General features: G+C 50.4%; 5 protein-coding genes across 34 annotated transcripts in view; 3 read left to right on the top strand and 2 right to left on the bottom strand.

Moving 5' to 3' along the window:
- The window catches only part of DSTYK (dual serine/threonine and tyrosine protein kinase), a 37,176-nt gene extending 26,477 nt beyond the window's left edge, over window positions 1–10,699 (top strand). Inside the window, exons 8-13 of the mRNA XM_064732938.1 lie at window positions 2,512–2,668; window positions 3,779–3,911; window positions 5,508–5,621; window positions 6,919–7,033; window positions 7,858–7,992; window positions 10,365–10,699. Of these exons, the coding sequence (XP_064589008.1) occupies window positions 2,512–2,668; window positions 3,779–3,911; window positions 5,508–5,621; window positions 6,919–7,033; window positions 7,858–7,992; window positions 10,365–10,552 (842 nt within the window). The 3' untranslated portion in view covers window positions 10,553–10,699. The remainder of the gene's footprint in view (window positions 1–2,511; window positions 2,669–3,778; window positions 3,912–5,507; window positions 5,622–6,918; window positions 7,034–7,857; window positions 7,993–10,364) is intronic.
- A 4,138-nt stretch (window positions 10,700–14,837) lies between these two features.
- On the top strand, window positions 14,838–69,651 carry RBBP5 (RB binding protein 5, histone lysine methyltransferase complex subunit). 8 transcript variants are annotated; one of them, XM_064733284.1, is made up of 14 exons: window positions 14,838–14,913; window positions 15,426–15,451; window positions 17,062–17,234; window positions 19,060–19,200; window positions 21,989–22,151; window positions 24,814–24,923; window positions 25,048–25,167; window positions 27,208–27,361; window positions 27,472–27,543; window positions 29,538–29,655; window positions 32,219–32,288; window positions 34,534–34,763; window positions 36,268–36,345; window positions 40,816–42,359. In XM_064733284.1, exons 1-14 carry the CDS (start codon window positions 14,895–14,897, stop codon window positions 40,842–40,844), a joined length of 1,503 nt encoding a protein of 500 aa, XP_064589354.1. In that variant the 5' UTR covers window positions 14,838–14,894; the 3' UTR covers window positions 40,845–42,359. The 8 variants fall into 8 exon arrangements, with proteins under 8 accessions (XP_064589354.1, XP_064589352.1, XP_064589355.1 ...); XM_064733282.1 differs by having other exon boundaries at window positions 36,268–36,462; XM_064733285.1 differs by lacking the exons at window positions 14,838–14,913; window positions 15,426–15,451; window positions 40,816–42,359 and adding an exon at window positions 69,336–69,651 and having other exon boundaries at window positions 16,985–17,234.
- On the top strand, window positions 47,076–48,707 carry TMEM81 (transmembrane protein 81). The gene is made up of 2 exons (XM_064733152.1): window positions 47,076–47,139; window positions 47,992–48,707. Exons 1-2 carry the CDS (start codon window positions 47,076–47,078, stop codon window positions 48,705–48,707), a joined length of 780 nt encoding a protein of 259 aa, XP_064589222.1.
- Window positions 55,016–86,614, bottom strand: CNTN2 (contactin 2). The gene is made up of 23 exons (XM_064733279.1): window positions 86,427–86,614; window positions 75,127–75,230; window positions 69,125–69,269; window positions 68,081–68,256; window positions 67,725–67,820; window positions 67,121–67,330; window positions 66,427–66,526; window positions 66,040–66,215; window positions 64,150–64,286; window positions 63,545–63,674; window positions 62,528–62,678; window positions 62,141–62,268; window positions 61,660–61,835; window positions 60,405–60,525; window positions 59,912–60,070; window positions 59,645–59,794; window positions 59,077–59,147; window positions 57,977–58,211; window positions 57,145–57,260; window positions 56,620–56,806; window positions 56,333–56,445; window positions 56,079–56,247; window positions 55,016–55,189 (listed from the first exon to the last, which is right to left on the bottom strand). The coding sequence occupies exons 2-23, from the start codon at window positions 75,179–75,181 to the stop codon at window positions 55,080–55,082; spliced, it is 3,111 nt and encodes a 1,036-aa protein (XP_064589349.1). The 5' UTR covers window positions 75,182–75,230; window positions 86,427–86,614; the 3' UTR covers window positions 55,016–55,079.
- Window positions 86,615–92,787: 6,173 nt separating this feature from the next.
- On the bottom strand, window positions 92,788–201,100 carry NFASC (neurofascin). Of its 23 annotated transcripts, none has more exons than XR_010442822.1 (35): window positions 200,902–201,100; window positions 178,253–178,444; window positions 177,222–177,239; window positions 176,263–176,368; window positions 175,650–175,846; window positions 173,626–173,748; window positions 169,266–169,436; window positions 162,270–162,320; window positions 157,676–157,787; window positions 156,855–157,039; window positions 156,166–156,297; window positions 154,606–154,749; window positions 153,665–153,776; window positions 153,410–153,576; window positions 152,405–152,552; window positions 151,682–151,806; window positions 150,830–150,865; window positions 148,696–148,797; window positions 146,566–146,763; window positions 145,486–145,556; window positions 144,294–144,516; window positions 141,256–141,371; window positions 139,269–139,473; window positions 136,904–137,026; window positions 135,972–136,145; window positions 129,789–129,803; window positions 118,387–118,620; window positions 114,945–115,061; window positions 111,761–111,916; window positions 105,872–106,003; window positions 103,841–103,910; window positions 94,459–97,280; window positions 94,218–94,299; window positions 93,856–94,139; window positions 92,788–93,733 (listed from the first exon to the last, which is right to left on the bottom strand). XR_010442822.1 is itself a non-coding variant. In XM_064732911.1 (32 exons), exons 2-32 carry the CDS (start codon window positions 178,344–178,346, stop codon window positions 97,049–97,051), a joined length of 4,089 nt encoding a protein of 1,362 aa, XP_064588981.1. In that variant the 5' UTR covers window positions 178,347–178,444; window positions 200,902–201,100; the 3' UTR covers window positions 94,392–97,048. The 23 variants fall into 23 exon arrangements, 2 of the variants coding, with proteins under 2 accessions (XP_064588981.1, XP_064588982.1); XR_010442823.1 differs by having other exon boundaries at window positions 92,788–94,059; window positions 94,100–94,139; XR_010442819.1 differs by having other exon boundaries at window positions 92,788–94,139.
- Window positions 201,101–209,951: the final 8,851 nt, after the last annotated feature.

Raw genomic sequence — 209,951 nt, 5'->3', positions numbered from 1 at the left:
GGGAATGGGGACACTGCTGGGAATGGGGTCACTGATGGGAGCGGGGACACTGCTGGGAGAGAGATCCTGCTGGGAGTGGGGTCACTGCTGGGAGCGGGGTCGCTGATGGGAATGGGGTCGCTGCTGGGAATGGGTCACTGGTGGGAGGGAGATCCTGCTGGGAATGGGGACACTGCTGGGAATGGGGTCGTTGGTGGCAGTGGGGACACTGGTGGGAATGGGGACACTGGTGGGAGTGGGGACACTGCTGAGAAAGGATTCTGCTGGGGATGGGTCACTGCTGGGGCAGGGATCCTGTTGGAATGGGGTCACTGCTGGGAATGGGGGGACACTGCTGGGAATGGGGTTGTTGGTGGCAGTGGGGTCACTGTTGGGAGCGGGGTCACTGCTGGAGCGGGGTCACTGCTGGGAGTGGGGACACTGCTGGGAGCGGGGACACTGATGGGAGTGGGGACACTGATGGGAGTGGGGATCCTGCTGGGAATGGGGACACTGCTGGGAATGGGGTCGTTGGTGGCAGTGGGGTCACTGCTGGGAGCGGGGTCACTGCTGGGAGCGGGGTCACTGCTGGGAATGGGGACACTGCTGAGAAAGGATTCTGCTGGGGATGGGTCACTGCTGGGGCAGGGATCCTGTTGGAATGGGGTCGCTGATGGGAGTGGGGTCACTGCTGGGAGTGGGGTCACTGCTGGGAGTGGGGTCACTGATGGGAGTGGGGTCACTGCTGGGAATGGGGACACTGCTGGGAGCGGGGACACTGATGGGAGTGGGGACACTGCTGGGAGTGGGGACACTGCTGGGAGTGGGGACACTGATGGGAGTGGGGACACTGGTGGGAATGGGGACACTGCTGGGAGTGGGGACACTGCTGGGAGCGGGGACACTGCTGGGAGCGGGGACACTGCTGGGAATGGGGGGACACTGCTGGGAGAGAGATCCTGCTGGGAGTGGGGACACTGCTGGGAATGGGTCACTGCTGGGAGGGAGATCCTGTTTGAATGGGAAACTGCTGGGAGTGGGGACACTGCTGGGAGAGAGATCCTGCTGGGAATGGGGTCGTTGGTGGCCGTGGGGTTACTGGTGGGAATGGGGACACTGGTGGGAGTGGGGACACTGCTGAGAAAGGATTCTGCTGGGGATGGGTCACTGCTGGGGCAGGGATCCTGTTGGAATGGGGTCGCTGCTGGGAGCGGGGTCACTGCTGGGAGTGGGGTCACTGCTGGGAATGGGGTCGTTGGTGGCAGTGGGGTCACTGATGGGAGCGGGGACACTGCTGGGAGCGGGGACACTGCTGGGAGTGGGGACACTGCTGGAAATGGGGTCACTGCTGGGAGCGGGGTCACTGCTGAGAAAGGATTCTGCTGGGGATGGGTCACTGCTGGGGCAGGGATCCTGTTGGAATGGGGACACTGCTGGGAATGGGGTTGTTGGTGGCAGTGGGGTCACTGTTGGGAGCGGGGTCACTGGTGGGAGGGAGATCCTACTGGGAATGGGGACACTGATGGGAATGGGGTCGTTGCTGGGAGTGGGGTCCCTGCTGGGAGTGGGGTCCCTGCTGGGAGTGGGGACACTGCTGGGAGGTGTTCCTGATGGAGTGGGATCCTGCTGGGAATGGGATCTGCTGGGGAGGGATTCTGCTGGGAATGGATCCTGGTGGGAGGGGGATCGTGTTAGAGTGGGGACACTGCTGGGGATAGGGACACTGCTGGGAATGGGGACACTGATGGGAGTGGGGACACTGCTGAGAAAGGATTCTGCTGGGAATGGGGACACTGCTGGGAATGGGATCATGGTTGGAGTGGGGTCACTACTAGGAATGGTCACTGCTGGGAGTGGGGACACTGCTGGGAGTGGGGTCACTGCTGGGAGTGGGATCCAGTTTGGATTTTCACTCCATTACCCAGAAAATCCGGTTTGGATTTTCACTCAATTTTCCAGCCAGGTTTCAACTGGCACCTCACAGCCAGGAATGTTCAGGAGGAAAAAAAACATGGATTGGGGGCTGACTTTTTGGATTGGTGCCTTGGACTGGGAGCTGATTGCAGGGATTGGTGCCTTGAACTGGGGCTGATCCCAGGGATTTGTCACCTTGGATTTGGGCTGATTTTTGGGATTTGTGCCCTGGATTAGGGGCTGATTTTTGGGATTTGTCACCTTGGATTGGGGCTGATTTTTGGGATTTGTGCCCTGGATTGAGGGGCTGATTTTTGGGATTGGTGCCTTGGATTGAGGGGCTGATTTTTGGGATTGGTGCCTTGGATTGGGGCTGATTTTTGGGATTTGTGCCTTGGATTTGGGGCTGATTTTTGGGATTTGTGCCCTGGATTGGGGCTGATTTTTGGGATTTGTGCCCTGGATTGGGGGCTGATTTTTGGGATTTGTGCCCTGGATTAGGGGCTGATTTTTGGGATTTGTCACCTTGGATTGAGGGGCTGATTTTTGGGATTGGTGCCTTGGATTGAGGGCTGTTTTTTGGGATTGGGGACTGATTTTTGGGCTTGTGCCTTGCAGGGAAGCCCAAGCTGGGCAGGGAGCTGGGCCGGGGCCAGTACGGGGTGGTGTACCTGTGTGACAGCTGGGGGGGACACTTCCCCTGCGCCCTCAAATCCGTCGTCCCTCCGGATGAGAAGCACTGGAACGACCTGGCACTGGAATTTCACTACATGAGGTCAGTGTGCTGAGTGCTTCCCTCATTCCACAGCGATCTGATTGATTTCCCAGGATTATTCAGGCTGGAAAAGCCACCAGCCTGTGGCTGATGTCCCCTTTGTCACCCAGCCCAGAGCTCAGAGTGCCACATCCAGGTTTGCTGCAGAAATCTGGGATTGGAGCTCCTGCAATGCTCCTTCCTTCCTTAATCAAATTCCCTGCTGCCTGTGCTGTCCAAATTCAGAGGAAATTCCAGTTTACAGACCATAATAACCAGCAATTCTCCTCCCCTGATTCCTGGTGCTGAATCCTCTCTCTTTTCCCTCTCCTTGTCCTGCCTGAATCCCCAAAAAAGCCAAGGATGGCTCTGCAGTGCAGACAGCAGCTGGTTTGCAGTAAACAGCTGCAGGCACAGCCAGCTGAGAGAAGAATGGGGTTTTTTGTGACTCTAACCTTTAAAAAGGCTTTTTTTTTCTTTTTTCTTCTTTTTTTTTTTAGTTTAATTGGCTCAGACAGCTGAGGATTGTGCTGCTCTGAATCTAAATCTGCAGCTCTGGGGCTTCTTCCCTTGGCCTGGGCTGGAGAACAGGGACAAAAATGACCCAAATTTTGTGTGCTGAACCTTCTGGAGGGACTTTTTGGTCCCTGCAGGGACTCAGGGGCCAAAAATTACCCCAATTTTTTTATGCTGAACCTTAAAAAAATGGGGTTTTTTTAAGGTTCAGCATAAAAAAGGTTCAGGTCCCTTCAGGGATTCCCTTGGCCTGGGCTTGAGACAGGGACAAAAATGACCCAAATTTTGTGTGCTGAACTTTCTGCAGAGATTTTGGGGCTTCTTTCCTTGGCCTGGGCTGGAGAACAGGGCCAAAAATGACCCAAAATTTCTGTACTGAACCTTCTGTCAGTCCCTGCAGGGACTCAGGGGCCAAAAATGACCCCAATTTTCTGTGCTGAACTTTCTGCAGAGACTCTGAGGTTTCTACCCTTGGCCTGGGCTGGAGACAGAGCCAAAAATTATCCAAATTTTCTCTGCTGAACATTCTGCAGAGATTTTGGGGTTTCTTCCCTTGGCCTGGGCTGGAGGATGGGATAAAAATAACCCAAATTTTTTGTGCTGATCCCTGTGCAGGTCCCTGCAGTCCCACGAGAGGCTGGTGCACCTGCATGGCTCCGTTATTGATTATGGCTATGGAGGAGGCTCCAGCATTGCTGTGCTGCTGATCATGGAGAGGCTGCACAGGGACCTCTACACGGGGCTGAAGGTGCCAAATTCTCTTATTCAATATTTATTTTGTTTTTATTTTATCCTTGGAAGTGCCAGGACAGAGCTTGGAGCAACTTGGTTTAGTGGGAAGTGTCCCCGGGCCCATGGGATGAGTTTTGATCTTCCCTCCAACCCAAAGTTGATTCTCTAATTTTAAAAAATCATCATTAATCTTCAAAACAAAGCTGGAATTACTCAATTTTGGTAAAGAACAGCAGGCCAAAGTAACTTTTCGAAATAAAATCTGAGTTTTTCCCCTCAGACTAAACTTGATTTAGTGGGAAGTGTCCCTGCCCATGGGATCAGTTTTGATCTCCCTTCCAACCCAAAACTGATTCTCTAAAAATCCCCCATTAATCCATAAAACAATGTTGGGATTACTCAATTTTAATAAAGAAGAGCAGGCTAAAGCATCTTTTATAAATAAAATCTGAGTATTTCTCCTCAGATTAAACCTGGTGTAATGGGAAGTGCCCCCTTGCCCATGGGATGAGTTTTGTTCTCCCAACCCAAAATTGATTCTCTAATTAAAAATCCCCCATTAATCCATAAAACAAAGCTGGAATTACTCATTTTTGGTAAAGAAGAGCAGGCCAAAGCAACATTTAGGACTAAAATCTAAATTTTCCCCCTCAGATTAAACCTGGTTTAGTGCCAAATGTCCCTGCCCATGGGATGAGTTTTGATCTCCCTTCCAACCCAAAATCGATTCTCTAATTTAAAAAAAATCGACATTAATCTGTAAAACAAAGCTGGAATTACTCAATTTTGGTAAAGAAGAACAGGCCAAAGCAACTTCTAGGCATAAAATCCAAGTTTTTCTCCTCAGGCTAAACCTGTTTTAGTGGCAAATGTCCCTTCCTACAGGATGAGTTTTAATCTCCCTTCCAACCCAAAACTGATTCTCTCATTAAAAATCCCCCATTAATTCATAAAACAAAGCTGGAATTACTCAATTTTGGTAAAGAGGAGCAGGCCAAAGCAACATTTAGAACTAAAATCTAAATTTCCCCCCTCAGATTAAACCTGGTTTAGTGGGAAGTGCCCCCTTGCCCATGGGATGAGTTTCGATCTCCCTTCCAACCCAAAATTGACTCTCTATTTAAAAATCAACAATTACCTGTAAAACAAAGCTGGAATTACTCAATTTTGGTAAAGAAGAACAGGCCAAAGCAACTTCTAGGCATAAAATCCAAGTTTTTCTCCTCAGGCTAAACCTGTTTCAGTGGGAAATTTCCCTTCCCACAGGATGAGTTTTAATCTCCCTTCCAACCCAAAACTGATTCTCTCATTAAAAATCCCCCATTAATCCATAAAACAAAGCTGGAATTACTCAATTTTGGTTAAGAAGAGTAGGCCAAAGCAACATTTATAACTAAAATCTAATTTCCCCCCTCAGATTAAACCTGGTTTAGTGGGAAGTGCCCCCTTGCCCATGGGATGAGTTTCGATCTCCCTTCCAACCCAAAATTGATTCTCTAATTTTAAAAAAATCAACATTAATCTGTAAAACAAAGATGGAATTACTCAATTTTAGCAAAGAAGAGCATGCCAAAGCAACTTTTAGGATTAAAATCCACATTTTTCCCCTCAGGCTGGTCTGGAATTGGAGCCACGGTTGCAGATTGCATTGGATGTGGTGGAAGGGATCCGGTACCTGCACAGCCAGGGCTTGGTGCACAGGGACATCAAACTCAAAAATGTCCTGGTAAGGAAAATCCCCTTTTTCTTGGGAAAAAACAAGCTTTAAGTGAGGAAATTAATTTCTCCACAGGAATATTTTAAGTTGTGCTGTTGTCAACCACAGGGAGGTTTTGCTGCCTCCTTTCCTGACTGGAATTTTGGGCAAAAATTTTGAGCCCCTCACACAGGGCAGGGGTTTATGTACAAAATCACCTCAGCCCCTGGCTGGGGAATAATTGGCATTGACTCCATGATTCACAGAAGGCTGATCAATAATAATCTTTATGAAGAAACCCTATTAAGGGGGTTAAATATTATTATTTATTAAGAAACCGTAGAAAACTATTGCTTTTATAGACAGGCACTCATTACCTCATTGGTCCTCCAATCCAAACACCGTCACCACTGGTTAATTAAAAATCCACCCTTTGGTGAGCAAATCTCCATAACAAATTCCACATATTCACAATAACAGATGCAGCAGATGAAGAATTGTTTCTCATTCTTTTCTCTGATTTTCTGCAGAGATTTTGGGGCTTCTTCCCTTTGGCCTGGGCTGGAGAACAGGGCCAAAAATGACCCAAATTTTCTGTGCTGAACCTTTTGCAGAGGCAGGACAATGCCTGGGGAATTTGTCTTGTGCTCTCTGTGACCAGAGAGCTGCTGCCACAGAACACATCTCGAGCTGTTTATTTTCCAGCATTTCCAGCTCTTTATTTCTCAGCTATTTATTTTCCAGCATTTTCCTATTGTCATTACATGGTTATGACAACAACCAGAAAAAATTTATTAATTTTTTTTTTTTTGCAAAACCAGCACAACACCAAAAATCAATATTTTATAGAAGAAATAGATTCTCACCTGACTGCCTGTGGCTTTTTATTTTTTCCCAGCTGGACAAAAAAATTAGGGCCAAAATCACAGATTTGGGGTTCTGCAAACCCAAGGCGATGATGTCTGGCAGCATCATGGGCTGACATGGTTATGACAATAACCAGAAAAAATATTTTTTTTTTGCAAAACCAACACAAAATCAAAAATCAACATTTTATGGGAGAAATAGATTCTCACCTGCCTGCCTGTGGCTTTTTTTTTTTCTCCAGTTGGACAAAAAAAATAGGGCCGAAATCACAGATTTGGGGTTCTGCAAACCTGAGGTGATGATGTCTGGCAGCATCGTGGGCTGACATGGTTATGACAATAACCAGAAAAAAAACTTGTTAATTTTTTTTTTTGCAAAACCAGCACAACACCAAAAATCAATATTTTATAGGAGAAATAGATTCTCACCTGCCTGCCTGTGGCTTTTTATTTTTTCTCAGCTGGACAAAAAAAATAGGGCCAAAATCACAGATTTGGGGTTCTGCAAACCCGAGGCGATGATGTCTGGCAGCATCGTGGGCACCCCCATCCACATGGCTCCCGAGCTCTTCACAGGTAAAATCCCCCTGGAATTCTGGAATTCTGGAGGCAATTCCTTGGAATTCATCTCTCAGGTGCTCCTGAGATCATTCCAACCCCAGGGAATTCCCTGCTTTCCATGCACGCCCTGGATTTTTAAGTGCCACTCTTGACAGAGGATAATGGGGTTGGTCAGCTCTGCTAATTAACACCCTTGCAATTAGAAAGGTAAATTATCATTAGGAGGAAGCTGGGAATCCTTGGCTTGCATAGGGAAATACTCCAGGAAGGATTCCTTGGAAGGAATTCCCAAGCTGTTCCTACCTTGGAGTGAGTTTGGATTCTCTGGGAATTCTGGCAGCTGCTCTGAGGGTTTTTCCTGAGTTTTGGAGCCACTTGGAAATTCAAATTCCACTTATCCCAATCCTTTTGTTCTGCCAGAGCTGCTCCTGCTTGGATAAAGTTGGGATCCAAAGGAAACATCTCTATTTGTGTGGATTTCTGGGATATTTCTGGGATATTTCTGGCATGAGGTTTGGCTCTGACAGAGCTGAGCCTTACAGGTGTTGGTGTTTAAAACACACCTGAGCTCAGTTTGGGAATTCCTGGTACAGCTTAAATTTATAAATCCTTATTTTATAAATATATAAATCCTGGAAATTTATACTTAATTTGTACTTAAATTTATAAATCCTGGAAATTGGAACAGCTTAACCTTGTTCTTAACTCCTGCTGGGGTTTCACACAAATTTTGCCTTGCTGCTGTGAAATTGAGGTTTAAATTTGGGGAGGTGGGAGCCTGGAGTCACCCCTCAGCCTGCCCAGCTGCCAGGGATTTTTCCCTGCTGTATTTTTTCCAGGGAAATATGACAATTCCGTGGATGTTTATGCCTTTGGGATCCTGTTCTGGTACCTCTGCTCGGGCCATGTGAAGTTACCTGAGGCTTTTGAGAGGTGTGCAAGCAAAGATCACCTGTGGAACAACGTCAGGAGAGGTACCTGGAGCACCTGGGCTGGGGGGAAAATCCAAAATCCACTTTTGTTCTGCTGGTGGGCAGGTGAAAGGGGAAAAAAAATCCCAGAATTCCTGAAGGTGGAAAAGATTTCTGGGATCGAGTTCACCTGCTTTCCATGGATGTGAGCACCAGGCAGGGCTTTCATTGGAAATTCCTGGTGATCCCTCTGTGCCACCCAGCCCTTCCACCTGCTTTCCCTGGAAATTCCTGGCATTCCTGGTGATCCCCTGTGCCATCCAACCCCATTCACCTGCTTTCCCTGGAAATTCCTGGTGATCTCTCTGTGCCACCCAACCCCTCCACCTGCTTTCCCTGGATGTGAGCAGAGCATTCTCTTTAAATTCCTGATATTCCTGGTGATTCCCTGTGCCACCCAACTGCTCTACCTGCTTTCCCTGGAAATTCCTGGCATTCCTGGTGATCCCAGTGTGCCACCCAAACCCTCCACCTGCTTTCCCTGGATGTGGGCACCATTTCCCTGTACATTCCTGGCTTTCCTGGTGATCCCAGTGTGCCACCCAACCCCTCAGTGTGCTTTCCCTGGATGTGGGCAGGGCATTCCCTGGAAATTCCAGGTGATATCTCTGTGACACCCGACCTCTCCACCTGCTTTCCCTGGATGTCAGCACCAGGCAGGGTTTTCCCTGGAAATTCCTGGTGATCCCACTGTGCCACCCAACCCCTCAATGTGCTTTCCCTGGATGTGGGCAGGGCATTCCCTGGAAATTCCTGGCATTCCTGGTAATCTCTCTGTGCCACCCAACCTCTCCACCTGGTTTCCTTGGATGTGAGCATGAGGCAGGGCTTTCCTTGGAAATTCCTGGTGATCCCCTGTGGATCCTCTGTGGATTCCTGGTGATCCCACTGTGCCATCCAACCCCTCAATGTGCTTTCCCTGGATATGGTCAGGGCATTCCCTGGAAATTCCAGGTGATCTCCTGTGCCACCCGATATCTCCACCAGTTTTCCCTGGATGTGGGCACCATTTCCCTGGAAATTCCTGGCATTCCTGGTGATCCCAGTGTGCCACCCAACCCCTCCACCTGCTTTCCCTGGATGTGAGCACCAGGCAGGGTTTTCCCTGGAAATTCCTGGTGATCCCACTGTGCCACCCAACCCCTCCACCTGCTTTCCCTGGATATGGTCAGGGCATTCCCTGGAAATTCCAGGTGATATCTCTGTGACACCCAAACCCTCCACCTGCTTTCCCTGGAAATTCCTGGCATTCCTGGTGATCCCACTGTGCCACCCAACCCCTCAATGTGCTTTCCCTGGATGTGGGCAGGGCATTCCCTGGAAATTCCAGGTGATATCTCTGTGACACCCAAACCCTCCACCTGCTTTCCCTGGAAATTCCTGGTGATCCCAGTGTGCCACCCGATCTCTCCACCTGCTTTCCCTGGATGTGAGCAGAGCATTCTCTTTAAATTCCTGATATTCCTGGTGATTCCCTGTGCCACCCAACTGCTCTACCTGCTTTCCTTGGAAATTCCTGGCATTCCTGGTGATCCTGATGTGCCATCCAACCCCTTCACCTGCTTTCCTTGGAAATTCCTGGCATTCCTGGTGATCCTGATGTGCCATCCAACCCCTTCACCTGCTTTCCTTGGAAATTCCTGGCATTCCTGGTGATCCTGCTGTGCCACCCAACCCCTCCACCTGCTTTCCCTGGAAATTGCTGGTAATCCCAGTGTGCCACCCAATCTCTCCACCTGGAAATTCCTGGCATTCCTGGTGATCCCACTGTGCTACCCAACCCCTCCACCTGCTTTCCCTGGGAATTCCTGGTGATCCCCTGTTCCACCCAACCCCTCCATGTGCTTTCCTTGGACATTCCTGATGATCTCCTGTGCCACCCCACATCTCCACCTGCTTTCCCTGGATGTGGGCACCATTTCCCTGTACATTCCTGGCATTCCTGGTGATCCCACTGTGCCACCCAACCCCTCAATGTGCTTTCCCTGGATATGATCAGGGCATTCCCTGGAAATTCCAGGTGATATCTCTGTGACACCCAAACCCTCCACCTGCTTTCCCTGGAAATTCCTGGCATTCCTGGTGATCCCTCTGGGCCACCCAAACCCTCCACCTGCTTTCCTTGGACATTCCTGGTGATCCCAGTGTGCCACCCAACCTCTCCACCTGCTTTCCTTGGAAATTCCTGGTGATCTCCTGTGCCACCCAACATCTCCACCTGCTTTCCCTGGATGTGGGCACCATTTCCCTGTACATTCCTGGCATTCCTGGTGATCCCAGTGTGCCACCCAACCCCTCAGTGTGCTTTCCCTGGCTGTGGGCAGGGTTTTCCCTGTTCATTCCCGGCATTCCCGGTGAGCCCGCTGTGTTTGCAGGGGTGCGGCCGGAGCGGCTCCCGGTGTTTGACGAGGAGTGCTGGCAGCTGATGGAGGCGTGCTGGGACGGGGACTCCTCGCAGCGGCCCCTGCTGGGGATCGTGCAGCCCATGCTGCAGGGAATCATGGACAGGCTCTGCCGGCCGCCCCCCGAGCACCCCCACAAGGGCCTGGATGACTCCACCTGAGCGGGAACCGGCGCAGGATTGCGGGAATTGAGGCGGGAATTGGGCAATTCCAGCCCCGGCCCTGCTGCGGAGCTGCGGGGACAGGGAGGGGCTCCGGGGGGGACGGCTCCATCCCTATGGAATTGTGTGGGGCAGGGAGTGACAGCTCCATCCCAATCTTGGTATCCCTATGGAATTCTGTGGGACAGGAGGGTGACAGCTCCATCCCAGTCTTGTTATCCCTATGGAATTGTTTGGGACAGGGAGGGGCTCCGGGGGGGACGGCTCCATCCCTATGGAATTGTGTGGGACAGAGGGTGACAGCTCCATCCCGGTCCTGGTATCCCTATGGAATTGTTTGGGATGGGGAGGGGCTCCGGGGGGGACGGCTCCATCCCTATGGAATTGTGTGGGACAGGGGGTGACAGCTCCATCCCGGTCCCACCCTATGGAATTGTTTGGGATGGGGAGGGGCTCCGGGGGGGACAGCTCCATCCCGATCCTGGTATCCCTATGGAATTGTTTGGGACGGGGAGGGGCTCCGGGGGGCACAGCTCCATCCCTATGGAATTGTGTGGGATGGGGATAACAGCTCCATCCCAATCTTGGTATCCCTATGGAATTGTTTGGGATGGGGAGGGGCTCCGGGGGGGACGGCTCCATCCCTATGGAATTGTGTGGGGCAGGGGGGTGACAGCTCCATCCCAGTCCCACCCTATGGAATTGTTTGGGATGGGGATAACAGCTGCATCCCAATGCCACCCTATGGAATTGTTTGGGGTGGGGAGGGGCTCCAGGGGGGACAGCTCCATCCCTATGGAATTGTGTGGGACAGGGGGGTGACAGCTCCATCCCAGTCCTGGTATCCCTATGGAATTGTTTGGGATGGGGATAACAGCTCCATCCCAATCCTGGTATCCCTATGGAATTGTGTGGGACAGGGGGGGTGACAGCTCCATCCCAATCCTGGTATCCCTATGGAATTGTTTGGGATGGGGAGGGGCTCCAGGGGGGACGGCTCCATCCCTATGGAATTGTGTGGGGCAGGGGGTGACAGCTCCATCCCGGTCCCACCCTATGGAATTGTTTGGGATGGGGATAACAGCTCCATCCCAGTGCCACCCTATGGAATTGTGTGGGACAGGGTAGTGACAGCTCCATCCCAGTCCCACCCTATGGAATTGTGTGGGATGGGGGACTGGGTGACAGCTCCATCCCAATCCTAGCCTGTTATCCCTATGGAATTATTTGGCTCAGAGGGGGCTCAGGGGGGTGGCAGCTCTATCCCAATCCCACCCTGTTCTCCCTATGGAATTGTTTGGGACAGGGACTGACAGGGTCCATCCCAGTCCTTTTCTCCCTATGGAATTGTGTGGGACAAGGGGGAACTCATGGGGGTGACAGCTCCATCCCAATCCTGTTATCCCTATGGAATTCTGTGGGACAGGAGGGTGACAGCTCCATCCCAGTCCCACCCTATGGAATTGTTTGGGATGGGGATAACAGCTCCATCCCAATGCCACCCTATGGAATTGTGTGGGACAGGAGGGTGACAGCTCCATCCCAATCCCACTCTGTTCTCCCTATGGAATTGCTTGGGACAGGGGGGAACTCATGGGGGTGACAGCTCCATCCCAATCCTTTTATCCCTATGGAATTCTGTGGGACAGGGAGGTGACAGCTCCATCCCAATCCCGTTCTCCCCATGGAACCGAGGGATGGAAAACCCAAACCCTTTGCCAACCCCACCCCAAGCCCTGGGAGGGATCCATGGGATGGGAAAATCCCTTCCCAAAGCCCCAGGAGAACCATCCTGCTCCTCCCTCTGCCTTTGGCTGCAATTCCAGGCGAGAGGAAGGAAAAAGCCCCAAACTTTAGGATAAGGAAATGTTGGGAAGCTCCAAGGAGCTGGAAATGTTTACATGGACAGGAGCAAAGCTTCCATTTATTATTATTTTTTTTTCTATGGGGACTTGGAAAACCCCACTGGATAAGCTATTGATCCCTAATCCCACCTTTTCCTCCTCTTTTTCCCCTCTCCTTTGCTTCCTTCAATTTCTTGGAATGGCTGGAGAAACCTTCCCTCACTTCCACACTGCATTCCCCAGAGGTTCTGCTTTGTAGCACCACAAAAATCCTTAAAAATCTTGATTTTTTCCATGGAGAAAAGTGCCAAAATTCCTTTAAAATCAAGATTTGGGGCTTGGAATTCATGGGATTGTCGTGGCAAGTTTTAAATTGGGCTGAGTGTGCACAGGAATATTTAAAAAAATGAGGATTTTCCAGCTTTTTTTTTCCAAGTTGGATGGGAAGAAAGATCTTTCCTTCTTCCCCTCACTTTCACTCCAGGGCTGGAATTTGCTTGGAAAGAATTTAAAAAATGGGGATAGGGAAGAGGGGAATCCTGGACAAGGTTATTTTTCCCAAATTCCTGGATTTTTTCCTGCATTTTTGGGGTGGAATTGGAGCAGGAGATGCCCCTTGAGGAACTGAGGAGTTGGGAATTCTCCAGCTGGAGTTCCCAGGGAAGGTTGGAATTCCTTGGCTGCAATTCCAGCTGCCCAAGGATGGCTTCAGTGGGAATCTTTTCCTTTCTTTGTGCAATAAAATGGATTCAGGAGCTTTTTATGGAGGAAAGAAAAATCAAAAATGGCTTTTTTTTGTTTTATTTTCTGCACCTGGGGGATATGTGCTGGAATTCCCAGTGGGATGGGGACAGATCCAACCTCTCCTGCCATTCCAGAGTGGGAATTTTATGGATCAAATCCCTGTCTTGGCATTCTCAGAATGGTTTTTATGGATCCAATCCCTGTTTTGGCATTCCCAGAGTGGATTTGGATGGATCCATCCTCTCTCCTGCCATTCCAGAGTGGGAATTTTATGGATCCAACCCCTGTTTTGGCATTCCAGGGTGGATTTGTGTAGATCCTCTGGAAAAATGAGAATTGCCTCAGGAAAAACCTCTGGAAAAATGGGAATGGCCCTCAGGAAAAACCTTTGGAAATTTGGGAATGACCCTCAGGAAAAACCTTTGGAAAAGTGGGAATGGCCCTCAGGAAAAACCTGTGGAAATTTGGGAATGGCCCTCAGGAAAAACCTTTGGAAAAGTGGGAATGGCCCTCAGGAAAAACCTCTGGAAATTTGGGAATGGCCCTCAGGAAAAACCTTTGGAAAAGTGGGAATGGCCCTCAGGGAAAAGCTCGATAAAAGTGGGAGTGGCTCTGAGGAAATCCTCTGGAAAAGTGGGAATGGCCCTGAGGGAAATCTTCTGGAAAAGTGGGAGTGGTCTCGGAAAAAAGCTCTGGAAATTGGGGGATGGCTTTTAGGGAAATCATCTGGAGAGCAGGAATGGCTCTGAGGAAAATCCCGCGGAGAAGCGGGAATGGCCTCGGGATGGCGCCAGAGGAGCGGGAATGGTGAAGGGGGATGAAGGCCGAGCTCTGTGCCTGCGAGTCCGCCCCCACAATTCCCTGCCGGGTTTTTGGGAATTTCCCGGTGGAATTTTTTGGCAGGGATTTTGGGGTATCCCAAGTTTATTTTCTGTGCCTGCCTGGAGTTGGTGTTGGGAGATTCCACAGCTTTTTATCCCTCAAGTCAGGGTTTATTTTTATTTTATTTTATTTTATTTTATTTTATTTTATTTTATTTTATTTTATTTTATTTTTTCTTTATTTTTTCTCTAGTTTTAATATTCTATATTATTTTATTTTTTATATTTTTATTATTTTATTTTTGTTTTAATTTTTCTTTATTTTTCTTTATTTTTAATATTTTATTTTATATTTTTATTGTTCGATGTTTTATATTTTATTTTGTAATTTTAATTATTTTTATTTTATTTCCTTTTCTTTCCTTTTATTTTATTTTTTCTTTTATTGTATTTTTTCTTTCCTTTTATTTTTTTTTTCCTTTTTTCCAGTCCTTTCCAGTAAAAATCCAGGCAATATCAGCAAGGGCCCAGCTTTCCCCTGGTATTTCAGTTAATTATTAGAATAAAAATTATTTTAATTAATTTAATTACTGGTGCTACTTTATTACCGCTCCCCCTTCCCGGAACCTTCCTGCGCGGCCGCGGGGCCCGCCCGGCCCATTCCGCGCTCCGCGCCGGGGCTGCCCGCGGCTCTGCCTGATCGCCGCCGCCCATTCCCGGCGCCGCCGCCGCACCGGGAGCGAGCGGCGCCGCTCCCCGAGCCCGCCGGGAGGAGCGGGCGGAGCCGGCCCGGGAAGCGCCGGGAGCCGCGGCGGGAGCGGGGGAAAGCAGCGGCGGTTGGGCCGGCGAACGGCGAGGCGCGGCGCCGGGCAGGCCCCCGCGGGGTCCTTCGGCGACGGGAGCGGAGGGAGCGGGAGCGGCGGCGGCGGCGCGATGAACCTGGAGCTGCTCGGTGCGAGAACGGGAATGGGAACAGGAACGGGAATAGGAACCGGAGAGGGAACGAGAGCGGGGATGGGGACGGGAATAGGAACGGGGAATGGGGAGGGGGAGAGGGAGCGGGAGTGGGGAAAGGGGAGCGGGAGAGGGAACCGGACTGGGAGCGGGAACGGGAGCGGGAGCAGGAAGGGAACAGGAGTGGGAGCGAGAATGGGAATGGAACCGGAGAGGGAACGGGAACCGGAGCGGGCACTGCGGGACCGGAGGCAGCGGGGAGGGAACGGGGGCGGGACGGCGGCACCACGAACCTGGAGCTGCCCAGTGCGAACGGGAACGGGAGCGAGGGAGGCGCGGCTGGGAATGGGAATGAGGAGGGAGCGGGATTGAGGGGGCGGCACCGGGAGCGGGGCTGGGCTGGAGCCGGCAGCGGCGGCACCGGGAATATGGGGAGGGCCGGTGCCGGTACCGGAGCGGGCTCGGCGGGGCCGCCTCTCGCTCAGCCGCCGCTTTCCCGTTCCTTCGCAGAGTCCTTCGGCCAGAACTACCCCGAGGTAACGGCGCTGCCCCCGGGCATCCCCCGAGCATCCCCCGGTGGGGGCGGCCTGAGCCGGGGCTGAGCGGATCCAGCTGGGGCTGAGCGGGTTTAATTGGGTCTGACCAGGTCTAACTGAGTCTGACCTTGTCTGGCCGGGTGTCACTGGGTGTCCCCGTGTCTGACGGGTCCTGGCCGGGCACTGTCCCCTGCACTGTCCTGTGCTGTCCCCACACTGTCCTCAAGCTGTTCCGCACTCTCTCCATGCTGTCCCTGTGCTGTCCCACACTGCCTGTGCTGTCCCCACACTGTCCCCACATTGTCCCCATGCTGTCCCCACACTACCTACACTGTCCCCGCACTGTCCCCACCCTGTGCCCACCCTGTCCCATGCTCTCCCACACTGTCCCCATGCTATCCCCACGTTGTCCCCCGCTGTCCACACACTGTCCCAGTGCTGTCCCTACCCTGTCCCCTGCACTGTCCCCAAACTGTCCTGCACTCTTCCCACGCTGTCCCTACACTGTCCCCACCCTGTCCCATGTTCTCCCACACTGTCCCCATGCTATCCCCATGTTGTCCCCCACACTGTCCACACACTGTCGCAGTGCTGTCCCTACCCTGTCCCCACTGTCCCCTGCACTCTCCCCATGCTGTCCCCACACTGTCCCCATGCTGTCCCCGTGCTGTCCCCACACTACCTGCACTGTTCCCACACTGTCCCCCACACTGTCCCCACCCTCTCCCAGTGCTGTCCCTACACTGTCCCAGCGCTGTCCCACATTCTCCCACACTGTCCCCACCCTGTCCCACATTCTCCCAGTGTCCCCATGCCATCCCCACACTGTCCCCACCCTGTGTCCACCCTGTCCCATGCTCTCCCACAGTGTCCCCATGCCATCCCCACGTTGTCCCCCGCTGTCCCCACGCTGTCCCCGCACTGTCCCATGCTCTCCCACACTGTCCCCATGCTATCCCCACGTTGTATCCTACACTGTCCCTGCTGTCCACACGCTGTCCCAGTGCTGTCCCCACTGTCCCCTGCACTGTCCCCAAACTGTCCTGCACTCTCCCCATGCTGTCCCCGCACTGTCCCACACTGTCCCCACCCTGTGCCCACCCTGTCCCATGTTCTCCCACACTGTCCCCATGCCATCCCCACGTTGTCCCCCGCTGTCCCCACGCTGTCCCAGTGCTGTCCCTACCCTGTCCCCACTGTCCCCTGCACTCTCCCCACACTGTCCCCATGCTGTCCCCGTGCTGTCCCCACACTACCTGCACTGTCCCCACCCTGTCCCCCCCTGTCCCGTGTTCTCCCACACTGTCCCCATGCTATCCCCACGTTGTCCCCACGCTGTCCCAGTGCTGTCCCTACCCTCTCCCCACTGTCCCCTGCACTGTCCCCAAACTGTCCCCACACTCTCCCTGCTGTCCCTGCACTGTTCCCACCCTCTCCCCGTGCTGACCTACACTGTCCCAGCGCTGTCCCTGCACTGTCCCCGCACTGTCCCGCATTCTCCCACCCTGTCCCCACCCTGTCCCATGTTCTCCCACAGTGTCCCCATGCCATCCCCACGTTGTCCCACGCTGTCCCGGTGCTGTCCCTACCCTGTCCCCGCTGTCCCTCAGGAGGCGGACGGGACCCTGGACTGTATCAGCATGGCTCTGACGTGCACCTTCAACCGCTGGGGGACGCTGCTGGCCGTGGGCTGCAACGACGGGCGCATCGTCATCTGGGACTTCCTGACGCGCGGCATCGCCAAGATCATCAGCGCCCACATCCACCCGGTGTGCTCCCTCTGGTGAGCTGGGAATCCCAAAAATCACAGAATCCCAAAAAACCCACATCCCAGCAATGCCACATCCACCCCGTGTGCTCCCTCTGGTGAGCTGGGAATCCCTGAATTCCCTAAAATCCCAAAAACCCACATCCCACCAATCCCACATCCCAGCAATGCCACATCCACCCCGTGTGCTCCCTCTGGTGAGCTGGGAATCCCAAAATTCCCTAAAATCCCACATCCACCCCGTGTGCTCCCTCTGGTGAGCTGGGATCCCTGAATTCCCTAAAATCCCAAAAACCCACATCCCAGCAATCCCACATCCACCCTGTCTGCTCCCTCTGGTGAGCTGGGATCCCAAAATTCCCTAAAATCCCACATCCACCCTGTGTGCTCCCTCTGGTGAGCTGGGAATCCCAAAATTCCCTAAAATCCCAAAAACACACATCCCAGCAATGCCACATCCACCCCGTGTGCTCCCTCTGGTGAGCTGGGATCCCAAAATTCCCTAAAATCCCAAAAACACACATCCCAGCAATCCCACATCCACCCCGTGTGCTCCCTCTGGTGAGCTGGGAATCCCAAAATTCCCTAAAATCCCAAAAACCCACATCCCAGCAATCCCACATCCCAGCAATGCCACATCCCAGCAATGCCACATCCACCCCGTGTGCTCCCTCTGGTGAGCTGGGATCCCTGAATTCCCTAAAATCCCAAAAACCCACATTCCCTGACCCCCTATAATCTTCAAGGAATAACCATTCTGTGCGTTCCCTGGGCTCCTTTCCCCTATAACCTTTAAGGAATAACATTTTTGGGAATTAATTCCCTGACCCCCTTTTCCCCCATAACCTTTAAGGAATAACATTTTTGGGAATTCCCTGACCCCCTTTTCCCCTATAACCTTCAAAGAATAGCATTTTTGGGAATTCCCTGAACTCCTTTTCCCCCATAACCTTCAAGGACTAACATTTTCTGTGCATTCTCTGACCCCCTTTTCCCCCATAACCTTTAAGAAATAACCTTTCTGTGTGTTCCCTGGGCTCCTTTCCCCATAACCTTCAAGGAATAATATTTTTGGGAATTCCCTGGGCTCCTTTCCCCATAACCTTTAAGGAATAACCTTTCTCTGCATTCCCTGACCCCCTTTTCCCCCCTAACCTTCAAGGAATAACATTTTTGGGAATTCCCTGACCCCCTTTTCCCCCATAACCTTCAAGGAATAACCCCTGACCCCCTTTCCCCCCTGCCCTTTAAGGAATAACCTTTCTGTGCATTCCCTGAACCCCTTTTCACCCATAACCTTTAAGGAATAACCTTTCTGTGCATTCCCTGGGCTCCTTTCCCCTATAACCTTTAAGAAATAACCTTTCTGTGCATTCCCTGACCCCCTTTTCCCCCATAACCTTTAAGGAATAACATTTCTGTGCATTCCCTGACCCCCTTTTCCCCCATAACCTTTAAGAAATAACATTTTCTGTGCATTCCCTGACCCCCTTTTCCCCTATAACCTTTAAGGAATAACATTTTTGGGAATTCCCTGAATTTCTTTTCCCCCATAACCTTTAAGGAATAACATTTTTGGGAATTCCCACCCATAACCTTTAAGGAATAACCTTTCTGTGCATTCCCTGACCCCCTTTTCCCCCATAACCTTTAAGAAATAACATTTCTGTGCATTCCCTGACCCCCTATAACCTTTAAGGAATAACATTTTCTGTGCATTCCCTGGGCTCCTTTCCCCCATAACCTTTAAGGAATAACATTTCTGTGCATTCCCTGACCCCCTTTTCCCCCACAACCTTTAAAAAATACCATTTCCTGTGCGTTCCCTGCCGTGCCGCAGCTGGAGCCGCGATGGGCACAAGCTGGTCAGCGCCTCCACCGACAACATCGTGTCCCAGTGGGATGTGCTGTCCGGGGACTGTGACCAGAGGTTCCGCTTCCCCTCGCCCATCCTCAAGGTCCAGTACCACCCCCGGGACCAGTAAGTGCCCTGGGAAGGGACTGGGATGCTCCCAGTGGGGTGGAAATGCTGATTTTGGGGTTTTCTTGTGGTTTCCAAGTGGAATTGTTTTAAGTGCCCTGGGAGGGGACTGGGATGCTCCCAGTGGGGTGGAAATGGGGATTTTGGGGTTTTCTTGTGGTTTCCAAGTGGAATTGTTGGTCTGGGACCAGTGAGTGCCCTGGGAAGGGACTGGGATGCTCCCAGTGGGGTGAAAATGGGGATTTTGGGGTTTCCAAGTAGAATTGTTGGTCTGGTGGTGGACTCAAAAGTCCGGTACCACCCCCGGGACCAGTAAGTGCTCTGGGTGGGACTGGGATGCTCCCAGTGAGGTGAAAATGGGGATTTTGGGGTTTTCTTGAGGTTTCCAAATGGAATTGTTGGTCTGGGACCAGTGAGTGCCCTGGGAAGGGACTGGGATGCTCCCAGTGATGTGAAACTGCTGATTTTGGGGTTTCCAAATGGAATTGTTGGTCTGGTGGTGGACTCAAAGTCCAGTACCACCCCTGGGACCAGTAAGTGCCCTGGGAGGGGACTGGGATGCTCCCAGTGGGGTGGAAATGCTGATTTTGGGGTTTTCTTGTGGTTTCCAAGTGGAATTGTTGGTCTGGGACCAGTGAGTGCCCTGGGAAGGGACTGGGATGCTCCCAGTGGGGTGGAAATGGGATTTTGGGGTTTTCTTGCAGGGTCCAGGGGTTGTGTTGGGGTTGGGTTTTTGGGAGGGTTGGGATGGAAGGGAACTCTTGGAAGTCAGTGGGGGAATGTGTCCTGCCCAGTGGCCCTGGCAGGGACTGGGATGCTCCCAGTGGGGTGAAAATGGGGATTTTGGGGTTTTCTTGTGGTTTCCAAGTAGAATTGTTGGTCTGGTGGTGGACTCAACCAGTACCACCCCCGGGACCAGTAAGTTCCCTGGGTGGGGACTGGGATGTTCCCAGTGGGGTGGAAATTGTGATTTTGGGGTTTTCTTGTGGTTTCCAAATGGAATTGTTGTAAGTGCCCTGGGAAGGGACTGGGATGCTCCCAGTGATGTGAAACTGCTGATTTTGGGGTTTCCAAATGGAATTGTTGGTCTGGTGGTGGACTCAAAAGTCCAGTACCACCCCCGGGACCAGTAAGTGCCCTGGGATGCTCCCAGTGGGGTGGAAATGCTGATTTTGGGGTTTTCTTGAGGTTTTCAAGTGGAATTGTTGGTCTGGGACCAGTAAGTGCCCTGGGAAGGGACTGGGATGCTCCCAGTGGGGCTGAAATGCTGATTTTGGGGTTTTCTTGTGGTTTCCAAGTGGAATTGTTGGTCTGGGACCAGTAAGTGGCCTGGGAGGGGACTGGGATGCTCCCAGTGGGGTGGAAATGGGGATTTTGGGGTTTTCTTGTGGTTTCCAAGTGGAATTGTTGGTCTGGTGGTGGACTCAAAAGTCCAGTACCACCCCTGGGACCAGTAAGTGCCCTGGGAGGGGACTGGGATGCTCCCAGTGGGGTGGAAATGCTGATTTTGGGGTTTTCTTGAGGTTTTCAAGTGGTATTTTGTAAGTGTCTGGGAAGGGACTGGGATGCTTCCAGTGGGGTGAAACTGCTGGTTTTGGGGTTTTCTTGGGTTTCCAAATGGAATTGTTGGTCTGGTGGTGGACTCAACCAGTACCACCCCCGGGACCAGTAAGTGCCCTGGGAAGGGACTGGGATGCTCCCAGTGGGGTGAAAATGGGGATTTTGGGGTTTTCTTGGGGTTTCCAAATGGAATTTTGTAAGTGTCTGGGAAGGGACTGGGATGCTCCCAGTGATGTGAAACTACTGATTTTGGGGTTTTCTTGGGGTTTCCAAGTGGAATTGTTGTGAGTGCCCTGGGAAGGGACTGGGATGCTCCCAGTGGGGTGGAAATGCTGATTTTGGGGTTTTCTTGAGGTTTTCAAGTGGAATTGTTGGTCTGGGACCAGTAAGTTCCCTGGGTGGGGACTGGGATGTTCCCAGTGGGGTGGAAATGCTGATTTTGGGGTTTTCTTGAAGTTTTCAAGTGGAATTGTTGGTCTGGGACCAGTAAGTGCCCTGGGAAAGGACTGGGATGCTCCCAGTGGGGTGAAAATGGGGATTTTGGGGTGTTCTTGGGGTTTCCAAATGGAATTAAGTGCCCTGGGAGGGGACTGGGATGCTCCCAGTGATGTGGAACTACTGATTTTGGAGTTTCCAAATGGAATTGTTGGTCTGGTGGTGGACTCAAAAGTCCAGTACCACCCCTGGGACCAGTAAGTGCCCTGGGTGGGGCCTGGGATGCTCCCAGTGGGGTGGAAATGGGGATTTTGGGGTTTTCTTGGGGTTTCCAAATGGAATTGTTGTAAGTGCCCTGGGAGGGGACTGGGATGCTCCCAGTGGGGCTGAAATGCTGATTTTGGGGTTTTCTTGCAGGGTCCAGGGGTTGTGTTGGTTTTGGGTTTTTGGGAGGGTCAGGATGGGCAGGAGCTCTTGGAAGTCATTGTGGGAATGTGTCCTTGGGTTTAATATTCCTGCACAAATTCAGAGATGGAGAAGAAATGGTTTTTTGCTCTAACCATGGAAACCCTTCCCAAAATCTGAATTCCTCGATCCAGCTCGATCTTTTTTATCTCTAACCATGGAAACCCTTCCCAAGATCTCCTCAATTCCTCCATCCAGCTCATTGCTTTTTTTGATGGAAATCCTCTGAGATATCCTGAATTCCTCGATCCAGCTCGATGTTTTTTACCTCTAACCATGGAATCCCCTCCCAGAGGAGCAGGAATTCCCAGCTGTGCTGCCGTTTCAGGAACAGGGTGCTGGTGTGCCCCATGAAGTCGGCGCCGGTGATGCTGACGCTGTCGGACTCCAAGCACGTGGTGCTGCCCGTGGACGACGACTCCGACCTCAACGTGGTGGCGTCGTTCGACCGCCGCGGGGAATACATCTACACTGGCAATGCCAAGGGCAAGGTCAGCCCCTGCCCGCCCCCCCCGGGCACCCCTGGCAGCCCCCAGGGCAGGGCCAGGCCGGGCAGCGGCGGGAATGCCCGCTGGGAATGGGGGGTGGCACTGAGTGCCCAGGGTGGGGATTGGGCATCTCGAGGGGTGAGGGGCACAGGGAGGGGTTTGGGGACCATTGAGGGGTGTGGAGATGGGTTTGGGGAGCTGAGAGGGGTTTGGGGAGGAGTGAGGGGCATGGAGAGGGGTTTGGGGAGCAGGGAGAGGCATGGGGGTGGGTTTGGGGAGCATTGAGGGGCACAGGGAGGGGTTTGGGGAGCATTGAGGGGCACAGGGAGGGGTTTGGGGAGCAGTGAGGGGCATGAAGGGGGGTTTGGGGAGCAGTGAGGGGTTTGAGGAGGAGTGAGGGGCACAAGGAGGGGTTTGGGGAGCTGAGATGGGTTTGGGGAGCAGTGAGGGGCATGGGGAGGGGTTTGGGGAGCATTGAGGGGCAAAGGTTTGGGAAACAGTCACAGGTTTAGGTTTGGGAACAGGGATGGGTTTGAGGAACAGGTGAGGGGCACAGGGAAAGGTTTGGGGAGCCAGAATGGGTTTGGGGAGCAGTGAGGGGCACAGGGAGGGGTTTGGGGAGCAGGGAGGGGTTTGGGGAGGAGTGAGGGGCACAGGGAGGGGTTTGGGGCACAGGGAGGGGTTTGGGGAGCAGTGAGGGGCAAAGGTTTGGGTTTGGGAAACAGTCACAGGTTTAGGTTTGGGAACAGGGATGGGTTTGGAGAACAGGTGAGGGGCACAGGGAGGGGTTTGGGGAGCAGTGAGGGGCACAGGGAGGGGTTTGGGGAGCAGGGAGGGGCGTGGGGAGGGGTTTGGGGAGCCGGAATGGGTTTGGGGAGCAGTGAGGGGCACAGGGAGGGATTTGGGGCACAGGGAGGGGTTTGGGGAGCAGTGAGGGGCACAGGGAGGAGTTTGGGGAACAGAGACAGTCACAGGTTTAGGTTTGGGAACAGGGATGGGTTTGAGGAACAGGTGAGGGGTACAGGGATAGATCTGGGGAGCAGGAATGGATTTGGGGCACAGGAATAGATTTGAGGAACAGGTGAGGGGCATGGGGAGAGATTCGGGGAATAGGATTGGATTTGGGGCACAGGGATGAGTTTGGGGAGCAGGAGTGGATTTGGGGAACAGTGAGAGCCACAGGTTTGGGTTTGTGGAACAGAGACAGTCACAGGTTTGGGTTTGGAAACAGAAATGGATTTGGAGAATAGGTGAGGGGCACAGGGATGGATTTGGAGAACAGGAATAGATTTGGGGGAAAGGTGAGGGGTGCAGGGATGGATTTGGGGAGCAGGAATGGGTTTGGGGAACAGGTGAAGGGCACAGGTTTGAGTTTGGGAACAAGGATGGATTTGGAGAACAGGTGAGATGCACAGGTTTGAGTTTGGGGCACAGGTTTGAGTTTGGGGAACAGGAATAGATTTGGGAGAAAAGTGAGGGGTACAGGGATGGATTTGGGGATCAGTGAGGAGCACAGGGAGGGATTTGGGGAACAGGAATAGATTTGGGGCACAGGGATGAGTTTGAGGAAGAGGAATAGATTTGAGGAACAGGTGAGATGCACAGGGATGGGTTTGGGGAACAGGGACAGGCACAGGGATGGGTTTGGGGAACAGGAATAGATTTGGGGGAAAGGTGAGGGGTGCAGGGATGGATTTGGGGAGCAGGAATGGATTTGGAGAACAGGTGAGGGGTACAGGGATGAGTTTGGGGAGCAAGGATGACTTTGGGGAACAGGAATAGATTTGGGGCACAGGGATGAGTTTGAGGAAGAGGAATAGATTTGAGGAACAGGTGAGATGCACAGGGATGGGTTTGGGGAACAGGGACAGGCACAGGGATGGGTTTGGGGAACAGGAATAGATTTGGGGGAAAGGTGAGGGGTGCAGGGATGGATTTGGGGAGCAGGAATGGGTTTGGGGAACAGGTGAGGGGCACAGGGATGGGTTTGGGGAACAGGGATGAGTTTGGGGAACAGGAATAGATTTGGGAGAAAAGTGAGGGGTACAGGGATGGATTTGGGGATCAACGAGGAGCACGGGGAGGGATTTGGGGCACAGGAATAGATTTGAGGAACAGGTGAGGTGCACAGGGAGGGGTTTGGGGAGTAGGGACAGGCACAGGGATGGGTTTGAGGAACAGGTGAGGGGCATGGGGAGAGATTCGGGGAGCAGGAATGGATTTGGGGCACTGGGATGAGTTTGGGGAACAGGAATAGATTTGGGGGAAAGGTGAGGGGTACAGGGATGCATTTGGGGATCAATGAGGAGCACAGGGAGGGATTTGGGGAACAGGAATGGATTTGGGGCACAGGGATGAGTTTGAGGAAGAGGAATAGATTTGAGGAACAGGGATGGCTTTAGGGAACAGGGACAGGCACAGGGATGGGTTTGGGGAGCAGGGACAGGTGCAGAGATGTCTGCAGGGTTTGGGAACAGGTGAGGGATTGCTTGAGGATCCTGGAGTTTTCCAGCCTCAGGGATTCTGGGATCTTTGGTTCTGACCCATTTTTGGGATGTTTCCCTGGCCGTTCTGTCTCAGCAGCTCCTGCAGTGTCCCCGGGTGGGCTCCCAGGGTTCTGTTGCAGGTGAAGCCACTGATTGTTCTCTGTCTGCTCAATCTTCAGATCTTGGTCTTAAAAACAGACACTCAGGATCTTGTTGCTTCCTTCAGAGTGACCACAGGGACCAGCAACACCACGGCCATTAAATCCATCGAGTTCGCCCGCAAAGGGAGGTGAGCGCCCCGGGGGGACCCCAAAACTGCAGAGAGCTCCTCAGACCCCCCCCAGCTCTCCCACAGGACGGGATTTGTAATTGATTGATTGATGATCGATTGGTTTTTCATTGATTTGGTGCAGCTGTTTCCTGATCAACACGGCCGACCGCATCATCCGCGTGTACGACGGGCGGGAGATCCTGACCTGCGGCCGCGACGGCGAACCCGAGCCCATGCAGAAACTGCAGGACCTGGTCAACAGGTGGGGACAGCTGGGGACAGCCTGGGGACAGGGCAGGGCCTGGGGACAGCCTGGGGACAGGGCAGGGCTGGGGACAGGGCAGGGATATGGGGACAGTGAGCCCGAGCCCATGCAGAAACTGCAGGACCTGGTCAACAGGTGGGGACAGCTGGGGACAGTCTGGGACAGACTGGGGACAGGGCTGGGCATGGGGACAGGGCTGGGATATGGGGACAGTGAGCCTGAGCCCATGCAGAAGCTGCAGGACCTGGTTAACAGGTGGGGACAGCTGGGGACAGCCTGGGGACAGCCTGGGGACAGCCTGGGGACAGGGCAGGGCTTGGGGACAGGGCAGGGATATGGGGACAGCAAGCCTGAGCCCATGCAGAAACTGCAGGACCTGGTCAACAGGTGGGGACAGGGCTGGGGACAGCCTGGGACAGCCTGGGGACAGGGCAGGGCTTGGGGACAGGGCAGGGCCTGGGGACAGGGCAGGGCATGGGGACAGCCTGGGGACAGGGCAGGGATATGGGGACAGCCTGGGGACAGGGCTGGGCATGGGGACAGGGCAGGGATATGGGGACAGCAAGCCTGAGCCCATGCAGAAACTGCAGGACCTGGTCAACAGGTGGGGACAGGGCTGGGGACAGCCTGGGGACAGGGCAGGGATATGGGGACAGGGCTGGGGACAGCCTGGGGACAGGGCTGGGGACAGGGCAGGGATATGGGGACAGGGCTGGGGACAGGGCAGGGCCTGGGGACAGCCTGGGGACAGGGCAGGGCATGGGGACAGGGAAGGGATATGGGGACAGTGAGCCTGAGCCCATGCAGAAGCTGCAGGACCTGGTCAACAGGTGGGGACAGGACAGGGCTGGGATATGGGGACAGGGCTGGGGACAGGGCAGGGATATGGGGACAGTGAGCCTGAGCCCATGCAGAAACTGCAGGACCTGGTCAACAGGTGGGGACAGCTGGGGACAGCCTGGGACAGGGCAGGGGCATCTGGATGGGTTTGGGAAAGAATCTGAAAAATACAAAAGCTAAAACCTAAAATATAAAGCTTAAATATTAATAATGATGATGATGATGATGATTAAATATTAATAATGCTAATGATGATGATGATGATAATAATGATAATATAAACTTAAATATGAAAGCAGCACAGAATCTGAAAAACATAAAAGCTAAACCTCAAGGCATTCTCATCCCTGCTTTCCTGACTGCAGGACCCCCTGGAAGAAGTGCTGCTTCTCGGGGGATGCATATAAAGCTATTATATTTATAAATATAAATAATAATGATTTTAAAAAATTAAAAATAATTTAAAAAATTAAATATAAAGGCAGCCCAGAATCTGAAAACCACAAAAGCTAAACCTCAAGGCATTCTCATCCATGTTTCCTGGCTGCAGGACCCCCTGGAAGAAGCGCTGCTTCTCGGGGGACGCATATAAAACTTAAATATAAATAATAATAATTTTAAAAAATTAAATATAAAAGCAGCCCAGAATCTGAAAACCATAAAAGCTAAACCTCAAGGCATTCTCATCCATGTTTCCCTGGCTGCAGGACCCCCTGGAAGAAGTGCAGCTTCTCAGGGGATGCATATAAAGCTTAAATATAAATAATAATAATTTTAAAAAATTAAATATAAAAGCAGCAGCAGCCCAGAATTTGAAAAATATAAAAACTAAACCTCAAGGCATTCTCATCCATGTTTTCCTGGCTGCAGGACCCCCTGGAAGAAGTGCAGCTTCTCGGGGGACGGATATAAAGCCTAAATATAATAATAAATAATAAAAATTTTAAAAAATTAAATATGAAAGCAGCCCAGAATCTGAAAACCATAAAAGCATAAAGGCATTCTCATCCATGTTTTCCTGGCTGCAGGACCCCCTGGAAGAAGCGCTGCTTCTTGGGTGATACATATAAAACTTAAATATAAATAATATTATAATAAATAATAATAAAAAAAAAAATAAATATAAAGGCAGCCCAGAATCTGAAAACCACAAAAGCTAAACCACAAGGCATTCTCATCCCTGTTTCCTGGCTGCAGGACCCCCTGGAAGAAGTGCTGCTTCTCAGGGGACGGCGAGTACATCGTGGCGGGCTCGGCGCGGCAGCACGCGCTCTACATCTGGGAGAAGAGCATCGGCAACCTGGTGAAGATCCTGCACGGAACCCGCGGGGAGCTGCTCCTGGACGTGGCAGTGAGCACATCCCCAGCCCCTGGAGAGATCCCTGGGAGGTGGGAATGCAGCTGGCACAATTCCTCATGTTTGCTAATGAAGGGTTGGTTTGGTCTCCTCGTTGATTGCAGTGGCACCCGGTGCGGCCGATCATCGCCTCCATCTCCAGCGGGGTGGTTTCCATCTGGGCTCAGAACCAAGTGGTGAGTGAGGCTTTGGGCTCATTCCCTTGGGAATAGAGTCTGGAATAGGGAAATTTTGGCTGTTCCATCCTTGGAAGTGTCCCAGGAAATTTGGAGCAACCTGGGATAGGGAAAAGTGTGGAGCTGATGATCCCTTCCAACCCAAAGCATTCCAGGATTTAATGGTTCAGAACCAAGTGGTGAGTGAGGGTTTGGGGTCATTCCCTTGGGAACAGGGTCTGGAATAGGGAAATTTTTGGCTGTTTCATCCCTGGAAGTGTCCCAAGTAGGGTCTGGAATGGGCTTGTCCAGGGAAATTTTGGCTGTTCCATCCCTGGAAGTGTCCCAGGAAATTTGGAGCAACCTGGGATAGGGAGAAGTGTGGAGCTGGTGATCCCTTCCAACCCAAACCAGTCCAGGATTTCATGGTTCAGAACCAAGTGCTGAGTCAGAGTTTGGGGTCATTCCCTTGGGAATAGGGAAATTTTGGCTGTTCCATCCCTGGAAGTGTCCCAGGAAATTTGGAGCAATTTGGGATAGGGAGAAGTTTGGAGCTTCCAACTCAAAGCATTCCAGGATTTAATGGCTCAGAACCAAGTGGTGAGTGAGGCTTTGGGCTCATTCCCTTGGGAATAGGGAAATTTTGGCTGTTTCATCCCTGGAAGTGTCCCAAGTAGGGTCTGGAATGGGCTTGTCCAGGGAAATTTTGGCTGTGCCATCCCTGGGACTGTCCCAGGAAATTTGGAACAATTTGGGATAGGGAAAAGTGTGGAGCTGGTGATCCCTTCCAACCCAAACCAGTCCAGGATTTAACCAAGTGGTGAGTGAGGGTTTGGGGTCATTCCCTTGGGAGTAGGGTCTGGAATGGGCATGTCCAAGGAAATTTTGGCTGTTCCATCCTTGGAAGTGTCCCAGGCCAGGTTGGAACAACCTGGGATAGGGAAAAGTGTGGAGCTGGTGATCCCTTCCAACCCAAAGCATTCCAGGATTTCATGGTTCAGAGCCAAGTGCTGAGTCAGAGTTTGGGCTCATTCCCTTGGGAACAGGGTCTGGAATAGGGAAATTTTGGCTGTTCCATCCCTGGGACTGTCCCAGGCCAGGTTGGAACAACCTGGGATAGGGAAAAGTGTGGAGCTGGTGATCCCTTCCAACCCAAACCAGTCCAGGATTTAACCAAGTGCTGAGTCAGAGTTTGGACTCATTCCCTTGGGAACAGGGTCTGGAATAGGGAAATTTTGGCTGTTCCATCCCTGGAAGTGTCCCAGGAAATTTGGAGCAACCTGGGATAGGGAGAAGTTTGAGTGGAGCTTCCAACCCAAAGCATTCCAGGTTCCCTGTGCTGGTTTGGGTGGGATTTTGGGAATAAATCCTTCCCTGGGAGGGGCTGGGATGGAATTCCCAAAGGAGCTGTGGCTGCTCCATCCCTGGGAATGTCCCAGACCAGTTTGGACAATGGATAAAATGGAAAAAAATGGATAAAAATGGATAAAAAGGCACCCTGGGATAGTGGGAATTTTCCCTGCCCATGGGATGGGATTTAAGCTCCCTTCCCACCCAAACCCACCTGGAAATCCATAATTCCATAATCCCCCCTGGAATCAATTTTTTCATGTGTTGAAATCCTTGAAAAATTCCCATTCCATCACATTTTTGGGCTCTTCTGATTCATTTTAATTTGGAATTTCAAGCTCAAAGCTCCATCCTTAAACTCCATCCCAGGGACATTTTCTGTGGAATTGTTCCCTCCTTTAATTCCAGGAGTGATCCAGGTGGATGTGTATTCTTTGATTTTTTATGGGATTTTCCTCAATTTTTAATTGTATTTCAACAAGATTGCAAATCCACAAAATAAATCAAGTTGGAAAAACCCTCCCAGATCCCCAATTCCAGCCATTCCCAACTTTCTCCTTCACCCATCTATATTTTAAATCCCTCCAGGATTTAATTCCTCAAAATTTCAGGAATCCAATGCTGTTTTTTTTATATTAAAATTGCTTTTTTGTTATTTTTTTCAGGAAAACTGGAGTGCTTTCGCCCCTGATTTCAAGGAGTTGGATGAAAATGTGGAATATGAGGAGAGGGAATCAGAATTTGATATTGAGGATGAGGATAAGAGCGAGCCAGAGCAGACAGGTGCTGCCCAAAAAATTCCCAAAAAGTTCTCAAAAATTCCCAAAAAATTCCCCAAAAAATCTCAAAAATTCCCCAAAAATTCCCCCAAAAAATTCCCCAAAAAATCTCAAAAATTCCCCTCAAAAATTCCCAAAAAATTCCCCCAAAAAATCTCAAAAATTCCCAAAAAATTCTCCAAAACTCAAAAATTCCCAAAAAATTCCCCCAAAAAATCTCAAAAATTCCAAAAAAATTCCCCAAAAAATCTCAAAAATTCCCAAAAAATTCCCCCAAAAAATCTCAAAAATTCTCAAAAAATTCCCCCAAAAAATCTCAAAAATTCCCCAAAAATTCCCCAAAAAAATCTCAAAAATTCCCAAAAAATTCCCCCAAAAAATCTCAAAAATTCCCCCCAAAAAATCTCAAAAATTCCCCCAAAATTCCCCCAAAAAAATCTCAAAAATTCCCAAAAAATTCCCCCAAAAAATCTCAAAAATTCCCAAAAAATTCCCCCCAAAAAAATCTCAAAAATTCCCAAAAAATTCCCCAAAAAAATCTCAAAAATTCCCAAAAAATTCCCCCAAAAAGTTCTCAAAAAATTCCCAAAAAATTCCCCCCCAAAAAATCTCAAAAATTCCCCCCAAAAAATCTCAAAAATTCCCAAAAAATTCCCCAAAAAAATCTCAAAAATTCCCAAAAAATTCCCCCAAAAAAATCTCAAAAATTCCCCAAAAAAATCTCAAAAATTCCCCAAAAAGTTCTCAAAAAATTCCCAAAATATCCCAGGAAATTCTCAACCTCCCTGGGATCCTCCCTGGCCATGTGGTGGTGCCCAAAATCCAGGAGAAAAAAAAAATTAAATCCTGGAATATGAAAATTAATTGAAATGAGAATTATTCCTCATTAATGCTTCCTATAAAAGCACTTCCCATAATTTAATTAATTGGATTTTAGCAATGTTTTAATATTAATTATTTTAGGGTTTTTTCTGCTTTAAAAGGAAATATTTTAGGTTTGTTTTGTGCTTTAATAGGAATTATTTTAGTTTATTGTGCTTTAAAAGGAAATATTTTAGTTTTTTTCTTGTGCTTTAATAAGAAATATTTTAGATTTGTTTCCTACTTTAATAGGAAATATTTAAGTTTGTTTTCTGCTTTAATATGAATAATTTTAGGTTTGTTTTTTTAATAATAGGAAATATTTTAGATTTGTTTTTTGCTTTAATAGGAAATATTTAAGTTTGCTTTCTGCTTTAATATGAATAATTTTAGGCTGGTTTTGTGCAATAATAGGAAATATTTAAGTTTGTTCTTTTGCTTTAAGAGGAAATATTTAAGTTTGTTTTCTGCTTTAATATGAATAATTTTAGGCTTGTTTTGTGCAATAATAGGAAATATTTTCAATTTGTTTTTTGCTTTAAGAGGATATATTTAAGTTTGTTCTTTTGCTTTAATAGGAATAATTTTAGACTTGTTTTTATTATAATAGGAAATATTTTAGATTTATTTTTTGCTTTAATAGGAAATATTTAAGTTTGCTTTGTGCTTTAATATGAATAATTTTAGGCTTGTTTTTTATTATAATAGGAAATATTTTCGATTTATTTTTTGCTTTAATAGGAAATATTTAAGTTTGTTTTCTATGAATAATTTTAGGCTTATTTTGTCCAATAACAGGAAATATTTTAGATTTGTTTTTTTGCTTTATTAGGAAATATTTAAGTTTGTTTTCTGCTTTAATATGAATAATTTTAGGCTTGTTTTGTGCAATAATAGGAAATATTTTAGATTTGTTTTTTTGCTTTAAGAGGAAATATTTAAGTTTGTTTTGTGCTTTAATATGAATAATTTTAGGCTTGTTTTGTGCAATAATAGGAAATATTTTCAATTTGTTTTTTGCTTTAAGAGGATATATTTAAGTTTGTTCTTCTGCTTTAATATGAATAATTTTAGGCTCGGTTTTTATTATAATAGGAAATATTTTAGATTTGTTTTTTTGCTTTAATAGGAAATATTCAAGTTTGCTTTGTGCTTTAATTTGAATTATTTTAGGCTTGTTTTGTGCCACAGTAGGAAATATTTTAGATTTATTTTTTTGCTTTAATAGGAAATATTTAAGTTTGCTTTCTGCTTTAATATGAATAATTTTAGGCTTATTTTGTCCAATAACAGGAAATATTTTAGATTTATTTTTTTGCTTTAATAGGAAATATTTAAGTTTGTTTTCTGCTTTAATATGAATAATTTTAGGCTTGTTTTTTTAATAATAGGAAATATTTTAGATTTGTTTTTTGCTTTAATAGGAAATATTTAAGTTTGTTTTCTGCTTTAATATGAATAATTTTAGGCTTGTTTTGTGCAATATAGGAAATATTTTAGATTTGTTTTTTTGCTTTAATAGGAAATATTCAAGTTTGTTTTCTGCTTTAATTTGAATTATTTTAGGCTCGTTTTGTGCCACAGTAGGAAATATTTCAGTGGGGTTTTTTTAGGGATTTTACCTGCTGGGACAGGAAATTCTCCAGGGTATTTTCTGCTGTCCCAGGTGTTTTTCCCACCTGTAATTCCCATTTTCCCGGTCCCAGGTGCAGATGCTGCAGAGGATGAGGAGGTGGATGTGACCAGCGTGGATCCCATCGCCGCCTTCTGCAGCAGGTGGAGAGACACCCTGAGCCTGGAACTCGTTAATGAGCACTAATTAACTTCCATAGAACCTTCCCTTTATGCCCCACAACATTCCCTTTAAACATTCCTGTCCCAAACCCCAAAATTCCCATCCCAAACCCCAAAATTCCTGTCCCAAACCCCAAAATTCCCATCCCAAACCCCAAAATTCCTGTTACAAACCCACAATTTCCATTCCAAAGCCCAAAATTCCTGTTACAAACCCCAAAATTCCCATTCCCAAATGCCAAATTCCATCCCACACCCCATTCCAAACCTCATTCCAAACCCCAACATTCCCATTCCAAACCCCAAAATTCCTGTTCCAAACCCCAAAATTCCTGTTCCAAACCCCAAAATTCCTGTTACAAACCCCAAAATTTCCATTCCCAAAACCCCAAAATTCCCAACCCTAATTCCATTACAAGCCCCATCCCAAACCCCAAAATTCCCATTCCAAACCCCAAAATTCCCACTCCAAACTGCAAACCTCATCCCAGTCTCCATCTCAAAACCCCAAAACTCCTGTTCCAAATCCCAAAATTCCCACCCGAAACCCCAAAATTCCCATCCCAAATGCCATTACAAGCCCCATCCCAAACCCCAAAATTCCCATCCCAAACCCCAAAATTCCCATCCCAAACCCCACCATCCCCATCCCAAACCCCAAAATTCCCATCCCAAACCCCACCATCCCCAACCCAAACCCAAAATTCCCATCCCAAACCCAAATCCCCATCCCAAACCCCACCATCCCCATCCCAAACCTTAAAATACGTCTCCCAAACCCCAAAACTCCCATCCCAAACCCCAAAACTCTCATCCCAAACCGCACCGTCATCCCCATCCCAAACCCCACCCTGCCTGTCCCTACTCCCCCAAAACTCCTATCCCAAACCCCAAAACTCCGATCCCAAACCCTATTCCAACCCCAGATTTCCTGTCCCAAACCCCACCATTCCCATCCCAAACCCCAAAATTCCCATCCCAAACCCAAAACTCCCATCCCAAACCCCAAAATTCCCATTCCAAACCCCAAAATTCCTGTTCCAAACCCCATCCTAAACCCCAAAATTCCCATCTCAAACCCAGAACTCCCATCCCAAACCCAAAACTCCCATCCCAAACCCCACCATCCCCATCCCAAGCTGCACCATCCCCATCCCAAACCCCACCCTGCCTGTCCCTACTCCCCCAAAACTCCTATCCCAAACCCCAAAACTCCGATCCCAAACCCTATTCCAACCCTAAATTTCCTGTCCCAAACCCCACCATCCCCATCCCAAACCTCAAAATACCTCTCCCAAACCCCAAAACTCCGATCCCAAACCCCAAAACTCCCACCCGAAACCCACCCCAAAACCCCCATCCCAAACCCCAAAACCCCCATCCCAAACCCCACCATCCTCAACCCAAACCCCACAAATTCTATCCCAAACCCCACCATCCCCATCCCAAACCTTAAAATACCTCTCCCAAACCCCAAAACTCCCATCCCAAACCCCAAAACTCCCATCCCAAACCCTATTCCAACCCCAAAATTCCCATCCCAAACCCCACCATCCTCAACCCAAACCCCACAAATTCTATCCCAAACCGCACCATCCCCATCCCAAACCTCACCATCCCCAATCCAAACCCCAAAATTTCCATTCTAAAACCCTGTTCCAAACCCCATCCCAACCTCCCCAAAACTCCCATCCCAAACCCCATTACAAACTGCAAAATCCCTATCCCAAACACCATTACAAGCCCCATTCCAAACCCCAAAACTCCCATCCCAAACCCCAAAACTCCCATCCCAAACCCTATTCCAACCCCAAATTTCCTGTCCCAAACCCCACCATCCCCATCCCAAACCTCAAAATACCTCTCCCAAACCCCACCATCCCCATCCCAAACCCAAAACCCCCATCCCAACCCCAAATTTCCTGTCCCAAACCCCACCATCCCCATCCCAAACCCCAAAACTCCCATCCCAAACCCCAAAACTCCCATCCCAAACCTCAAAGCACCTGTACCAAACCCCACAATTCCCATCCCAAACCCCACCATCCCCATCCCAAACCCCAAAACCCCCATCCCAAACCCCAAAACTCCCATCCCAAACCCCAAAATTCCCATCCCAAACACCAAAACTCCCATTCCAAACCCCACAATTTCTATTCCAAACCCCAAAACCCCCATCCCAAACCCCAAATCCCCCACCCCAAGCCCTGTGTCCATGCCCCCACAGTGACGAGGAGCTGGAGGACGCGCGGGCGCTGCTGTACCTGCCCATCGCCCCCGAGGTGGAGGATCCTGAGGAGAACCCCTATGGGCCCCCGCCCGAGGCCCTGCCCGGGGCGCTGCCCGACGACGCCCTGGGCCCCGACAAGAAGCGGCCCGGCTCCTCGGACGGGCCCCAGAACCCCAAGAAAAAACCCAAAACCACCAACATCGAGCTGCAGGGAGTCCCCAATGACGGTGGGTGCGAGGGCGGAGGGGGTTGGGGTGATTGGGGTGTGGATCCCAAGGGGTTTGGGGCATTTGGAGGGAATCTGATCCTGAGGGGTTTGGGGTTTTGAGAGGGGTCTGATCCTGAGGGGTTTGGGGTTTTGAGAGGGATCTGATCCTGAGATATTTGGGGTTTTGGGAGGGATCTGATCCTGAGATATTTGGGGTTTTGGGAGGGATCTGATCCTGAGATGTTTGGGGTTTTGGGAGGGGTCTGATTCTGAGGGTTTTGGGGTGTTGGGGGGTGGATACCGAGGGGTTTTGGGAGGGAATCTGATCCTGAGGGGTTTGGGGCATTTGGAGGGATCAAATCCCAAGGATTTTGGGGCATTTGGAGGGATCTGATCCTGAGGGGTTTGGGGTTTTGAGAGGGATCTGATCCTGAGGGGTTTGGGGTGATTGGGATCTGTTCCCAGGGGTTTTGGGGTTTTGGGAGGGAATCTGATCCTGAGGGGTTTGGGGTGATTGGGATCTGTTCCCAGGGGTTTGGGGTTTTGGGAGGGAATCTGATCCTGAGGGGTTTGGGGTGATTGGGATCTGTTCCCAGGGGTTTTGGGGCATTGGGAGGGGTCTGATCCTGAGGGGTTTGGGGTTTTGAGAGGGGTCTGATCCCAAGATATTTGGGGTTTTGGGAGGGAATCTGATCCTGAGGGGTTTGGGGCATTTGGAGAGATCAAATCCCAAGGATTTTGGGGCATTTGGAGGGAACTGATCCCGAGGGGTTTGGGGTTTTGAGAGGGGTCTGATCCTGAGGGGTTTGGGGTTTTGGGAGGGGTCTGTTTCCAGGGGTTTTGGAAGGGATCTAATCCCAAGGGTTTAGATCTTTAGGATTTTTTGGGGTATTAGGAGGGGGTCTGATCTCAACATTTCAGGGTTTATTTCAGGGTTTTAGGGTATTGGTAGGGATCCAATTCCAAGGATTTTGGGTGTTGGGAGGGATCCAATCCCAAGGTTTTTAGGTTATGGGGAGGGATCTGATGAGGATTTCAGGGTTTTTGGGTATTGGTATGGATCCAATCCCAAGGGTTTAGATCTTTAGGATTTTTGGGTATTAGGAGGGGTCTGATCCCAGCATTTCAGGGTTTTTGGGTATTGGTAGGGATCCAATCCCAAGGGTTTACATCTTTAGGATTTTTTGGGTATTAGGAGGGATCTGATCCCAACATTTCAGGGTTTTTGGGTATTGGTAGGGATCTAATCCCAAGGATTATATCTTTAGGATTTTTTGGGTATTAGGAGGGGTCTAATCTCAACATTTCAGGGTTTATTTCAGGGTTTATTTCAGGGTTTTATTTCAGGGTATTGGTAGGGATCTGGTCAGGATTTCAGGGTTTTAGGGTATTGGTAGGGATCCAATCCCAAGGGTTTAGATCTTTAGGATTTTTTGGGGTATTAGGAGGGGATCTGATCCCAACATTTCAGCCTTTTAACTCACCCCAAACCCTCAATTTCCCCCCATTTTCCCCTCACCCAGAGGTGCACCCGCTGCTGGGCGTGAAGGGCGACGGTAAATCCAAGAAGAAGCAGGCGGGCAGGCCCAAAGGATCAAAAGGTAAAGACAAAGATTCTCCATTTAAACCGAAACTCTACAAAGGGGACAGAGGGGCTTTGCCTCTGGAAGGAGCGGCCAAGGGCAAAGTGCAGGCGGAGCTGGGCCAGCCCCTGACAGGTAAGGACGGTGTCATGTGGTAGTGTGTTGTTAAGTTTCTTGTGTTATTCCCCCAATTTATGTATTGTTCTCCCCTATTATGTGTAAAATGGTTTCGTCCCCCAGTTTTTCCCGCCACAGCCCTGATGGCCGTTAGGTTACCATGGCTACCCCTGTGTCTGTCACCCAAGTTATATAATTTCTCCTGCCCCTTTTTCCCTTTTTAGTAAAACTTTTCTCCTCCCTGGGCTCAGTCAATCACCCCCCCACTCCTCCTGGTTTTCCAGAACTTTCGTTCCCCTGGAGGTGTTGGTTGGCTGGGGTCCTGGGGCCCCTCCCATACCTTTTGATTATTGGTCTCCATGGAGTGTCAGTTCTGTGAAATTCATCCCCTCACCTTTCCCGATTGGCTCCGCCTGTACCCACCCCCCTCCTTTATAATCCTGTTTTCACCCCCTATGAAAAAAACTTTTTCCCGGTTGGTTTCCCGGTGTTTGGATGCGGCATCACCTTCAATAAACCGATCTTTAACCCCCGGGAAATGGTCAGCTCCGTTCCTCCCCAATCCCAGCGGTGTGAGGCAAAGCCCGAGGCCCTCAGACGCCCAAGGGAGCTGGCCAGGAATTGCAGAGGGGCGTCGGCCTTTCCCCCTCAGCTAGCCGGACTCTAAACTCCGGGCCACATATGCCCCCCTCTGCACCCCTCCTTTATAATCCTGTTTCACCCCATATGGAGAAACTTCTTCCCAGCTGGTTTCTCCGCGTTTAGATCCCGCAACACCTTCAATAAACCGATCTTTAACCCCCGGGAAATGGTCAGCTCCGTTCCTCCCCTATCCCAGCGGAGTGAGCCAGCCCGCAGCCAGCACAGCCCGAGGCCCTCAGACGCCGAAGGGCGCTGGCCAGGAATTGCAGAGGGGCGTCGGCCTTTCGCCCTCAGCTAGCCAGACTCTAAACTTCGAGCCACATATGCCCCCCTCTGCACCCCTCCTTTATAATCCTGTTTCACCCCCTATGGAGAAACTTCTTCCCGGTTGGTTTCCCTGCGTTTGGATCCCGCAACACCTTCAATAAACCGATGTTTAACCCCCGGGAAATGGTCAGCTCCGTTCCTCCCCTATACCAGTGGTGTGCGCCAGTCCACAGCCAGCACAGCCCGAGGCCCTCAGACGCCGAAGGGCGCTGGCCAGGAATTGCAGAGGGGTGTCGGCCTTTCGCCCTCAGCAGCCGGACTCTAAACTTCAGGCCACATATGCCCCCCTCTGCACCCCTCCTTTATAATCCTGTTTCACCCCCTATGGAGAAACTTCTTCCCGGTTGGTTTCCCTGCGTTTAGATCCCGCAACACCTTCAATAAACCGATGTTTAACCCCCTGGGAAATGGTCAGCTCCGTTCCTCCCCTATACTAGCGGTGTGGGCCAGTCCACAGCCAACACAGCCCGAGGCCCTCAGACACCGAAGGGCGCTGGCCAGGAATTGCAGAGGGGCGTCGGCCTTTCGCCCTCAGCGAGCCGGACTCTAAACTTCGGGCCACATATGCCCCCCTCTGCAGTGTCACCTCCTGGTGGCTTTGCTTTGTCACCCCCTCACCCTCAGAGCCCCCCAAATCCCTCCCTCCCCGCTCAGCTTGGAGGCAAAATTTGCTTTTTTTGGTGTTTTTTGAATGAGAAATTGGGATAAAATCGAGTTCTGCGCATGGGAAAATGAATGGGGTGATTTGTGTGTGCTGGTGTTTGTGGTGTTGAGGTGGCGCTAAATTCAATTTATTTTGATTGGTTTGATTCCTTTAATTTTTTCCCCTCAGATCCTGCAGAAATCAGGAAATATTTTGGGGGAAAAATGAAGGATTCCACAGTTTTGTGGTGGTCCTAAATTAAAATTATTTTAATTGGTTTAATGGCGTTAATTTTTTCCCTCAGATCCTGCAGAAGTCAGGAAATATTTTAGTTGATATTAGTAAATCCTTCAGGAAAATGAAGGATTCGCAGTTTTGTAGTGTTCAGGTGGTGCCTAAATTCAAATTATTTTGATTGGTTTAATGGCGTTAATTTTTTCCCTCAGATCCTGCAGAAATCAAGAAATATTTTGGGGAAAAATGAAGGATTCCACAGTTTTGTGGTGTTGAGGTGGTCCTAAATTCAAATTATTTTAATTGGTTTAATTCTTTCCCTCAGCTCCTGCAGAAATCAGGAAATACTTTGGGGGAAAAATGAAGGATTCCACAGTTTTGTGATGGCCCTAAATTCAAATTATTTTAATTGGTTTAATTGCTTTAATTTTTTCCCCTCAGATCCTGCAATCAATTTTTTTAAATCATTATATACATTTCCCATTTTTTTTTCCAGTTTCCCCTGATTTTCATTTTTCCTAATTTCCATTTTTTGCCTGCTTTATGCTTTTTGTTAATTCCTTTTCTATCTTCCATTTTTTTCTCTCCATTTCCCTGCATTTCCGATTTTCACCTTCATTTGCATTTCCAATCCCGCATCTCCCAATTTTTTCACATTTCCCATTTAAATACATTCATTTAGTTTTAATATATATAATGTATATTATTTCCCAATGTAATCTTTAACATTTCCCATTTTTTTTTACACATTTCCATTTTTTTCCCTTCCATTTCCCCCTGCATTCCCATTTTTTCTTTCCACATTTCCCCCTGCATTCCCATTTTTTTAATACGTTTCCCATTTTTTTGCTACATATTTCCCACTTTTTTTATACTTTCCCATTTTTTCCTCCATTTCCCCCTGCACTCCATTTTTATACTTCCCATTTTTTTACACATTCCCTTTTACACATTTCCCATTTTTTCCCTCCATTTCCCATTTCCCCCTCCATTTCCCATTTCCCCCTGCATTTCCCATTTTTTTCTACATTTCCCATTTTTTTCCCTCCATTTCCCCCTCCATTTCCCATTTTCCCCCTTCATTTTCATTTCCCATTTCTCCCTACACTTCCCATTTCCCCCTGCATCTCCCATTTTTTAATATACATTTCCCATTTTTTTCTCATTTCCCATTTTTCCTTTAACATTTCCATTTTTTATTACATTTCCCTTTTTTTCTACATTTCCCATTTCCCCCCTGCATTTGCCATTTTTTTTTACACATTTCCCATTTTTTCCCTCCATTTCCCCCTTTTTTTCATTTTCATTTCCCTTTTTTTCTATTTCCCATTTTTATCCCTACTTTCCATTTCCCTTTTCCCCCATTTCCCTTTTTTTTTTTACACATTTCCTTTTTTTTACACATTTCCCATTTTTTCCCTCCATTTCCCCCTGCATTTCCCTTTTTCCTCTGAATTTCCCATTTCCCCCTACATTCCATTTTCCTCTTCTTCATTTCCCCCTGCATCTCCCATTTTTTATATACATTTCCCATTTTTTTATACATTTCCCATTTTTTTATACATTTCCCATTTTTTATACATTTCCCATTTTTCCCCTCCATTTCCCCCTGCATTTCCCATTTTCCCTCTTCATTTTCATTTCCCATTTCCCCCTGCATCTCCCATTTTTTTTATACATTTTCCATTTTTTTAATACATTTCCCATTTTATTCCTTCCGTTTCCCCCTGCATTTCCCATTTTTCCCCCTCCATTTCCCATAATTTTTTCCACATTTCCCATTTTCCCCTACACTTCCCATTTCCCCCTGCATTTCCCATTTTTTATACATTTCCCATTTTTTCTCTCCATTTCCCTCCTTTCCCCCTTTGCATTTCATTCCCATTTCTCCTACACTTCATTTTCCCTTCTTATCTTTCCCATTTTTTATATACATTTCCCATTTTTTTATACATTTCCCATTTTTTTATACATTTCCCATTTTTTTCCCTCCATTTCCCCCTGCATTTCCCATTTTTTTATACATTTCCCATTTTTATCTACATTTCCCATTTTTTTCCCTCCATTTCCCCCTGCATCTCCCATTTTCCTCTCCATTTCCCATTTTCCCCCTTCATTTTCATTTCCCATTTCCCCCTGCATCTCCCATTTTTTATATACATTTCCCATTTTTTATATACATTTCCCATTTTTTTTATTTTATATCATTATTTTATATATATCTCATATATATATATATTCCCATTATTTTTTTTCACATTTTTTCTTCATTTCCCATTTTTTCCTCTCCATTTCCCTCTGCATCCCCTCATTTTTTTATACATTTCCCCCTGCATCTCCCATTTTCTTATATACATTTCCCATTTTTTTTATACATTTCCCATTTTTTATACATTTCCCATTTTTTTTATACATTCCCCATTTTTTTCCACATTTCCCATTTTTCCCCTGCTCCTCCCGTTGCTCTCTCTGCGTTTCGGATCCTCTGGGTGCCGCCCTCACCCGCCCTTCTCTGCTCTCTCCAGCAGGCGGCGCCATCTCCGAGCTCCTATGAAGAATTTCCCCTCCCTCCCTTCTCCTTTCCTCCCTCGGTGGAAAATTCTGGAATTCCCAGGCAGGACTGGCACAGACTGAATTCCAAGGATTTCAGGGAGTGATTTGGGGGCAGGAATGACTCTGCAAGAGGGAGCAGCTCCAGCTGGGAATTTTTGAGGACAAATCCCCGTCCCAAAAGTGACCTGAGCCCCTTTCCCTGCCCACTCCAGAGCCTCTCTCCACCTTTTATCTCCCAAAATCTCTCAGCATTCCTGGATGGAAGAACAGCCCGAAGTGTGAGTTTGGATTCCTGACTGACTCCTGCCTCCTTTTCCAGCTGGGAATTCCCAACTCTCCGAGCCTGGCTTTTCCCAGGGCAGAGCTGCTGATCAGGAATTTCCAATTGAAATTTGGAAATTTCCAATGGAAATTGAAATTTCCAATTCCTGAGGCCCCTCTGGAATCTGCTTTGGTTTTGTGTTTGTTTTTCCAGTGGCAGAAGGAGCAACTTTAGATAAAAAAAAGTCATTTTCCAATTTATTATTTTTTTTTTTTTCAGCCTGTGATTCCCAAAGCTCTTCCTGTCCTTTCCAATGGTTTTGTTCTTTCTCTTCCCTGGGAATTCCTCCTCCAGGAATATCCAGGCTCCTCCTTGATAAAACAAAAACCAATTTTTTTGTCAGAACTGAAGCAGAACTTTCCCAAAGGTTTCCATTTTTCCCACTTCTGGGTTAAAATAGAATCTGGGAGATCATTCCCAATTTTTTATTCCTTCAGGAATTCCTGTGGGAATGGGAATGGCATTTCCCTGTCCAGCACTCACAGCCTGGCTCTTATCCCACACCAACATCCTGATCAAAGGAAATTTCATTCCTAAATCCCATTTTTTTCCCTCCAGACTTTGGAGTTTCGTTGCTCTCAGTGTTCCCCCAGGTGGAATTATTGGGATTATCAGGAGCTGTTTAATTAAATTAATTAAATTAATTAAATTTAATTAAATTTAATTTCCTGCAGACACAAAAAGCAGGAAGGAAAACGACAAATTTGCAGCCAGAGCCGTGCAGGTGTAAAAATGAGGAAGAGAGAAAAACATTTGGAAATTAGAGGTTTTGAAATTTTTCAAAACTTGATGTTTTTCATTCCCAGCTTTGGGGACATTTGGGGAAATTTTATGACCACGGGTGTAAAATTCCTTTTGATTTTTGGTTCTTTTTGCTTGTGGGGTGACTCTGCTGTGCCAAACCCAGCAAATTAAAAATGCCCAGGCCAAGGTTGTGCAGGTTGGGTTAAAGCATTGAATGCCCCAAACTCAGCTTCCCCTCTGTACAGTGTAAATGCCTTTGTTTATTCCCTTCTTTTATTTCCTGCTTTATTTCCTGCTCTGTTCTCATCTTTATTTTATTTCCATCCTTCTTTTATTTCCTGCTTTATTCCCATCCTTATTTTATTTCCCAGTTTGTTTCCATCCTAATTTTCTGTCCTGATTATTCCCATCCTAATTTTATTTCCTGCTTTATTCCCATTTTTATTTTATTTTATTTTATTTTATTTTATTTTATTTTATTTTATTTTACTTTATTTTATTTTATTTTATTTTATTTTACTTTATTTTATTTCCTGGCTATTCCATCCTTATTTTATTTATTTTATTTTATTTTATTTTATTTATTTTACTTTATTTTATTCCTGCTATTCCCATCTTATTTTATTATTTATTAATTTTATTTTATTTTATTTTTATTTATTTTATTTTATTTTATTTTATTTTATTTTATTTTATTTCCTGCCTTATTCCCATCTCTGTTTTATTTCTCACTTTATTACCATCTTTATTTTATTTGTGATTTATTCCCATCCTTATTTTATTTTCTTTCCTGATTATTCCCATCCTTATTTTATTTTCTTTCCTGATTATTCCCGTCTTTATTTTATTGTATTTCCTGCTTTGTTCCCATCCTTATTTTATTTTCTTTCCTGCTTTATTCCCATCCTTATTGTCTTTCCTAGTTTATTCCCATCCTTATTTTATTTCCTGGTTATTCCCATCCTTATTTTATTTTATTTTATTTTATTTCCTGATTTATTCCCTGGTTTTGTACAATATTGGAGCAGCTCCTGCAGCGGTGGTGGTTCTGTGTTTGTAAATAAAGAGGTTCCTTCCATTTCCTAAAACCCACAGGTAAATCTTGGCTTTTTCATGGAAAAGTTGGGGATTTCTGTCGTGTTGGAATTTGGAAATCTTTCAAACACAGGGTATTTTTTGTTGGTTTTAGTGAAGGGAGAGGAGTAAAACCAAACCCAGGGAATGTCCCAGGCCAGGCTGGACGAGGTTTGGAGCACCCTGGAATGGGTGGGATTTGAGGTCCCTTCCCACCCAAACCAATCTGGAATTCCCAGATCCCTCGGAGCTGGGAGGGGAGGGCGGCTCCAGGCGGGATTGGGGGTGGAAAATCCTCCTGGAGCTTTGGGAATTGCTCAGTTCAGTTTGAGGAGTGTGAGGAAGGGAAATAGATCTGAATGTCCATTGCAAGCAGAGGAACTCGGCAAACCCAAATCCCTGTGGGAATCCAGGGATGCCCATCAGGACACTGATTATGGGATGCCTTTTCCATAAAATTGTGGTCAGAAACTGTGGAGAACTGGGGGGAGTTCCTCCATCAAAAAATGGATTTTCCAGGGAAGAACACTTCAGCAGTGCATTATTTGTTTCCATAGAACTGTGGGGAGTTCTTCCATCCAAAAAATTGATTTTCCAGGGAACATCACTTCAGCAGTGCATTATTTGTTTCCATAAAACTGGGAGAGTTCTTCCATCAAAAAATGGATTTTCCAGGGAAGAACACTTCAGCAGTGCATTATTTGTTTCCATAGAACTGTGGGGAGTTCCTCCATCAAAAAATGGATTTTCCAGGGAAGAACACTTCAGCAGTGCATTATTTGTTTCCATAGAACTGTGGGGAGTTCCTCCATCCAAAAACCTGGATTTTCCAGGAAACAACACTTCAGCAGTGCATTATTTGTTTCCATAGAACTGTGGAGAGTTCTTCCATCCAAAAAATGGATTTTCCAGGAAAGAACACTTCAGCAGTGCATTATTTGTTTCCATAGAACTGTGGGGAGTTCTTCCATCAAAAAATGGATTTTCCAGGGAAGAACACTTCAGCAGTGCATTATTTGTTTCCATAAAACTGTGGGGAGTTCTTCCATCCAAAAACCTGGATTTTCCAGGGAAGAACACTTCAGCAGTGCATTATTTGTTTCCATAGAACTGGGGGAGTTCTTCCATCAAAAAATGGATTTTCCAGGGAAGAACACTTCAGCAGTGCATTATTTGTTTCCATAGAACTGTGGGGAGTTCCTCCATCCAAAAAATGGATTTTCCAGGGAAGAACACTTCAGCAGTGCATTATTTGTTTCCATAGAACTGGGGGAGTTCCTCCATCCAAAAACCTGGATTTTCCAGGGAAGAACACTTCAGCAGTGCATTATTTGTTTCCATAGAACTGTGGGGAGTTCCTCCATCAAAAAATGGATTTTCCAGGGAAGAACACTTCAGCAGTGCATTATTTGTTTCCATAGAACTGGGGAGTTCCTCCATCAAAAAATGGATTTTCCAGGGAAGAATTCAGCAGTGCATTATTTGTTTCCATAGAACTGTGGGGAGTTCTTCCATCAAAAAATGGATTTTCCAGGGAAGAACACTTCAGCAGTGCATTATTTGTTTCCATAAAACTGGGGGAGTTCTTCCAGCAAAAAATGGATTTTTCCAGGGAAGAACACTTCAGCAGTGCATTATTTGTTTCCATAGAACTGTGGGGAGTTCTTCCATCAAAAATTTGATTTTCCAGGAAACAACACTTCAGCAGTGCATTATTTGTTTCCATAGAACTGTGGAGAGTTCTTCCATCCAAAAAATGGATTTTCCAGGAAACAACACTTCAGCAGTGCATTATTTGTTTCCATAGAACTGGGGGAGTTGCTCCATCAAAAAATGGATTTTCCAGGGAAGAACACTTCAGCAGTGCATTATTTGTTTCCATAGAACTGTGGGGAGTTCTTCCATCAAAAAATGGATTTTCTAGGAAACAACACTTCAGCAGTGCATTATTTGTTTCCATAGAACTGGGGGATTTTCCTCCATCCAAAAAAATTGATTTTCCAGGAGAGAACACTTCAGCAGTGCATTATTTGTTTCCATAGAACTGTGGGGAGTTCCTCCATCCAAAAAATGGATTTTCCAGGAAACAGCACTTCAGCAGTGCATTATTTGTTTCTATAGAACTGGGGGGAGTTCTTCCATCAAAAAACCTGGATTTTCCAGGAAACAACACTTCAGCAGTGCATTATTTTTTTCCATAGAACTGGGGGAGTTCCTCCATCCAAAAACCTGGATTTTCCAGGGAAGAACACTTCAGCAGTGCATTATTTGTTTCCATGGAACTGGGGGAGTTCCTCCATCCAAAAAATGGATTTTCCAGGGAAGAATTCAGCAGTGCATTATTTGTTTCCATAGAACTGTGGGGAGTTCTTCCATCAAAAAATGGATTTTCCAGGGAAGAACACTTCAGCAGTGCATTATTTGTTTCCATAGAACTGTGGGGAGTTCCTCCATCCAAAAACCTGGATTTTCCAGGAAACAACACTTCAGCAGTGCATTATTTGTTTCCATAGAACTGGGGGAGTTCCTCCATCAAAAAATGGATTTTCCAGGAAACAACACTTCAGCAGTGCATTATTTGTTTCCATAGAACTGGGGGAGTTCCTCCATCAAAAATTTGATTTTCCAGGAAGAACACTTCAGCAGTGCATTATTTGTTTCCATAGAAACTGTGGGGAATTCTTCCATCAAAAAATGGATTTTCCAGGGAAGAATTCAGCAGTGCATTATTTGTTTCCATAGAACTGTGGGGAGTTCTTCCATCAAAAATGGATTTTCCAGGAAACAACACTTCAGCAGTGCATTATTTGTTTCCATAGAACTGTGGGGAGTTGCTCCATCAAAAAATTGATTTTCCAGGAAACAACACTTCAGCAGTGCATTATTTGTTTCCATAGAACTGTGGGGAGTTCTTCCATCAAAAAATGGATTTTCTAGGAAACAACACTTCAGCAGTGCATTATTTGTTTCCATAGAACTGGGAGAGTTCCTCCATCCAAAAACCTGGATTTTCCAGGAAACAACACTTCAGCAGTGCATTATTTGTTTCCATAGAACTGTGGGGAGTTCCTCCATCAAAAAATGGATTTTCCAGGAAACAACACTTCAGCAGTGCATTATTTTTTTGGAATGCTTGAGAACCACATGATCCCACCTCAATCTCCTCTCTGAGTGTTTTTCCTGGGATGGGAATGATTCCTGTGGATCCATCAGTGGAGGTTTGGGGTTGGATCCCTCAGGAATGAGGGCTCTGAGAGCTCTCCCAACTCCGGTGGCTCCTTCCAAGGTTGGGAATTTCATCCAGAACCTCACCCAGAGCTTCTGAAGGCCCTCAGGATTTGCTGGAGCTTCCTGAGGGTTCTTCCTTGGAATGTTTGGGGCTGTTGTGCCCCGTCTGTGACATCAGAGCTGCTCCCATGGGAACAGCTCCAGGGCCTGGTGTGGACACAGAGTGACCAGAGCCCACCAGGCTCAGACCACCCTGGATTCCCATGGATCAGCCCCAGTAGAGGTTGGAATGTTGGGGTTGGATTTGGGGAGTGCTCCAGACTGGGATGTGTTTGTATAAGTGAGGATTGGACAGGGCCTTCGTGAGGAATTGGGATTTTGGGATTTCCTCCATTGTTTGGGAGATGCCAGCAGTAATTCCTGCTGGAAATTCAGAGTTTGGTGGGGAAAAGGAAACTGGAGCTGCTCCTTTTCCAGTGGGAATCCATCCAAAATGAAACCCATCAAAAATAATGATGGGAGTCTTAGAGAGAGGAGAGAATTTCACTCCGAAATTGCCGAACACACCCAAAACTGATGGGATTTGGGCAGAGTTGGATTGGATCCAATGGATCAGAACATCCTCCTGTCCTGTTCAAAGAACATTCCCGATGGAATTCCTGGAATTCCCGCCCTGGTGGATCCTGTAACGCCTTGCTGTGTCTTTTTTCACTTGTGCCTCCAGCTCCACATCCGGGAGGATTTTCCCAGGTGGAAGGATTAGATCTGGTGGGATGTCAGAGACATCCTGAAGGACCTGGAAGATTCACGGAATGATTCCAGGGGGTTCGGAGTGCTGAACCCAGACACAGAAGCACCTGGGAGATGGAGCAGAGCCCCATGGTGGTGATCCTGCTGTGTGCCCTGTGCATTCCAGCGGCGCTTCCCTTGGAACTGGGAATGGAGCTTCCCATGGAACCGGGGATGGAGATTCCCTTGGAAATGGGCTTGGAGCTTCCCTTGGGATCAGGGTCAGAGCGTTCCTCGGGATCAGGATCAGAGCCTGCCTTGGGATTGCACTCAAAGCTTCCCTCGGGATCAGAGCTTCCCTCGGGGTCAGGATCAGCGCTTCGCTTGGGATTGTACTCGAAGCTTCCCTTGATGTTGTTCTCGAAGCTTCCCTCGGGATCGGGATCGAAGCTTCCCTCGGGATCGGGATCGAAGCTTCCCTCGGGAGCAGGATCTGAGCTTCCCTTGCAACCAGACTCAGAGCTTCCCTCGGGATCAGAGCTTCCCTCAGGAGTGAGATCAAAACTTCCCTCGGGAGCAGGATCAAAACTTCCCTCGGGATTGGGATCAGAGCTTCCCTCTGGAGCAGGATCGGAGCTTCCCTTGGCACCAGGCTCAGGACTTTCCTTGGGATCAAGATCAGAGCTTCCCTCAGGAGCAGGATTGGAGCTTCCCTTGGAACCAGGCTCAGAACTGTCCTCGGAACCGGGATTGGGATCGGGTCTTCCCTTGGTGCCGGGGTCTGAGCTTCCCTCAGAAGCGAGATCGGGATCGGAGCTTCCTTCAGAACCAGGCTCAGAGCCTCCATCGGGATCGGAGCTTCCCTCAGAAGCGAGATCGGGATCGGAGCTTCCCTCAGAACCAGGCTCAGAGCCTCCATCGGGATCGGAGCTTCCCTCAGAAGCGAGATCGGGATCAGAGCTTCCCTCAGAACCAGGCTCAGAGCCTCCATCGGGATCGGCGCTTCCCTCGGAGCCTCCCTCAGAACCAGCGCTGGACGTGACTCTCCCGCCGGGCGTGGGGTCCATCCCGCTGGGGCTGAAGCCCATGGTGCTGGTGAACTCCACGCCCTGCAGCGTCACCTGCGGGCTGGGCGTGAAGCAGGAGCAGCTGTGCGAGGTGAGCCCGGCCGGGGAGCGCCGCAACTGCTCCCTGGTGCGCTCGCGCTGCCTCAGCGATTGGGTCTGCGGCCTGCAGCACCTCAGCGTTGCCGAGGGAAAGCCCCTCCGGCTCACCTGCCTCTCCCGCGACGCCGCCAGCCTGGAGGGACCCAATTTCGGCTACACCTGGAAGTTCGCCCGGGGGCTCATCACCACCAACGACCTCCTGTTCCATCCCTTCAGCAATCCCAGCCGTTCCCTGAGCTTCTCGCCGGTGCTGGAGTCGCATTCCGGCACCTACCGCTGCGACGTGCAGGTGCTGAGCTCCTTCCAGCTCGTCAAGAGGATCTACTTCGGCCTCAGGGTGATCCCCAGGGATCTGGTGAATCTGGACTTCGAGAAATCCCTGACTTGGGAGCAGCAGCTGGCGGCCAAAGGGTTGGAAGTGCCGGAAAACGCCACGGGGCCCCGGGAGCGGCGGGAGCGTTTTTGGGAGAAGCAGTGGTTTTCCGAGGTCGTGCTGGGAATTGGGAGCGGGGTGATCATGGGGACCGTGTTCGGCCTCGGGCTCTGCTGCCTGGGCAGGGTTTGCGGGAAAAGAGCAGCACGAGAAATGAACGGAGATTGACGCAATTCCCCGGCTTTGGCTCTTTGTTAGGATCAGGAATTCGGGGTGGGAGTCTTGGGATCGTCCATTGTTGGATCCTCCCCTTCCAACTCAGGACGTTCCATGGATTGATCGATATTATTGAATATTTTTGGCTGCTTTGGAGCCCGGATTAAGAATTCAGGAATTCAGAATGGGATTCTTTGGGTCATCCACAGTTGGATTTTGGTGACCCTCCCTTTCCAAAATCCACGGTTGGATTTTGGTGATCCTTCCAACTCAGGACGTTCCATGGATCCCATAAGTATTTGATGAGATATTTAGAATTTATTTGAAATAATTCAATATTTATTATTGAATATTTTTGGCTGCTTTGGAGCCCGGATTAAGAATTCAGGAATTCAGAGTGGGGTTCTCGGGTCGTCCACAGCTGGATTTTGGTGACCCTCCCTTTCCAAAATCCACGGTTGGATTTTGGTGAACCTTCCAAGTCAGGACGTTCCATGGATCCCATAAGTATTTGATGAGATATTTAGAATTTATCTGCAACAGACACAGCTTCTTTCTGAATATTTTTGGCTACTTTGGAGCCTGGATTAAGAATTCAGGAATTCAGAATGGGATTCTTTGGGTCATCCACAGTTGGATTTTGGTGATCCTTCCAACTCAGGATGTTCCATGGATCCCATAAGTATTTAATGGGATATTTAGAATTTATTTGCAATAATTCAATATTTATTATTGAATATTTTTGGCTGCTTTGGAGCCCGGATTAAGAATTCAGAATGGGATTCTCGGGTCATCCACAGTTGGATTTTGGTGACCCTCCCTTTCCAAAATCCATGGTTGGATTTTGGTGATCCTTCCAAGTCAGGACGTTCCATGGATCCCATAAGTATTTAGTGGGATATTTAGAATTTATCTGCAACAGACACAGCTTCTTTCTGAATATTTTTGGCCACTTTGGAGCCTGGATCAGGAATTCAGGAATTCAGAATGGGACTCTTTGGGTTGTCCACAGTTGGATTTTGGTGATCCTTCCAAGTCAGGACATTCCATGGATCCCATAAGTATTTAGTGGGATATTTAGAATTTATTTGCAATAATTCAATATTTATTATTGAATATTTTTGGCTACTTTGGAGCCTGGATTAAGAATTCAGGAATTCAGAATGGGATTCTTTGGGTCATCCACAGTTGGATTTTGGTGATCCTTCCAACTCAGGACGTTCCATGGATCCCATAAGTATTTAATATTCAGATATTTAGAATTTATTTGCAACAGACACAGCTTCTTATTGAATATTTTTGGCCACTTTGGAGCCTGGATCAGGAATTCAGGAATTCAGAATGGGATTCTTTGGGTTGTCCACAGTTGGATTTTGGTGATCCCTCCAAGTCAGGACGTTCCATGGATCCCATAAGTATTTAATGAGATATTTAGAATTTATTTGCAATAATTCAATATTTATTATTGAATATTTTTGGCTGCTTTGGAGCCTGGATTAAGAATTCAGGAATTCAGAATGGGATTCTTTGGGTCATCCACAGTTGGATTTTGGTGATCCTTCCAAGTCAGGACGTTCCATGGATCCCATAAGTATTTAATGAGATATTTAGAATTTATTTGCAATAATTCAATATTTATTATTGAATATTTTTGGCTGCTTTGGAGCCCGGATTAAGAATTCAGAATGGGATTCTCAGGTCGTCCACAGCTGGATTTTGGTGATCCTTCCAATTCAGGACGTTCCATGGATCCCATAAGTATTTAATGAGATATTTAGAATTTATTTGCAATAATTCAATATTTATTATTGAATATTTTTGGCTGCTTTGGAGCCCGGATTAAGAATTCAGAATGGGATTCTCGGGTCGTCCACAGCTGGATTTTGGTGACCCTCCCTTTCCAAAATCCACGGTTGGATTTTGGTGATCCTTCCAAGTCAGGACGTTCCATGGATCCCATAAGTATTTAGTGGGATATTTAGAATTTATTTGCAATAATTCAATATTTATTATTGAATATTTTTGGCTGCTTTGGAGCCCGGATTAAGAATTCAGAATGGGATTCTCGGGTCATCCACAGCTGGATTTTGGTGACCCTCCCTTTCCAAAATCCACAGCTGGATTTTGTTGATCCTTCCAATTCAGGACATTCCATGGATCCCATAAGTATTTAATGAGATATTTAGAATTTATTTGCAATAATTCAATATTTATTATTGAATATTTTTGGCTGCTTTGGAGCCTGGAATTCAGAGTGGGGTTCTCGGGTCGTCCACAGTTGAATTTTGGTGACCCTCCCTTTCCAAAATCCACAGTTGGATTTTGGTGATCCTTCCAACTCAGGATGTTCCATGGATCCCATAAGTATTTAGTGGTATATTTAGAATTTATCTGCAACAGACACAGCTTCTTACTGAATATTTTTGGCCACTTTGGAGCCTGGATCAGGAATTCAGGAATTAAGAATGGGATTCTTTGGGTTGTCCACAGTTGGATTTTGGTGATCCCTCCAATTCAGGACGTTCCATGGATCCCATAAGTATTTAGTGGGATATTTAGAATTTATTTGCAATAATTCAAAATTTATTATTGAATATTTTTGGCTACTTTGGAGCCTGGATTAAGAATTCAGAATGGGATTCTCGGGTCGTCCACAGCTGGATTTTGGTGACCCTCCCTTTCCAAAATCCACGGTTGGATTTTGGTGATCCTTCCAACTCAGGACGTTCTATGGATCCCATAAGTATTTAGTGGGATATTTAGAATTTATTTGCAATAATTCAATATTTATTTTTGACTATTTTTGGCTACTTTGGAGCCCGGATTAAGAATTCAGGAATTCAGAGTGGGGTTCTCGAGTCATCCACAGTTGGATTTTGGTGATCCTTCCAACTCAGGACGTTCCATGGATCCCATAAGTATTCAATATTCAGATATTTAGAATTTATTTGCAACAGACACAGTTTGTAAATTAATATTTTCGGCCACTTTGGAGCCCGGATTAGGAATTCAGGATGGGATTCTTGGGGTCGTCCACGGTTTTTCCTTTTACCAGAATGACACAAAAAATTCTTTGATACCGAAAAGCATGGGGATGGAAGGAAATAATTTTATTTATTTAAATGAAAAACCAAACCAGGCACTTCCCAGAGCTGATTCCCAGAGGGTTTTTTTTCACCTCCTGAACATGGAAAAATCGGGAATGACCCATCACAGCGGGCTGGGAGTTAATGGTCCAGAGCTGCCCCATCTGCAGGAGCCTCTCTGCTCTTTGTCATGGAAATTTCGGTGTCTTGGGCCCAGCTGGGATTCCCAAATCCAGCGGGATGAAAGCTCCAGCTCTGCTGGGGGGGTCAGGGCGGGAGCCAAAAATCTCCTTCATCTTTGGATTGCGGGGTTTTGTAATTTCTGAGGGGAGCCAGATGCTCGGAGCAGGGAAAATGAATCCATAATTGGAGTTTTTATTTGGAGACCGAGGGCTGGGATGGCCACTGGGGTCCAGCTGTCACAAAGGCCTTTAATGGGGTTTTTTTTTAGGGTTCTCTTTGATTTTTGAAGGGACATTAAGGATTGGGGGATGTTTATCATAATAGGAGAAGGAAGGGAGAAGGAATGAAAAAGGAATGGCAGAGGTTGGTGCAAGTAGGGAAGTAAAAACCCTTTTTATGCCTCATTTTCCCCTCTCTCCCTGCAAAACAATCTTTTCTTAATCGCTGCCCATGAATTCCCACCAGAAAGAGCAGAAATTTAGGAAAAAATGTTTCTGTCTGCTCTGAGCTCTGGGACCTTTGGGATCACCGGAGGCTGGGGCTGGCCAGGGCTCCTTCCTTCTCTCTATCCTTCAAACTTTGTTCTATCCATCTTTCCTCATCTTCTCTTCATCCTTCAACTCATTCTATCATCCATCCTTCAACCCTTTCCTCTCTCCATCTTCTTCATCTTCATTCTTTCACCTTCAACTTGTTCTATCATTTCCTTCACTTCCCTTCATCTAACTTCGTTCTATCCATCCATCTTCACTTCCCTTCATCCTTCAACTTTCTCTGTCCATCTCTTCTTCTCTTTTGATCTCAATTGTTATCCTCATCCTCTCCTTCCCTCTCCATCCTCCCTCCAAATCCCCCGAATTCCACTTCTCTCCCTGGCTCTGCACACCTTTAACCCCTGGGCTGTATTTTAGGAATCTCCTGAGAGGTTTTAAGGAGCATTCCAAGCCCAAAAATGCATTTTTTTGTCATTTCCCGAGGTCCAAATGCCGGATTTGGAGGTGCAGATCCCTCCCCGTGGCTCTCCCATCCCTGGATTTACGGAATGGCAGAAGGGGCTGCCCAAAACAGGGCTTAACAAAGCCTGAGCTGCCCTGTCTGGAGAGGGATTTCCCTGCCACCACCTGGGCTAAAAATTGGCATTTAAAGGGAAAACTGCACATCAGGGCCCAGCCAGGAAATTCCCAGGGTTGGGATTGCCCAGGCTGGCACGGTTTTGTCTGGGATTGAGGAATCACAGCCAGGGAAAAATCCCTAAAAACCCTGCTCGGGATGGAACCAGCAGCACCACCGAGCAATTCTCGTTAACTTTGGTCAACTGCTTTACTGGGAGACAGAGATTTCAACAGGCAACATCGATTCCCAGCCAGTCCTGTGGGTGCTCAGCTCAGCATTCCTGCTTTTCCCAGCCTCTGGAGTGGAGGGGGCTCCTCAGCATCCCAGAATTTCCTTGGGATGTCCGGCAGCCGTCGGAGCTGGAATCCAGAGCCTCTTCCTGGCTGGATCTCAGCCTTTGCAGTCCCAATCCGAGCCTGGAATTTTGGCTGGGTGAATTCTCAGTGCAGGGAGATGAATCCGAGTCCGATTTTTCCTTCTTGTCCCAGTGGTGGCTTCCTGGAGTCTCCCATTCCTGTTTTAATTTTGTCATTTTTTAAAAAAATTCCTTCTTTAAGCCCCTCTGAAGTTGGATTTATTAACACCTCTGTTTTTAGGCAGAGCTGGCCCAAATTAAGGATTCTGGGAAAGGTTCCCTTTTTCCCAAAGAGGCAAACAGGGTGACAAATCCACCCCAAAAGCACGCGGGATATGGGAAAACACGGAATTTGCACCTCACAGCTGAGACAAGCACCAGGCTGGGGCTGCAAGTGAACACCAGAGTAGTAAAAAAAGCTTTTCAGGCTGGGGCAGAGCTCGTCCCTCCCGTGGGTTTTTCTCCTTGGGCTGGGTCCTGCAGGGTTTGGCTCATTTTTGTGGGAAAAGGGATCAATCCCGTCCCACGAATGCTCCGAGCTGGCTGTGGTGGGATGGGTGTGGAACATGCTGCTCCCTGAACTCCTCAGTCCCCGTCCCCCCACGGAATTCACTGTACAGAGTTAAAAAACAAAAAGTCAAATTTAGCAGTCTGGTTATCTCATACATGGCTTCAGTAAGGCAGAAAACCTATGGATACAGTGAGGGCGGGGGCAGCTGGCTGCAGAATTCCCGGAGAATTCCTCGTTTTCTTCATTTTCCTTAAAAAACATTTAATCAGTTAAAGACCCATGTCTTGTACGAAAGCTTTTGTTCCTCAAAACCAAAAAAAAAAGAAAAGCTGTTTTTAATTTCTTCCTCCCTTCCAACCACGTGGTCCAATCTTCCAATCCTCTCCCCGTGGTGCTGCCCCGAAGTGGGATTGGTGTTGTTCCCATGGGATTGGTGTTGTTCCCATGGGATTGGTGGTGTTCCCATGGATGTGTGTTCAAGATTGTGTGTTCCAGGATTGGTGTGTTCCCATGGATTGGTGTTTTCCATGGATTGGTGTGTTCCCATAGGATTGATTTGTTCCATGAGTGTTGTTCCATGGATTGTTGTTCCCATGATTGTGTTTTCCATGATTTGCTGTGTCCATGATTGGTGTTCTTGGATTGGTGTTTCCCATGGATTGGTTGTTCCCATGGGATTTGGTGTTGTTCCCATGGGATTGGTGTTGTTCCCATAGGATTTGGTGTTGTTCCCATAGGATTTGGTGTTGTTCCCATGGGATTGGTGTTGTTCCCATAGGATTTGGTGTTGTTCCCATAGGATTTGGTGTTGTTCCCATGGGATTTTGTGTTGTTCCATAGTTGGGTTTCCATGGGATTGGTGTTTCCATAGGATTGTGTCGTTCCCATGGGATTGGTGTTGTTCCCATGGATTTGTGTTGTTCCATGGTTGTGTTGTTCCCATGGATTGAGTTGTTCCCTGGATTTGGTGTTGTTCCCATGATTGATTTGTTCCTGGGATTTGGTGTGTCCATGGTGATGTTGTTCCCATGGATTGTGTTGTTCATGATTGCTGTTCTGGATGGTGTGTTCCCATAGGATTTGGTGTTGTTCCCATGGGATTTGCGTTGTTCCCATGGGATGGGGAGGATCCAAGGTCAGAGCTCCAGGGAGCTGATCAGGGCCACCATCAGCAGGGAGTTGGTGGTGACGACCACGACGTGTGGCACTGGCCTCATCCCCGAGTCCTCCACCATCATGCTCGTCCCTGGAAAAAAAACAGGGAATAGGGAATTAAGGGAGGTTTTGTAGGAGTTTTGGTGTGTTTGGTACTGGTGAAACTCCTGGGAGTGCTGGGAGCAGGAATTTGGGGAGTGGGTGCTGGGAGTTTGCCCCTGGATTTAGGGAATTCGATGGAGCTGCGGCCCCACAGAAATGGGGTTTCACTCTTGGTGGAAAACTTAAATGGTTTTTAGGTGGTAACTCTTGGAAAGTTGGGTATTGTGGGGTCTGGAGGCTGCAGATCCTAAAGCTGGGTCAGGCTGGAATGGGATTGGGGAGAGGAGTGGGGAGAAGGAGAAGAGTCAGGAATTCCTATGAGTGAACAGCACAAGGGAACCCAAGGCTGATTCCAGGAGAAAACAATTCCAGAAATGACCAATTCCAGAAATGACCAATTCCAGACTTTGAACCTAAAACCCTACGGGAGGACATTCTCCCGTGGTCCTGGAAGGGGGAGTGGGTGTGGTCAGAGGAGTGGGTGTGGTCAGGTAATCACATGGATGGGTGTGATCAGAGGCACACATTGGTGGGTGTGGTCAGTGGAGTGGGTGTGGTCAGGTAATCACATGGATGGGTGTGATCAGAGGCACACATTGGTGGGTGTGGTCAGTGGAGTGGTTGTGGTCAATGGTATGGGTGTGGCTAGTAGAGTGGGTGTGGTCAATGGAGTGGGTGTGGTCAATGGAGTGGGTGTGGTCAGAGTGGCAGGTGTTGGCCATAGGAGACAGTGGATATGGGTGTGGTCAGTGGAATGGGTGTGGTCAGTGGAATGGGTGTGGTCTGGGTGGGTGTGGTCAGAGGAACACATGGATGGGCGTGGTCAGTCGAAGGGGGTGTGGTCAGCAGGGTGGGTGTGGCCAGAGGAGCACAGGTACCGCTGTTCCTGAGGATGTGAACTTCTGCTGGAGTCCCGTCCCCGCCGGGCCCCGTGACCCGGATCTGGACGAAGGCGTGAGTGAAATCCTCAGGGATGGGGATGTCGATCTGGCTCTTGCTGGCCAGGTACAGGGTGGGGGCCGAGTGGGAATCCTGCCTGTAGAGCATCTGTGGGGAGAGGGAATGCTGAGCTCCCATTCCCTGTGATTTCCTTGGATCACCTCCTGGAGAATCCCAGCCTCGCTGGCCTCACCTTGTACCCCGTCACCGCCGACTCGTCTGCCTTGGCCACCACAGGGTCCCATTTGATGTTGACTGTGGAGCCAGAAAAGGTCCAGGAGATGTTCCCAGGTGGCCTTTTTGGTGCTGAGGGATGCAAAACCAGACAGGATTGGGTAAATCAAGGAGGGAGGAGAAGGCTGTGCTGGTCTCAGCCATCCCCTGAGCTGTCACCGCTGTGGGGCGTTCAGGGGACCACGATCAAAGTTTGGGTGATTTTGGGGGATCCTGTGGAAAGCAGAGGGGTCAGGGCTCACTCACGAGGTCTCGTGGTGGTGACGTTGGTGGCAGGGCTTGGGGGACCGGTCCCTGCCCGGTTGTAGGCTCGCACTGACACGTGGTAGTCGGTGTTGGGGTTCAGGCCGGTGACATGGGCCGATGTCACCAGCCCCGCTGTCCTCACTCTGTCAGCCGCCTCCTCCTTGTCCCCGTCCTTCCAGTACCGGATCTGCGTGGAAAAGGACAGGATGGGTTTTGGAAGGAGAGATCTGCAAATCCCAAATCAGCACACCCTGAAGGAACTTTGGGTGTTTGTTTCCGTGTGTTTTGCTTTGTGTGCGCCCAGGAATGAGGCCACGGCCTCCTCGGAAAGGCAGGCAGGAAAAATGGGATGATTCCCTTTAATCTCTCCTGAGAGAGCAGTGCCAGCCCCATTAGAACCACGTGGTGTGAGAATTATCCCCCAACCTCTGGAATCAAAACGCCGTTTCCTTTCACCTCACATAACCCGGGGGAATTTTCCTTGCTGGGCTCTCGGGGTCTCCCGTTCCCATTGGAATCTCCTACCTCGTATCCCAAAAGCACTCCGGTCATTTCTCCCTGCTCCACGGGCTCCCAGGACACATCCATCTCCGAGGACAGGACAGACTTGGCAATGACCCTGTAAGGAGCCGCTTTGGGTTCTGAAAGAGAGGAATAAAATCCTTTTCCTGACTTTGGGCCCTGTCAGGAACAAAAGGTTTTCCCAGAGCGTCATCCCCTGGCAGACAGCTGGTGTAAGGGATTTGGGGACTTAGGGGGACAAGCAGGGCCACAGCTGTGAGCTCTGGGATCCGTGTCTGCCCCGAGGCTGTGGGGCAGCCGGGGCTGGGCTTAGGGGATCCTCACTCTGAGGGTTTGGAGGAGTAGAGGAGCCAAAGGAACGTCTGAGCTCCTGGATGGACACGGATCTGCTGAGGTCTGGCTGAGGAAAGGCGGTGGGTTGGACAAAACTGGGAATTCTGACTGTGTGCTGTCGTGGAATGGTTTGGGTGGAAGGGACCTTAAGGCTCATCCAGTGCCACCCCTGCCATGGCAGGGACACTTCCCACTGTCCCAGTCTGCTCCAAGCCCCATCCAGCTTGACCTTGGACATTCCCAGGGATCCAGGGGCAGCCACAGCTTCTCTGAGAATTCCATCCCAGCTCCCCACCCTCACAGGGACAATTCCATCCCAAACCCCATCCATCCCTGCCCTCTAGCAGCGGGAGCCATTCCCTGCGTCCAGTCCCTCCCTCCCTTGTCCCAAATCCCTCTCCAGCTCTCCTGAGCCCCCTCAGGCACTGGAAGGGGCTCTGAGCTCTCCCTGGAGCCCTCTCCTCTCCAGGTGAACACTCCCAGCTCTCCTGCTGCTCTTTACCTTCCTCTGCCGAGTACACGATGGCCGTGAGGCTCTCGGGGCCCTCCCCTTTGCGGTTGTAGGCCCTGATCTTCACCTCGAAGGGGGTGTAGGGCGCGATGCTCTCGTTGCGGTACACGAAGTGCAGCGACTCCGCGTGCGGCACCCGCGCCCTCAGCCAGGCCTGGCTGCCCTTCCTCCGGAAGGACACGATGTACCCAAAGCCCTCCCCGTTCTGGTAGTCCCGCAGCGTCGGCTGGGAAGAGAGAGAGAGAGCCTTGGTCCATCCAAACTGGGATTTGGTTTATCCAAACTGGGATGGTGGTGCTGATTTCCCAAAGGAAATGTGTGCTTGGTCTGCCCAAACTGGGATTTGGCTCATCCAAACAGGGATGGTGGCACTGATTTCCCAAAGGAAATGTTGCTTTATCCCTCCAAACCAGTCCTTGGCTCAACCCCTTGTCCAAAGTAGGACACTGGAACTGAATTCCCAAAGGAAATGTGTGCTTGATGCATCCAAACCAGCCCTTGGTGCATCCAAACCATCCCTGTGTCCAAACTGGGATGGTGGCACTGATTTCCCAAGGAGATGTTTCTTTGTCCATCCAAACCAGCCCTTGGCTCAACCCTGTGTCCAAACTGGGATGGTGGCATTGATTTCCCAAAGGAAATGTGCACTTGGTGCATCCAAACCAGCCCTTGGCTCAACCCTGTGTCTAAACTGAGACTGTGGCACTGATTTCCGGAAGGAAATGTTGCTTGGTTCCTCCAAACCAGCCCTTGGCTCATCCCCATATCCAAACTGGGACGCTGGCACTGATTTCCCAAGGAAATGTGTATTTGGTGCATCCAAACCAGCTCTTGGCTCAACCCCGTGTCCAAACTGGGATGGTGGCACTGATTTCCCAAGGAAATGTGCATTTGGTGCATCCAAACCAGCCCTTGGCTCATCCCCATATCCAAACTGGGATGGTGGCACTGATTTCCCAAGGAAATGTGTGCTTGGTGCATCCAAACCAGCCCTTGGCTCAACCCCGTGTCCAAACTGGGATGGCAGCAGCGATTTCCCCCCAAAAACGCCACAAGGTCCCACCTTGGTTCTTTCCCTGTTCCCAACTCACCGTCCAGGTGATGATGAGCTCGTTGGGAGCCCCTCCGCCACCGCCGAGCCCGGATGGTGCCACCGTCGGTGCTGTGAGGTCCCCAAAAAAAGCAGAGTTTGGGTTAAGGAGGTGGGAGCGATGGAGAGGAGCACAAACAAAGTGTGACACCGGTGACACCGGATGGGACAGCTCCCAGGAAAGGTCTGGGCTCTGTGGAATTCCAGCTTGTGCCTGACCAGGGGATTTAGGGACAGGGATTTGGTGTCCAAGGGGACAAGGATGGAGCTCAAAAGCAGGGATGTGGAGGGGAGTTTTATTAGGAAGAAGCTGGTTTGCATTTGGTGGATTGGGTGAGGTTCTCCTCCTGTTCTCCCATCCTTTCTGTCCAAGCAGCTAGACATGGAACAAACATTCCCAGCTGGATGCAGTGCTGGCAAGTGCAGCTCTAACCCTGCTCATCTTTGACACAGAAATGGGCAAAAAGATGGAAAATCCTGTGGTGGCCTCTGCTCTGGGAGCTCTCCAGGAGATGATTCATCCCTTGGGACCATCCTGGGCAGGGACCTGGTCTTGTCTCCACACCCACCTGCTTCCTTGGTGCGGATTTTGCTGGAGGGCAGACTGGGCTCCCCAATTCCCAGGATGTTGCTGGCCAGGACCCGGAACTCGTAATCCATCCAGGGGATGAGGTTCACCACCTGCGCCGTCTCCTCGTTGCCCTCGATGTTTACGGGATCTGTAAAATCCAACAGCACCAGAGGGGAAGGAATAGAGCGAGGAGCAGCACGGAGCCAGGGCTGGCCGGTGGCCGGTGGCCTCGGTGTGTCACCAGTGCCACCGTGGGGACACTCACTGGTGCGCATCTGCTTCCATTGGTTGGACAGGAGGGTCCGGGCCTCGATGAGGTACCTGGCGATGGGGCTGTGGTTGTCGAAGCCACGGCTCCAGCTCAGCTGGACGCTGGTGTCACCAATGTCCCTCACCACCACCCCTCCGGGTGGGCCTGGAGGTCCTGGGGACATGGAGAATGTGTCACTGGCATGGAAAATCTGGAGGTTTGTCACTCTGTGCATTGTGCAAGTCCTAAAATCACATTGGGCCTTTCTTTTCTGGAAGGTGAGAAGCCTCACCACCAGCTTTAGCCTCTGGAAAAGCTCCTCAGCTTGGTTGGAAAGGCTGGAAAAGACCTCCAAGATGATCAAACCCAAGTTTTGGGTGAAAACAAAACCCACTGGGCCTTATAATGGAATTATTGGGTGTGAGGTGGTTACAGAGCAGCTGATGGCACGGGCCGTGTCATTGCTCTGGGTTTGCCAGGAGCAGGGAACGCTCCCACAGGGAATTACCTCTGACGGTGAGCGTGGCTGACTCGGACGCGCTGTCCACCACGGTCTGGGCCGTGCAGGTGTAACGCCCCGAGTGCCGCAGCTGCGCGTTGGAGATGCTGAGGTCCCCGATGGCCTCCTTCTGCAGGGCAACGGGACAACACGGTGGGGACAGCACCAGAAGGTGACCGGTCACGGGCCAGAATCCAGTGTGGGGTGGGTTTGGGTGGGTGGGTGGGCGGTGGTGGAGGTGGAGAGGAGGGAGATGGGAAAGGATTCCCCCAAGGGAATGGAGCTGGATGGATTCAGGATGGATCCAGTGCTGGCCAAGGCTGGGGCTGTGCTGGATCTGTTTGGCTTGGGATGGTGATCAATGAGTCACCAGTGAGTGGTCAGTGAGTGACCATTGAGTGGTCATTGTCTAATCATTGAGCGATTCTTTAGTGATTGTTGAGTGAACATTGAGTGACCATTCAGTGACCATTGAGTGGTCATTGGGCAATCACTGAGCGATTCTTTAGTGATGGTTGAGTGAACATTGAGTGACCATTCAGTGACCATTGAGTGGTCATTGGGCAATCACTGAGAAATCATTTAGTGATGGTTGAGTGAACACTGAGTGACCATTCAGTGACCATTGAGTGGTCATTGGGCAATCACTGAGCGATTCTTTAGTGATGGTTGAGTGAACATTGAGTGACCATTCAGTGACCATTGAGTGGTCATTGTCTAATCATTGAGCGATTCTTTAGTGATTGTTGAGTGAACATTGAGTGACCATTCAGTGACCATTGAGTGGTCATTGGGCAATCACTGAGCAATCATTTAGTGATGGTTGAGTGAACATTGAGCTATCATTGGGTGATCATTGACTGATCACTGACTGATCATTAAGTGGTTATTGAGTGATCAATAAGTGGTCATTGATCCATCATTGAGTGATCACTGGGTGATCTCTGCCTGCCTTTATCCCCAGGCCTTTCCCTTTCTCCTCCAGTTTAGGAGGCGAGTGACCATGGAATCATGGAAAGGTTTGAATTGGGAAGATCTTAAAGCCCATCCCATTCCATCCCAGCCATGGCCAGCGACACCCTCCACTATCCCAGGTTGCTCCAAGCCCTGTCCAACCTGGCCTTGGACACTTCCAGGGATGTGGAATTCACAACCACTCTGGGCAAAGTGACGGAGCAGCTTTGGTAGGCACAAACATGCAAACAACGAGTGTGGAATTCATTTTCCACCCTTTTGGATGGTCCGGAATTCCCTCTGGACTCACCGCGCTGGCTCGCCGGTAGTGCCCCTCGGACTTGTCGAAGTCGATGGGGAAATCATCCAGGGACCAGGTGAAGGTGAGGTCCATGGTGGGGTCGTGGGACGCGTGGCACTGCAGGGTGAGGTTCTCGCCCACGTTGATGTCGGCGCTCGATGGTGCCAGCGTGATCTTGGTGGCATCTGCAGGGAACGAGCAGGAAGGGCTGTTGGCAGTGGATGTCCCCATCCCAGCATCCAAACCATCCCTGCCAGCTCCTCATCCCGCTCCAACAGCTGGAGCTTCACGGGAGGAAGAGGAGGGACTAGGAAATGGAAACGCTTTGCTCCAGGGCTGTTTGTTACTGGGTCAGGCAGAAGTTTTGCTGCTCCGCCTGAAATCACTTTGATTCCCTGATTATTCTGGTTTTTGTGAGTGTAAGGAAAGGAGAAACATCATTCATTCTTGGCTGTTTCTTGCTTGATTGACCCCAAATGAACATCCCTACCTCGGACAGAGAGGATTCCGGTGCTGTTGGCTTTGCCCATGAAGTTCTCAGCAAAGCAGGTGTATTTTCCCTCATCGGATTTGCTGATGTTCTGCAGGATCAGGGTCCCATCCGCCGTAATCGTCACCCTGCAAAGGAGGAGGAGCCACACAAAGAAATGTTAAAATGCCCACTGGACTTTTGGGAATTCCCACTGATTTTGGAGAAACTGGGGACAAAACCAGGTGGAAAAAAATCATGTAGGAGTTTGCTAAAGAAGAAATTAGAGGAGTAACAAAATTCAGGGAGCCAGCAGCACTTTTGGATCATCGAGTCCAGTCTTCTGTTAAAGAAAATAAAATTATTTCAGCTACGTTTTCTAGGTGGAAGCTGACTCTGTGCTGCTACCTGCTGCTGTTGACCAGGAGTTCTGTCCCTTTGGTCCAGAGCACGGTGGCTTTTGGTGCTGCTCGTGGCTGGCACGGGATGATGACCTTCCCACTGCGGGCTGCCGGGATCAGGCGCTTCACCGGGTTTAGTCTAAAATCTGGAGCTAAGGCTACAGGGATAAAAAGAGAGGATTAAGGCACGATTAGAAACGCTGCCCTGGGGGGAATTTCAGCGCCGTGCGAGTGGGAATTGATTTGTTTGTTGGATGGCTCGGTAAGAGAAGCGAGGCAGAGTCTGGAGAGCGGGATAAGGGAGGAATTCCTCGGCTGCCAAGGGTGGATCCTGATGCCTGCCAGGCAGGAATTATGTGGCACACGAGTGGGACGGAGCGATGGGAATGACCCTAACAAGTGCAAGGTCTTTGAGAGACACAACAACAGCTGCTTTGGAACATGTCGAGGATAATCTCTTCAATATCCTGACCAACGCAGACATCCAGCTTGCCTGAAACTCCTCCTGGAATTGCAGATGGAATCGGGATTTACCTGTTGGCCTCGGTGTGTTTATGTTGAGCAGTTGGTGCTCAGGGCCTTTAATTTATCTTTGGCATCTCCATGAGGAGATAAAGGTTTGGGCTAACGTGAAACAAGTTTGGCAGCAGTTCAGCTCCAGTCACCATCCATCAAACCAGGTGGAATGAAAGCTGAATTTTTTTTTTTTTACCTCTTTCTTCCAAAAAAAAGGAATTTGTAGTGGAAGAGAGGTTGTAGTGCTGCTGCTGGGTGTCCTGTCCACTTCCTGTGGCTAAACGGAGTTTTTTGTCCACTTTCACACAGAATTTACACAGGATTTAGAATTTCAAGGCTTGCGCAGTGTCTTGTTGAACCAGCAACCATTTCAGGGGTGAGCAGAGCAGTTTTTGCCCGCTCTTATCTCGCTGCGACATCACAATGTCAGGATCACATCAGGATATTAGGAAGAGATTTTTTTGGAGTGTCCCATTGGAACCCAGAGCTCTGGGAAAGGAGGAATTACCTTGCACTGTTAATTCAGCACTTGCATAAACTGTGCCATGCTTGTTCTCAGCCACACACTGATACATGCCAGAGTCCTCCAGGACTAGCTTGGAAAATCTCAGCTCTCCACCGCTCACTTCGATGCGGTTCTGTGCAAACAAGAGGATGAACCCATTAGATGAGAAAAACAAAAAAAAAAAAAAAAATGGAACTCAGTCCTCAGCTGGGTCGGGGTTGAGTTTCATCACAGACTCCTTGGGGTGGCCTGGTTTTCCATGGGGGAAAACTCAGGAATTGTTTTTATGTCTGTGCGGTCACTCCCCCGCGCCGCCGTGCTCTGCTTGCCGAGACGCCTGAGCAGCAGCGTGCAGGTGACACCAGGACAGGCACGAGGGGCTGTTTGTCCTCCCTGCTGGCCGGCTGTGAGTCCCTGCAGCTGCTCGAAGCGATGGCTGGGATGGCAGTGCCGGGAGAGGGGATTCGGGGATGGTGCCGTCGCTTCGCAGCCCGATGGGGGCACATGGAGGGGGGATGCAGGGTGAGAACCGGGGCGGGGATGCAGGAGCGAGGCAGGAGGAGGGGCTGGGGCTGGAGGAGCGGGGTCAGAGCTGGCTGGGGGGGTACCTGGGACGTCAGGGGCTGCCCATCCCGCAGCCACCGCACCGTGGGCCGGGGCTTGCCCGAGGCCACGCAGCTCCAGCGCAGGTCGGAGCCGATGTCGGCCTCGGTGTCCGAGATCACGTCCAGCCACTCGGGCTGGGCTGCAGGGGACAAGAGAGAGAGGGCAGAGCCAAGGAGCTCAGCTGAGAGGCGGCGGTGCCAGGCTGGCAGAAGGATGTCCCGGTGCCAGCGCTGCCGGCGCAGTCGTTGGCACAGCGGGATCTGCCACGGGAACCGCCCCGGCCTTTTGTGCAGTGAGAGGCACGGCCGGGTCCTGCTGTGCAAGATCAGGGCAGAGGCCAGGGCTGAGGGATTGGTTTCTCTTCTTAAAAGTACATTCAGCCATTCCTGAACCATCAAATCATGGAATGGTTTGGGTTGGAAAGGAACTTCAAGATCCCCCAGTGCCTTGGGCAGGAACACCTTCCACCATCCCAGGTTGCTCCAAATGCCATCCAGCCTGGCCTGGAACACTTCCATGAATGGGAAATGCCACAGCCCCTGTGCCACCATCCCCATCCACCCTGTGCCAGGGCCTCACCCTCTGACAGTAAAGAATTTCTTCCTGAAATCTCCTCTGAACCTTCCCTCTCTCAGCTTCAGGCCATTCCTGAACTTCAGGAAAAACTGGGATCAGGATGAGGTAACCAGCTTAAGTTTTTTAATTTGACTAGATCTGCTCAACAGCTCGGAGCGTTACCCCTGGTGGGAGCTCCTCAGGCTTGGAGAGGATCTTGAGCGCGAGCCAAGTTTGATTTTTAGCACTTTCCTTCCTTCCCTGGTTCCCTGATGTTTGCTATGGTGATTTTAGAGCCTGCTAAGAGCTCTCTCTCTCTCTCTCTCTTTCTTTGCCACAGCCCAAATGTGCCCATCAAGGAAAGGTTTCCCTGATCCCTGCAGGTCTTGGTTGGGGCTTTGCAACACCTTTAATTAGGGCTGGGAAGGGGCAGGATTAGAGGGGGTGGTTTTAGACCCAAAGCCTTGGACCATTGCCTGGGGCACCTTGGGAAGTTAAAATGTGTTCTCTGGGTGAAGGACACGTGTTTAGATGTGCTCCTTGGGTGAAGGACATGTGTTTAATGTGTTCTTTGGATGAAGAACACGTTTAATCTGTTCCCTGGGTGAAGGACACATTTTTGCATGTGTCCTCTTGGATAAGGGATGAGTTTGGGTGTGTCCCCTTGGATAAGGGACATGTTTGGTGTGTCCCCTTGGATAAGGGACATGTTTGGTGTGTCCCCTTGGATAAGGGATGAGTTTGGGTGTGTCCCCTTGGATAAGGGATGAGTTTGGGTGTGTCCCCTTGGATAAGGGACATGTTTGGTGTGTCCCCTTGGATAAGGGATGAGTTTGGGTGTGTCCCCTTGGATAAGGGATGAGTTTGGGTGTGTCCCCTTGGATAAGGGATGAGTTTGGGTGTGTCCCCTTGGATAAAGGATGAGTTTGGGTGTGTCCCCTTGGATAAGGGATGAGTTTGGGTGTGTCCCCTTGGATAAGGGACATGTTTGGTGTGTCCCCTTGGATAAGGGATGAGTTTGGGTGTGTCCCCTTGGATAAAGGATGAGTTTGGTGTGTCCCCTTGGATAAGGGATGAGTTTGGGTGTGTCCTCTTGGATAAGGGATGAATTTGGGTGTGTCCTCTTGGATAAGGGATGAGTTTGGGTGTGTCCCCTTGGATAAGGGACATGTTTGGTGTGTCCCCTTGGATAAGGGACATGTTTGGTGTGTCCCCTTGGATAAAGGATGAGTTTGGGTGTGTCCCCTTGGATAAGGGACATGTTTGGTGTGTCCCCTTGGATAAGGGATGAGTTTGGGTGTGTCCCCTTGGATAAGGGATGAGTTTGGATGCCTTACCGTGGATGATGATGCGGCCCTGGTGGGTGTCCCTCCCTTTGGCGTTTTCTGCCTCGCACTCGTACGTCCCCTCATCCTCAAATCCAGCCTGCTGGATCTGCAGCAGGGGCTCGCTGCCGATCCACTTGGAGGACTGTGGCCCATCCAGCTTCCTCCACTTGATCTGGGGCACGGGGCTGCGGAAAAGCCGAGCCGGTGAATCCAGGCTGAGCTCAGTCCCTGCGAGGCCACCCCGGTCCTGTCCCACTGGGCCTTGGCTTTGGCCAGCTCCTCCCTTTTCCCATTTCCCTCCATCTCTGGTCTTCCATTGGAGGTGTGGAAGTTCTGCCCATCCCATCCCGATCCCCATCCCCATCCCGATCCCCATCCACGTGGAGCTGCACTCACTTCCCAAAGGCGAAGCACTCCAGGGTCACCACCTGCCCGGTCAGAGCGTAGGTGTCCGCAGGGAACCTGGCCTTGATGCTGGGTGGGAACTGCCTGGCATCTGCCACGAGGAAAACACCGCTCAGGGGACCTGGGTGACACCAAAATGCCACCCGGGGGGTCTCACAGGGCAGGGGGACCCATGAGGTGACCTCCCAACCCGTTAGGGTGAGGGGACAGAAGTTCCATCTCCTTTTTTCTGACAGCTCTTGCTGAAGTCTCTAAAAATCTCTTTTATAAGATCTCAGGGCTCCACAATTCCTGAGAATTCTGGATTTCCCAGGATCCTAGAATGGTTTGGGTTGGAAGGTCCTTAAAGGCCATCCAGTCCCACCCATGCCATGGACAGGGACACTTTCCACTGTCCCAGGTTGCTCCAATCCATGTCCATCCAGGTCTTCCTCTTCTTTAATTCCCTTTTCCCTGTACCAGAATTATCCTTTAAAAATAGAGAAACCCCACAGATGGAGTGGAAACAGGGAATCTTGGAGAGAGAGCTGCTTCCCTCCCATCCCAGCCCCATCCATATTTTTGAAGCTCTTAAGAGAGGTTGTAGGCTGACTTGGGCGCTGTCCCCAAATGCTTTGCTGGGGTTTGTTAATTCAGATTTTTCCCATAAGAATTGGCATTTTTGGGAGAATCCAAGAGCACTGACCCTCTGCAGCCAGGCTGAGGCGGGAGAACTTGCTGAAGACGCTCTTGGTGATGAAGTCCATGTGGCTCGTGGCAAAGCAGGAGTAGTTGCCCAGGTCCGAGGCCTCTGTCTTGGCAATGTAGAGGTTGCCCGTGGTCTGGGAGATGAAACGTCTCCCGTCGGCCGGGATGAAATTGGGGAACTCGTTCAGGAGCCACCGGTAGGATAAACCTGGGGGGAAAGGAAAGGAATGAACTGGACAGGTTTGTCCTCCCAGGTGGGATGGACCCAGCGGGATTCCAGGCTGGAATCGTTCTTTCCATGGGAGGAAAAAAGAATTGACTGTGCTGGTTGTTGTGTCCTCCTGGTTGGGATGGACTCAGCGGGATTCCCAGCTGGAACTGGTCTTTCCAAGGTTGGAAAAGGGAATCGACTGCTCTGGTTGTTGTGACCTCCCAGGTGGGATGGACCCAGTGGGATTCCAGGCTGGAATTGGCCCTTGCATGGACACACCAATGTGTCCTGCCTCTGCTCTGCTGCGTTACAACCTCTGAATTAACCCCAAATTTCCTTCCATGGAATTCCCAGAAAATCTGGGAACCCTGTGCTCTGCTGTCCCCCTTACCTGGGTAGTGGGGCGGGGGGCTGCAGGTGAACATCACCCCCCAGCCCTCGGTGATCTTCACGGGGTCCCGCTCTTCCGCCGAGAATTCCTGCAAAACTGAACAGGCAGAGTGAAACCCGGACAGGAAAATACAACTGGAGGAACCTCTGAGCTTTCTCTGCCCCTCCTCGCGTGGGAGATCCAAAAATATCATTGGCTTTGTCCATAAATCTCTGGATTCTCCAAATTTCTATGGAAGTGCCAGGAGATTTCTCCATGAGTTGGAGAGATTCTCTCCAGCCTTTTCCCAGGCAGGCTCTGTTTAAGCCCAGCCTAACTGGGGTTGGTTTTAATTTACCTGGCGGTGCCAAACTTACAGCCAAAGCGGAGCGAGGCCTCCCTGCTCACCACGGTGCCCCTGGAGTTGGATGCCACGCACTGGTAGGAGCCGGAATCCTTGGCTTTCACGGGGTTGCTGATCACCAAATCCCCGGCCACCAGCCTGTAGCGGGAATCCGGCTCCAGCTTTAGCTCCGTGCCGTTCATCTTCCACCTGCAGGAAAAAATGGGATAAATCCCCATGGCCATGCTCATGGGGCTGAGCCTGGTGGATTTCCAGCTGGAGGTGGATTTGGATCTGAGTTGTGCCCTGGGAGGGGTGGAAATTCTCAGAATTGTGGGGTTGTTGAGGGTGGAAAATCCCTGTGGGATCATCGAGTCCCAGCTGTGCCCGATCCCCACCCTGAGCACTCAGTGCCACCTCCAGGGATGGGCGCTCCAAACCCCCCTGGGCAGCCCCTTCCAGCCCTTTCCATGAGGAAATTCCTGCTGCTGTCCAACCTGAGCCTCCCCAGCCCAGCCTGAGGCCGTTCCCTCTCCTCCTGTCCCTGTTCCCTGGGATGAGATCCCAAATCCCCCCCGGCTGTGCCCTCCTGGCAGGGAGTTGTGCAGAGCCAGAAATTCCCCCTGGGCCTCCTTTGCTCCGGGCTGAGCCCCTGCCCAGCTCCCTCAGGACCCTCCAAACCCTTCCCAGCTCCCTCAGGACCCTCCAAACCCTTCCCAGCTCCCTCAGGACCCTCCAAACCCTGCCCAGCTCCCTCAGGACCCTCCAAACCCTTCCCAGCTCCCTCAGGACCCTCCAAACCCTTCCCAGCTCCCTCAAGTCCTCAAAATTCTCTCTCAGGACTCTCCATTCCCTGCCCAGCTCCTTCAAGACTCTCCAAACCCTTCCCACCTCCCTCAGGACTCTCCAAACCCTTTTCAGATTTCTCCAAACCCTTTCCAAGTTTCTCCAAACCCTTCCCCAGCTCCCTCAGCTCTTCACAGGACAAGGAATCTCATTCCCAGGTCAATAATTTCCCATCTATAGAATTCTGGATGTTTCTATCCCATTCCAGGTGCAGAGGGAGCCCTGAGCTCACCTGTAGGTGGCGGGAGGATTGGCCCGGGCTCGGCAGGCCAGGGTCACCTTTTCTTCTGCCGATCCCTCAGGGAAGAGAGTGTGGGATGGCTGCTCCTCGAACACGGGCCCGTAGCTCCTCATCCCACTCTGGGCTTGGCACCAAACTGCGGGAGAGGGGAAAAACTGCTCAGCTCTGCTTGGCTTTTCCTAAAAAAAATCCTCTTTTTCAGTTTTGTAGGGTGTGCCCAGCCGCGAGGAGGAGAGAAGGAGCAACGTGACAACCGCACCCCATCTGTCAGCACGGCCTGTGGGGACACAGCCTGCCACCCCCACCGAGCATCCCGCAGCATTCCCGCCCTTCCAGAGGGACCAGCACCCCTGGGGACACGTGGAGCAAGGAGTGGGGACCTCCTGGAGCAGCACAGCTGGAGCTGGGAATGTCCCCGTGTCCCTGAGGTTCCTCCTCTGCCTGCACAGACTTTGCCTGGTTCGTTCTTCCAAAATCCTCTCCAGGCTGAGGGAGGAGAGGGGAGAATGAGGATCTTCACACCTGGCAGGTGCCCTCTGTCCCTGCAGCTCCACCAGCTCCTGACACCTCAAACCAGTTGGTTGCTGGTGTGGAAACCAGAGCAAACCAGTACACACCAGTACAAACCAGTACAAACCATTCTGTTCCATGCCCGGGATGAACCTGAAGCTGCTTTTGGGGTGTTCAGACCCGGAATTGTCTCTGGTTTTGAGAAGGAACAAGAGGGACAAAGGCCCCACCTGCCTGATCCACACCACACCTGGGCCACCCTTTGGGGACAATGCAGGAAGTGCCAGCTGCCTTCCTGTCTCAGAATTCCAAATTCCAGCAGATCCCCTCCCACACAGGGAATCCCAGAACCCCAGACTGGTTTGGGTGGGAAAAACCTTCAAGCTCATCCCGTCCACCCACACAGGGCAATCCCAGAACCCCAGACTGGTTTGGGTGGGAAAAACCTTCAAGCTCATCCCGTCCACCCACACAGGGCAATCCCAGAACCCCAGACTGGTTTGGGTGGGAAAAACCTTCAAGCTCATCCCGTTCCACCCATACAGGGCAATCCCAGAACCCCAGGCTGGTTTGGGTGGGAAAAACCTTCAAGCTCATCCCGTTCCACCCACACAGGGCAATCCCAGAACCTCAGGTTGGGTTGGGTGGGAAAAATCTTCAAGTTCATCCCATTCCACCCACACAGGGAATCCCAGAACCTCAGGTTGGGTTGGGTGGGAAAAATCTTCAAGCTCATCCCGTCCACTCACACAGGACAATCCCAGAACCCCAGGTTGATTTGGGTGGGAAAAACCTTCAAGCTCATCCCGTCCACCCACACAGGGCAATCCCAGAACCCCAGACTGGTTTGGGTGGGAAGAACCTTCAAGCTCATCCCGTCCACCCACACAGGGAAATCCCAGAACCTCAGGTTGGTTTGGGTGGGAAAAACCTTCAAGCTCGTCCTGTTCCCCCCACACAGGGCAATCCCAGAACCCCAGACTGGTTTGGGTGGGAAAAACCTTCAAGTTCATCCCGTTCCACCCACACAGGGAATCCCAGAACCCCAGACTGGTTTGGGTGGGAAAAACCTTCAAGCTCATCCCATTCCATCCACACAGGGCAATCCCAGAACCCCAGACTGGTTTGGGTGGGAAAAACCTTCAAGCTCATCCCGTTCCACCCGTGCCATGGGCTGGGACAGCTCCCAGAGCCCAGGGCGCTCCGTGGAAGGGACACTGTGAGCCAGAGCCAGGCAGAACCCGCCTGGAAATCTCCTTCTTGCAGGAACAGCCGGTGGGATAATTGCCAGCACGTCTGTCCTCGCTGTCCCTGTCCCCCTGGAGACGCCTGGCCCTTATCAGGGAAGGAGCCACCAGCACTGATAAGCCCCGAGCTGCTTCCCCAGCTCCGGGATCCTTCCCTGCTCTGTAATTGAATTAATGAGCGTCTCCAACCCGCTGTGCCAAGGCCAATCTGTCTCCTTCCCCCCCTTGCTCAGCGGGGCCGCTCCTCAATGAAGCCATCCCCGGGATGTTTGATGGAAGAGTCACTTCCAGCCGGGAACGGGCTGGGATCAGCGGGAGCAGCCCTTGACCCGCAGCTCCCGGGGCTCGCCTCGCGTTCCGGCTGCTCCGGGAGGAGGCTGGGAAGGGCTGGGAAGGGCTGGGATGGGATGGGAGCTCTGCTAATTGGCTCCGGGCTGGGAGCAGCTGCTCCCCGTGTCCCTGCTCCAGGCAATTATCCCGGCTCCGCAAGGATGTGCCCGCGGGATGGTCCCCACAGGGAGAGGCGCCGAGATGGGATTCTTTGGAATTGTGGAAAAGCAGCGGGTTTGGGGTTGCTTGGAACTGAGGAAAAGCAGTGGGTTTGGGGTTGTTTGGAATTAAGGAAAAGCAGCGGGTTTGGGGTTGTTTGGAATTGTGGAAAAGCAGCGGGTTTGGGGTTGTTTGGAATTGAGGAAAAGCAGCGGGTTTGGGGTTGTTCGGAATTGAGGAAAAGCAGCGGGTTTGGGGTTGGTTCCCCTCTCCATCTAGGATGGTTCCTGTCCTAAAAGAAAAGCTGGAGATCCTCTCCCGTTTGGGTCAGTGCTGAGGGAGTCCCGGCTGGAATAAACTCTGCTGACTGAGGGGGAAACAATAACGAGTTAATGGGGAATTAATGAGAAAGAATTAATTGAGTGCTGATAGATGAGTTAATTGTGCTCTGATAGATGGCGGTGGCGGGATCCAGGCTGAGCAGCTTTAATTTTGAGATTAATTAGGGAGCATAAGGTAAATAATTTCTATTTATTTAACAAATAAAATATCTATTGGTACCACTCCCCTTCCTGCCCCTTTCCCGTGGGATTTTTTTATTCCAATCAAGCCAAATCAGGCTCATCCTCCCTCCTGATCCCACCTGGAGCCCGTGTCCCTTGCTCTCCTCTCTGTCCCTTTGTCCCTGCCAAGGTTGTGGCTGCCAGTGCCAGGCATCGATTTTCCCACTTGGAATCGATGCCAGGGGTTCAGGTGAATTTTAATCCACAATTCCAAGGTGCTGGGGGTGAAACGCTTGGATTTCGCTCATTAAACAAACCAGGGGTTGATTAAGGCAGTAATTAAACAGTTACGAGGAGTGGATGAGGTTAAAATTAAGAACTGATAAATCCCAGGAGTTCTGAGACTGATCTGGGCCCATTCTGCCCAGAATTCCTCCTTTTTTTTTTTTCATTCACCACAGAATTCCCAATTTTTAATGTTGCTAATGCAGGATCTGTCCTGGAGCTCTGGCATTGGAAAATAGGGAGAAGACACACACAAAAAAAGGATTTTAAGCTGAATTTCAGAAGGAGTGACCAGCTGGGAATTTTCCATGTTCCATCCAGCTGGGAGAGCTGGAACGACAGGAAAAACCCCACCATGCCTCAGGAATAACCTTCAGTATCAGGGAAAATAATAATTAACCCCAAAATCGTGAGAAACAGGTGAAAGCAGAACACCTGAAAATGAAGAATTTGGAGACGCAGCTGCAGGGAGGTGACTCCAAAGTCTCCCTTTTGGGATATTTTTTGGGATATTTTTAGGAATTTGCTGAAAGCCCAGGTGTGCAGGAGGCTGCACTTTGTGCTGAGCCCAGGAAATGATGAATTTCCTCGGTGGAACATTTTCCAAGCTGAATTCCTTTTTCTGAGGACATCCACAGCACAGCCCTGGATCACAGCAGGGAGCTGGGCAACAAATTGGTTTTTCAGGAGTTTTATGCCCAGAATCCAACTGGATTTGGGCTTTTTTGAGGATCAGCTCTCTGAGGAACCCAGGCTTTATTTTGGGTTGTTTTTTAACGAGCAGCTTTCTGAGGAACAAAGGGTCAGGCCTTGCATTCCCAGATTTTCCAGAGGTTTTCCCAACTGAACAAAGGCTGGGGAAAGTTTGGGATTTTAGAGTGGTCTCTGTGCACTTCAGAAGCTTTAAATATTTAAATCTCCCTCCAGACCTGGACATTTTGGCTCTTTTCCCACTCCATATTTCCCTGAGCTTCATCCATCACTTCCATCCTTTTGTCCCAATCCATCCTCATATTCCCAGGATTTCCCCCTCAGATCTCCATGGCACCACCAGCCAAATCTCAGTGAAAATCACCCTCCCAGGCTTCCCAGGGTGCGATTTTTGGGGTTTTTGCCTGAATTCAGGTGGTTTTTGAGAGACCCCAAGTCCAGCTCTGGGGTCAGGATAATTTCCAAGCGGGATAATTGCCCGTGGATCCAGGGCAGCTCCCCCTGCCTGGGCCTCCTCAGGGATGCAAAGAACATTAAAAGGTAATTAGATATTTATGAGGATGGGCCAGCAGGCTCTGCCCGGGCTGATGGATGGGCTGGAGGACATTAGCCAGGCTCAGCTGGAGAGGAAATGTCTCCCTGCGGAAAAGGGACCTGCAGGGAGCAGCCTGAGCCTTCCCGAGAGCCAGGGATGGGCCCTGGGCTCTGGAAATTGTCCCTGAAATCCAGAAATCATCCCCAAAATCCAGGGATGGTCCCTGAGGTCTGGAAATGGTCCCCAAAATCCAGAAATCATCCCCAAAATCCAGAAATGGTCCTTGAAATCCAGGGATGGTCCCTGAGGTCTGGAAATGGTCCCCAAAATCCAGAAATCATCCCCAAAATCCAGGGGGAGGGCCTGAGGTCTGGAAATGGTCCCCAAAATCCAGAAATCATCCCCAAAATCCAGAAATGGTCCTTGAAATCCAGGGATGGTCCCTGAGGTCTGGAAATGGTCCCCAAAATCCAGAAATCATCCCCAAATTCCAGAAATTGTCCTTGAAATCCAGGGATGGTCCCTGAGGTCTGGAAACGGTCCCCAAAATCCAGAAATCATCCTCAAAATCCAGGGGGAGGTCCTGAGGTCTGGAAATGGTCCCCAAAATCCAGAAATCATCCCCAAAATCCAGAAATGGTCCTTGAAATCCAGGGATGGGCCCTGGGGTCTGGAAATGGTCCCTAAAATCCAGAAATCATCCCCAAAATCCAGGGGGAGGCCCTGAGGTCTGGAAATGGTCCCCAAAATCCAGAAATCATCCCCAAAAATCCAGAAATGGTCCTTGAAATCCAGGGATGGTCCCTGAGGTCTGGAAATGGTCCCTAAAATCCAGAAATCATCCCCAAAATCCAGGGGGAGGCCCTGAGGTCTGGAAATGGTCCCTAAAATCCAGAAATCATCCCCAAAATCCAGGGGGAGGCCCTGAGGTCTGGAAATGGTCCCCAAAATCCAGAAATCATCCTCAAAATCCAGAAATGGTCATTGAGATCTCTTCCATCTCCCTGAGACCCAGGTGTGGGCCCTGAGGTCTGGAAATGGTCCCCAAAATCCAGAAATGGTCCCTGACATGCAAAAATGTCCCTGAGATCTGGAATTTCTCCCCGAGATCTGGAAATGGTCCCAACGATCCGGAATTTCTGCCTGACGCCCAGAAATTCTCCTTGAGATCAAGAAACAGTCCTTGAGATCTGGAAATGATCCCTGAAACCCAGAAACGTCCCTGAGATCTGGAATTGATCCCTGAAACCCAGAAACATCCCTGAGATCTGGAATTGATCCCTAAAACCCAGAAATGCCCCTGAGATCTGGAATTTCTCCCCGAGATCCAGAAATCCTCCCTGGCATCCAGAAATGAGCCAATGAGGGGGAATCTTTCCAGGGTACGGCCAGCAAGAATCCCTGGAAAAGTGGGATGGGGAGTGGAATGAATCCCACTCCCCATGAATGAGGGAAATGAATGCAGGAAATTCCTCCTGCACCTCCTTAAATTTGGGTTTAGAAAGGGGGGATTTTATCCAACAATCCTGGCCCGGAGGGATATTGGGAATAGCAGAGACATGGGAACAGCCCACCCCAAACCGCGCGGGGATTTGGGATCCGGCAGCGCCCGCATCCCACGGGCAGGAGGTTCCATCCCACGGGCAGGAGGTTCCCGGTGGATCCCGAGGGATTTTCCCGCCTCCTCCAGCCCCTCCCACGGGAATCTCTTACCCAGGAAGGTGCCGACGGCCAGGGAGGTGTGGATGAGCCCAGCGGTGCCTCCCATCCTGCGCCGGGTCCTGCGGAGCCTCTACGGGCGCGTGGGGACGGCGGCCCTGGGGGGACACACAGCGGGGTCAGAGGGGCCCTTCCAGCCCCAAATATTCCATGGGGCTGTGATTCCAGAGGCTCTGGGGTCAGCAGGGCCCTTCCAGCCCCAGATATTCCATGGAAATGCAATTCCAGAAGCTCTGGGGTCAGCAGAGCCCTTCCAGCCCCAAATATTCCATGGAACTGCAATTCCAGAGTCATCAGGGCCCTTCCAGCCCCAAATATTCCATGGGGCTGTGATCCCAGAGGCTCTGGGGTCAGCAGAGCCCTTCCAACTCCAGATATTCCATGGAAATGCAATTCCAGAGGTTCTGGGTTCGGCAGAGCCCTTCCAGCCCCAAATATTCCATGGGGCTGTGATTCCAGAGGCTCTGGGGTCAGCAGAGCCCTTCCAGCCCCAGATATTCCATGGGATTGCAATTCCAGAGGCTCTGGGATCAATGGGGCCCTTCCAACCTCAGATATTCCATGGAACTGCAATTCCAGAGTCAGCAGGGCCCTTCCAGCCCCAAATATTCTATGGAACTGGAATTCCAGAGGCTCTGGGGTCAGCAGGACCCTTCCAGCCCCAAATATTCAATGGGGATGCAATTGCAAAGTCAGCAGGACCCTTCCAACCTCAGATATTCCATGGAACTGCAATTCCAGAGTCAACAGGACCCTTCCAGCCCCAGATATTCAATGGAGCTGCAATTCCAGAGGCTCTGGGTCCAGCCCCAGATATTCCATGGGACTGCAATTCCAGAGGCTCTGGGGTCAGTGGGGCCCTTCCAACCTCAGATATTCCATGGGGCTGCAATTCCATAGTCAACAGGACCCTTCCAGCCCCAGATATTCAATGGAGCTGCAATTCCAGAGGCTCTGGGGTCAGCAGGACTCTTCCAACCCAAAATATTCCATGGGGCTGCAATTCCAAAGTCAACAGGACCCTTCCAGCCCCACATATTCCATGGAACTGCAATTCCAGAGCCTCTGGGGTTAGTAGGGCACTTCCAACCCCAAATATTCCATGGAACTGCAATTGCAAAGTCAGCAGAGCCCTTCCAGCCCCAGATATTCCATGGGGATGCAATTCCAGAAGCTCTGGGGTCAGTGGGGCCCTTCCAACCTCAGATATTCCATGGAACTGCAATTCCAGAGTCAACAGGACCCTTCCAGCCCCAAATATTCCATGGAACTGCAATTGCAAAGTCAACAGGACCCTTCCAGCCTCACATATTCCATGGAACTGCTGCTCCAGAAGCTCTGGGGTCAGTGGAGCCCTTCCAACCTCAGATATTCCATGGAACTGCAATTCCAAAGGGTCTGGGGTCAACAGGACCCTTCCAGCCCCAGATATTCCATGGAACTGTAATTCTAGAGTCAACAGGACCCTTCCAGCCCCAAATATTCCACGGGGCTTCAATTCCAGAGTCAAGAGGACCCGTCCAGCCCCAGATATTCCATGGGGCTGCTGTTGCAGAGGCTCCGCAGTCCAGCTGTGCCTCCCCGCTGGCCGCCAGCCCAAGTGAGACTCACTCCAGGGCAGAGTTCCAGCGGTGCCCGGAGCAGCGGGAGCTGCTGAAGGAGCTCTTTTTGTCCCCATGGGAGGGGACAATCAGAGAGCGGAATTGTTGTCCCTCCTCCTTTGCTATTTCTCATTCTTCTCCCCTCCTCCATAAACTCTCATTTCCAAGCGTTTCTGATGGAAAACACCAAGGCAGAAGCACGGGGGATATTGGTGGGGAGTGAGAAGGGAGGGATAATTTGGGGGTTTTGTGAAAATAATGATTAATCTGGGGGAATAATTTGGGGGAATAATTTGGGGTTTTGTGAAAATAATGAAGACAATGGGAAGGAATTCTTGGCTGGTGAGGGCTGGGATGCCCTGGCAAAGGGCATCCATCCCTGGATGGGATGGATGGGATGGATGGGATGGATGGGATGGATGGGATGGATGGGATGGATTCTCCATCCCTGGAATTGTCCCAGGCCAGGTTGGACAGGGTTTGGAGCAGCCTGGGATAGTGGAAGGTCATGACAGGGGTGACACTGGGTGGGCTTTAAGGTCCCTCCCAACCCAAATCACTCCAGGATTTGGGAATTCTGTGACAAAGGAATCGTTAATTTAAACTTTTTAACTGCCAGGGCGTCTCCTGATGGCCTTCCCAGTCTCTTTCACAGCCTCCTGTGATCCCAAAAGATTCCCAAAAATCACCCCCCAACCAAACCCTGAGCTCTTTGTGCAGCCCCGAGCCCTCTGTGGGAGCGGCGCCGCTTCCCCCGGATCTCCAGCCGGGATTTGGGGCTGTTTCCTCCCTCTTTGTTAACAAACCCTTTGGAAACGGCTCACGGAGCTCTCCCGGAGCCCGGCAGGGCCTCATTTCCCGCTGCCCTCCCCAGAACGCCCCGCAAGGAGCCGAAGATGCTGCCAGGAGCTCCCGGGCCGCTCCTGCTGCTCATCCCCCTGCTCCAGCTGGTGCTGCCTGCGCTGCCGTCCCTGCCCATCTGTCCGCCCCCAGCCCCCGGAGCAGGGATTAGCGCATCCCCCGGGATGCTCGGCCCCTTCCCAACCCCCCCTCATTACCAGCGGCACCTGAGCAAACAGCGGAGCCCGGCTCGGGCTGCAGGAACCAGCCGGGCTCTTTGTGTCCTCGGCCGGAGAGAAGGGTTTGCTGCCAGCATCCCAAAATCCATCCTGAAATCAATCCATCCCAAAATCCATCCCGAAATTCATCCTGAAATCTATCCTGAAATCCATCCCAAAAAACCAAAAATCCAACCCAAAACCCAAAATCTATCCCGAAGTCCATCCCAAAGGCCATCCCCAAATCCTGGGGGTTTTTCTTGTCTGTGTTCGAGGGTTGGATCCCAGTGCCCTGAGCAGGGCCCAGCACGAAGAGCCAGGCAGGGGACAGAGAGGGGACAGGGAGGGGACAGAGAGGGACAGAGAGGGGACAAAGGGGATTGACAAGAGGGGACAGAAAGGGGACAAGAAGGGGAACAGAGAGGGACAGAGGGGGGACAGTGGGGACTGGCAGGAGGGGACAGAGAGGGGACAGAGAGGGACAGGTAGGAGGGGAGAGAGAGGGGACAGAGAGGGACAGGTAGGAGGGGAGAGGGAGGATTGACAGGAGGGGACAGAAAGGGGACAAGAGGGGCAACAGAGAGGGGACGGAGGGGACTGATGGGGTGGGACGGAGAGGAGACAGAGAGGGGACAAAGGGGACAGGCAGGAGAGGACAGAGAGGGACAGAGGGAACTGATAGGAAGGGACAGAGGGGACAGGCAGGAGGAGACAGAGAGGAGACAGAGAAAACTGGCATGAAGGGACAAAGAGGGGACAGAGAAGGGGCAGAGAGGGGACAGGCAGGAAGGGACAGAGAGGGGATGGAGGGGACAGAGGGTATTAGCAGGAAGGGACAGAGAGGGAACGGACAGGAGCGGACAAAGGGGACAGGCAGGAGAGGACAGAGAGGTGACAGCCGCCCTCAGCCCTGCTGGGATTTTGTTCCCTGACAGCCCCAAAATAGAGCTGGAGCTCCTTTATCCCCCTGGCCGGGAGGGAGGAGCCGCTGCCGGAGGGAGGCGGCAGCTCCAGGTGGGAGAGCCCCGAGCTGTGACAGGGACAGGGAATTTGGGGACAGTGCCCAGCGGGGCCGGAGCCGCTCCCACGCAGCAGCCGCTGGTTCCAGCAGCCCTGGAGCGCCTCGGTCACATGGAGTCACTTGATGTCACCGAGGATCCTGCCCCAAACAGCGTCCCGAGCCCACGGCCCGGCGGCCAACACTGTCCCTTTGTTCCCCCGGCCTGTCCCTCCGCCCTGGGGACAAGGGGCAGCTTTGAGCCGGGAGATGCCAGCCCTGCGCTAATTAATGAGTTGACTTTTCCAAATCTCCGCAGTTCCCTCGCCCCGGGGCTTGGGAGAGGCTTTGGGAGAGGCGGGAGCTGTTCCTGCACCAGCGGCTGCAAATCAAACTCAGGGAGTTTTTGCTCCAGCCCCGTTTTTCGAGCCTGAATCCTCTGCTGAGCCCCGGGAGCTGCCCAGGAGGGCTCCAGCTGCAGCTCTGCTCTCTTTGTTCCCCCTCTCCCTCCCACACTTCGAAAACAAACAGGAAAGAGAGAGGGAAAGCTGAATTTTGTTATTTTCGTGGAATTCCAGACTGGTTTGGGTGGGAAGGGACCTTAAATTCCTCCCCATCCCTGCCCATGACATCTTCCACCATCCCAGGTGGCTCCAACCCGGCCTTGGCATTTCCAGGGATGGAGCAGCCACAGCTTCTCTGGGAATTCCATCCCTCACCACCCTCACAGCCCAATATTCCGTCTAAACCCACTCTTCCCGTCTATTCCTCCCGATATCCCGTCTAAACCCACTCCCTGGCACCTGAAATCCCTTCCACAAGGAGGAGGCAGTGGGAGGAGGTTGGGCTTGGACCCATCCTCCCTCCTGGAGGTTCGGGCTCCTTGGGGCAGCTCCAAAGTTGAGAGAATTTCTCTGACATCCCCTGGATTTATCTGACCCCGAGCTCCTGGTCCTGGATCCAACACCGAGCTGTGGATCCTGGATCCAACACCGAGCTGTGGATCCTGGATCTGATCCTGAGCTCCTGATCCTGGATCCAACCTCCAGCTTCTGATACTGAATCTGACCCTCGGCTCCTGATTCAGGTTCTGACCCCAGCTCCTGATCCTGGATCCAAATTCCAGCTCCTGGTCCTGGATCCGACCCCCAGCTCCTCCAAAGCTCAGGAACGCTCTGCACTGGACATTGAGCCCTGCTCTCATCCCTCATTAGGGAAGGGCCACAGGGAGCAGTTTTTTCCCCTGTTCCCGGGGTATTTTGACAGACACCCGAGAGCCTGCTGGTGTCCTGAGAGGGGATCTGTCACCGCCGCTAATGGAGGCTGTCACCGATACCTCCGGGAGCGATGGAGAGCTCCATGTGATCCCTTCCCTTTGGGAATGGAGAGCTCCACATGGTCCCTTCCTACTGGGAGCTGGGAGGGATGGAGATCTCCACAGGATCCCTCTGGGAATGGGGCAGGATGGAGAACTCCAAAGGATCCCTTCCCTTTGGGATGGGGCAGGATGGAGAGCTGCACATGATCCCCTCCCTCCAGAGCCAGAATGGATGGAGATCTCCACATGATCCCTTCTCTCTGGGATGGAGAGCTCCACAGGATCCCTCTGGGAATGGGGCAGGATGGAGATCTCCACATGATCCCTTCCCTTTGGGAATGGGGCAAGATGATGAGCTCCACAGGATCCCTTCCCTTTGGGATGGAGAGCTCCACAGCATCCCTTCCTTTTGGGATGAAGAGCTCCACAGCATTCCTTCCCTCCAGGATGCAGAGCTCCACAGGATCCCTTCCCTTTGGGATGGAGAGCTCCACAGGATCCCTTCCCTTTGGGATGCAGAGCTCCACAGGATCCCTTCCCTTTGGGATAAAGAGCTCCACAGGATCCCTTCCCTTTGGGGTGGAGCGCTCCACAGGATCCCTTCCCTTTGGGATGGAGAGCTCCACAGGATCCCTTCCCTTTGGGATGCAGAGCTCCACAGGATCCCTTCCCTTTGGGATGGAGATCTCCACAGGATCCCTTCCCTTTGGGATGCAGAGCTCCACAGGATCCCTTCCCTCCAGGATGGAGAGCTCCACAGGATCCCTTCCCTTTGGGATGCAGAGCTCCACAGGATCCCTTCCCTTTGGGATAAAGAGCTCCACAGGATCCCTTCCCTTTGGGGTGGAGAGCTCCACAGGATCCCTTCCCTTTGGGATGAAGAGCTCCACAGGATCCCCTCCCTTTGGGATGGAGAGCTCCACAGGATCCCTTCCCTTTGGGATGGAGAGCTCCACAGGATCCCTTCTCTCTGGGATGGAGATCTCCACATGATCCCTTCCCTTTGGGATGCAGAGCTCCACAGGATCCCTTCCCTTTGGGGTGGAGAGCTCCACAGGATCCCTTCCCTTTGGGATGGAGAGCTCCACAGGATCCCTTCCCTTTGGGATGGAGATCTCCACAGGATCCCTTCCCTTTGGGATGCAGAGCTCCACAGGATCCCTTCCCTTTGGGATGCAGAGCTCCACAGGATCCCTTCCCTTTGGGATGGAGAGCTCCACAGGATCCCTTCCCTTTGGGGTGGAGAGCTCCACAGGATCCCTTCCCTTTGGGATGGAGAGCTCCACAGGATCCCTTCCCTTTGGGATAAAGAGCTCCACAGGATCCCTTCCCTTTGGGATGGAGAGCTCCACAGGATCCCTTCCCTCCAGGATGGAGAGCTCCACAGGATCCCTTCCCTTTGGGGTGCAGAGCTCCACAGGATCCCTTCCCTTTGGGATGGAGAGCTCCACAGGATCCCTTCCCTTTGGGGTGCAGAGCTCCACAGGATCCCTTCCCTCCAGGATGGAGAGCTCCACAGGATCCCTTCCCTTTGGGATGCAGAGCTCCACAGGATCCCTTCCCTTTGGGATGCAGAGCTCCACAGGATCCCTTCCCTCCAGAACTGGGAGCAATCCTTGATCAGGGAGGCGGATTCAGGGAGCTCAGGGAGATTTGGAGAGGGGGAACAGCCTGGAACAGCACCCCCAGCTCTGACTGCAGAGCTGCATCCTCTGGAGGACGATTCCAGTGGGATTTTGGGAAGGTCAGGGGTGGATTTTGGCAGGAGACGCCGCGTTCAGCGCTATCCATTACCGGGATAAATCAGTGTAATTCCATCCCCTGCTCTCAGCCACCAGAGGAGCATTTGGGATTAAGTGGGGCAGCTCCTTCTGCCGCAGCATTCCCCGGGGAGGGATCGCTCCGGCCACAATTCCTCCTGTGCCTCTTTTATTCAGGGGATACAAAGGAAAGGACAGGCGTGTGATGTCCCCTGGATTCTGACTCTCAGAACCTTCCCAAGGTTGGGGACATCGTGTCCGTCCCGGCACAGCGTGGCTGGGGACGGACAAACGGCTCCATTGTCACGGGTTTGTCCTCCTGGAAATCGGGGATGGATCGAGAGGAAAACTCTGCATTCAGCCCTTCCCAGAGCTTTTTTGGGTCGGATTTGTCGGTGGCTCCATGTCCTGCAGGAATTCTGGGCCACTCCAAACCTATCTGAGCAAGGAAGGCTCCAAATGAGGACCAAAAGAGGGGCTTGGGGTGGAGTTTGTCACCCCAAGCAGATCCTGGTCCTGGAAGTGCTTTTCCTGAATAATTGGTCACAGTTCTGGGCTATCCCCAGGGCTTGGGGGAGTTTCCTTTTGATCCAAACTCTGCCTTTGTGCAGGGGACAAAGCCGGGAGGTGCCTTTGGTCCGGACACGGAAAGGGGAGTGGGCAGGGTGGGCTTGGGGGAAAAATCCAATTGTGGGGAAAATAAAAAAAGATATTTTAGTATGAGTGGGACTTTCCTGGTCTGGGCAGAGTGGATTTTACATGTGAGCTTTGCAGTGAGTTAGTTTCCCTTTAAAAATCATATTTATATTTATATTATATAAATATATTTATAATTTATAGTTATATTTATTATTTATATTCATATTTATAGTTATATTTATAGTCATTTCATATTGTTATTTATATTCATATTTATATATATTTATATTTTAATTGTCTTTTTTCCTCCCCAAACAAACTCATTCCCATCTCTCTCCTCGATGCCTTCCAGGGGGAAATGGAATTCCAACCTGAGCTATTCAAAAACCCCTGGAAAATTCCCAGAGCTGGAGCTCCTGGGGGTTCTGGGTTTGGGTCACTTCCAGTGGGACCTCGGGACCCCCAGGATGGCTCAGCCCTGAGAAAAGCCTTGGGACAGGTGACAAAGCCAAGAGGAAGAGCCAGGAGACATTTCCATGGATTTCCAGCCCCCAGGGATGGGGGAATATCGGCTCCCCAAGGGAATTCACCCCAGGCTGGGCACGGGCCTGGTGTTAAGCCAGACTCGAGTTCCGACTCAAAGCTCAGCCCAGAGCAGCCGGGATGAGTTTGGAACTCTGGAAATCCACCCAGGAGCGATTCCAGCGGGAATTTGAGAGGCGACTTCGGCCCCAAATCCTGGTTTAAGTCAGGGATATTCCCACAGGCGCATTCCCCTGCTGCCAACCCCTCTGGGAAAATGTTCCATTTTCCCGGGAAATGTCCAATTTTTCCTTTCTCCCGGGACATCCCGGCTGCTCCTGCGGGATCCTCCCAGGGCCGGGTGTGATTCCGGGCAGCCAGGACGGAGCTGAGCCCCCTCCCCATAACAAACCCCCCATTCCCGCTTCCCACCGCCCTCTCCAGGCCCGGATCAGCTCGGGGAAGCTCGGCCTAAAGCCGGGACCATCCCGGGCTCCTCCCGCGCTGCGGCGGCGTCAGAGCGGCCTCGCTTTGCTTTGCTTTGCTGTGCTCAGGTATAAATGAGCTCCCACCTGCTCCAGCCCCTCCCGGCCGCTGGAAGCGCTCCTGGGAGCCGGGAACAACGAGCTGGGAGCTCGGGAAACCTCCTGGAGAAAGGGTTGGGAAGGGGAGCCCTGATCCGACAGCGAGCGCCTTCCCGAGGTTTTGGGTTTTGGAGATCTCTGCCTGGTTCCAGGGATCTTCCCAAAGCTTCCCCGAGCTCCTCAGCCCTCCCAGTGCACCGCTGGGTGCTTGTACTGGTCAAACTGGGGTTAAAATCGCTGCAGCTGCTCCCGGTGGTGCTGCCGGGTTTTTGCTCCTTGGGATGCTCCACACCCGGGTCCAACCTTCTCTGCTGCTCCTGGGTTTGGGATTTGGGCTCCAAACATTCCCAGCCTCATCAGGGATCAGCACTAAACAGATTTTCCTGGTCCCTCCCGGTTTTTACGGCTGCCCGGTAGATAATGAATGTTCCAATTTAGGGTCAGGGTTGCTGGGCAGGGCTGGGGTTGGGATTCACAGCCGGCTCCGGCTGGGAATGTCCCTGGTGCTCCCTGGGATCATCCCACTGGGATCCTGGATTTTACAACGAGACCGGGGGTGTTTTTCATGGAAAATGAAAGATTTTGGGTTCGGGGAAAGGGATTTTGCCCAGCTGGAGAGCCTCGCTGAGCAAAGCCGTGGGAGACGGGGAAATCACCATCCCGAGTTCCCTGAAAACCCCATCCTGAGTTCCTTGAAAACCCCACCCAGAGCTCCTTAAAAACCCCATCACAAACTCCTTGAAAACCCATCCTGAGCTCTCTGAAACCCCATCCCAAATTTCCTGGGACCTCATCCATATTTCCCTGAAACTCCCATTCCAAACTGCCTGAAAACCCGATCCCAAATTTTCCCTGGAAATTCGATCCCAATCTCCCTGAAAACCCCACTCCAAATCCTCACCCCGATCTCCGTGCGGGCTCCGGGAGCCGGCCCCGATCCCGGGAATGCGGCTGAGCCGGGAGCGGCTCCCGGAGCTGCCGGGAGAGCCCCGGAGGTGCCAGGGGCTCCAGGTGCCCCTCTGGGGGTGGTGGCACTGCCAGCGACAGGGACACGGTGCCACGGTGAGAGAAACCCCCGCAGGGCTCACCCTCTCCTCAAATATTATAATTGGGATTTTGGGAATTTCCAGCCCACCTTTAACGGCTTTAACACGGGCTCAGCTCTGCGTGGATTCCTACTTTTTCCGTGGGGTGGAAATTCCGCGTGCTGTGGGAAATCCTAAAGGCGCCGTTTGGGTTTTCTGCCCTTTTCTGGTTTATTTGTGGTAAATCCGCGCAGAAAATCCTAAGCCAGACCATCAAATCCTCGGCGAATATTCCAAAGGGATAAAAGTGCTCGCTCAGTTTTGTGGGAATTAATCAGGGGACGGAGAGGAGCTTTGGGAACCCTTTGTCTCACTCTACCTGAGCCCAAGCGCAGCTGCGCTCACAGGACCTCCCCATCTCCCGTTTTCTGGAGTTTTTGGGAATTCTGAGGAATTCTGGAAAGTTTGGGATCCGGTGCTGAGCAAAACAAGAGGGTTTTGGGGTTGTGTCACTAAATCTCAAATCCCCAGCCTGGAGAGGTTCATTTCTTGATCCTAAATCTCCTGCGAGACCCCGCGCTCCTGCTTTGCGCCCTCGGAATTCCTGCTGGATCTGCCTGGGAGGAGCAGGGCCGGGCTCGGGGAAAGCCTCGGGGTTTCTCGCAGCTCCGGCTGCTGCCTCCCATCCTCACAGCAACCGGTGTTTCCCGGGAGAGGCGGCGATCTCCCGGGAATCCGCCGCGCTCCGAACGCCGGGATAACGCTGGGGGGCTGCCGGGGGTCGCGGCAGTTTTGGGGTCGGCGTGGGTGGGGTGAGGAGGGAGCTGGGGGAGTTTGGAGACACGAGAAGGAGCCCCAGGATGATGCCCTCAGCTTTCATCCCTCCCTCGGGAAGGGGAACAGAGGGGTGCACTCATTGTGGGGTGCCCCCCATGCCCATGAGGGGATGGATCCGCGGCTTGGCACAGCCCCAGACACCCAAACCCCCCCCGGAGCACCCCCAAATCCCACCCTGCCCTGGGATCTGCCCTCAGGAAGGTGAACTGGGACAAAACGGCTCTGCCTCTGCTCCCTCCCTGCAGAGGAGCCCCTGGGGCTGCTCAGGGCTCTGCCCGCTCCTTCTGGGGGTGCTGAAGTAGTTTTGGGCAGCAGAACCCCCCCAGCACATTGGAAATACCCGATCCCCCCTCCCAGCGCTCTCCCGAAGTGCCTCGGGCCGGAACGCGCCGGGAAAAAAACCTCGCGACAATCGCTGAGAACCGAAATATTCCCCGATTTTTTTTTTTTTTTTTTTTTTTTTTTCCCCACACGTAAGAGACATTTCTGCTGACAGCCGCCCTGACCTCGGCCGCGCAGGCAGCGCTGCCACAAGTGCCACCGCCTCCTGCCAACTCCACCCCCGGCTCCTCTCCGGGTGCCCAAAACACCTCGGAATGCCCAAAACACCCCTGGATCCTCTCCGGAATGCCCAAACCACCCCGGAATGCCCAAAACAGCCCTGGATCCTCTCCGGAATGCCCAAACCGCCCCTAGATCCTTTCCGGAATGCCCAAACCACCCTGAGATCCTCTCCAGAATGCCCAAACCACCCCGGAATGCCCAAACCACCCCTGGATCCTCTCCGGAATGTCCAAACCACCCTGGAATGCCCAAACCACCCTCAGTTCCTGTCCCCGTCCCTTCGGAGCCCACCGGGAGCCCGCAGGGTCCCCCCGGCCGGAGGATGCTCAGACCCACCCGCAGCCCCCTCCGTGGCTCCGGGATGCAGCAGAGCGGCACAGAGCGCTTACCTGCGGCGGGAGGGCTGCGTGGGCATCAGCCGGGGGCCCGCGGGGCCTGGCGGCTGCCGGGGGCTGGGCTGCGAGGCAGCGCTCGCCTGGTGGCTGGCCGAGGGTGGATGTGTGTGCCCAAAGCCACTGCAGCATCTCTGCATTAGGATGTGCTCCTCCCTCTCCTCCCTCCTTGCGTGCGCGCTCCCTCGCTCGCTGCCAACCACCACGCCGCTCCCTGGAGACGGGGAATTGTTGGGGTTTTAATTTATTTATTTAATTTTTTTTCCCTCTCCCCCCCTCTCTCCCTCCCTCCTCCTTGCTTTTACCTCGCTTGCCACAGCGCAAGGCGGGCAGGCAGAGCGGCTCCGGGCAGCATCATCATCATCATCATCATCGTCGTGGTGGTGATGCATAATTCATCCCGCAGCCTCTCCCGCCTGCTGCGCCCACCGGCAGAGCCCCCTCGGGCCGGAGCAGGTGTGGGGCCGGGGGGGTTGGAGGGGTCGGAGCCCCTCGCTGTGGGGTGGGAGCAGCCCCAGAGCCCCCCATCCGTGTAGGTCCGGGTGTGTGCACCCCCCGTGCCTAAATATATCCCTGATTACACAATCGATCCACAATTACACAATCCACCCGTGGGTACCCGTGGGTTTCTGTGTCTGCAGACAGCCCAGGATGGGATTCGCGCGAGGAAATCGCGGCACGGCCGAATTTTGGGGTGCTCCGGCTGGGCTGGGGGGTCCCCGACTCTCCGAGAAGCGAGGACGGGGATTCCTCAGTCACAGAGATGGAGCGTGGTCACCTTTGGGTCACCCTCGGGATTTTGGGTGTCCCCGAGCCCCCTTTGGGTCACCCTCGGGATTTTGGGTGTACCCGAGCCCCCTTTGGGTCACCCTCGGGTTTTTGGGTGTCCCCAAGCCCCCTTTGGGTCACCCTCGGGTTTTTGGGTGTACCCGAGCCCCCTTTGGGTCACCCTCGGGTTTTTGGGTGTCCCCAAGCCCCCTTTGGCCGAGGCTGTCCCGAGGGGCTCAGGTTTGTCCCAGGGGCTCCCCCAGCGCCTTTCCCGGGACAATCCCAGCTGTTCTCTCCGGTGGAGTGACACAATGGGGAGGTGACAGGGACACCCCGAGACACCCCGAGGTGTTGGGTGAAGGGTGCCCGTGCTGAGAGGAGCTTCAGATTGTGGGAACAGAAGATTTGGGACCCTCCGGCCCTTCCCAGCTCCTGTTTAATGATGTCGGGAGATCAGCGGGCGCCGGGGCTGGCCGCAGGTTAATGGGCTGCAATTAGAGAGAAGTAATTAAGGTATTAGTGTCTCTATTGATTGGCAAAGCTCCCGCGGGCCGGGCAGGAGGTGCGCGGGCAGAAGGGGGCCTGAGGGTGGCGGGTCGCTTCCCCTGGCCCAGTTTGGCCCAGTTTGTCCCGGTTTGGGCTCCTCGCTGCCAGTTTGGGGGTGATGGATGGATGGATGGATGAATGGATCCATGGATGGATGGATGGATGGATGGATGGATGGATGGATGGGGAATGGATGGATGGGGAATGGATGGATGGATGGATGGATGGATGGATGGATGGATGGATGGATGGATGGATGGATGGATGGATGGATCCATGGACGGTTGGATGGATGGATGGATGGATGGATGGATGGATGGATGGATGGATGGATGGATGGATGGATCCATGGACGGTTGGATGGATGGATGGATGGATGGATGGATGGATGGATGGATGGATGGATGGATGGATGGAATGGATGGATGAGGATGAATGGATCCATGGATGGAGGGATGGATGGATGGATGGATGGATGGATGGATGGATGGATGGGATGGATGGATGGATGGATGGATGGATGGATGGATGGATGGATGGATGGATGGATGGGGAATGGATGGAAGGATGTCCAGGGAATCCAGGGGAGGAGATGAGCCCTGTCCCAGAGGAGGGAGGGAGACCTGCCCTTTGTCCCCTCCCCTCTGTGCCTCTGCAGGTGACAAGGACAGCGGTGACCCCTCGAGTGCCAACACACCGGGACAGCAGCGACAGGGAGGCTCTGAGGAATTCCTTGGATATCCCCAGCTCCAACAGGGAAAACTCGGCCATGGGAATGGGCAACAGGCTGGAGCTGCCTCCCGGAGGATGAGGAGGAGGAAGGAACCCGGCATTGGCCGTGTCCTGCCCCTCCAGAAGTTGGGGACCATGTGGGTGTCACCTCTGGGCCATCCAAGTGCCACCGAGCCCGTCTGGCCCGGATCCATCCCGAGGATCAGCACGGTCCAGCCGCTGCTCCGGGAGGGATAAAATCCCGACGGGAATGCTGGAAGGAGCCCGTGGAGAGACTCAGCCCTTGGGCTTGGTGCTTCCAGTGGCTGCGGGAATGGGGAACTGGGGCATTGGAGGAATCCCCGATGGAATTTCTGCACCAGGAGCCAGTCGCAATTCCACAGTTTTCCACAACTCCACAATTTTCCACAATTCCATCCTTCCTTGGGGCACGGACAGAGCGTGGCTGGTGCCTCCATCGCGCTGGGAATGTCTCCGTTGGGCAAAAAGTGCTTTTCCCCCTCTCTGCTGTTCCTGGAAACGCTGGGAAGGGGCGGGAGCAGCCCCCGCTGCAGCAGGAAGCACTCAGCCCTTCATCCTCTTAGCCGGGCCCGCCGCAATTACATCTCAATTAACCAAATTACTCCCGCTCCTTTCAGCCCGTTCTCCGCCCCAGGAGCGCTCTGGAGCCCCGGGCAGGAAGGGCTGGGAGAGAGGGATGGATCCCGGCGGGAGCCGCGCTCGGCTGCCGGGAATGGGGGCCTGGGGTCAATCCCGCATTTCCCGAGCTGTGGGAGCTTCTCCCGCTCTGCTCCCCGAGGGTTTGGGGCTGGAAATGGGGCTGGAGAGGATCCAGGGCTGCCCCTGAGCATCCTCATTTCCTGGCCAGGTTGGGAATTTTGGGGATGCTGAGGACCAGCACAATCCAGGATTGGTTCTGGAGAGGATCTGGATATTGGATCCAGCTGATCCAGTGTCCCCCTTTCCTGTTTAGACTGAGAATTTTGGGAATGCTGAGGACCAGACCAATACAGGCTCTGGTTCTGGATGGGATCCAGAGCTGATCCAGTGTCCCCCTTTCCTGTTTAGGCTGGGAATTTTGGGAATGCTGAGGACCAGAACAATACAGGCTCTGGTTCTGGATGGGATCCAGAGCTGATCCAGTGTCCCTCTTTCCTGTTTAGGCTGGGAATTTTGGGAATGCTGAGGACCGGCACAATCCAGGCTCTGGTTCTGGTTTGGATCAAGAGCTTCACCTGATCATCCACCTTTCCTGGCCAGGGAGGGAATTTTGGGAATGCTGAGGACAAAACCAGCCCACTGGTTCTGGATTGGATCCAGGGCTGATCCAGTATCCCTCTTTCCTGACCAGGGACAGAATTTTGGGAATGCTGAGAACCAGCACAATCCAGGATCTGGTTCTGGTTTGGATCCAGAGCTTCACCTGATCATCCACCTTTCCTGGCCAGGGATGGAATTTTGGGAATCCTGAGGACAGACAAAATTCAGCCTCTGGTTCTGGATGGGATCCAGAATATCCTCCTTTCCCGGTTAGTTTGGAATTTTGAGAATGCCAAGGACCAGGATTTTCTGCTTTTCCCTCCTGGAATTCAACAGGAATGACTCTCGGGCTCAGCATGAGTTTTGAACCATGTTTTATTATATGTTTAGTGTTTTCTCTATACAAAAAAACCAGTCTTTTCTCTTTTTTTATAGTGATTCAAAAAAAAAAAAAAAAGAAGATATCTGAGTAGTTTGGCCTTCTCTCATCTCTCATGCAGTTGGTTTAGAAGTCCTTAAATTAAACCCTTTTTTTTTTTCCCCTTCTAGTCCATAAATCTCGCTGGAAACTGAATTTTTACAGCCTCAGCTTTACGTTTCTCACTGGAACAGGTGGGGTTAACGCAAAGGTGGTGAATTCTTCTTCTTCTTCTTTGTTTTTATTTTTTTGCTTTAAAAAAAAGGCAAATGAATACACAGGATATTTGAGACCAGCCGGGAGCATGGACAGAGAGGACGGACAGATCACGAGATATTTATAAATTAAATTAGAACAAAACAGTCCCGGTACTTTCTGTCTGATGTGAGAGGGAGGAACAGACATTTAAAATGATATTTTGGAGGGAGGACTCTGTTCTGGGGGTCTGACGTGGGATTTTGGGGATCTGATGTGGGATTTTGGAGTTGACATGGAATTTTGGGGGTCCAGCATGGAATTTTGGGTTGTTGACAAAATTTTGGAGGGTTGGCATGGAATTTGGAGGGTGGACATAGAATTTTGGGGGTTGACATGGAATTTTGGGAGTCTGCCATGGGATTTTGAGGGTTGGCATGGAATTTTGGGGTATTGACATGGAATTTTGGGGGTTGACACAGGATTTTTGGAGTCGACATGAAATTTTGAGGGGTTGACATGGAAGTTTGGGGGTCTGACAGAATTTTGGGGGGTTAACACAGAATTTTGGGGGCTTAACACAGACTTTTGGGGACTTGACATAGAATTTGTGTGTCTGACAGAATTTTGGAGGTTTGACATGGAATTTGAAGGTTTGACATGGAGTTTTGGAGGTCTACATAGAGTTTTGGGGTTCGACATAAATTTCAGGGTTTGACGTGGAATTTGGGGGCTGACACAGAATTTTGGGGGTCCGACATGGGGTTTAGACAGCATTGAACCACCAAACCCTGATGTGAGGACACGGAGACACAGGCGAAGGGCGCTACTGATGCCGTGGGTGGCGTTGTGAGGACCAGAAAAGCGTCGTTATTCTCGTTAATAAAACAGCTTTTAGTGCAAGAAATAGGAGGTTTCTCTTTTTTTTTTTTGTCCTTTTTTTTTGTCTTTTTTTTTTTTTTTTTTTTTTTTTTCCTTGATAAGGTTTTTTTATTGCTTAACTGAAATCTTGGTTGCTGCAGGAAAGCCTGGGCCGAGGAGGTGACGTCGCAGGTGGCACTCGCGGCTCTGCTGGAGATGAGGAGAGGGTTTGGGATGTGCCAGGGTGGGTGGTGGCATTGGGATGTGCCAGGAGAAGGTGGTGGCACGGCCAAAGCGAGCGCTGTGGTGGCCCCGGGTGACACTGCCCAGCTCTGCCCTTCTCCCTCCTGGATTGTTGGTGACACCTGGATTTGGGATCTGTCACCTCCAGGAAGGCAATGCTGGCAGCAGGGACAGCGCGTCCTGTTGGGTTGGGTTTCTCCAAGCAGGATTTCGGGGTTTGGATGGAAATTCCAGCTTTTTCCCGCTGGTTTTGTGCCTCCAGTTGCGGTGTCACCTCAGGGAGAATGGGAGCAGCCTCCGGATCAGGGAAGCACAGCGATGTCCTCGTATCCCGAATTCCTGGTGTTCCTGTCAGCTGTCCCAGGGCTGGGTGCCAGGGAGGTCCCTGGAACTGAGATGGAGCCTGGATTCGTCTCCAGGACATGGATGTGGAGTTGGCTTGGAATGTTGTAGGAACAGGACAAATTTACATATTTGGGGCTGAGCTCGGCTCCTGAGACTGCTGGAATTTGAGGTTTGGTGCTGGAATTTGGGATCTGACTCTGGAATCTGGGGTGTGGTGCTGGAATTTGGGGTGTGGCGCTGGAGTTTTGGGTCTGGCCCTTCCCTTTTTATTTCTGAATGAGAAGTTGGCTCCTAATTCAAACCCTTGATGAAGAAAGGGTTCTTTCTTCTGGAGAGCTGGAAGTGTTCCCTGTCCCAGAGAGGTTGTGCAGATCCCAGGAGGGGATCATGGTCCCTGTGATGGGAATGGGAGCATCCCTGCTAGCCCTGCGGGCCACCACAGGAATCAGGACAGGAGGTGACCGGGATGTCCCCTCTGGAGAGGGGATGGAGCAGCAGAGCAGATCCCAGGGAATCAGGATCAGGGTGGGGAAGATCCCTCAGCACCACAAATCCTTGTGTGGGTTATCCATCCATCCATCCATCCATCCATCCATCCATCCATCCATCCATCCATCCATCCATCATCCATCCATCCATCATCCATCCATCCATGGATCCATCCATCCATCCATATCCATCCATCCATCCATCCATGGATCCACCCAAACCATCCATCCTGATCCATCCATCCATCATCCGTCCATCATCCATCCATCCATCCATCCATCCATCCAATCCATGCATCCATCCATCCATCCATCCATCCATCCATCCATATCCATCCATCCATCATCATCCATCCATCCATCCATCCATCCATCCATCCATCCATCCATCCATCCATCCATCCAGATCCATCCATCCGTCATCATCCATCATGCATCCATCCATCCATCCATCCATCCATCCATCCATCCATCCATACCATCCATCATCCATCCAATCCATCCATCCGTCCATGCATCCATCCATCCATCCATCCATCCATCCATCCATCCATCCATCCATCCATCCATCCATCCATCCATCCATCCATCCATCCATCCATCCATCATCCATCCATCCATCCATCCATCCCTCATCCATCCATCCATCCATCCATCCATCCATCCATCCATCCATCCATCCATCCATCCATCCATCCATCCATCTCCTGCTCCAAGGATGCTCCCAGGACACAGTGTGGGTTCATCCCAGCCCTGTCTGGGTTTTTGGGATCTGTGGGGTCACCCTGTGAGCGCTGTGGAAGGTTTGGGCTCAGGGCTTTTCTCCCTGTGCAAACCTTGAATTTTACTCAAAGGAGTAAGAGATGAGAAGCTCAGGATGAGTTTTTAGCCTGAATTGTCTTTGGGCTCCAAAACTCCAGGGGGGAAATTTTGAAGAAATGTCAGAATTTTAGCTAAACCTTAGAAACGTTGAGTAACTTTTACACCGAGCTGAGACAGGGCCGTGAGTAATTTACACTGAGTTGTTTGTGCACCTCTGCATCTCCTCCCACTTCTCATTACTCAAAGTAACCTGGGGAATTTTATGAGGAAATTTGGGATAAGGTTGGGTAGAGTCCAGCTCCTTCCCATCCCTTTTTCCAAGGGGGTGCTGAGAGATTTCCTCAGGGATGGGGTGTTTCAGAAATACGGGTTTTCATGGAAATGGCACATCATGGATTCCCAACACGGACCCACTTCCAGCAATCCTGGCCTGATTTCCAGAGGTTTGGAGGAGTTTTGCGGTCCCTGTCAGCAGCAAGGACTGGGAGTGATGGGAAGATCCCAGATCCAGAGGCTGGATTTATTTCTCATTCCCAGTGATGCTTGGGCAGGGACTCATCCAAACTCAGCTGGGAGTTGGGAATGGTTTGGGAATGGGATTGTCCCCATCCCAGGGGCAATGTCACCTTTGGGAATGGGATTGTCCCCATCCCAGGGGCTGTGTCACCTTTGGGAATGGGGTTGTCCCATCCCAGGGGCAATGTCACCTTTGGGAATGGGATTGTCCCCATCCCAGGGGCTGTGTCACCTTTGGGAATGGGATTGTCCCATCCCAGGGGCGGTGTCGCCTTTGGGAATGGGGTTGTCCCCATCCCAGGGGCGGTGTCGCCTTTGGAAATGGGATTGTCCCCATCCCAGGGGCGGTGTCACCTTTGGGAATGGGATTGTCCCCATCCCAGGGGCTGTGTCACCTTTGGGAATGGGGTTGTCCCCATCCCAGGGGCGGTGTCACCTTTGGGAATGGGATTGTCCCATCCCAGGGGCGGTGTCACCTTTGGGAATGGGGTTGTCCCCATCCCAGGGGCAATGTCACTTTGGGAGGGTTGTCCCCATCCAGGGGCATGCACCTTTGGGAATGGGGATTGTCCCCATTCCCAGGGGCTGTGTCACCCTTTGGGAATGGGATTGTCCCCATCCCAGGGGCGGTGTCACCTTTGGGAATGGGATTGTCCCATCCCAGGGGCAATGTCACCTTTGGGAATGGGATTGTCCCATCCCAGGGGCAATGTCACCTTTGGGAATGGGATTGTCCCATCCCAGGGGCATGTCACCTTTGAGATTGGGTTGTCCCCATCCCAGGGGCAATGTCACCTTTGGGAATGGGGTTGTCCCATCCCAGGGGCGGTGTCACCTTTGGGAATGGGATTGTCCCCATCCCAGGGGCGGTGTCACCTTTGGGAATGGGATTGTCCCCATCCCAGGGGCGGTGTCACCTTTGGGAATGGGGTTGTCCCCATCCCAGGGCTGGTGTCACCTTTGCCCTGGGGGGTGTTTGCCTAAAAGCTGGATGGAATTCTGGGAGTCACAGGACTGGGATTGGGGCGTGGCTGTGTCCACACTGAGGGTCACAACGGGGCTGTCCCTGCCAGGGGACACGGCTGGAGGGTCCTGGCAGGGGGTGACACATGAGGGACATCCCTGGGACAGCTCCCCCAGCTCTGTGAGGGGGCTCTGCCTCTTGACCCTGACCTAAACCCTGGAATTCCTTTGCTGTTGGTTTCATGGAACAATTTGGGTGGGAAGGGACCTTTCAAGGTCACCAAATCCAACCCCACGAGCTCCATCTTCACCCCACGTTTGACCTATCAGAGAAGACGACCAAGATCAATGATAATTATTATTTTAAGGAAGGCATTTGCATTGGATTAATTTGCATCCATCTCTCCTGTCGGCCCGCTCTGGGCTCTTCCAGGGATCCATCGGGATGTGGCAAAGTCCCTCTCCACAATCCATAGCAGTGGGAGTATCCCTGTCACTGACGTGTCTCCAGAGCAGAAAGAATAACTGCACGAATCCCGTTGCATCCCATCCAAAAAAACCCTCCATCCTCCTCAGAAAAAACAAAAACAAAACAAAAACCAAAAAAAACCAAAAGGAAAATCCATCTTTTCCGAAGGAAACCCAGCCTCTCTCTTTCTCTTCGCAAAGGTACCTTTGGTTTCAAAAGTGCAGGAAGTGGGAGGATTCACGGGGACGCAGTCCATCAGGAATCCCTGCCTTCTACCCTGATCCGTGCTGGGAGAGCTGGGAACGCTCCCAGACATCCCATTCCTACTGCTCAGGTGGATCCGAGGCCGTCGGGGCGTGGAAGCGGAGCGGGAAGAGCATCCTTGGAGTGACTCCCCGGCGAGTCCCAAGCTGTGTAAGGCATGTGAGGAGCGCTCAGGGGGGGTCTCTGAAATCCTGGGAGTCTCCAGGCGGGATGGGGGTCCCACGGTGGCTTGGCTGAGTGCTGGAGGGGGGAAAGGCCACTGTCAGAAAGGAGGAAGGGGTTTGGTGGGAAAAACAGCGTCCGTCCAGCTCATCCGGTGCCTGTGGAGGTGTGGGTTCCGATCTGGTGTTCCTTCCTCGTTTTGTAGCCCTGAATCCTTGAGGGAATCCTCCACCTGATCCCAGGGGTTTTTCTCATCCTCAGCAGCTCGCTTGGATTATTTTTTCATTCATCATTCTGCTCTCCTCGTCCTATTCCGATCCCGCTCCTGCTTCCAGGCCCTCTTTGCTACATTGGATTTATGGAGTTGCCTTGGAAAGAAAGCAGGCGTGGGGTGGGGGGCGGCTCCCCCCGAAATCCCTACGAAGCAAATTTAAACCCAAAAAGGCTTTTCTGCAGTGCTGTCGCCCCGGGGAGAGGCTCCTCCCTGTCCTTCCACAAATCCCAAAAGTTCCTCCACAACCTCTTCTCCTCCCGGGGTGCTCCGGAGCTCAGTGGGAACGGGGGACGAGCTCCCTGTGGGTTTTCCCAGCCTCAGCAAGGACAAATCCCGGTGCTGAGGGAGGTGGTGGGGACCTGCTCTTCCCTGCATAGGTTTTTTTTCAGGAAGGAGGGTTTTTGGGAGAGGTTATGGGCAAGGTGCTGCCGTGAGGATGGACAGCTCAATAATCTGGTGTTTTCACCCCAAAATCCACCCCTCTCCTCCTTCCATGCCTTTGCTCTGCCCAGGCCCCTTTCACCAATCTTCCCTCCCCAAAATTCTTTGATTTCTTTCCCCCTTCCCCTCTGATCCAGAACCTTCTTGGAAAAATAAAACCCAAAAAGTTGGAGCTCCCTCCTAAAAGAACAAAAAAAAAGCCTCGGGAAGCCGAGCCCAACTCGGGGCCCTTCTGGACTGGCCCTGATGCAGCCCCAAAACTGGGGAACAACCCCAAAACTGGGGAACAACCTCAAAACTGGGGAAAAACCTCAAAACTGGGAAGCAACCCCAAAATGAGGAGCAATCCCCAACCGGGAAGCAACTCCAAAACCAAGGAGCAGCCCCAAACTGGCGGAGCAACCCCAAAATGGGGGAGCAACCCCAAAGCTGGGGAGCACCCCAAAAGTGGGGAGTAATCCCAAACTGGGGAGCAGCTCGAGCATCTCCTCCCCTCCAGCTGCTCCAGCTCCAGCCCCGATTCCCACTCCGGCTCCCGCCCCGCGCGTCCTTTGCCGTTGGCTCGTTTGCTAAGGATAAATGGCATTGGCGGCCACCTGGGCTGCCTAGTTGGTTGGAATACTTTTCTTTTTTTTTTTTTCCCTTTGTGGTTTTTTTTTTTTGTATTTTTTTGCTATTTTTAATTTTTTTCTCTATTTTTTTTTTTGTTTTGTTTTGTTTTGTGTTTTTCAGTCCTCGCTCGATTCCCTTTCCTGTCGGCGGCGGCGGCGGCTGCCGGCGGAACCCCCGCCCGCTCCGAACCCCTCGGGCTCTGGGTGTTTTTTTCCCGGCTTTTTTTTTTTTTTTTTTTTGCTATGCCAAGGAATAAATGGCATTGACGGGGGACGTGGCCTCGGAGCTCTCGTTGCCCTCGGTCTCCTCTTTGTCCTTCTTGACCGTGTACTGGCCGATGAAGGAGCCGTCCTCGTTGAACTGGCCCTCGCCCCCTTCGCCGTAGTCCACCAAGCTGTCGTCGCTCTCCTGCTGCTTTATCGTCCCGTCCAGCGAGGTCTGGCTGTTGGGAAGAGGTTTGTTGTCTTCATCGCTGGCAGCAGAAGACAGACAGACACGGCAAGGGTTGAGAAACGGGGCTGAGAACCTTCCCCCGAGGGATGGAGGTCCTAAATCGATCCGCAGCGGGAATGCGGCTCGGTAGAGCCCTAAATATTGGGGGCACATCTGGGTGTTGGGGGGTGTGGGAGGTGGAGGTGGTTGGGATCTCTGAACACCCAATTTTGTGATTTTTCAGCTCAAAAATTGTATTTCATAACCTCACTTTCCTCGTCCTCAATTTCTTAAACCTCGATTTCCTCATCTCGATTCCTTTCCCTCAGTTCCTTAACCATCATTTCTAAATCTAAATTTCGCAACCTCAATTTCTTAACCTTAATTTCTTAACCTTGCTTTCTTACTCTCAATTTTTTTACTCTCAAATCCTTACTCTCAATTTCTTTCCCTCGGTTTCTTAACTTTAATTTCTTACTCTCAATTCCTTTCCCTCAGTTCCTTAACCATCATTTCTAAATCTAAATTTTGCAACCTCAATTTCTTAACCTTAATTTCTTAACCTTGCTTTCTTACTCTCAAATTTTTTTACTCTCAAATTCTTACTCTCAATTTCTTTCCCTCGGTTTCTTAACTTTAATTTCTTACTCTCAATTTCTTACTCTCGGTTTCTAAATCTCAAGTTTTTAACCCCAATTCATTGATCTCAGTTTCTCGCTCTCAGTTTCTAAATCTCAGTTTCTAAATCTCATGTTTTTCACCTCAATTTCTTACCCTATGTTTCTTTACTTCAATACTCCACCCAAAACTTGGATCAACGGGTCTGGATGAATATCAGGAATATTTTTCCCTTGGATTCTTTTTCTCTCAGGGTTTTAGCCCCCCTTGGTTGAGTGGTTTATTCCCAGATTTTCTTGAAAAAACACAGTTTTTTCTTGGAAAAAACCACATTTTTTTCTTGAAAACATAGTTTTTCCTTGAAAAAATGCAGTTTTTGTCTTGGAAACCACAGTTTTTCCTTGGAAAAACCACGCGCAATGGGGAGCATTGCGACGGGACACTTTTAGGATGCCAAGTTTTGTGCAGCTTCCAAAACTCTTGGGAATTTCCCTTTCCCAGTTTATTTCCAGGCATTTTTCCTTGCTCAATCTGGGTTTTCTCCTTTTCACTAAAAGCCAGGTTACTTAAAAATAAAGATTTTGACCCAAGAGGGAAAAAAATCACTTTAAAGAATTCCTTTTAACCAAAATCTAACCAGGGAAAAGCTGGTTATTTTTTTTGGGAAGGATGAGAGTGGATTGCTCTAAATTGATATAAAAATTAATTTTTATATCAACAATTCCTTAGTTCGTGCAAATTCTGTCATATTCCTGAAGATACCCATGAAATATTTGTCCTCCCACCACCATTCCTGTCTTTTTCCAGTTATTCCTTTATGCTTGGGATCTGCCAGTCTTGCTCCACTCCATTCCTTTATTTTCCTTAAAATTGGTGAAAATTTTGGGATTTTTGGTTTGGTTTTTTTTTTTTTTTTCGCTTTTCTTGGGCTCTTGAACAGGGCAAGGCATTAATTTTCCCTCATTTCATGGGATTATTCTCCCTCATTCCATGGGATTCATCAGCTCCCTGAAGTGGAAGAGGAATTTGGGATCCCACCGCGCCTTTCCTTGGATTGGCGCTTTGGGAATCCCACGATAACAAAACCCCAATATTTGAGACTTCCTATTAACTTGGCATCACAATGAAAAAAAAAATTAATTTGTTAGCTCTGGAAGCAGAATTTTTTTTGGGGGAAAAAGGGAGGAATAATTCAGTGAGGAAGAAGGACTGGTTAGAAAGCCCCAAAAACGCGGAGAGCGGCAAAACGCAGATCTTCGATTCCCAACACCCCTTCCCAAACTTTGGGGGGCAGCTCAAGCTCAAATCCGGAGCTGGATCATCCCTAACTGAGGGGTTGCAGCACCAAATTCCCACTGGGAACGCATTCCCAGAGAATTCCTGCTGGTTTTACCTCTCTCCAGGACCGTTTATCCCGTTAGTGCGTTAAGGGGGAGCAGCGGTTTTCCATCAGTTTTCCATCAGCTCCTGATGGGATCTAACCCTGTTAAAATGGATTTCTGGGAGTGCAGCTGGACCAGGTGTTAGTGCCCAGATGGGAATCACGTGGGAAATGCTCTCCTGAATCCCATAAATCATCGGGAAGAAGGGGAGGCTGGAGCCGGAGGGAGGATTTTCAGGACTAAGAGTGGGAAGTTGGACAGGATCCAGCGGCTCTGGCTCGTGTCCCTTGTCCCCATTCCCTGGGATGCACTTTTTCTTGGAAAACAATAGTTTTTCCTTGAAAAAAACACAATTTTCCCTTGAAAATCCAGTTTTCCCTTGAAAATCTACAGTTTTTTCCTTGAAAAATCCCACGTGCATTCCCAACTTCAATCCTGCTCCACCAGGAGGGATCGGCAGCTGGAGCTGGGGGGCCTGGCTGGATTTGGGGGTACACCCAGCCCATGGAGCAATTCCAAGCAGGATCTGAGTCTCCAGAAGCCCCAATGGCAGCAGGAATTAGTGGGATCTTGTTTAATGTGTTAGGCAGGGATTTGGGAACAGGGACACGGGGAATTTTTGGCCGTGAAGAAATCAGTGGGAGGAAGGAAGGAAGGAAGGAAAATAAAATTCCCAAAAAAAGCGGAATGTGCCGGACTTCTGGCAGCACGAGGTCCTACCTTTCAAGAGACCTTCACGGTCCATGTGGATAGACCAGGTGAAAAGGAGGAGAAGGAATGGGAATAAAACAGAGAGAAGCAGAAAGAGCCTGATCAGAGAGAGAAATGAGGAGGTTCTGCATTCACAGGGGCAGTGCTACGACCCAAAAAATAAAATAAAAAAAAAAAAAACGGGAATTGTCGCCTCGTTATACCAAATGGAGCCGGGAGAGCCGTTCCAGGTGGGATCAGCCTCCTTGGAAGCCATCCCAGCATGGAAAGGGCCATCCAAGAAGGGCTGGGTGGTGTCCAGGGGACAGTGGTGGCTCTGGGGAGCCGCCTGCAGCAGGACAGGGGTGGCTGAATTCACCCCAGAGTCCTGCTGGGATTCCTTGGAATGGCCCTATGGATAAACCTGAACCTTCCCGGAGCTTTTCCAGAGCTTTCCTCCCTCACGAGGCTCCTGGGACAGTTCTGTGCCTGCTGAGATGTCCCCTCCTCAATAGCACTGCCTGCACTGTGTCACATTTGCCCTTTTCCTGGAAATCCTGACCGGGAATCCGGACCCTAAATCCCCTTTCCTGGCATCCAGGAGTTTCCAGCAGCCTCCCCAGGGGCAGCACAGAACATTTGGTATAATGAGGCACCGGTGCTGGCATGGAACGTTGCCCATGGATAATGGTCCTGGCCTGGGAAGGAGCTTCCCTGCTTGGGAACACCATTATCCCGGGATTGGAGCAGGATGTGGCGGGATCTGGGGATGAGGAGCACGGAGAGTGGCATGCACAGGGCGCTGGGGACGTGAGGGTGACGAGGGCACAGCAGCCATGCCATGGGGAGGAGGGGGCGGGAGCCGGGATGGGCTCAGTTCCCGCCCTTCCCTGAAATCCTGAATGCTGCCCCTCCCGGAGCCCGGCCCCGCAACCAGCCCCGAGTTCCACCAGCCAACAGCTCCAGCCTCCGGCTTCACCTTCCCTCCTGCCTCCCACAGGGAAACCTCCTGGAATTCTCCCAGCAATCCTGGTGTTCCTCAGGAGGAGGGGGAAAAGTTGGTGAGTTTATGGGTTTTAGGATTTTTTTTTTGGTTGTTCATATTAGATTGGGTTTTTTCCCCCCATTATTTAGTCCATAAAACTCCATGGACTCCATCCCAGGGTCTTATTGTCCTTTTACTGTCCTTCCACTGACTCCTGCCGTTCTCCTGGAATTCTCCCAGCAATCCTGGTGTTCCTCAGGAGGAGGGGGAAATGTTGGTGAGTTTATGGGTTTTAGGATTTTTTGTTGGTTGTTCATATTAGATTGGGTTTTTTCCCCCCCATTATTTAGTCCATAAAACTCCATGGACTCCACCCCAGGGTCTTATATGTCCTTTTACTGTTCTTCCTCTGACTCCTGCCGTTCTCCTGGAATTCTCCCAGCAATCCTGGTGTTCCTCAGGAGGAGGGGGAAAAGTTGGTGAGTTTATGGGTTTTAGGATTTTTTTTTTGGTTGTTCATATTAGATTGGGTTTTTCCCCCCCCATTATTTAGTCCATAAAACTCCATGGACTCCATCCCAGGGTCTTATTGTCCTTTTACTGTCCTTCCACTGACTCCTGCCGTTCTCCTGGAATTTCTCCCAGCAATCCTGGTGTTCCTCAGGAGGAGGGGGAAAAGTTGGTGAGTTTATGGTTTAGGATTTTTTTTGGTTGTTCATATTAGATTGGGTTTTTTCCCCCCCATTATTTATCCCATAAAACTCCATGGACTCCATCCAGGGTCTTATTGTCCTTTTACTGTTCTTCCTCTGATTCCTGCCGTTCCTGGAATTCCCAATCCTGTGTCCTCAGGAGGAGGGGAGAAGTTGGTGAGTTTATGGTTTAGGATTTTTTTTTTGGTTGTTCATATTAGATTGGGTTTTTCCCCCCCCATTATTTAGTCCATAAAACTCCATGGACTCCATCCCAGGGTCTTACTGTCCTTCCACTGACTCCTGCCGTTCCCTTGGAAATTTCGGGAATGGGGTTGTCCGTAAAAGTCAGAGCTCCGGCTGAGCAGAAGGATGAAGGATTCACCCCAATCCTTCCCCATGCCCTTGGATGGTGCCAGGGGATTTCTGCCAGCCATTCCAAGAGTTTGGATTCCCTTCAGAGCAGGAAGGTGCCTGGTCATGGATTTGCCTCAGGAATGGTGGATGGGGCCAGGAGGGGATGTCTGGATCTCCTTCTGTGGGCTCTGGAGAAACAGAGCCAGGAAATCCAGGAGTGCTGCCCCAGAAGCTTGGCCTGGGGGAATCCCTGTGGGAATCCCTGTGGGAATCCCTGTGGGAATCCTGTGGGAATCCCTGTGGAAATGGAGATTCAGGCTTCCCACAAACCACTCCACAAATTTGGGCAGCACAAGGTTCCCTATCCTGACTGGAATCACCGTTTGGGGCCAGGCTGTGTCCTGGTGTGCCCCATAAAATCCTGCCTTGGGAAGGGATGGGTCTGACCCCAAAACCCACAGCAGGACCAGGCTGGGCTCGTTCCTCCTCTGCTGTTTTCCCTGTCCCAGCCTGGAATCCAAAGGGAGCATCCCAAAAATTCCCAGGTGGAATTTTTGGCCACCCCTGGAAGCGCTGAGCAGCAGGGAGCAGAGGAAAGTGTCGGCCCTGGGTGTTGTTTAGGATGTTAAGGAATGTCAGCCTTTCCCTACAACATCCTGCTTGTATTCCTTGTTTTTTGGGAGTGTGGGGAGCTTCCTGGAATCCTCTGGAATAAAAAAATCCCTCTGAAATGGAGTTTCTGTGCCTCTGATGAAATTAATATGATCCCTGGTTCTGTTTCTGATTCATTTATTTCCCTTAAATCCTCTAGCAGAATCCATTCTTACTCCATCCCTTCCTGAATCCCAAACCCGTTCTTCCCATGCTGGGAATAACACGGGATTCAATCAACCCTGGTTTAAACATGGAGGAAAAATTCCCTGCTGGGTTTTGTCTCCAGCTCAGGTGGGAAAAGGAATTTTAATTCTTTAAGGAATCTGAATTAAAATATCCTAAATCCCATCGGCTGCTGGGTGAGCCCTGACAGCAGGACCTGCTCCTGGGGGATCAGGGAGAGCTGGGAATGCTTGGGAAGCTCCTGTCCCTTTCTGACACATCCCAGGAATTTTCCTGGAGGGAAAAAGGCTCTGCTGCTCTTCAGGGGTGACATTTGCGTGCAAAGAGCGGGATGGAGCCGGGGCAGGTTCCAGCTGAATCCCTGCTGGAGCCCTCAGGGGTTTTTGTGGGATTTTATGGGGCTGGAGCACAGGCAGACCCCAAATCATTCTCCTTTCCTGCTTCCAGGGCTGATCCCTACAGAGATTTGGACATTTCTCCTGGATATTCCGTTGTGGGAAGGACAGGGGCTGAGCTGTGGGGTGAGACTGCAGAAATACCCTCAGGCTGCTACAAAATTTGGGGTTTTGGGGGGTTTTACCTGCCAGGAGTTCTCTTAAGGTTTTTCTGCTCCCGGTGGGAGCTGATCCCAGAATCTCAGCTCTGCCCAGCCTGACCCCAATGGAATTTTGGGCATTTCTCCCATGGATCCTCCTTAGGGTGCTTCAGAAATGCCCTCAGGCTGCTACAGACTCCGGCTTTTTGGGGTGATTTTTGGGATTTTGTGTGTCAGAAGTTCCGCTAAGGTTGGTTTTCTGCTGCTGGGAGCTGTCCAAGGTCTCTGATTCCACAATCCCAGGAAGAGGAGGTGGAACCCCACAACCTGGCGGCTCCTGGAGCCGTTTCCTTCGGGAATTACAGCGGGAAGGCGGCAGGAGGAGGAAAGGGGGGGGGACAGGGATCGTTCCGGGGGGGATTCGTGGCACCACAGGGTGGGGGAGGGGGCTGTGATGGCGGGGGAGGGGCTGATGGGGGGGTCGGACATTCCATGGGGTCCTACCTGTAGTCGAAGGATCCGTCCTCCACGTTCTTGTCCTCGGGATTGAGGTGCTCGTCCTTGTTGTCCCGCACTGCGAAGGAACAGAAACCCCTCCCCAGTTAAACCAGTAAGGATTGAAGGGTTTGGGAATGGGGAGGAGATGGGAAAGGGTCCTGGGGGTGTCCCTGAGGAGGAGGAGCTTGGAGAGGTGAAAACTGCACCAGGAAGAGTTTGGAAAGGGTTACAAAGGGGCTACAAAGGGTTTGCAAAGGGTTTGTAAAGTGGAAACGGTCTGCAAAGGGTTTGTGAGGGGTTTACAAGGGTTACAAAGGGATTGCCCTCACCTGGATATTTCCCAGGACTGGTTGATCCCCAAGATTCCCAGATTTATTTAAATTTTGGGAATGGCCATTCCCACCTCTCACCTGGATATTTCCCACCACTGGATGATCCCCAAGATTCCCAGATTTATTTAAATTTTGGGAATGGCCATTCCCACCTCTCACCTGGATATTTCCCACCACTGGATGATCCCCAAGATTCCCAGATTTATTTAAATTTTGGGAATGGCCATTCCCACCTCTCACCTGGATATTTCCCAGGACTGGATGATCCCCAAGATTCCCAGATTTGTTTAAATTTTGGGAATGGCCATTCCCACCTCTCACCTGGATATTTCCCAGGACTGGATGATCCCCAAGATTCCCAGATTTGTTTAAATTTTGGGAATGGCCGTTCCCACCTCTCACCTGGACATTTCCCAGGACTGGATGATCCCCAAGATTCCCAGATTTGTTTAAATTTTGGGAATGGCCATTCCCACCTCTCACCTGGATATTTCCCACGACTGGATGATCCCCAAGATTCCCAGATTTGTTTAAATTTTGAGAATGGCCATTCCCACCTCTCACCTGGATATTTCCCAGGACTGGATGTTTCCCCAAGATTCCCAGATTTGTTTAAATTTTGGGAATGGCCATTCCCACCTCTCACCTGGATATTTCCCAGGACTGGATGATCCCCAAGGATCCTGGATCTGTTTAACCCTTGGGAATGGCCATTCCCACCTCTCACCTGGACATTCACCACTGGATTATGCCACGCCTGTTTAAGTTTTGGGATTTCCCATTCTCACTCTCACCTGGATGTTCTCCACCACTTGGACATTTCCCAAGGATCTTGGACCTTGGAGATGACTGTTCCAAGGTCTCACCTGGATATTCCCCACCACTGGCTTCACCCTCAGAATCCTGGACCTGCTGAAAACTTGGGAATGGCCATTCCCACTTCTCATCTGGATATTCCCCACGGCAGGATGATGCCACACTCATTTACAATTTGGGATTTCCCATTCCCACCTCTCACCTGGATATTCCTCACCACTGGACCATCCCCAGCAATCCCAGACTGATTGAAATCCTGGGAATGGCCATTCCCATCCTCACCTGGATATTCCCCACCGCAGGATGATGCCACACTCATTTACAATTTGGGATTTCCCATTCCCACATCTCACCTGGATATTCCCCACCACTGGCTTCACCCTCAGAATCCTGGACCTGCTGAAACCTTGGGAATGGCCATTCCCACTTCTCATCTGGATATTCCCCACGGCAGGATGATGCCACACTCATTTACAATTTGGGATTTCCCATTCCCACCTCTCACCTGGATATTCCTCACCACTGGACCATCCCCAGCAATCCCAGACTGATTGAAATCCTGGGAATGGCCATTCCCACTTCTCATCTGGATATTCCCCACCGCAGGATGATGCCACACTCATTTACAATTTGGGATTTCCCATTCCCACCTCTCACCTGGATATTCCCCACCACTGGCTTCACCCTCAGAATCCTGGACCTGCTGAAACCTTGGGAATGGCCATTCCCACTTCTCATCTGGATATTCCCCACCACAGGATGATGCCACACTCATTTACAATTTGGGATTTCCCATTCCCACCTCTCACCTGGATATTCCTCACCACTGGACGATCCCCAGCAATCCCAGACTGATTGAAATCCTGGGAATGGCCATTCCCATCCTCACCTGGATACTTCCCGCCGCGGCTCCTCTTGATGAAGCAGACGATGAGGAGGATGAGCACCAGGAGGGCGATGGCGCACATGAGGCCGATGAACCAGCCCTGCGTGGCGATGTCCACCTGGTTCTTGGTGTAGGCTGCGGAAAAAGGGGGAAAATATTCCTAAGGAATGGAGCCAACCATGCAGGGAATGGAGGAAGAGGAATTCAGGGTGCTGGTTCAGGAATTTTCTTTGGTTTGGGTGTGTCTGGGTATGCGGTTGAGGTTGTAGCGCAGGGATTTGTGGTTTTTTGGTGTTTTTTTGATGTTTTTTTTTTTATTGGTGAATTTTTGGTGGGTTTTTGTGAGAACTTTTGGTGTTCTCTTGGTGATTTTTCAGTGGGTTTTTGAGGTGTTTTCTTGGTGTTTCTTTGGGGTTTTTTTGTGGAATTTTTTGTGGTTTTTTGGTGTTTTTTCACAATGTTTTGTTTGGTTTTGGTGTTTTATTGGTATTTTTGATTTTTTTTCTGTGTTTTTTTGAGTTTTGGGCTTTTTTTCTTGGGGTTTTGGTATCTTTTTGGTGATGTTTTTTCATGGTTTTTTTTTTCCTTTTTTGGTGGAAAATAAAATCAATTTTATCAGGAACGACAAACAGCGAAAGGGCCCAACAGAAAGGAAAACCTGGGAAAAGGGAATTGCAAAAAAAGACGAAAGAAGCTGGGGAATGAGTTTGATGGAATTTGCTGCATCTGAAAACCACCCTGGGCGCAGGAAGATCCAAGAGGAACATTCCCAAGTCCTGCTGCCCAAGGATTTTGGGCAGCACCGCTGGATCAGGGAATTGCTGAGTTCTGAGGGTTCATTGGAAGCCTTGAACTGGGATGAACAGGGATGAACAAGGATGAACTGGGATAGACTGGGATGAACTGGTGTCCATGCTGAGGTGGCTCTTCTGCCACCACCACCCAGCTCCTGCTGCCTCTGGTGGCGACCGAAGCTCTCAGGGCTGGTGGAAGCCCCCCAAGATTTGGGATCAAGTGGGAATTCCTTGGAATGCCAACAGGAATGCCACGGATCCAACCCTGGTCTCCAGGGATTTTGGGCAGCACCGCTGGATCAGGGAATTGCTGAGCCCAGAGGGTTCATTGGAAGCCTTGAGCTGGGATGAACTGGGATGAACTGGAGCATAGAGCACGTGATAGCTCCAAGTGTTTCCTCCTGGAGCAAATTCCCACTTCCAGTGCCTTCCCAAGGCTGGTAGAGGATTAATTCCAAGCCTGTTCCCATCCTCCAGCTCCCGTGTCCTCCCTGCCATTCCCCGACTCCCGGCTCGCAGCTCTCCCACGCGGTCAGACAGACAAATCCATGGCCTAAAAATAGCTCCAAGGCTGCCTTTTCCAGCCTCTCCTTGGAATTCAGCGAGGCAGAGGAGAAAATAACCTTCAGCAGGGCGGAGGGGCTGGGTTTATCCAAGCTGAGGGAAAACCGAGGCGTTCCTGGTGGGAGTGTGGGAGAGCCAGGGTGATTGGGATGAGGTTGGGAATGAGGAGATGCCGAAAATCCTGAAAATCTGGCGAGGAAAAAGAGGGATAAAGAAAGCAGGGAGCAGCCCTCCCTTAATGTGTTCAGAGAGAAAGGATGTTGGAAGTGAGGCAGCGAAGAGAAAAAATGGGTTGGATTGGCAAAAATTCCAAACCCATAAAATTTCAGGGACCAAACTGTGCTTGTTCCATTGGAAGTGAGCCCACAAGAAGGAGTGCTTTCCTCAGGATGAAATGCAGGGAATTGCAGGTGATCCATGACAAGGAAATTCAGATTAAAGAGGAGAATGACACAAAAGGGAATCTCTGGTCAAGAAGTGATGCTGAACCCGGAATGTTTTGTGGATTTTGGGCAGCACCGAGAGGGGAAGGAGCTGCCTGATGGTTCCTCTGGCTCCAACACTGCCAAATCCCACATTTCCTCAATCCCAGCCTGAATTCCAGAATCCTCAAGGATGTGCGTTTAGATGGAGAGAATGAGCTGATGACAAATGGATTCAATAATCCGAGTGCTGGGGAAGGGAAAGGGAAGGAAGCTTTGCTGGAAAGCTTGGAGATGGAAAAATTCCATGAATGGCGATGGGATGGGATTTTTCCAGGGAGAAGCAAGGAGGTCTTCAAAATGTGAAATTCCAGAGAAGCCTGAGAGGTGGGGCGGGGGTTGGAGCTGGGTTTGGAAAGGAGGGAGGATTTTAAACCCCGAGTTCCCAGGAGATCTCTGGGGGCATAAAAAGGGAGGATAAATCCATCCTTCCTAAAAAAGGGAGGATAAATCCACCCTTCCCAAAAAAAGGGCGATAAATCCATCCTTCCCAAAAAAGGAGGATAAATCCACCCTTCCCAAAAAAGGGGATAAATCCACTCTTCCTAAAAAAGGGAGGATAAATCCACCCTTCCCTAAAAAAGGGGGGATAAATCCATCCTTCCTAAAAAAGGGGGATAAATCCACCCTTCCCAAAAAAGGAGGATAAATCCACCCTTCCCAAAAAAGCAACACTTGAGGACCAAATCAAAGTCCCTGCAAAGGTGGATTTGGAGTAAACGAGGGACTGTCAGGAGGGAAGGTTTGAAGCCCGTGGCTGTCCCAGGGGATTTTGTGATTTGCTTTAAGGTGAGGCCAACCTCGAGGGAAAATGGAAAGCAGCTGCAGGATATGACATGTCCTGATTGGAATTGCAGCTGCAGAGCCTTTTTTAAAAAATAATTAATGATAATTTGGTGGCAGAATATTCGTTAGCTCAGAGTCATCATTGACGTGCCAGGAGCAGAGCTCAGCTCCACTGAGTTCTTTTCTTGGATTGCAAAAGAGAACTTTGGGTGTGAAAAGTCCCCTCTCGCTCCAGCCCTGTGTGATCCCATTCCCAGAATCTCAGGATCACTGAGGGTGGAAAATCCCTGTGGGATCATCGAGTCCCAGCTGTGCCCGATCCCCACCCTGAGCACTCAGTGCCACCTCCAGGGATGGGCGCTCCAAACCCCCCTGGGCAGCCCCTTCCAGCCCTTTCCATGAGGAAATTCCTGCTGCTGTCCAACCTGAGCCTCCCCAGCCCAGCCTGAGGCCGTTCCCTCTCCTCCTGTCCCTGTTCCCTGGGATGAGATCCCAAATCCCCCCCGGCTGTGCCCTCCTGGCAGGGAGTTGTGCAGAGCCAGAAATTCCCCCTGAGCCTCCTTTGCTCCGGGCTGAGCCCCTGCCCAGCTCCCTCAGGACCCTCCAAACCCTTCCCAGCTCCCTCAGGACCCTCCAAACCCTTCCCAGCTCCCTCAGGACCCTCCAAACCCTTCCCAGCTCCCTCAGGATTCTCCAAACCCTTCCCAGCTCCCTCGGGACTTTCCAAACCCTTCCCAGCTCCCTCAGGACCCTCCAAACCCTTCCCAGCTCCCTCAACTCCTCCAAACCCTCTCTCAGGACCCTCCAAACCCTTCCCAGCTCCCTCAGGACTCTCCAAACCCTTCCCAGCTCCCTCAAACCCTTCCCAGCTCCCTCAGGATTCTCTAAACCCTTTCCCAGCTCCATTCCCTTCCCTGGACACTCTTCCCAGTGTTTGGACAAGCTAAGAAACCCATTTATTTATTTATTTATTTAAAATTTAGCAACCTTCCTTCTCTACTCCGCTATTTTTGTCATTTCCAAGTGCCCTTTGCTCCTGGGAGGAATTTTTTTTTTGGCTTAATGAGCTGCCAGTTAATCAGGAATGAAATCAGAGCTCAGCCTCCTGCAGGGGAATATTTCTTATTTATCTGCCCCCAGCCTGAAGAAACCTTTGGAACAACGATTTACAAGACATGAAAAAAAAAAAAAAAAAAAACCCAAAACCCCTAAAACTGCTCGGTTTCTTTTCATCCAAAGCATTCCCGATGGCATAGGATTGTCAGCAGGGGTCTGGCACTTGTGTCAGCAGCATCCAGCCAGGAGAGAAATGGATGTGGAGCGTTTATTCCTGCAGGGAAGGCGACAGCTCCGAGCATCCCACAGGGCTCAGGTCAGCACCAGCCTCAATCCCGGGGATAAAGGTGGCTCCATCCCTTATTCTCCATGAAAATATCAGTAGGAACCTCTCAATTATGGAAAATATATGCAGAGTCTTCCCAGCAGGAATCAGCCAAGGATATTGTGCTTTTTTTCCTCGTTTTTTTTAATGATGCCCGGCCACTTGCTGTCGCCTCCATCGCCCCACGGATCCCAAATGGGGAGAAAAGCAGGGGAGGAAGGAAAAGAGGCGGGTCCAGGTTCGGATTTGTTTTCCAGAGGGATAAAATTCAGAGGGATATAAAATTCAGGTTATTCAGAGGGATAAAATCATTATCCATAGGGATAACTCTCATGGGAGGGTGGGAGCTGATGGAGATTTCGGACTCAGGGAAAGATCCGGAAATAGAAAAAAAATTGGAGATTTAACTCAAAACTGGAGCTGTTCTGGGAGGGATCTGAGTCCAAAATCAGCTCTGATGGAACCAGAATATTGCAGGGGCTGCTGTGCCATGGATTTGCTCAGTCCTGGAGCTGAGGGCAGCCCTTGCTGGGGTTTTGTCAGCATTGAGCAGGGTTGGACACTCCAGAACCACCTGGATGTGGCACCTGGGGACATGGTGGCCTTGGCAGTGGCCAGGGAATGGTGGGACTCAATGGCAGAGGCTTTTTCAATGTTAATTCCTTGGAACACCAGCAGCCACCAGGAATTACCCAGCGATATTCCAGATTTTCCGACAATTTTGGCTGCACACAGGGGGTGTGGGGAGCTCTGCTCCCCATTTCCCACAGCTCTCTCTCTTTGAGATTCCCATTTTCCTTCTGCCATTCCCGGCAGGGCCTGAAAATTGCCAGAGTTTCCCATCCCACATCTGGAGCTGAGCAAAACCGTTTTAATTCCTTGGAAATCCCCACCTCTACCTACAGCACTGTCAGGGAGGCTGCTCCAGTATTTCCTGCTCTGTGGAATTCCAGCAGAGTGGAATTGACAGGAGCTGTGCACAGATCCCTTTGGAAAAGCCCCAGGTGGATACGAAGGGATTTAGGGATTTTGGATTTACTGGGAATCGTCGCGAGGGAACGGCGGAGTTTTACAAATGTACAAAGCTCCTGGGGGACAAAGGAGGGAGCATCTGGAACCGGGCGGGGAATGGGCAAATCCACAACCAGGAAAATGTGGAAACCACACGGAAACAAAGCCTGGAAAACTCTACACAAAATGCCAGAGGAAATATCCTGGGAGTATGGAAACCCCTAGGGATAATCTTGTGCCAACACCACATTCCCATTCCCAATCCTGCCTCCCGTCAGTGACACCTCATTGTCCCTCAGAGTCCCAACGGGCACCAAGGGGCCGCAAGCAGAGGCTGTGACAACATGAACATGCTCTCCTTCCTTTCCTTCATTCCAAGGATTCCCCATCCAAAGGAATCCCCATCCAAAGGATCCCCATCCATAAGGATCCCCATCCCGAGAATCCCAATCCAAAGGATCCTCATCCATAAGGATCCCCATTATGAGGGATCCCCATCACAAGGGATTCCCCATCCAAAAGATCCCAAATCGAAGGATCCTCATGACAAGGGATCCCCTTCCAAAAGGATCCCAATCCAAGAGATTCCCCATCCCAACGGATCCCCATCCAAAGGATCCCCATCCAAAAGATCCCAAATCGAAGGATCCTCATCACAAGGGATCCCCATCCCGAGGGATCCCCATCCAAATGGATCTCTGTCCCTTCCTGGGATTCTCATCCTCCATGCAATGCCAAGCAATCCCTGAGTTGAGGGCGGTGGGATGAGGGATTTCCATGCAGCCATCACCATGGGGATGGTGGGGCCATGCCGGGGCCATGCTGGGGACACGCCGGGGACACTCTGGGGACACGCGGCCGACGCCTGTCTCACCTGAGCTGGTGGTAAAGGTAATGTACGAGTGCTCGCTGGGGTGGGACCATATGGGGAATACCCACAGCTTGTACATCATCCCCGGCGTCAGATCCGCCAGCTGCACCGAGGACGGGCCCTGAGCCTTAACGGGGATTGATTTCTCTGTCTTGTTACCTGGGGAACAGAAACCGCACATCAAACCCTGCCCGGACACCCCTCGGGGACACTGCGGCCCAGGCGTGGGGCTGGCCCTGGGGGCTGGCCAGGAGGGACACGGCTCCCGGGGCAGGGAGCTGCTGGCTGGGGTTGGTACTGAGACAAGGAACTGCAGGTTTGGGGTCGGTGCTGTGAGTGAAGGAGCTGCTGGTTTGGGGTCACTACTTCAGGGACAAGGAGCTGCTGGTTTGGAGTCAACACTGAGTCAAGGAACTTCTGGTTTTGAGGTTGAACCAAAGCCAAGGAGCTGCTGGTTTAGGGTCAGTACTGAGCCAAAGAACTGCTGGTTTGGAGTCACTACTCCGGGGACAAGGAGCTGTTGGTTTGGGGTCGGTACTGAGCCAAGGAACAACTGGTTTGAGGTTGATACCAAAGCCAAGGAGCTGCTGGTTTGGGGTCGGTACTGAGCCAAGGAACTGCTGGTTTGGGGTCACTACTCTGGGGACAAGGAGCTGTTGGTTTGGGGTCGGTACTGAGCCAAGGAACAACTGGTTTGGGGTTGGTACGAAAGCCAAGGAGCTGCTGGTTTCGGGTAATTTCCTGAGCCAAGGAGCTTCTGGTTTGAGGTTGATACCAAAGCCAAGGAGCTGCTGGTTTGGGGTCACTGCTCTGGGGACAAGGAGCTGTTGGTTTGAGGTCAGTACTGAGCCAAGGAACTGCTGGTTTGGGGTCACTGCTCTGGGACAAGGAGCTGTTGGTTTGGGGTCGGTACTGAGCCAAGGAACTTCTGGTTTGAGGTTGATACCAAAGCCAAGAAACTGCTGGTTTGGGGTCGGTGCTGTGAGTGAAGGAGTTGCTGGTTTGGGTCACTACTTCAGGGACAAGGAGCTGCTGGTTTGAAGTCAACACTGAGTCAAGGAACTTCTGGTTTTGAGGTTGAACCAAAGCCAAGGAGCTGCTGGTTTAGGGTCAGTACTGAGCCAAGGAACTGCTGGTTTGAGGTTGGTACGAAAGCCAAGGAGCTGCTGGTTTTGGGTAATTTCCTGAGCCAAGGAGCTTCTGGTTTGAGGTTGATACCAAAGCCAAGGAGCTGCTGGTTTGGGGTCATTTCCCAAGCCAAGGAACTGCTGGTTTGGGGTCATTTCCCAAGCCAAGGAACTGCTGGTTTGGGGTTGTAATACTGCAGACAAAGCACCATGAAATCCCTGGGATTGAGTGGGAGTAATGCGGCTCTGGGGACAAGGAGCTGCTGGTTTGGGGTCACTGCCCTGGGGACAAGGAGCTGCTGGTTTGGGGTCATTTCCCAAGCCAAGGAACTGCTGGTTTGTGGTTGTAATACTGCAGACAAGGCACCATGAAATCCCTGGGATTGAGTGGGAGTAATGTGGCTCTGGGGACAAGGAGCTGTTGGTTTGGGGTCGGTACTGAGCCAAGGAACTGCTGGTTTGAGGTTGGTACCAAAGCCAAGGAACTGCTGGTTTGGGGTTGGTACCAAAGCCAAGGAACTGCTGGTTTGGGGTCACTGCTCTGGGGACAAGGAGCTGTTGGTTTGGGGTCAGTACTGAGCCAAGGAACAACTGGTTTGAGGTTGGTACAAAAGCCAAGGAGCTGCTGGTTTCGGGTAATTTCCTGAGCCAAGGAGCTTCTGGTTTGAGGTTGATACCAAAGCCAAGGACCTGCTGGTTTGGGGTCGGTGCTGTGAGTGAAGGAGTTGCTGGTTTGGGGTCACTACTTCAGGGACAAGGAGCTGCTGGTTTGGAGTCAACACTGAGTCAAGGAACTTCTGGTTTTGAGGTTGAACCAAAGCCAAGGAGCTGCTGGTTTAGGGTCAGTACTGAGCCAAGGAACTGCTGGTTTGGGGTCACTGCTCTGGGGACAAGGACCTGCTGGTCTGGGGTCAGTACTGAGCCAAGGAACTGCTGGTTTGGGGTTGTAATACTGCAGACAAGGCACTGTGAAATCCCTGGGATTGAGTGGGAGTAATGCGGCTCTGGGGACAAGGAGCTGCTGGTTTGGGGTCACTGCTCTGGGGACAAGGACCTGCTGGTTTGGGGTCACTGCTCTAGGGAAAAGGAGCTGCTGGGGTCATTACCCACTGAGAATTGTGGCTTTGAGGTTTTGTTCCTTCAAATGCCACCAAAAAGGGGAGGATTACCACAGCTGTCCAGAAAGGGCTGAAATCTTAAAGATTTCCTCCCTCAGCCAAACTCCAGAGAGGGAATCCCAAGGGATTGGTGCTGCTGCATGGATTCAGCACCTGGGCTTGCTCCTTGTGCTTCCCAGTGACTGGGAAAAAATAGGGGTGGGTTGGGAGCTGGGATTTTTGAGATTTAGGGCCTGGCAAGTTCATGCATATCCTGAAATATGGAAATTTTGGAGATCAGGCACTACTTTGTGCAGGGAATCGTTTCAAGGACAATTCAAGGTCATCTCCTAAAGGAAGCTGGAATGGCAGGAGGGGATTCCTGCCTGGAATTACAATTTTAGGGATTCTGGACCTGGCACAGCAGCGGATGCAAGGACTGGGAAATAAACTCGGGGATGAGCAGCAGCCACCACTGCCTCTCCAGAAACCCCAAACCAACCAACGAGACAAAAACCTCTCCCTAAACCAGCACCAGACCCAGAGATCCCGGCTCTGCTTCCAGCCCAGGACGGAGCCGTACAACGCTAAGGAACACCGAGGAGGAGGTTTGGGATCTTAGAGGATTCTGCCAACTCCAGGTTCAGGAATCCCATCTTCCAAAATTCCCACCAATTTCATTTTCCTCTCCGTTTTCCACCTCTTCCCATCGACATCAGCATTCCCAAAGATCATCAAACCCCCACGGCCGTCGGCGCACGGAGAGGGAACACCTGGAGAACCACCTCTGATCTACCCCAACCTCCACAACCACCACGTTTTCCCCTCTGTTTGTTTTTTGTTTTTTTTTTTTTCCAAGCTGGCCATGGAATCATGGAATTAAATCCAAGGAAAGGGCGGGAGCTGGCAGGATCTCTAAGGGCAGAGCCACCCCGTAGAGTCCCCACGCGATCTGATGCTTACTGGTGATATACTTAACCACAAAGTCAGTTCCTGCCGAGAAATTGTGGCTCCAGGTGATGTTTGCCCAGTTACTGTTTGCCATGGCTCTGATGTCCCATATGGACGATCCATTGGCGGCTGGGGGACAGGTTAGAACACGAGTTAGTCTTTAGTGGGGTTAGGCCTGGCTCAGAGGTCAAAGCTGGTGAAAAAAATCTCGAAAACCTGACAGAAAGCCTAGAAAACTCGGTAAAAACCTTACAAAACCTCAAAAAACCATAACGAAATGGTAGAAAAACCTTACAATAACTCAAAAACCTTTAAAAAGGTACCAAAACCTTATAAAATCTAAAAAAAAATTAAGAAACTGTCCCGAAACCTTATAAAACCTCAAAAAAATTAAAAACTATACAAAAACCCTATAAAATGTCATAAAAACCACATAAGCATTGAAAAAACTTCATAAAAAGCTTCAAAAGCCCTCCAAACACCTTACAAAAAATGTCACAAAATCCTTACAAAAACCTCACAAATCCTTACAAAATCCATTAAAGAGACCTTACAAAAACATTATGAAACCTCATGAAAACACATAAGCATCATAAAAACCTTTAAAAACCTTACAGGAGCCTCACAAAAACCTTACAGAAGCCTCAACAAAAAAAAGAAAAAAGCTTAAAAAACTTTTAAAAACTTAAGAAAAACCTTACAAAATCCTTACAAAATCCTCACAAAATCCTTACAAAACCTCACAAAAACCTCAAAAAATCCTTTCAAAATCATTACATAAACCTGAAGCGAACACTTTGGTCTCAGCCTAAACATGAACAAACCTCAGCCTAAGGCTCCATCGATTCTTTCCAAGATTCCCAATATTTTTAGGGAATTTTTATGGGTGTTTAAATTCTTTCCAAGATTCCCAATATTTTTAGGGAATTTTTATGGGTGTTTAAAACAAACAGCACTTGGCTCATCCTGGAATTCTTCCGGGGCACATCCCTGAGGATCTGGGCCAGCGGGGAAACCTCATCCTGGAATTCCTGCATGGATGAGCACGGATCCAGTGCTGGGAGTGGCAGGGAATTGTCACTTCCCCGTGGCCCCGGTGGGACAATGAGGTCACTCGTGTGTGAGGTTGAAGTTGAGGGATCCCGACGTCGCTCGGGATGAGTCCCGTTCCTGCAGAGGTGGGAGCCAATCCCACACTTCAGTGGGGTTTTAGGGGACAGCAGAGAAGTGACAACTTGGGGTTTTATTGGCATTTTTCCTCGAGGTGTTTCAATGTTTTGATGCCATAAATCTGGGATTAACCGCCACAATCCCTTGGAAAAAGCCAATTTTGGGGTTTTTAGGACCTGACACTGTGGGGTGACCTGGAATCCCTTAAATTCCAACCTGGGCTGGATGGGGACACTGGAGGTTCCTCATTTCCTCCTGTCCTTTTTCCCTGCTCTGCTCTCTGCAGATCCCCCCTGCAGAATGTTTTGGTAGTTTTAAAGCATTTTAAACTGATTTTATGCAAAAATATAGAGAAATGGCTTTGAGCTCAGTCAAGGAATCATCCCAGACTCATTTGAGCAGGAAGGGACCCTAAAATTCTTCTCATTCCACCCCCAATCCACATTTTCCACTATCCCAGGCTGCTCCAAACCCCATCCAAGTTTTTAAAGCAGATTTCATTCCCTTTTTAGCTCGATTTATTTTTCGAACAACCCTAATTATTTATAAACCATCGATTCCGTTATCCTGGCGTTTCAACCCCAGATAAATCCTTCCAGATTTATCCCTCAAACACATCGAGGAGGGAAGATTTCCCCACCAGAGCCGAGTTTGATTCTCCTGATGGTGCGAGAAGATCTGGGAAATGCCTGGGATGGGGTTGGTGCTGGAACTCCCACCCTTCCCCGGCATTCCCGGGGGCTCCGGCAGCGCAGGGAGCAGCGGGATAAACCCAAGGACTCGGATAAATCCTGACAGGTCTCCTTGCTAAACAGCTGAGGTGCTAAATCTGAGCTGACATCTCCTGCAGGAGCACCAGAACCCGTTTGTAGCAGCTCTAAACGCCACATCACACTTTGGGGGGAGTTTGTAGGGTTTTCCACCTCTTCCCAAACGGCATCCGGCATCACCACACCCCCAGAGGGGCTGGGTTGTTCCCTGGTGGTGTGGAACCCTCCAAATTCCCACTGTCACTCCCAGATTCCAAAGAACACTCCAAATTCTGGTGCTCCCAGATTGTACAGGATCCTCCAAATTCTCATTTATACACCCAGATTCCACAGAACCCTCCAAATTTCCACTTGTACACCCAGATTCCACAGAACCCTCCAAATTCCAACCAGATTCCAGATTCCAAAGAACACTCCAAATTTCCACTTGTATTCTCAGATTCTACAGAACTCTCCAAATTCTCACTTATACACTCAAATTCTACAGAACCCTCCAAATTCCAACTAGATTCCAGATTCCAAAGAACGCTCCAAATTTCCACTTGTATTCTCAGATTCTACAGAAACCTCCAAATTCTCACTTGTACACCCAGATTCCACAGAACCCTCCAAATTCCAACTAGATTCCAGATTCCAAAGAACGCTCCAAATTTCCACTTGTATTCTCAGATTCTACAGAACTCTCCAAATTCTCACTTATGCACTCAGATTCTGCTGAATCCTCCAAATTCCCACTTGAACACCCAGATTTCACAACCCTCCAAATTCCAACTAGATTCCAGATTCCAAAGAACGCTCCAAATTTCCACTTGTATTCTCAGATTCTACAGAACTCTCCAAATTCTCACTTATGCACTCAGATTCTACAGAACCCTCCAAATTCCAACCAGATTCCAGATTCCAAAGAACACTCCAAATTTCCACTTGTACTCTCAGATTCTACAGAAACCTCCAAATTCTCACTTATGCACTCAGATTCTGCTGAATCCTCCAAATTCCCACTTGAACACCCAGATTTCACAACCCTCCAAATTCCAACTTGATTCCAGATTCCAAAGAACCCTCCAAATTCCCACTGATACTCCCAGGTTTTACAAAACTCTCCAAATTCTCACTTGTACACCCGGATTCTACAGAACCCTCCAAATTCCAACTTGATTCCAGATTCCAAAGAACCCTCCAAATTTCCACTTGCACACCCAGATTCCGCAGAACCTCCAAATTCCCACTGATACACTGAGATTCCACAGAATCCTCCAAATTCTCACTTATACACTCAGATTCTACAGAACCCTACAAATTCCAACTCGCACACCCAGATTCCGCAGAACTCTCCAAATTCTCATTTGTGCACTCAGATCCCAAAGAACCCTCCAAATTCCAACGCGTACACCCAGATCCCCCATCCCAGAGCTGTGGGATGGCTCCGATTTTCCCGTTATCCCAAGGAATCGAGGCGGGGAAGGGTCCCAGTAGGGTTAGAGAGGGGTTAGAGGAGAAGGAAAGCTCAGTACCCAACTCGTGCCTGGTGGTGGCTGCCGGAGCCCTCTCGGCAGCGGCGCTGGTGCTGGCGGCGGTGCTGGCGGCGGTGCTGGTGGTGGTTGTGGTGGTTGTGGTGGTTGTGGTTGTGGTGTCGGTGGTGGTTGGGGTGGTTGTAGGGCTGATTGTAGGGCTGGTTTCAGGAGTGGTTTCTGCACTGGTTTCTGCACTGGTTTCCTCCACTGGGGTTGGAGGCGGCCCAGTTGCCTCTGGGAGAGGGAAACACCGGCTTTGTACCTGAGGTGGCGTCTCCTGGGCACTGCCCTCCCCGGGGCGGCACGGCACGGAGCAAATCCCGCCGGGAACACACGGATGGACCCCTTTCCCTGCCCCTGGCCCCATGCAAAGTTGTCCTGAGCCCATCCCAGGAGCTGGGAGAGGTGCAGGAGCAAATCCCGCCAGGAACACACGGCTGGACTCTTTTCCCTGCCCCTGGCCCCATGCAGGGATGGCCTGGGCTGATCCCAGGGGCTGGGAGAGGTGCAGGAGCAAATCCCGCCAGGAACACACGGCTGGACTCTTTTCCCTGCCCCTGGCCCCATGCAGGGATGGCCTGGGCTGATCCCAGGGGCTGGGAGAGGTGCAGGAGCAAATCCCATTGGGAATGCCGGGCTGAGCCACTTTTCCTACCCCTGGCCCCATGCAAAGTTGTCCTGAGCCCATCCCAGGAGCTGGGAGAGGTGCAGGAGCAAATCCCGCCAGGAACGCACGGCTGGACTCTTTTCCCTGCCCCTGTCCCCACGCAGGGATGGCCTGGGCTGATCCCAGGGGCTGGGAGAGGTGCAGGAACAAATCCTACTGGGAATGCCGGGCTGAGCCACTTTTCCTACCCCTGTCCCCATGCAAGGGTGTCCTGAGCCCATCCCATGATTTGGGAGAGTGCAGGAACAAATCCTATTTGGAACACAGGGCTGAGCCCCTTTTTCCTGCCCCTCGCCCCATACACGGATGGCCTGAGCCCATCCCAGGGACAGGGAGAGGTGCAGGAGCAAATCCTACTGGGAATGCCAGGCTGAGCCACTTTTCCTACCCCTGTCCCCATGCAAGGGTGTCCTGAGCCCATCCCACGATTTGGGAGAGGTGCAGGAACAAATCCTATTTGGAACACAGGGCTGAGCCCCTTTTTCCTGCCCCTGGCCGCATAAAGGGATGGCCTGAGCCCATCCCAGGGACTGGAGCAAATCCTACTGGGAATACATTGATGGACTCCTTTTCCTGCCCTTGTCCCCATGTAAGGGTGTCCTGAGCCCATCCCAGGGTTTGGGAGAGGTGCAGGAACAAATCCTATTTGGAACACAGGGCTGAGCCCCTTTTTCCTGCCCCTGGCCGCATAAAGGGATGGCCTGAGCCCATCCCAGGGACTGGAGCAAATCCCACTGGGAATACATTGATGGACTCCTTTTCCTGCCCTTGTCCCCATGTAAGGGTGTCCTGAGCCCATCCCAGGATTTGGGAGAGGTGCAGGAGCAAATCCCACTGGGAATGCCAGGCTGAGCCCCTTTTCCTTCCCCTGTCCCCCTGAGCCCATTCCAGAGAGGTGCTGGGGCTGCTCCTGTTCCCCCAGTTTGATCCCAATCCCAATCCCAGTCCCAGTCCCAAACCTGAACGAGCTGCTTTTCTTCTGCCTTTTCCCTGCCCATCACCCTCCTGGAATAAACCAGCACTGCCAGCCTGGAAAAATGCACCTAAGGGAATCCTCAGGTTTGTCCTCACCCCATTGTCCCATGGCACTCCAGGAAATGGGATTTAGCTCGAGGAAAATGCACTAATCCCATCAATCCCATTAATCCGGCTGGCCCTGCACTACACCTGCAGCTTTTTGGAGCTGCCAGCTCAGCCTGCAGCTTCCCAGCTTTTTCCAGCCTGGAGAAGGAGCAGCTCCGGCATCGAGGGAGGTTTAATTCGCGGGGGATTGAGGGTTGCAGCTCGGGCAGGGCTGCCCCTCCCAATTTACATTGAAATGAGGATTTGGAACACCCCGAGCCGTGCAGGGGGGATAACTGAGAGCGATTTGTTTGTTAATTGTCTCACTCGGGCTGTGATCCCAAGGAAAAGCGGGAATGTGCTCCAAGGAAAGGGGGAAATGCGTCCTTTAACCCACCCTGAGTGGGGTGAGGGTCCCACAGGGAGCGCTGGATGGGGCTGGAACCTTCCAGCAGAAAACGCAGCCGGAATTCAGCTCCAAATACCAAAGGTGACTCCGAGGGGACTCACCCCGGCACGCTCAGGTTAAATTATATTTATCATCAATATTCCTGCAGGCCACGGGATTCCAAATCCCTCTGATGGGCGAAGAAAGCCAGATTTTATAAATATCTCCCTCAAACCACAACAGCTCTAGGGAAGCACTTGAAAACCAGTCCTAGGAGCAAGCCAGGCTTTTCTTCCACACCCAGCCCATCCCCAAGGAGAGCCAAGCCCTGAAACTCAACATCCAAAGGCTGAGAGGGGCAGGAGCTCGCTCAGCCCATCTGAGATGCAAAATTAAAGTTTGAGCACAGCTGAAAGCACCAGCCCAGGTCAGGGGTGACCCCAGAGCAGCCCCAGGTGCTCATAAACTCCATCCCAGCTCCAGGAGTGCCCCCAGAGCTCTCCTGGGTCCTCACAGTCCCCCCAAAACTCCAGGCCAGCCTCAGGGATGTCTCCAGAGCACCCCTGGTTCCTCAAAAGTGCCCCAGGAGCAGCCGCAGTTACCCCCAAACCCCATCCATACCCAGGGGTGCCCCCAGAGCACTCCCAGCTCCTTAAAGGCACCAGCCCGGCCACCAAGAGCAGCCACAGTCACCCCAAAAACCCCATCCAGCCCCTGGAGCAGCCACAGCCACCCCAAATCCCCATCCAGCCCCAGGAGCAGCCACAGCCACCCCAAAAACCCCATCCAGCCCCAGGAGCAGCCACAGTCACCCCAAAAACCCCATCCAGCCCCAAGAGCAGCCACAGTCACCCCAAAAACCCCATCCAGTCCCAGGAGCAGCCACAGCCACCCCAAAACCCCCATCCAGCCCCAGGAGCAGCCACAGTCACCTCAAAAACCGCATCCAGCCCCAGGAGCAGCCACAGCCACCCCAAAAACCCCATCCAGCCCCAGGAGCAGCCACAGCCACCCCAAAACCCCCATCTGGCCCCCGGAGCAGCCACAGTCACCCCAAAACTCCCATCCAGCCCCAGGAGCAGCCACAGTCACCCCAAAACCCCCATCTGGCCCCCGGAGCAGCCACAGCCACCCCAAAAACCCCATCCAGCCCCAGGAGCAGCCACAGCCACCCCAAAAACCCCATCCAGCCCGAGGAGCAGCCACAGCCACCCCAAAACCCCCATCCAGCCCCAGGAGCAGCCACAGCCACCCCAAAAACCCCATCCAGCCCCAGGAGCAGCCACAGCCACCCCAAAACCCCATCCAGCCCGAGGAGCAGCCACAGCCACCCCAAAACCCCCATCCAGTCCCAGGAGCAGCCACAGCCACCCTAAAACTCCCATCTGGCCCCAGGAGCAGCCACAGCCACCCCAAAAACCCCATCCAGCCCCAGGAGCAGCCACAGCCACCCCCAAAACCCCATCCAGCCCGAGGAGCAGCCACAGCCACCCCAAAACCCCTCTCGGCGCTGATCCCACAGCATCCCCCAATCTCATGCACCCCAATCCGAAGCCCCCCGTGCACAGCCCGTCCCTGCCCCGGCCAGGGGGAGGTGACAGGGAGGGGACACATCCAAAGGCTCGGCTTTGCCCTCGCGTGTTCGTGGTGAGCCAAAAACAAAAAACCAAAAAGGGATTTTTGCGCTTTGCCCTTCTGGGTTTGTTCCGCGGGTCTGAAGGCGGCTAAAAGCTTTTCCTGCGCTGCGATTTGTCCCCATCCATCTCCGCGGATTGCTGGAGGGTTTTTGGGGTTAAGAGATTGGTGTCGCCGGGTTAATGTCCCCATTAACGGGATGGAGCCGCGCCGGAGGCTGGGAACACTCAGCTAATGCAGGCTCGGCATTCCCACGGGAATCCCGGCTCCCCTCGGAGGAAAACGAGACCTCAAAAGGCGCAAAGTGAATTTGGGGAAGGCGGGAGCCGGTGGAAAACCTGGCACGGCTTTCCAGCTTCCATGGGGGAAGCAGAAATTCAGTTTTTAATGCTCCTCCAGATTTTAGATGGGAAGAGATTATCCGGGATAAATCTCAGAGCATCCCTCACGCACCCAAATCCTCCGGGATTCTGCCCCTCCTGGAGCAGCGGGATGAGCTGCCAGCGGCTCCAGGCGGGGTTTGCCCTCCCTGCCCCACTTCCCTGGCTCTGGGGGAAGCGATCCCCGCCAGCGGAGCCGTCACTTCCCATCAGGATAACGGGGGATGGATGCGAGAGAGAGCCGGGAGGGGATGGAGGGATGGAAATCAGCCTGGCAGGAGCGGGGACAGGTGAAGAGTGGGATGGGGTGAGCTGGAAAACTCGGGGAGGGCAGGGTGGGAGTGCGGCTCCCATGGAGAGGGAAAGGTGGGGTTTGATCCTAAACCGCCCCGGGATGCGGAGCTGAGGCCTCGTCTGGGTTTAAATCTGAAATGGATGCGGGAGGGGAGCTCGGATTTGGGGAGGGGGCGATGGGGGGCGTTCGCTGGGCTTTGGAATCCATCCCCTAATGAGGGATGGGGGGATCTCAGGGATCAGAGGGATCAGAGGATTCTCACAGGTCAAGGAGGATTTCATGGATCCCATGGATGTGATATCCACCAGAGAAAAGGGATTTCAGGGATCTCAGGGATCAGAGGGATCACAGAGATCTCATAGGTCAAGGAGGATTTCATGGATCCCATGGATCTGATATCCACCAGAGAAAAGGGATTTCAGGGATCTCAGGGATGAGAGAGGTCAAGGGTGACTTCAGGGATTTTAGGGATCCCAGGGATCCAATATCCCCCAAAGAAAAGGGATCTCAGGGATCTCAGGGATCTCAGGGATTGAGGAGGATTTCAGACATCCCATGGATCTGATATCCCTCAAAGAAAAAGGATCTCAGGGATCAGAGGGATCAATGAGGATTTCAGGGATCCAATATCCCCAAAAGAAATGGGATCTCAGGGATCACATGGATCTCAGGAATCAAGGGAGATTTCAGGATTTTAAGGGATCACAGGGATCTGATATCCCCCAAAGAAAAGGGATCTCAGGGATCTCAAGGATCAGAGGGATTTCAGGGATTTCAGGGATCCCATGGATCTGATAGCCCCAAAGAAAAGGGATTTCAGGGATCACAGGGATCAAGGGGGATTTCAAGGATCCCAGGGACCCAATATCCCCAAAGAAAAAGGATCACAGGGATCAAAGGGTATCTCAGAGATCCAATATCCTCCAAAGAAAAGGGATCTCAGTGATCACAGGGATTTCAGAGGGGATTTCAGGGTTTTCAGGGATCCCAGGGATCCAATATCTGCCAAAGAAAAAGGATCACAGGGATCAAGGGGGATTTCAGGGATCCAATATCCCCCAAAGAAAAGGGATCTCAGGGATTTCAGGGATCGAGGAGGATTTCAGACATCCCATGGATCTGATATCCCTCAAAGAAAAAGGATCACAGGGATCAAGGGGGATTTTGGAGATCCAATATCCTCCAAAGAAAAGGGACCTCAGTGATCACAGGGATTTCAGAGGGGATTTCAGGGTTTTCAGGGATCCCAGGGATCCAATATCTGCCAAAGAAAAAGGATCACAGGGATCCAGGGGGATTTCAGGGATCCAATATCCTCCAAAGGAAAAGGATCTCAGGGATCACAGGGATTTCAGAGGGGATCAAGGGGGATCCCAGGGATCCAATATCCCCCAAAGAAAAGGGATTTCAGGGATCAGAGGGATCTCAGGGATCGAGGAGGATTTCAGACATCCCATGGATCTGATATCCCTCAAAGAAAAAGGATCTCAGGGATCAGAGGGATCAATGAGGATTTCAGGGATCCAATATCCCCAAAAGAAGTGGGATCTCGGGGATCACATGGATCTCAGGAATCAAGGGGGATTTCAGGATTTTTAAGGGATCACAGGGATCTGATATCCCCCAAAGAAAAGGGATCTCAGGGATCTCAAGGATCAGAGGGATTTCAGGGATCCCAGGGATCTGATATCCCCCAAAGAAAAGAGATTTCAGGGATTTCAGGGATCCCAGGGACCCAATATCCCCCAAAGAAAAAGGATCACAGGGATCAAGGGGTATCTCAGAGATCCAATATCCTCCAAAGAAAAGGGATCTCAGGGATCACAGGATTTCAGAGGGGATTTCAGGGTTTTCAGGGATCCCAGGGATCCAATATCTGCCAAAGAAAAAGGATCACAGGGATGAAGGGGATTTCAGGGATCCAATATCCCCCAAAGAAAAAGGATCTCAGGGATCACAGGGATTTCAGAGGGGATCAAGGGGGATTTCAGGGATCCAATATCCCCCAAAGAAAAGGGATCTCAGGGATCTCAGGGACTTCAGGATCGAGGAGGATTTCAGACATCCCATGGATCTGATATCCCTCAAAGAAAAAGGATCTCAGGGATCAAGGGGATTTCAGGGATCCAATATCCTCCAAAGAATAGGGATCTCAGGATCACAGGATTTCAGAGGGATCAAGGGGGATTTCAGGATTTTTAAGGGATCACAGGGATCTGATATCCCCCAAAGAAAAGGGATCTCGGGGATCTCAAGGATCAGAGGGATTTCAGGGATTTCAGGGATCCCAGCTATCTGATACCCCCCAAAGAAAAGAGATTTCAGGGATTTCAAGGATCCAGGGATCCAGTATCTGCCAAAGAAAAAGGATCACAGGGATCAAGGGGTATCTCAGAGATCCAATATCCTCCAAAGAAAAGGGATCTCAGGGATCTCAGGGATTTCAGGGATCGAGGAGGATTTCAGACATCCCATGGATCTGATACCCCCCAAAGAAAAAGGATCACAGGGATCAAGGGGTATCTCAGAGATCCAATATCCTCCAAAGAAAAGGGACCTCAGTGATCACAGGGATTTCAGAGGGGATTTCAGGGTTTTCAGGGATCCCAGGGATCCAATATCTGCCAAAGAAAAAGGATCACAGGGATCAAGGGGATCCCAGGGATCCATATCCCCCAAAGAAAAGGGATCTCAGGGATTTCAGGGATCGAGGAGGATTTCAGACATCCCATGGATCTGATATCCCTCAAAGAAAAAGGATCACAGGGATCAAGGGGGATTTCAGGGATCCAATATCCCCCAAAGGAAAAGGATCTCAGGGATCCGACAGTCCCTTCCCGATGTCCCCTCTGGCTGCCATCAGGAGTGACAAAGATCCCAAAGGGAGACAGGAGACCCAGGCTGGCATTCCTCGACCTTTGGAAAGCCTGGAAATCCCATCCATCCTCCGAAAAACACCGTGGTGCTCCAGGCACGGCATTGTGGAGGAGCTGGAATTGTTCTCCTGCATTCCCAGGGCTTGGACAGAAAGTTTGGGGCCAGGATGGAGCATCTGGAATTTGTGGGATGGGGGGGAAAAAATCCCCCTTTTTCCAAAAGAGAGCAGCCAATTCCCCATCCCAGACAGGGGCAGCATCAGGAAATTGCTCCAAGGGGGGAGAAATCACCCGGGAAATTCGGATTAAAAACCACCAGCAGCAATTCCCAGCTCTTTATCCCATTTTAGCCGAGCCCATCTTCCTGGAAAGCGCCAAACGAGCACTCAGCTCTTTAATTGCCTCCCTTTCAAGGCTTTTTCCGTCTCCGAGATCCATTATTCCCTCTCAGGGAAGGATGGGGGGAAGATGATGGATTGAAGATGCAGCAATTAATAATTTCACTAATGAGAGATGCTGAGCTCTTCGCTGCCTCCCCAGCTGGGAGTGAGCCATAAAAACAAAATAAAATAAAGAGTCCAAACCTTTCACAAAACCTGTTTGAAGCTCAGATTAGGGGGAAAAATCCCAGAGAGGGAGAATCCTAAAAGAAAACCAGGATTTTTTTAAGGGAAGCTCTAAGGAAAAGACACAAATCCTGCTCAGAGTAGGATAATTCATTAAAAGTGGCTCCTTTTTTTTCAAAATGCATAAAACAATCCCAATCTGTGCTGCCTTTTAATTATTTAAAGGTGCTTTTAATGTGTTGTTGGGCTGTGGCAACAGCTTTCCCTGGGGTGTGTCTACAAAATAATGAGGCTTGGAGAAATTGGGATGAATTTTTTATGATTTTTGATGATTGGGCCGAGGACATTGGCAGAGATTTATTTTTAATTCTCCCGGTTTTTACCAAGAGAAAGAAATTGAGAGTCCATGGCTGCGAAGTGCTGAAAATCCGAGGTGGAAAGAGAAGAAATTGGAGAAGAGAAGGAGGTGATGGAGCAGAAAGAGAGGCCTCAGCAATTCCTTCTGTTTCTAAGATGAAAAATGGGATTTTTCTCCTCAAATTCCCATTTATGGACAGACAAAAGTCAGGATTTTCCCTTTGAGTCTAAACACAATTTCTTTATGCTCCCTGATGAAGTATTTTCCATAAGGATGGAAAATCAAAAATCCAGTTTTGGATTTTTTTCTCTCTTGGAGCATAAATAAAAACTCTTTTTAAATCTCCTCTTTTTCCCCAAATCTCCTCTCCTGTCATCCAAAGCCTGGCTGAGGAAAGGTGAAGCCTTTCCTGAGGGAAAATCCCTGCACTTCACTTCGATTTCATCACCTGCTCTGGTTCCTCCTTAACCTGTGTCAGCTTTTCCCTGAAAAATGAACTTTTCATTCCCTGTCAGCACCAGGAGAATTTTCCTGCAATTCAGGACAAATTCCATAAAAATCCACCTGATCTGGGTCAGCCAGTGGAGATGGGGAAGGTCAGGGAGCATTTCCAAGGATTTTTTGGGAAGAGAAACATCCTCTGGAGCCTGAGGAGAAGCAGATCCAGCTCTGGAGCAGGACTGGGGTGGGAAAGGGAATTTTCCATGCCCTGGGTCCCCTCCTGGAGCCTGGAATGGGGAGGAAGATGAGGCAGCAATTCCCGACTTCCATCTCCCCTTCCCAACTCTCCAAAGTGTCATTTCTTCTTTTGGAAAAGGGAAAATGGAGGGATGGGCTCTGGATAATTGGGGGATTATCCCTGAAATCACAAATCCAGTGGGGCAAGAAATGAATGGAATGATTCGGTGCTGGGAGGATGAAGAGATCAGGCTGCAATTCCAGAATTCAGCCGGACCCTCTGGAAGCAGAAATGGACTTGAGGTGATCCTGATCCACAAAGGAAACCTGGATTCTGTTGGCTGAGACAAACACTGGATGGAGAAGGAGCTGGAGGGGAGGGTGGTTCCGATCCTGAGGTTTTTTATGTGGATTTTCAGGGATTTTATGTTTATTTCCAGGATTTTTTAATGTTAATTTTCAGGATTTTTTTTGTGCATTTCCAAGATTTTAAAGTGCATTTTCAAGTCCCCACCACCTAAACCTGACCAATCTGTTATTCCTCTTTTTTTTTGAGGGGGAAGAGTAAAAGACAGAAATGAGAAAAATTGGCATCTGTTCAGGAATGGGGGGGAAAAAAGCAAAATAATATCGGGAAGAGAAATCGCTGCAGCAAAATCCAAGGAAAAGGAACATCCACGAGGCAGGAAAGCGAATCCTGCACTTGGATCCCTCGGGAAAACCTTCCCTGGGAAGCTGTTCCTGCTTGGAATGGGCAGAGGCAAAGCAGGATCTGCTGAGAGCCTGGGAGCTGCTGCTGCTCCCAAAACAGCTTTTTTTGGGACGATTTTGGGGCCGGGTGCACTCCCTGCTTGGAAATTCCCGCTTTTCTGAGCTGGGAAAAGGCTGATTGGAATGTGGGAAATGTGTGTTGGGTGTGGGGGACATCAGAATTTTCCAAGTTTGGGAGAGTTGGAATTGTGTTGTGGCGATGCAGGGCGGAGCTGGGATATCCGGGATCGGGTTTTCCATGGAAACGCGAGGAGGAGGAGGAGGAGGAGCTGTCCCTGGTGCTGGAAAAGTTCTTTCCCTGCTCCCACGTTTTGGGAATAGCGAGGAGGGCAAAGCCAGCAGAAGGCTCCATGCAGGACATGCACAGCTCAAATCCCCGCTCAACCCTTCCAATGGACACCGGGAATGGGAGGAATCTCCTGGATCAGAGCCCTGGGAGAGCTACAGGGAATCTCCAAAAAACAAAAAAATCCCAAATTTCCAGCTGCGACCCCACAGGTGCTGGGAGCCAGAAATGTTCTGGGGTTTGTGGGGTGGGGATGGCGAGGGTTAAAAAGGGACAGGAGGTTTGTGTAGAGCTGGGGTTAAAATCCTCTGTGAGAGGGGAAAAGTTCTTAATTAGGGAAAAAATTCTTTAATAGGGAAAACCCCTCTTTAGTAGGGAAAAATCCCCTTCTGTAACAAGGAAAAATGCTTCTTTAGTAGGGAGAAAATCCCTCTTTAACAGGGGAAAACCTCTATTTCCTATGGGGAAAAATGCCCCTAAAATAGGGGGAAAGTCTTTAATAGGGGAAAACCCCTCTTTAATAGGGCGAAAATCCCTCTTTAATAGGGCCAAAATCCCTCTTCTTAAATGGGAAAAAATTGCCTTTAATAGAGGGAAACAAAGTCTTTAATAGGGAATAAAACATTTTTCATATGGAAAAAATCCCATCTAAAACAGGGAAAAAGACCCCTCTAAAACAAGGGGGAAACCCCTCATTAATAGGGGAAAAAACCCTGTTTAACAGGTAGAAAAATTGTTTAATAGGGAAAAAACTCATAACACCTCTTTAATATGGAAAAAAAGCCCTTTAATAGGCAAAAATGCCTCTCTGTAATATGGGAAAACACCACCTCTAAAATAGGGGGAAATACCTTCATTAAAGGGGAAAAAACTGTCTGTGTTAGGGGAAAAAAAACCCCACTAATATAGGGGGGAAACCCCATTAAAATATGAAAAAAACCCTCTTTAACAAAGAAAAAACCATCTTTAATATTGAAAAAAACCTGTTTAACAAGAAAAAAACACATTTTATTAGGAAAAAAAAACCTCTTTAATAGGGAAAAAAAACCCACTTAAAAAGGGAATAAAAGTCTTTAATGGGGGAAAAACCCCCACTTTAAAATGAAAAAAAAACCCTCTTAAATAGGGAAAATAACCCCTTTTTAATAGGAAAAAATCCCATTTTAATGGGAACTCGACTCTCCTTTGGGCTCGCCCAGCCCATGGCCACCGTGGTTTGGTTTTCAAGAGATTTTTGAGCGGCTTTTAAGCCTGGCTTAGGGACCTTTTAATCTTTGCCTGCCCCGCTGTGGAGCCGCCCTGGTGCCCTTTGTGCCTGGAAGGATTGAAATGCCCAATTGGCGTGGCCATTGGAAGGGTTTTAACGAACTTCTCGGCTTAATTGGCAGCTTAATTGGCAAGCTCCGTTGCCCCCATGCCGGTTACCTCCGGGTACGGTACCTGGGCTTGGCGTGGCTTCGGAGGCAGCGCCAGGGATAGAGAGAGAGAAAAGGGGGAAAAACGGGAAAACGGAGAGAAAGAGGGAAGAGAAAAACACAGGAATTTATCAAACAACCCCAACGCGCCGCCAGGACACTCGGAGTCATCGGAGAGCAGAGAGAGAGGGGGAAAATGGGATTAAATCCAACGTGAGGCAGGATCTGGAATCCAGGAATCTGGGATAAATGAGGAATCGGGGATAAACCAGGAATCAGGGATAAACCATGCCAGCGAATCTGGGATAAACCAGGAATGAGGGATAAACCACACCAGGGAATCAGGGATAAACCAGAAATCAGGAATAAACCAGGAATCAGGGCTAAACCAGGAATCAGGGATAAACCATGCCAGGGAATCTGGGAAAAACCAGGAATCGGGGATAAACCACACCGGGGAATGTGGGGTAAACCATGCTAGGAAATCAGGGATAAACCACACCAGGGAATCTGGGATAAACCAGGAATCGGGGATGAAACCAGAAATTGGGGAGAAACCAGGAATCAGGGATAAACCACACCAGGGAATCAGGGATAAACCAGAAATCAGGAATAAACCAGGAATCAGGGATAAACCAGGAATGAGGGATAAACCATGCCAGGGAATCTGGAAAAAAACAGGAATCAGGGATAAACTACACCAGGGTATCAGGGATAAACCAGGATTGGCAATAAACCAGGAATCAGGGATAAACCACACCAGGGAATCAGGGATAAACCAAGAATCAGGGATAAACCATGCCAGGGAATCAAGGATAAACCATGCCAGAGAACCAGGGATAAACCACACCAGGGAATCAGGGATAAACCAGGAATTGAGGATAAACCAGGAATCAGGGATAAACCATGCCAGGAAATCTGGAATAAACCAGGAATCAGGGATAAACCACACCAGGGAATCAGGGATAAACCAGAAATCAGGAATAAACCAGGAATCAGGGCTAAACCAGGAATCAGGGATAAACACCAGGGAATGAGGATAAGCATCCAGGAATCGGAAAAAACAGGAATAGGGATAAACTACATCAGGGAATCTGGGATAAACCAGGAATTAGGATAAACTAGGATCAGGGATAAACCAGCGAATTCAGGATAAACATGATCAGGGAATACCAGGAATAGTAACCCATGCAGGGAATCTGGATAAAACCAGGAATCAGGATAAACCACCAGGGTATCAGGATAAACCAGATTGCAAACAGGAATCAGGGATAAACCACACCAGGGAATCAGGGATAAACCAGGAATCGAGGATAAACCATGCAGGAATCAAGGATAAACCATGCCAGAGAACGGATAAACAACCAGGAATCAGGGAATAAACCAGGAATGAGGATAAACCAGGAATCAGGGATAACCATGCCAGGAATCTGGAAAAACAGGAATCAGGGATAAACACACCAGGGAATCAGGGATAAACCAGAATCAGGAATAAACCAGATCAGGCTAACAGGAATCAGGGATAAACCATGCCAGGGAATCAGGATAAACACCAGGAACGGGATAAACCACACAGGAATGTGGGTAACATCTAGGGATTGGATAAACCAGGAATGATTGAGATAAACCAGGATTCAGGGATAAAACATCAGGGAATCAGGGATAAACCAGGATAAGGCAATAAACCAGGAATCTGCAGGAATAATAAACTACACCAGGCAATCAGGGATAAACCAAGAATCAGGGATAAACCATGCCAGGGAATCAAGGATAAACCATGCCAGAGAACCAGGGATAAACCACACCAGGGAATCAGGGATAAACCAGGAATTGAGGATAAACCAGGAATCAGGGATAAACCACACCAGGGAATCTGGAATAAACCAGGAATCAGGGATAAACCACACCAGGGAATCTGGAGTAAATCAGGAATGAGGGATAAATCATGCCAGGGAATCTGGGATAAAACAGGAATCAGGAAATCTGAGATAAACCAGGATTCAGGGATAAATCATGTCAGGGAATCCGGGATAAACTGGGAATCAAGGATAAACCAGGAATCAGCGATAAACCACGCCAGGGAATCTGGGATAAACCACGCCAGGATCCAGGTTAAACACCCAAGAGAGGGCAGAGGTGGCACTGAGGTGACAACAGCGGCATCAAGGTGACAACGGTGGTGTTAAGCTGAGAACTTAAGTGGGTATTTAGGTCTAATGCCAACAAAACCCGGTTTTGACACTGAATTTTGAATTTCACCATGGTTTTAAACCGGTTTTCACACTGAATTTTGAATTTCACCATGGTTTTAAACTGGTTTTCACACTGAATTTTGAATTTTGCCTCGGTTTTTCCTTGCTCGTCCCACCTGATTTAAATTCTGCGACTGGAATAATCTGGTGAGCAGGAAACCTCCTCGGAGCACACAAATGGTTTTAATTTCCTTAATCTGCTTATTTTCCTTAAATTTCAGCCTCGTTGCTCCCTCAGCTTGGCAGGAAGTCCCATCAAAGTGAGCAAAACTCACCTATTTTGTGCTGTACCTTGTGTTTGGAGTGCAAATTTCTGTGATAAGGGAGTAAATGACTTAAATTTTATAAATTTTTGTGTTTTGACAGCAAAATTTTATCTTTTTGCCTCATCCTCACCCCAAACCCCACGGAGAGGGTTCCTTAGCTTGTCCAGGAGGTTTGGGCAGCACCTGATATTTCCAATACATAAAATTGATCCAAATCAATTAAAATTTATACACCATGACTGTCATGTCACTATTATCAGTGTCCAAAATCTGGGTGCGAACCAGTTAAAAATATTCACTTTTCAGCTTCAATCCAACCCCTGAGCTCTCACAATTCCTTTTAAAGCAATTCCAAGTCCCTCTCATGTTTTCCTTGGCTGTTTTCTCCCCTCATCCAATAAATTTTACCAGATCCCACCCCAGGGGGGTCGGGAATGGTTTTATTCCCACCGGATCTGGGCAGGATTCACTTTCCCCACTCAGAGCCATTAGCTGGGATGGGGGATGGAGGGAAGGAGAGAAAACCCCATTAAATCCCAGCTCTAACCAAATCCCAGCTCTGCCAGCCGAGCCTAAAGAGGGGAGAGAGCCGCCCTTGGTTCCCTCAGGGCTCCAGAACTTCCACTTAAATTTGATGGATGTTCCACAAGGGGAATTTTATCTGATTATGGGGCTGAGATTGGGGCTCTGGAGGCTTTTAGGGTCAGGTGACACCCATGGGGTGACAGGGAGGTGGCACCAGGAATTTTATCTGATTATGGAGCTGAGATTGGGGCTCTGGAGGCTTTTAGGGTTGGGTGACACCTGTAGGGTGACAGGGAGGGGATACTGGGAATTTTATCTGATTATGGAGCTGAGATTGGGGCTCTGGAGGCTTTTAGGGTTGGGTGACACCCATGGGGTGACAGGGAGGTGGCACCAGGAATTTTATCTGATTATGGAGCTGAGATTGCGGCTCTGGAGGCTTTTAGGGTCAGGTGACACCCATGGGGTGACAGGGAGGTGGCACCAGGAATTTTATTTGATTATGGAGCTGAGATTGGGGCTCTGGAGGCTTTTAGGGTTGGGTGACACCTGTAGGGTGACAGGGAGGTGGCACCAGGAATTTTATCTGATTATGGGGCTGAGATTGGGGCTCTGGAGGCTTTGGTAGGTGCACTTGGGACAGGAGTGCACAGAATTTTCTGATTATGGCTGAGATTGGGTTCAGTGTACTGGTGACAGGGAGGTGGCACCAGGAATTTTATCTGATTATGGGCTGAGATTGGGCTCTGGGCTTTAGGGTTGGGTGACACCTGTAGGGTGACAGGGAGGTGGCACCAGGAATTTTATCTGATTATGGGCTGAGATTGCGGCTCTGGAGGCTTTTAGGGTTGGGTGACACCCTGTGGGTGACAGGGAGGTGGTACCAGGAATTTTATCTGATTATGGGGCTGAGATTGGGGCTCTGGAGGCTTTTAGGGTCAGGTGACACCCATGGGGTGACAGGGAGGTGGCACCAGGAATTTTATCTGATTATGGGGCTGAGATTGGGGCTCTGGAGGCTTTTAGGGTCAGGTGACACCCATGGGGTGACAGGGAGGGGATACTGGGAATTTTATCTGATTATGGGGCTGAGATTGCGGCTCTGGAGGCTTTTAGGGTTGGGTGACACCCATGGGGTGACAGGGAGGGGATACTGGGAATTTTATCTGATTATGGGGCTGAGATTGGGGCTCTGGAGGCTTTTAGGGTTGGGTGACACCTGTAGGGTGACAGGGAGGTGGCACCAGGAATTTTATCTGATTATGGGGCTGAGATTGGGGCTCTGGAGGCTTTTAGGGTTGGGTGACACCTGTAGGGTGACAGGGAGGTGGCACAGGAATTTTATTGATTATGGGGCTGAGATCTGGGGCTCTTCAGGTGATACCTGGGTGACAGGGTTACTGAATGATTATGGCTGCTGGGTCTGAGCTTACACACCCATGGGGTGACAGGGAGGGGATACTGGGAATTTTATCTGATTATGGAGCTGAGATTGGGGCTCTTCAGGTGATACCCGTAGGGTGACAGGGAGGTGGCACCAGGAATTATATCTGATTATGGGGCTGAGATTGGGGCTCTGGAGGCTTTTAGGGTTGGGTGACACCCGTGGGGTGACAGGGAGGTGGCACCAGGAATTTTATCTGATTATGGGGCTGAGATTGGGGCTCTGGAGGCTTTTAGGGTTGGGTGACACCTGTAGGGTGACAGGGAGGTGGCACCAGGAATTTTATTTGATTATGGAGCTGAGATTGCGGCTCTGGAGGCTTTTAGGGTCAGGTGACACCCATGGGGTGACAGGGAGGGGATACTGGGAATTTTATCTGATTATGGGGCTGAGATTGGGGCTCTTCAGGTGATACCCGTGGGGTGACAGGGAGGTGGCACAGAGGTCCCTGCACTCAAAAATCCCCCAAAGCTGCCCCTGTTGAGCTCACACAGAAACACAGAGGAGCAAATCAGAGCTTCACCCTCAGCGCAAGGAGAGAGAGATCCCAAAATCACGGATTGGTTTGGTTTGGAAAGGATCTCAAATCTCATCCAGTCCCATCCAGGGACATTTCTACCATCCCATGAAGCTCCAAGCTGACCTTGGACACTTCAAGGGATGCAGGAGCATCCACAACCTCTCCGTGCCAGCACTTCCAAACACTCTGAATGAGGAATTCCTTCCTGAATCCCATCTCACCCTGCCCTCTTTTGGTAAAAAACCATAAATTCTACAAATTCTCCTGCTCCAGGGCACACAAGGAATGTCCCTCCCTTGGGACAGCCCCCAGGTCACTTCAGCGTTTGGCCACTTCCACCTCTGCAAGAAAACCTCAGTGGCCATCACTGTCCTGCACTCCTGGTTTTTGGGATTCCCAAATTCAATTTTTGGGCTGTTCCATGGCTTGTTCTGATGCCATTTTTGGGTTCACCAGGGCCTGTCACAATGTCATTTTTGGGGGTTTGCCACATCCTGTCACGATGCCATTTTTTGGCTATTCCACAGCCCATCATGATGATGTTTTTGAGATTTTCCAGGCCTGTCTTTATGCCATTTTGGTGTTTCCACATCCTGCCATGGTGCCATTTTTTGCCTGTTCCATGGCCTGTCACGATAAAATTTTTGGGTTTGCCACATCCTGTCATGATGTCATTTTTGGGCTGTCCCATAGCCTGTCATGATGATATTTTTGCAATTTCTCAAGGCCTGTCACAATACCATTTTTGGGGTTGCCACATCCTGCCACAATGCCATTTTTTGGCTATTCCATGGCCTGACATAATACCATTTTTGGTGTTTGTCACATCCTGCCACGATGCCATTTTTGGGGTTGCCACATCCTATCATGGTGCCATTTTTGGGCTGTTCCATGGCCTGACATAATGCCATTTTTGGTGTTTGTCACATCCTGCCACAATGCCATTTTTGGGGTTGCCACACCCTATCATGGTGCCATTTTTGGGCTGTTCCATGGCCTGTCGCAATACCATTTTGGGGGTTTGCCACATCCTGCCACGATGCCATTTTTGGGATTGCCACATCCTGCCACAATGCCATTTTTGGGCTGTTCCACGGCCTGACATAATACAATTTTTGGTGTTTGTCACATCCTGCCACAATGCCATTTTTTGGGTTTGACACATCCCTGTCCCCTCGGCCGAGCCGAGGGCTGCCCTTACCTTCGTCCAGCAGCGCCGGTGAATCCTCCATCAGGATCTCTCCCTCTCCCACCTGGGTGCGGGCGCGGAGCCTGAAGCGGTAGCGGGAGATGGGGTCCGACCTCTGCAGGGTGAACCTCGTCTGGTTGGGGGACAGGTTCTCCACCACCGTCCTGCCCATCCGGGACCCGTTAACTGCAGAGGGAAGGCAGGGCAGGCCGGCCTCAGGAATTTTGGGGTGTCCAGTTCATCCCTCACCCCTCAGGTGGTCTGTGAGGTCACCACGAGGTCACTGAGGGGCTCAGAGCTGTTGCTGCTCTTGAACGTGGCCAGGTTGGGGCACTTGGTGACACCCTGGCTTGGGGACCTGCTGGGGGGGGACCTTCAGGTGCTCTCTACTGCCCCAGGCTCTGGGGTATCGCTTCCTAAATCTTGTGTTTGGATGAGCACCAAACCAACTCTGTCTGCGCCTAAAATCCTCCTAAATTCAAGATCCAGCTGATTTTCCCTCAAAAACTGAGTCTGGGGAGCTGCTGAGCACCCATCCCCTCCTTGATTAAGTGGAGATGTCTCCAGCTTGTCCCCCCACCCTGGAGAGATTCTGTGGGGCTCAGAGCTGTTAAATACTCCCAGTTTGGGGCACTTGGGGACACTCAGGTAGGCAGTGAAGGCTCAGGGTCATTCAGGCCCTGGATATCAACCAATTTGTGTTGTGTGAGCACAAAAATGCCTCAGGCTGCACCTAAAATCTTCCTAAATCTGAGATAAAACCAATTTCCTTTCAAAAATTGAGTCTGGGGAACTGAGCACCCACCATCCCCCTACAGATGGCCAGGACCCCTCCCAACACCAGTTTGTCCCACCATGGGATCTCCAGTTCCTCATGGATCTGGCACAAAGCAGGAAGGGAAGGATTTCCTGATTTATCGGCGGGAGGAAGGCGCGGCACGTACAGGGTGTGTATTGGAGGGTGTATCCCGTGATGATCCCGTTGGGGTGCTCGGGGTGATCCCACTCCAGGTTGATGATTTCCAGGTTGGGCTGTCGGATCCGCAGGTACCTGGGGGCGCTGGGCACTTGGAGGGGAGCGGGGAGGAGAAGGGAGAGAGGAGAAAACACACACGGGGTAACGAACCTGGCGCTGCTGCGCCCGCCACGGGCCCGGCCACGCCATGGCCGCTCCGAAATCCCCACACAGACACACCCTGAATGGATCACACAAGGATTAATCCCAAAATTCAGGAGCCAGGTGAGGCTTTTGGCCAAAAAAATCCCGTGGGATTCTCCAGTGGGGCCACAGGAATGCAGCTCCAACCCTGCTGCTCCTGTTGGACCCAAACTTCCCGGCCTTCCTTACGCTCCCCTCCCATCCAAAGGTTGGGAAATTTTCATCCCAAAAATTTCTCCCTTATCCCAAAAACTTCTCTAAACTCCAGCCCTACTTCTCCTCTTGGACCCAAATTTCCTGACCTCCCTTACACCCCCAACCCATCCCAAAGATTTCTCTCAAAAGCACAAGAAGAATCCCCAAAACTTCTCTAACTCCAACTCCACTTGGACCCAAATTTCCTGACCTTCCTTACATCCCCACCCATCCCAAAGATTTCTCTCAGAAGCACAAAAAGTATCCCAAAAACTTCTCTAACTCCAACTCCACTTGGTCGCAAATTTCCTGACATTCCTTACATCCCCCACCCATCCCAAAGTTTCCATCCCACAGATTTGTCTCTTAGAAGAACAATAAATACCCCCAAAAAATCCTCTTAACTCCAGCCCCATTTCTGCCCACTGGAAACAAATTTCCCAACCTTCCTTACACCCCCCTCCCATCCCAAGGTTTTCATCCCAAAGATTTCTCTCTTAGAACCCCCAAAAGTGGCTTTTCTTATCCCAAAAAACCACTGGGAAACAGAATTCCGAAGATCTCTGCTTCCCACTGCTCCTCACCCTAAGGAATGTTTGGTGTTATCGCTGCTTTAACTGCTGAAGGAAGGAAAGAATTATCCAGCCTGGAGTTAAATTATTCTCCTGATTTCCTCCTAATTGCGGTGTCTTAATTGGGGGAAGAGAGATGGGAGAGTTCAGGGATCTATTTTTAGTTGTTCAGGATATCCTTCAGCCTCCTCAATGTCAGTTTGAGTTGATAAAAAGGCTTGGTGGTGTAGGAAAAATAAAATCTGCCATTTTCCTCTTGATAACAGTAAAATTTGTAATTATTAATTAATGCCACCCTCATGTCCTTATCATCACCCCAAATGTCCAAAGCCACCCCAGATCCCCCAGAAATAAAGATACAATGCCCCTGCCTGCAAAATCTTCAGGAATTGAACCTTTTCGTCTGAAACAACCTCAATTATCCACAGAAAATCCTTAAAAAATTGGGATTTTCCCAAGGAATTGTGAAGGAAGAGACAGCGCTGAAAGGAAGAGAAAAGGGGAGACCCCAAAATATTTTGGGACAAGACTTGCAAATATTTTCTTGCATTTTTGTGACCTTCTGTGCCTGAATTCTCTCCCGTGCTGTAGGAAAAATCACTCCCAGCCGTTGGAATTGCGGCTCCAACTCGGAATTATCGGCGTGTCTAAAAATAACTCCTGTGCCAGCGACAAAATTAAACCCTTTAGTTCATCCTTGACACAAGAACGAGGTGCTCTTGCCTTAAAAGCCTGGCAGTGATTCCTGAAGGTCCTGGGAAGGTTTTCCTGCCTTTTCCAGGATGGATCCTGTCACCCTGTTTTTTTAAGATTTTCTAAGCCTTCTGATGTCGACATTCTTGTATTGAACTTTCTCACACACTTTCTGTAAATAACTCATTGTTTTGCATTTCTTTATGGAGGAGGAGAACACTGATGGGCTGTTGGTTTGTCCAGTGTCATTGGAGAGGTGGCACTGTCACCCTTCCAATCCGCTGTCGCTTTTAGAAAACTATAAATGTTAGAGTCAGAAAATAAACTTTCCCTCTTCTTTCACCTTGAGAACAGCAGTGTGAGCTTTTGTTCTTTCGTGTCCTATAGTGACAGGATCCAACCACTGCCACGTCCCCAAACCGCAGCTCAGGGGCAGCTCAGGCAGGAAACCGAGGGCGCTGTGCTGTGCCTAGGAATGGACTTTGCAAATATTTCTCTTGTTCAGCCCAAAATCTTCTCGGCTGAGATGTCCAGACCCCCTAACTGAGGGATTTTTGGGAATGCTGAACGGATTCAGGAGCCAACTCCAGCTGTGGCTTCAACGTTGCCACCGACGGCGACAGCGCCAAGGGACGCTCGGCTGAAATCCCTCCTCAGAGGGATCCCAAAGAATTCCCAGTGGGAACATACCTCCTTCAGGGGTGGGGAATTCCTTCATTTCGCTGCGGGGCCCGTCCCCCCGGCCGTTGGTGACCACCATCTCCAGCTTGTAGTTGCTGTAAGGGAACAGCCGGGACACGATGCCCCGGTTGCGGTCTCCAGGAAAACTCACAAACTGCCGTTTTTTGGAGACCCACAGGTTCTTCAGCAAGCTGCTGTCTCTCCAGAAATAGGCCTTCAAGAAACAGGCAGGCCAGGTGAAGCTTTTTTTTTTTTCCCCCCCGTTAATAAAGGGGTTTTGGGGGTTTTTAGATGTTAAAAAGCAGAATTTTGTCTTTAAGGTGGGAGTTTTTAGAGGAATTAGTGAAGCTCCGTGAGGAAAATCTGGATGTTATCCAAGGAAGAGGCTGAGCAGGGGCTTAAGAGCTTCCCAAAACATGGAGCAAAACCACTGAGCTCAGACTAAAGCTGCTCCTAATTCTCAAATATTAAAATCCAAGTGGTTCTCCCTTTCCACTCGCAATGGACAAGGAAAGGTGGGACACACTCAGGCATTAATAAAATCCTGAATTTGGGAAATCTCCCATTCAAGCTCCTGACTGTAAATCCTATTTCATGCAGACACAACAATCCATTCAGAAAATCCCTCAGAATCAGGAAAAGTGGAGCCAGCAGACGATTGGGCAGGGAATGCTGAGATTCTTTGCCAGATGTGATGTTTTGGGAATGTTTTAATGCCCAGGGAAGGGCCCTGCTCAGGTTTTGGCTTGGTTTGAATGGTTCCATCCTCTGGGCATCAGCAGCAAATATAAATATTAGATATAAGTCTGGAAAGACTGATAAATATAAAATATAAACCTGGAAAGACCTGGAAAAGCACAGATCCACGCTGGCTTTAGCTCTCAGTTAGTCCTGACTGCAGGTTTAGGCTTTGCAGGGGTTGTTGGTCAGTAAAAAAACGCTGTCAGTACTTTGGGGATGACACAAAACCTGACCTGGTTGGGGTCACTCCCTCAGAGCCCCTTTGTGCTCCATGGCCAGGACCATCCCAACCCCTCCCTGTTTCCTTGGAGAATCCCAAATCCTGCAGCAAACCCGGAGGAAGCAACAGGAGACATCCCCGACCCCATCCTGACACCCCAAAGAGCAAATCCTCCATGCTGCCCCAAACTCAAAGGCTCCTGGTGACCAGAGGAAGTTTTCTGTCATCCCCACACCCGGCAGCTCCATGCCCTGGGAGCCAGCTGGGAATTTCGGGAGGTTTAGCTGTGTTAATGGTCAGTGCTGGGCGGGGGTTTGGGATTTGGGGAGTTTGGGATTTGGGGAGTTTGGGATTTGCCCCAAACCCAAAGGCTCCTGGTGACCGAAGGAAGTTTTCTGTCATCCCCACACCCAGCAGCTCCATGCCCTGGGAGCCAGCTGGGAATTTCGGGAGGTTTAGCTGTGTTAATGGTCAGTGCTGGGCGGGGGTTTGGATTTGGGAGTTTGGATTGGGAGTTTGGGATTTGCCCCAAACCCAAAGGCTCCTGGTGACCAGAGGAAGTTTTCTGTCATCCCCACACCCAGCAGCGCCATGCCCTTGGGAGCCAGCTGGGAATTTCGGGAGGTTTAGCTGTGTTAATGGTCAGTGCTGGGCGGGGGTTTGGGATTTGGGGAGTTTGGGATTTGGGGAGTTTGGGATTTGCCCCAAACCCAAAGGCTCCTGGTGACCAGAGGAAGTTTTCTGTCATCCCCACACCCAGCAGCGCCATGCCCTGGGAGCCAGCTGGGAATTTCGGGAGGTTTAGCTGTGTTAATGGTCAGTGCTGGGCGGGGTTTGGATTTGGGAGTTTGGGATTTGGGAGTTTGGATTTGCCCAACCCAAAGGCTCCTGGTGACCAGAAGGAAGTTTTCTGTCATCCCCACACCCAGCAGCGCCATGCCCTGGGAGCCAGCTGGGAATTTCGGGAGGTTTAGCTGTGTTAATGGTCAGTGCTGGGCGGGGGTTTGGGATTTGGGGAGTTTGGGATTTGCTCACTCGGTACTCCTTGAGCTGTCCCTGGATGGTGTCCAGGTGCACCCGGGTCCAGGTCAGAGCTATGGCAGTGCTGTTTAACACTCTGATCCTGACATCCGTGGGCGCAGCCTTGGGATCTGGGTGGGCAGGGACAAAGCAGAGTGGCCATTAGGAACCTGGCATGACCCTGGAGCTCGGACGGATGGACAGCTGGACAGCTGGACATCCCCTGCTGTGCTTTTCCCATCGCAAATCCTGTTAGCAGAATCCCCACAGTGGCTTCACCTCTTCCGTGGGAGGAAAATAAATCCGATTTCACAGCTCCGGCCATCAGGAGAGCATTCCTGACCCAGCTAAAAGGGGAAATTCCTGCTGCAGGGAAGGATCTGGCTCACCTCCCTCTCCAGGTGAGGGATCCCAGCACGCCCAACCCTCTCCTTCCTCACCTGTCCCAAAGTTGGACCCCAAAGATCAAAAAAACCACCTCATTTCCATATTTTTAATTAGAATTTGGTCAATTTGGACCCCAGCTCATCCAACCCTCTCCTTCCTCACCTGTCCCAAAGTTGGACCCCAAAGATCCAGAAAAACCTCATTTCCATATTTTTAATTAGAATTTGGTCAGTTTGCTGTTGATCCAGTTGGGATTTTACCTCCTTTCTACAGCTTCTGCTGTGTGGACAGATCTGGAGTGAAGCAGCTCAGATTTGACTATTTTTGGGACAAGTTTTTGTGGATTTTTGGGATCTTTAACCCATCCCACCCCTCAAACAAAGGCAGAAGTTTTGATCTTGCTTTGCCTCCATACAACACACACACATTTGGAGGCTCATCCAGATCCTCCCAAACCTCCAAATTATTGCAGGAATTTCCAGAAGAAATTTTAAAAAAACCCTGGGAGGGCATAGAAAATGGATCTTTCCCAGTAACAACCCCTGAACTGGGTTCAGTTTGCTTCCAGTGATTTGTCTTCCCCTGATTCCCAGTTTTTAGCCCCCTTTTCCTTGCCCTGTCTCCTCTGGGAGTTGCCCAGCTGGAGGAGGTGTTTTCTGTGCCATCCCACCCCAAAATTCCAGCTTTACATCCAATTTCCATGCTCTGTTTGTCCCCCTTGGCTTCGAACCTGGGGTCATGGATGGTCATCTGGTTTGTCCCAGAATTCCAACTTTACTTCCAGTTTTTGTGCCTTCTTTGTGCCCTTTGGCCTCAAACCTGGAATCTCCTGCCTCATCCACCTTCCTTCTTGAAAAATCCTGAAGTCCCACAGCCAGGGAGGCTTCCATAGCCCAGGTGGCCACAGAGAGGAACCCCTCCCATAGCCCAGGTGGCCATGGACAGGGACACCTTCCATAGCCCAGGTGGCCATGGACAGGGAGATCTTCCATAGTCCAAGTGGCCATGGACAGGGACACCTATCATAGCCCAGGTGGCCGCAGACAGGGAGATCTTCCATAGCCCAGGTGGCCACACATAGGGGCACCTCTCAAAGCTGAGGTGGCCACACAGAGGGACACCTTGTATAGCCCAGGTGGCCACAGACAGGAACATCTCCCATAGCCCAAGATGACCACAGACAGGGACACCTTCCATAGCCCAGGTGGCCATGGACAGGACCAACTTTTATAGCCCAGGTGGCCACAGACAAGAACAAATCCCATAGCCCAGGTTGCCATCGTCAGGGACATCACCCATAGCCCAGGTGGCCACAGACCAGAAGATCTTCCATAGCCCAGGAGGCCATAGGTAGGGACACCTTCCATAGCCCAGGTGGCCATGGATAGGGACACCTCCCATAGCTGAGGTGGCCACAGACAGGGACAATTTTTATAGCCCAGGTGGCCACAGACAGGAAGATCTTGCATAGTCCAGGAGGCCATGGATAGGGACACCTTCCACAGCCCAGGTGGCCATGGACAAGGACACCTCCCATAGCTGAGATGGCCACAGACAGGGACAATTTTTATAGCCCAGGTGGCCATGGACCAGAAGATCTTCCATAGCCCAGGTGGCCATGGACAGGGACACCTATCATAGCCCAGGTGGCCACAGACAGGGAGATCTTCCATAGCCCAGGTGGCCACACATAGGGGCACCTCTCAAAGCTGAGGTGGCCACACATAGGGACACCTTGTATAGCCCAGGTGGCCACAGACAGGAACATCTCCCATAGCCCAAGATGACCACAGACAGGGACACCTTCCATAGCCCAGGTGGCCATGGACAGGACCAACTTTTATAGCCCAGGTGGCCACAGACAAGAACAAATCCCATAGCCCAGGTTGCCATCGTCAGGGACATCACCCATAGCCCAGGTGGCCACAGACAGGGACAATTTTTATAGCCCAGGTGGCCACAGACCAGAAGATCTTCCATAGCCCAGGAGGCCATGGATAGGGACACCTTCCATAGCCCAGGTGGCCACAGACAAGAACAAATCCCATAGCCCAGGTGGCCATGGACAAGGACACCTCCCATAGCCCAGGTGGCCACAGACAGGGACAATTTTTATAGCCCAGGTGGCCACGGACCAGAAGATCTTCCATAGCCCAGGCGGCCATGGATAGGGACACCTTCCATAGCCCAGGTGGCCACAGACAGGAACATCTCCCATAGCTGAGATGGCCACAGACAGGGACAATTTTTATAGCCCAGGTGGCCACAGACCAGAAGATCTTCCATAGCCCTGGTGGCCATGGATAGGGACACCTTCCATAGCCCAGGTGGCCATGGACAAGGACACCTCCCATAGCTGAGATGGCCACAGACAGGGACAATTTTTATAGCCCAGGTGGCCATGGACCAGAAGATCTTCCATAGCCCAGGAGGCCACAGACAGGAAGATCTTCCATAGCCCAGGTGGCCATGGACCAGAAGATCTTCCATAGCCCAGGTGGCCATAGGTAGGGACACCTTCCACAGCCCAGATCCTCCAAGCCTTCTCCAAATTAAAACTGGATTTTTGTCCCAAATCCCTCAGTGCCTCGCCCACATCCCAAGCACGCTTTGCCCTCGGATGGGCCCATCCCCAAAATCCCACCTGCGGCTGATGGAATACTCACAATCCTCCCCGGAGTATCCGATGTAGGTGTCGGGCTCGGGGGCTCTGCCGAAGTCGTTCTCAGCCTGCACCTTGATCTCGTAGGGGACGAAGATGGGCGTGTTCCACACCACGTGCCGCGCGCTCCGCACCGTCTCGTTGTACCAGCTCCCGCGCGGGTCCCGCCGCCGCCACCGCACGATGTACCTGAGGTTGGGCCCGTACGCCTGGGTTGCGTTCAGAGGCTTCGGTGGGGCGAAACAGAGAAGAAGAATGAGAAGGAGGAAAAAAAAATTTAAAAAAATTTAATTTTTCTGCCAGGGATATCTCATCTCAAAGTTCCGCTCAGCAGTGGGGTTGTGTTTCAAGCTCCATCAGCAAATCCCAAAGGAGGGTGATGTTTTGCTCCCAGGGAGAGGCAGAATGAGTTCTTGCCCTCCAGAGCCATGGCAGGGTCGGGAAATTTTATTCACAAAAATCCAAGATTTTATTCCTGGAATGGTTTGGGTTGAATGGCATTTAAATTCCAAGCCCCTTCCATGGGCAGGGACACTTCCACTAGCCCAGCTTCCTTATCTATATATAATATAAAATAAATCAAATATGTGCATAATATCAGATTATACAATATATATTCCATATTTACTATCCCCATACTCCAGCCTCTGTTCCCGCTGCCATTCCAGCTCTCCCCACGGCTCATCCCTGATTTGTGGCTGACACCTGCTGGTGCAGGGAGCAAAGCAGGAGCGGCCCCGTAAATCCTCTGAGCTGCTCAAGGACTCGACTTCATCCTTGGGAAGCCGAGTCTGGAATCCGGCATCTTTGGAGGCCATGTCTTTGAATTATTTTATTTTCAATTTTTTGAATTATTCTTTTTATCACAGCACTAAAAATGGCTTTTCTTGTACCTCTTGTGTTTCATTTCATGGAATCCTGGAGTGGTTTGGGTTGGGAGGGACCTGAAATCCCTTTGCATTCCACCTCCATAAGCAGGGACACTTTCCATGATCTCAGGTTGCTCCAACCTGGCCTGGGACACTTCCAGGATTGGGACAACCATGGATTTTCTGGGAATTCCATCCCAACCCCTCCCCACCCTCCCAGTGAAGGATTTATTCCCAATATCCCACCTATCCCTGCCCTCTGGCACTCTGAACCCATTCCCCCTCATCCCACAGCTCCATCCCAAAAGGCATCCAAGAAGAACTCACTGTCCACGTTATCTCCATGTTGTTCTTTTGGGTCCCTGCCCCTTGAACTCCTGTTGGATTTATTTCAGGACCTGAAATTCACATTGAAAACCAAAAACAATGAATTTTTCAATGTGAAAAATCAACCACTGAGGGGTTAAAACCCTGCAAGCCGAAAGTCCTTCCAAGGCAGAAGTTAATGGCCTGATTTTTCCAGAAGTTCCCATTCAGGTTAATGGGACACGAGACTCTCAGTCCTCTGGAAAAACCAGGCCATTTATTTAGGAGCCTCTTTTTTGTCCCCTAAATGTCCTAAATCTTTGAAAAGGAACCATTGTGGAGGGAGCAGAGTTTGTCACTCTGAGCCTGAATCACGGCGGGCAGTGTCGGGAGCCAACACTAGATGCCAGCAGATCCTCCAAAAACCGCCCTGGAATGGGTAAAGGGAGAAATGCAGCAGAAATGCTGAGATTCCTGTGAGTTCCTCATGTGGAATTTTCCCAAATATTCTCTGACAAAGCACTGGACAGACAAACTCAAATCTTGGTTGTGGATTTGGAGATTGTTTTGTTCTTTTGTCACGGAATTTGGGTGGGAAGGGATCTTAAAATCACCCAATTCCACCTTTCCCTAGCCCAGGCTGCTCCAAGCCCCATCAAACCCGGCCTTGGACGCTTCCAGGGATCCAGGGGCAGCCAAGTTTTTTCTGGATAATCTGTGCCAGGGCCTCGCCACCCCCACACCATCAACCAGCTTTAACAGCAGCCAATAATTAACAATATTTGCACTCAAGTCTGATTTTCCTACAGATTTCTGAGCTTCCTGTAGTCTGAAAGGACTGGAAAGATTCCTTTAGGATTCTTCCCTTCGGGGAAAAGAATTAAAACCAGGTTTTTCTATAACAAATGACTGACTTTTGCATAAACCTCTGCGTTTTGCTGCCCCTGAAGGACACCACCCCCAAGCTCGAGAATTCCACACGGAAAATTCCCCACGCCGCCCTTACCAACCTATCCCTGGGATGGAGGGAGGAGCCTCCATGGAGAGGGGTGGATTCCAAGGCCCCAAAAAAAAAACCAAAAAAACCTGGGCAAAACTCACGTGCCCCGTTGGTCTGGTAGCGCTCGGAGGGCGCGCTGGGCACGCTGCTGCCCACGTCGTTGACGGCGATCACCCGGAATTGGTAATTCACGTACGGCGACAGGCTCAGCACGGCCGAGTTGACGCTGCCGGGGTACCTGGAGTGGTCGTGCCACACTCCGGGCTGGAAGCGATCCTCCTCGAACTGCACCACGTAGCCTGGCAGGAGCAGGGAGAGGCGGGTTGTGGGATCTCAGGATCTGAGTCCTGAGATGCCGGGCCCCCGAGACCACCCTTGGGGGGCCCGGGAGTCCTGGAATGTTGCCAGAAGTGTCTGGTGGCTGGACTTTGACCCTACACGGGAGACGACACCTTTATGAAGAGGACTTCACCGGGGTGAATGGCGAAAAGATTAGCTAATTAGAGGGTGAGACACAGGGTTTAGGATTTATGTACAGGGGGGTTTGGAGGAGTAAGATGGAGGAATTGGGGTGTGTCCTGTCCTCCTTCTTCTTCCTCTTCTCCTCCATCTTCTTTGGCCACGGTGGCACCTTTGGATTGGTTATTACTGAGAGTACACCGAGTTATAAGAATAGATGGTATTGGGGAAAAATGATAAATATTGTACACGTAACAATGGGTATAAAGATAGGTGGCTGTCCGGGGGACGGCACAGTGTGCCCATGGCTGACTGCTGAGCAGATCTTTGTTCGGCTGAAAGAACATCTTTTAGATAAACAATTAATAAACATAAAAACCGAAAGAAGAACTGAAGCCTCTTCTCGTCCTTCGATACGCGGGCTGCCCCAAGGCCACCCCGGGCCTTTCCAGGCCCCTCAAACAGCCGAGATAAACCGGACAGTGGGTGAGGTCTCGGAATCTCTGCTGGTCACAGTGACCCTGAGATGGGTTACGAAGTCTCTTTTCCCAGCCCGGCGGTCGAAGGAGTCAGAACTCTTCAGTTCTTGTTCTCAAGGCTGTTTATTGTTTCTTTTCTGTAAAATTCTTTCTCCTGGCCTGCCGAGGTCCGTTCAGCAGGTCAGACAGAGGCACTCTGCCCACCTCAGAGGCAGTGTTATCTTTTTATACTAAAAATTACCTGGTTTTAGTATAAAGTTATGGTAAATAATGTGTTATTTACCATAACTTCCCAATACCTATCACCTATGTCAGACACTGAGTTTCTACTCCAAACCAATCTAAAAGTGCCAACATCACCCAGAAGATGGAGGCTAGGAAGAAGAAGGAAAAAGGACAAGGCACGCCCAAATTCCTCCATCTTGGGACCCCCAGCTCCCATTCTATAAATCTCAAAAATCTATTTTTCACCCTGTGATAAATTCACTATCATTCTACTTAAACTTTTGTGGCTTGTAAATCTCCATATAAAGGCTGGGAATTTTTTCCATGGATCAAGATCAAAGGCACAGGGGTCTTGGGCGCCTCCGGGGTAGCCAGAGGAGTTTTCTGTGTTCTGACACGAAGGGTTTGGATGGGAAGGTGTGGGATCTCAGCACCTCAGGACTGAGGTGCCGAGCCACCGAGACCACCCTTGGGGGGCTCGGGAGTCCTGGAATGTTCCAGAAGTGTCTGGTGGCTGGACTTTGATCCTACACAGGAGACGACACCTGTATGAGGACAGGAGGGTTTCACCGGGGTGAATGGTGAAGGGATTGGTTAATTAGAAAGGGAAACACAGGGTTTAGGATTTCTGTACAGGGGGGTTTAGAGAAGTAAGATGGAGGAATTGGGGCGTGTCCTGTCCTTCTTCTTCTTCTCCTCCATCTTCTGTGGTGATGGCGGCACTTTGGGATTGGTCATTACTAAAAGTGCACCGGACAATAAAAATAAAAAGGATTGGGGAAAAATGATAAATATTGTACACGTAACAATGGGTATAAAGATAGGTGACTGTCCAGAGGGCAGGGGAGTGTGCTCATGGCTGGCTGCTGAGCAGAGCTCTGTCGGGCCGAGAGAAAATCTTTTAGATAAACAATTAATAAACATAAAGACCGAAAGAAGAACTGAAGCCTCTTCTCGTCCTTTGATACGCGGGCTGCCCCAAGGCCACTCCGGGCCTTTCCAGGCCACCCAAACAGCCGAAAACCGGACAGGAAGGGATTTTCCACCACAGGGATTTTGGGGACAGACCTGTGATGGGGCTGTTGTTGTCATCGCCAGGGATCCACGTCAGCCGCACGCTCCTCTCGGCCAGATCCGTCAGCTCCAAGTCCCGGGGCTGGTCAGGTCGTGCTGTTGGAATGGGATAAATGGGAGGCTGGAATTGTCCCAGGAGCGAGTCCCAGTTCCCATCACCTCTCCCAGCCCCGTGGGCAGGACGCGCTCCAGGGCACGATCCACATCCTGCAGCTCTTTAGGGGACTGGAGTGATTTTTAAAATATAAATGTGGTCATTTCTGACAGTGTCTTGGCTGGAAATCTTGCCTTTCCCAGGGAAAATCTTCCTTTCCCTGGAAAAATCCTCCTTTTCCAGGAAAAATCCTGTCTTTCCCAAAAAAAAGGTGGGAAAAGCACCAGGTTCTGGTTTAGGGAGTTTTGTGACCTTACACAGAGAAATGCAAATGAACAGCAGAAAAAGGACACAAAACCTTAGTGGAAATATAAATTTGACAGAAATCTGCCTTCTCTTTGAATGTGATCACAAGGACCAGCTCATGCAACAACAGGAATAAATTCCAGGTAAAAATTTGAGAATTCCATGCATTTCTGGGGTTTTTTTCCATCGGGATTTTCAAACACAGGTAAAGTGATTCCTGCACTCGGGAACTGCCACCATGGGACACAAAACGTGGCAGAACAGGAGCTTTCCACCCAACTGGTTGGATTTTCAAGGACAATTTGGATGGAACTTGGAAAAATCAGCTGCTTCAAGGACAGCTTGGGCAGGACTTGGAGCTCCAGCTCCTTCAAGGACAACCTGGAAGCCTCCTTCAAAACTCCTTCTACAGACAACTGGAAGCCTCAACTCCTCAGGACATTGGGAAGGACTTGGAGCTCCAGATCCTTCAAGGACAACCGGAAGCCTCAACCCCTTTCAAGAAACAACTTGGGCAGGACTACGGAGCTCCAAGATCCTTCAAGGACAACCTGGAAGCCTCAACTCCTCCAAGGACAACTTGGGCAGGACTTGGAGCTCCAGATCCTTCAAGGACAACCTGGAAGCCTCAACTCCTTCAAGAACAACTTGGGCAGGACTTGGAGCTTCAGCTCCTTCAAGGACAACCTGGAAGCCTCAACTCCTTCAAGAACAACTTGGGCAGGACTTGGAGCTTCAGATTCTTCAAGGACAACCTGGAAGCATCAACTCCTTCAAGAACACTTGGGCAGGATTTGGAGCTTCAGATCCTTCAAGGACAACCTGGAAGCCTCAACTCCTTCAAGGACAACTTGGGCAGGACTTGGAGCTCAGATCCTTCAACCTGGAAGCATCACCCTCAGGAATTTGCAGCTGGACTCCAGTCTCCTTGGATACTGGAGGACCACAAGTGGATAAAGGAAGCTGGGAATGGACTTGGAGCTCCAGCTCCTTCAAGGACAACCTGGAAGCCTCAACTCCTTCAAGGACAACTTGGGCAGGACTTGGAGCTCCAGATCCTTCAAGGACAACCTGGAAGCCTCAACTCCTTCAAGGACAACTTGGGCAGGACTTGGAGCTCCAGCTCCTTCAAGGACAACCTGGAAGCCTCAACTCCTTCAAGGACAACTTGGGCAGGACTTGGAGCTCCAGATCCTTCAAGGACAACCTGGAAGCCTCAACTCCTTCAAGGACAACTTGGGCAGGACTTGGAGCTTCAGATCCTTCAAGGACAACCTGGAAGCCTCAACTCCTTCAAGGACAATTTGGGCAGGACTTGGAGCTCCAGATCCTTCAAGGACAACCTGGAAGCCTCAACTCTTCCAAGAACAACTTGGGCAGGACTTGGAGCTCCAGATCCTTCAAGGACAACCTGGAAGCCTCAACTCCTTCAAGGACAGCTTGGGCAGGACTTGGAGCTCCAGATCCTTCAAGGACAACCTGGAAGCCTCAACTCCTCCAAGGACAGCTTGGGCAGGACTTGGAGCTCCAGATCCTTCAAGGACAACCTGGAAGCCTCAACTCCTTCAAGAACAACTTGGGCAGGACTTGGAGCTTCAGCTCCTTCAACCTGGAAGCATCACCCCCCAGTTTTTCCAGCTGCCACCCATTTCTCTTGGAGTTACTGGTGAGGGAAAACCAAAACCAAGGTGGGAAATCAAAGGAAGGTGAGGAATTAGTGACGATTACCTTTGGGTAAATCTCTCAACCGATTAGCGGGGATGGCTGCAAGGTAAGACAGTGCTTGTTAAACCGGGTTAGTTTAAGCTTGGGTGGCCAAAGGAGCACCTGGCAAACATAAAGTTGCAGATTTCAGTGGGATTTGATCCAGTTTGGGAAGCAGAGCAGGAATATCCTTCCCCCAGAGACCTCCGTGTGTTACCCACACTGGTAGTTGGCAGCAAAAGGGAAATATCAGTTTGGTGTGGGGTTAATGAGCCATTAGGGGAAAGGAGGGGAAATAAATCAACCCCAGGGGAATTATTTGGGATTATTTGGGATTCCTGTTCCAGCTGTGGAGGGGCACTGGCAGGTTGTGGCATTCCCGGGAATCTGAGGTGGCCAGGGGATGATAAATCCCTGTTTGCCAAGCAGAGCTTGCAGTGGCAAAAATGGGAATGGGGTGAAATTTGTCCCTCCCTGTGCTGCAAAGGGGACACACAAAGGGGGACACACAGGGCCAGGAGCAGCTGGCTCAGCCCCAATCCCATTGCTCAGCACCCCAACACCCCACTAAATTCACCCCCAAATTTGGGACTTTTCTCATGGATCTTCAACATCCACCTGGGGATATTTTGGGCTGTGTGCCACAATCCCTATTTAGCTTTTTTTCCCTCAAATCCCAGTGTTTTGCAGTATTTCAGTGCCATCATGGGGGACGAGGCAGCAAATCCTGTGACAATGGAACCCCTGCTCTGCCAGCACCACCCTGAGCATCCAGGGGACAATCTTGGAGCCCAGATCCCCCTTCCAGCCTGACCTCGAGGTTGGGGTGTCCTGTTCAAAGCCAAGCACTCAGCTGTGGGGTCAGGGGGGCTTTACCCAGCACGGTGAGATAGGCCTTGGCCAAGTCCTTGTCCAGCTCCGTGTTGGCCACACACGTGTAATCACCCTGGTCCTTCTCAGTCACTCCATAGATCATCAGACCATCCTCTTCCTTCTTCATCCTTCAAAGAAACAATGTCCCAGAATTCTGCCCCAACATATTTAGGAAGCAGCGTTGAAGGCTGGATGCTCCCTGACAAAATCCAGCTGGAAACCCAACCAGAGCAGGAGAACATCTCTGGTCTGGAGGTTGCATCAGCTGAGGATGTGCTGGGTTATTCTGGGAAAGCTCATTTCCTAAGGAATCACGCGCCCTGGGGTGTATCTGGGGAATAATCACATTTTTAGGACAACAGCCAGCCCTGGGCTCGTGCCCTGGGATCAGATCTTGCCTCACAAGAAACAGGAGTCAGGTACAGAAAGGAAATTAGAGCTGTGCCAGCCGCAGCAGAGAAACATTAATTCTGGAGCGGCTCGTTATGAACTCCCAGATTTTATCAAGATGTCCTGAAATATCCGGGAATAAAACCCACGGCAAAGTCTGGATTTACTGATAAATCAACTGGAATTGCTGGAGGGAGCCAATGAAATTAAAAGTGCCAAAAACATCAGAGGTTGCTTAGGTGGGAGTTCAATATTTATCCCTGGGGACACCTGGAATGTTCTGCTAAAAACCCAACAATTCTGGGAGAGAAATCGATGGAGTTTTTGGGCACAGACCTGTTCCCCAGGTACAGGGGGGCATCGTCCTTGAGCCAGCTGACCATGAGCCGCAGCGTGGGGTCGTGCCTGACGCGGCAGTGCAGCCGGAGCATGGTGCCCTTCGTCACCACCTGGTCCTCGGGGCCCCTCACGATCCTGGTGGGGTCTGCGTGGGGTCACAAACAAAGGGACACGTTCCAAACTCCTCAGGACCCCTCAGGATCCCTGCGGGGTCTGCATGAATTCAGGGGCTTTCTCCCAAACTTCTCATGTCCTCCGTGACTTTGGTGGGGTCTGCACAGGGTCAAGGGTTATGTCCCAAACTCCTCAAGTTCCCTCACAACCTTTGCGAGGGTCTGCACAGGGTCACAAACATAGGGTCACACCCCAGACCCCTCAAGTCCCCTCACAACTTTGGTGGGGTCTGCATGGGGTCAAGGGTTATGTCCCAAACTCCTCAGGTCCCCTCATGATCCTGGTGGGGTCTGCAGGAGGTCACAAAGGGTCATGTCCCAAAACCGCGGGGCTTGGCTGAGGGACTCAACAGAGAGCAGGGAAGGACAAGCACAGCTGGGGTGTTTGTCCGGCTTTGAACAAATAAATTAATTTAACAAGTCATTAATTTGTGCTGAGCTTTTAAAAAGAGCCCCATTTTTTGGAGTCAGCAGCCAGATTTGCTGAGCGGGGTAAAAACAATTCCAAAAATGTTTTATTGTCCTCAGCTAACCCTGAGGAACACTTGGGGTCAGTGTTGACGTTGCTGGTGGCATCTCCCAGCCTGACACCCAACCCAAACCCTCCCACCATCCCCAGCCTTGGCTTTTCCCAACATTAAAATGGAATCTCCGCCATTTCAAAGCTCCCAGCCCTGACCTGCTGGAAGATCAGATCAGCCACAACCAACCCCCCTCCACCTCAAGGGTTATTCCTGATGCAACTCCCAGAAAATCCAAGATTTTAGCCTCGACTCTTTCTACTGCAACTTCCAGAAGATCCAAGATTTTGGCACCTCCATGCCCCTACCTTTGACCTCCAGGCGGACCTGGGCCTCAGCTTTCCCCAGGATGTTGGTGGCCACGCAGGTGTAGAGTCCCTGGTCCTCCTTCCGAGCCATGAACATCTCCAAGCTCCCGTTCTCGTAGGCTTTGTAGTTGCCTCCATCCAGCGTGTTCCCCTGGCCGTCCTTAAACCTCCCAACACCACAAAGTGCTGTTGGAAGGGAAGGAAAAGCAGGAAACCCCCCCTTTCCCACCCCTCAGGATGGGATCCGGCTCTTACCAGCGCAGGGTGGGGATGGGGGACCCAAAAAAGGGACAATCCAGGCGCGTCCTGTTGTTCTGGATCACCCTGATCAGCTGGTTCCGGGGGCCCAGGATCCGGGGAGGAACATCTGCCAAGCATCAAAATTCAAGCCATGGAGAAGGAAGAAAAATGGATTCTGCTGCTCTTTTCCAGCCTTTTCCCTGGTTTTTTTTTTGGTTCATTTTTCCTACTGGCGCTTTCAAAACCTAGTAGAGCTTCTCCATTCCACCTCACCTCTCCTTCCAGCCTCGTTTTGTGACTCCCTGGAGTTTTGTATCCCTGGATTTGCCCAGCCTTTGCCTGGTTTGAATCCATGGCAATGCATTCCTGCTCCAAAACCTGGGTGCCTTTGAGCATTCCCTCAGAACAGCAAAGGGGAAAACTCATGGAAAACTTTGGCAGGGAAAAGGGGGCTTGGAAAATCCAGGGAGAGTGATTTTTACATGTGAGTATGTAATGGGATAAAAGGGAATGATTTTAAACCAAAATAGGAGAGTTTTTGTGGAATACTGGGAAGAAATTCCTGGCTGGGAGGCTGAGAAGGGGCTGGGATGGAATTCCCAGAGAAGTCGTGGCCGCCCCTGGATTCCTGGAAGTCCAAAGCCAGGTAGGATAGGGCTTGGAGCACCTTGGGATAGTGTAAGGTTCCATGACACGCCCTTCCAAAAGGGTGCAATTTTAGATGAATCCCAGAACCAACCAGTTGGAAAAGGTTTCCAGCAAGGTTGGAAAAGACCTTGGCGATCATCAAAACCAACCTATGACCCAACCTATGAAACCAATCTGTGAAACCAACCTTGGCACTAAGAGCCACATCCACCCTTTTAAGACGAGCTTTGAGCTGAGCTTTAAGGTCCTTTCCAACCTTGGATTCTGTGGAAATTTGAGTTTTGGAGCTCCCCTTGCCGCAGACTCACCCAGCACGCTGACGAAGGCGTTGGCCAGCAGGTAGCCGTGCTCGTTGGACGCGTTGCACTGGTACACGGCGCTGCTGCCGATCTGCGTGTCCCGGAACACGATGGTGTCGCCGGCCACCTCCCGGCTCGGGTTGGGGGGAGACGCTTCAAAACAAGGACAGCTCCTTTAGTTCCGTTCCGAATTAAAATCCACCCCGTAATCTCATGGAGCGTCCTCCCAGCTCAGCCCAGTTCAAACCCGGTTGCGCGGGGGCGTCCACGGCCCTGGATCCGGCTATCTGGTGAGGGGCGAAGGCCAGGGCCCCTGCGCATCTGAAGCCAGCCCCCCTCGGCATCTTGGCCTCGGGCTGAGCTGGGGGATAGCTCGGAGCAGCGCGGTGAGAGACGAATTAGGAGGCGACCACTTGCTGGGGGTAAACTGTCGGTTTATTACAGAAGAACCAACAAGGAGGGGAAACACCCAGCAAATGGCCCCGAACAGGGGGCAGGAGAGGGTTTTAAGGGAAAAGGGGGGAAGAAGGCAGGGAAACCCAGCTATCCAATAGAAATACATATTTGGAGGTACGAAACATAACTGATATACCAAAGTAACCAACTGTTATAAATCATAGGAGGGGCTCCGGGGCTACAGCCAACCATAACTCCCAGAGAAAAGAAAATTCTCGAAACCTGGGAGGAGAAAAGGAGTGATTGACTGGACCCAAGGAGGAGACAACTTTCACTTTATAAGAGAAACCAGGGGAGGAGCAGTTTCATTTCCATAGCAACCTAACTGACAGGGTAGCAGCAGGAAGTCCTGGCAAAGGAAGAAACCATTTAATACAGAAAATAGGGGGAGCAAACTAACAAACTTAAAAACACACCACAGCACCCGGTGACGGTGTGTGAGTTCCACAGACACAACTGGGAGCCAGTGGGTGAACTGGGCCCATCCCAGAGAAGGGGGGTTTCAAGTGGGTGTTGGACCCCACCAGCTGCTCTGGCTCGTGCTCAGCCATGAGATCCTTGGCTGGAATTTTGGTGGGATTTGGGTGAGATTTTGGAGAAGGTGGCAACAGTGGCTCATGCTCAGCCATGAGATCCTTGGCTGGGATTTTGGTGAGATTTTGGACAAGGAGGCAACTCCATCTCATGCTCAGCCAGGATATCCTTGGCTAGGATTTTGGTGGAATTTTGGCTGATATTTTGGAAAAGAAAGCAACTCCGTCTCATGCTCAGCCATGAGATCCTTCGCTAGGATTTTGGTGGAATTTTGGCTGAGACTTTGGAAAAGGAAGCAACTGTGGCTCATGCTCAGCCAGGATATCCTTGGCTGGGATTTTGGTGGGATTTTGGCTGGAATTTTGGAGAAAGAAGCAACTCTGGCTCATGCTCAGTTATGAGACCCTCGGCTGGAATTTTGCTGGGATTTTCACTGGGATTTTGGTGTGATTTTGGCTGAGATTTTGGAGGAGGAAGCCACTCTGGCTAGTGCTCAGCCAGGATATCCTTGGCTGGGATTTTGGGCTGGGATTTAGGCAGGGATTTTGGAGAAGGAGGCCCAGCCTCTCCCGCACTCACATTCGATGGGCTCTCCGTTCACCAGCCACTGGATGGTCGGTTTGGGGTTGCCGTTGGCCCGGCACACGAGCCTGCCGTCCTCACCGGGGGCCAGGATCAGGTTCTCCGGCTCATCCAGCCAGTAGGGAGCAGCTGGAAAACAGCCCCACCCCGGTGACACAGGGACAGCGGCACCACCCCAACAACCCCCTCCAACACTCCCTGGGGGAGGAAGATGATGGAAAAACCGAGTGGGTTTCCCGGGATTCGGTGAAGGAGGAGAGACCCCTTTCCTCTCCCATGCCACACAAACCCACCACCATTTCTATCAGAGGGTTCCCATCCCCTCCTGCTTTTGGGGCCATTTGGACAAGATTTAATTCAAAAAAGGGAAGATTTAGATGGGTTATTGGGATGGAATCAGGGTGAGGAGGGGCTGGGATGGAATTCCCAGAGAAGCTGTGGCTGCTCCATCCCTGGAAGTGCCCAAGGCCGGGTTGGATGGCGCTTGGAGCAACATGGGACCATGGAACGTGTCCCGGAACTGGGCCATCTCTGACGTCCTTCCAACCCAACCCATTCCATGATTCCCTGAAGAACTTGGACCCATTCCCAGGGAAAGGCCTCGCTGTCCCTCCCAGCATTCCATGAACGTCCCCTCCTGGCTCCAGGCGGCCGGGACCCGAAGAGGGAAGGTAAAGGTGACGTACCCTTCACTCTCACGGAGATGGTGTGGCGGATGCTGCCCATCTTGTTGGAGGCCAGGCAGAAATATTCCCCGGAGTCCTCCTCGGACACGTTGGAGATGCGCAGGGCCTTGTTGAAGTTCTCCAGCTTGGTTTTACCCACCGGGAGCTCCCCGCCTTTCTTGTACCACATGATGTCCGGCGCTGGTCTGAGGAGAGGGGGGGCAGATCAGAGCTTTTCCGAAGGCCAGGGAATGACTCCCAAGTAAAGAGTTGTGATTCCTAAATAACAGTGAAATTCCCACCCTGGGAACCACCAAAAGCCAGGGGGAAGGTCTGATCTAACTGGTGGGCCACCCTTATTCCCATCACCTTTTCCATCACCCTCCTTCCCACCATCACCCCTAAACCACGGCCCTGAGCATTCCCAGTGGGTCAGGGGCTGTGTTCTCCTCCTGATCATCCTGGGAATGCAGGATCATGGAATTCTGGAATGGTTTGGGGTGGAAGGAACCTCCAAGCCCATCCCAGACCATGGTCTGATGGTGTGGGCTGGACCACGAGCCCAGGACAATTCTGGGGGACACAAATGTCCTCCCCCACAGTGTGATGAGAAGCTCATGGGAAATTCCCCAATTTTAGGGCAAACCAGTGAGGAGTTATCCTTGGACAAGGATCTGAAGACACCTGGAAACCTCAGCATTCCCGTTTGCTCATCGAGCAGCTTATGGGAGCATTGTTAGCAGCTAAAAGGAGGGAATGATCCCTTTTTCCCAATCCAGGGGTGATTCCTTGCGCTGATCCCGCTGGGAATTGCTGGGAATCGCCCTCTCCGTGGTACATACACTCCGGAGGCGATGCATTCCAGCAGGAGATCCACCCCTCGGAGCACCATCTGGCTGCTGGAAGTTCCGTAGGGATACATGAAGCTGGGAGTGGTTTCTGAGATCCCTCGGGCTGGAATCAGTGGGAGAGAAGGAAAAACGGAACAAAACCAAACATAAAAGGAAAAAAAAAAGAAAAAAAAGAAAACAGAACACAGGTCTTTTAAAAGTCTCCGGGAATTCATGGAAGGCATCACCTCCCCGGCCATCCCGGGATTCTGAACTCACCCAGGAGTGTGCCTGGAAAGGGAAGGAGGGCTCCAAATGAATTTGGGATTGAAAAAAAGGAGGGGAGAGAGAGGAAGTTCGGCAGTCAGGGGAGAGAAGGAGCAGCAGAGGGGACTGAGCGCTGGGAATGGTCCCCATTCCATCAGTTCCTGCTTTTCCTGCCCTTCCCTGCCTCTGGAAAATGGGCTGGAATCAGATGGAATTGGGGAATATTGATGGATGTAACATATAACAAAGGACAGCAGGAACAATGGGCGTGGGAAGGGTTTATTCAGACCCAGAGCTGCTTTTCCACAGAATTCTCCGGGATGCAGAGCATTCCCAGGGCTCCAGCAGCTCCAAGGAGGTTTTCCAGCTTTCCTGGAGGCCTGGAAGGATGGTTCCCCTTGGAAAGGGACAGCTCAGCCACCAAAATGACCCATTTAGGGCTGGACAGGGAAGTTTAATGGGAAAAAACACAAAGGGAAGACACGAGACAATTCCCTATGGATCCACACACAGTGAAGGCCTCTGTGCAAGGGGGAAAAAATTAATTATTCATGGAAAAAATTCCATTAAGGAGTGGAATGATTGACCTAGATCCGGATCAGTGAGGACAAAACAGCATGAGATGGGCGGGAAAGCAGCAGTAGCAGGGATGGAAGTTATGGGATTAGGAAAGGGATGGGATGGGATCAGAATAGGGACACAAAAAATCCTGGAGTGATCCATGGGGAGAGACCAAAATTTCCTTGGCTCAGTGAGTGGGAGGATTTGGGGAATTTTTGGAAACTTCCAGAGCTGCAGCAAGGGAAAGAAGAGGGGAGTGAGGATGGGGGGCTCTTCCTGAAATTCCCACCTTAGGGAAGGAAAACCCAACCCCGGGATTCATCCATGGAATGTTTGGAATTGGCTCCACGCCCACATCCCGCCGCTCCCACGGGCTCCGCGTGCGCTCCCGGTTAGTCAATTACGGATTAATGGATTACCAGGGCAGGAAAATCCCAACTTTATCCCGAAAATCCGACTTCTCTGGGTCTGTCTGCATCCCTGCTCCTGGTTTAGTCCCATTCCTGGTGAAACCAGCTCGACCCATCCCAGGGCAGAGCTCCCAAACCTCCACCACAAGCGGGAGCTTCTCCCGCCAAATCGGAAAATGGGAATGAATTATTTTATCAGCCAAGATTGGCTTTGATCAGGATTTATTCCCACTCTGGATCCTGTGGGATAGCTGGAAGCGCTAAGCGGAGCAAGCTTAGGATTTTACAAGCCTGTATTAATGATGGCAATTAAAAATCAGGGGGATTAATTAGTACCCTCCTGGTTTTAATGAACCAAAGGACAGCATGGAAAAACCCCTGATTTTTGCCTCAGCACACCACTATTAATAAATAATAAATAACAATTAATAAATAATAAATATTTTGCTGTTTCTAACAGGGAGCAGCCAGAAATTCCCTCAGAACCTGAGGCTCTGAGCATGTGGAAGTTCCAGCTGGAAATGTCAAGGTTTCCCTCATCCCTCTGGATGGATCCAAGCTGGAAAAACAAATCCTGGGGCTGTTTATTTCGGCTTAAAAACTGACTCTGATCCCAAACTTGGCTGTGAATTGGGATCATCCCAGAAACATCTGATTCCCATCCCAGAGCTGCCCCTTTCCCATCTAAAATTCCTCCATCAGCTCTGTTTTCCAAGGATGTGCTCATCCCAACACATCCCAGCTGCTCAACCCCAGCACAAGCTCAGGTTTGGCAAAAAAAAAGAAAGGAAAAGGAACAAAACAAGGTTTTAATTCCATTGAAAAGGGGAAAAAAGTGGGAAATTCTGCTGGGAAATGAAATGCTCCATTTATCCTTTTGGATTGTTTTTCCCTGATAATTATCCACAGAATTCTGGGAATCATCACTCCAAGCCCTGGGGACAAGGGGTGGGTGACACTTCCTGTGGTTATCCCGGTCCTGGAGAGGAATTTGGGACAAGTCTCCCACAAATCTCCCGTGCTCCACGTCCCCACCAGCACACCCCACATTCCCAAGCTCGGGAACATCCTGGGAATGGGATTCCCAGCCTTCCAGACCCCTTTTCCAACTTCCTCTGGAGCTGAGCCGGGATCACGGGGATCTGCACCCCAAGGAAGGACAGCCAAGAGCCCCAAATCCCCCCAGCACCTCAAATCCTTGGGATTCACATCCCAAGCTCCAGAATCCCCAGCCAGGTCATTCCAGGGAGGAAGGCTGTGGCAGCCACAGGAAAATGATTGAGGAGAAGAATTGTTACCCCCAGCTCATTAATTATTGAGTTAATTAAGGCCTGGGTTGGAGTTCAGGTCTGCACAGGGGTGGGAGAGGGGGATCTGAATCCTCTGGAGCCAGGAAGTTTTCCATGGAATGTTACAACAAGAAGAGCAGGATGAAACGAGGGACAGAATGGGATTGTGTGGATAAAATCCCATTTTCCTGATGGAGCCACTCTCAAGATCCCTTTTCCCTGAACAAAGATATCCAGTGGGAAATCCAGAAGCCCAGGAAAGCTCTTCACTGGAATTCCCTTTGTCCTTGTCCTATCTCCCTTCCAGCTGGTTGATGCCGCTCCCACCACAGCTGATTTTGCTGCCAATCCCTTTTCCCAGTCGTTTTTCCAAATATTTCAGCCCATTCCAGCATTTCCTCCCAGGCCAATTCTGCTGCTGAGCCTTTCCCGGCTCCTCAGCTCCCTCCAAACCGTCCTGCTCCCGATGCCAGGATCCCAATTCCCTTTTCCGTGCCCTGGCCTGGCACATCCCGCTCTTCTCCAGCTCTCCCAGCTGGCAACGCCCTCCTTGTCCCCAAAAGTCCCCTTGGGATGGGAATTGTGCCCTGGGCTGTGCCAGGCCCTGAGGAAGCTCCGGCTCCACAGGGATTTCACTCCAGGACACGGTGGGGACAGCAAGGGACAATCCCAGCCCCAAAAGCAGCAGGAAGGGCAGGAAGGGAATCCTGTCTGGGACAGCTCCAGATCTGGGAGCAGCTGGAATCTGGTGGCTTTGGAGAGGTGGTGACATTCCCAGGATTCCCAAACCTGCCCCGTCTCCCGCTCCCTAAAATCCCTCACGGCTGCCCTTGTCACCCCAACACATCCCTGACAATTCCAACCCACTCCCAGGGCAGCCACCCTGGAGTTTTCGTGCCTGAAGCACAATTTAGGATTTTGGGAGGAGCTTCTCCCAGAAGGGGCAGAATCCAGAGGGAATTCCCTGCCCAGATTTAGCATTTTGAGATGGGATTCTCCCACCAGGCACAGAATCCAGAGGGAATTCCCTAACCATATTTAAGATTTTGGGATGGGATTCTCCCACCAGGCACAGAATCCAGAGGGAATTCCCTAACCATATTTAAGATTTTGGGATGGGATTCTCCCACCAGGCACAGAATCCAGAGGGAATTCCCTAACCATATTTAAGATTTTGGGATGGGATTCTCCCACCAGGCACAGAATCCAGAGGGAATTCCCTAACCATATTTAAGATTTTGGGATGGGATTCTCCCACCAGGCACAGAATCCAGAGGGAATTCCCTAACCATATTTAAGATTTTGGGATGGGATTCTCCCACCAGGCACAGAATCCAGAGGGAATTCCCTAACCATATTTAAGATTTTGGGATGGGATTCTCCCACCAGGCACAGAATCCAGAGGGAATTCCCTAACCATATTTAAGATTTTGGGATGGGATTCTCCCACCAGGTACAGAATCCAGAGGGAATTCCCTAACCATATTTAAGATTTTGGGATGGGATTCTCCCAATATGCACAGAATCCAGAGGGAATTCCCTGCCCAGATTTAGGATTTTGGGATAGGATTCTCCCACCAGGCACAGAATCCAGAGGGAATTTCCTGTCCCAACAAAGGATCCAGCTCATGTCCAACCTCTCTGCAAAAGAATCACCCAGATTTCAGGAAAACCCAAATATTCCTCTTTTTCTTCCCTCTTTTTATCCCTGCCTGATTTCAGCTGGAAATCCCAGGAATGTTCCTGCTGGAAATGTTCTTCTGGAGACACAGAAAAGCGGGATGAGGATCTGACATTTAAATCCTGAGCAGACCAAACTCAGCTCAGCCACGTGGGGCAGACCCTACAAACCCAAACCTCCCAAGCTGGGCTAAACTCACTTAAACCCCGCTCAGCAGGAATGGGGAAATTTGTGGGGTTTTGTGGTGGCTTGGGTGGATTTATGCCGATAAATTTTGGCAAATCTGAGGCCACGATGGGGACATGGCGACAGCAGAAGGGACACGGGCAGGGAATGGGGTCAGTGGGGTTAGGCGGGACTGGGTTAAGCCGGGACTCCCAAAGCCAGCGTGGACTCACCGCGGTACATGGCGGGGGAATTTCCTAAAGACGTTTCGTTATGGGACTTCTCTGCAATTGAACAAAACACCGTGAGCAGCGCCGGGGAGGCGGGGACAGCATGGGAAGGGGACACGGGAATTCCCAAAAAACAGCCAGGGTGGGGGACGCTGGGACAACCCAAAAAACAGCCAGGGTGGGACAGGGTGGGGAACGCTGGGACATCCCAAAAACAGCCAGGATGGGCACACAGGGAATTCCCAAAAAACAGCCAGGATGGGGGACATGGGGAATTCGGAAAATCAGCAAGGACAGGGGACATGGAAATGCCCAAAAACCAGCCAGGATGGGGGACACGGGGACATCCCAAAAAACAGCCAGGATAGAGAGACACAGGGACATCTCAAAAAACAGCAAGGAAGGGGACACGGGAAATTCCCAAAAAACAGCCAGGATGAGGGACATCCCAAAAACAGCCAGGATGGGGGACACTGGGACAACCCAAAAAACAGCCAGGATGGGCACACAGGGAATTCCCAAAAAACAGCCAGGATGAGGGACACAGGAATTCCCCAAAAACAGCCAGGATGGGGACACAGGGAATTCCCAAAAAACAGCCAGGATGGGGGGACACTGGGACAACCCAAAAAATAGCCAGGATGGGGGACATGGGGAATTCAGAAAAACCAGCAAGGACAGGGGACATGGAAATGCCCAAAAACCAGCCAGGATGGGGGACACGGGGACATCCCAAAAAACAGCCAGGATAGAGAGACACAGGGACATCTCAAAAAACAGCAAGGAAGGGGACATGGGAATTCCTAAAAAACAGCCAGGATGAGGGACATGGAGAATTCCCAAAAAACAGCCAGGACAGGGGACATGGTGACATTTGAAAAAACAGCTAGGATGGATACATGGGGAATTCCGAAAAAAACCAGCAAGGATGGGACAGGGTGGGGAACAGTGGGTCATCCCAAAAACCAGCCAGGATGGGGGACATGGGGAATTCAAAAAAATAACCAGGGTGGGGGACATGGTGACATTCCAAAAAGCAGCCAGGACAGGGGACATGGGGACAGCCCAAAACCACAAGGACAGGGGACACGGAAATTCCCAAAAACAGCCAGGATGGGGGACGTGGGGACATTCCAAAAAACAGCCAGGGTGGGGACATGGGAATTCCCCAAAACCAGCCAGGATGGGGACACAGGGACATCCCAAAAAGAGACAGGATGGGGGACATGGAGACATCCCAAAAACCACAAGGACAGGGGACACGGAAATTCCCAAAAACAGCCAGGATGGGGGACGTGGGAACATCCCAAAAAACAGCCAGGATAGAGAGACACAGGGACATCTCAAAAAACAGCAAGGAAGGGGACATGGGAATTCCTAAAAAACAGCCAGGATGGGGGACGCTGGGACAACCCAAAAAACAGCCAGGGTGGGACAGGGTGGGGAACACTGGGACATCCCAAAAACAGCCAGGATGGGCACACAGGGAATTCCCAAAAAACAGCCAGGATGAGGGACACAGGAATTCCCCAAAAACAGCCAGGATGAGGGACATCCCAAAAAACAGCCAGGATGGGCACACAGGAAATTCCCAAAAAACAGCCAGGATGAGGGACATGGAGAATTCCCAAAAAACAGCCAGGACAGGGGACATGGTGACATTTGAAAAAACAGCTAGGATGGATACATGGGGAATTCCGAAAAAAACCAGCAAGGATGGGACAGGGTGGGGAACAGTGGGTCATCCCAAAAACCAGCCAGGATGGGGACATGGGGAATTCAAAAAAATAACCAGGATAGGGACATGGTGACATTCCAAAAAGCAGCCAGGACAGGGGACATGGGGACAGCCCAAAACCACAAGGACAGGGGACACGGAAATTCCCAAAAACAGCCAGGATGGGGGACATGGGAATTCCTAAAAAACAGCCAGGATGGGGGACACTGGGACAACCCAAAAAACAGCCAGGGTGGGACAGGGTGGGGAACGCTGGGACATCCCAAAAACAGCCAGGATGGGCACACAGGAAATTCCCAAAAAACAGCCAGGATGAGGGACATGGAGAATTCCCAAAAAACAGCCAGGATGAGGGGCATCCCAAAAAACAGCCAGGATGGGGGACATGGGGAATTCCCAAAAAATAGCCAGGATGGGGGACATGGTGAATTCCCAAAAAAACAGCCAGGATGGGGGACATGGTGAATTCCCAAAAAACAGCCAGGGGACATGGTGACATTTGAAAAAACAGCCAGGATGGATACATGGGGAATTCCCAAAAAAACCAGCAAGGATTGGACAGGGTGAGGAACAGTGGGACATCCCAAAAACCAGCCAGGATGGGGGACATGGGGAATTCAAAAAAATAACCAGGATAGGGTCATGGTGACATTCCAAAAAGCAGCCAGGACAGGGGACATGGGGACAGCCCAAAACCACAAGGACAGGGGACACGGAAATTCCCAAAAACAGCCAGGGTGGGGGACATGGGAACATCCCAAAAAACAGCCAGGATAGAGAGACACAGGGACATCTCAAAAAACAGCAAGGAAGGGGACATGGGAATTCCTAAAAACAGCCAGGATGGGGGACATGGAGACATCCCAAAAACCAGCCAGAGTGAGGGACACAGGAAATTCCCAAAAAACAGCCAGGATGGGGGACATGGGGACGTCCCAAAAAACAGCCAGGATGAGGGACATGGGGACATCCCAAAAACAGCCAGGATGGGCACACAGGGAATTTCCCAAAAACAGCCAGGATGGGCACACAGGGAATTCCCAAAAAACAGCCAGGATGAGGGACACAGGAATTCCCCAAAAACAGCCAGGATGAGGGGCATCCCAAAAAACAGCCAGGATGGGGGACATGGGGAATTCCCAATAAATAGCCAGGATGGGGGACATGGTGAATTCCCAAAAAAACAGCCAGGATGGGGGACATGGTGAATTCCCAAAAAACAGCCAGGGGACATGGTGACATTTGAAAAAACAGCCAGGATGGATACATGGGGAATTCCCAAAAAAACCAGCAAGGATGGGACAGGGTGAGGAACAGTGGGACATCCCAAAAACCAGCCAGGATGGGGGTCATGGGGAATTCAAAAAAATAACCAGGGTGGGGGACATGGTGACATTCCAAAAAGCAGCCAGGATGGGGGACATGGGGACAGCCCAAAACCACAAGGACAGGGGACACGGAAATTCCCCAAAACCAGCCAGGATGGGGACACAGGGACATCCCAAAAAGAGACAGGATGGGGGACATGGAGACATCCCAAAAACCACAAGGATGGGGGACACGGAAATTCTCAAAAACAGCCAGGATGGGGGACATGAGGACATCCCAAAAAACAGCCAGAATGGGACAGGGTGGGGAACACTGGGACATCCCAAAAAAACAGCCAGGATGGAGACATGGGAATTCCCAAAAAAAAGACCAAGGATAGGACAGGATGGGGGACATGGGGAATTCCCAAAAACCAGCAATGACAGGACAGGGCAGGGAACACCAGAATTCCCAGAAATCAGCAAGCATGGGAGAGGCCGGAGCAGGGATCCGAAAGCACTCGGAGCGCGGCGCCTTCCAGGACAAACACAGGAGGAGCAGCAGGAAAAGGGGCTGATTTCCCTCTCCAAGGGGTGGGAAGAACTAAAAGTGTGAGAATTGTAGAGCAAATATTTCCTTGGAATGTTTTACTCTTTGGAATCTTTGGGAAAACCCAAAAATCAGAGCAATTTGGAGGGGGAAATGGTTTTTTTTTTCTCTGTTTTTTGACTACAAAAATTCCGTATTCCAGCTGCTTTTTCCCATGGGATGGACACAGCTGGACAATGATGTAGGAAGGCAAGGAGGAGATGAAATAATAATAATAATAATAATAATAATAATAATAATAATAATAATAATAATAATAATAATAATAATAGTTATTTTAATTATTATTATTAGGCTTTAAAAGCACAAGCTGCTGTAACATAGTAATAGTAATAATAATAATAATAATAATAGTAATAAAATTTTTTTTAGAGCACAACCTGCTGTAAAATCCCTTTGAAGGACCCAAACTCAAGGATTAAGGCTGAGATGATCCAAGAGTTTGGGACAAATCCAACCTTGTCCCCTTCCAACACTTTATGGATAAAGAATTTTTAAACTGGAAATTAAAGCCTCAGTTGCAAATTTTTTAAGGCATCTAGGAGGTTCCTGGGGTAGAATTTGCCTCTGATCCTACAACAGTTTTATCCCAAGGAAAACTGGAAGAAAGGGATTTGATTTTCCAAGGTCTGGGAGTGAAGGGATGTGGGGGCACCTGAGGGGAGCTCAAATCCATGAAAATCCACCAGGATTTCATCCAGGTCACTTCCAGAGCTGGATAAATCACCAGGGTGGAGCCCTTGGAGGCTCCAAACCCCACAGATCTTTGTTTGCTGGGATTTTTCCCAAAAATAAACACCAGGATTTTCTTTGCCCAGCTCTTCAAACAGACAAATATTCGGAACTCACAAATAATATCCAGAATTTACAAATTGTATCCAGAATGAGCTGCCCACATTCCCAGCACTGGGAAAGAACCCGTTGGAATGATTTAAATCCCTGATTCCCTACTCCAGCTTTGCACCGAGGAGGAGCTGCTACACCAAGGTGGAAAACTCGTCACTCCCAGGTCCCTCTCATCACATTCCTGCTCATTCAAGCTGCCGGGAAATCAAATTAAATTCCTCCCACCAGCACTCAGGAGCGCCTGGTGCTTCCCAAAAACCCGCCAGCACCTCCCAGCTGGATTTTCCTGGGAATGCTGGGAATGGGTGGGAGATCCTGCCCACTGATGGTCGATGTTCATGGAGGATTTTGTCACCTCAAGCCCCTGTGACAGCTCAAGGTCGTTGTGTCCCTCAAACTGCCCCCATTCCCTGTTCCAGAGTCACCCCAGTGCACCAGGAATTCCTTTTCCTTGAGGAATTCTCATTCCTGGAGGAAAATGTGCCCTGGAAAAGCTCTGGAGAAAGCCCCTGGTGTCCCCTCATCGGTGCTCGGTGGGGACACCTGGGGATGCCCATCCCGAGTGTCCCACCAGATTCCAGAGGCTCCCGCCAGATTCCAGAGGCTCCCAAATTCCTGGAGCAAAGGAGGCCCCGGAATATCCACAGCCACATTCCACACTCGTTTTTCCACCTCCAATCCCCTGGAGCAATCCACGGCCAACTCCACCTTCCCAAAATATCCCTGGACATTTTACATTTCTGTGAACCTGGTGGGAATGTGGCAGCACTCCCAGTTTTATCCCAAAGATGTGGAATTGGTGATTCCTGCTCCAAGTTACCTCTGGGTATTTTACACTTCCCTGGAGATGAATTTCCCTTGATGACACAGAAACGTTCTCCAGTTTATCCCAAACACATGGAATTGGCGATTCCTGCCCTAAATCACCTCTGGATATTTTACATTTCTCTGGAGACATAGGAATGCTCCAGAAGTGTCAAAACTCTGCAATTTATCCCAAACACACGGAATTGGTGATCCCTGCGTTTCCATGGAGATGATGGGAACACTCCATATGGACAGAAACCCTCCCTGTTTTATCCCAAACACACGGAATTGGCGATTCCTGCACCAAAGATCCCATTTCCCTGGAGATGGTGGGAATGCGGGAATGCCCCATTTGCAAAACACTCTCCAGTTTACCCAAAACACATGGAATTGGTGATCCCTGCGTTTTCCTGGAGGTGGTGGGAATGCCCCAGCTGTGCTGAAACACTCCCGGTTTTATCTCAACATTGGGATTTGGTGTTGAGATAAACTGAATCTCTTCAAGCTACCTCTGGATATTTTACACTTCCCTGGGGACAGTGGGAATGCCACATCTCTGTCAAAACACTCCCAGTTTTACCCAAAATGCACGGAATTGGCAATTCCTGCATTTCCCTGGAGACAGTTTGGGGTAAAACCCTCCCTGTTTTATCCCAAGCACACGGAATTGGCGATTCCTGCACCAAGGATCCCATTTCCCTGGAGATGGCGGGAATGCGGGAATGCCCCATTTGCAAAACGCTCTCCAGTTTACCCAAAACACATGGAATTGGTGATCCCTGCGTTTTCCTGGAGGTGGTGGGAATGCCCCAGCTGTGCTGAAACACTCCCGGTTTTATCTCAACATCGGGATTTGGTGAGTCCTGCTTCAAGCTACCTCTGGATATTTTACACTTCCCTGGGGACAGTGGGAATGCCACATCTCTGTCAAAACACTCCCAGTTTTACCCAAAATGCACGGAATTGGCAATTCCTGCATTTCCCTGGAGACAGTTTGGGGTAAAACCCTCCCTGTTTTATCCCAAGCACATGGAATTGGCGATTCCTGCACCAAGGATCCCATTTCCCTGGAGATGGTGGGAATGCGGGAATGCCCCATTTGCAAAACACTCTCCAGTTTACCCAAAACACATGGAATTGGTGATCCCTGCGTTTTCCTGGAGGTGGTGGGAATGCCCCAGCTGTGCTGAAACACTCCCGGTTTTATCTCAACATCGGGATTTGGTGTTGAGATAAACCGAATCTCTTCAAGCTACCTCTGGATATTTTACACTTCCCTGGGGACAGTGGGAATGCCACATCTCTGTCAAAACACTCCCAGTTTTACCCAAAATGCACGGAATTGGCAATTCCTGCATTTCCCTGGAGACAGTTTGGGGTAAAACACTCCCTGTTTTACCCCAAAAACACGGTATTGCCAATTCCTGCATTTCCCTGGAGACATTGGGAATGCCACATCTGCAAAACACTCCCAGTTTTACCCCAAACACACAAAACTGGCAATTCCTACACCAAACCACCTCTAAAACGAGGAAGCTGCAACCCCTCCCTCCCCATCCACCCCAAAACCACCCAAACCCATCCTCACCCCACCCAAACCAAACCACGGGAGCCGCTCTTCCCTTAGTGGATTCCCGGCCGGAAAACCCTTTGGGATGGAGACCAAACTGGTCGCCCAGTGAGCCACTTACTGGTTTTGACCTTGAGGGTGTAAGGGTTCTTCTGCTGGATGGTGTGGGTGAAGTGGAAGCGGGCGTTGCAGCTGTAGTCGGTCAGCGCGTCCTGCGCCAGCACGTTGGAGAAGTAAAGGTCCCCGTTGTGGCCCTGGGACACGCGCTTGTCCTGTGGGATCGGCTCCATGGCTGGGGGGGAGAGGTGGGAATTCAGGGCCAGGTGGGAATTCAGGACCAGGTGGGAATTCAGGGCCAGGTGGGAATTCAGGGCCAGGTGGGAATTCAGGACCAGGCGGGAATTCAGGACCAGGTGGGAATTCAGGACCAGGTGAGAATTCAGGACCAGGCAGGAATTCAGGGCCAGGCGGGAATTCAGGGCCAGGCGGGAATTCAGGACCAGGTGGGAATTCAGGGCCAGGCGGGAATTCAGGGCCAGGCGGGAATTCAGGACCAGGCGGGAATTCAGGACCAGGTGGGAATTCAGGACCAGGTGGGAATTCAGGACCAGGCGGGAATTCAGGGCCAGGCGGGAATTCAGGGCCAGGCGGGAATTCAGGACCAGGTGGGAATTCAGGACCAGGCAGGAATTCAGGGCCAGGCGGGAATTCAGGGCCAGGCGGGAATTCAGGGCCAGGCGGGAATTCAGGGCCAGGCAGGAATTCAGGGCCAGGCGGGAATTCAGGATCAGGCGGGAATTCAGGACCAGGCGGGAATTCAGGACCAGGCGGGAATTCAGGGCCAGGTGGGAATTCAGGGCCAGGCGGGAATTCAGGGCCAGGCAGGAATTCAGGGCCAGGCAGGAATTCAGGGCCAGGTGGGAATTCAGGACCAGGCAGGAATTCAGGGCCAGGCAGGAATTCAGGGCCAGGCGGGAATTCAGGGCCAGGTGGGAATTCAGGACCAGGTGGGAATTCAGGGCCAGGCGGGAATTCAGGACCAGGTGGGAATTCAGGACCAGGCAGGAATTTAGGACCAGGTGGGAATTCAGGGCCAGGTGGGAATTCAGGATCAGGCGGGAATTCAGGACCAGGTGGGAATTCAGGGCCAGGCAGGAATTCAGGGCCAGGCGGGAATTCAGGGCCAGGTGGGAATTCAGGATCAGGCGGGAATTCAGGATCAGGTGGGAATTCAGGGCCAGGCAGGAATTCAGGGCCAGGCGGGAATTCAGGGCCAGGCGGGAATTCAGGACCAGGCAGGAATTCAGGGCCAGGCGGGAATTCAGGATCAGGTGGGAATTCAGGGCCAGGTGGGAATTCAGGACCAGGTGGGAATTCAGGGCCAGGTGGGAATTCAGGATCAGGTGGGAATTCAGGGCCAGGTGGGAATTCAGGACCAGGTGAGAATTCAGGGCCAGGTGAGAATTCAGGGCCAGGCAGGAATTCAGGGCCAGGTGGGAATTCAGGGCCAGGTGGGAATTCAGGATCAGGTGGGAATTCAGGGCCAGGTGAGAATTCAGGGCCAGGTGGGAATTCAGGGCCAGGCAGGAATTCAGGACCAGATGGGAATTCAGGGCCAGGCGGGAATTCAGGACCAGGCGGGAATTCAGGGCCAGGTGGGAATTCAGGACCAGGCGGGAATTCAGGACCAGGTGGGAATTCAGGGCCAGGTGAGAATTCAGGGCCAGGCGGGAATTCAGGGCCAGGCGGGAATTCAGGGCCAGGCGGGAATTCAGGATCAGGCGGGAATTCAGGACCAGGCAGGAATTCAGGACCAGGCGGGAATTCAGGACCAGGTGGGAATTCAGGACCAGGTGGGAATTCAGGACCAGGCAGGAATTCAGGATCAGGTGGGAATTCAGGATCAGGCGGGAATTCAGGACCAGGTGGGAATTCAGGGCCAGGTGGGAATTCAGGACCAGGCGGGAATTCAGGACCAGGCGGGAATTCAGGGCCAGGCAGGAATTCAGGGCCAGGTGGGAATTCAGGACCAGGTGGGAATTCAGGGCCAGGCAGGAATTCAGGGCCAGGTGGGAATTCAGGATCAGGCGGGAATTCAGGACCAGGCGGGAATTACGGAGAACGGGAATGGCGAAGGAATGGGGCATGTGAGGTGGAGAGCAGGGATGGTGAGCCCGAAGTAGGAGGAAGGGCTCTAAACTAACAGAAGCTGCCCTAAATTAACAGGAAGTGCCCTAAATTAGTGGTTATGAGCCTAAACTAGAAGAAAGTGTTGGAAGTTAGCAGGAAAAAAACCCTCAGTTACAGTAACGACCCTAAATTACAATAACGACCTAAAATAAGCAGAAAGTGCCCTAAGCAAGCAGGAAGTTACCCTAAATTACAGTAACGACCCTAAATTAGCAGAAAGTGCCTTTAATTAGCAGCAATTTACCTAAACTACCAGCAATGACCCTGAGCTAGAAGCCACGATCCTAAACTAGCAGAAAGTGTTTGAAGTTAACAGAAAAAAGCTCCTAAACTACTAAAAACTACCCCAAACTAGCAGAAAGTGTCCTAAGTTAGCAGGAAAAAAACCCTCAGTTACAGTAACGACCCTAAATTACAATAACGACCTAAAATAAGCAGAAAGTGCCCTAAGTTAGCAGAAAAACACCCTAAATTACAATAATGACCCTAAATTAGCAGAAAGTGCCCTTAATTAGCAGTAATTTACCTAAACTACCAGCAATGACCCTGAGCTAGAAGCCACGATCCTAAACTAGCAGAAAGTGTTCGAAGTTAGCAGAAAAAAACTCCTAAACTACCAGTAAATACCTTAAACTACTAAAAACTACCCCAAACTGGCCGAAAGTATCCTAAGTTAGCAGGAAAAAACCCTCAAATTAAAGTAACAACTGTAAATTACAATAACGGCCCAAAATAAGCTGGAAGTGCCCTAAGTTAGCAGAAAAAAAACCCCTAAATTACAATAACGACCCTAAATTAGCAGAAAGTGCCCTTAATTAGCAGTAATTTACCTAAACTACCAGCAATGACCCTAAGCTAGAAGCCACGATCCTAAACTAGCAGAAAGTGTTCGAAGTTAACAGAAAAAAACTCCTAAACTGCCAGAAACAACCCTAAACTCCTAAAAACTACCCCAAACTGGCCAAAAGTGTCCTAAGTTAGCAGGAAAAAACCCTCAATTACAGTAACGACCCTAAATTACAATAACGACCCTAAATTAGCAGAAAGTGCCCTTAATTAGCAGTAATTTACCTAAACTACCAGCAATGACCCTAAGCTAGAAGCCACGATCCTAAACTAGCAGAAAGTGTTCGAAGTTAACAGAAAAAAACTCCTAAACTACCAGAAACAACCCTAAACTACTAAAAACTACCCCAAACTGGCCGAAAGTGTCCTAAATTAGCAGGAAAAAACCCTCAAATTAAAGTAACAACTGTAAATTACAATAACGACCCAAAATAAGCAGAAAGTGCCCTAAATCAGCAAAACAAAACCCCTAAATTACAATAACGACCCTAAATTAGCAGAAAGTGCCCTTAATTAGCAGTAATTTACCTAAACTACCAGCAATGACCCTAAGCTAGAAGCCACCATCCTAAACTAGCAGAAAGTGTTTGAAGTTAACAGATAAAAACTCCTAAACTACCAGAAACAACCCTAAACTACTAAAAACTACCCCAAACTAGCAGAAAGTGTCCTAAATTAGCAGGAAAAAACCCTCAAATTAAAGTAACAACTGTAAATTACAATAACGACCCAAAATAAGCAGAAAGTGCCCTAAGTTAGCAGAAAAAAAAAACCCTAAATTACAATAACGACCCTAAATTAGCAGAAAGTGCCCTTAATTAGCAAAATTTACCTAAACTACCTAAGCTAGAAGCCACGATCCTAAACTAGCAGAAAGTGTTCGAAGTTAACAGAAAAAAACTCCTAAACTACCAGAAACAACCCTAAACTACTAAAAACTACCCCAAACTAGCAGAAAGTGTCCTTAATTAGCAGTAATTACCCTAAACTACCAGCAATGACCCTGAGCTAGCGACCACGATCATAAACCAGCAGAAACAACCCCAATCAAGCAGAAACGACCCTAAACTATCAGGACCAGCCCTAAAGTAGCAGAAAATGCCCTAAACTAATAGAAATTACCCTAAACTATCAGGACCAGCCCTAAAGTAGCAGAAAATGCCCTAAACTAATAGAAATTACCCTAAACTAGCAGAAACAACCCTAAACTACCAGGACCAGCCCTAAAGTAGCAGAAAATGCCCTCAACTAATAGAAATTACCCTAAACCAGCAGAAACAGCCCTAAACTACCAGGAGCAGCCCTAAACTAACAGGAATAACCCCAGGCTGACAGAACCAACCCCAAACTATCAGCAACAACCCCACCCATGGTTATTTTAAATCCCACAGGTGATGGAGCCGCCATTCCCAGAATTCCAGGTGGGAAACGCGCTCCCAACTCACAGCTGCTCATCCAGAAGATGACGGGCTCGGGGAGGCCGGGTGGGGGATTGCACTGCAGGCTCAGCGGGGCCCCCTCGTCCACCTCGATCACATCCACCTTTTCCTTGGGCCACAGCGGAGATTCTGCCACAGGAAGCAAAGGAAAGTGAGGGAAGGAGGGAAAGATTCCTCGGGAGTGATTCCCGCTGGATCCGGCCTGGTTTCAGAGCAAAATTCATCTGGGAGTGTGCAAAACTCCCTGGAATTTACCCCCCGAAATCCATGCCCCCAAATCCATCCCTCAAATCCATATTCCTAAATCCAAACATCCCAAATCCATACTCTCCAAATCCATCCCTGGGATCTGCACCCTTGAATTCATATCCTCAATTCCATCCCCTCAAATCCATGTCCTCAAGCCTATATTCAAATCCATACCCTGAAATCCATCCCTTTAAATTCATCCATCAAATCCATCCGTGGAATCCATACCCCTAAATTCGTATCTTCAGTTTCACACCCTCAAATCCACATCCAAGCCATATCAAATCCATGACCTGAACATCCATCCCTAATATCCATCCACCAAATCCATCCCTGAAATCCATACCCTTAAATTCACTATCCTCAATTCCACACCACAAATCCATCCCTGGAATCTTACCTGAATCCAAACCCCCCAAATCCATACCCTCAAATCCATCCCTGGAATCCACACCCTTGAATTCATATCCTCAATTCTGTGCCCTCAATTCCATCCCCACAAATCCATGTCCTCAGGTCCATATTCAAATCCATCCCCCAAATCCATCCCTGAAATCCATACCCTTAAATTCATATCCTCAATTCCACACCCTCAAATCCATCCCTGGAATCTATACCCCTGAATCCAAACCCCCCAAATCCATACCCTCAAATCCATCCCTGGAATCCGCACCCTTGAATTCATATCCTCAATTCGTGCCCTCATTCCCATTCCCTCAATTCCATCCATCAAATCCATACTGAAATCCTCAGTCCATATTAAATTTCCCATCCCAAATCCATCCTGAATCCTTACCCTTAAATTCATATCCTCAATTCCACACCCTCAAATCCATCCCTGGAATCTATACCCCTGAATCCAAACCCCCCAAATCCATACCCTCAAATCCATCCCTGGAATCTGCACCCTTGAATTCATATCCTCAATTCTGTGCCCTCAATTCCATCCCCTCAATTCCATCCCCATCAAATCCATCCTCAGATCCATCTATTCATCAATCCATCCCTGAAATCCATACCCTTAAATTCATATCCTCAATTCCACACCCACAAATCCATCCCTGGAATCTATACCCCTGAATCCAAACCCCCCAAATCCATACCCTCAAATCCATCCCTGGAATCCTCACCCTTGAATTCATATCCTCAATTCTGTGCCCTCAATTCCATCCCCTCAATTCCATCCCCATAAATCCATGTCCTCAGGTCCATATTCAAATCCATCCCCCAAATCCATCCCTGAAATCCATACCCTTAAATTCATATCCTCAATTCCACACCCACAAATCCATCCCTGGAATCTATACCCCTGAATCCAAACCCCCCAAATCCATACCCTCAAATCCATCCTCTAATCCTCACCCTTGAATTCATATCCTCAATTCTGGCCCTCAATTCCATCCCTTCAAATTCCATACCCCATAATTTCCTGTCCTCAGGTCCATATTAATCCATCCTGGAAATCATCTTAATGATTCCCTCCAACCTCTCCCGATGCCCTGCCACATCGCTTCCCTGGAATCATCCATAAACCTGGCAGGTCGATTTCAAATCCAACCCCCAAATCACGTACCCCTCTAATCCATCCCTCCATACCCTTAAATTCATATCCTCAATTCCACACCCTCAAATCCATCCCTTCCACCCTGAGCCATTCCCAACCACAACCCCATCTCTTCCCTGTCTCCTGGACACACCTGGACACACCTGGAGACATTTGAGAGCTGGATTTTCCCCCCAAACCTCCCGTGGCCCTGCTCTGCTTCCCTGGAATCACTCACTGGAAACCTGGAGGTGGATTTTGCTGGAAAGGGCCGTGCCGTAGTCGTTCCTGGCGAAGCACTGGTACTCGCCCTCGTAGTCATCGGGCCGGCCCCCGCTGTGGAAGTCGATGACCAAAGTCCCCGATCTCCTCCTCATGGACACCTTGGGATCCTTGGCCACGTTGAAGAACTTCCCGTTCCGCGTCCAGGAGAAGCTGGAATGGCAAGGAAAAGCTGGGTTTGGAACTGTGTCCCCAAGGAGGTCCCTAGCTGTGGTGGGGCAGTGGTGGGATGGATTAGGAGGGAGGGTGGGAGAGGCTCTGGAGCCGTGAGGGACAGCGGGATGAGCTGGGCAGGGAGGGTGGGAGAGGCTCTGGAGCCATGAGGGACAGCGGGATGAGCTGGGCAGGGAGGCTGGGAAAGGCTCTGGAGCAGTGAGGGACAGCGGGATGAGCTGGGCAGGGAGGGTGGGAGAGGCTCTGGAGCCGTGAGGGACAGCGGGATGAGCTGGGCAGGGAGGGTGGGAGAGGCTCTGGAGCCGTGAGGGACAGCGGGATGAGCTGGGCAGGGAGGGTGGGAGAGGCTCTGGAGTGACCAGGGACGGTGGGATGAGTGTTGGGAATGCACTCACATGGGAACGGGGTTGCCTTTGGCTTCGCATTCGATGAAGATGTTATCCCTGGGATCCACGATGTAATCCTTGATGGATTGCTTGGTGATCGTGGGGGGCTGCGGCACTGCGAGGAACGGGAAACCCGTGAGGAACTGGGGGAGATCCCTCAGTGCCATCCCACAGCAATTCCTGCTGGGATCTCAGCTCCTTCCCCCCACCGGGTGTGTGATTTGGAGGTTGAATCCTGAGGAAATTCCTGCGAATTCCCTGAATTCATCACCTCTCAGAGCATCACAGTATCCTCAATTCCCTCCCTGTATCTTGGTCTCCTTAGGGAATGTCCCAGTTCCAGCCTCCTGTTCCCACAGGGTGAACCCAGTGGGAATTCACCCTGGAGCTGCAGCTCAGAAGGGGCTGGGTCAGGGATCCTGAGAAATTCCTGGTGCAAGGAAGAGATCCCAACCCACCAGGGTGAGCCCAAAGGAGCTCAGACCTGGAATTTCGGAGGGCAGGGATGGAAAGGGGACACAGGAACCCCATGGATGGGATAGGACCCGGCCCTGATCTCTGAACTGCAGCTCCCATCTCCTGGGGAGAAGATCCAAGGCTGTGAAGATCCAAAGATGCTCCCAGCTCATCAGGATGTGAGGCTGAGCCTGGAACTGGAGCCAGGAGGGGATTCCTGCCCTTTTCCAAACCCATCTGCAGGAATTCACGCAACAGAGCCTGGCCCATCGGAAGGATGACAGGATCTGCTTTTCCAACCAAATCTGCAACAATTCTCAAACACAGCCTGGCCCCACTCTGGGAAGAGCACAGAGAGCTGGGAGCTCTTCCCAAGCTGCTCCAGCCTTTCCATGACTTTCCCAACCTGGACATGCAGGGAAAGTGGCTCAGAAGGGGCCACGTCCCCCTTGTGCCACCACCAGCCACTGCTCAGGGACCCCTCATGCAGTTGTGGGGAAGGGAACACTTACATTCACTCTGGATATTTGCTGTTATTCCCAAAGGGAAAGCATAGAGGGAAAAAGACAGGAGGTTAATTCAACCTGTTCCAACCCTGTTCCCAGCAGAGCCAGAAAGCAAATCCAGTTTTTTGCAGGCCTTGGAAACCCTACACAAAAAACCCTTTTCCTTATTCGAATGTGGAGGAGAAAACCTAATCATGGAGGAGAAAACCTAATTGTGGAGGAGAAAAGCCAACTGTGGAGGAGAAAACCCAAATCTGGAGAAGAAAACCCAAATGTGGAGGAGAAAATCCAAATGTGGAGGAGAAAATTCAATTGTCAAGGAGGAAACCCAACTAGTGGAGGAGAAACCCCAAATTTGGATAAGAAAATTCAAATGCGGAGGAGAAAAATCCAAATGTGGAGGAGAAAGTTTGATTGTCAAGGAGAAAACCCAAACGTGGAGGAGAAAATTCAATTGTCAAGGAAAAAACTCAAATGTGGAGGAGAAAACCCAACTGTGGAGGAGAAAACTCAATTGGGCAATGGAAAAAAACCAAATGGGAGGAGAAACCCAAATTTGGAGAAAATTCAATTCCAAATGCGGAGGAGAAAACCAAATGTGGAGGAGAAAATTGAATTGTCAAGGAGAAAACCCAAAGTGGAGGAGAAAATTCCAATTGTAAACCAAGGATAAAAACCCAAAAATGTGGAGGAGGAGAAAACCCAAATGTGGAGGAGAAAATTCAATTGTCAAGGAAAAAAACCCAAATGTGGAGGAGAAAACCCAACTGTGGAGGAGAAACCCCAAATTTGGATAAGAAAATTCAAATGCGGAGGAGAAAAATCCAAATGTGGAGGAGAAAATTTGATTGTCAAGGAAAAAACCCAAATGTGGAGGAGAAATTTCAATTGTCAAGGAAAAAAACCCAAATGTGGAGGAGAAAACCCAACTGTGGAGGAGAAAACTCAGCCGTGGAGGAGAAAACCCACCTGGGATGTTCCCACCTCCTCCCCATCCCAGCGAGGAATTTTTGGGAGAGGATAAATCCCAAACTTACGGTCCAGGGGGACCTCGATGGCGCTGACGAGGTGCTGGAGGCAGAGGGCGAAGGCAATTCCGGCGCAGGTGGCCTGGGCTCTCCTCGGGATCATCTTGGAGCTTCCCTGTGTGGCCTCAGGACCTTGGGATGTCCCTTGGGGTGACTTTGGGGTGTCCCCTGGGGTGGTGGCACGTGCAGAGAGATCCTCAGCTGGAAAAAAAAACAACCCCAGAGTCACACCACTGAGCCAATCCTGGTGTTTTTCCCTTTGGAAACTTCGGGAACGCGGCGTTTCCGCCCAAAAAAATGGTGGGAATGAGGCCAGGAATGGTGGCCAGGGTTTGGGGAACACGTGGGAACAGCTCTCCTGAGTCTACAATTGTCCTGCTGGAAGGATTTATGGGGTTGTTTGGGCTCCTGTCCTGGAGTGAGCGCCCAGGGACAAAGAGAAAATTCCTGGGAGCAGTGGGATCCAAATGGAGCCCGTGGGATTGAATAAAAATGTGGATTTGCTGTTTAAAACATTAACAACAATTGTATTTTGTGTGTAAAAATCACTGAGGAATATCCAACCCCTCAGGGCATCGGGATGAGCTCAGGGGTCTGGAGCTGCTGTCCCAAAAATCCTGGCATTGATCCAGCAGAATTCTAGGATTGGGATTTTTCCCAACTGGTCTCCAAACAATCCCATTCCCAGCCAGGATCCAGATGTTCCCCTCACTGCTACCAGATGCTGTGGATGTGACAGCCTGGCCAGAGAGTGAGAAAAACCAGATAAGTTTTCCCAGAATCGACTGGTGAGGCTTTAGGGAGTTGAAGATAAATAATGATAGCTTATTTTTATTATAACCAACCTGCAGGTGTTGTTTTCCTACTCTCTGTTTTCCTGTTTTTCTCAAAAATTGTTTAGAAGAAAGGCGCTTTGTTAATGAGCCAATCAGGTGAAATGTATTGATTAATTGAGAAATCAGGTCTATCTGTATGGGAAGAATGTATAAAAAAATGGGGAATCTGAAGAAAAGTTGTGTTTTGCTGTCCAAACCATCCTTCTGGTGAGTCTGTGTCGTTCCTTACTCTACAGAGACAAGATCCCAACCAAGCTCCCAGGATTTTCCACTCAGACGCCTTTAATCCCTCTGGTAACAAATGCAGACCCCAAAAGGACAACAAAAAGCTCTAAATCCATTTCAAACACGGATATTTTAGGGGAGGGAAGCAGTGAGGGTTAAAAAGAGTCCAAATAGGAAGAGTTTGGGCCTGAAAAATGAGGAATTTCATTTTTTTTGTTCGTTTCAAAATTTGTTTTGCTTGGATTTGAGGATGCAGAATAGCTGAGAGGGAAGGAGGAAGTTCCTGGCACAGATTCCTGGGGGATATTTGTAAATACGGGAATAGAAAAGGGCTGAGCCCAAGCTCTGATGGGAAATCACGGAATCCTGGAATGGTTGGGGATGGGAAGGGAATTTAAAGCTCATCCTTTAGGAAAGGGCACCTTCTCCTATCCCAGATGGCTCCAACCTGGCATTGGGCACTTCCAGGGATCCAAGGGCAGCTTCTCCCTACAAATCCCTCTAGGCCCCACCACAAAAATAAAGGAATATCAGACAGAAACGAAATTCCAGACAATTCCTGAGCTGTGAAAGCAACACAGAATCTCTGGCGTGAACAGAATCCTGCAGGAACGCCCCGGCTGGAGGATACAGGACGATCCTTAGGATTGCATGGAGCAGAGCTGGCCGGGAGCAGGGAAAAGCACACAGGGAATTCATCCCCTAGAAAATGCCAGGCTCCTCCAGGCTCCTCCAGGCTCCTCCAGGCTCCTCCAGGGCCCCTTTGTCCGGAGCAGATGTGGGCAGAGGGAACAATCCCTGGGAACAATCCACGGGAACAATTCCTGCGCGTGTAGGTGGCTCCTGGAGAACACAGCCCCGCATTGTCCCCGCTGCTCCCGCCGGGAACGGGGAATTCTCCTGTCACACAGAGGCTGGAGCTGCCACGGGGAGCAGGGACATTCTGAACTCGGGGTGCTGGAGACAGGGGAGAAGCTTTTCCCAAAAATCAGCGTTTTTCCGGCTTTTTTTCTGGCATAGAAAGGATCTGACACCAGCCCAAAAAGCAGGAAAAATCTGTCCGGCTCATCCCTATATCCCAAAGGGAGGCACAGAGAGGGAAAGATTGGGGTTGGTCCCTCACCAGCAGGACAAGCTGAGCCCTGCTCTGCTCCTCAGAATTCCATGAAATTCCCTCTTTTGTCCCTCCAGGATCTGATACCACAACCCATGGGAACAGCTCCTTTTCCTGGAGAAATTCCCAGGAGATCCCACTCCAGCACCAACCAGGATATGGATCCCCCTGCAGGGAATCTGCCTCAAAGTCATCTCCATATCAGAATTCCCAAAATCCCTGCAAACAGCACCTGGAATGTCCCCTGGGATCCACTGGGTGCACAAACCACTCTGAGGACGGACTGGAATTCATTTATTCCCGTTTCTTAAAATGAGATTTTTTTGGGAAAACAATGGGAAAAATCCCTTCCTTACATCCCTGCTCCAGGAAAACACCCCCAGCTCCCAGAGCAGGAAATGGGAAGCAAAGGGAACCTGGGCTTGGAATTCAACAAAATTAAACAGTGAGGGGTTTGATTTAATCAGCTCCTTAGGACCAGCAGGATGCTCCGAGCAGCAGTTGGATTTTTATCCCAGTTTATCCCGATTTATGGCTGCAGGAGGAACAGTAAAACTTTGGGAATTGCTGTTCCCGGGGAACATTCCGGCAGCTCCGTTTATTGCTTCATTAAAGCTGATTGAGGAGCACGGAGCAGCTTTGCCACCGGCAGAAAATCCCCTTGGGTTGGTGTCATGGTATAAAAAAAAATAAATAAAAACCTGGTTTTTATCTTTAAACAATTAATCTTTACAACAAAACCCCACAAGTCAACAGAACGCACAAACAAGCTGTAAAAAACTGGGGGGCACTGGGGCTGCTCCAGCACCATTTTCACAGGAATCCCAACAGAAAATCCCAAAGAATCTGTGGGGTGGTGACTCAGGGACACTCCGGTCCCCTTGTCCTGTTCCCGATGGAGCAGCAAATCCCATCCCAGCAAATCCCATCCCAATAAATCCCATCCCAGCCCCCCTGGCAGCTCAGGACAGGTGGAGGTGACGCTGTGCCATTGTCACCTCGTTCCAGGGCCATCCATCCCACGCTGCTCCCAGAAAACCCCCGGAGCTGGTGGCACGGGGGGACACGGGCTGTGCCTGTCCCCAGAGTGTCCCCAGGCCACCCCTCCCTGGTGGCATCTGGCCCTGGGATCAGCCAAGGGTTAAACCAGGTGGGAAAACAGCCCTGGGATGGATCCGGAGCCTCTGGAGAAGATTCCCAGCTCCCACCTCCGCTCCTGCTGTGGGATTCTGCACCCGGGCTTGGAGCAGCCTGAGCCTCCTCAAGGATGGGAATATTTGGGATTTTTGGGGTCCCCAGGAGTCCCTTCCCACTCAGGATATTTCATGGTTTTGTGAATAAAATGATGGATGCAGCACTCAGAGAGAGGAAAACTCCGCGTTTTTCCGATCACACGGAGCTGGGAGAGGGTTTGGCTGGAATTCCCTTCCCTGCTGGACACAACCCACAGCTCGTCCGTGCCAGGGACGTCTGTTCCCATGGGAAAATCTACCCGGGGAAGCTGGGACACTTGGGATTCCTCTCCTGTGTGAGAGGAACCCTTGGACACAGGAACAGCAGATCCTGATGCCATCCTGGGATCCCAGACCTGGCTCTCCATCCTGCCGAGGGCATCAGGCATGGGCGATCCCAGCGGGAACGGATTTGTCCCAGTGAGAACTGAGTGATCCCAGTGGGAATTGAGTGATCCCAGTGGGAACTGAGCGATCCCAGGGAGAACTGAGTGATCCCCATAAGATTCCCAGTGGGAGTTGACTGATCCCAGTGGGATTCCCAGTGGGAACCAACTGATCCCAGTGGGAACTAACTGATCCCAGTGGGAATTGATTTATCCCAATGGGAACTGAGTGATCCCAGTAGGAACCAAGTGATCCCATTGGGAATTGTTTTATCCCAATGGGAACTGAGTGATCCCAGTGGGAACCAAATGATCCCATTGGGAATTGTTTTATCCCAATGGGAACTAAATGATCCCAGTAGGAACCAAGTGATCCCAGTGGGAACTGAATGATCCCAGCAGGAACTAACTGATCCCAGTGGGAACTGATTTATCCCAGCAGGAACCAACTGATCCCAGTGGGAACCAACTGATCCCAGTGGGAACCAACTGATCCCAGTGGGAACTGATTTATCCCAGCAGGAACTAACTGATCCCAGCAGGAACCAACTGATCCCAGTGGGAATTGATTCATCCCAGCAGGAACCAACTTATCCCAGTGGGAACCAAATGATCCCACTGGGAATTGATTTATCCCAATGGGAACTGAGTGATCCCAGCAGGAACCAACTGATCCCAGTGGGAATTGATTTATCCCAATGGGAACTGAGTGATCCCAGTAGGAACCAAATGATCCCACTGGGAATTGTTTTATCCCAATGGGAACTAAATGATCCCAGTAGGAACCAAGTGATCCCAGTGGGAACTGAATGATCCCAGCAGGAACTAACTGATCCCAGCAGGAACTGAATGATCCCAGTGGGAACTGATTTATCCCAGCAGGAACCAACTGATCCCAGTGGGAACCAAATGATCCCACTGGGAACTGATTTATCCCAATGGGAACTGAGTGATCCCAGTGGGAACCAAATGATCCCACTGGGAATTGATTTATCCCAATGGGAACTGAGTGATCCCAGCAGGAACCAACTGATCCCAGTGGGAATTGATTCATCCCAGTAGGAACCGAATGATCCCAGTGGGAACTGATTTATCCCAGCAGGAACCAACTGATCCCAGTGGGAACCAAATGATCCCACTGGGAATTGATTTATCCCAATGGGAACTGAGTGATCCCAGTAGGAACCAAGTGATCCCACTGGGAATTGATTTATCCCAATGGGAACTGAGTGATCCCAGTAGGAACCAACTGATCCCAATGGGAACTGATTTATCCCAATGGGAACTGAGTGATCCCAGTGGGAACCAAATGATCCCACTGGGAATTGTTTTATCCCAATGGGAACTAAATGATCCCAGTAGGAACAAAGTGATCACAGTGGGAACTGAATGATCCCAGTGGGAACTGATTTATCCCAGCAGGAACTAACTGATCCCAGTGGGAACCAAATGATCCCACTGGGAATTGATTTATCCCAATGGGAACTGAGTGATCCCAGTAGGAACCAAATGATCCCACTGGGAATTGTTTTATCCCAATGGGAACTGAGTGATCCCAGTAGGAACCAAGTGATCCCAGAGGGAACTGACCTGGCCTCGGACACTTCCATGAAGCTCATTCCCAAAAACCCCACCTGGTGACCCAAAGCTGATGCTCCAGGTGTGTCCCACCATTCCTGGCAGGTTTTGGTGATCCCATTCCCAACTCTTTCCCCAGGAATTGTGACAACCCTCGAGGACATTTTCCACAGGAACGCGATGAAATTTCAAATTTATTCATTCCCCAAAGAGGGCAAAACCCTTCCCTGCTATTTCCCACCATTCCCTGCTTTTTCTCACTATTCCCTGGCATTTCTCACAACTTTTCCCTTCGCTCTCCATGGAATTGTCACCCTTTGTCACTCAATCATCAAATCCCGGTGTCACCACCTCTCCATCTGCCACCAGAGCTGCCTCCGGAATGGGAATAAATTAATTGGGAGAAGCTTTTGGCTCTGGGATAATGAAGTTGGCACAAACCCAGCTCAGGAGGGAGCCCAGGGATGCCGTGGTTAAGAATTCCATAAAAATAAAAGGGATTTTGGGGAATTAAAAAGCCGGGTTGGAATTCAGGATTTCCTTGGAAAACGTCAAAGGATGGATTGAGCCAGGGATGAATGAAGTGAGGATTTTTATCTGCTAAAACTTTCCAAAATCCCTGGAAAAGGTGGAATCCGTGTCCTGCAAATCCTTGGAGACACAAATCTCCCCTTGCTGACACCACTGGAAGAGGGAGGGGAAATCCACAGGAAAATCGCAGAGTTTAAATTTGAGGGAAAACACAAAGGAAAGGGAAATTTCAATATTTAACTCCTCCCACCCCATCTCTCATCCACCAAAGTTTCCTGCTGGGAATATTCAATGGGAAAAGCGTGAAAATCCATTAAAACCCCGGAGCTGAGTGAAACAAAGAGCAGGAATTGGGACTGAGGGTTGGATCAGCAAATTCCTTGAATTCTGCACATTGGAAATTGGAGCTGGAATTCAACTTTGGTAAAATACTGAGAAGATTTTCCATGAAAAATTGAGGAGAGGAGGAAGGATCCCACCTCTGGCACAGCTAAAACGCAGGATCCGGGCACAACCTGTCCCAAAAAAACCATCCCAAGTTTTTCCCTGAACAATGTGGGAATGTGGATCGTGTTCCACCTTGGCTGAGGTGATGTGGAAAATTGGGAATCTCCCTCACATGGCTTTGCGAAAGATTTCTCTCCCTTTTTCCAAGCTCAAGATGGAACGAGTGCTCAGAGCATGGAAAAACCAGAATTTCCATATGGGAGGGATGAATCCCACAAAATCCAGGCACAAAACCCCTTTAGGATGTCAGGGAATCCCACAAAAAAACTGGGAGGGGGAATTATCTGGAGCATCCCTGCAGGATGCCAGACCCCTTTTGGGGATTTTCCCATTTTCCCATTTTCCCAACCCTTTTCCTGCCGCTCTCCCGCATCCCTCAGGATCGCATCCCTCACTGGTAGCCATGGCAACGCCAATCCATGCAGGACAGGGGAGGAATCCGGAAAATTATTCATGAGGAATGAGAGAGAGCTGGGAGCAGACCCTCTGGAAGCTGGTGGGAAAAGGCTCGGTGCTCCCATCGGGAAAACGCTCCTGATTTATTATTAAAAAGGGAAAAATTCCTTTTTGTTGTTGTTATTGTTGAGCTTAATTAGGAGGAAAATCTTCCTGGAGGAATCCATGGTGATCCCAGCCCTGCTCCCACTCCTCTGGTTTTCCAGAGCCTCTGGGCTCAGAGCATCTCAACAGGACGGGAATTTGGGAAAGCAGAGCAGGCAAAGCCTGGCTTTGAATAGTCCTGGAATTATCCCATTCCTGGGTGCTGATTCCCTGCTCCCGAGGGAATTCTGCTCCATCAGCTCCCGCTCTGAATTCCCAAACTTCCTGCCTGTTCTTCCCACTGCTCCATCCCTGCCCTTGGAAGGGGCACCCCAGCTCTGGAATTACCCCCATCCCAAAAATCCCACTTCCCTCGGAATTCCTGGAGGCTGCAGGGAGCTCCAAACCTTCTCCCGTGTGCTTCCCACTGCTCCGGAATGTCCCCATCCCACAGCGGGGCAGATCCCACAATCTCCAAGGATTTGATTTATTCCTCCTCCTCATCGTCCAAGGGCAGGGAGTAACCTCCCTTTCCCTCTCCCATGTCCAGCACAGTTTTCCATCTCTTTATCCCCCAAAAAAATGTCACAAATCCAAGGATTTACAGGAAATCTCCACCCTGTCACAGGTTATTCCAGGGATGGGGAGCCACTTCCCTTTCCCTCTCCCACATCAGGCAGTTTTCCCTCAAAGCTGAGGCTGAGTTTTCCTCTCTTTATCTCAAATAAAAAATGTCACAAATCCAAGGATTTACAGGAAATCTCCACCCTGTCACAGGTTATTCCAGGGATGGGGAGCCACTTCCCTTTCCCTCTCCCACATCAGGAAGTTTTCCCCTCCAAAGCTGAGGTTGAGGTTTTCCCTCTCTTTATCTCAAATAAAAAATGTCTAAAATCCAAGGATTTACAGAAAATCTCCACCTTGTCACAGATTTTTCCAAGGGTAGGGAATTACCCCCAAAAGTGCTTCAAATCCCAGGATTTACAGGAAATCTCCGTCTCCTCACACATTATTCCAACGGCAGGGAAATGCCTCCCTTTCCCTCTCCCATTTTTTCCCCCTCCAAAGCTCAGGTTGAGCTTCTCCCTCTCTCTATCCCAAACTCAAAGATTTTCCACTTCCTGAGAAAGATGCCCTGAGATCCCAAATATCCTCATTTCCCTCTAAGATTTTCCACATCCCGAGAAGGACATCCTGAAATCTCCACATCCCAAAAAATCCCTATTTCCCCCTAAGATTTTCCACATCCTGAGAAACACACCCTGAGCTTCCCACATCCCAAAAATCCCGATTTCCCTTTAAGATTTTCTGCCTCCTGAGAAGGACAACCTGAGCTCCCCACATCCCAAAAATCCTCATTTCCCTCTAAGATTTTCCACATGCCGAGAAGGACATCCTGAACTCCCCGCATCCCAAAAAAATTCCCATTTCCTCCTAAAATTTCCCACATCTTGAGGATGCCCTGAGTCCCCCACACCCCAAAAAATCCCCCTTTTCCCTCTCCCTGATTTTTCCCAACCCCTCCATCCCGGAGGAGCGCGGAGGCTCCACAGCCCTGATCCGTAATTCCGACTTTCTCCGTCCTTCCCTTCTTTCCCTGCCTTTTCCCTCGGGAACAATGGGGCACAGGACACTGCCCACTCTGTGCCCTCCCCGTGCCCGAGTGCCAGCCTGGGCCTGTCCCCGTGTCCCCAGCGGGTGACACGCTCCCAGAGCGTTTTGTTCCCAGATGCAGCTTCCTTTTGTTCCCAGCCCTTGGGGAAAAGCAGAGCAGAGACATCCCCAGCGCTGAGAATTCCCAGCCGGGAATTTCTGACTATCCCACCGATATCCCAGCTTGGAATTGTTGGATTTTTGCCTCTGCAATGGAGCACAGAGAGAAAATTCCAGAGGGATTGGGGAGTGGATCACAGGGATCTGTATTTCCCAACCTCCTGCACCCTCATCGCTCATCCTGGGATTTTGCAGCTGGGAAAGAGCCAACCCCAGTCAGGGAAAAGAGGGAATTTTTAAAAATTTAAATTTTTAAAATAAAATTAAAAATCCAGAGGAGGCCTGGCTGCCTATCCCAGCTCCAGCAGAAATTTGGGAATAGATGGGGGAAGGAGGAAGTGGGGAGAGGAATCTTTGTTGGGATAATTGCCCTGGATTTCCCTGAAGGGTGGTGCAGGAACTTCGGGAGAGACTTCCCAAAGAATAAAAGCGGGAATTTCCCAACGGAGAGCAGCGGGAGATTGGGACTAATCAGGCGGGCCCAGCAGCGATAAACCCACCTTAAAAACAAAGCTCCGCTTTGTAGCTTTAAATGAGGATTCGCCCGATCCCTTCCACGGCTTCATTAGCATCTCATTAATATGCAATTCCCATTTTCCTGATTAAACGGCTGGGAGTAGGGAAGGCAGGGAGGAGGAGGTGTCCCGGTGCCGGCTCCGAGCCCTTTTGGGGCAAGAATTCCCATTTTCCTGCTTCCCAAAGTCCTCTCCAAGGATTCACCTTTTTCCTGGCCCGGGTGAATCCAAACTCTGATATTTGGGAATGAACACAGCAACATTCCCAGTTTTCCAGCTGCCCCATCCCAATATGGAATGAACATCATGCCAAGGGGAATTTTCTTATCTCCACCACCAAAAATTCCCTCTTTAGGGAGATTCTGAGAATTTGGAGCTTCCAGGAGCCAATCCCGAGGTTTTGGCGCTTCCCTGAATTCCATCCCGGCTCCCTCCACCTCCAGGAACACCCAAATTCTCCCTCCTCCACCACAAACCCCTTTTGGTTCCACTTTGAGCCTCATTAAACCCTCAGGAGCCTCCAGGATAATTCCAGGCTGGCTGATCCCGGATTTTCTAGGATTGGGCGATGCCCACCGGGCACGGCAGAGAGATTTCCAACGGCTGGAAAATCGGAATGGGGCCGGGAGGGAGAAGGATGGGACAGCGAGAGGAGCAAAACTCAGGATTTGAAACCATCAAACCCCATCCCTGCTGATGGATTTGTTCCTTCTCCCAGTTTTCCCTGGATTTGCTGGAATTAAAAACCACTCCAGCCTCTTGGAGAGGGAACATGAAAGAGAGACAAGATCTGAGCGGGGCCGAGCGGGTTTTAATTTCATTCCCTAAAGCAGCTCCTGGGATGTTCCGTTGGGATATCAAAGGGAAAGTGGGATTTGGAGAGGATCTGCTCCTTCCCTGGGTATTCCGGCCATTCCATGACTCCATGAGGGAGAGGAGGAGGAGGGAACAGCAGCATTCCCAAGGCCGGCCATGGTGGCACTTCCCAGACCCGCCCAGGTCCCTCTGACAGTGCTGGACTGGTCCTCTACAAAGATTTTGGGATTTCCCAGTGCCCAGAACCAGGAAATCCCACCTGGAGAAGCCTCAGCTTCCCGATTTTCCAGTTTGGAGCTGGCTCTGTGGGGCTGGAGCTGTGCTGGCCCTGGGACATCTCCTGGTGGTGTCCCCAGGATCTTCCCTGGGGAGTGGAGGTGTCCACAGGAATTTCCTCCTGACCCTGGAGAATTGGGAGGAATTCTCTTGGAATTCCTCAGGAATTCCTCCTGATCCTGGAGGGTGGAGATGTCCCCAGGATTATCCCTGATCCTGGAGACATCCCCGGGACCTTCCCCGACTCTGGAGAGTGGAAATGTTCCCCAGAAATTTCTCCTGACCCTGGAAATGTCCCAAAAATTTCTCCTGGCGGGAATAAAGGGAAGAACAAGGGGGAATAAAGGGAAGAATTAAAGGGGATAAAAGGAAGAATTTTCCTGCTGATCACTCACGGCTGAATCGCAAAAACCCTCCAGAAATCCCAATTAACACTTCAGAAATCCCAATTATCACCTCGGTGCACCCTGAACTTCCCGCTCCTGTTCCTCCAGCGTTCCCAGCTATTCCTGCATTCCTATTTCATCTTTCCCTGCTTAAAATCACATCCCACCCCCTCCCCTGGCTCCCAGGGGAACCTTTTGAGTTCTTTTCCCACAAAAACCCCCTGAAATGAGGTTTTGGGATGGGATTCCAGCTGGATGAATCCCCCACCCTGGATCAGAGGGCTCCGCTCCATCCCAGGGCACCATTCCCACTCTTCCCTCTCCTCCAGTGGAGCACAGGGCTAAAATTATCCCTGAGCAGCTCAAATCCCAAATCCTGTGGGATTTTTATGGCCTCTGGAGGTCCATCCCAAGGACAGCTCTGGCTGTGGCACAGATCGGGAGCAGAAATAGCAGGAGGGTGGCACCGAGCGCTCCGAGGTGGCACAATTTGGGATTGGCACGTCCCAAATTGGCACATCCCAAATTGGCACATCCACCTGCACCCGGGGGATCTCCTGGGAATGGCCCCTCTAAAGCCTCTCCCGGCTCAGATTGGTGGGAATAAAATCCTAAAATTCCCAAAGACCTTCCCTTAGAGGGAAAGGAACCCCAAAGCTTCCCAAACCCCCTCCATGGCTTGTCCTCGCTCAGATTTAGGGGAAAAAGGATCCCAAAATCTCCCAAAGCCCCTCCATGGGTTCTCCCAGCTCAGATTTAGTGGGAAAGGATCCCAAAATCTCCCAAAGCCCCTCCACATCCTCTCCTCACTCAGGTTTACAGGGAAGGGGATCCCAAAATCTCCCAAAGACCCTCCCTTAGTGGGAAAGGAATCCCAAAGCTTCCCAAAGCCCCTCCATGGCTTGTCCTTGCACAGATTTAGGGGAAAAAGGATCCCAAAATCTCCCAAAGCCCCTCCATGTCTTCTCCCAACTCAGGTTTTCTGGGAAAGGGATCCCAAAATCTCCCAAAGCCCCTCCATGGGTTCTCCCAGCTCAGATTTAGTGGGAAAGGATCCCAAAATCTCCCAAAGCCCCTCCACATCCTCTCCTCACTCAGGTTTACAGGGAAGGGGATCCCAAAATCTCCCAGAGACCTTCCCTTAGTGAGAAAGGGATCCCAAAGCTTCCCAAAGCCCCTCCATGGCTTGTCCTCGCTCAGATTTAGGGGAAAAAGGATCCCAAAATCTCCCAAAGCCCCTCCATGGCTTGTCCTCGCTCAGATTTAGTGGAAAAGGATCCTAAAATCTCCCAAACCCCCTTCATAGCCTCTCCTGGCTCAGGTTTACTGGGAAGGGGATCCCAAAATCTCCCAAGGGCCCTCCTTTACAGAAAAGGGGATCCCAAGATCTCCCAAATCCCCTCCTTTTAGTGAAAAGGGGATCCCAAAGCCTCCCAAATTCCCTCCTTTTAGTGAAAAGGGGATCCCAAAGCCTCCCAAATCCCTCCTTTAGTGAAAAGGGGATCCCAAATCTCCCAAATCCCCTCCTTTAGTGAAAAGGGGATCCCAAAATCTCCCAAATCCCCTCCTTTAGTGAAAAGGGGATCCCAAAATCTCCCAGATTCCCTCCTTAGTGAAAAGGGATCCCAAAATCTCCCAAATCCCCTCCTTTAGTGAAAAGGGGATCCCAAAATCTCCCAAATTCCCTCCTTTTAGTGAAAAGGGGATCCCAAAATCTCCCAAATTCCCTCCTTTTAGTGAAAAGGGGATCCCAAAATCTCCCAAATTCCCTCCTTTTAGTGAAAAGGGGATCCCAAAATCTCCCAAATTCCCTCCTTTTAGTGAAAAGGGGATCCCAAAATCTCCCAAGGCCCCTCCTTTACAGAAAAGGGGATCCCAAAATCTCCCAAATCCCCTCCTTTGGTGAAAAGGGGATCCCAAAATCTCCCAAATCCCCTCCACAGCCTCTCCCAGCTCAGTTTTCCAGGGAAAAGGATCCCAAAGCCTCCCAAACCCCGCACTGCCCATCCCATTCTGGACATAATTGAGCCATCTGTCCTCCCACGTCCCAGCAGCTGTTTGGGATCAATCCCAGCCATTCCCACCCCCTTTTCGCCGGACAATAGGGCAGGAACTGCTTTTCTCTTGGGAAAAAGGGTTTTGTTTTTCTTCCTGGGGGGTTTCATCCCTGGATACTCCTGGATATCCCTGTTTTTCCCGTTACTCTGGGGTTTGGAAGAGGAATTGTGAGAACTATTCACAGATAGGAATTCCCAAGAAGTGTCTATTCTCAAATCTGAGATTTGGGTCAAAAATCCTGCCAGGAACACTTAGAAAACCCCAAATTCCCTCCAGCTCAGCTGTGTCAGTCCCAGGAATCATTCCCACCCCCATCCCAATCCCAGGCCTGTCCAAAACGCTGGAAAAGGGAGACAAAGAAGCCAGAATTCCATGGAATCAAACATGGGGGAGCAGCCTGCTGTCCTGGGCCGGGGCCAGCTCAGCCTCGCAGCTGTCACCGGGGCCAGCACGATTCAGAAGAGGTCAACCAAAAATCCCCAGGCTGGTCCCAGCTGCTGGGATGGGCAGGAATAAAATCCCTGGGGAGCGCTGGCAGCTGGATCCCGGAGCTGTCAGCAGGAAATGGCAGCCTGGGATGTGCAGAATCGGGTTTTGAAGGACATTCGGGAAAAATCCGCCCTCTAAAATGTGCACTTCTGGTGTTGGATGTAAAAAAAAAAATACGTGGATGAATTAGGCCAAATTTCAGCTTTTCTGGGATTTATGGGGGTTTGGATAGGAAGTTTGGGTTTGAGGTACTTTCTGTTAGAATTGAAATTTTCCAGATACAGGGGAAGAAGGAAATGGGATTACCAGTTTGTTGAGGGGATCTGAGGTGGAATCACAGAATCACGGAATGTTTGGGCTGGGAGGGAGGTTAAGGTCCCCCAGTGCCACCACAGGGACACCTTCCACTATCCCAGGTGGCTCCAGCCTGGCCTGGGACACTTCCAGGGATCGGCCACCCATGGATTCTCTGGGAATTCCATCCCAGGGCCTTCCCACCCTCACAGGGAAGAATTCTTCCCAATATCCCACCCAATTTTCCCCTTTTTCAGCCTGAACCCATCCCCTTGTCTTGTCATCCCAATTCCTGCTGCAGATTCCCTTTTCCTTCCTTGTAACTCCTTTAGATCCCAAGGTTTCACACAAATCAAATCCCAAAGTCTCCACATGATTGAAATTCTGATATCTCCACTTCCAGGGATGGGGCACGCATGGATTCTCTGGGAATTCCATCCCAGGGCCTCCCCACCATCACAGGGAAAAATTCTTTCCCAAATTCCCACCCAAATCTCCCTGAACCCACCCTCTTGTCCCACCACCCCAATTCCTGTGGCAGATTCCCTTTTCATTCCTTGTAACCCCTTCACATCCTGAATTTTCCACAGCAATCAAATCCTGAGGTCTCTACACCAATGAAATCCGCACAAATTAAATTCTGAGGTTTCCACACAAATTAAACGCTGGGTTTCCACACCAATCAAATCCTGAGGTCTCCACACAAGTCCAAGCCCAATATCCCCACACAAAATAAATCCCGATATCCTCACACAAAACAAATCCCGGTTTCCCCACACAAACCAAATCCCCATATCCCCACACAAACCAAATCCCAATATCCCCACACAAACCAAATCCCAGTTTCCCCACACAAACCAAATCCCGATATCCCCACACAAACCAAACCCCAGTTTCCCCACACAAACCAAATCCCGTTATCCCCACACAAACCAAATCCCAATATCCCCACACAAACCAAACCCCGATATCCCCACACAAACCAAATCCCAATTTCCCCACACAAACCAAATCCCAATATCCCCACACAAACCAAACCCCAGTTTCCCACACAAACCAAACCCCAATATCCCCACACAAACCAAATCCCAATATCCCCACACAAACCAAACCCCAGTTTCCCACACAAACCAAATCCCGATATCCCCACACAAACCAAACCCCAGTTTCCCACACAAATCAAATCCCAGTTTCCCACAAAAACCAAATTCCATTTTCCCCACACAAATCAAACCCCGTTATCCCCACACAAACCAAACCCCAATATCCCCACACAAACCAAATTCCAGTTTCCCCACACAAACCAAACCCTGATATCCCCACATAAACCAAATCCCAGTTTCCCACACAAACAAACCCCAGTTTCCCACACAAACCAAGTCCCAATATCCCCACACAAACCAAATCCCGATATTCCCACACAAACCAAATCCCGTTATCCTCACACAAACCAAATCCCGATATCCCCACACAAACCAAATTCCAGCTTCCCCACAGAAACAAATCCCGTTATCCCCACACAAACCAAATCCCGATATCCCACACAAACCAAATCCTGATATCCCCACACAAACCAAACCTCATATCCTCACACAAACCAAATCACAGTTTCCCCACACAAACCAAACCCTGATATCCCACGCAAACCAAATCCTGATATCCCCACACAAACCAAACCCGATATTCCCACACAAATCAAACCCCAATATCCCCACACAAACCAAATCCCGATATTCCCACACAAACCAAATCCCAGTTTCCCCACACAAACCAAATCCCAATATCCCCACACAAACCAAATCCCAGTTTCCCCACGCAAACCAAACAAATCCCAATATCCCCACACAAACCAAATCCCAGTTTCCCCACACAAACCAAACCCCGATATCCCCACACAAACCAAACCCCAGTTTCCCCACACAAACCAAATCCCAGTTTCCCACACAAACCAAATCCCGATATCCCCACACAAACCAAATCCCAGTTTCCCACACAAACCAAACCCTCATATCCCCACACAAACCAAATCCCAATATCCCCACACAAACCAAATCCCGATATCCCCACACAAACCAAATCCCGATATCCCCACACAAACCAAATCCCGTTATCCCCACACAAACCAAATCCCGATATCCCCACACAAACCAAATCCCGATATCCCCACACAAACCAAATCCCGATATCCCCACACAAACCAAATCCCGATATCCCCACACAAACCAAATCCCGATATCCCCACACAAACCAAATCCCAGTTTCCCCACACAAACCAAATCCCAGTTTCCCCACACAAACCAAATCCCGATATCCCCACACAAACCAAATCCCGATATCCCCACACAAACCAAATCCCGATATCCCCACACAAACCAAACCCTCATATCCTCACACAAACTAAATCCCAGTTTCCCCACACAAACCAAGTCCTGATATCCCCACACAAACCAAATCCCGATATCCCCACACAAACCAAACCCCAGTTCCCCACACAAACCAAATCCCAATATCCCCACACAAACCAAACCCCAGTTTCCCACACGACATTCCCTTCTCCAGGCTGACCATTCCCACCAGGCTCAGCCTGTCGGAAGTGCCACCAGAGGAGCTCCCTGGGTGTCCTGGCACGTGCGGGTGGCACAAAGCCCCGTCCTGTCCCTCCCCTCCTCCCGCTCCCAGCTGGGATTGCCTCAGCCCCATCCCAAAGGAGACCCCAACAAGGAGCCTTTGTGGCCGGCTCTGCTGGGAATGTCAAAGCCAGATTTCAGGAATGTGACACCACCGAGGTGACAGCAGGGACGGGAGCTTCTCCTGCGCCCCGCACTCCATCGGCCCCGGCTGGAATCACAGAGGGGCCTTTATCCCACACGGAGCCATCCCGGCCCCACAAATGGGGCAGTGTCTGCAAATCCAGAGTGGCTGGTGGTGTCACCATCCTGGATGGCTGAGAAGGCTTCGGCAAGAGGGGGAAAAAAAGGAAAAGATGGAACACAAGTCATCCAAAAATGAGGGAAATTAGGTTGGAAAGGAATTCCCTCCAGGGCAGGAAGGAATCCAGGACTCCCTGACAAGATTTGAGAAAGATTGTAAAGGAATCCAAGCTCTGGATGGATCCTGGTGGGTTTAAAATCCAAGGGGATAATTTGGGAAGGGCAAACAAAACCCGAGGGAAGAGTCTGTGGGATTGGGAAGAGCCTGAGGGGCTGGGAAGAGCCTGAGGGGCTGGCTGATCTTCACCTGGGGAAAAAGGGAAGGCTGGGATTCTTTCCCTGCTCACAGGTTGGGGGAATATCCTATAAAAACTGCAGGGAATATCAAATTAAAACTATCAGTAATATAGAAAAAAAAAGCTGCTGGGAATATCTAAAAAACTCTGAATATCCAACAAAGCCTGCTCTGAATTTCCACCAAAAACTATTGGGAATATCCAATAAAAACACTGTGAATATCCAACAAAACTTGCTCTGAATATTCAGCAAAAACTGCAGGGAATGTCCAATAAAAACTGCTGAGAATATCCCAAAAAAGTGCTCTAAATATTCACCAAAACCTGCTCTGGATATCCACCAAAAACTGCTGGGAATATCCAATAAAAACTGCTGAGAATATCCCAAAAAAGTGCTCTAAATATTCACCAAAACCTGCTCTGGATATCCACCAAAAACTGCTGGGAATATCCAATAAAAACTGCTGGGAATATCCAATAAAAAGAAATATCCCATAAATCTGCTCCTACAAGGATGGGCAGCTGAGCTTTGTCCAGGAGGAGAAAAATCCCCAAAGCCACACAAAGAGGGAGAGGATCTTGTTCCCTGCTCCCAAAAATCCCAGGGGCAGCCGGATCCCCAGACAATTCCAGCTGGAATTACCTCAGGAGGTCACCACCATCAGGAGCGGGATCAGCCCTAAACTCAGCCCAGATTTACCCAGGTGGGGTTTAAAATCCATCCTAAATTGTGGAGACCACCCAGCACCCAAACTCCAGCTTAAAAACCACACCGGGGGTGGAAAACTGGGAATTTCCACATTCCCTGCATTCTGTTGTTCCAGTGTATCCCAGTTTTCCCTTTTCATCCTGGATTCCAGTGGGAGCAGGGAGATTGGAATTTGGGGAATGACGTGCCGTTCCCAAATCCCCAGGAGGGGCTTCAGCACCCTGGAGAGCGGACGGATCCAGCAGGATTTTCCTACCCACGGACATTCCCGGCCTCGGCATTCCCAGGTTTTCCAGAGAATTTGTGGCTGCCCCATCCTTGGAAATTGTCCAAGGCCAGCCTGGAGCAACCTGGGATAGGGGAATTTGTCCCTGCTCGTGGAATGGGATGAGCTTTAATTTTCCAACCCAAATTATTCCATGATTCTGCAGCTCTCTGAACTCGGGATAAGCAGGGAAAGGGAACAATTCAGAGGGGAAAAAAGGGAAATTTTGGTGCATTTTCCACAGATCCAAGCAGAACCTTCCCGCCCTCCCAGCTCCCACTCGGAGCTGCCAGCCCGGCCTATCCATGCCAGGAAATTTCAGGAGGAATTTGGGATTCAGGCTGACAGAGCCGCAGGATCAGATTCCGACTGTCCCTGGGAAAAGGAGCAAAATTCCGCTGCCAAGGAGGCAGAAAGAGACGGAAAACCTGCCAGGAATTGCGGTGAACCTCCGGCTTCACCTTGCTCCAACCCCGGGGGTTGTGCTCCTACTTCCCCACTCCCTGTGAGGCTCCAAGTTTGCTTCCAGAGGTGGGAAAGGAGCATCCCAGAATCCAGGACAGGGATTCATCCGCTCTTCCCAAGCCTGGATTGCTCGAAGCTCCAACTGCACTCCCAGCAAACTGGGAACACGCCAACCTCTTGTTCAAGGCTCACAGGCAGAGGAATGAAAAAAACCCCCCAATTCTCATTTTAAGGGAAAATCTCCCTTATTCCCTCTCTGCTGTGCCCTTTGGATGCTCCCTCCCAGTTGCATTTCTGAGGAAAACAGAGCTGGGTCTCAAAATTCCAAGATGAGATCCAAAGATGAGAGCAAAATTCCGCTGCCAAGGAGGCAGAAAGAGACGGAAAACCTGCCAGGAATTGCGGTGAACCTCCGGCTTCACCTTGCTCCAACCCCGGGGGTTGTTCTCCTACTTCCCCACTCCTCGTGATCTCCAGGTTTGCTTCCAGAGGTGGGAAAGGAGCATCCCAGAATCCAGGACAGGGATTCATCCGCTCTTCCCAAGCCTGGATTGCTCAAAGCTCCAACTGCACTCCCAGCAAACTGGGAACGCGCCAACCTCTTGTTCAAGGCTCGCAGGCAGAGGAATGCAAGAAAAAAAAACCTCCAAATTCTCATTTTACGGTAAAATTTCCACTATTCCCCCTCTGCTGTGCCCTTTGGATGCTCCCTCCCAGTTGCATCCCTGAGGAAAACAGAGCTGGGTCTCAAAATTCCAGGATGGGACATCAGGAGACGTTGTCAGGAATTTCTGTCCACCCCAGCTCTTCCCTGTTTTTTTCCCCATTGATAATCCTTGTCCTCCGATCTCATTAAGTGGGAATGGTGATCCCGATAAGCCGAGGGATAAATCCTCCTCTTTTTTAATCCGTAATAACCCAGCCCTGTTTCTTTCAACTCGGGATTAAAGGGAAAAAAAAAAAAAAAAAGGGAAAGGGAGGGGGACGGGGATTATGGAACATTTAAACTTCCAGCAAGTTCATTCCGAGCTGGAATCCCTGGAATTATGCAATAATTATCCTGGACAGCCCGGAAAGGAATGAAGGGGTTTCGGGAAGAGGGGGGAAAATGGAAAAGACGGAGCAGAAGTCATCCAACAACATGGAAAATGAGGAAAATGAGGTTGGAAAGGAATTCCCTCCGGGGCAGGAAGGAATCCAGACCTCCCTGACAAGATCTGACAAATTTGTAAGGGAATCCAAGCCCTGGATGGATCCTGGCAGGGTTTAGGAATATTTTGGGAAGGGGAAACAAAACCTGAGGAATAAAGGGAAGTGCCAGAGGTTTTTTTCCTTGTTTTTTTAGGAGTCTCCTCACAGGTTTTGCTGTTTAAATTAAAATAAAATCTGATATTTCTTATCTGAAAATCCGATTTTTTTTTCACTGGGTTTGAATCCCCCCAGTTCAGCTGCACCTAAAAAGTGTGGAAAACAGGGAATTCCCCAGCTCCCAGAAAACAAAGAAATGAAGGAATTCTGCCTGAATTCCCAGGTTTTTCTCCCTGGGAATGAAGATCTGCTGGGATTTGGAAGGTTGGTGCTTCCCAGACGAGTAAATTACAACCCCACAGAAAATCCACCCCCACGGTGGAAAACAAATCCAGAAATTCCTGCCGAGCGCTCCCAGATAAAATCAGAGCCTGAGGAACGTCCTGGGGATGGGGCTGCTCCATTTTCCCAGATTCCTCAAACAAATCCCAAACTTTTCCCTTGGAGATTCCTCCTCCCTTGAGCAAGGGCGGGATGGAGCCAAAAATTTCCAAAGCTCCAGATGGAACCAAAAAATTCCAAAGTTTCCAGTTCCAAGTTCCACCTGCCCAGGTGAGCTCCACTGGTCTTTATCCAGGGAATATTTCCTTGGAGCATCCCATAACTTCTTCATTCCTATTAATTTCTGGATTTCTGGATAAAACTCATTTTTATCCAGGGAATATTTCTTCGGAAAGCCCCAGATCTTCTCCATTCCTGCTATATTCTGAATTTCTGGATAAAACTCTTTTTTATCCAGGGAATTTTCCTTTGGAGAGCCCCAGAACTTCCCCATTTTTCTCAGCAGGATGACAGGACCAGAGGGAGGATCCGATCCAGGACCATGATCCTTATGGATAATTCCTTTTCCCAAGGTGACCCGAGCTGGGATGGAGCCCTGGGATTCACAATGGCTCCAATGAGAAGCCAAACTTCCTTAAATCCATTTATTCCCCCTTTTCCCACCAAAGGAAACACCAAAAAAAAAATCCATTTTCCTGCTGCCTATGTCCATCCCTTTCCTCACATTCTTGGGAATCTCCAAGAGTTTCCTGGGGTGGGATTCCCATTCCCAAATTCCCATTTTCATTCCCAGATTTCCATTCCCAAATTCCCATTTTCATTCCCAGATTCCCATTCCCAAATTCCCATTTTCATTCCCAGATTCCCATTCCCCGATTCCCATTTTCATTCCCAGATTTCCATTCCCAAATTCCCATTTTCACTCCCAGATTCCCATTCCCCGATTCCCATTTTCATTCCCAGATTCCCATTCCCCTTCTGCTCCCAACTCACTTTGTGCTTCACCCCTGATCCCAATCCCTTCCCAGCTCACACCTGAGATTTGAGGGTACAACCCCTCTACACCCAGGAGTATCTCATGAGTATCCTACTCAGAGTATCCCAACCACTTGCCAGGAGCAAAAACATGGAAAAAAAATCCTCATTTTTCCCATTATTATTCACTATTTTCCTCCCATTTTTGGGACCCTTTGTGGTGGAGTTTTTCCAGCGGATTTTGGGGGGTTTTATCCCCCCCAAAAAAAACACCCAGAGAGAATGAGAGGGAAAAAAAAATCCTCATTAATTAATTTGGAAAACTTGGGATATTCCGCATTTAATCATCAGCTGGGAGAAGGGATGATTGGATTGGGCTGGGTTTAAACCAAATCCCTTGGGATGAGGATGAGGATGAGGATGGAGCTTTGTTAAGGCCAGAATTAACACAAAACCAGGCCCAGGTCCCAACTCCTGTAAACAAAGTCACTTTTCCAACCAAACAACTCCTGCCTGCCAGCCCAGCGCCTTTCCATGCATTATTTATGTTGGATTCACGTTACAACCCCACAGAAAAAAATGGGAAAAGCAGCAAAGGCCCAGCCCTGAACCAGGAAACAGCAAAATTAAAACCAGAAATCGAGCAAAAAAAACCCAAAAAAGCCGAATTTGAGTTTTCTTTCAGGAGAGAAAGCAAAGTTTTCTTGGAACAAAGCACCCCCTCGGTGTCTGCCAAAGAAGGGGGAGGTTTTCCAGGAAAGAAAGGAGTCAGCATCCCTGGAAAAGTCACAGGATTCCTGCTTTTGTCCTCGGCAGCTGCCAGGAGCACCCCGGAAACACCACAGCGCCACAGGATCCATCTTAAAGCAGCCGGGCCTCTGCTGGGCATGTCAGAATTCCAGCTTTTCCCGCAATTCCCGCATCCCCGGCACTGCCCCTCCGCCGGGACCCGGCCGGGAGCGGCCCGCGGTGACTTTGGGGAGTGCTCCTGAGCCATGCCGGGGAGCTGACCTTGAGGAAGGAGCCCACGGGCAGAATTCCAAAGGGAAAAGCAAAACCCACCCGTGCCAGACGCACCGGTTTTAGCAGGGATGGGATTTTTTTTGGCAAAACCTCCGTTTTCCCACCCAAACCTCCTCTGGGTGCGAATGTGCGTTTTCCCGGCTCCCTGCCCTCCACGGAGCACCTGAGGCCATGGAAAAGGGAGGACCCCTCTCCATCCCTGCTCCATCCCCGCTCCATCCCAACCATCCCTCTCCCCCAGGCCCCAGCGCTCCCTCCTCGCCCTCCTCACCCCATTCCCGAGCTTCTCGCGGCCCTGGAGAGCCGGGATCCCAATGATTCAGCACTTTCCCCGCTCTTCCCGATGGAGATCGATCCCCGGCAGCGGCTGCGGGAGGATGCGGATCCCGCGGCCGCCACTCACCGCTCGCCGCCGGGGCCCATCCCCAAGCCCAGGTGCGTTTTCCCGATGGATTTTTCCGGCCCGGGATGTTCCTCCGGAGGGAAGGCGGCAGGGAAGGAGCGAGGCGAGTCCCCCGCAGAGCAATCCGCCCTCCCCTCCTGCTCTCGGCGCCCCAAAGTTGCGCTGTCACCCCAAGGTCCCCACCCGGGCTGCGCTCCCCGTGCCCCCGCACTGCCACCGCGGGGTTTTGTCACACGCAGGGACACGGAGCCGTGACGTAAGAGCCAAAATCCCATCACATGCCCCAGCTCCCCCCTCCCGGGGTCCTGACAGCCAAAACCGGCAGGTTCTGGGGGTCACCGAGCGGGTTTAGGAGCCCAAATCGGCGCTGAGGATGCGCGGATCGCCCTCCGTGCGCATCCCCCGAGCATCCCCCGAGAGATTCCCGCATCCCGGTTTGTCCTTACCCGGAGGAGCTGAGGTGGCCGCAGCCGGGGCTCGGTGCGGGCTCGGTGCGCCGCACTGCGCGCTCCCGGGCGCGGCCGCGCCGCACTGCGCGCTCCCGAGCGGGCGGAGAGCGAGCGCGGCCCGGCAGCGGCAGCAGCAGCAGGAGGAGGAGGAGGATGAGGCAGGGAAAGGAGGGAGGAAGGCACGGGCAGGAGGGGAGGGGGCAGAGCAGGGGGAGGAGCTCATTAGCGGCGCCCTTAATGAGCAGCCGCAGGCGCTCAGCGCGGGGCTGAGCCCTGCCAAGGCTGGAGGCGCAATCCGGGGACAGAAATGCGAATTTTGGGCAAGGAAAGGAGGAGTTTGGGTCACCCCAAGGAGCTGACCCCTCCCAAAACCCCGCACTCAATCCGGGGACAGAAATGCGAATTTTGCAAGAAAGGAGATTTGGTCACCTCGAGAGCTGACACTCCAAATCCGCTCAATCAGGGCAAAATGCGAATTTTGGGCAAGGAAAGGACGAGTTTGGGTCACCTCGAAGGAGCTGACACCTCCCAAAACCCCGCACTCAATCCGGGGACAGAAATGCGAATTTTGGGCAAGGAAAGGAGGAGTTTGGGTCACCTCGAAGGGCTGACACCTCCCAAAGCCCCGCACTCAACCGGGCAAAGCGAATTTGGCAAGAAGGATTGTCACTCGAGGGCTGAACTCCCAACCGCACTCAATCGGACAATGGAATTTTGGGCAAGGAAAGGAGGAGTTTGGGTCACCCCGAGGGTGCGGAGGGTCCCTAAGGGCGAGGAGCGTCCCCCGGTGCTGCTGGAGAGGAGCGCGAGTGGCACCGCTCGGCTGGGGGCGACATCGGCTGCTGGCACCGGGGACACTGCTGGCACCGGTGACACTTGGTGGCACTGCTGGCACTGCTGGCACCGGTGTAATGCCGGTACTGGTGGCACTGGTGGCACTGCTGGCACTGGGGCACCGGTGGCACTGCTGGTACCGGTGTAATGCCGGTACTGGTGGCACCGGTGACACTGCTGGCACTGGGGCACCGGTGGCACTGGTGGCACTGCTGGCACCGGTGTAATGCCGGTACTGGTGGCACTGGTGGCACTGCTGGCACCGGTGACACTTGGTGCACGTGCACTGCTGGCACCGGTGTAATGCCGGTACTGGTGGCACCGGTGGCATTGCTGGCACCGGTGACACTTGGTGGCACTGCTGGCACCGGTGTAATGCCGGTACTGGTGGCACTGGTGACACTGCTGGCACCGGTGACACTTGGTGGCACTGCTGGCACTGCTGGCACCGGTGTAATGCCGGTACTGGTGGCACTGGTGACACTGCTGGCACCGGCGACACTTGGTGGCACTGCTGGCACTGCTGGCACCGGTGTAATGCCGGTACTGTGGCACTGGTGACATGGGCATTGCTGGCACTGGGCACCGGTGGCATGCTGCAGTGAGCACTGCTGGTCACCGGTGACATGTGGCCGGGACTTGGTGGCACTGTGGCACTGCTGGCACTGGGGCACCGGTGGCATCGGTGGCATGCTGGCACTGTGCTGCTGGCACTGGTGGCATGCTGACTGGGCACCGGTGGCACACTGGTGTGGCACTGCTGGCACTGCTGGCACCGGTGGGATGCGCACTGGGTACGGTGGCACCGGTGGCATTGCTGGCACTGGGGCACCGGTGGCACCGGTGGCACTGCTGGTACCGGTGGCATTTCTGGCACTGCTGGCACTGGTGCGCGGGTGGCACCGGTGGCACTGTCCCCTCGTGTGACCCCGCAGAGGTGACCGAGCCCGGACGTCCCCGCAGCCTCTCGGCCATCAGAGCTCTCGGTTTAATTAAAGCTCCCAGCGAGATTTGTGGCCTCGCCTTCCCGGGGTTTTTTATTAAATTCCCGATTTTCTGCTGAGGCTGCAGAGCTGGGATTGATGGAGGTGAAATGTCTGGGAGCGCCAGAGGGAGCCTGGGTTTCGTCTCGCTGCTGGATTGAATATAAAATATGAAATATTTGATTATAGAGATGGATTAATGGATGAATTAAATATATCGAACATGCCAGTGGAAATCGTGGAATCAGGAATCAGGGAACAGGTTGGGTGGGAAGGGTCCTTAAATGGATCCAATTCCACGGAATTGCATTCCATGATCCCAGGTTTTTCCAACCTGCCCTGGGACACTCCCAGGGTCAGAATTCTCTGGGAATTCCATCCCCACCCTCCCAGGGAAGGATTTATTCCCAATATCCAACTGAACTTTCCCCTCGTTCAGTCTGAGCCCATTCCCCCTTTCCCTGTCACTCCATCCCTTGTCCAAAATCCTTTTCCATCTTTCCTGTCATTCCCTCAGCTCCTGGAAAGCCACAGCTGGATCATCCCAAAACTTCCCTTATCCAGATGGAACAATCCCAATTTCCCAGCCTGGAATTCCAGCTGAGGGAATCTCACCTGAGGGGGCAGAGGGGCTGAATCCGCCCCCTCTCCTGCTCCATTTTTATCCCAAAAATCCATTTCCAGTGTCACCATCCCATGGAAATGAGGGAGGAATTCCCGTGGCAGGAATTCCATGGGGATCCCCGCGTTTGTTGGATCGCCAGAGGGGGAAAAACTTCCTGGGGGGATGTGGGGACACAGCTGGAAACCCCAGGTTTGGAAATCCCAATTTCCCTATGGAATAACAGATCCAGGGAGCAGCTGCTGGGAAAGGAGGGAGAGAAATTAATCAGGAATATTCGGGGATGGAGCAGAGTTCCAGACACCAGTCCCCAGCTGCTGGGAGCTGGGAAAATGAGGAAAAAAACATAGGGAAAATGGGGAAAAGCCATGGGGAAAACCAGGAAAAAGCCATGGAGAAAACTGGGAAAAAAATGGAGAAAATTGGGAAAAAACATGGGGAAAAACAGGAAAAGAACATGGGAAAAACCAGGGGAAAAACATGGGGGAAAACAGGGAAAAAAATAGGGAAAACTGGAAAAAAAAACATGGGGAAAAACAGGAAAAAGCCATGAGGAAAACCAGGGAAAAGCCATGGGGAAAACCAAGGAAAAAACATGGGAAAGTCAGGGAAAACCTATGGGGAAAACCAGGAAAAAGCCATGAGGAAAATTTAAAAAAATATGGGGAAAACCAGGAAAAAGTCATGGGGAAAATAGAGGGAAAAGCCATGGGGAAAAGCCATGGGGAAAAACAGGAAAAAGTCATGAGGAAAACTGGGAAAAAACTTGGGGAAAAACAGGAAAAAGTCATGGGGAAAAAATGGAGAAAAGCCATGGGGAAAACCAGGAAAAAGCCATGGGGAAAAGTCATGGGGAAAACCAGGAAAAAGTCATGAGGAAAACTGGGAAAAAACTTGGGGAAAAACAGGAAAAAGTCATGGGGAAAAATGGAAAAAAGCCATGGGGAAAACTGAGGGAAAAAAACATGGAAAAAACTGGGAAAAAGCCATGGGGAAAACTCAGGAAAAAAAACATGGAGAAAATTGGGAAAAAACATGGGGAAAACCAGGAAAAGAACATGGGAAAAACCAGGGGAAGAACAGGGAAAAAAATAGGGAAAACTGGAAAAAAAAACATGGGGAAAAACAGGAAAAAGCCATGAGGAAAACCAGGGAAAAGCCATGGGGAAAATCAAGAAAAAAACATGGGGAAAACCAAGGAAAAAACATGGGAAAGTCAGGGAAAACCTATGGGGAAAACCAGGAAAAAGCCATGGGGAAAATTTAAAAAACCTGGGGAAAACCAGGAAAAAGCCATGGGGAAAATAGGGGGAAAAGCCATGGGGAAAAGCCATGGGGAAAAACAGGAAAAAGTCATGAGGAAAACTGGGAAAAAACTTGGGGAAAAACAGGAAAAAGTCATGGGGAAAAAATGGAGAAAAGCCATGGGGAAAACCTGGGAAAAGCCATGGGGAAAACCAGGAAAAAGCCATGGGGAAAACTGAGGAAAAAAAACATGGAGAAAATTGGGAAAAAACATGGGGAAAACCAGGAAAAGAACATGGGAAAAACCAGGGGAAGAACAGGGAAAAAATAGGGAAAACTGGGGAAAAAAAAAACATGGGGAAAATCAGGAAAAAGCCATGGGGAAAATCAAGAAAAAAACATGGGGAAAATCAAGAAAAAAACATGGGGAAGTCAGGGAAAATCTATGGGGAAAACCAGGAAAAAGCCATGGGGAAAATAGGGGGAAAAGCCATGGGGAAAAACAGGAAAAAGTCATGGGGAAAAAATGGAGAAAAGCCATGGGGAAAACCTGGGGAAAAAAACATGGAGAAAATTGGGAAAAAACATGGGGAAAACCACGAAAAGAACATGGGAAAAACCAGGGGAAGAACAGGGAAAAAAATAGGGAAAACTGGAGAAAAAACCATAGGGAAAAACAGGAAAAAGCCAGGAGGAAAACCAGGGAAAATCAAGAATAAAACATGGGGGAAAACAAGGAAAAACTTGGGGAAGTCAGGGAAAACCTATGGGGAAAACCAGGAAAAAGCCATGAGGAAAATTAAAAAAAATATGGGGAAAACCAGGAAAAAGCCATGGGGAAAATAGGGGGAAAAGCCATGGGGAAAAACAGGAAAAAGTCATGAGGAAAACTGGGAAAAAACTTGGGAAAAAACAGGAAAAAGTCATGGGGAAAAAATGGAGAAAAGCCATGGGGAAAACCTGGGAAAAGCCATGGGGAAAAACAGGAAAAAGTCATGAGGAAAACTGGGAAAAAACTTGGGAAAAAACAGCGAAAAGTCATGGGGAAAAAATGGAGAAAAAACTTGGGGAAAAACAGGAAAAAGTCATGGAGAAAAAATGGAGAAAAGCCATGGGGAAAACCTGGGAAAAGCCATGGGGAAAACCAGGAAAAAGCCAGGAGGAAAATTAAAAAAATATGGGGAAAACCAGGAAAAAGCCAGGAGGAAAATTTAAAAAATTATGGGGAAAACCAGGAAAAAGCCATGGGGAAAATAGGAGGAAAAGCCATGGGGAAAAGCCATGGGGAAAAACAGGAAAAAGTCATGAGGAAAATTGGGAAAAAACTTGGGAAAAAACAGGAAAAAGTCATGGGGAAAAAATGGAGAAAAACCATGGGGAAAACCTAGGAAAAGCCATGGGGAAAACTGAGGAAAAAAACATGGAAAAAAATGGGAAAAAGCCATAGGGAAAACTCGGAAAAAAACATGGGAAAAACCAAACCATCCTCAAGGATCAGCAACAAAGGACAAAAAAAAAAATCTGAGAGTTCAATTTGGGGCCGTTTTTCCATGGATGCCACCAAAGTCAGGGATGTTGTCCCTGACGCTGCAGCTTTGGGAACATCGGATTTCACCGGGCTGTGCCTTTTCTGCCCGGATCCTGCTGGATTTGGGTGGGAGAAGGGAATTTCACTCCGGAGCTGCCTCTCCAGCACTGCTGACTGCTCCTCCAAGATGCTGATCCCGGAGAATTCCAGAGGGATCCAAGGGCACGCTGCACTTCTGGAGATGCTCAAAGCCTTTCTTCCTTTTTTCCTTTTTTTCCCTTTTTTCCCTTCTTTTCCCTTTTTTTTCCCCTTTTTTCCTCCCCTTTTCCCTTTTTTCCCCTTTTTTTCCCCTTTTTTCCCCTTTTTTCCCTTTTTTCCCCTTTTTTCCCCCTTTTTTCCCCTTTTTCCCTTTTCCCTTTTTTCCCCCCTTTTTCCCCTTTTCTTTCCCCTTTTTCCCCCCCCTTTCTTTCCTTTCCCCTTTTTCCCCTTTTTCCCCCCTTTTCCCCCTTTTCCCCTTTTCCCCCTTTTTCCCTTTTCCCCCTTTCTTCTTCCCATTTTTCCCTTTTTTCCCCTTTTCCCCCTTTCCTTCCCTTTTTTCCCCTTTTTTTCCCCCCTTTTCCCCCATTTTTCCCCCATTATCCCCTTCTTTCCCATTTTTCCCCTTTTTTCCCCCTTTCCTTCCCCTTTTTCCCCCTTTTTCCCCCTTTCCCCTTTTTCCCCTTTTTCCCCTTTTCCCCATTTTCCCTCCCTTTTTTTCCCCCCCTTTTTTTCCCCCATTCCCCCCTTTTATCCCATTTTTTCCCCTTTTCCCTTTTTTCCTACAAATATTTTCCTCCTCTCTCTCATTCATGGCCACAAATGGCTGGGGAGGAATTGAAATATCCTTTTTTTTTGGGCAGTTTCCATGGAAAATCCCATCTGGAAAAGGCCACAGCCCTCACAAAATCTGATTTACACCACAACAAAAATCTGATTTGCACATCACAAAATCTGATTTACGGGGCTGAGCTCTTTGGGCTGTGAGCCAAAATTCCCTCATTTTTCCACGTAGATACCTCTGGAAGAGGGAGGAGAGAGCAGGAGGAAAAGCTTGGAATTTGCTCATGGATTAAAGAAAACAGGGATGTATCTCCTGGCCTTATGGGAACATCCAAATTTGGTGTAAAAATGATCAAAATTCCTCAAAAAAAAAGTTGGAAATTCAAAAAAAAATCCCATAAATGGGATGGAAAAGGCATCCTGAAATTCCAGGATTTGTTTGGAACAGGGGAGGGCTGGGATCAGCTGGAATTTGGGCATTTCCCAGCAGGGAAATCCCTTCCCAGATCCAGCCTGGATCTTCATCCTCGCCCCAGACCCCATGGAAGGTCCCTTCCCTTGGCTTCTCCCTGGAGATTCCCAGCAATCCAATTATCCCGGTGAATCACGGGATGGAAAAGCGGGAAAATGAGTTCCTCCGACCTCTTTGGGAAAATATTGATCAGCCTGAAAGCCTCGGGAATGATGGATTTGTGGGGAGGTTTTAGGGACAAGACGGTGATGGATGCACATCCCAGGAACTCGGATTTTATGGATACATATCCCAGGAACTCAATTTTCATGGATGCACATCCCAGAATCTCAGTTTTTATTGATGTGCATTCCAGGAACTCAATTTTCATGGACACACATTCCAGAATCTTGGATTTTATGGATGTGCATCCCAGGAACTCAATTTTCATGGATGCACATCCCAGAATCTTGGCTTTTATGGATACACATCCCAGGAACTCAATTTCATGGATACATATCCCAGGAACTCAATTTTATGGATGCACATCCCAGGAACTCAATTTTATGGATACATATCCCAGGAACTCAATTTTATGGATACATATCCCAGAACTCAATTTTATGGATCACATCTCAGAATCTTATTTCATGGATGCACATCCAGGAACTCATTTTTATTGATGTGCATTCCCAGGAACTCAATTTTATGGACACACATTCCAGAATCTTGATTTTCATGGATGTATCCCAGGAACTCATTTCATGGATGAACATACCAGGAATGATTTTCAGGATACACATCAGGAATCTAGATTTATGGATCCATCCAGGAACTCAGTTCATGGAATATCAGGAATCAATTTTCATGGATGGACATCAGATCTTGATTTTCACGGATGCACATCCAGGAGTCTCGGATTTTATGGATGTGCATCCCAGGAACTCAATTTTATGGATACATATCCCAGGAACTCAATTTTCATGGATGCACATCCCAGAATCTTGATTTTCATGGATGCACATCCAGGAATCTCAGTTTTTATGGATGTGCATCCCAGGAACTCAATTTTATGGATACACATCCCAGAATCTTGATTTTCATGGATGCACATCCAGGAGTCTCGGATTTTATGGATGTGCATCCCAGGAACTCAATTTTATGGATCAATCCCAGAATCTTGATTTTCAGGATGCACATCCAGGAATCTTATTTTATGGATACGATCCAGGAACTCAATTCATGGATACATCCAGGACTCATTTTATGGATGTGCATCCCAGGAACTCAATTTTATGGATACATATCCCAGGAACTCAATCTTCATGGATACACATCCCAGAATTTTGAATTTCATGGATGCACATCCCAGAAACTCAATTTTTATGGACACTCATCCCAGAATCTCGATTTTTATGGATGCACATCCCAGGAACTCAATTTTTATGGATGCATTTCCCAGAGTCTCAGATTTTATGGATACATATCCCAGGAATTCAATTTTCATGGATGCACATCCCAGAATCTCGATTTTTATGGATGCATTTCCCAGAATCTCAGATTTTATGGAGCTTCTCCAGCCCCAGGACACGGATGATCCCATGCAGGAAATCCTGGGACACGGAGCTTTTCCAGGAAATCCACAGGAGCACGGGCAGAGGGGTTTGGCCTCGTCCATTGTTTATTCCCTGTTAATCCAGGAATTAAAACCTGGATTGGGATTTAGATGAACTCATCCCAAGTTTCTTATTCCAAAAAAAAAACAAGCACAGATTCCAAAGTGGATTCCCTTGGGAGCAAATTATTGAAGTTAAAGGAAAATCGCTCCTTCCAGTGATCCAGATTTGGAGCTGTTGGATTTCCCAGTCCCAGAGGATGGAAAATCCCATTTGAAATTCCCAAAAAATCCCAAAAAGCTGAGGTTTGGGGCTGCCCGTGGTCGGGGAGTGCCACCTGCTGTCCCCGCCTGTCCCCGCTCCGGGGATTGATCCATCCCAAATCCTGGCACCGGGAATTCCCGGCCATTCCCAAACATTCAGGATGGGAAAATCATCACCTGGAAAAATCAGGGATCCCAAAAATTGTTCCCTTCATCCCACTGGGAGAGCAGCAGGAATTTCCTCCTGGGAAAGGAGGAATCCAGGATTTGGAAGGAGCTGCTCAAAAAGCTTTGGAATCTCGGCATTCCTGGAGGTATCCAAGGAATTCTTGGATGTGGCTTTAGGGTGGGGATTGGGCACGGGTTGAGGATCCTGGAGGGATTTTTCCAGCCTCAGGAATCTGGGAATTCTACACGGCCACAGCTCCTGGATTCCATCCCTGGCAGGGTGGGATATCCAAAGGGAAAGGCCAAAATTCCCAGGGAGGAGAGGCTGGGATGGGGCTGGAGCTGAGCAGGATTTGGGAAAAGGAAAATCACCACAGGGAAAAGGGAAAGAATTCCAGCAGGGCAAGGTCGGGGAATGCAGGAAAAGAAGGAAAAGCAGCAAAGCTGGGCTTGATTGTTAATTAAAAACCTGCCTCTAATTAAGGATATTTAAGGGGATGATCCAGAGCTGATCCCGT

Source organism: Zonotrichia leucophrys, chromosome 26 (assembly GCF_028769735.1).
Source record: "Zonotrichia leucophrys gambelii isolate GWCS_2022_RI chromosome 26, RI_Zleu_2.0, whole genome shotgun sequence".
NCBI classification, from domain to species: domain Eukaryota; kingdom Metazoa; phylum Chordata; class Aves; order Passeriformes; family Passerellidae; genus Zonotrichia; species Zonotrichia leucophrys.
The sequence above is the reverse complement of the archived record's forward strand: the minus strand, read 5'-3'. Positions and strand labels throughout refer to the sequence as shown.

Excerpts from the sequence above, each read along its gene's own strand:
- RBBP5 (XM_064733280.1), top strand. The coding sequence starts at position 16,996 with ATGCCATCCCCACGTTGTCCCACGCTGTCCCGGTGCTGTCCCTACCCT. Across the intron at positions 27,544-29,537 it reads TCTGGGCTCAGAACCAAGTG|GAAAACTGGAGTGCTTTCGC; the intron begins GTGAGTGAGGCT and ends TATTTTTTTCAG. Across the intron at positions 34,764-36,267 it reads GCAGGGAGTCCCCAATGACG|AGGTGCACCCGCTGCTGGGC; the intron begins GTGGGTGCGAGG and ends CCCCTCACCCAG.
- TMEM81 (XM_064733152.1), top strand. The coding sequence starts at position 47,076 with ATGGAGCAGAGCCCCATGGTGGTGATCCTGCTGTGTGCCCTGTGCATT. Across the intron at positions 47,140-47,991 it reads CATTCCAGCGGCGCTTCCCT|CGGGCGTGGGGTCCATCCCG; the intron begins TGGAACTGGGAA and ends TGACTCTCCCGC.
- CNTN2 (XM_064733279.1), bottom strand. The coding sequence starts at position 75,181 with ATGGGAGGCACCGCTGGGCTCATCCACACCTCCCTGGCCGTCGGCACC. Across the intron at positions 66,216-66,426 it reads GAGTGCTTCGCCTTTGGGAA|CCCCGTGCCCCAGATCAAGT; the intron begins GTGAGTGCAGCT and ends GCTTTTCCGCAG. Across the intron at positions 59,148-59,644 it reads AATCCGCACCAAGGAAGCAG|CACCGACGGTGGCACCATCC; the intron begins GTGGGTGTGGAG and ends GGGACCTCACAG.
- NFASC (XM_064732911.1), bottom strand. The coding sequence starts at position 178,346 with ATGATCCCGAGGAGAGCCCAGGCCACCTGCGCCGGAATTGCCTTCGCC. Across the intron at positions 175,847-176,262 it reads AAAGGCAACCCCGTTCCCAT|CTTCTCCTGGACGCGGAACG; the intron begins GTGAGTGCATTC and ends TTGCCATTCCAG. Across the intron at positions 145,557-146,565 it reads CTACCAGACCAACGGGGCAC|GTCCTGAAATAAATCCAACA; the intron begins GTGAGTTTTGCC and ends TGTGAATTTCAG.